General features: G+C 35.4%; 1 protein-coding gene across 1 annotated transcript; it reads left to right on the forward strand.

Annotated features, from left to right (window-relative positions):
• Positions 1-24,564: 24,564 nt before the first annotated feature.
• On the forward strand, positions 24,565-214,073 carry LOC136404134 (A disintegrin and metallopeptidase domain 3-like). The gene is made up of 27 exons (XM_066383596.1): positions 24,565-24,793; positions 25,716-25,795; positions 25,978-26,108; positions 40,116-40,290; positions 41,188-41,253; positions 59,849-59,985; positions 64,613-64,808; positions 77,996-78,191; positions 117,164-117,214; positions 124,175-124,360; positions 146,693-146,775; positions 153,378-153,433; positions 159,532-159,610; positions 166,144-166,220; positions 166,686-166,860; positions 173,025-173,090; positions 176,160-176,231; positions 176,813-176,979; positions 178,459-178,540; positions 182,742-182,878; positions 186,407-186,593; positions 191,787-191,885; positions 204,357-204,552; positions 205,307-205,397; positions 205,652-205,841; positions 211,903-211,983; positions 213,951-214,073. The coding sequence occupies exons 1-27, from the start codon at positions 24,565-24,567 to the stop codon at positions 214,071-214,073; spliced, it is 3,408 nt and encodes a 1,135-aa protein (XP_066239693.1).
• Positions 214,074-252,162: the final 38,089 nt, after the last annotated feature.

A 252,162-nucleotide genomic window follows, 5' to 3' on the forward strand; every position in this document is an offset into this window, starting at 1 on the left:
TAGATTTACCTAGTACATCTTTTTTTAGCTCTTATTCTCAATCTTTATTTTTAATTGGTGTCTTAAGAACAGCTTTCATATGGTATATAATAGTGGAGCTTGTTATGCTTAATATATGGTGATATACATTTAGACTGAAATTTACCATCTTATTTTTATTCTATTTACTTTATATGTAGTCTTTTCCTTAATAACCTAAGCATCTTAGCCATTTACACTAAGCTCTCTTCTTCAATCTATTTTTCATTTGATTTTTAACTTTCCCCCAAGTACTTAATGTTATTTTGTTATTATCATTATATTTAGTTAATACCTACTAGAATTTGTATTGTATTTCACAGCATCTTTAGTGAGTCATGATCTTTTTGCTGGTGGGTCTTGCTTCAGTGTTGATGGCTGCTGACTGATCAGGGTGGTGGTTGCCGAAGTGTTTTGGGTGGCTGTGGCAACTTCTAAAAAGGAAGAGCAATGAAGTTTGCTGCTTCACTTGACTTTGTTCTTCACAAATGACTTCTCTGTATCATTACAGAGATGCTGTTTCATAGTATTTGACCCACAGTAGAACTTTGAAAATTGAAGTCCATTCTTTCAAACCTGCCACTGCTTTATCAATTAAGTTTATGCTGTAATCTAAATCTTTGATGTGATTTCAACAGTCATCACAACACCTTTGCCAGAAGTCAATTCTATCTCAAGAAACCACTTCTTTGCTCTCTTGTAGGAAGCAACTCCTTGTCTGTTCAAGTTTTATTATTAGATTGCAGCAATTCAGTCACATCTTCTGACCCCACTTCTACTCCCGTCCCCTCAGGCTCCATTTCTTTTATTTTATTTTATTAATTTTAATGGGGTGACATTGATAAATCAGAGTACATATGTTCAGAGAAAACATCTCCAGGTAATTTTGACATTTGGTTATGTTGCATACCCATCACCCAAAGTCAAATTGTCCTCTGTTTTTAATTCTAATTCTCTTGCTAAATCCACCACATCTACAGTTGTTTCCTCCACTGAAGTCTTGAATCCCTCACGGCATCCATGAGGGTTGGAGTCAACTTATTCCAAACTCCTGTTGATATTGATATTTTGATTTACTTTTTACATAAATCATAAATGTTCTTAATGACATCTAGAATGGTGGATCTTTTCCAGAAGGTTTATAATTTACTTTGCAGAGGTCCATCAGAGGAGTCACTGTCAATGGCAGCTATATCCATACAAAATGTCTTTCTTAAATAATAAGATTTAAATAGACATTACTCCTTGCTCCATGGGTGATAGGATGGATGTTGTGTTTGCAGCATAAAATCAACATTAATTTTGTTGTACAACTTTGTCAGAGTTCTCTGGTAACCGGGTGCATTGTTTATGAGCAGTACTATTTTGAAAGACATCATTCTTTTTCCCCCTTAGCGGAAAGTCTCACAGTGGGCTTAAAATACTTAGTAAGCTGTGTTATAAACAGATGAGCTGTCATCCAAACTTTAATATTACATTTATACTCCAAAGGCTAAGTAGATTTAGCATAATTCTTAACAGCCTTAGGTTTTTTCCCCCAATGGTAAATGAGCATTAGCTTTAACTTAGTCACCCACTGCATTAGCACCTAACAAGAGAGTCAACCTGTTTTGTGAAGCTTTAAAACTAAGCAATACTTCTTTCTAGCTATTAAAGTGTTAGGTGGAATCATCTTCCAATATAAGGTTGTTTCATTTACACTGAAAATATACTGTTCAGTGTACCACCTTCATCAATTATTTTAGCTAGATCTGGATAACTTGGGGCAGCTTCTACATGAACTTATTACTTCCACATGCACTTCTTTATTATAGAGATGGCTTCATTTCTTAAATCTCACAAAACAATCTCTATTTGCTTCAAACTTTTCTTCTGCAGCTTCCTTATCTTTCTCAACATTTATAGAATCGAAGAGAATTAGGATCTTGCTTTGGATTAGGCTTTGGTTTAAGGAAATGTTGTAGTTGATTTGATCTTTGATCCAGGCCACTCAAACTTTCTATCATCAATAAGGCTGTTTTTGCTTTCTTACCATTTATGTGTTCACTGGAGAAGTAGTTTTAATTGCCTTGAAGAAATTTTTCTTTGCATTCACGACTCTTCCTTTCACTTGAACACATAGAGGTCATTGTAGGTTTAGTAATAGGCCTAATTTCAATATTGTTGTGTCTCAGGGGAGAGGGAGGACTGAAAAGAAGGAGGAAGACAGGGAACCTATACAAGGACACAGGTCCAGAGGACCTACCTTAACAAATACTCAGAGCCACTGCTGCTTTGGTAGTGCGGATCCAGCCTGCTCCTGTATCTGGAAGTATTTTCTAGTTGTAATGATGTAAAGCATAGAAAAGTTTTATTTCTTCTATCAACTCAATGTCAGAGAGACATTGTGTCACACCCTTTGTGACCGATAGGATCAGTGGAACCAAAATAAATGTCCAAATGAGCAAAACATATGTGTTTACTTGTTCCTTTCCCCAGTGGTGATTTGAAATTTATATTCCTTATGGACATGATATACATGTATATGTTCATTTTCTCAGGATTGTGCATTTTGCAATTGATATTCTTTATATAGAAAACATTAATAACTGCACCAAAAACTATTAGAAATGTTAAACTATACTGTACTATTAGTAAAGTTACAGGATACAGAAGAAATGTGCAAAAGTTCATTGCATTCTTGTATAATAACATGGGAATTCAGAAAAAGAAATGGAAAAAAAGATTCTTTTTGCAATTGCAATAAAAGAACAAAATATCTGGGAATAAACTTAAAGAATGTCAAGGACCTATACAGAAAAGTGCAAAGAATTATTAAAAGAGTTTGAAAAATATACAAAGAAATGAAAATATATTCCATGTTTATGGAGTAGAAGAATCACTATAGTTTAAGTGGCTATATTACCTAAAGCAATATACAGACTTCATGCAATCTCCATCAAAATCCCAATGACATTTTTTAAAGAAATGGAACAAAAACTAATCAGATTTACATTTATTTTTGGAATACTCTTTATCTGGTGGAAAGTCAGTGGGAAAGACCGTTCAAGTCAGAGAATGCAGACAGGTGGGATGAATCCCAGAGTGGGTTATATTAATACCACTGTAGTCTATAACTTTTAAATGTCTAAATTCAATTAATATTTTCATTCTTTTTCTAAACAACAGGAGGATATGAGATCATTTAACCACAAACTCCAGTCATTAATCTCTCACATATTGTCATTTGACTCTTAACTTCTGGGTTTTTTACCTACATGGCTCTCCCTGTATTAGTCACTATAATTACTATTATTATCATGTTTATATTAAATAATTACTTACTATGATTTAAAAACATATTTACCAATTGCTTTACTCACTGTTCTTTTTTTAAATTGAAAAAAATTGATTTTAATTGACTTTTAGATTGAGAGAAAGAGAGAGATAGAGAAATATTAATTTTTTGATTCTTGTGTATACCCTGATCAAGGATAGGACCTACAAACTTGGTATATGGGATGATGCCCTAAACACCTGAGAGCCTGGCCAGAGCCTTTAATCCATTATTTATTTTTATTTTAATTTCCTTTTTTCTGAAGTACAGCCCTTTTAGAGTCAGCTAGTGGTTATAAGCATTTTGTGTTAAATGGTTAGAATATGTCTTTTCTTCACACTCATCTTGAAAGATAGCTTACATGGTTACAGACTTTTAGTTGAGAGTCACTTCTACAGTCTTCTAAAGTATTTTGTTGTTGTAATGTGATATTTATTTCCTTTGATAAAACTTCACTTGTAAGTCTGATTAATGTATTTATTCCCTTCCAATTAATATGCATTTTCTTTAAATGCTTTTAAGGTGTCCTCTTTGTAAGTGAATATTTTGTTATTTTATTGTGATATGCCCTGATATAATTTGTTTTTATTTATCCAGTTGTGGATTCAATATAGTCTTGATATATCTATAGTAAGGTCATTAATTCTGGAAAAAACAGTTATTATCTCTTCAATTTACTCTGCTCCATTCTTTTTCTTTTCTTCATCTAAATGACTGTATATGGGAGAGTCTTCTCGTTTTAGTCTTTTTTTTTTTTTAAACTTGGCTGGTTGTATGTTATGCTTTTCCACCTCTCTGACATTGACATCCACATATGAGTTTCCAAAAACCCATTTTCTTAACAGCTATCCTTTTCTGGCCTTATTTCTAACTTGATCTCTGTGGAGATCCTATAAAACATCTCTATTAAACATTTTTATTCTGTTGATCTTAATGTGTGAGTTTTTCTGCTGTACTGTGGGTATTGACATTTAACAGGTAGAAGTTTGTAATTTAGACTTGTAAACTCATCCTCTGAGGCAGTGATTCTTCCCATGGAAGTTCTGCATGCCCTGAGTTGTAGAAGCATATATTAGGAAGAGGAGAATGTTCGAGGTTTTCTTGTTTTAGGGCATGAGTATTTCTTCCCATGGAAGTTCTGCATGCTCTGAGTTGTAGTAGAAGCATACATTAGGAAGAGGAGAATATTTGAGGTTTTCCTGTTTTAGGGCATGAATATTTCAGTATTTTCTATGATTTTACTTGTGAATATTTGAATTGTCAAATTGAAGTCCTGTTCCTATACATGGTGCTGGCCTGGGATTCTGCATCTCCTGGTGACCTTTTTCCATCCACATGGCTGAGACAATTTGTGTGTTGAATTTCTTGTAGCCATAGTTTTCATTAGCCCTATTCGACTACTAGGCTTGAACTTTGTTCTAAATAATTATCATCTAAATATCTGCTCCTTCAACTTCTTTCATGTTACTGTTATTAAAACCACATCCTTTAGCCCTGGCTGTATAGCTCGGCTGGTTGGAGCGTCATCCTGAAGCACAGAGGTGACCAGTTCAATTCCTGGTTGGGGCACATACTGGAACAGATTGATGTCCCTGTCTATCTCTCTCTCTTTCTCTCTCTCCTTTCCTTTCTCACTAAAATCAATCAGTAACAACAACAACAACAATAATAATAATAAATCCCACATCCTTTAAGGTACAGGTAATTCCTATTCCTTAGTAATCATTCATTTTTAGCCCCTCCTTTCCTCTGAATTTCTAATTTATTATATCTTACTGACAGAAGGAAAAAAACTTTCTAGCTTTTATTCTCAATGGGATATTACAGTTTGTGCCATTTCCCCCAGCTTTTCTGTGGAAGAGATAAGAGAAACTTTCCTTGTGGAATAGAAATGAGAAGTTTACTTGTCAGTTCAGTTTGCTAGATTGGCCAAAAGTAAATGTGACTTTTAATTTGCAAAATATGACAATATACATATCAACGAATAAAAAATAGCTTAGAGTCTTAAGATCAAATTTAGGCATTCAGAGTCAAACTTATATACTGCACTTAGAAGTGATACAGGAAAAATGATCTTGGGTATCTTTTCCCCCTTGGAGGATTTAAATTTTGGACTGGATATACATGAAGTTGGGTAAATAAGAATGCTCCTTATTTGCATGCCCCAGATGTTAAAAGGGTTAGTGTTGGCATAAAAGTCCTTGATAATCATTCTTAAAGTAGGTGAGTTTCTTAGTATTAACTTTTAGGTTAATTTCTACTTTTATTTTTATTTGTATCCAGGTCAGAAAGTAGTGGCCTAATTGCAATTTAGGAAATATTCTTATAAATGTGTTGAAAATATGATTGTTGAAAATCAGGATGAACAAATAATTGCTTAATATTTTTGAGCAGCCACAGTTGATAAAGTGCTGTTCTAAATAAACCAAAAACAAACAAACAAAACCTTAAATATTTCTCATTTCAGGAACAAGTATTTACTCAATCTTTTTTCTATAGTTGACTGAATTTGTGTTGATTGCTTACCTTTTTTTTTAAAAAAAAATTATTTGGTGAGAAGAGGAGAGGCAGAGACAGATTCCCATGTGCACCCTGACCAGGAACCACCTGGCAAACCCACTAGGGGGCGATGCTCTGACCATCTGGGGCCCTTGCTCCATTGCAACCAGAACCACGTTTTAGCACCTGAGCTGAGGCCATGGAGCCATCCTCAGCTCCCTGGACCAACTCACTCCAATTGAACCATGGCTGCAGGAGGGTAGGAAAAGAGAGACAGAAAGAGAGAGAAGTAAGAGGGGAGTGGTGGAGAATCAGATGGGTGCTTCTCCTGTGTGCCCTGACTGGGAATCGAACCTAGGACATCCACATGTCGGGCTGACGCACTACTGCTGAGCCAACCGGCCAGGTCTGATTGCTTGCCCTTTTCATACACAGGGGAAAAAAAACTACTTAAATCTAATAAGAGACAAAATATATATTATTACTTGGTAAAACTGACTCATAAGCAGGTCATTTATGCATACTTTATGATGGGATACACAAAAGGTAATTTTACTTTTTTGTTCAGGTTATATTCACACCCATAAAGTCAATATGAAAAACTGAGGGGCAGTTTAGTTAAGAGACAGTATCATAAACTAAAAATTCTACATTCCTCATAGCCTCTCAAGAGCCCACAATTGTGTTAACAAGGGTTTTCTGAAGTTTAATGTCCCACAGTCCACAATGTGGCCTTGTGACCCTTCTGAAGGCATCAAATATTTACTAGCCTGCTCACCTGTCTTTCTTCCTTGTGGAGTTTTAGTTTCCTTGTACTGTCTGGGAATTTTTCTTAAAGTATCTCTGTCATCTTTAAGTTACAGTCAATCCCCTGGTTTTCCAGAATATCCCATATATCCTCAGGTTAGGTTTTCAGGCTACCACAAACCGTTGTATAATTTCTATCTTCCCTGTTGCAGTTCCTCCATTAAGGAAGCTATTGTTTTGGGATATTTCCTAAGACAGTGTGTGTGTGTGTGTGTGTGTGTGTAACAGAGACAGAGAGAGACAGAGAGAGGGAAAGACAGACAGAAAGGGAGAGAGTTGAGAAGCACTATTCTTTGTTGTGGCACCTTAGTTTAGTTTTTCACTGATTGCTTTCTCATATGTGCCTTGACTGGGGGAGCTACAGCAGACTGAGTGACCCCTTGCTCAAGCCAGCGACCTTGGGCTCAAGCTGATGAGCTTTGCTCAAACCAGATGAGCCTGCACTCAGGCCAGTGATCTCGGGGTTTCGAACCGGTGTCCTCCGCGTCCCAGTCTGATGCTCTATCCACTGTGCCACCCCTGGTCAGGCCATAATCACTTCTTTATAGACCTTAGTTACCTTCTCCAAACTATGCATGAGAAAAAAAAGCTGATTTTCTTATTGTCTCTATTTCCTGTCACCATTACCAAAGGATTTATGATATAGGACTTAAATACTAATTCTTCCTACTGTTTGCTTACCTAGAAGCATTACTTTCCCTATGTATTCTGAAACGTCTTGAGGGTAATGGCCACATATACATATTTTGCTAACCAGTTTATAGTTAGCACCTAGCAGAGTAAATGCTCAACAAATACTGATGTAATGAATTAGTGAGTGCTCTTTAAATTCATATACACACATAATTAATGTTATGACTACTCCAATTTTCTTCTCACATTATCTCTCATTATAGAATGTGTCATTCACATCATCATCCACTTCTGTAAGTGGTATTCAACAAAATTGGGGGATACCTGAGGGCATCATCGGTAGAACAATATACATGGTATTTGAAGAGGGTATTTTGAAATGAATGTTAGCCTATTAGTTTATGTCTGGCATAGACACAGGAAGCATTCTTGGATTATTTTTCCATTCAAATTTAATAAGCTAGGCAGACATAGTTGCTGTACTTTACTATCATAGTACCCATTGTATTTTATTTTTCTTCCCTATTTAAAAATCTTTATTTTCAGTGTTTGTTTAAATTGGAAAGACCTTGGGAGATTTGGTGGAACAAACTCTTTGGGTAAACAATACCAAATCAGTAGTTTTTTAAAAAGCTGGAAACCTAATGGGTTGTACATATCAGTAGACTCACAAATCTAGATATATAAATCCTTTTTTGGTTTGGAAGAGAACCATATTCACTAGGTATATTTGGTGATCATAGTAATAGGAATAGGGAAAGGATTTGAAGGGTAAAGCTATACTGTCCCTGAACTCTCTCGTTAATCTAGCTATATTATCTTCTCTGTTAATTAATCTCACCTGTCTTCAATTTCTTTTTATTTTTATTCATTTTGGGGGATTAGACATCAAAAAATCTGTAGATATAAAAATAAAAGAAGCCCAATAGTGTGTTTTTGATATTTGATAACAATTAGTATAAAATAGAAATTTGGCATATATTTCTCTTTTACCAAAATTTATAAAGGAAACAAGAAGAAATTGTCATAAAACTTATCTTTGTCAGATCATATTGTATCAAGCTAAAAGTATTATTTCTTTATTTATTTAGATCCAAATCACAGGAAATCACCGAAATATAAAACACTGGGTAAGCACATTAAGAGCTGTCTCTTAAAATAAATGCGTGATATGAAAATGAATTTCATGATCCACAATTGATTTTTGTGATTTATTGAGTAGATGAGCTGGTAAAGTACTATACCAAAAGTAATTTATATATCTTTACTAGTTATTAATGGGTATTTTAATTAGTTTTTTTTCTTTTGTTTTGTAATGTTCTCTTAAGTTTGTTGAAAACTTTCGCTTGAAGATTAATGGAATTAAACCGTTTAATCTAATAAGATATATAAATTGCATAGTCTATAAAATGAATTTATAATCAGGGCCACTTTATACATTAGACATTGTTGTCACAATATCTAAGGCCAGTGAGTTTTCAAGTGCTAAAAACACTGTTTATAATACGAAAAACAAAAATGATTTCCAGCCTGACCTGTAGTGGCGCAATGGATAAGGTGTCGACCCAGAAGGCTGAGGCGACCAGTCGGAAGCCCTGGGCTTACCCAGTCAAGGCACATATGAGAGAGAATCAACTACAAGTTGGGGCTTCCAGCTCTTCCCCACTGCCTTTCTCTCCCTCTCTAAAAATCATAAATAAGTCGACGCCCATACCACCCTGAACGCGCCCGATCTCGTCTAACAATCATAAATAAAATCTTTCAAAAAAAATAATAGCTACAAGATATGAAAAAAGTAAAATTAGCATGTATTTAAATTTTTTAAAAATGCAAAGATTAGCTCAATTTTTATATACATGAACATTTTATTGTATGTGGAAAAAATATTAGTTTCTCATTTGCAAGTACTTCTAATTAATCACGATGGTCTTCAAAAATCACAAAATTTTAGAGTAAGTTATAGCCAAATAAATCACAAGCCAAATTGTAAAAATTATTTTCTAGAATTCTCTTTTCTGCCATATGAATTTTTGCTTGGCAGTATCCTAGCCTTTTGTATATTTTGCAGTGGAAGGGGATCTATTTGTAATCAGTACCTTAAGTGTGTGTTTGGTTGTTGTTTTTCACAGTAACTGGTCATTTCTTCAGAAGGCAATGGATAACACAGTTGGTCTCACTGAGAAATGAAAATCCCACCTTCCTCTACTGGGCACCACTGAAGGCAACAATAAACTGAATGTGGACCAGTCTGCATGCGTGTCTGTTTTTCTCTCTTCCTCCATCCCAGAGCCTGCCGTTCTGTCATTTCAGGACCCTTAACTGAAATATGGTCATTTCAACGAGAGGCATTTCCATGACTACCCAGCTCCCCTTGTTCTTCCTTTACTCACTTGGGTTTTTTGCCTGAGGCCCTAGATGCTGGGGATTGGCACCAACTGCCCTTATTCAAGAATGGCTCTGGGTCGTGGGCCATGGTTTTACTCTTAGTCTTCCTCACTGGACTTGGATGACTGATTGCTGGTCTCAGTAAGTCCAGATATTTTCCCACCGCACCCACAACCCCACACCAGTTTCTGAAAGAGGCTGTGTTTGCCTTGGAGGCTTTAACATCCAGCCACTTATTTTATCCACAATCTTTGTTTTGCCCTTCTGCTGAGTGACCCACAGGGTTAAATATGTTATTCCAACTAAAGGGGTCCATTTGCCTGTGTGCATCAAAGCCCAATAAAATACGAACAGGAGATTTTATCAAAAGTAGAGGTTTATTCAAGGAAACAGTGCCAAACTGAGAGTGAGGACTAAGACCCAGCTCCAATGGCCTCTGGAGAATAGATTATACAGGGAAAAAAACATTATTTATGGTGACTTGAGAGAGTTGGGGTCTTGAGCTCTACTGATTGGTTAGGACTAAGATGGGGATACTTTATCATTGAATCTGGCCCTAATGTTAGTTATGACATCATTTTGTCTGGTTTGAGGGTGTGGTTGGTTGGGTCATTCAGTTTTCAAGGGCCTGGAGCTGAAATAAAACTGAAGTCAACATATTATCTTTAGTTTGACTAAAAGTCTTCCCTTGATCAGCAGACGTAAGGCTTTATTCTTAAGGCATTCTGAGTTGACCAGAACCTTATTTCCTAAGGGCTTATGCAGTATGTGCAAAAGTGGAAGGATCTGGTTGAGAGGAGGTAAGTGAGACATGGTGCTATTAGATGAGACAGAGCTAGCTTGAATTAAAGGAAAAGTCACATTAGAAAAATGAATTTCCTGTGTGGTTACAATTTCCAGAAGACAGAAGGACCCAGAGAGCTTAGTCTTGGGTCTCAGGGGCAAAGGTTAACCCTTTATCAGTTTGGAGTCAGTATTGCTCAAATGAGTTAAGAAAAGTTTCTCTTCTTTTCCACGTTCTGAAAGAGTTTGTAAAAATTGGTTAGTTTGTTAAATTAAATATTTGGCAAAATTCAATTAAGTGGGAGTTTTATTTGTGGGAAGGTTTTAAATTATAGATTCAATTTTATTAACAGAGACCTATTCAATTTTTTTATTTATCTTTTGATAGTTTTTAAAAAAATATTGTAATCTTAAAAGAGTTTATCCATTTCATTTAATGGTCAATCTTTTGAAATAAAACTTTTTATAATATCCTCTGTAATGCCTATAGGATCTTTTATTCCTGATCACAGTCATAGCTATTTTCTCTCTGATAAGTCTTGATAAAAGTTTTTTCTTACAGTCACTAATTTCTTCAGACCCCCCCTCTTGGTTTTGTTGTTTGTTGAATCTCTGTTTTCTGTGTTATCAATTTTTGTCTTTAAAAAATTTGCTTTTTTTCTAGCTTCTTGAAGTGAAAGTTTAGATAATTGATTTTAAACCTTTTCTAATTCACTTTAAGGTATACATTTGCTCTACGTACTCCATTAGCTTTATTCTATAAATTTTCATATTTTGTATTTTCAATATTCTTCAGGTAAAAATATTTTCTAATTTTTATCTTGATCTCATAATTATGAGTTACTTATGAGTGTGTTGTTTAGTTTCCAAATATTTGGATATTTTCAGTGTAATCTTTTCTTGTTGATGTCTATATAAGGTAAATATATGCAGATCTGCTTTGCCCACTACTAAATTTCCCTCCTCTGTGGTGTTCACTTTTCACAATTGATGATGTATCCTTCTATGAACAAACATACACATATTAATTTCTCTACATACATGTTCTAGTATAGAAATTTAAACAACACTGGGGCCACTTTGAAAAAATGATTAATTGATTTTAGAAACAGGAAGGGAGAGAGATACATGGATTTGTTGTTCCACTTATTTATGAATGTATTAGTTGTTAATTGTAGTGCTTGGCTGGGAATCGAACCTGCAACCTTGGTGTATAGGGATAATATTCTAACCAACTGAACTACACAGCCAGGGCTGGGCCACTTTCTTATTTCACCCAGTGAAATATTATGAACAACTTTTCTCATCAGTGCATATATATCATTTTTTATTTATATATATTATTACATAGTATACATGTACTATAATTTAACCATTTTTTGTATTGATAAACCTTTAGTTATTTTTCATTATTAAAAAACAGTGTTAAACTGACATCCTGATACATATACCTGTGTGCACTTTTAAGTGCAAGTATTTCTGCAAAAATGATACTTGGGTGGGGAGTTGGTGGGTCAGCGGTTATGTGCATATAAAATTTTTTCACTGGCACTATTTTATTTCTCTTAAATTTTCAACAATGTGTGTTTACACTGCTGGGTATTGTGAGCCTGATTATACTCAGGTGATTCCAGTGTATAGAGTGGTCCCAGGTGATTCTTGTCATAACAAATAGCTGCTTCAAAGTGGCTAGAAACTTTTAAATATCTGTGTCTGTCAGTTATCCACACACCGTTTAATTTTTTATTGACTTGTACAGCATCCTAGTAAAAGTGTTGACTTTAATGATGATTATATCTCTTGACTTCTGTAGGTGTCATCTTTGTTTCAAATGTCCCAGCAGAACTGGAGACCTTTCACTGTTCTCTCCTCTTTCTCATCATTCTTTTTTCTCAACTATCCTGGAAAGGAACACAGATTATTTATTTTTAAATTCTCTGCCTGCAATTGAATATGCGCTTTTCTTTTTTAAAATTATATTTATATTGCATTTATTGGGGTACAGGTTTCAGGTGTGCAATCCAACAAAACATGATCTACACACCATATCATGTATCTTTTGCCCTAGCAAAGTCTCTTTCTTCCCCACTTTTCCCTACTTTTCCCACTTCCAGCTACCCTTACTGCCTTTCCCTCTGGCTAGTACCACAATGTTGTCATGTTCTTTGTGTCTATGTAATGTGTGTATGTGTGTGTGTGTGTATATATAAATTTTTTTTTTGCCTAATTCCTTCACCTTTTGTAATTCAGTCTCCCAATCTTCCTCCCCTCTGTTCCATGTTTAGTCTTTTTTTGTTTATGTCTGTTTTTGTTTAGTCTTTTTTTTTTAATTTTTATTTTTAGCTTCTATATGCCATAATAATCTGTCTTTCTCTTGCTTATTTGACTTAGCATCATACCCTCCAGGTCCATCCTTGCTGTCATTAAAGGTAAAATTTCCTGCTTTTTATAGCCAAGTAGTATTCCATTGTGTAAATATACCATGTCCTTTCTTATCTACTCATCTACTGATGGGCACTTGGGCTATTTCCAGATCTTGGCTATTGTAAATAATGCTGCAATGAACATAGGGATGCATATATTCTTTTGAATTAATGTTTTGGGATTCTTCAAATATATTCCCAGAGGTAGCATTGCTTGGTCAAAAGGCAGTTCTATTTTTAATTTTTTGAGGAGACTCCTTACTGTTTTCCATAGTGGTTGCACCAGTCTGCATTCCAACTAACAGTGTATGAGAGTTCCCATTTCTACATATCCTCTCCAGCACTTGTTCATTCATTTATTGATGAAAGCCATTCTGACAGGTGTGAGGTGATATCTCATTGTGGTTTTAATTTGCATCTCTCTGATGATTAGTGACAGAGCATTTTTTCATGTATATTGGCCACCTGAATTATTTTTTGAAGAAGATTCTATTTAGATTCTTTGCCCATTTTTTAAATTAACTTTTTTGTCTTCCTGTGTAAGTTCTTTACATGTTTTGGAAATTAACTATTATCAGATCTATCATTGGCAAATATATTCTTATATTCGGTGTTTTTTTTCTTCATTTTGTTGATGATTTTCTTTGCTGTGCAAAAGCTTTTTAGTTTGATGTAGTACCACTTGTTTATTTTTTGTTTTTTATTTTCCTTCCTGAGGAGATAGAGTAGCAAAAATATTGCTGCAAGAGATGGCTGTTTTCTTCTAAGATTGTTATGGTTTCATTTAAGTCTTTTATCCATTTTGAGTTTATTCTTTTGAATGGAGTAAGCTTGTTGTCTAGTTTCATTTTTTGCATGTATCTGTTCAGGTTTCCCAACACCATTTATTGAGTAAACTGTCTTTACCCCATTATATGTTCTTGCCTCCTTTGTCAAATATTAATTTAACATAAAGGCAAGGATTTATTTCTGGGGTTTCTGTTCTTTTCCATCGACTGTTTTTATGCCAGGTCTAAGCCATTTTTGTTACAATGATTTTGTAGCATAGTTGGAAAACAAGTATCATGATACCTCCAACTTTTTTATTTTTCTCAAGATTGTTGAGGCTATACAGGGTCTTTTTTGCTTCCTTATACATTTTTGGAATATTTATTCTAGATTTGTGAAATATGTCATTGATATTTTAATAAGCATTGTATTGAATCTGTAGATTGCTTTGGGTAGCATGAACATATTAATGGTGTTGATTCTTACAATCCAGGAATACAGTATATACTTCCATTTATTTATATCTTCCTCAGTATTTTTCTTCAATGCTCTATAATTTCTTGAGTAGAGTTCTTTTTCCTTCTTAGTTAAGTTTATCCCTATTACCTTATGGAATAATATATAAGATTGTTTTATTAATTTCTCTTTCTTATAGTTCGTTATTAGTGTATAAGAATGCCATTGATTTCTGAATATTAAATTTATTTCCTGCTACTTTGCCAAATTCATTTACTAAATCTAAAAGCTTTTTGGTGGAGTCTTTAGGATTTTTTATGTACAATATTTTGTCATCTGCAAATAATGACAGTTTTGCGTTCTCATTTCCATTTTTTATGTCTTTTATTTCTTTATCTTTTCTGATCACTGTGGCTAGATCTTCCTATACTGTGTTTAATAAGAGTGGTGAAAGCAGACATCTGTGTCTTATTCCTGATCTTAGGGGAAACACTTTTATTATCGCCCATTAACTATGATGTTGTTTGTCACATATGGCCTTTATTACATGAGAAGTGATTCTTCTATTTTCACTTTGCTGAAAATTTTTTTTTTATGATAAATGAATGCTGGATTATATCAAATGCTTTTTCTGTATCTATTGATATAGTCATGGAAATTAATCTTCCTTTTGTTTATCTAATCTATCACATTTATTGATTTGCAAGCATTGTACCAACCTTGTATTTCTGAAATGCTGTATGATCTTTTTAATGTATTACTGGATCTGGTTTGCTAGTATTTTGTTGAGGATTTTTGTGTCTGTGTTCATCAGAGATATTGGCATATAGTTTTCTTTCTTTGTAGTGTCTTTGTCTGGTTTTGGGATTAGGATCAGGCTGGTCTTGTAAAAATAATTTTGAGAATCTTTCTTTCCTCTGAATTTTTTAGAGTAATTTGAGGATAGGTATTAGATCTTGGAAAGTTCAGTAAAAGTCACCCATGAAGCCATTGGTTTAAAATTTCTAAAATTACTTCTTTAATTTTATTAGTTGTAATCAGTTTATATCCAGGGGTCTCCAAACTTTTTACACAGGGGGCCAGTTCACTGTCCCTCAGACCATTGGAGGGCTGCCAAATACAGTGGTCCTCTCACTGACCACCAATGAAAGAGATGCCCCTTCCAGAAGTGCAGTGGGGGCTGGATAAATGGCCTCAGGGGGCCGCATTGTGGCCCGCGGGCCGTAGTTTGGGGACGCCTGATTTAGACTTTTAGTCTCCTCTTGAATAAATTTAAGAAGAATGTATGAAATGGATTTATCCATTTCACCTAGGTTGTCCAATTTGTTAGCATATATTTGTATATAGTATTCTCTTGCAATCCTTCATATTTCTATTGTGTTAGTTGGTTCTTCCACTCCTTTTTTTCTGATTTTATTTATGAGTTCTCTCTTTCTTTCTTGATAGGTCTGGTTAAATGTTCATCTACGTTGTTTATCTTTCAAAGAACCAGCTCTTGGTTTCATTGATCTTTTGTATTGTTTTTAGTCTCTATGTCATTTGTTTCTATTCTGGTTGTTGTTATTTCCTTCTTTTTACTTACTCTGGACTTTATTTATTTTCTTTTTCTAGTTCTTTTATGTGTAGGGTTAGATTGTTAATCTGAGATCTTTCTTGCTTCTTGAGGTAGGCCTATAATACTATGAACTTTCTTTTTTTATTAATTTTAATGGGGTGACATTGATAAATCAGGGTACATATGTTCAGAGAAAACATCTCCAGGTTATTTTGACATTTGATTATGTTGCATATCCACCACCCAAAGTCAAATTGTCTTCTGTCACCTTCTATCTGGTTTTCTTTGTGCTTCTCCCTTCCCACCATCTCCTCCCTCTCCTCCTCCCTCCACGGTAACAACCACACTCTTGTCCATGTCCCTGAGTCTCATTTTTATGTCCAACCTATGTATGGAATCATATAGTTCTTAGTTTTTTTCTGATTTACTTATTTCACTCAGTATAATGTTATCAAGTTCCATCCATGTTGTTGTAAATGATCCAATGTCATCATTTTTTATGGCTGAGTAGTACCACATCTTCTTTATCCAGTCATCTATTGAAGGGCTTTTTGGTTGTTTCCATGTCTTGGCCACTGTGAACAATGCTGCAATGAAATTGAGGCTACATATGGCTATGAACTTTCTTCTCAGGACTGCTTTGCCTTGTCCCATAGATTTTTGGGTTGTTGTGTGTTCATTACATTTGTTTCTAGATAACTTTTGATTTCTTCTTTGATCTCATGGTTGACCCATTCATTGTTTAATAACACTATTTATCCTCTATGTATTTGGTTGTTTTTTATTTATTATTATTATTATTGACTTCATACTATTGTGGTCAGGGAAGATGCCTGGTATAATTTCAAATTTTTTGAGTTTGTTGAGACTTATTTTGTGGTCTATCTTTGAGAATGTTTCATGTGACCTTGAGAATAATGTATAAGGATATATTCTGGTACTTTGGGATGAAATATTCTATAAATATCAATTAAGTTCATCTGATCTAATGTTTAAGGTCATTATTGCCTTGTTGATTAATTTTTCTGGAAGATCTAACCATTAATGTAAATGAGGTGTTAAAGTCTACTACTATGACTGTATTGCTGTCAATCTCTTTCTTCATGACCACCAAAGTATTCATTATATATTCAGTTGCTTCTATGTTTGGTGCATATATGTTTACAAGGGTTACACCTTCTTGTTGGATTTATCCCTTTAGTATTATGTAGTGACTTTCATTGTCTCTTATTATGGCCTTTGTTTTGAAGTTTGTTTTCTCTGATATGCATTGCTACCCCATATTTCTTGTTTGTTTGCTTTCACTTTTTTTTTGAGAATTTTTTTTAAGACTTTATTTATTCATTTTAGAGAGGAGAGAAGGAGGAGAGAGAGAGAGAGAGAGAGAGAGAGAGAGAGAGAGAGAGAGAGAAGAGGGGAGGAGCAGGAAGCATCAACTCCCATATATGCCTTGACCAGGTAATCTCAGGGTTTTGAACCGGCAACCTCAGCATTCCAGGTCAACATTTTATCCACTGTTCCACCACAGGTCTGTTTGCTTTCACTTGCATGGAATATTTTTTTTCCCATCCCTTTACTATCTTTTGTTCTTAGGTGTGTCTCTTGTAGACAATATGAATTTGGCCTATGTTCCTTTATCCATTCAGCTACCTTATGTCTTTTGATTGGAGCATTTAATCCATTTACATTTAAGGATATTCTTTTTTTTTTTTTTCATTTTTCTGAAGCTGGAAACAGGGAGAGACAGTCAGACAGACTCCCGCATGCGCCCGACCGGGATCCACCCGGCACGCCCACCATGGGGCGACACTCTGCCCACCAGGGGGTGATGCTCTGCCCATCCTGGGCGTCGCCATGTTGCGACCAGAGCCACTCTAGAGCCTGAGGCAGAGGCCACAGAGCCATCCCAGCGCCCGGGCCATCTTTGCTCCAATGGAGCCTTGGCTGCGGGAGGGGAAGAGAGAGACAGAGAGGAAAGCGCGGCGGAGGGGTGGAGAAGCAAATGGGCGCTTCTCCTGTGTGCCCTGGCCAGGAATCGAACCCGGGTCCTCCGCATGCTAGGCCGACGCTCTACCGCTGAGCCAACCAGCCAGGGCAAGGATATTCTTGATAAGTACTTACTTATTACCACTTTATTCTTTATAACTAGGTTCTACTCTCTTTTCCTTAAAGTGGGCCCTTTAACATTTCTTGCAATACTTGTTTGGTGGTAATAAACTTTATTTTTTTTCCTGGGAAGCTGTCTATTTTGCCTTTAATGTTAAGTGACAGCCTTGCTATTTAGAGTAGTCTTGGTTGTACATTCTTGTTTTTCATCAATTTGAATATTTTATGCCAATCCCTTCTGGCCTGAAGTGTTTCTGTTGAGAAATTCACTCACCACCTTATGTGAGCTCCCTTGTAGGTAAATAGTTGACTCTCCCTTGCTGCTTTTACTTTTTTTACTTAATTATTTTTTTATTTTAATGAGAGAAGAAGAGGCAGAGAGACAGACTCCTGCATGTGCCCCAACTGGGATCCACTGGGCAAGCCCTCTAGAGGGTGATGCTCTACCCATCTGGGGCTGTTGTTCCATTGCTCAGCAATGGGGCCATTTTTTTAGTGCTTGAGGCAGAAGCCACGGAGCCATCCTTAGAGCTCGAGGCCAACTCTGCAGAGACCAGCTGTGCCAAGGACAGTTTGAGTGGGAGGCACTAAAAAAACTTAAAGAAAGCACAGACACAAGATGCAGAAAAGATGGGACCAGGGGTCTGCCAATCTCAAGGACTGAGAGCCTCGATATGCTAGTCCTCATTGTATTTATTTGTTTTCTTTATCTGCTTATCATAAAGCTTCAGTACATGAGGTAATCATCCTTTGGTACACGAGGGAAAGCTTGCTTATAAGCATGTACTTGGAGGAAATAGGAAATGTCAAACAGAGTACAGAAGCTTCTTGTGCAGATAATCAGGTCAGGGACCTGGTGTTCCTAAATCTACATGAATGATACCTGTTCAAGGCAATGTTCCATTCTCAGGCTATTTTTCCACACAATTCTCTTGAACCAATTGAGTCATGGCTGCAGGACGGGGAGACAGATGGGGTGGATAGGCAGATGGTCACTTCCCCTGTGCGCTCTGACTGGGAATCAAACCTGGAACATCTACACGTCCAGCCTATGTTCTGCCTCTGAGCCAACTGGCCAGGGCCTCTCTTGCTGCTTTTAAAATTTTCTTTTTGCCTTTAGCACTGCCATTTTAATTATGATGTATGTCTTGGTTTGGGCCTCTTTGGGTTGTCATAGAGGTCTCTTAGAGTTTCCTCAGTCTTTTCTTTTTGCTGCTCTGCTTATGTGCTTTCATTTATCTTCCTCTAAATCATTGATTTGATCCTCTGCTTAATCCAGCCCACTGTTGATTTCTTCTAGTGCAGTCTTCATTTCTGATTTTGTATTTGTCATTTCTGACTGGTTCCTTTTTATAATTTCAATGTCCTTTTTTATGCTTGCTATCTCTTTGTTTAAGTTCTCATTGTGACCATCCATTGTTGTTCTAAGATCCTTGAGCATCCTAATAACCATTATTTTAAACTCTGCATTGAGTAGTTTGGTGACTTCTATCTCATTTAGTTTTTTTTTTCTGGGGATTTCTCTTGTTGATTCATTTGGGTAATATTTTTTTGTCTGCCCATTTTGTCTGTGTATTAGGTAACCCTCTCTGACTTTAAAATTTGTTGTGTTTATGAGGAAGATGGGCTTGGTGCTACTGACCTTCAGGCTACCTGATTTCCTTGCTCTAAGAATGCTTCTTGAAGGTAGTATATACCATCCTGTTGTACAGTATATGAGTATTGAATGCAGTTGGTCCTTTCATAGGTGTGGTTATCCCTTCAGGCTGGCTGGCTCTAACGGTCAACTTTGACATGTGTATTAGATACTGTGCAATGTGTGTCCTGTAAGCTCTATTTATTCTCCACAGTGCCTGGTGCTTGCTGGACTCCTCTTTTGGGCTGGCTGCTTGTGTAGCTAGCTCAGTCTAGCATTAGTGCTGGATGCCACCCACTACTGGTTGTATTTGTTCTAGGTCATTTTGAGTTGGCATCAATCATTATTTGAAATCTGCCATGTGCTACCTGTATTGAGGTACTGCTATATTTACTGTTTGTGTCTATGTTGTCTCTGCCTGGGTAGTGTAGGAGGGGCCAACTTTGTTTAAGAATCAGCTTCATCTGCTTAGAGATCACAGTACCTTCATTAAAGCCCCAAGCCCAAAAGACTTGCCTCTCCTTTTCAGCTGCTCCACCTGCTCTTGCAGCTGCATGGTCATCCCACAGAATCTTTTGTGGAAAAACTGTAGTGTGGGCTCAGACTGGCTTCATCCAACAAACCCTTCTACAGGTTGCAAGCTTGGTGAGTTAGGGTAGCTGAAGTTGGGAATACAACATTAGTGGGACCCCTTACTTCTGGAGTCTCTTAGTTAGGAACTCAATAAGGGGAAAGTGGCCCTCACTACAGAGCCTAATTCCTCACACACTGTTGGATACTCAAATTTAATTTTTCCCAGCAAACTGAGAAGCAGGTTTAGATTGATTGGGGCCAATAGTCCCCTCTACAGAAGTTCTTCTAGCTGGTGAGACCCTAGTCTCAGGGAGTAAGACTGAATGAGTCCTCTCCTGGAGCAGATTGTGCCCCCCAGAAAGTGGCTAAGCCTCTCGACCAGACCCAACAATAGGCTCACAGGAACCCACACTTTAAATGTTGGTGTCTAAGCCTCACTCCCATTCCTCTGTGGAACCTAGCTCACCAGGGCAAGATATCCAACAACTGGGCTGGCTGACTGTAGAGCTCCACCCTTTCCAATGTACATGAGCCACTGTGCCAGTGCTGACAACAGAAAATGGAACTTGCCTCACCTGGGCCAAGTGTGAGAAACCCTTCCTTAGGACACCACCAGCAAGGGTTGTTAGGTCCTGAACTGATGCTTCCCACAGCTGGCCACTGGATATGTTAGCCTTGGGCATCCCTGGAGGGAACCTAGTACAGACCGGTGGGGGTCACTGCCTGCAACTAGCCTTCAGCAACGTTCTTGGAACTACAGACAATCCAGAATTTGTGGCTGCCTCTGCTGAGCCTAGGTGCGCATGGAAATACCAAGCTGCATACCTTGGCTGGCTTCTACCCACACTGGGCCTGGGGGAAGGGCAGCAAAAGGCCAAGGTTCCCTGAGCTCTGCCTCCTGCAGCCTCTGTCTGCTGGCTGCTTGTTGGGCTTGGCCACTGAAAAAACCTCTTCTAGAGTCTAGAGCCTGTGGTAATTCAAGAATTAGGAAGAGTGGTGGGTATGGGTGCACCCTTCAGCCCCAGGTGTCAGTCTGTCCAGACTTTTTTTACAGACGCAGTAGTGTGTAGCCTCAGAGTCCAATGGGTGTGGCCTCTGAGATCCAGAGGTGTGGTATGCCTGCACTCTGGACAGTTTCTCCTGAGTCTCCCATGAGAGGGAAGTACCAGTCATGGACTCCAGAGTGTGCAGGGAAAGTTCTGGCCTCAGCATAAGAAAACTGAGTCCTGCTTCCTGACTGACCTCTCAGAGCAGGTCAGGCTCCATAAGGTGGGACAGGAGGGATTTCCAAAGGCAGGTCTGTTGCTTTCCCTCAGGCTGCTGCCCTTCAGAAGGGACTGCTCCACCCAAGAAAGAGAGTGACTGCAGTACTGGAGAATGACTCAGCACAGGAATTTTGATGGCCTCCTCCAGTGTCTTTCCCTGGGTCACCAACTTCACACTTTTCTCACACAAATCTAGTCTTCTCAGATCTCCCCTGCCGGAGGCTCAGATAAGTAGCTGTGAACAAGATTTTTTGTGCTTGCCCTTTAAGAAAAAGTCTGCATCTCTGAGAGCTTCTGTCCCTTTCTTGCAGACAGAAACCTTGGCTCCTTTCACTGCCAAATGCTGTGTGAATGCCTCTTCTATGCTCTGGGGCTCTGGGTCAGGGCACCTGGCCTGGAGCTTAGAACCCTCCCCACCCAAGGTGCCCCTCCCCACAGTGAGAGTTCCTACAGACCCTCAGCTGCCACTCACTCCTGGGAGTGGGGCAACCTTTTCTGCATCTCCACCTTTTCTACCAGTCTTCTTGTGGCTTCTTCTGTGATCCTTGGTCATAGACTCCTCTTTGTTTGGTCCAAAGTTTGTTTTTCAAGATACTTGTTCTTAAATTAAGTTGTAATGCAATTTTGTCCTCCTCCGTTGCCATCTTAGAATCTCTAGAATAGAGTCTTAAATCTGGCCATTATCCAAGGCAAAATAAAGATGAGCCAGTCTTGGTTGGTGTACCAGCCCAGAACAGGTAAAATGGTGACCCTAGGCTGAAAGACAAAGGGGCTTATATACCAGCAGCTTAGAAATAATAATTTATCACATTGAAATTGGTTGCTGTTTAATATATCTTTTTCTTCCTAGTTTTATTTAACTTCTAACTCTATGACTTCTCCGTCTTTGTTACAGTATTCAGAATAAAATTTCATGGTTTAGTAGGAGCCAGAATATGCTAGAGTAGGTGTCACATTACCTCATCTTAGTAGGTCCAGGTCTAAGAACCATACTCCTACTTCTCACAAGTTTTGATTCTAAAATGATATATATATATATATTTTTCTGATGTTGTAAGACTAGAAGAGTCTATGACATCATTCCACTATTCCTAAAGTTTAAGCGTGAATGATAGGCAAGCTAAAGATTATTTCAGATTCAGAGTATGACTCAACTAATTTCTTTGGTTGTTTACTTTTATTGTCAAATTTATATATAATATATAGTACATACATAATGTACATATATGTTCAGTTTAATAATAATAGTAGATCAAACTAAAGGGCACCTGACAAGAAGTAGATCATTACCATTTCGATAGGTATTACATGCTTTTCTACTGAGACCCCACCTCGTTCCTATTCTCCCCACTCAAATTAATGAATTTTCTGAATCTCAAGTGAATTGCATTTCATTAATATATTGTTTAGTTTTTCCCGTTGTATATTAATCAATTTTCATTTTTCAGTTTTTTTCTTTCTGCTATACACATTTTCTGTAAACTTTTGTTTTGAACAACATAATTGAAGGAACTCAAGAGGAGAAGGAAGGTCTATGAATATTTACCTATACTCTTTCTTCTATGTTCATTCTTTCTTCTTAATGTTCCAAGTTTTCTTCTTTTATCATTTCTTTTCTCTAAGAACTTCTTTAGTCATTCTTTTGGGGTAGGTGTGCAGGCAACAAATTCTCATTGTACTTCCTATCTAAGAATGTCTTTATTTTCTTTTCTTTCCTGAAGTATAATTTCACCAGATATAGAGTTCAAGATAATAGGTCTTTTCTTTCAGTGCTTGAAAAATGTTCCCTCTGGGTCCATTGTTTCTGATGAGAAATCTACCTTTTCCATTGTGGGCAAGATTATTACCTCTCTTACTACTTTCAAGATGTTTTCTTTGTTTTAGCTTTCTGAAGTGTAATTATGACATATTTTGGTGTAAATTTCTTTGGTTTTTTCTTAATTTTTACACAGCATCTTGAAAATGCAGATTTATGTCTTTTGCCAAATTTTGGAAATATCTACCCATCATTTCTAAAATAATTAATCAGTCCCACCTTCCTTCTCCTCTTCTTCTGGGGTTTCAATGATATGATAGTTAGAACTTTCGGTCTAGTCCCAAAGTCTTCAAACCTCTGTTTTTTGTTGTTTGTTTTCTCTGTGCTGTTCAGAGTGGGGAATTTCTACTTCTCTAAGTTAACTAGGTTTTTCCTCTATACCCTCCATTTTACTGTTGAACTTACCCAGTGAGTTTTAATTTTGGTATTGTATTTTTCAGTTCTAAAATTTCCATTTGTATCTTCCATTTTTTTTTGAGATTTTTCTAGTTTTTCACTGATTTCAAGTGTATTCTTAATGTTCCATTGAAACTTTATAGGATAGCTTCATTAAAATTTTCATCAGATGATTCTAACATCTATGGTGTTTTGTGGTTGTTTATTTTTTCTCATTTAGTTTGAAATTTTCTTGTTCTTGGTTTGACGTTTTGCCTATCTTATGAGACTCTGGAGTCTTCAACAGCACCCTCAGTGGCATTGTGGGTAAGTATGAAAGTTCTAGCTTCCCACTTGGTCATCTCGGAGACCACCCTGATGTGGGAGGGACAGTAGTATCTTGTTATAGCCAGAAAGGTGGAAGTCTAGGTTCACTACTCTGCCTTTGCTGATGGGGTTGGGATAGGGCTGTGTTTTTTTCCCATGGTGTTTGGCCAGTGGGGAAGTTGCCAAAGTTTTCTGTCCTGCTAAATAGTCCCCCTTTTGGCCATTTGGCTAGGGACAAGAGGCTTTTCTAAAGGATTTTGTTTGTTTTGTTTTTTTGTCTGCTCCTGTTGATGTTTCCAAATTTTTGGATTTTCTAGCACCCAGTCTGGGATTAATGAGGCAAAAAAAACAAACAAAGTAAAACAAAAAACTTCTCCCCCAAACCTCAAGGAACTCACTGCCATTTTCTTGCATAATGAAGTCAAAACTAGGGCTGCATTATTACATGGTATAGCAATAATAATGGAATATTAAATAATTCTTTTTGAAGAGTCTATCTTCAAGCAGGGTTTTTCTGTATGCAGTAGCTGTCCAGAAATGGCACAGCCAACAAATTTTAAAAAGTCACAGTGTTTGCGACAGTTTTTGAAAATGTATGAATTTTGCCTGTTGGGCCTGTATGAAAATATTATAGGTGAAAATTTGTTTGCTATGATAACTTGAGCATTTTTATCTTTGTTCCTCTTCTTCATTGCAACTAGAAATTACCTCAAAAATCGTTGGCCTAAGTAAACAATACAAACAAAATCTCATTAAACACCACCCTAATCTGAGAACTGAAAATTACACAGCCTTTCCTTAAGAACAAACTGAATGTGTGTGAATGTTGACAGTCTTCTCTAAGACCTCACCTGCCCACCGGTTTTATGCCAACTCACCTCCAGCTGCAGCAAAGAGCCCTCACCGGGCTTTTTCCTTCTCTAGCGCGAGCTCTGAAGCTCTGGCAACCGCGTGCCACGCCCCACCTCCAGTTTGCGAGTCTCGGGGCTCATTGTCCCTGCGCGAGGCGCACCTTTACTGGCCTTTAAGCCTCAACTGCTGTTATTCGGCCAGTGAGGCTCCATGACACCAGAGCCATGTTTTTTCTTCTGGCCCTTCTCATGGGACTTGGCGGTCTGCAGGCAGGCCCTGGTAAGTCCAGATCTTGTTACTTCTACCAATCCAGGCCTTTGTGGGAATTTTGCTTAGGGGGCTGTGTTTTTTAGTCCAGGATGTAAGCGCAGATCCTACCCAGGCCCCTTGCTTGCCCCACCCACTTTCTCCTTGCCCTTTGCTGCAGGGTCTGTGGCCCAGAAGGCAAAGAGCCAGTCTCCTGGCAAGAAAATCTTTTTAATTCTCTGGAATGGTTTCTTGTCTGTAAAATGGACAAAAATGAAAGATGTAGTTTTTTCCACATTCAGAATTGTGTTATGGACAAAAATGAAAGATGTAGTTTTTTTCCACATTCAGAATTGTGCTTTTGTAGAAATAATTCCATCGCCATAAGGAAACTATCTATCTATGATTTTCCCTATTGATTCACTGCTGTACTCAACATACTTCACTGAAAATTGCAGATCACCCTTGTAGTCAATATAATGTCTTTCCTGGCAAATGGTTCCTCTTTCTCCATGTATCTGTGTTTTCCCATTTCCACACTTCTTTTACACAAGAGTAACACTATATTTGTTACTTGGTGTTGCTTAGTCAAACTGTAAAACTGCTTAACTAGTTTGTGTGTGTGTGTGTGTGTGTGTGTGTGTGTGTGTGTGTGTGTAGAGATAGATAAAGAGAAAAGAATATCTTGAGATCTTGGCAAGGATTAAAAAAATGTAGATAAGAATGACCAGAAAAACTGTGGAAAGGAAGAGCAGATGCATAGATTATACAAAAAACCTGCTTTTGGTTTGTAGAGAAGCATATGCAAAATTGGATTTAGAAATGAATAATGTAAGATTACAGGTACCAAAATAACTTTGCTTATTTTTATTTTAGATCCACATAAAACATTTCTGCAGACCACAGTTCCTGAAAAAATTTCATCTTATAACACAGAAGGAGATCCAGAACATAATGTAATGGGAAATATTTTTATATTTTAAATTGTGTTGTGTTTAATGTGAAGACCAACAGTGCTGAATGTGGGCAGGAACTCAGTTCTGGGAGGTCGAGCTGACAGCTCAGACCAGGTTCACAAGGGACATTTAAACATATGAATGAGTGTGACTCTGTACGTGTGTGTGTTTTTCTGTCGAAGATGAAAGATTTCAAGGATAGGAAGCAGCAGTACCAGGCCTGGGGAGGGGCAAGCAGAGTGCTGGACTCAGGCACAAAATTTAAGGGGGTGGCAAAAAGCTGGGATTCCCCCAGGACCAAGAGTGGGGTGAGGTGAGTCAGGGTTACATCTTGTCTTTCCTTAAAATTTTGATGTTTTGTATATCTTGGATTTTCTGCATTAATTTTGATTGTTTAAAATATTGCATTCAAATAGTATTTATTTTGATCACTGAGTTTTCTGGCTTATTAATCCTGGCCTGATGATTCTCCAAGCTGCAGTAGTGCCCCCGCCCCCCATTCACAGTATGGCTTTTTGTGGTTTTAGTTCTCCACGGTCAACCGTGGTTCAACAATATTAAATGGGAAATTCCAGAAATAAGCACCATAAGTTTTAAACTGCATACCATTCTGAATAGCATGGTGAAATCTTGCTCTATTAGCTCTGTCCCACCAGGGATGTGAATAATCCCTTAGTCCAGTGTATTCACCTCACTTCGTCTCTCATCGTGTAGGCATTATATCAGGTCACATCATAAGAAGAAGAAGGATGGGTGCAATTACGACAAGATATTGGAGAGCAAGAGAGACCCTGGACACATAACTTTTATTACAGGATATTGTTATAATTGTGTTGTTTGATTATTAGTTTACTGTTACTCTCTTACTGGGCCTAATTTATAAATTAAACTTTATCATAAATATGTTTGTATAGGAAAAAATACCATAGAGTTCGTTATTATCCATGCTTTCAGGCATCCACTAGGGGGTTTTCTCAGAACATATCCTCCATGGATAAGGGGAGGGGACTACTGTATTTGCTTCGCCTTTCAGAGTCAATGAGGAGTTTAAAGGTGATCTGGTAATTAGAGCATCGACTCCACAGTTGGAACTAGGGAGTAGTGCACGTTCCTTCCCTTTTTCCCCAGGAAAATCTACTTCTCATATGGTCCCTTTTAATATAGAATAATCTAATGCTAATCATAATTGTAGTCTCAAAATTTATTATTTGTCCTTTTAGTGGTTTAAAAAACTCCCCCAAATCTTTTTGCTTTGTTTCACATAAGAATACACAGTTTATACCAGGTTTCTGCCTCCCCCCATCATTCCCAGTTCTCTGAAGGTAACATCATGTCCCCAATACTCCTTCTTTACTTTTTCTTAGTTTACTAGCTGGACTTTATTACAACTCCTACCCCCCCAAATGAATTCTCAGTCATGCTGTGGTGTATAATGAGCACTATTCTAGCTTATTTTTCAGATTAGAAATATAGGTCTCTCTTTGATTTTTTACTTAATTTACTTTTTTCTGAAATTCACACCAATCCTTCCTTCTTGTTATTTATCTCTGAGCAATCTTTAAATTCCTCACTTGTTCAATCCCTAGCATTTGTAAAAAAAAAAAGGGCTTTAATAATATGGAAATTCAATTGTTTCTTTAATTGTAACAATTTAAAAAGCTCTCTATTAATATTATTATTTTTTTATTTTTTATTTTTATTTTTTGTATTTTTACAAAGTGAGAAGCTGGGAGGCAGTCAGACTCCCACATGTGCTGGACCCGGATCCACCCAGCATGCCCACCAGAGGGCGATGCTCTGCCCATCTGGGGTGTTGCTCCATTGTGGCTGGAGCCATTCTAGTGCCTGAGGCAGAGGCCATGGAGCCATCCTCAGCACCCAGGCCAGCTTTGCTCCAATGGAGCCTTGGCTGCAGGAGGGGGAAGATAGAGAAGAAGGAGAAGTGGAAGGGTTGAGAAGCAGATGGGCACTTCTTCTGTGTGCCCTGACCAGGAATCGAACTTGGGACTTCCAATGCCCGGCTGATGGTCTACTGCTGAGCCAACTGGCCAGGGTCTCTTTTAATATTTTTATAACAGAAAATTATTACTAATGTGGGTTATGATTGTATTTTAATATATTTGGTATATTCTGAAGATTGCTTAAGGACACAATTAGAGAATTCCCAGATTTTGTAAATAAAACATGGGACACCCATTAAATTTGAATTATTTCTAATTGCCTATGCATATGTACGTATATGATATGTACATAAGCTAAAAGAAATATTGCATGGGATATACTAATTTTAAATACTAAAAATTATTGTTTTTATCAGAAATAAATTACAAGTATCTAAATTACATATCTCTCTTGAATTGTATTTCCCTGATGATTTGACTTTCTTTAGTAGTTTCTTGTTTTGCAGAATTTGCTTATATAATTCCTTGCCATTATTCCATTTCTATTTTAAGATAGTTTCCGCAATGGTCACATCCAATTTAATTTATTCCTTTTCCTTTGAACATTTTTTAGAAAAAACTTTGGATATGAGCATTGTGAGATAGTATACAGAGAATGTGCGACATATGCTTTGCAACTCTGATCATTGGTCTTCTTAACTTGCTGTTCTGTTCTTCACTAATAATAGTAATATCTAGATAATGAACTGAATTTTTTAAAGTATTAAAACTATTTCAGGCCCTGGCTGGTTGGCTCAGCGGTAGAGCGTCGGCCTGGCGTGTGGGAAACCCGGGTTCGATTCCCGGCCAGGACACATAGGAGAAGCGCCCATTTGTCCCCCCCCCCTTTCTCTCTGTCTCTCTCTTCCCCTCCCGCAGTGAGGCTCCATTGGAGCAAAGATGGCCCGGGCGCTGGGGATGGCTCCTTGGCCTCTGCCCCAGGCACTAGAGTGGCTCTGGTCGCGGCAGAGCGACGCCCCAGAGGGGCAGAGCATCGCCCCTGGTGGGCGTGCCGGGTGGATCCCGGTCGGGTGCATGCGGGAGTCTGTCTGACTGTCTCTCCCCGTTTCCAGCTTCAGAAAAATGCAAAAAACAAAACAAAACAAAAAAAAAACCTATTTCAAACAATAGAGCAAATGCCATAATAATTATCAACTTCAAGTTAGAATTTCTTTTCCTGTTTATAAGGAACTGTGTTACAAGTTTAAACTCAAAATCATAAATGATTTAAATGATTGAGAGTATTGTGAACGTGTGAACAAACAGTAAATTGAACTTGATATATGATTAGAAAAATAGTAAACTTCCAGTTTTCCCATTGTAAATAGGGTCTTCCAGAGGCAATCTCATATACAGTTTGGGAGGCCTGGTTTTCAGAGATTAATGGGTTTTCTGAAGGGAGAGTCTTTAAGGGATTGAAAAGCTTTCAGTTAGGTAAGTGTGATCAGTAGAGTAAAATTACTGTTGACCTCTCAGTCAGAATTCTTGTCCGTGGAGTGTGGCAATTACTAACTCTTGTCTAGAAGCGGGGGCAGTCACTGATTGGCTAGCTCCTGAAACTAGAGGCTGTCATTGATTAGTTAACTTTCAGAAGCTAGTTATTTTGAGTGTGACTATTGTTTATTGGCTGATTTTCTGATCTTGCACACTGACTGAAAGTTACCTCTAATAGTGATTACTTGCTCATGATCAAAGACTTTGGTTAAAGAACAGTCTTTTCCTTTCTTGAATATGAAAAATAAGTATTTTTAAATTAAGTATTTTTAATTCTCAATTTGGACTTCCCTCAGACAAGCCTATAGAGAGAGATAAGGGATTGTATTGGTATTTATTTGTGGAGGAGTGATTTTCAGCTAGTGCTGCCAATTTAGTAATATAAGCACCAATTACTGTGGTGGAAACTAGCTCTGACTGCCAAATTTTTGTAATTTATTTTAAAAAGCCAAATACAGGATATTTAGGGTGTTCTGACAAAGTCAATACAGGACACAGGACAAAAATGATTAAATTCCTATGTACAAGGTGCCCTGTAATGCCACACACACTCCAAGGTCTATTTAGAGATGAGAAATATTATTACATGTTTATAAGTGTCCAAAATAACTTTTTGAATTAGATATAGGAATTTAAGACAGTCTAGGCCTGTTCTTCCAAACCATCAGATATAGTTTATTCAAATAGAACACTCTTATTACCATCCATTAAACAAATAAAAAGCCCAATTATTTAATTTAGCAGGAACAAAAAGAAGTAATACTAATTGCTTTTTCTTTTGTTCTTTTTTTTTTTTTGTATTTTTCTGAAGCTAGAAACGGGGAGAGACAGTCAGACAGACTCCCGCATGCGCCCGACCGGGATCCACCCGGCACGCCCACCAGGGGTCGACGCTCTGCCCACCAGGGGGCGATGCTCTGCCCCTCCGGCGCGTCGCTCTGCCTTGACCAGAGCCACTCTAGTGCCTGGGGCAGAGGCCAAGGAGCCATCTCCAGCGCCCGGGCCATCTTTGCTCCAATGGAGCCTCAGCTGCAGGAGGGGAAGAGAGAGACAGAGAGGAAGGAGAGGGGGAGGGGTGGAGAAGCAGATGGGCGCTTCTCCTGTGTGCCCTGGCCGAGAATCGAACCCGGGACCTCTGCACGCCAGGCCAACGCTGTACCACTGAGCCAACTGGCCAGGGCCTCTTTTGTTCTTTTTTTCTTGGTTCCTGGACAAAAAAGTATCATGTACAATCAACAAAAATAGTACAAATACTTTTTCTTAGACACACACATTAATAAAATATTTTGGTCTAATAATGATTCTTTCTGGAAAATGAATGGACTGCACCAAGGCTGTTCAAGGGAAATTTGGATGAGTAAAGTCAAGTCTTAAGTTATTATCTAACATACCAAATATATGATCATTGAAACTGCTCTTTATATCCCCTTGGCATTTGATTTTTATTAATATAGTTTGGTATTTGTGTCCCAATAATTTATAGGTGAAGTGTAGTGTTTTTATGTTGTTTAATTTTATTTAAATAATATTTGCATACTTTATTCTGTTATAACCACCAGGGGCCTAGTTCTATACTAAATTAATTTTGTGAATGATAGTGGTAAATGTGATTTTTTTCACAAGAACAACCAAAGTGAATAATATGAAAAATTGATATCATCCTCCCTGCAACTAAAAGTTTTGCTAATAGAGCAAATTAGAGAAGAATTGTCCCGATATAAAGTAATATGAGTAAGAATATCCTTGAGCTTCCTCATACTCCACCAATCACCCTGCCCTGACCCATATAAAACAGTGAGGGTAGGCAAGTCTTTAATTGCTACTCAGTTAGGAAGAATTAATAGTGTCTTCGAGTTCATTCCTGCAGTGATGCAATATGTTGTTTACAGGGATTTATTATAGGTTGATTTCTGTGATTAATTTGATTTAAATTTAGTGTTTTTGGAAATATTGCATGGAGGATTTTTTTGGACTTCAGGAGCACATATATATATTCAATCCCCATTTCATTACGCACTATAATGAATGGTTCTATCAAACCTCTTATTTTCTCCTTTTCCTGTTCTCCATTCCTATTTCCTTCCTCCATCCAATGACAACCATACCAATATACTTGATATATTTCCTTAGCTATGTGTATATGTTTGTATAATATTGTAAACAGAATTCTAAGATGGCCTGCAAGAAACTTACTCGCTGGCGTATGCACTCTGTATAACTCCTTCCCCTTGGATGTCAGCGGAACTTGTAAATATGATGGGTAGTCTCTCTGTTGTTTAGTTTATGTTATAGAAGACTCCATCACAGCTTTCTGGAGTGTTTCTTCAGGTGGCCACAAAGAAGATCCAAGCTGTCAATTTGTGAACTACTTATGGGGACCTTGTGACAAGACTGAAAGCAACCTGGGCTGACAGCTATTAAGAAAATGGTGACCTTGGCCAGTTGGCTCAGCGGTAGAGCGTTGGCCCCGCGTTTGGGTCTGACTGCCTTCCGGCTTTTAACTTTGGAAAAATACAAAAAAAAAAAAAAAAAAAAAAAAAAAAAAAAAAAGAAAGAAAGTAAATGGTGACTTCAGTCCTACAATTACAAGGAAATAAATTTTGCCATCAACCTTCATCAATAAATTCTGCTCAATCTCCAGATGAAATCACAGTGACAGCCAACACCTTCATTAGTGTAATTTAACACTGTGATTTCTGTTATTTGGATGGACTTATATGTTATTTTATTGCTGTTACAATTTGTATTTCTTAAATAATTATTGAGCTATTTTTATTCAGGGGTAATTTATATACAGTGAAAAGCAGAGATTTTTAAGTGTACAGTTCCTTAGTTGCTTTTTTTTGAGCTGTAGAATTAATGCTGTGTTCCTTTTAAAATTTTTATTTAGAAAATTAAATTTAACGGGGTGACTTTGATCAATAAGAGTACATAGATTTTAGGTAACCATTTCTGTGGCATTTGAACTGTTGATTGTGTTGTGTGCCCCTTAGTTTTTACAAATGTACATATTCTTATAACCAATACCCAAATCATGATAAAGATCATCCCAGAAAATTTCCATATGTCTACCACCTTAGAGAGATTGTCCTGCTTTCTATCATCATAAGTTACTTTTGCCTGTTATGAACATTTTTGTACTCATTGCAAACATCTATTTAACCAGCACACATTTCTGGATATAAAATTTCTACATGTGCCCTTCTGTAGTCTCCCAGTCAAAACCCACAAATATTACCACTATTTTTATTTCTATCAGCATAGCTTATGTCTATTCTCGATACATATATAATTCCATGTAAATGTATATACATACATTAAATAACTATACATATTTTTATTTATATATGAATATATGTATTTATGTGCAATCATATATTTTACAATCTTTTTGTGTAGCTTCTTTTGTTTAACCTTATGTCTTTTAGATTCATCCATTCCATTGCAGGTAGTACAGTTTATTTTCTTACATTGTTATATAGTATTCCATTGTATGAATATCATAATTTTGTATCCTTTTACTGTTGTGGAACATTTAGTTTGTTTCCAGAGAGGGACCATTATGAATAAGCTGCTCTGATTATTTTTGTATGTCTTTGGTACACATGTTTACTCATTTCAGTTGGGTATATACCCAGAAAAGAAACTTTAGTGTCACAGGATTTATCTAGCTATTATCTGTTATGAACATAGTCAAATATCCATATAGATGTATAGGTATACATACACATATGTATGTATCTATTTTAGCTTTAAAAACCACTGCCAATTATCTAAAGTATTTACCAGTTAACATTCCTAGAAGTAATGTAGGGTTTTTAAGGTGTCCACATTCTTGCCAAGATCAATACTGTCATTTTCATTTGTTTTAGTTATTCTGGTGGTTGTGTAGTGGTATCTCATATTGATTTTAATTTATATTTCTCTGATTAGTAATTATATTGAACACCTTTATAGGTGAATATTGACCACTATGATTTTCTCATTTATGAAGTGTCTTTTTGAGTTTATCCCTATGTTTTATTTTATTTTCATATTTATTTGTAGTAATATTTTGCATACTTGGAATGTGAGTTGTCAGATATGCATTCAGATATCTTCTCAATCCTGCTTTTTACTCCCTTCATGGCTTTTTTTAATGGTCAGAATTTAACTTTTTATTAAAAAAATAGACTTAATCTTTTGAGCAGTTTTAAGTTCATAGCTAAACTGAGTGAAAACACAGGGAATTCTATGTTTCCTGCCCCGACACATACATACACCCTCCTCCCTAACTATCTGTAACCCACATCACAATAGTACATTTGTTACAACTGATTAATCTACATTGACTTTACTATCACCCAAATTTCATAGTTTACTTTAGGGTTCACCCTTGGTGGTGTACATTCTAGTGAGTTTTGATAAATGTATTATGACATGTATCATTATAGTTATTATACGGAATAGTTTCAGTACTCTAAAAATTCTCTGTGCTCCTCTTATTCATCCATCTCTCCCCGTGGACCCCTGGCAACCAGTAATCTTTTTACTGTCTTCATAGTTTTGCCTTTTCCAGAATATCATATAGTTGGGATCGTATACTGCACAGCCTTTTCAGGTTGGCCTCTTTCACCTAGTAATATGATTTTAAGGTTCCTTTGTGTTTCTTCATGTCTTGGTAGCTTTTTTCCTTTTAATGTAGAATGATTCCATTGTCTAGATGATCCGCAGTTTATTTATCCATTCACCTACTGAAGGGCATCTAGTTTGCCTGAAAGTTTTAGTAATTATAAATAAGGCTGCTATAAACATCTGTGCTCAGGTTTTTGTGGGGACACAGCTTTTTAGCTCCTTTGGGTAAACACCAAGGAATGTGATTGATGAATCATATGGTAAGAGTATGTTTAGTTTTGTAAGAAACAGCTACATATGCCATTTTCCTTCCCACCAACATTGAGTGAAAGTTTCTGTTGCTCTATACCCTCACCAACATTTGATGTTGTTAGTTCTTCTTTGGTGAAGTATCTGTCCAAGTGTTTTGCTTATTTTTACTATTATTATTTTCTTTTTGTTGATTCGTAGAACTTTTTTTTTGTATATTTTAGATCACAGTCTTTTATCAGATGTGTCTTTTGTAAATGTTTTCTCCCAGCCTGTGGCTTATCTTCTCATTCTGTTAGAACTTAACTTTTAATTAATTTCAATTTATTTCTTGTTTATATCTATTTACATTTTATTGAAGCATTTTTTACTTCTTTCAGGGTTATAAAATATATTCTTGTCTCTTTGTTTAGAAGTCTTATTTCCCTTTTAACATTTAGTCTATGATCTATCAGGAACTGAGTTTTTAAAATCATATAATAGAGGACTCAAGGTTTACTTTTTTCCCACATGAATACTCAATTCACTGAGCAGCATATACAAAAGGTCATTTCTCCTGACTACATTTCAGTGTGACTTTATTGAAGATTAGATGGATGTGTATTTGTGGCTCTTTCTGAGATCTCTATTCTTTGCTGTTGATTATTTTTCATTACTTCGGTCCATAGTCCACTGGCCTAATTACGTTAGCTTTGAAAGGAGTCTTAACTATCATTTACTGTAGGTACTCCTACTCTTTTTTGATACTCTAAGATTGTCTTAATGGTTCTAAGCTCAATTAACTTGTTTATTCAACAAATTACCTGCTAAGATTTTATTGACTTTGCATTCAATCTATACATTCACTTAGTGGAAATTGAATAACATTGTGTCTTCCAATTTATGTATATGGTATATCTTTCTATATATTTTAAAATTTCTTTCAGTAAGACTTTAAGCATAGATGTCCTGAAAATCTTTTGTTAAATTTAGTCTCAGTTTTTTGACATATTTTAATGCTATATAATAAATGGTATTGTTTTCTTAAGTTTATTTTCTAATTGTTGCATTTCTATAAATACATTATTAATTTATAAAATTTGATGAGACTTGCTTTTGAGACATATGGTCTTTTTGGATAATGTTCCATGTGCACTTGAAAAGAATATTTATTTTTCAGCAGTTGAGTATAGTAGCAATTGGGTGTAGAAGTATATTAATTTCTAATAAAATTCTCCATCATTTTCTCATTTTAATCATGGTTATTATACCTATTACTTGTGGCTTTGAAATTTCTTTTTTTTTTTTTTTGGTTATTTAATCCTGTTCTTTAGCATTTCATTTAATTTTTATTAAAAATTCATATATTAGTTTTGTAGGGCTGCCATAATTTAGGAACACAAACAATGTGGCTTAAACAATGGAAATTTATTGCCTCATACTTCTGAAATCTGTAAGTCCAAGAAGATCAAGGATCAAGGTGTTGGCAGGGTTGGTTCTTTTTGAGGACTGCGAGGGAAGGATTTGATTCAGGCTTCTATCCTTGGCTTGTAGGTGGATGTGTTATCCTTATGAATTGTCACATGGCCTTCTGCCTTTGAGCAATTGTGTCCAAATTTACTCTTTTGATTAGAATCCTGCACATATTGGATTAGGGGCCACACTAATGAGCTCATTTTAACTTCGTTATCTCTGTAAAGACCCAGTCTGAGTAAGGTCACATTCTGAGATCCTGGAGTTGGAAATTCAGATATATATTTGGAGGGACACTTTCAACCCAAACAACTGAATGTTGTGCATGAAAAGTTGTAGAAGTTCTGGACATGTCTTTTGAAGTTTTCTTTTTCTACCTATCAGTTTTGTATATTTCTTATTAATTACATTCTAGTTTTTTTCTTTGTAAGTTATGTAGATTTAAAATTCTATTGGTGCCCTTTTATTGTTTATATCTGTTTAATAACAAGGTATTTTTAGAGGGCACAATTTTCAAGGTTCCTTCCAGACTCTACTTATACTTTGTCCAATGTGCCGCTCAGATGACTCTTTTTTTTTTTTTTTTAATTTTTTTTTAAAATTTATTCATTTTCAGAGAGGAGAGAGAGAGAGGGAGAGAGAGAAACAGAGAGAGAGAAGGGGGGAGGAGCTGGAAGCATCAACTCCCATATGTTCCTTGACTAGGCAAGCCCAGGGTTTCGAACCGGCGACCTCAGCATTTCCAGGTCGACGCTTTATCCACTGTGCCACCACAGGTCAGGCCTCAGATGACTCTTTTTTTTTTTTTTTTAAATAAATTTTTATTAATGGTAATGGGATGACATTAATAAATCAGGGTACATATATTCAAAGAAAACATGTCTAGGTTACTTTGTCATTAAATTATGTTGCATACCCCTCGCCCAAAGTCAGATTGTCCTTCGCCACCCTCTATCTAGTTCTCTGTGCCCCTCCCCCTCCCCCTAACTCTCCCCCTGTCCTCCCTCCCCCCACCCCTGGTAACCACCACACACTTGTCCATGTCTCTTAGTCTCATTTTTATGTTCCACCAATGTATGGAATCATGTAGTTCTTGTTTTTTTCTGATTTACTTATTTCACTCCTTATAATGTTATCAAGATCCCACCATTTTGCTGTAAATGATCTGATGTCATCATTTCTTATGGCTGAGTAGTATTCCATAGTGTATATGTGCCACATCAGATGATTCTTTTTAAGCCATTTATCTGTTACAAAGAATCTTGTTCTACTATAATACAAAGTTAAGGAACCGAAAAATTTTAAATGGCTATTTCTCTTCCTATAATAATTTTTAAATATTAATTAAGTAAATAATTTAATGGATTACTTTTTTATTATGTTCTAGAGGGTTCTTTAGACATGTCTCTGCTCTCTCTCTATTCTTTCTTACATTCTATTCCAGAAGAGTTTTGTTGCTTAATTAGATAAGCAAAATGCAGTGGCCACAAAATGGATGTGTTACGTTGCAAGGGGTGTACTGCATTCCTTATAGTTCTGTCTTTTAGGATTGTTTCTTCCAATGAGCAGGAAAATTTACTTTTCAGGATAGCTGGGAGTAAGCCTGAAACAGGTTCTTTCAAGTGAGGTGTGAGGTGGGCGTCTTTGCTTCAGCACAGTGTATAGGTGGTATGTGTCTAAGCCTAAAGATAACAACCATTTGGTAAGCTTCTCCCTCAGAAATATGAGTAATGGTGACTAGCTGGCATGTGGGTACTCTACCACCTCATTCTCAATTCAGAATTCTGAAGATTCAAATATCCACATGGGAAGGTGAGTACATTTAATGGTTATATATTATTATTAATTTTGACTATTTTAAAACCATAACTTAAGGAAAACATTTAACATATTATTTACAAGTAGTATTGAAAATATTTTGAATTCTTATGTTACAGGTTGCTTATATGATTACAATAAAAGGAAAACCATATATTGTCCATCTCAAACAGCAGTAAGTAATTATTTTATTCTTTCATATTTTAATTTAATGATACTAGAAATGCAGTACAATGATCATTTTAAAATTGTCTTTTGGATTTGATATTCTGGTAGTTTTGAAAGTATATAGACTACTCTTTTGATAAAAATCAGTTGTAAATTAAAAAATATATATGGAATAACTACAGTAGGACACAGGGTCAAGAGAGTTAGGATAGTGATGACTTGATGATGAACTTTTATTTATTTATTTATTTTTTATTTTTTTTTTTTAAATAAATTTTTATTGATGTTAATGGGATGACATTAATAATTTAGGGTACATATATTCAAAGAAAACATGTCTAGGTTATTTTGTCATTAAATTATGTTGCATACCCCTCACCCAGAGTCAGATTGTCCTCCGTCATCCTCTGTCTAGTTTTCTCTGTGCCCCTCCCCCTCCCCCTAACTCTCCCTCCCTCCCTCCTGCGTCCTCCCTCCCCCCACCCCTGGTAACCACCACTCTCTTGTCCATGTCTCTTAGTCTCGTTTTTATGTTCCACCAATGTATGGAATCATGTAGTTCTTGTTTTTTTCTGATTTACTTATTTCACTCCGTATAATGTTATCAAGATCCCACCATTTTGCTGTAAATGATCTGATGTCAGATGATGAACTTTTAAAATAGTATTATAATTAAAAACAGTAGACAGAAAAAGTTTGAAATTATAGGACACAAGTATGTATGTTCAACATATGGCACAAAATGGGATTTGTAAGACAAGTGTAAGGATTTGCTTTGAATCAAAGAAGTCATCTTTGGAAATAAAGTTAAGAGGAAAGGCTGGGTACAGGCTATCTGAAAGTGAAGTGATGTGAAGGTCAGGTGGGATGATTGAAGGAGTGGGGTCAAGTCTCTGAACAGTTACTGAGGAGAATGAAAGAAAATTGTGACCAAGCTTATTGAGAACTTGGTACCTACCTAAGCTTAGAAGATAGCAGTTTGTAACAATGCGAGGGAAATCTTTCTAAATTGTGTTCTAACCCTACATTTTAATTCTGAGATTCAGGTTTACAATCTGCAATAAAAACAAAGATTTGAAAGTTTTGTGCCAGAAATCAGGACCTATGTTGCTTTTTACTATTTGATATTTCTAGCAATTTGAGTTGTTCATTAACATAAACTGTGGTAGTATATGTCTCTTTAGATAAAATGCCTCCCTCAGTGTCTAATTTATTGTAAATGAGAGAGAAGTATTTGGAAACTAGACTATGCTAATTGGCAGTAGTAGTTTAAATTCTCCAGTAAAAAGAAAATTTACATTATGAAGTATACTTTTTTTTAATGTTTCCTGTTTCATAACTTGAGCATGTTTTGTGATTTCTGCCTAGATCCTTTTTATCTTCAGTTTCTGTTGTTTATTCTTATGGCAAAGATGACACCAAGAATTTTAACCCTTTATCAGATCAGGTAAAACTTAGTTGCTTTTTTTCTTACAGATTTCTTATTCTGAATTTTCTTTAAACATTGAATATTCTAATATTACTAGAACATTATTTTACACATTCACCAAAATGAATAACCTGGTCTTGTTCTTATTTCTATCTAGCACAGATTCATTAGGTAATCGCTATTCATATTAATGTACTAAGGTAGCTAATATAATACAAAGAAAGGACACATACAGGATGCCAATATTTAAAATAAGTTACCCATTTGTTTTTCTTTGTGTGTTGTTTATTTCAGATGGATTGCAATTATCATGGATATGTTGTAGGCTTTCCAAATTCTCTTGCATCACTCAACATTTGTTCAGGACTCAGGTTGTAAACAATGGACATATATTCTATTTGCCAGTATTATATCCTTCTAGTGTATAAGTTAATCCTCCGTATATCTTTTCTGGTTTTACAGTCATCTTTGTTATTTCAATTCCCTAAGCAGTGAGCAAGAATAGCTGATAAAATAGAGTTGGTTATCTGACAGCATCTGTTTGTGATTCTGATAGAATCTCTGCTAGAGGCTTTGAACAATCTTGAGTGTACCGGTTGTTGATTGGTCTCTCTATACTTGCTTAGCTTTCCCAAATTTTTTATGTCTTTGTAGTTTCCTAGAATGGTTGACAAGTGTAGAAAATCTCAGTCTGATATGATACATTGGCTTAGCTCCATTTTTAGACAGGTAGTGTCTTCAATGAAGCCCACACAAACGGATTATTTAGAACATTAAATTTCAGAGTAGAGTTGGTGTCTCAAAAAGAAAAATGGACTTAAGACTTAAGAGAGAGAGTGTCTGGAGGTCCTACAGACTGGATTAGAAAATCTATACCCTAGGAAGGGCACTTAACCTTTTTAAGCACATGGATCCATGCAACCAACACGGTTTCTTTAAGATATTTCTCTTAAAATATTTATAATATAAAGCAATACATAACCTGCACTGTTGTTGGTCCAGTTTTGAGTAACATGTCAAAAAATAAAGAGATAAAGTAGAAAAACTAAGGTGACATTTAAATGTAAAAAAATCGGGCCAATATTTCTCATTAGAATAGTAGATTATAGTTTTGGTAGAATCATTTTAGATTTGTTTTGATTATTTCAACATTCAGGGGAATACTGCAGTTAAAGAACATCTCATATGGAATTGAACCAATGGAGACTTTATCTGATTTCACGCACGTGATTTATGAAGGCAAAGATTATAACTCTAATATTCCTCTCGTAGGAGACAATGATGCTTACAGTCATAATATTTCTGAGTATCAAGATAGAAAAAGTTCAGGAGTAAGTGTTGACTCTTTATTTTTAGTGTATTCAGTATAATTTTTTGAAGTGAAAAATAATTTCAAAGCAAAATTTGGTGACCTGCAAATATTAAAATTATTTTACTTTTCATAAGGGACCTGCATGACTTTTAAAATATATAGAGAAAAAATTGAATTCTTTGTTACACTTATTAGATGAAAATTTAGCAAAAACATAGGTAATTAATCTTGGTAATAGACATGTGAATTTAGGATTAAAAAAATCCAAAAAGTTAATTTTGACATGTTGGAATTTGGATAATTAATGTAAATTATTCTGTTTCCTCAATTATTTCAATATGATATTTATGTGACATAAATATTGTGTGATCTGAAATTTTAAGTTAAGTCTGTGTTTCATGAAAGTTCAGAAATGAATAATATCAGTGGTACATGTAAATCAAAGTGATTAATTCTTTCTCCACAAACACCAGTAAACTGCCATAAATAATATTCCTAGCTCTAATGAATGCCATTGATCATACTTTAGTAATATTTTTTTACACTATATTGTTTGACAAAAGTAATTTCCTATGATTGGTAGCAAAAAATCTGCCCACATGGAAGATTACTACAAAAATTATCACAAAGTTCAGGAAAGAAAAGCTGAATGTTTTAAACTTATTATTTACAATTTCAGCTATTGCTAAAATCAAGATACCTAGCTTCTTGTATAAATTGGGATCTCATTAAAATTATTTTTAACCACAGGTACTTTTTGGACTGAAATTTTCTGAATAGCATCTAAATTTTGTATGTGAAAATAGCTTTGGCATATAATCAATAGCAACATGTCTCTCAGTTTATCTTTGAGTATAATTTCAATAGAAGGTAAATTTTTAGAAATATCTCAGGATTCATATTGTGTGTTTTTCAGAGACCTGAATTTTCCAAGTTATTCCCTCAGTACCTTGACATCTATATTGTTGTGGATAAAAATCTGGTAGGTCTCTTTTAATATAAATTATTATTTTAAAAATATTTAACATTTGTCTTTAACATAATTTCAATAATATAATAAAATTTTTAAACCATTTTTTTTTTTCATGAGAGGAAGGGAGGCAAAGAGACAGATTTCCTTCCCACATGCACCTGGAATGGGAGACACTCAGCTATCCCACTAGGGGGCGATGCTTTGTCCATCTGGGGTCATTGCACCTGAGGCAAAGGCCATGGAGCCACCCTCAGTGCCCGAGGCCAAGTCGCTTGAACAATTGAGCCATGGCTGTGGGAAGGGAAGAGAGAGAGAGAAGGGATAGGGATGGAAGAAGCAGATGGTTGCTTCTCCTGTTTACCCTGACTGGGAATTGAACCCAGACATCCATGTGCCAGGCTGACGCTCTACTCTGAGTCAACTGGCCAAGGCCTAAACCAATTTTTGATAAACATTTATTTTGCTTATAGTTCAATTCACAAATTCTTAAAATTGTGAATTAACCAAGTTTTAAAAATTTGTTTATTTTGTATATATGATCGCTAATTGCTTTTGTAAAGTGAAGCATCTTTGCATTTTCTAAACCTTGTCTGTTATTTTCCCTTTTTTTCAGAAAGATTGCATTCTCAATGAAAATATAGATTAGAATTTCCCCAAACCCTCAACCCCACATACAGTCATATTTAACTGACTCAGCCTAATTGGAAGGGTAGTCTACTCAACACACATGCCACCTTTGTCAAGCAAAGGAAGAAAACAAGCTGTTTTGTTCTCAGTTCTAAGTAGATGAAATGACAGAAAAATAATATAAACAAAATTTTCATACTCAGTATTCACAACTATACTTAGATCTTGTATGGGTTTAAGTTTTTAATTTCTACAACAATGGTGATTAGGGGATTCTAAACTATGAAGCTATTATACTTGTCTTAGCTTAGTAAGATCTGATGGTGTAGCAGGAATTAGCCATAAACAGAGAATAATGAATGCTCAGACAAGGAGGAAGAACGATTTATTGGTAGCCGGTGGAGCTCATGGGGATAGTGCACCAAAATCACAAGCCCACCAAAGTTAGATTTCCTACATCTTATCTACCTTTACAGCTTTAGCTGTAAGGTAAAGAAATCACTGATTTCTTTGCTTTCAGACCTATGTGACTTTTATGTCTCCGGGAGGGGAGGGAGTAAGAGAGGAGGCTGGAGGGTCTGTCCTTGACTATCACATAATTCATTCTTCTTGCTGGTGCTCGTAAGTTTATTTTAGGGAATTGATAACAAGAAGGAACACAGCTGTGGTTTGTTACTTTTCAAACTTTTCCCAGTCTGCCCTTCCTCCCTCAGTCCAAAGCTGAGATCACTTGCTTGAGCGTAAGATCACAGACATTGCTGGCCCCCCTCTTCTGCATTTTTCTGGTTTCTCCTCTCTCAGTGGAAGCAAATGGTATTTCTCCCTGGTGGAATACAACCTCAAAAAGATTCCTATCAGACATGTATAAACTCAAAATCCATAAGAAAATTAGAATGAACAAGGGTTAGTGAAACAAAACATTATAGGTTTAGGTCTACAATGCTTAGATATTAGTATTTTAAGACCTAAGTTATAAAACAATTGTTTTTTCCCAAAGGAAGTTAGTTGATTCCTGAAGAAGTAAATATGAGTCAGATGAGTGTGGACCTAACTGTTGGCAGAGGTAACAAAATTGAGGTTCATGGCTCACTAAAGAATTGGAGAGTGTTTATTATAGTGAAATTAACCATATACAAACACAGCACATACTCTAAAATCATATTTGTGAAAATTACAAAACAATTAAAAATTGGTAGAATTTTAATATAATAAACAAAAAGCAGTAAAGGGAGAGCAAAACTTTATACATTAAGCATTTGTTTCATAAATATGGAACAAATTGAAATCTGTGATTAAGATAAGATACTTCAACTCAAATATATGTGATTTTCTTAAATGTATAGCGAACAGGTACTGTAATTAAACCAAGTTGAAGATTAATAAAAGCAAGACAAATGACAGTATTTTTATCTTTTATTATGGCTGAGTAGTATTCATTTCATATACGCACCACATCTTAATCCAATCATCTATTGAAGGACATTTCAGTTGTTTCCATGTCTTGGCCACTGTGAATAGTGTTGCAGTGAACATAGGGTACATGTATCTTTATAAATAAATGTTTTTAAAATGTTCAAGTAGGTACCCAGAAGAAGAGTCATAGGGTAACTCTATTCTGTTTTTCATTTTATTAGATTTACTGAGTTGACACTGGTTCTTAAGTTTATATAGGCTTCACATATACCTTTCTATGATACATGATATTCATAATGCATGGTGTGCCCACAACCCATAATCATATCTTTTGTCTCTGTATATTTGACATATATCTTTTATCCTTTAATACCCTCCCACCCTCTTTCCTCTCTCTGGTAACCACCACACTGTTGTCTGTGTCTATGAGTTTTTATTTGCTTGTTTTTCTTGTCTGTTCATTTGTTGCTTTCAGTTTTATATCCCACATAGTCTTTTTAATTTTGGAGGAACCTCCATAGTGTTTACTACCGTAGTGGCTGTACCAGTTTACATTCACACCAGCAATGAGTGAGGAGGGTTCCTTTTCCTTCCGAGCCCTTCCAAAACTTATTATTACTTGTCTTATTGATGATAACCATTCTAACAAGTAAGAAGTGGTATCTCATTGTAGTTCTGATTGGCATTTCCTAATACTAGAAAAATTGAGCATCTTTTCATTTATCTGTTGGCTATTTTTATGTGTTCTTTGAAGAAATGTCTGTTCAAGTTCGCTGCCCATTTTTTAACTGATTATCTAGTTGGTGTTGAGTTGTATGAGTTCTTTATGTTGTTTATTAGCCCCTTGTTGGAGTTGTTGTTTGCAAATATCTTCTCTCATTTGGTTGATTGCCTTTTTGTTGGTGGTGGTTCTTTTGCTGTGCAGAGGATTTAAATTTGACATAGTCTCATTTGTTTATTTTTGCTTTTACTTCCCTTGGCTTTGGGGTCAAATTCATAAAATCCCTTTTTAGACCAAGGTCTATAATTTAGTACCTAGGTTTCTATGTAATTTTTATTTCACATTTATATTTAGGCCTTCGATCCATTTTGAATTAATTTTTGTACATGGGGGCAGACTAGAGTTTTATTCTTGTAAATGTGGATTTTCAATTTTCCCAAAACCTTTATTGAAGAGGTTTTGTTTTCTCCATTGTATGCTTTTGGCTTCTTTGTCAAAAATTATTTGCCCATATACATGTGGTTTTAATTCTGGGCTTTCAATTCTGTTCCCTTGTCCTGTGTGTCTATTTTTCTGCCAGTACTATGCTGTTTTGATTATTGTGGCTTAGTATAATTTGAATCATCATGTCATACACCTTCAATTTACACAATGTTATATGTCAATTATATTTAAAAAGAATAGAAAAAGAAATAATGTAAGTTGGTCAATGGCCAGTGTCAGTAATAGGTAGTTTAAAAGAGAGTTTCTAAAAATTTTTTAGAAAGACATAATTCATATGTTAATACATTTATAGGATATAGGAAAAACATTCAACTTAATTTTAGTAGCTTTTTGCTTTGCTTGATTTTGACAAAAATCTATGTGCACACACACAACAGACCCATGTTTGTTTGTTTTTTAAGATTTTATTCATTGATTTTAGAGAGAGGATAGAAAGAGGGAAAGGCAGATAGGAATGGGAAGCATCAATTTATAGTAGTTACTTCTTATATGTGCCTTGACTAGGCAAGCCCAGGGTTTAGAACCAGTAACCTCAGCATTCTAGGTTGACACTTTATGCACTGCGCCACCACAGGTCAGGCAAGCCCATGTTTCTTAAAGATACAAACTTCTAAACAAAATGTTACATTAATTTTGATATTATATTAATAGAATATTTGATTAAGAAATATAATAATGGTAAAATATCAAATAATATATTAACGAAATGTATTTCATCAATAGGTCAAAAAATGAAAATCATCATTTTGTCATGCTTCAAACAAGCTCACAGTGAATCAACACCATTTTTATAGAAGTATTAATAAATAGGAAGATTTATAAATAGTGTTACTAACATGATCTAGAATAGTCATCCTAAGTGGAACACCACTTAGTGATGAAATATTTAGTTTTCCAGTAAAAAACCAGGAACAAAGCTTACATACCTGATGTTACCATTGTGATTTAATATTGTCCTGGCATTTTTAAGTAAACATAGATAGAGCTTATTGAAATAAAAAGGAAATTAGAACATGAGTTACATAGTGATGTCAAAAGATGTGTCTGAGCACAGTATCTAGAATCACTTAAAAGTGAACCTCTCTCAATAAGGATTTTCACTCTTAAGGCATATATTTTTCATTTGCAACTATATGTACTACTTTAGAAACAAATTCACTTTGAAATACCAGATTTTTAATTTTTTATTAATTTTTGGGGGGATGATATTGGTTAATAAGATTCTGAGGGCTTCAGGCGTCCATTTCTATAATACAGTACATGATCTGTATGCATGTATTGCATTGTGTTCCCACCAGCCAAAGTCAAATCATCTTCCATCACTTTTTTTTGGTTCGGTTTACCCTTTAATAACCCCTCAACTCCCTTCCCTCTGGTAACCATCATAATGTCTGTGTCTATGTGTTTCAGTTTTATATCCCACATATGAGAAAAATCATATGGTTTTTAAATTTTTCTGACTTATTTCTCTTAGTATGACACAATATTTCATCTTATGGCTGAGTAGGATTCCATTGTATATATGCACATCTTCTTTACCCAATCATCTATCAAAAGATATTTTGGTTGTGTCTTTTGTCAACTGTGAATAATGGTGGTTAATGCTGCAGTGAACATGGAGGTGCATACATCTCTGTGAATAAATGTTTTCAAAATTTTCTGGTAGATAGCCAGAAGAGGTGTTGCTGGGTCGTATGGTCACTCTCTTCTTAATTTTTGGAGAAACTTCCATACTATTGTCCATTGTGGCTGTACCAGTTTACATTCCCACAGTGAAAGAGTGTTCCTTTTTCTTCACAACTGCTTCAACACTTGTTATTGTCTTGAGATAATAACCATTCTTAAAAGTGTGAAGTAGCCTGACCAGGTGGTGATGCAGTGGATAGAGTGTTGGACTGGGATTCAGAGGACCCAGGTTCAAGACCCCGAGGTCACCAGCTTGAGCGCGGGCTCATCTGGTTTGAGCAAAGCTCACCAGCTTGGACCCAAGGTTGCTGGCTTGAGCAAGGAGTTACTCAGTCTGCTGTAGCCCCACGGTCAAGGCACATACGAGAAAGCAATCAATGAGTAAAGTGCCACAACAAGAAACTGATGATTGATGCTTCTCATCTCTCTGCATTTCTGTCTGTCTGTCCCTATCTATCCATCTCTCTGACTCCCACTCTGTCTCTGTAAAAAAAAAAAAGTGTGAAGTAGTATCTTGTAGTTTTGATTCACATTTCTCTAATAATTAGCGAGGTTGAGCATTTTTTCCTATATCTGTTGGCCATCTTGGAAGAAGTGTCTGTTAGGTCCTCTGCCCATATTTTTTAACTGGATTGTCTTTTTGTTTGGTTGTGTGAGCTCTATATATTTTTTGTATATTAACCCTTCGTTGGAACTGTTGTTTGAAAATATCTTCTCCCATTTGGTTGGTTGCTTTTTTGTCTTGTTGACAGTTTCTTTTGCTGTACAAAATTTATTAGTTTGATATGGTCCCAGTCATTTATGAAATACTACATTTAAAAAGTTATAATTCAGTTTTTGTAAATAATTAATGAAATAAGTTAAGTGTATTGAACATTGCTTAAAATCATGTTCTTAAGAGTCTCATGCTCTACAAACTTAGCTAGACAGGTACTTTCTAGAATTGTATACTTGAATCCTGTATAATTTTATTAACCAATGTTATCCCAATAAATTTAATTGAAAATTTAAAGCTTTAAAACTATTATTAAAGATTTCAAAAAATATATGAGAAAAGAAGACTAAAAACCAAAATTATGTTATTATTTTTATTAATTATATAAATTATATTATAAAATAAATGATTTATTTTTGTAAACCCTATACATCATTATTTATTTCTTAGATTTCAATTGAAATGTAGCTTATTTAGAAAATAGTATACTATATATATGAAGAGTATATGATATACTAAGGGAATCCTGTAGTTTTTAAAAATAATTTATATTTTTCAGTTTGATTACATGGGCTCTGACATAAAGGCTGTAACACAGAAGGTTATTCAGATAATTGGACTCGTTAACATCGTGAGTTTTTAAAAACTCTCTTGTTTATATATTTTGTAAATGTATATGTAATATGTATTGATGTGTATAGTATTAGTTGTGCTGTTGAAGAATTTCTGTAGTCAAAATACTGAATAAAATGTCTTGAATATATTTTTATAAAATGTTCAAATTTACTTAAAATTTTTATTTATCTTCTCTTTTTAGATGCTTACTCAGCTGAAACTGACTGTTATAATATCTGCCATAGAAATCTGGTCAAATAAAAACAAAATTTCTACTTTAGGAAATCCTAATGAAATATTATATAGATTTTTAGAATGGAAATCCCAACATGTCTCCCGACCTTATCATACTGCATACTTACTTGCGTGAGTATAGTAATCTGTATTTGTATAGAATTAAAGGAATAATCCAAAATGCTTTCATATGTTAATTATGAACAATAGCATCTATTTAATATATACTGTATTCTATAAATTTGGTAGACATGATTGGAATGGGAAAAATTGTAAGTGAAAGTCTTTGTCCTCAATGAGCTAATGTGAAGTGAGACTTAAAATCATTTGTTAACCGACATAAAATAACCTGATTAAAATGAAGTTACATAAAAGCTTTGAAATAATTTAAGAACATTAATTATAAATGATACATTTTCTTTGATGTTGCCTGACATAAACATTTACTAGCTGTTATCTCTACCTATTTGTCTCCCATATGATTAATTTTTATGTTTTTTATTATCTAATAACATCAATATATTGAATTATTACACTATCTAGAATCTTATACACAGAAAAATCTATTTATTTTTAGTGAGTAAATGAATGAGGAAGTCACAGAAAATTGAATTTTCAGGGCTGTAAATGTAAAGGGGACCGGAATAAAAACTACAACCATTAGTACAACCATTAGCACTTGCCATAACTGTTAGGCTTTATCCTTATACTTCTGAGTGTTTATCAAATATAAAATTTACAATTTACAAATATATATTAAAATACTGACTGTTGTTGGTAGGAGAAAAATGTGTTTCAGTTCTCTTAATTCAGAATAGTGTGGTGCTTAGGATATACTAATAACTCACTAATGTTTGTTGCTATGGATATTTATCATTAACAATACCACTCTTTAAATGCTATTTTGAGCAAATATTTATTTTTTAGCTTCAAGAAACATTTGATTTTTAGAGGAGCCACATATCAAGGAAAAATATGTGATAAGTATTATGCCGCAGGAGTTGCTCTGGTATGTAATTATTATCCAGTTTGCTCTAATTATTTTCTTGTTTCAAAATTTTCTAAATATTTTAAAGCATGAATAAATATATTACATAGTTTAATAATCTTTAATTGTTTTTTATATTTCTAATTTTGAAGTATAAACATTAAACAGTATATAATTAACTAAAAAAACTAAAACATTTATATATATATTGAACTAATAATAATGTCTTATTTTTTAAAAAATAAAAAATAGTTTGGCTTTTTTTTTGCATTTTTTTCCGTAGTGAGAAGCAGGGTTGGCAGGGAGGCAGAGACATAGATTTCCGCATGCATTGCTTCGCTGCTATCAGAACCAGTTTAGCAACTGAGAACTGAGGTGGAGGCCATGGAACCATCCTCAGCGCCCGGGCCAACTTTGCTCTAGTGGAGTCTTGGCTGTGGGAGGGGAAGAGAGAGACAGAGAGAAAGAAGAGAGGAAAGGGTGGAAAAGCAGATGGGCGCTTCTTCTGTGTGCCCTGGCTGGGAATTGAACCACATGCCGGGCTGACCTCTACCACTGAACCAACCAGCCAGGGCCTATTATTTGGCTTTTGTAAGTCAAAGTTTAATTGTTTTGAACAGTGGTATGCTTGCATCAATTATTTTATAATTTAATGTTAATTAATACATGTATCAATTTTTCTCTCAAAATTAAGAGTTTGTATATATTCATTTGCTTTTTTATTAAGTGACGTTCATTATTGTTTCTATTTTAAGGTAATTTTTATTATCGCATTTAAGTCTTTTTGTTTGGGAGGAGCAGACTTGTAGAAAAAAAAGATATCAAATATTCATAATCTGTCTTCTGGGAGAAATGAGAATGAACTGTTACTACAGAGTTATATTCCATTTAAAACAAATTATATAAAAAGTAGGAAAGGGAATTAACTTGAGAGTGCTTCAGAAAAAGATGTGTGCACTATGATTTTAACATTGACCAGTTTGTACAGTTGGTTGATTTTCAGTAGCAACTACAATGAAGCAAAATGCCACTGACAGATGAGACAGATTTTAGATCAGTTCTGGTATGTAGTTGTTACACCATATGTAAGTTTAAGTCTACAGTGTAATGATTTAATATATGTATATATTGGGAAATGATTGCCACAGTAAGGTTAACACATTCGTCATCTCACATAGTTACTATTTGTATGTGGGAGTGTGGTGAAAACCTTTAAAATCTACTCTCTTAGCAGCTTTCAAATATATATACAATACAGTATTGCTTATTCCAGTTACTATACTGTACATTGCATCCTCAGACTATAAGTTTGTACCCTTTGACCACTTTTACTCATTCCCACCCCAGAGTCCCCACCTGTGGCAACCACCAATCTAGTCTTTGCTTCTATGACTTCGGTTGTTTAGATTCCATATATAAATGAGATAGTACAGCATTTTTCTTTTTCTGTGTGATTTATTTCACTTAGCATATTGCCCTCAAGATTCATTCATGTCATTAGTATATATCTATATCTATATCTCTATATCTCTCTATATATCTCTCTATACATATATGCACACATACAAACATATACATATGTATATATACACATATATGAGTATATATACATGTGTACATACACATATGTACATATATAAATACCACAATTTCTTTATTCATCTACTGATGGACACTTAGGTTGTTTCTATATTTTAGCTACTGTAAATAAATAATTTACAATGAACATGGAGTGTAGATCTCTTTGAGATAGTGGTTTTATTTCCTTCAGATATATACCAAGAAGTGGAATTTCTGACTCATATGGTAGTTCTATTTTTAATATTTTCAGGAACCACATACTGTTTTCTATAGTGGTTGTACCAATTTATATTTCCATCAACAGCTCACAAGAATTCCATTTTCTTTACATCCTTGCCAGCATTTGTTATCTCTAATAGTAGCTACTCTAATAGCTATGGCTTTGAGGTTGTGGCTTTAATTTATATTTCCCTGATGAATAGTGACATTGAGAAGCTTTTAATGTACCATTTAAAATCTTTGGAGAAATGTCTATTCAGGTTTTTGACTATTTCTTAATCAGATTATTTGGTTTGTTAATAAATTGTATATGGATTACTATATTTTACATATTAACTTATCAAATTTCCTATATTTTGGATTTAACTCATTATCAGATGTATAATTTTCACACATTTTCTCACATCCTGTAGGCTGCTTTTCCATTTTATTGATCAGTTCTTTTGCTGTGCATAACCTTTTTCACTGGCATCGTCCTACTTGCTTAATTTTGCTTTTGTCTGTGGTTTTGGTATCATATCTGTAAAATCATTGCCAAAACCAACATCAAGGAGATTTCTCACTATATTTTTCTTAAAAGCTTTATTTTTTTACTTTTTACATTTAAATTTTCAACTCATTTTGAGTTAATTTTTGTGAATTGTCATAGATAAAGTGTCCCATTTAATTATTTGCATACAATTGTCCAGTTTTTTGACACCATTTATTGAAGAGGCTATCTTTTCTCAATAGAGTATTATTGACTACCTTGTCAAATATTAGTTGATTGTATATACACAGGTTTATTTTTGGGTCCTCTATTCTGTTCCATTGATTTATGCATCTGTTTCTATGACTATACCATACTTTTTTATTACTGTTGTTCTGGAATGTAGTTTAAAAATGAGAAGTGTGATGCCTCTAGCTTTTTTTTTTTCTTTCTCAAGATTACTTTGGCTAGTTGGGGGTCTTTTGTGGTTCTTTACAAATTTTAGCATTATTTTTCAAATTCTATGAAAAATGGCATTAGAATTTTGGTAGGAATTGGATTGAATCTCTAGAGGGCATAAAGAACTAACAAAGCTCAGCAATGAACAAGCAAACAATTCAGTTAAAAAAATTGGGAAAGGACCTGAGCAGATGCTTCTCCCAAGAAGACATACAATGGCCAACAGATATATGAAAAGTTGACCATCTTTGCTAGCTATTAGAGAGATTCAAATAAAAATTACAATGAGATACCACCTCACATCTGTTCAATTGACTGTTATCAACAAAGACAGGTAATAACAAGTGTTGGAGAGGCTATGGAGAAAAAGGAACCTTTCTTCACTGCTGGTGGGAATGTAAACTGGTACAGCCATTATGGAAAAAAGTATGGTGGTTCCTCAAAAAATTAAGACTAGAATTACCATGTGACCCAGCAATTTCTATACTGGATACTACCCCCAAAACTAAAAAAACATTGGTATGTAAAGATACATGCACCCCATATTCATTGCAGCATTATACACAGTGGCCAAGACATAGAAACAAACAAAGTGTCTGTTGATGGAGTATTGGATAAAGAAGAAGTGGTACATACAAACAGTGGAATACAGATGTGAAGTGATAGCTCATTGTGGTTTTAATTTGTACTTCTGTGATGCATAGTGACTGATCATCTTTTTATATGTCTATTTGCCATGTCTATGTTCTCTTTAGAAAAGAGTCTATCAGGTCCTTTGCCCATTTTTAAATTGCATTGTTTATTTGGTGTTGAATTTCCTAAGTTCTGTATAAATTTTGAAGATTAATCCCTTATTAAATCTATTGGAGAATATGTTTTCCCATTTAGGGGGTTGTCTTTTAATTTTGTTGATGGTTTTCTTTGCTGTACAGAAAACATTTTAGTTTGACATAGTCCCATTTTTGTTTTTTCTTTTGTTTCCATGCCCAAGGGGATATAGCAGAAGAAATATTGCTACAAGAAATGTGTGAGATTTTACTGCCTATATTTTCTTCTAGAATTTTTATGTTTTCAAGTCTAATATATAATTCTTTAATTCAAGTTTATTCTTGTATATTTAATAAATAGGTGGTCTAGTTTTATATTTTGCATGTTATTTGTTGAATTTTAAAAAGACTGTCATATTTATTTATTTATTTATTTGTTATCTTTTTCTGAAATGAGAAGCAGGGAGGCAGTGAGACCACTGCATGTGCCCAACCAGGATCCATCGGGCATGCCCACCAGGGGGCGATGTTCTACTCATCTGGGATGTTGCTCCGTTGTAACTGGAGCCATTCTAATGCTTGAGGCAGAGGCCATGGAGCTATCCTCAGCAACCGGGCCAACTTTGCTCCAATGGAGCCTTGACTGCAGGAGGGGAAGAGAGAGACAGAGAGGAAGGAGAAGGGGAAGGTGGAGAAGCAGATTGGTGCTTCTCCTATGTGCCCTGGCCAAGAATTGAACCCATGACTTTCACATGCCAGGCCAACCAGCCAGGGCCTACACTGTCTTTTTAAAAATTTATTGATTTTAGTGAGACAAGAAGGGAAGGAGAGAGAGACTGGAACATCAATCTGTTGTTATATGTGCCCTGTCCAGGGATCAAACTGACAACCTTTGTGCTTCAGAAAAATACTCTAACCAGCTGAGCTACCCAACCAGTGCTTGAATAGTCTGTCTTCATGCCACTGTATGTTCTCGCATCCTTTGTCAAGTATTAATTGATCATATAGGCATAGGTTGATTTCTGGGATAACTATTCTGTTCTATTGATCTATATGTCTGCTTTTATGGCAGTACTGTGTTGTTTTGATTACGGTGGCCTTGTTTATAGTTTCATATCAGGTAGTGTGATTTGTCCAAATTTTTTCTTCTCTCTTAAGATTGCTGTGGCCATTTAGGATCTTTTGTGTTTTCATATAAGTTTTTGAATTATATGTTCTAGTCTATGAAATGTACCATTGGTATTTTGATAAGAATAATATTCAAGCTATAGATTGCTTTGGTAATATGGACATTTTAATAATGTTATTCTTCCTATACATGTACATGGAATGTTTTTCCACTTATTTGTATCTTCTTCAGTTTTTTTCTTCAGTGCCTTATAAATTTCTAAGTAAAGATATTTGACCTCGTTTAAATTTATTTCTAGGATTTTATTTTTTAAAGCAATTGTTAATGGAATTTTTTTCTTAGTTTTTCTTTCTGATATATCATTTTTGCAATGATATATCAGAAATAAGATATATTGATTACATTACTTGTTTTGATTACTGTGGCCTTGTATTATTGTTTGATATCAGGTAGTGTGATTTCATAGTAATCAATGCATCTGATTTCTAGATATTTTGTATCCTGCTACTTTCTGAATTTATTTATGAGTTCTAGTAGTCTTTTGGTGGAATCTTTAGGTAAGAATCAGGATCTGAATAGACTGATTACAGCTAATAAAATTGAAGCTATAATAAAATAAAATCTCCCACCTGGCTTCACCAGTGAATTTTACCAGACATTCAGAGAAGAATTGACTCCTATCCTTCTCAAACAACATTAATTCTTTTAAATCCCTAACATGGAATATTTTTCCATTTATTGTGTCATCTTTCATTTTTTTCATCAGTATCTTATAGTTTTCAGAGTTGAGGTAATTTACTTTCTTGTTTAAATTTATTCATAATATATCGTTGCTTTCATTAGTTATTATTGTAAATGGGATTGCTTTTTAAAATTTCTCTTTGATAGTTTGATAGTGTACAGAATGCAACAGACTTTCGTGTATTAATTTTGTATCCAGCTATTTTATTTAATCTGAATTTTACTCCTAACTTCTTTTTTGGTTTTAGGGTTTTTTTTAATATATATAATATTATGTCATATGCAAATAGTGACAACTTTACTTTTTCTTTTCCAATTTGGATGCTTTTTTCCCCCTTACTTAATTGGTCTTGCCAGGACTTTTAGTACTATCTTGTATAAAAGTGATGATAGTGAGCATCCTTGCCTTTTTCCTGATCTTGGAGGAAAAAGTTTTAGCTTTTCATGTTGAGTATTATGTCTGCTATAGGCTTGTCACATGAGGCCCTTTTTTCTGTTGTGGTGTGTTTCTTGTATACCCACTTTGCTGAGAGTTTTTTTTTATAAATGGATGTTGATTTTTTTCTATTTTCTATTATCATTGTTCATTGTTTTGTCTTTTTAATTTCCTCTCTCTTCTTTTGCCTTTTGTGGTTTTAATTGCACATTTTACATTATTGCATTTCCCTTTCTTTTGCATATTAGTTATATGTTTAAAAATTTTAGGCAGTTGCCCTACAGTTTACAGTATATATTTGCAATTAAATTAGTTGTAATCAAATTTGAATTAACTAGACTAAAGTAACTGAACTAAAGTAGAACAACCTAATCTAGGTTGAAAGTTCTTAAAGATTATCTGCGATTTGTTTATATTAATTAAGAAAGACATACAGACGTGAAAATCACTGTCATGCAGGAAGAAGTAAGTACTAGGGTTGGTCAGGAAGCAAAAGAAGATGGAGCAAAACATGAACAAGAACGTCTGTTTTGATTTCCTTGGGAAGGAATGGGCAAGGCAGATGAGCGAGTCTAGGATTGGCTAACTTGAAAAATTTTGGCAGGTTCTGATACATAGACGCTGTCTCTAGTTGTCTGATGCCTGATTGTGGTGTAATTTTGGCAGATGGCTAATGGTCTAGACTAGAGTATGTGAGCCTGATAAAGCAGGTGGTAGGATATGTGGGCTCTGAATTGAATATTTTTCATATGAAAGGTGGAACTTGCAGATGTGTATTTTTCTGTCTCAAGGAATTGGGTAAGCCTAGAGTGAACAGTTTTCCAGGATTAGAAAGGCCCCAGATATCAAAGCATCAGAATACAGAAAATAAAGGACGTCATTAACTCAATTAGCCCTGTTTTGCTTTTTTTTTTTTTTTTAACAGAGACAGAGAGAAAGAGAGTCAGAGAGAGGGATAGATAGGGACAAACAGACAGGAACGAAGAGAGATGAGAAGCATCAATCATCAGGTTTTCGTTGAGACACCTTAGTTGTTCATTGATTGCTTTCTCATATGTGCCTTGACCGCGGGCCTTCAGCAGACTGAGTAACCCCTTGCTTGAACCACCTTGGGTCCAAGCTGGTGAGCTTTGCTAAAACCAGATGAGCCCGTGCTCAAGCTGGAAACCCTGGGGTCTGGAACCTGGGTCCTCTGCATCCCAGTCGGACACTCTATCCACTGCACCACCACCTGTCAGGCAGCCCTCTTATGCTTTGATGTACTATTGAACCTTTGGAGTAATAAAAAAGGAGACTTTAAGAGAGTAGGTCATAAATTGCATTAAACAGCACAGAACACATTTTATTATGAGAGTAAAAAAGAGAAACTAAAAAAAACTAAAAAAAAAAATGCCTGACCTGGTGGTGGTGCAGTGGATAGAGCATCGGACTGGGATGCAGAGGACCCAGGTTTGAAACTCAAAGGTTGCTGGCTTGAGAAGGGGCTTACCAGTTTATGCATGGGGTAGGTGGCTTGAGCATAGGATCATAGACATGACCCCATGATCTTTGGCTTGAAGCCCTAGGTTGCTGGCTTGAGACCAAGGTCACTGGCTTGAGCAAGGGGTCACTTGTTCTGCTGTAGCCCCAATCAAGGCACATATGAGAAAGCAATCAATGAACAACTAAGGAGTTGCAATGAAGAATTGATGGTTCTCATCTCTCTCTCCCTTTCTGTCTGTCTGTCCCTATCTGTCCCTCTCTCTGTCTCTCTCTCTCTCTGTCTCTGTCACAAAAAAAAGAGAGAAACTCGATAAAAAATTAAGGAATTCTTTTAGATCAGACCATGGCATTAACTAAGGAAATAGATCTGAAATTTCTGGGGTTTCTAACAATATTGCTGTGGAGTTGTAAATTGTGTTAAAAGTTAATTTTTGTTGCTCTGGCTGGTTGGCTCAGTGGTGGAGCCTTGGTTTGGTGTGTGGATGTTCTGGGTTAGATTCTTGGTCAGGGCACACAAGAAAAGCGCCCATCTGCTTCACTACCTTTCCCCCTCTCCTTTCTCTCTGTGTCTCTCTTCCCCTCCTGCAGCCAAGGCTGCATTGGAGCAAAGTTGGCCCGGGTGCTGAGGATGGCTCCATGGCCTCTGCCTCAGGCACTAGAATGGTTCCAGTTGCAATAGAGCCATGCCTCAGAGGAGCAAAGCATCACCCCCTAATGGGCATGCCTGGTGGATCCTGGTTGGACGCATGTGGGAGTCTGTCTCTCTGCCTCCCCACTTCTTACTTCAGAAAAATTTACACATTCAAAAAAAGTTAACTTTTATTTATATATACATTTATATGTATATACTTTATATACATATACAAATATTTTATATACTTATAATTTATACACATTTAAGTTTAATTAAATTTAAATGCATATAAATTATATATGTGTTCTTGTTTTGACAATGCTATGCTTGTGCATTTTTTGTCTCAAAGTGGTAAATCAAGCATTTGCTGTTGTTGGAAAATATCAATTAATAGTTTGGTAGAGTATATAATAATGATTAGTGGTATTTGTATGTAAACAAAGGGAAGAGGTGGTTGTGATGATCATGGTCAGACATGCAGCATGGGAGGTTTTGGTAGAAAACTGGAGAGGATAGAAGGAGAAGGCACTGGTGAATGGTCTTCCCCAGGGGTCAAGAGGTTCACTTATCTGCGAAAGGTGACTATTAGAGAAAACAGTAATGTAATGTTCATTTGTTCCTTTTTTTTTTTTTTTTTCATTTTTCTGAAGCTGGAAACAGGGAGAGACAGTCAGACAGACTCCTGCATGCGCCCGACCGGGATCCACCTGGCACGCCCACCAGGGGTGAAGCTCTGCCCACCAGGGGGCGATGCTCTGCCCATCCTGGGCGTCGCCATGTTGCGACCAGAGCCACTCTAGTGCCTGAGGCAGAGGCCACAGAGCCATCCCCAGCGCCCGGGCCATCTTTGCTCCAATGGAGCCTTGGCTGCGGGAGGGGAAGAGAGAGACAGAGAGGAAGGAGAGGGGGAGGGGTGGAGAAGCAAATGGGCGCTTCTCCTATGTGCCCTGGCCAGGAATCGAACCCGGGTCCCCCGCACGCCAGGCCGATGCTCTACTGCTGAGCCAACCGGCCAGGGCTCATTTGTTTTAGAATGGCACAAATATTAGCAACCTTGACCAGATTTTCCTTTAGATAGAGTGTAGGAATACTAATTTCATGTGCTACACAGAGAGTGAGCTCAGGAAACGCAGTAGAGTCCTTAATATAAAAGTAAGGGAACCTGCAAATCTTATGTACAGTTGTGCCATAGGAGAGGCAGTCCATGAGCATGCTTATGGTGGATTTTTTCGTATCTGAGATGAAGTTGCCTCTGGTGGCGGGTATAAAGTTTTCTACAACGGGGAGATGTCAAGAGTGCTGTCACCTGAGGTGATGTCATCTCTAGCAGTGAGATCCTGAGTCAAGGCAAAGTTGTTTGAGATGTAGAGTTAGGGTATCCTTTTCAAGCTGATACCCTCTCGAGTTAATGTAGATTTTTTTTCCTGTGGCCCTGTGGTATTATAATGATGCTCATGCACTGTGTATAATGTGAATTATTGGGCCTGACCTTGGAACCCTGACTTATAAATGTCACTTAACTCAAAGGGCTTATAGGTACACAACTAACAAAAGCAGTATTGATATCTATGCCCGAGTGTGACTAGCACAGTTAAAGCCCAAATTAGGCATGGCTGGATCAGAAGTGTCCAACAGTTTAAGATTTTGCCTTATTAGGTGATCAGAAGCATTATGTTGTACATATATTTTAAATCATATGACCGAATTTCGTTTTAAGTTGTTAATAAGGTATCAGATTTTAAAATAGTTGTGCCTGAGGTTGGGGCTCCAGAGTTAGGATGTAGGTAGTTACGATAAGTCTTGGCCTCAGTTCGTTTGGTTGGTAACAAGCAAGCAGGTGAGGTCTTTGGGTTGTAGGATTTTTTCTTCTTTTTCTTTTCTTTTTTTATGCCAAAGCTGAACCTACATTGACCCATCAAAATCACTCAAAGTCTATAGTTTACCTTAGGGTTCAATCTTGGTGTCTATTCTATGGGTTTAGAATATATATTACCACCATTATAGTGTCATACAAGTAGCATAAAATATTTCTTTGCCAAAAATGTCCTCTGTGCTCTGCTTATTATTTTTTTCCCTCCTCACAAGCAACTACGGATCTTTTTATTGTCTCCATAATTTTGATTATTTCAGAATGTCATATATTTGGAATTATAAGGTATATAGCCTTTTCAGATTGGGTTCCTTCACTTAAAAATATGCATTTAAGGTTCCTCCATTTCCTCTCATTACTTGATAAGTAATTCTCTTAAGTGCTGAATAATATTCCTTCATCTGAAATGGGCCACAGTTTATGTATCGGTTTACCTGCTGAAGGATATTGTGGTTGCTAGCAATTTTGGCAATTATGACTAAAGCTACTATAAACATCTATGTGTAGAAACTGGAAATGATAGCAATGAGAACAAGACTTAATGAAGGTGTATTAGTTATCTGTATAACTGATTATACCAAATTTTAGCAGATGTAAACAACACAGTTCTGTTTTAAGTTGCTAGGAGCCAGCTTACTGGGTGAAATCAAGGTGTCAGAGAATTTACTTCCAAGCTCTGTCCCATGGCCATTGAGAGACCTCAGAAAATTATTTTCCAAGCTCAGCTGTGTGGATGTCTCCATAGGTCTACTGCATGACATAGTAGCTGGCTGGCTTTCCCCAGAGTAAGGAGAGTGAGACATAGAATCCACGAAGTCAGTCTTTTTCTAATTTATCTTAAGAATGATGATCCATCACTTCTGCTATAGTAAGGTAACTAGAAGTATGCCAAGAAGTCCAGCTTACATTCAAGGACTTCAATAGCAGAAGGCAGGGATCATTGAGACCCATTTTAGAGGCTGCCTTCTACAAAGAAAATGTAAGCTTGATTTTAAACAAAAAGCTTAAAGCATTTTGTTTAAAATAATTCAAAAAGCAATACAATGTGATATTTAAGACGCTAAGATAGTTGTTGTCATTAATATTATTTTGAAATTAAATTTTGTGTTTATTTATCCATGTTTAATAAGTCTGTTATAGAAATGCTAATATAACTACTAAAATTGCATCAACATAGCTATCTTGGATGTATTAATACATTTAAAAATGATTTCATATACTAATTTTTTTATTATACTAAGCATTGTTTTTTTTAAAAGATACCTAAGTAGGATTCTTATCTGAATCATTTTCTGTTATTTTTATTATATTTAGTATCCAGAGGGTTCATCTTTGGAGTCATATACTGTCAGTATCGTGCAGTTGCTTGGCCTTCATGTGGGATTGAGTTTCGACAACCCTGACATCTGCTATTGTTCAGTAGATGTTTGTACAATGTCACCAGAAGCAGTGTAAGATCATTTTCTTTATGAAATACGCATATTCCTTTTAAGAATATATTTGGTTAAAAACTTTTACATTTTTATTAATCAAACTCAAGTAATTGTTAAATATAGAGCTCTATATTCCACAACTGCCAAAACACATCCTTTTCAAGTGCAGATAGAGACAAATACTGAAATAGGTCCAAAACTCCCCAGCACTCCATACCTGGGTAAACTTCCTCCTTTCTACCTTCCAAAGTCTGGCTTACATATCATATATTTTTTCCTGGCTTGCTTGAAAGCTCCCTCTAGGGACAAACCAGATGAATTGTGTAATTTCAGTGATTCTGCATAAAGTTAAATGATTCGATATTTGCATTTAAACTGGCATTGTACAGTATAAGGATGAATACTACAATTCATGTTAAAGATTTTTATTTAGAAAAACATTAATTTGCAAATAAATAACATCATGATCCATTCAGAGACTGTTGGAGAAAGGAAACAACCTTTAATTTTACTATCACTAATAATACTTTGCCTTTGCTTTATAAACAAGGGGTCCTTATTTCCATTTTGAATAAGTTTCCACCAATTGTGTAGCCAGTCTTGGTTGTAAGACTTAGTATGTTCAGTATGTTTAATTTGAATTAGTTTAGTGTATGTAGTATTATCTCATATTGATTTTAATCTACATTTTCTTAGAAGCTAATGATGTTGAACATATTTTTATGCTTAGTAGCTTTGAATAACTTCTTTGGTGAAGAGCCTATTAAAACCTTTTTTTGTTTTCAATTTTTAAAAATAAAAAAATAAGATTTTCTTGTTCTTACTGAGTTGTAAGAATTGTTTATATATTCTGGCTATCAGATACATCATTTCCTTCTTATAATGTATTTTTTAAATGTTTTTAATATTGATGAAGTACATTTCATCATTTTTCTCTTCTGAATCGTGGTTTTATAGCTATTTTATTCAGTTTTATGATACATTTTGAATTATTATATGTGTTTAAATTTATTTTTATTTTTGCCATATGGATTTTCAATTATTTCAATACCACTTCTTAAAAAGACCATAATTTCCTTCACTTAAACACCTTGGCAACTTTTTCAAAAATCAATGGATTTTTAATTGGAATCTCTATTTTATGTCATTAATGTATATGTCTATACTTAAGGAAAAACATACTGCCTTTATTAGTACATCTTTATAGTAAATTTTGAAACCAGGTAGTGAAAGTACCCAAGTTTTTCATCTTTTCTAAAATTGTTGTGGCTATTCCAGGTCCTTTGTATTTTTATATATATTTTATTATCAGCTCTTTAATTTTTACAGAAACTTCTGAGATTTTGAAAAGTATTGCATTGTTTAATTGCATAGCTCAATTTAGGAAGAATTACCATCTCAATAATATTGAATATTTTGATCATTGATTATGGTATATATATATATCTTCACTTATGTAGATCTTCTTTAATTGTTCTAACTATAATTATATTTTACAATTTATAGGTCTTATACTTGGTTTGTTAAATTTATCTTTAAGTGTTCTTTTGTTTTTATCATAAATGAAATTGTTTACTTTATATTATTTTCAAATTGTTTATTGCTAGTACTTAGAAATATAATTGATTTTTGTAATAGATTTTGTGTGGGGCAAACTTGTTAAACACTTTAAAGTTCCAGGAGATTTTATTTTTTATTCTAATATTTTCTGTAAACAAGATCTTGTCATTCATGAATAAGTAGAGTTTTATTTTTTTCTTTCCTTGCCTTGTTTTCAATCTTTTTTTTTTTTTTTCATTATAAACTCTCTTAAATATTATGCAACCCTCAGAGTTAGGTACTGTCTTCTTCATTCCCATTTTACAGATGAGAGAACCGAGGCACAACAAGTTTAAGTAATTTGCCATAGTCACAGAGTTAATAAATAAACAAGCCTTGATTTACCCCTTGGGAATGTGAACATAATTAGTGATGCCTAGGCCCTTCATGGCTAAGTCATGTCATTCTTGAAAAAGGGATAGAAAGGTACATCTTGAGCATTATTTATTCTTGTTTCATGGATTAGCCCTCATCTGGCTATCTAATATTTTTTAACTTTATTTTTAATTTATTGGGATGACATGATTGGCTAAACCCATACAAGTTGCAATATAACATCATCTACACACACTTTTCCTCAAGCAAGGTCTCTTTCCATCCTCATTTTCCCCAGTCTCTTGTCTTTTTCTCCCTACTGACCCCTCTCTTACCCCCTGGCTATTGCCACCCTGTTTGTCTGTATGTAGGTATTATGTATATATGTTTTTTGGCTAATCCCTTCACCTTTTTCATCCAGTTCCTTTGTTTTCCATCATAAGGGAAAAGCATTCAGTTTTTAATCATAAGTATAGTGTTAGTTATACTTTTAAAAATATGCCCTCTTTTTAAAAATAGTGTCTTTTATTCCTCTGTACATTATTGTTTTATATTTATTCTTCATTCCAGTAACTTTCTGATGTATTTCATGTTTATTCCTCAATATTCATACCTTTTGCTCCTAGCAGGCAGTTGATCTACTTTTACTAACAGTTTCCTAGAAGAGTGCTCAGTAAATATGCTGCAAATAATGACTTAATCAACTGATGATATTTATCATTAAATTTATCCTTTGATTTTTGAATTTATGATGTCTTAAAATTTTATAAAAACAAAAAGTAGAAAAATAAATTGATTTCTTCTTCCTTGTGAGTTTCTCAGAAGAATATTTTCACCATATGTTTGAGTGTTTTATTTATAAACATGATAAACAATCAATTTTATTGATATGTAGTTTTTCTACAAGTTATGAATTTTGACAAGTATATATAAATATTTGAATCACAGTTTGTGAATCAGACTATGCAACCTTTCTCTCTTCACAGAAAGTTTCTTTGTGACCCTCACAGTCTTTCTACCTTCTAGCCTTCTGCTGGGCAACAAATAATCTGATTTCTATTATTGCTGTTAGTTTACATTGCTCTACAATTTTATATAAATTTTATTTATTTTTTGGACTTTTCTGAAGCTGGAAACGGGGAGAGACAGTCAGACAGACTCCCGCATGCGCCCGACCGGGATCCACCCGGCATGCCCACCAGGGGCGAGGCTCTGCCCACCCCCTCCGGGGCGTCGCTCTGCCGCGACCAGAGCCACTCTAGCGCCTGGGGCAGAGGCCAAGGAGCCATCCCCAGCGCCCGGGCCATCTTTGCTCCAATGGAGCCTCGGCTGCAGGAGGGGAAGAGAGAGACAGAGAGGAAGGAGGGGGGGTGGAGAAGCAAATGGGCGCTTCTCCTATGTGCCCTGGCCGGGAATCGAACCCATGTCCCCCGCACGCCAGGCCGACGCTCTACCGCTGAACCAACCGGCCAGGACCTACAATTTTATATAAATTTAAAATGCATACTATACTTCGAGTGTTCATTGTAAAAGACTGTAATTTCTCTGAATTAACTAAGCACTTTTCTTTAATTATTTGAATATATAATATCAGTTCCTTTTGAGTATTTTGATGTCAAATCTTGTACCTGGACCATTTCAGTGTTGATATAATTGATTTCTATTATAATGTATTGGATATTGTCGATAATACATAGAAAGCTTGGATTCTCTTACCTTCCTTGAAAAGCATTGATTCTTTTCTTATTAGGCGATTCAGCTATTGGCTAAGCATTTTGTATTTTATTTGCTTGCTTTTATGCTTTATTAGTATGGATATATAGAAAATCAAGGTATTTCCTATTTGGTTTCCTCTGGGGATCCTGTCAGAGCTTGAATTAGGCTCTGTTAGATTTAATATAAAGTAGATTTTAATATAGGGCAGAGGTCAGCCAACAATAATTTATGGGCCAAGTTTGGCTGGCTGCCTGTCTTGTAAATGAAATTTTAATTAAAATACAGCCAGGCTTATTGATTTACAGATTGTTTATGGCTGCTTTTGCACTAAAGTGGCGAATTGCTTAGTTCCAAGAGATTATACAGTATATTAGTGAACAATAATTACTATCTGGCCCTTTACAGAAAAAGTTGCTCAACCCTTGATTTAGGACATAGTCATAGTCTCTTAAATCATATTATTTCTAGTGTTTTAGTTGATGACTGAGGTGTTACCAAAGTGCAAACAGCTTTTATTCTCTCAGGACAGGTATTCCTACTGCTCTTCCATAGTATAGCTCAAACGACAGATTTTTATTTGAAAAATGTTTAATTATGGAGAGAAAAAAAGCCCTAAAATTTGCTATTAAAGTTGCTATTAATAAACAGTAATAATAAATACTATTAATAAATATACTATTAAATGTATTCATATTGTCATTTACAGAAAAGTATAAAAATAATGGTAAATAAATTAAAAGGACATTAAATACTGAAGCCAAAAATTTTAAATTCAGTTGTTTGATACTGACAAAGTAAGTAAGAAGTTCTGGTATTTTCATTACAAGAATTTTCCTAGTGAAACTTAAAAAATGTGTTAAACATATTAACAATGCAATAAATAGTTTTTAAAGTGTGCTTTTTTCCCCATGAAGAATAATGCTCTTTAAATCTCTCTTGAATATCCTGTTCATTAGAGGTAATATAGAGATATATAGCAATAATTTTTATCCTACCCATGTTTTTAATATTTTAGACATTCTTTGGGTGTAAAGGAATTTAGCGTCTGTAGCTTGGATGAGTTTAAATATATTGCTTCAAATTATGACCTCGAATGTCTTCATAATACCTTTTCTGTTACACCTGTTTACAAAGATAAACCTGTTACAAAGAAGGTGTGTGGCAATGGAGTGTTGGAACAAGGTGAACAGTGTGATTGTGGCACTGCAAAGGTAAGGAAAAATGTTTTCAAAACATTTTTAATTTGTATATATGTGTACTATAGGTAGAAATGAAGATAAGAACTTGCACATTTAGAAAAATAAATTAGAAAAGAACATTAGTTAAGAAAAATGGCAGCCTTTAAGTCTCCTAATTTTTGCTGGTTTTGGAAATGGAGAACAAAGGTTCTTTTTTTTTTTTTTTTTTTTTTTTTTTTTTTTTTGTATTTTTCTGAAGCTGGAAACGGGGAGAGACAGTCAGACAGACTCCCGCATGCACCCGACCGGGATCCACCCGGCACACCCACCAGGGGCCACGCTCTGCCCACCAGGGGGCAATGCTCTGCCCCTCCGGGGCGTCGCTCTGCCACGACCAGAGCCACTCTAGCACCTGGGGCAGAGGCCAAGGAGCCATCCCCAGCGCCCGGGCCATCTTTGCTCCAATGGAGCCTCGGCTGCGGGAGGGTAAGAGAGAGACAGAGAGGAAGGAGGAGGTGGGGATGGAGAAGCAAATGGGTGCTTCTCCTATGTGCCCTGGCGGGGAATCGAACCCGGGACTTCTGCACGCCAGGCCGACGCTCTACCGCTGAGTCAACCAGCCAGGGCCACAAAGGTTCTTAATGTAGTGTTTGTCTTCAGACACTATCTCTGACATTCTTCAGTGTATGCATCAGCTACCAATAGAATTAATGACCACAAAGAGAATTGAAGGAGTTGAAGAAATATATTTAACAATAAGCAGTAACAAAAATAGACAAGAATATTTGAAGACTCTAGAGACTATTATCAATAGGATAGCAAAATGTATAGTTTGATAATATAGTTAAATAAATATTTGTATTGACAGGTGATACCAACTAAAATATTTTAAGATGAAATCTATTACTTGTAAAAAATAAAATGGGGATGGAAGGAGACTTTGCTTGGGGTGTTGCAGTGTACAGATGATGTTGTACTGAGTTGTACACTTGAAACCTGTATGCCTTTGTGAACCAATGTCACTCCAATAAATTCAATAAAAAAGAATACGTAACAAAGATCAAACCAAAATGAAGATGGAAGACGACTAAGGAAGTATTGACAACAAATCAGCCATATGATGATTCTTAGAAATAGCAATTGTAAAATATGGAATATATTACATATATAAGTAAATGTTAAAAGTGTATCTATATATTAAAATATGCAATAAATAATATATAAACCATATATTATTATCTATAAATGTGCATATATATTACATGTATATTATATAATGGCACTGGAACACATTTTAAAAAAGAAAGAAGTCAGAGGAGAGTTTACTCTGGATAAAAATGCAGCTGGAATATCTAAGAATTGTAAATTTATATCTTTCTAGACTCAGGGTGCCCCTCCACCTCCACAGCTATGGCGGAATTAAATTGCTGTGGAAAACAACAGCTCTGTTGACTTAGTGTGGCAGAGAATAGAATTTAGGAATGAGAGCCACTAAAAATTTAAGGGTAAACTCTGAAAGTGAGAGTATTGTGAGAGTGTTAAGACTTAAAATATGATTATTAGCTTATAAATACTTGGTAGACAGCTTAAAATATACATAGCAGGAAATAGGCCCCGGGGCAAAAAAAGAAGGGCGAGGCACTTGAAAAACACAGTTCTGTGAGTTTGATGGGGTTTTTTTTAGTATATTTTCCAACTATGTGAAATCTAAGCAGCAGAAATCTGAAGACTTACTGGGTTAAGATATCAGAATATAGAGCCTGAGACTGGAACTACAACTGGGAATTAAGGAGGAGATTAAAGAGAAATCTTCAGAAGCAAGGAAACTGCAGATAGATTGTACTCTAAAACCTGCTTAAATTCTTGGCTGAATACCACATTACATCAGGGAATCGAGCTAAATTTATCAGTTGGAGGCTATATGAATTGAGCAGAGATAGCTGTTGCACATCGCAAGGGAAAGAAAGTTTATAGTTTATGCCCAGGTCACTTCCTACTAGGGAAAAAGAAACACCTTCAGAAAAACACAGCTGAATAAAGTCATTATATATATTTTTTTCAGTAAAAATTTGTATCTTATTAAAAATTACTAGACATTCAGAGGAACTGGGAAGTATGATATTCAGGAAAATAGGCAATTAAGAAAACTAATTCTGAAAAGTTTAAGATATTGTATTTAACAGATAAAGACTTCACAGTACTTGTTTTGAATAAAATAAAGGAAAAGAAATAATACTCAAATAATTCAAGGAAAAATAACCTTAATGAGTGAGCAGCTAAGGAATCTCAACAAATATAATTAATATTTATAGGTAATATACTTAACCACTAAATATTAACATTCTTTTCAAGTTTACTTGAAATATTTACCAAGGCAGAATATATTCTGAGCCATAAAATAAATCTAAACATATTTATTTCATGTTGAGAATTAAATTAGAAATCAAGAATAGTGAGATATCTTGAAAAGCCCCTGAATATTTGGAAATAACTATATCACTTCTAAATGGCTGGCTCAAGGAAGAAGTCACAAAGGCAATTAGATTATATTGTAACACTATTCAAATGAAAACATATCAAAATATATGTGATTCAGCTAAAATAGTGTTTTGGAGAATATCTATAGCTTTAAATGTTTATATTAGACAAAAAGGTCTAAAAATAAATTATTTAAAATGCTACTTTAGGAAACTAAAATAGAATTGTAAATTAAAGCCAAAATAAATAGATGGAACAGATGATAAAGATATAATTAGTAATCAATGAGGTAGAAACCAGAGATGAAAATAAATACTGATGATTTTCAAAAAAATTAATGTTTGATTTAATATACCTGTTACTGTGCTCATGACAGTAAAATGAGAGAAAAAACTAATTACCATTATAAGGGATAAAAGAGGGCATATTACCATACAACCTATATATATTAAAAACAAGGAATTTTAAAAACTAAATTAATTTCACAATTTAGATAAAATTAACAAGTTTTTAAGATATAAATGATCACAACTGATATAGGAAGATAAAATTTAAAAAGCTTTATATGTAGTGAAGAAATTAAATATATAAAAAAATGTTTTTCACAAAGAAACTCCAAATCCATATTACTTCACTAGTGAATTTTATTAAACATATAAGAAAGAAATAGTGCTAATTATGCATGAATCTTCTCAGGTAATAGATAAAGATGTTTTGCAAATGATTTCATGACATGAGTATTAGTCTGAAGTCAAAATCAGACAAGAAATTAAAAGAAAACAACACACACCAATATCCCACATGACCAGTATATAAATAAGTTAATAAATCTTGATCAAGTGGGGTTTTTCTCGAGAATGCAGGTTTGTTTTCTTTTTCAGATATGAAACTTCTCAAGGATTGTGAATAAACAGTTTACATTAAAAATTATGTCATTCAGAAAAATTATGTCATTCAACATTATAGAGTATGTGAAGAAAAAAATAAGATAATTTAGCACCAATGTATTATAATCTTAGCACTCTAGGAATAGAAAAGAACCTACTCACTCTAATAATGTACATCTCTGAAAAACCTACAACTACCATCATATTTACTGGTGAAAGACTCAATGTTTTCGCCTAAAACCTGGAGTGATTATCTTCACTTGCATTCAACATTGTAGTGTATGTTACCAACTATTGTAGTTAGGCAAGATAAGGAAAGACAAAATAATTAGAAAGGAAGATGTAGAACTATTTTTGATCAAATTCAACTTGGCCACATGACTAGAGAATTTTAACAATCTTATCCCAAAACCCTACTAAAACTAATCAGTAAATTCAAGTCACTAGATACAAGGTCAGTATTCAAAATTCAATTGAATTTCTATAAATAAGCAATAAACATGGAAAATGAAATAAAAAGCACAAATCCATAAACATTGTTCTAAAAATGTAAGATCTATAGAGAAATTTAGCAAAATATGTGCAAGACCTACACAATAAAAACTGACATTGCTTAGAAAAGTGAAAGAAGATTGAAATGAGTGAAGACATACCCCATTTTCATGGATTGGAAGACACAATATTGTTAAGATGTCAGATCTACATAAACTGATATATTTATTCAACACAGTCCCAACCCAAACCCACCTGTCTTTTTGTAGAAGTTGACAATCTAACACCACAGTTTATATGGGAATGCAAAGGACTAAAATAGACAAAGCATTTAAAGAAAGAAAAAGTGGGACACATATGCTAATATTCTTCAAATTTCAAAATTTTAAAATAAAATTACAGTAATTAAAATAATGTGGTACTGGCCAGAACATGAATAAATACTTTATTAGGACAGTATAGAGAATCCAGATATAAAAAAATATGTATATGGTCAGTTTGTTTTCTGCCAATCTGTTAAGGCAGTTCAATAGGTGAAGAAAATCTTTTCAACAAATGTATGAACTGGATATCCATGTAAATAAAATAAACTTTAACCTCTTATTGTACACAAAATTAACTAGAAATGAATCAAAGACCTAAATATAAAAGCTAAAATGATAAACTTTTTGAATAAAATGTAGGAGACTACCTTTTTGACCCTGTGGTAGGCAAAAATTTCTTAGATATGGAAAACAGAAATGAGGTTTTTAAAAATGGTAAATATACTTCATCAAATTTAGAAACTTGTTCTCTTAGACTCTGTTAAGAAAAATAAAAGGAAAAGCTCCAGAATGGGAGAAAATATTTATAATCTATTTATATGCAAATACATATAACTATATATAAAAATATTCAAAAGCCAATTAATTTAAAAATAAAAAAAACAAGTATTCTGGTTTCTGCTGTGACATGCGGGTAGTTTAGAAGTCACCACTACGTCTTTCTAACAAAAAATGAACAAATTTTAAAAGTAGTAGCACTTCTTAGATCCATCAGAGAAATGAGGTGGTAGAGCAAACCACTGCCTTCTCAAATTGGAAGGACTTACAGGCAAATAATAGAGAGTCACAACTTAATGAAGTAGCAAGCCACAGGCTGAAACCTTTTGGGAACTAGTGCCTAAGTAGAAAAGCTTGAACTTTAATTGATGACTTGTTGGAGGCTCAATGTGGACAAATCTGATAGTTAAAAACCCCAGGAGGACCCAGTCATTAGGGAAGCCCCTCACACTTTTGTGAGTTTTACTTCTAGGAGCTCAAACTGGTTGTCACAATGACTATTGGAGAAAAGTATTTCCATGCTTCTGAAAGAAGGGAGGGTAAAAGGAACCATTCTGAAACATCCAGAGTATTCCATTTTTCTTAAAAAGTTATGCCCTTATAAAGTGAATTTTAAAAAAATGAAAGACAAACCACACATTTGATTAAAAATATGAAAAAAAGCTAACAAAAGAATATTTAAAGTTTGAATACATAAGTCAATATATGAAATAAATAACATTTTAAAAGTATAGTGCTGATTGAAGGCACTGAATCTTATAAAATACAGGTAATTATGGGGACAGCATCCCAGTGAAATCAGAGGTCTGAATAGATGAGACTGTCTTCTGGAATGACAGTTTTTAGGGTGGGTTTGGTGATTTTTTTCAGGGAGAGAAAAATGTTGCCTTTGATAGCTTCACATCAGAGAAATTTTATGTGTGAAAGATTTAGTTTATATAATTTATTATTAAAGCACCAATATAAGAAAAATTTTTAAGAGAACGATTGTTAAAGAGGTATCTAATGAATACAGTATTTCCTCTAAGGTTTTGGCTCATTGTAGTACATTAATATTGTTAACATAGTTCGGATTATATGGAATGTAGTGAAACAACACATTTATTTTACAAACAAGTGATTTCTTTAAATTTTATGTAAAGGATAGGATTACTAAACCTGTGAATTAAAGAAAAGCATTATGCTTCGTAAAGAAATTCTGAGTTGCAGTTTTATTTGATGTACCTAATCATAGATGATTGAGTAACAGACTTTATTTACAGAATTGTACACATAAAGCCTGCTGTGATACTACAATGTGTAAACTAAAAAGAGATAAAATATGTGGTTCTGGGGAATGCTGCACACAATCATGCAAGGTAAGAGGCAATCTGTATTTTATAATAACTCACCATTAATTTCTTGTTTAAAGAAGAGGGAAAACATATTTTGCTCTTCTCATTGTATTATATCCCAGTAACATTGGACCCACTCACCCTCATCAGTCCATTCAGCAATCTGTCATTTGCAGGACTCTTATATACATAATTCCTGATACTTCTTCTCTCCTGACTTGACTTCCCATTTCTATACTTCATTACAAATCTTTCTTGTACCCATTGAGATTTCTCGATGACCATTTATTGTTGTTCTAAGATCCCTAAGCATCCTTACAATCATTATTTTGAACTCCGCATCTGGAAGTTTGATTATTTCCATATCACTCAGTTCATCTCCTGAAGGTTTCTCTTGTGGTTTCATTTGGATTGCACTTCTTTGTCTTCTCATTATCTGTGTTTGGGTGTTTTGTTTGTAGATTTGGTTGAGTCTAGGCTTGGTGTTGTCTGCCTCCAGTTTTCAATTGTGTTATTTCTAGGTCTTCTTGGGTTGGTATCAGCTATTATTTGTAATCCACTTTTGGATTTGGGCTGCTTTGAAGTCTTGATTTGTTTGTTTTCTTAACAGGTGATAGTTTGTTTACTGATCTCAGCAGGGGGCTTCCTTGAAACTGTATCCAGGAATGCAATGGGTGTAACCTGAGACTCTGAAGGCCTCTTCCACCAACTAATCTCTCTCGGGGCAGGGTGTTTCTCAGCTTCAGTAGGGGGAGGTGTATCTCAGATCTCCATGGAGACCTGAGTTACTGCCCCTCCTCCCCACTTCTTGTTTTCAGCTATGTCTTGTTGCGCTGATTGGAGCTGGAGCGATATCTGGAGATCTCTGATCTGGAAGCAATTCAGTACTGTATTGTGGAAGGATCAGTCCCTCCCCCAGCTATAGCTGCCTCCAGCATGGATGAGTCAGCTTTTTTTAGGTCGTCTCCTACATTTCTTTGCCCCTCACAGTCTGTCCCTCTCTCTCGCCTTTCCACTTGGTAGATAAGCTGGTCTTTTCAACATACCTCACAACCTGGTTGCCAAGCAAGTGGCTGTGAGCAGTATTTTCTACTCTTTTCCCTGGAGTGAGATCCCCTCTGGGCTCTCAGCCTCACCCCCCCATTCCTGTAAGCAGGGGAGATTCAGGTGCTCCCTACCAGGTTTGTTGTGGCTTCTTCTTTGTTCCTTGGTTTTTGAGAGCTGTTCTTGTAGTCCAGAGTTGGTTTTTTACGCTGATTTTTCCTAAATTGATTTGTATTCCAGTTTGGTGGTGAGAGCTGGGTGTCTGTGTGTCCGCCTACTCCGCTGCCATCTTCAGTGTCTCGGATTTTCCCTTTGTAATATTAATTGACCAAGTAGGCATGAATTGGTTTATGGGGTCTCTATTCTGTTCCATTGATCTATATGTCTGTTTTTGTACCAGTACCCTGCTGTTTTGGTTACTATGGCTTTCTAGTATAGTTTGATAGTGGATAGCATGATTCCTCCAATTTTGTTCTTTTTCAAGATTGTTGTGACTTTGGGGTCTTTTTGTGGTTTCATATAAATTTTTGGAATATGGGTTCTAGTTCTGTGAAATACACCATTGGCAGCTTGATAAGCATTACATTGAATGTGTAGATTGGTTTGGGTAATATGGACATTTTATTGATGTTATTCTTCCTATTTATAAGCACAGTATGTGTTTCCAATATTTGTATTTTAATTTTTTTTTATTCAGTGTCTTATAATTTTCTGAGTACAGGTATTTTATATACTTCTTTTGTGTGACAGAGACAGAGAGAAACACAAAGAGAGGAACAGATAGGGACAGACAGGCAGGAAGGGAGAGATTGGAGAAGCATCAATTCTTTACTGCAGCTCCTTAGTCACCTTAGTTGTTCATTGATTGCTTTCTCATATGTACCTTGATTTGACCAAGGGGTTCCAGCAGAGCAAGTGACTCCTTGCTCAAGCCAGAGACCTTGAGCTCAAGGCAGTAATCTTGAGCCTCAATCAGGACCTTGGGCTCAAGCCAGCAACCATGTGTCATGTCTATGAACCCACGGTCAAGCCAGCGACTCTGAGCTCAAGCTGGTGAGCCTGTGCTCAAGCCAAATGAACCCGTGACCTTGGGGTTTTGAACCTGGGTCTTCTGTGTTTTATTCTGACACTCTATCCACTGTATCACTGCCTGGTCAGGTGGTATTTTATATCCTTGTTTAAATTTATTTCTGGGTATTTTATTCTTTTTGAAGCAATAGTGAATTTTTTTTAGTTTCTCATTTTAATATATTATTATTGGTGTATAAAAATATAACTGGTATCTAGATATTTATTTTGTATTCTGCTTTACTGAATTTATCAGTTCTAGAATTTTTTTAATGAACTATTTAGGGTTTTCTATGTATAATATCATGTCATCTGCAAATAATAACAGTTTCACTTTTTCTTTTCCAATTTGGATGCCTTTTAATGTTTCTTGTTTGGTTGCTGTGGCTAGGATTTCCAGTACTATATTGAATAAGAGCAGTGATAACCAACATCCCTGTCTTGTTCCTGGTCTTAAGGGAAATGTTTGTAGTTTTTGACAATTGAGTATAATGTTGGCAGTGGGTTTTCATGTGTGGTCTTTATAATATTGAACTCTGTTCACTCTATTCTCACTTTGCTGAGTATTTTTAACATAAATTGGTGCTGAATTTCATCAAATGCTTTTTCTGCATCTATTCATATGAAATTGAGACTTGTTTTATGTCCTAACATGGGTCTATCCTAGAAAATGTTTCACGTGCACTTGAAAACAATGTATATTTAGCTACTTTGGGATGAAGTGCTCTGAAGATATCAATTATATCCAGCTGATCTAATTGTCATTTAAGGCTGCCATTTGCTTGTTGATTTTCAGTCTGGAAGATCTATCCATTGATGTCAATAGGATGTTAAAATCATTGACTATTTCTCTATTGCTGTAGATCTCTTTCTTTGTGACCATCAAGATTTGTTTACATATTTAGGTGCTCCTACACTGGGAGCATAAATATTTACAAGGGTTATATTCTCTTGTGGATTGCTCCTTTTATCATTATACAGTGTCATTTTTTGTCTCTTACTATAGCCTTTCTTTTAAAGTTTATTTTTCAGATAAAAGTATTGCTTCCCCAGCTTTTATTATTGCCAATTGTATGAAACTTTTTATCCCTTTACTTTTAGTTTGTGTGTATCTCTCTTTTTGAGGTGCGTCTCTTGTAGAGAGTATATATGGGTTTTGCTTTCTCATACATTCAGCTACCCTATGGTTTTACTTTATTTTATTTTAATTTGTTTGTTTTTTAGTGAGCAAGAGAGAGACAGACTGGAACAGACAGAAAGGGAGAAAGATGAGAAGCATTAACTCATAGTTGCAGCACCTTAGTTGTTCACTGATTGCTTTTGCATATGTGCCTTGCTTGGGGCTCCAGCTGAGCCAGTGACCTCTTGCTCAAGCCAGTGACCTTGGACTCAAGCCAGCGACCATGGAGTCATGTTTATGATACCATGCTCAAGCTGTCAACCTCGCGCTCAAACCAGTGACCTCAGGGTTTTGAACCTGGGTCCTCAATGTCCAAGGCTGACTATCAACTGCACCACCACCTTGTCAGGCAGCCTGTATGTCTTTTGATTGGAGCATTTAAGCCATTTACATTTCAAGTTATTATTGATAAGTACATATTTATTGCCATTTTATCCTTTCAACTATGTTCCTGTGTTTGTTTTATTTTCTTCTTCTTCTTAAAGCTGGCCCTTTAACATTTTTTATAATACTGTTGGGGGGAACAAACTCCTTTAGCTTTTTGTTATCTGTGCAGCTCTTTATAACTCCTTCAATTTTAAATGATATGCTTGCTGAGTAAAGTAGTCTTGGTTGTGAGATCTTGCTTTTCATCACTTTGAATATTTCATGACAATCCCATGTGGCCTCAGATGTTTCTTTTGAAAAGTCAGCTGACAGTCTACCAGGGGTCCCCAAACTTTTTACACAGGGGGCCAGTTTACTGTCCCTCAGACCATTGGAAGGCCGCCACATACAGTGCTTCTCTCACTGACCACCAATGAAAGAGGTGCCCCTTCTGGAAGTGCGGCAGGGGGCTGGATAAATGGCCTCAGGCGGCTGCACGTGGCCCACGGGCCGTAGTTTGGGGATGCCTGGATCGGAGCTTGCTTATAAGTAACTGCTTTCCTCTTCCTGCTTTTAATATTCTCTTTGTCTTTCACCCTTGCCATTTTAATTATGATGTGTTTTGATGTGGGCTTCTCTGGGTCCATCTTGTTTGGGACTCTCTGTTCTTTCTGGACTTGTATGTCTTTTTTCTTCACTGGGTTTGGAAAGATTTTGGTCATTGTTTCTTCAAATAAGTTCTCAGTCCCTTGCTCTCTCTTCTTCTGGCACCCCTATGATATAGATGTTTTTATGTTTCATGTTGTCCTATAGGTCCCTTAAACTATTATCATTTTTTTTTTCTTTTTGCTTCTCTGATTGGGTGTTATTTTTCTATTTTTTCTTCCAAATTGCCAATTCAATCCTCTGCTTCATCCAGCCTACTGTTTATTTCTTCTATTGTATTCTTTTTTTTTAAAGATTTTATTTATTGATTTTGGAGAGAGGATATATATAGAGAAAGGCAGAAGTTGGAGCAGGAAGCATCAACTAATAGTTGCTGCTTCTGGTATGTACCTAGACCAAGCAAGCCTAGGGTTTCGAACCAGCCACCTCAGCATTCCAGGTTGATGCTTTATGTTCTGTGCCACCACAGGTCTGGCTCTTTCAGTGTATTCTTGATGTTAAATATTGTATTTTCCATTTTTGACTGGTGCCTTTTTTATGGTTTCTACATCCTTTGCTATGATTGCTACTTTTTGGTGAAGTTCTTGCTTTGTTCCTTGAGTATACGTATAATCATTACTTTGAACTCTACATCTGATAAATTGCTTATCTCCATTTCAGTTAGCTCTTTTTTTCTGGAGAATTTTCTGTTCTGTTATTTGGGGCCTGTTGCCTTTTCTCTTCATTTTGGATGATTTTCTTTAAGTCTCCTGTTTCTTCACTTGATTAATTGTGCTTTTGAAGCACTTTATATGGAATTTTTCAATTCAGTAATTTTATTATTCAGATACAGAATTTCTATTTGGTTCTTTTTAAAAATCATTTCTCTCTTTGTTAAACTTCTCATTTTATTCATGTATTCTTTTCCTTATTTCTATTTACTAGTCTTTCTGATCTCTCTTATAGCTCTTAATCATCTCTTATAGATGGTTAAGAAGCCAGTCACCCATCAGCCCAGATAGTTTTAGGGGTCTCACAGATCTTTTCATGACTATGCTTGTTCCACTTCTCTGATTCCCTCAATGGGAAGAAATTTAGGATTGTGTGCCTTTTCTCAATTCTACAACGCTATTCCAGGTGCAGAGAGCCTCTCATTTTCTTCTCTAAGGCAGTACCCTGAAGTGTTTAAGGTCGTCTGTCTTCTCTAGTTTAATAGAGTCAAGCCATCTGCTGATATCCATGTGTTGTGTGTAAGATTGTGCACAGTTTTGGGGACCCATATGATCTATTGGCTACCCTCTCTAGGATATGTGCTTAGAGTGCTGGGGGTGTTTGTTGGCTACTTGTGGGAGTTCTTGGACGAGGGAATTCCACTGGTTCATGACTGCAGTTCTTGGCGGAGCCCTGAGCAAGTTAATAGGTTATATGGTTGGTTGTTGTAATCTACACACTGGTTGCTGGGAACCGTCATTCCATTTCTCTACTCCTAGGTTTCCCCAGAGTGTTCAACTGTGCCATTTCCTCAGTGTTCTGGGTAGGACATGACAAAAATGGGCCTTCTGGGTGGTGTCTCATCCACCTGAGAAAATCAGGCTCTTACGTCACTTTCATTTTTCTCATTGGAGAAATCATGAGCCAAGAGGTTCTCTGTTAAGACTGAGATGTGCCACCTTGGGGGAGGGGTGATGTAAGTTAAGTGAAATTATTCTTCTTACCCTCTTCAATGCATTAGTCTAGGTTCATCATTTGTAACTCTAGTTATAATATATCACTCTAGTGGGAAATGTTGATAATGGAGTGAGCTTTGCATGTGTGAGGCAACAGTTATCTGGGAAACCTCTGTACTTGTCCCTCATATTTTCTGTGATACTTAAACTGCTATAAAAAATTACATCTTAATAGTGAAAGAAATTAGAACAACATTGCCATTTATATATATTTGTAAAAGGAAGCATATTCTCAAGAAACAAGAGTTAGTACTTTCTCATTATATTTATATGTACTTTCCTTCACCAACAGTGGATCACTTCTTTTAATTTCAATGTGAACTCCATTAAGTATTTTTTTTTCATCCATCATTTGGAAAATTTGTACAGGTAGCAAATACTTGTTGAAAATTTGAGAAAAAGTATACAGAAAACTCATTCTTGAGGAGGAGATGTGTCTGAATGTTATTTAAACTGGGCCTCTAAGACCTTGGAAATCTAAAACAGATTTGATTTAGTTTGCTTAAGATTGTGTTGATAGCTATAAGAAATTAAGGCTTGAATTGAAGAAAGGATTTGCTGCCTCCTTATGATAGAAGGTATTGCTGTTGTCCTGGAACCCTGGTATTACCAAGGGAACTCTAGAAGCTGTCAGCTAAAGAGTAAGCACTGAAGAGATCAAAGATGTAATTGGAGAAGTTACTTTTTTTTTCACAGTTGTTTGCAATATATGTGAAATAAACTTCCTATGTGTCCTTAAATTTTCTTCTTTTAAAATCTACAAACTTTTTTTCTAAATATTTATGGTGTATTTTTTGTTTTGTTTTGTAAATGGTTGTTGATATCGGCTTTAAGCATGGTATATGAAGAAAACAAAGAATGCATATCTGAGCATAGACAAAATGGGTTGAAAGTAATTTTTATATTAATTCCTTATCTCTTCTTTCTTTCTTTTTTATAAGTATGGTAGTCTGATCATCTTTGAACTTACTACATATGTCTTTCAGAAGCACTACCCACTAATATATGCACAGTAAATTCAATCACTTAAATTTTTATGCAGTACTTAGGTAAATAAGAAAAATTTCTTAACTGATCTTAGCAAATTAGAAAAAAATGGATGAAAATTCAAGCCTGATGATTAAGAAAATGAGTATCATTGATATGTAATTTTTTTTTATGTTTCTGTTTCCTTCTAGTTAAAACCAGCTGGTGTACTTTGTAGGAAATCACATGATGAATGTGATTTTACTGAATTTTGCGATGGTCAACAACCACTTTGTGTGCCTGACACTTATAAATACGATGGAACGTCTTGTAATTCAGGTGACTCCTTCTGTTATGGAGGAAAATGTAAGAGTACTGATAAACAGTGTCAAAAATTAATTGGAGGAGGTAATGACCATATTTTCTTCTTAGTTCCTAAATTTTGCAAGCTCTGTTATTCAATACTATAGAACAAAAATGTAGATGTAATTAGTTAATGAGTGAAGTCTTGCCTAGTGTATATTATTGTTAAAGGAAATAAAATTTTCTTGAATTTGAATCTTTGAAACAAACAAATAATAACTTGTTAACTTACGTGAAATTCTTATTTGCACATGAAGAACCCTCAAGTAGAAATGCAGCTTTTCAAAACATTATATAGAATTTGAAATGGTGGGATTTGTTTAGACTTAAATGAAACAAAGGGTTTTTACTAAAACAAAGCAGGGTTAATAATTGATTGTGTAGATTTCAAGAATGGGTCTGTTCAAAGGGGCCTGCTGAAGAGTGAGGGCTAGTCCAGTTTGATAGTTTCCTATAAATGTGTGAATCATTAGCTTCATTGAAATACTATACATTATCCTGCGCTTACACAGTGCACATTCTTTGAAAGAAATTTTTATTCTCAATTCTCTTATTAGGCCTTCCTTCTCCAGTTCAGGTGAATTCCAGGAATTTAAGGAGGAGATGAGATAGAGGTTTTAGTAATTATTATAATTTTATTTTGTTTTTCTACAGAATCACAGGTGTGCCATCTTCAATTAGTGGCTACATGAGAGTAATATTTAAAAATAATTGAGATAAAAACAAATGTCCAGTAAAATTCAGAAAAAATGAAAAGTATATTTCAGATTCAATAGTTCCCCAAGTAAATCCTGAAAAATAAATCTCAGTACTGGCAAGATATTTTTAGAGTTAGATAATGAGATATCAGCTAAGTGTTATCTAGGTAATTTATCTTACTTACAATTTCTTTAGTATTAGCAATGATTTTAAAGCCCTCTGAGAGAAACTGTATATGAATATGTACAATAATCTTCTAAAATAGTACAACTTTCTTTTTGGAAGCAAATATAACATCTAAATCAATGTCTGTCCAATCCTAGTGATTACTTGTTTTAATACATCTAGGACGAACTAAGTCTGGGCCTGGCAATTAGTCAGTTTTTGTACTTATTTTTGGAAAAACAATCCTACTTTTTGAGCTTCCTAAAGAGTGTGGGGACCTTAAGATAATTAAGTTTGCCCTTAATCATCACAGTATTTCATTCAAAATAGCCATAACTTTTTGACCAGGTCATGTATGGTGGCCTGTCATGGACACTAGTTACTAGAATGGTCTTGAGTTGGGTTTCATGTTTTTGTGAAGTAAGCATTAGCTTTCCAACATAAAAACTATATATGATTTATAGGTAACAGCCTATAAAAATCTTTTACATACCTAATACAAATCATCATGTTCCACCAAATTATTGGTTTCTGGACAAAATATGCTTATGCCATAATATTGAAAGACATATCTTCTGCATTGAGCAATATCATTTAAAGTAGAGAAAGGAGCTTATATTTATTACTTATTTAATTATTTTAGTGAGAGATGGAGAGAGGAACAGAGAGAAGGACAGATAGGACAGACATACAGGAAGGGAGAGAGATGAGAAGCATCAGTTCTTTGTTGCGGTGCCTTAGTTGTTCATTGATTGCTTTCTCATATGTGCCTTGACTGGGGGGCTACAGCTGAGCCATTGACCCCTTGCTCAAGCCAGCAACCTTGGGCTTCAAGCGAGTGACCTTTGGACTCAAGTCAGTGACCATGGGGTTATGTCTGTGATCCCACATTCAAACCAGTGACCCCACGGACAAGCTGGTGAGCTTGTACTCAAGCCAGTGACCTTGGGGTTTCAAACTGAGGTCCTGTGTGTCACAGGCCAATGCTCTATCAACTGCACTACTGCCTGGTCAGGCCTAAATTTTTTAAATAAAAAAAAATTATATCAGTAGCCCTGGCTGGCTGGCTTAGTGGATAGAGTGTCGGCTCAGTGTACAAACATCCCAGCTTTGTTCCCCTGTCAGGGCACACATGAAAAGCAACCACCTGCTGCTCTCCCCTGACCTTTACCCCTTCTCCTTATCTTCCCCTTTCACAGCCAGTGGCTCAGTTGGTTTGAGCATTGACCCTGGGAGGTGAGGATAGGTTAGTTGGTCCAAGCATTGGCTCCAGATGGGGCTGGGTGGCTGGCTCCTGGTCGGGGTGCATGCGGGAGTCTGTTCCACTAACTCCCCTCCTCTCACTTAAAAAACTAGATCAGTAAAGATACTTCAAATGGAAACGTACTACCTTTTTCTAAGTTCCTTACCAAATTTTGTATTTGTAAAAGTCTAGCCACTACAGCATGCTCTTTAGTGTTATATCTGCACATAAAGTTTTTCTTTGTTCATTTCTGTTTTGTGGTGACCTCACTCAAAGCTCACCAAATGGAGACAATAATAAGAAAGTTGATATCATATACACTTAAATCTCTCAGGCCCTAGGAGAATTATGTGACAGAACTACAAAAGATATAATCCTGAGAGGAAAATACAATTCTGGTCAGAAGTAAGTTGGCCAGGACAGTGGGCTTTGGGTGCTAAGAAAATAGTACAGAACTACCTGCCATTTTGAGACTCAAAAGTTGAGCTGAAAAAGGCCACAGTAGAGGATGTTGAGTTGTTCAGAATGGTGGGTTACTGAAATGGCCCCAAAAGCCACTTGCGGGAACTGTGGGTAGACTGGAAGAGCTGTTCAAATGGCACAATAAAACAGGATTTTATACATATAACAAACATTGACCCATCCCTATCTAAACTAGTGTTTTTTGTTCATCATGGATTTTCCTTGCAATCAAGTTTGATTTTTTAAAAATACATTAAAATGTTATTTGATTATTGAGTTTTTGTTTCCTTACCCCCTTAGCTTTTCCACCATCCCAATTTTGACTCTGCATAGAATTTGGGAAAATTGGCAAGTTAAAATTAGATTTTATCAAAACAATATTTTTTTTTTTTTATTTTTTTTTATTTTTTATATAATTTTATTTTTTTAATGGGGTGACATCAATAAATCAGGATACATATATTCAAAGATAACAAGTCCAGGTTATCTTGTCGTTCAATTATGTTGCATACCCACCACCCAAAGTCAGATTGTCCTCTGTCACCTTCTATCTTGTTTTCTTTGTGCCCCTCCCCACCCCCTATCCCTCTCCCATTCCCCCCTCCCCCCCCGTAACCACCACACTCTTATAAATGTCTCTTAGTTTCACTATTATGTCCCACCTACGTATGGAATAATACAGTTCCTGTTTTTTTCTGATTTACTTATTTCGCTTCGTATCATGTTATCAAGATCCCACCATTTTGCTGTAAATGTTCCGATGTCATCATTTCTTATGGCTGAGTAGTATTCCATAGTGTATATGTGCCACATCTTCTTTATCCAGTCATCTATTGATGGGCTTTTTGGTTGTTTCCATGTCCTGGCCACTGTGAACAATGCTGCAATAAACATGGGGCTGCATGTGTCTTTACGTATCAATGTTTCTGAGTTTTTGGGATATATACCCAGTAGAGGGATTGCTGGGTCATAAGGTAGTTCTATTTTCAGTCAAAACAATATTTTAATTGGAGCAAAGCAAACAGAAGCTTATTACTTTCTGGGTGTGTTAAGAGTAGGCCTTTTCAAAAGAGAAAAAGCTGATTATGGAGTATTCTGCTCACAAATCTATTTTGGCTATTTGGTAGCACCCTGCATATGTATGGATTATGTCTTTCAGTAGAGAGAATAAAATTCATAGATAATGTTCTCCAACTACAAAAATGTGTGAAATTGCTAAAAAGAGTTCTCTTGTCAATTAATAGTGGTGACAACAAAAGGTCTATTCTTATTACCTGTGGTTAAGATGAACAACTCAACCTACCTCTAAATCACCATGTCTAAATGATGAAGCAGCTATTATATACTTATGAATTATTCATGGCTTTTAAATTAGACATAACTAAATATATGAAAGGACTAAAGTAAATAAATATTGATGTCCTTCCTAATTTTAACATTCAACAATTCTTAATTAGGAATTGTTAAGATACTTGGGAACAGAGATACACAATTCAGTATGGAATAAGAAGAGTTTTGTGAGTTAGAGTTTGGGTTTCTTATCAATATTTCATTATGGAGACTACTCTCCTGTTTTGTTTGGAACAAGAGCGAACTCTATTTTCACGCTGAGTAGGGAAGGAAATGAGAAAGTAAACAATTTAGCAGAATTAGAGAGGGCTGCTTACTCTTTTAACAATATAGAGCCATTTGAGTAATGTTGCTGTTTATCTTTATTTGGTACAGAAGAAAGTCCAGCAGGCTTAACAGGAAAGGATCTCTTTTTAATCATAGATATACCCCCAGACTACCATTTAATGCTAGGTAATTATAAACCTCTCTAGGAATCACATTATTATTTCTAGAATGAGTCTATTAATTCTTTATTTGAATTATGTATTATAATTTACTTATTTTTTTCATTTAGATTCTAAAGGTGCTCCATTTGCTTGTTTTGATGAAATAAATGCAAGTGGAGATAGATTTGGAAACTGTGGCAGTAAGCCTTGTCTTCTTGTGTATGTATTTATATAATTCTAATTTTGTTTGGAATTAGGTTATATGTTGCTAAGATCTTAGAATATGTATATTATTGTGTACATACTGAAATGGTATTTTATACCAGGGTTTCTTTGTTTCATGATCTGAGCAAAACATTATTACCCATTGCCTACCAATAACATGTGCTTATAATGTTACAACAACAATGACCATAAAAATCGCCTCTGCATATTATTGTGATGAGCTAGATGTTGTGTTAGGTAGTTTATATACATTATATATTATAAGTATATACTTATATATACATCAGTTATTTATAATAAGAGTTATCTCATTTTACTAATGAAAAATTGAAGACCAGCAACCATTTGCTTAAATATCAGAAGCTAATATGAGAGAGATCAGGGCCATCAGATTGCAAAAACCATTAATTTTTCCCTTGTTACATTGCCTCACAAAACAAGAAGAGCTACATCATACATAAGTTGGTGTACTCAGAAAAATTTACTGAGAGGAAATTCTTGAAACTTAGATTTAAGTTAGTAAATACTTTTTAAATTTTGCTATATTGCCACTTTATGTTAAGGATGCGACTTTTTTTTTTCTGCCTTATCTTTCTAGTAATGTTATGTGTGGAAAATTAGTTTGTACTTGGCCATATAAAACATTAGTATCCCGTGCAAATTTATCTGTGATTTACACACATATACGAGATGATATGTGTGTATCTACGTTTCCAAATACGGACAAGGCACCTACAGCGTCAGTCACGACATATCTGGGACCTGAAGACAGAGATGAAACATTTGTAGAAGATGGCACTGCATGTGGTCCTGAAATGGTAATTAGAACCACAGAATTACGAGTGTTTTAAACATGTTTTATGGTAATATTTATTTTGACAATATATCAACCAATACACTTTTAAACAGCCTGAATGAAGTATTATTTAGTATAATATTTACCTATGGTAAGTATACAATTCATTGCTTTTAATTAATTTATAGAGTTGCACAATCATCATCACATCCAATTTTAGAACATACTGTCACCATTTCCCTCTTTGTCCCCTTGTTCATCCTTACCCCTAAGCAACACATTCAGTTTCTTCTATTATTAATATCAAACACTAGTATGATACATTTGTCATAATCAATGAACCAATGTTGATACATGATTATTAATTAAATCTAATACTTCATTCAGATTTCCTTAGCTTTTATCTAAAATCTTTTTTAAAATTCCACCCAGAGTACCACCTTGCATTTATTGGTTTTGTATATACTTAGGCTCCTCTTGACAGTGGTGACAGTTTCTCATAATTTCCTTGTTTTTGATGGTCTTGATAGTTTTGAGGAAAACTGGTAAAATATTCTCTAGAATGTCCTTCAATTAGGATTTGTTCGATGTTTTACTTATGATTAGTCTAGGTTTATGTTTTGGGGAAGAAAACCACGAAGCTAATGTGCCCTTTTATCATATCATACCAAGTGCCCATACTTGTTGATGTTAATTAACTTTGATCACTTGGGGAGGTAATGTTTGCTAGATTTCTCACTGTAAATGATTTTTTTCCTTCCCATATTGTACTTCATTGAAAGAAGTTACTATGTATAGCCCACACTTAATGAGTAGTAAGTTATAGTTCACCTTTTTATGAGCTCAGTATAATTTAAATAATTTTGTATTCTTCCTAGAAGTTTTAACTATTCCCCATTTTTTATTCAATCATATTTTGTAATAGTATGAACTCATGGATATTATTGTTACAGTCTGGGTTATAATCCAATACTAAATGTCTTATATTTTGAGTAAATTTTTTAAATAAGCTGTGAAATTTAGGTCAAGATTTTATTTTTGTCTGTGGATGTTGTATTAGGGTTCTCCAGAATAGCAGAATAGTGTGTGTATATACTATGTGTGTGTGTGTGTCTAATGTATGTGTGTCTATTTATATGGATGTATTTGTGTGTGCATATATATATACAATTTATTTAAAGGGAGAAGGAGTGATTAAGGAATTAGTTCATATGACTCCAAGGGCTGGCAAGTCCCAGATCTGTAGGTCAGGCAGGTAAGCTGGACATTCAGGCTAGAGTTAATGTTTCAGTCTTTTCTGTATTTTAAATTTTATTTAGAAAATTAAATTTAATATTTCAGTCTTGAGTTTCAATTCTGGAGAGCAGCAGGATGGGAAAGTAGGTTGCAGTCTGGAGGAGAATTCCTGCTTCCTTGGGAAAACCTCAATCTTTGCTCTTAAAGCCTTGTACTTATTACATGAGGTCTACCCACATTATGGAGGGTAATTGCTTTACTCAAAGTATACAGATTTAAGTGTTAATCACATCTGAAAAATACTTTCACAGTAAAATCTAGACTAGTGTTTGACCAAACAGTTGTGCACCATAGACTAGGCAAGTTGACACATACAATTTACTCACAGATATGCAGTTGCCCTGGCATCACTGGTAAAAAAGGTTACCCTTCTTCCATTAAATTGCTTTTGCACTTTTGTTCAAAAGCAATTGATCTTATTTGTATGGGTCTATTTCTGGGGTTTTATATGCTGTTTTATTGGTTTTGCATTCCATCACCAACATCACACTATTGATTCCATTAGCCTAATAGGAAGTCTTAAATCAGGCAGGGAAATTCTTCCATTTTATTATCAAGATTGTTTAGCTAGTTTATAGATTGTGTCTTCCCATACAGATTTTAAAATAAACTTGTCTTTGCTTATAAGCATCCTTGCTGGGGTTTTGATAGGAATTACATTAAACCTGTATCAATTTGTAGAGAATTAGCATTTTTAAGTTGAAACTTCAATCTATGAGCATAGTTTAGTTCTCCATTTGTTAAGGTCTAATTGCATTACTTTGAACAACATTTTGTAAACTTTATAAAACCAATCCTGTACATGATTTGTTAAGGATGTATTCACCCCCCCAAGTCAAGTTTCTGTCCATCACCATTTTCCCCTCCTGCTCCTCCGCCCCCTGAAATCACCACACTGTTGTCCATGAGATTTTCCTCTTTTTCTTTGTCCTTTTATGTTCAATTTTTCCAATGCCTCCCCTCTTACTATAAAATGGGCTCTGTGTTTTAAAATTTTTATCTTGTCATGTTTATTGTTATTTTGTATATAGAAATGCAGTTACTTTTTGTGTGTGGAAAATGTAACAACATTGCTGAACTAACATTAATTCGAGGAGTTTTTTCAGACATGCCTTGGGAACTTTCTACATAAACAGTTGTAATTTGGAAATAGAAAAATTTCCTTCTTTTCAATCTGTGTACCTTTTATTTCTTTTTTCTTGGTTTATGACAGTGACTAGAACATACAGTACAATATTGAATATGAGTGGTAAAAGTTCACATCCTTGCCTTGTTCCTGATCTCAGGGGGAAAGCATTAGGTTTTTCATCGTTAAGCATAGTGTTAATTTTAGTTTTCTTGCTTTTGTTTTTGTTTTAGTACATGGATGAAGTGATGCTGTGGTAAATCTAGACTGAAAGTAATCTTATAGGGTGATCTGATCATAAATTCCTAACATGACAGGTCATAGTGGTTAGTCATGCCCCAGGAATATAACTTCTTTACAAAAGGTGTATCTTTTTTTAAGCAAGCCCTGTCCTTGGACACCTTTGAAATGCTTCTTTTCTCAGACACTTGGAAGTATAACCACCCTCAAGAGAACATATAATCTTAACTGTCCTGTATGCCAATCCCTGCCTTGCTTTCTCCTACCTTCCTGTAATCTTCCTCTACTTCCTTCCCTCCGTAACTCCAAATGCATCAAAGAGACTGCAAACCGGTCATGCTGTGAAACATTTGAAATCTTGCTTTTCCACAGTGCCATTAGTTTGGCTCAAATAGAGTCATATACAAATTCTCTACCAATTTGGATTTTTCTTACATTGACAGGTAGATAACCTTTCTCATGTTAAAGTAACTGTCTTCTACTGCTGACCTGTTGAGAGTTTTTATCATAATTGTGTTTTGGATTTTATCAAATTATTTTTCTATGTCAATTGATGAGGTCATATATTTCTTTAATTGTTACAAGGATTATCATCTTCTTTTTTTTTTTTTTTTTTTTTTTTCATTTTTCTGAAGCTGGAAACAGGGAGAGACAGTCAGACAGACTCCCGCATGCGCCCGACCGGGATCCACCCGGCACGCCCACCATGGGGGCGACGCTCTGCCCACCAGGGGGCGATGCTCTGCCCATCCTGGGTGTCGCCATGTTGCGACCAGAGCCACTCTAGCGCCTGAGGCAGAGGCCACAGAGCCATCCCCAGCGCCCGGGCCATCTTTGCTCCAATGGAGCCCTGGCTGCGGAAGGGGAAGAGAGAGACAGAGAGGAAAGCGCGGCGGAGGGGTGAAGAAGCAAATGGGCGCCTCTCCTGTGTGCCCTGGCCGGGAATCGAACCCGGGTCCTCCGCACGCCAGGCCGACGCTCTACCGCTGAGCCAACCGGCCAGGGCCCATCTTCTTCTTAGTAAATCTTAGTCATTCATGATCCATTTCTTCTAAGTTTTTGAATTTTATTTTTTTATTTTTTACAAAGACAGAGAGAGAGAGTCAGAGAGAGAGGGATAGATAGGGACAGACAGACAGAAACGGAGAGAGATGAGAAGCATCAATCATTAGTTTTTCATTGCAACACCTTAATGTTCATTGATTGCTTTCTCATATGTGCCTTGACTGTGGGCCTTCAGCAGACTGAGTAACCCCTTGCTCAAGCCAGCGACCTTCGGTCCAAGCTGGTGAGCTTTGCTCAAACCAGATGAGCCCGCGCTCAAGCTGGCAACCTCGGGGTCTTGAATCTGGGTCCTTCCGCATCCCAATCCGGTGCTCTATCCACTGTGCAACCACCTGGTCAGGCTAACTTTGTAACTTTTGGCTTCATGTATTTTGCTTCATGTATTGAGACTGTGTTGTTTAATGTGTACACATTATGGGTCATTATTATTTTTGTTTAAATGATTCTTCTATTATTACATAATTTCCCTTTTAGTCACTGGCAATTTCCTTTGCTCTGATGTTTATATTACCAGATATTAATATAGTCACTGCTGCTCTTTTGTATTAATGTTCCATGGTATATTTTTTCCTCTCTTTTTACTTTAAACATACCTATGCCATTGAACTTGAAGTCAGTTTTTGTAAGCATCAGATAGTTGGGTTGTGCTTTTTATACTGTGCCAACCTTTGTCTTTTGATTGGTGTATTTACCTTTAAGCTGTTATTGATATGTTATTATTTAGATCTACCAAGCCATCCTTAGTTTCTTCTGGTGCTCCTTCTTATGTTTTCTTCTTTCTTGCCTTGCAGTAGGTTACTTAAGTATTTTTTAGGATTCTATCTTGATTTATTGATAGTGTTTATGAATGTATCTCATATCTTTGTATGGTTTTCATAATAATTATTCTTCGTATTACAATATACATATATAACTTTAAGCAGTCATTGGTATCAACATTTTGCCACTTCAGATGAAATATGGAAACCTCAATTCCATTTAAATCCCTTTACTTTCTTTACTTTTAAATATCACTGATGGTGTTATAATTCTTGTTTCTATTATTAAATATGATTTTTAAAAAGCTAATGAAAAAGATGGTCTATTAAATGTACACATATTTAAATGTTTTTACAGTTTGTTCCTTATTGATGATGGCCTATCTGGAAGAGAGCTTCTTTACTAAGTGTGAGCTGGCCCTCTAAATCTAAAACAGATATCATAAAACAGATATCTTCTATGATATTTTTCTTTCATATATTGTAGCCTTTATTCCAGAAGTCCTACTCAATTTTTCAAAGTATATTCTAGTACTCTTCTCAGTATGACCTCCTTGAGCCTGTGTAGTATATTTGCACAGCTATTCTTCTCTGTTAATTCCATCAACTTTATCATTAGTAATTATGACTCTGTTGGTTGTTTTTTTCTACTATTTCTGGGCCACACTTCCCTTCTTCTTCATATTTTTAGTAATGTTTGTGGCATGCTGAATTTTATAAATTTAATGTTGCTGAATGCTTTTTTTGCTTTAAAGAGATTGAACTGTATTTTCACAGGAAGTTAAATTACTTGCAGATTAGTTTAATCCTTTTAATGCCTATTGTTCAACACTTTTTAGGGCACAAAGTAAATTTCTAGGGTATAAATTTTACTATAGGCTAAATTTGTCCAACTTATAAGTTGTAGCCTTTTTGTGGTGTCTACTGAATGTCCTCTGCATTCATTAAGATCTATTATTTGGGCTGTTAGAACCAATCCAGCCATGGCTGCAGGAGGGGAAGGGGAAGGGGAGATGTAAAAGGGGACGAGGTGGAGAAGCAGATGGTTGCTTTTCCTGCGTGTTCTGACCTGCTAGTGAACCTAGGAATACCACATGCTGGGCTGATACGCTACCACTGAGTAAACCAGCCAAGACTAATATCATACTATTTTGATTATCATAGTGCTATAGTATAATTTGAAGTTAGGTATTGGGATACCTGAAGATTTGTTCTTTTTTCCTCAGAATTGTTTTGCCTGATTGGGATCTTTTGTGGTTCCATACAAATCTGATGATATTTTTTATTCTATTTCTTTAAAAAATGACATTAGGCTTTTGATGGGGATTGCATTAAATTTGTATATTGCTTTGGGTAATACGGCCATTTTAACTGCGTTGCTCTTTTCAATCCATGAATGTGGAATATCTTTCCATTTCATTGTGTCTTTTCGATCTCTTTTAATAATACTTTGTAGTTTTCAGTATATAGGTTTTTTACATGCTTTGTTAAGTTTGTTTCTTGGTATTTTATTACTATTGTTGCAATTGTAAAATGTATTTTTTATTTCTTTTTCTGAAGTTTTATTGTTAGTATCTAGAAAAGTAGTATATATTTGTATATTAATTTGTATCCTGCACCTATACTGTATTTGTTTAGCGTTTCTAAGTCTTTGGGGTTTTCTATATACAGATCATGTCAACTGCAAAAAGTGACACTTTTACTTCCTTTCTCCTAATTTCTATGCCTTTTATTTCTTTCTCTTGTCTGATTGCCCCGAGTAGAATTTCTAGAACCTTTTGAATAGGAGCGGTTAAGAGCGGGCATCCTTTTCTTGTTCAGTTTTTCACCATTGAGCATAATATTAGCTGAAGTTTTGACATATATGGCCTTTATTATGTTGAGGTACTTCTATCCCTATTTTATTGAGAGTTTTAAGCATAAATGAATGTTATACTTATTGAATGCCTTTTCTGCATCTATTGATAGGCTCATAAGATTTTGTCCTTTTTTTGTTAATGTTGTGTATTACATTTATCTATTTGAATATTTTGAACCATCCTTGTATCCATGGAATAAACCCCATTGGTTGTGATGTATTATTTTATTTAATGTATTGTATTCAATTTGCTAGAATTTTGTTTAGAAATTTTGCTTCTGTATCCATCAGAGATACTTCTCTGTAGTTTTCTTTTTTGTGTTGTCCTTGCTAGGGTTTTGTATCAGTGTTCTGTTTGTCTCATAAAATGTTTTAAAAAGGGTTGCCTCTTCTTCAATTTTCACAAGAGATTGAGAAGGATGTGTACCAATTCTTCTTTGAGTGCTATGTAGAATTCACTAATGAAGCTAAAAGGTCCTGGACTTTTATTTTGGGGAGGTTTTTGATTGTTGTTATATTTTCCTCTCACTGTTTATCAGTATATTTGGGTTTTTCAATTCTTTATAATTCAATCTAAGAAGCTTATATAGTTCTAGGAAGTTTTCCATTTCTTTTAGGTTATTGAATTTAGTGGCATATAGTCTTTTATAGTATTCTAGTATGATCTTTTGTATTTCTATGATGTCTGCGGTAACTTCTCTTTCATTTTGGATTTTGTTTATATGAGTATTTCTGTTTTTTCCTTAGTGAATCTAGCCAGGAGTTTGTCGATTTTATTGATCTTTTCAAAGACCCAGTTTTTTGTTGTATTAATTTTTTCCATAATTTTTTTCTCTATTTCATTTAGTTCTGCTCTAATTTTTACTATTTCCTTTCTTTTCCTGACTTTGAGTTGCCTTTCTTCTTCTTTTTCTAGTTCTTTTAGCTGTAATATAAGTTTGTTCACTTGGGATTTCTCTTATTTCTTGAGGTACGGCCTACAATGATATAAACTTCATTCTTATTTTGATATGTCACAATTGTCATTTTCATTTGTCTCTCTCTATCTCTCTGTGTCTGACTCTCTCTCTCTCTATATATATATACACACACAACTTTCAATCTCTCCTTTTATTTCTTTAACTATGACATTTCTTAGTAGTATGTTATTTTGTTGCCACATATTTGTGGGTTTACTTTTTTAGGTTGATTTTTAATTTCAAAGCATTGTGGTCAGAAAATATGCTTGGTATAATTTTTATATTCTTGAATGTGTTGAGACTCGTTTTATGACCCAACATATTGTCTATTCCTGCTGAAGAATATATAATGTGATGTCTTGGGTTAGAACTCTGAAAGGTTCTGTAAATATCAATTATATTCATTTGACTTAATGTGTCATTTAAGACAGATTTTTAAATTGATTTCTCAGTTTGGAATTTTTATCTAGCACTTTCAATGCAGTATGAAGATCCCCATCTACGATTTTGTCTGTTTCTCCCTTCAGTTCTTTTTGTAGTTGGTTTATATATTTTGGTGATCCCTGATTCAGTGCATATATAGTAAAAAGTGCTGTGTCTTCTTGATGTAGCGTCTACTTTATCATTATAAAATGTTCATCTTTGTCTCTTGTTATCTTAAAATCTGCTTTGTCGGATATAAGTATGGCTACTCCTGCTTTTCTGTGGATGTTATATGCTTCATGAATCATTTTTTAACCTTGTGCTTTGAGTTTACCTTTGTCTTTGCAGCTTAGATGTTTCGCCTGAAGGTAGCAGATGATTGGATTTTGTTTATTGATCCTATCTGCTACTTGTGCCTCTTTATTGGTGAATTCAGTCCACTTACATTTAGGATGATTATTAATGCATGAGGATTTTCATATAGCTATTTTATCTTTTCTTATAATTCTGTTCCTCTTTTAAATCTTTTCCTTTCTGTTTCTTTCTATAGTTTTTGTTTGGTGGTATTTCTTACGTCTTTCCTCTGTTTCCCTTTTTTTTAAGTTATGTGTCTCAGTTTTGTTTTGCACATGTGTGTGTGGGGGTAGTTAACACTAGGTTATTGAAAGAAAGTTTCATATATACACAAGTCCTTTATCTTTTGAATGTCTATTCTCTGTCATACTTTGTTAATTCAGAACTTTGACCCCTTTCCTTTTATGTTTTATTACAAATTATCCCTGTTTATGCTGTACGTTTGTTGGTTATCTTACTTGTAGTTTTGTGACATTTTGTTCCTTGTTTCAGGTAGAATAGCTCATTTGAATATTTCCTGCAGTGGGGGTTTTATGATGATAAAGCCCCTTAGCTTCTTTATGTCTGTAAAAGTGTAAAAGTGTTCATTTATTCTTCTAATTTAAAGAATAGCTTTTCCGTATATATTATTTTGGGCTGTTAATTCCTTTCTTTCAGTAATTTCAATATTTTGTTCCACTCTTTTCTGGCTTATAGAATTTCTTCTGTGACATCACAGAAAAATCTAATGGGCTTTCCTTTATATGTTATTTTTTTCATTTCCCTGGATGCCTTGAGAATTCTTTCTTTGTCATTAATTTTTTTTTATAGTTTTAATACAATGTGCCTTGGAGAAGCCTTTTTGTATTGAGGTAACTAGGTATTCTGTGTGCTTCTTGGATTTGAGGATCTAGCTCTTTCCATAGGTTTGTGAAGTTCTCATCAATTATTCATATCAATTATATGAATAAAATCTCTGTTTTTTCTACCTCTCTTCTGGTGTGCCTATTATTCTTTTTTAAAAATTCATTTTAGAGGGGAGATATATATATATATGATATATATATAAATGAAATGAATATAAATGAAAAAAATAACATATAAAGGAAAGCCCATTAGATTTTTCTGTGATGTCACAGAAGAAATTCTATAAGCCAGAAAAGAGTGGAACAAAATATTGAAATTACTGAAAGAAAGGAATTAACAGCCCAAAATAATATATATATAAAAAAAAATATATATATATATATATATATATATATATATATATATATATATAGAGAGAGAGAGAGAGAGAGAGAGAGAGAGAGAGAGAGAGAGAAGGGGGGGAACAAGAAGCATCAGTTCCATATGTGCCTTGACCAGGCAGGCCTGGGGTTTTGAACCAGCAACCTTGGCGTTTCCAGGTCGATGCTTTATCCACTGCACCACCACAGGTCAGGCGTGCCTATTATTCTTATATAACCTTTTCTGATGGAGTCAGATAGTTCTCATTAGAGCTTTATGAATCTTTTTATGCTCAAGTGTCTCTATTCTTTTTTAAATTTTTCTTTATTTTTTATTAATTTTAATTTATTGTGTTAACATGGATTCAAGTGTCCCATGGAATATAAATCCTCACCCACCCACCCCCATGTCCCTATTTACACCCCTTTTGCCCCCCTCCTCCTAATTCCCTTTCCCCTTTCCTCTGGAATTTGCTGTCCTATTATTTGTATCTCTGTGTTATGTATATATAATTTTGCTAATCCCTTCACCTTCTCTGGTCCCATCCTCTCATCCCCCCACTCTGACAGCTGTCCCACTGATCCTTGTGACCCCACCTCTGCCTCTATTTCATTCCTCAGTTCACTTTGTTCATTAGATTACATATATAAGTGAAATTATATGATATTTCTCTTACTCTACCTGTCTTATTTCACTTAGCATAATAATCTCAGGTCCATCTATGCCATTGCAAAAGGTAAGATTCCTTCTTTTCATGGCTGCATAGTATTCCATTGTGTGTGTGTGTGTGTGTGTGTGTGTGTGTGTGTGTATATATATATATGTATATATATATATATATATATATATATATATATATATATATATATATATATACCATAGCTTTTTAATCCACTCATTCACTGATAGACATTTGGGCTCTTTCCAGATCTTGGCTATTGTAAACAATGCTACAGTAAACATGGAGGTGCAAATCTTTTTTTGAATCAAGTGATTTGGTATTCTTAGGATATATTCCAAATAATGAGATAGCTGGGTCAAAAGGCAGTTTCATTTTTAATTTCTTGAGGAAACACCATAGTGTTTTCCATAGTGGCTGAACAAGTCAGCATTCCCACCAGCAGTGCAGGAGGGTTCCCTTTTCTCCACACCCTTGCCAGCATTTATTGTGCGTTGATTTGTTAATGAACACCATTCTGACAGGTGTGAGGTGGTATCTCATTGTAGTTTTAATTTGCATTTCTCTGATGATTAGTGACATTGAACATTTTTTCATATGCCTATTGGCCATCTGTATGTCCTCTTTGCAGAAATGTCTATTCAGTTCTTTTGCCTATTTTTTAATTGGATTGTTTACCTTCCTGGTGTTGAGTTTATAAATTTTGGTTATTAACTCCTTATTAGATGTATTGGTAAATATGTTCTCACATTGTGTGAATTTTCTTTTTATTTTGTTAATGGTCTCTTTTGCTGTACAAAAGGTTTTTAATTTGATATAGTTTCATTTGTTTATTTTGTCCTTTATTTCACTTGCCTATGGAAATATGTGGGCAAAAATATTGCTACGAGAGATATCGGAGAGTTTACTGCCTATGTTTTCTTCCAAGATATTTATGGTTTCGAGACTTACATTTAAGTTTTTTATCCATTTTGAGTTTATTTTTGTGACTGGTGTAAGTTAGTGGTCTAGTTTCATTTTTCTGCAGGTAGCCGTCCAATTTTCCCAACACCATTTGTTAAAGTGGCTGTCTTTATTCCATTGTATGCTCTTACCTCTTTTGTCAAATATCAATTGTCCATAAAGGTGTGGGTTTATTTCTGGGTTCTCTGTTCTGTTCCATTGATCTATATGCCTGTTCTTATGCCAGTACCAAGCTGTTTTCAGTACAATGGCGTTGTAGGATAATTTGATATAAGGAAGTGTGATACCTCCCACTTTATTCTTCCTTTTCAAGATTGCTGAGGCTATTCGTGTTCTTTTTTGGTTCCATATAAATTTTTGAAATATTTGTTCTATATCTTTGAAGTATGCCATTGGCATTTTAAAAGAATTGCATTAAACTTATAGATTGCTTTGACTAATATAGACATTTTAATGATGTTTATTCTTCCTCTCCATGAACACGATATATGCTTCCACTTGTTTGTATCTTCTTTGATTTTTGTGATCAATGTTTTATAATTTTCCAAGTACAAGTCTTTTAACTCCTTGGTTAAATTTATTCCTAGGTACTTTATATTTTTTGTTGCAATAGTGAAGAGGATTGTTTTCTTATTTTTTCTTTTAGACAGCCTATTGTTGGTGTATAAATATGCCACCGATTTCTGAATATTAATTTTATATCCTGCCACCTTGCCGAATTCATTTTTCAGGTCTAGTAGTTTTTTGGCTGTAGGGTTTTCTATATACAGTATCATGTCATCAGCAAATAATGATATTTTTATTTTTTGTTTCTTTGTTTTTCAATTTGGATGCCTCTTATTTATTCTTCTTGTTTGATTGCTGTGGCTAGGACTTCCAGAACTATGTTGAATAAGAGTGGTGAAAAAGGGTACCTCTGCCCTGTTCCTGATCTTAAGAGGATTGCCTTTAATTTTTGCCCATTGAGTATGATGTTGGCTGTGGGTTTTTCATAGATGGCCTTTATCATGTTGAGGTATCTTTTCTGTATTCCCACTTTGCTGAGAGTTTTGATTATAAATGAGTGCTTTATTTTATCAAATCTTTTTCTGCATCTATTGATATAATCATGTGATTTTTATCTTTCCTTTTGTTTATGTGATGAATCACATTGATTGATTTGCAAATATTGTACCACCCTTGCTTCCCCAGAATAAATCCCACTTGATCATGATGTATAATTTTTTTTTTATGTATTGCTGGATCTGGTTTACTAATATTTTGTTGAGAATTTTAGCATCTAAGTTCATCATGGATATTGGTCTATAGTTTTCTTTCTTTGTAGAATCTTGACCTGGTTTTGGAATAAGGATGATGCTTGCCTCAGAAAAAGAGTTGGAAGTCTCCCTTCTTTTTGGATTTTTTGAAATAGCTTGAGGAGGATAGGTGTTAGCTTTGCATGTTTGGTAAAATTTGCTTGTTAAGATATTCGGTCCAGAAATTTTGTTTGCTGGGAAGTCTTTGATAACTGTTTCAATTTCATTTGTTGTAATCGGTCTGTTTAGGTTTTCTGACTCTTCCAGATTGAGTTTTGGAAGATTGTATGTTTCTAGGAATTTATGCTTGTCATCTAGGTTGTCCAATTTTTAGCCATATAGATCTTCATAGTATATTCTTACAATCCTTTGTATTTCTGCAGTGTCAATTGTTACTTCTACACTTTCACCTCTAATTTTATTTATTTGAGTTCTCTTTCTGTTTTTCCTGATGAGTCTTGTTAAAGGTTCATCAATCTTTTTTACCTATTCAAAAAACCAGCTCTTGGTTTCATTGATCTTTTGTATTTTTTTTTTTTTTTTAGCATCTATGTCATTTAGTTCCACTCTAATTTATTATTTCCTTTCTTCTACTTCCTCTGGGCTTTATTTGTTGTTCTTTTTTCTAGTTCTTTTAGATGTATGGTTAAGTTGTTTATTTGAGCTTTTTCTTGCTTCTTAAGGTATGCCTGTAATGCTATGAACTTCTCTCTCATGACTGCTTTTGCTGTGCCCCATAAATTTTGAGTTGTTGTATGTTCATTTTCAGTTGTTTCAAGGAAATTTTTTATTTCTTCTTTGATTTCTTTGTTAACTCATTAATTATTTAATAACATGCTATGTAGCCTGCAAGTGTTTGAATGTTTTTCAGTTTTTCTAGTGTAGTTGATTTCTAGTTTCATGCCATTGTAGTCAGAGAAGGTGCTTGATATGATTTAAATATTCTTAAATTTATTTGACCTTGTTTTGTGTCCTAAGATGTGGTCTATCCTCGAGTATGTACCATGAGCACTTGAAAAGAATGTATTATATATTCTTCTGCTTTAGGGTGGAAGGTTCTGAAGATGTCAATTAAATTCAGTTGATCTAGTGTGCCATTTAAGGTTGCTGTTTCTTTGTTAATTTTCTGTCTGGACAATATATCCATTGATGTTAGTGGATTTTGAAGCCCCCTACTATTATCTATTATAGTATTGTTTTGATCTTGCCCTTTATATTTGTCAAAATATGCTTTATATATATATATGTAGGTGCTCAAAATTATGTGCATAAATACTTACAATGGTTATATCCTCTGGTTAGATTGCTCTTTTTATCATTATGTAGGGACCATCTTTATCCCTTACTATAGCCTTTGTTTTAAAGGCTATTTTGTTAGATGTAAGTATTGCTACCCCAGCTTTTTTTATTTTATTTCCATTTTCTTAAAATAGTTTTTTCCATTGCTTCACTTTCAGTCTATGTGTATCTTTTTTTTGAAGTGGATCTCTTGTAAATAGCATATGTATGGATCCTGTTTTCTTATCCATGAAGCTGCCCTGTATCTTTTGATTGGAGCATTTAATTCACTTACATTTAAGCTTATTATTGATATGTACTTATTTATTGCTTTTTTTTGTGTGTATTTTTCTGAAGCTGGAAACGGGGAGAGACAGTCAGACAGACTCTCGCATGCGCCCGACCGGGATCCACCCGGCCACGCTCTTCCCACCAGGGAGCGATGCTCTGCCCCTCCGGGGCATCGCTCTGCCGCGACCAGAGCCACTCTAGCGCCTGGGGCAGAGGCCAAGGAGCCATCCCCAGCACCCGGGCCATCTTTGCTCCAATGGAGCCTTGGCTGCGGGAGGGGAAGAGAGAGACAGAGAGGAAGGAGGGGGGCGTGGAGAAGCAAATGGGCGCTTCTCCTATGTGCCCTGGCCGGGAATCGAAACCGGGTCCCCCTCATGCCAGGCCGACGCTCTACCGCTGAGCCAACCAGCCAGGGCTTATTGCCATATTATTTTTATTTTTTAATTTTTATTTTTTAATCTTATTTTTATTAATTTTAATGCAGTGACATTGATAAATCAGGGTACATAGGTTCCGAGAAAACATCTCCAGATTATTTTGACCTTTGATTATGCAGCATACCCCTCACTCAAAGTCAAATTGTCCTCTGGCACCTTCTATCTGGTTTTCTATGTGCCCCTCCCCTCCCCCCACTCCCTCCCTCCCTTCCTTGCCCCCTCCCCACCCCTCCAACCCACTCCCTGTTACCATCACATTCTTGTCCATGTCTCTGAGTCTCATTTTTATGTCCCATCTATGCATGGGTTCATATAGTTCTTAGTTTTTTTCTGATTTACTTATTTCACTCCGTATAATGTTATCAAGGTCCATCCATGTTATTGTAAATGATCCGATGTCATCATTTCTTATGGCTGAGTAGTATTCCATAGTATATATGTACCAAAGCTTTTTAATCCACTCATCCTCTGACGGACAATTGGGCTGTTTCCAGATCTTCGCTATTGTGAACAATGCTGCTATAAACATGGGGCTGCATTTCTCCTTCTGGAATGGTTCTATGGTGTCCTTGGGGTATATTCCTAAAAGTGGGATGGCTGGGTCAAAAGGCAGTTCGATTTTCAATTTTTTGAAGAATCTCCATACTGTTTTCCACAGAGGCTGCACCAGTCTGCATTCCCACCAGCAATGCAGGAGGGTTCCCTTTTCTCCACATCCTCGCCAGCACTTATTCTGTGTTGTCTTGTTGATGAGCGCCATTCTAACTGGTGTGAGGTGATATCTCATTGTGGTTTTAATTTGCATTTCTCTAATAATTAATGATGTTGAGCATTTTTTCATATGCCTATTGGCCATCTGTATATCCTCTTTGGAGAAGTGTCTATTCATTTCTTTTGCCGATTTTTTGATTGGATTGTTTGTCTTTTGGGTGTTGAGTTTTACAAGTTATTTATAAATTTTGATTATTAAACCCTTATCAGACATATTGTCAAATATATTCTCCCATTGTGTAGTTTGTCTTTTTATTCTGTTCTTATTGTCTTTTGCTGTGCAAAAGCTTTTTAGTTTGATATACTCCCATTTGTTTATCCTGTCTTTTATTTCCCTTGCCTGTGGAGATAAATCAGCAAATATATTGCTGCGAGAGATGTCAGAGAGCTTACTGCCTATGTTTTCTTCTAAGATGCTATGGTTTCACACCTTACATTTAAGTCTTTTATCCATTTTGAGTTTATTTTTGTGAATGGTGTAAGTTGGTGGTCTAGTTTCATTTTTTTACAGGTTGTTGTCCAATTATCCCAACACCATTTGTTGAAGAGGCTGTCTTTACTCCATTGTATTTCCTTACCTCCTTTGTCAAATATCAGTTGTCCATAGAGCTGTGGGTTTATTTCTCGGTTCTCTGTTCTGTTCCATTGATCTATTTGCCGGTTCTTATGCCAGTACCAGGCTGTTTTGAGTACAGTGGCCTTGTAGTATAGGTTGATATCAGGAAGTGTGATACCTCCTCCTTTATTCTTCTTTTTTAAGATTGCTGAGGCTATTCGTGTTCTCTTTTGGTTCCATATAAATTTTTGAAATGTGTGATCTATATCTTTAAAGTATGTCACTGGTATTTTAATTGGTATTGCATTGAATTTATAAATTACTTTGGGTAATCTAGACATTTTAATGATGTTTATTCTTCCTAACCATGAGCATGGTATATGCTTCCACTTGTTTGTATCTTCCTTGATTTCTTTTATCAATGTTTTATAATTTTCCGAGTACAAGTCTTTAGTCTCCTTGGTTAAATGTACTCCTAGGTACTTTATTTTTTTGTTTGTAATAGTGAAGGGGATTGTTTCCTTAATTTCTCTTTCTGACTGTTCATTGTTGGTGTATAAAAATGCCTCTGATTTCTGAGTATTAATTTTATATCCTGCCACCTTGCTGAATTCATTTACCAGGTCCAGTAGTTTTTTGACTGAGACTTTAGGATTTTCTATATACAATATCATATCATCTGTAAATAATGATAGCTTTACTTCTTCTTTTCCAACTTGAATGCCTTTTATTTCTTCTTCTTGTCTGATTGCTGTGGCTAGGACTTCCAGGACTATGTTGAATAAGAGTGGTGAAAGGGGGCACCCCTGCCTTGTTCCTGATCTTAAGGGGATTGTTTTTAATTTTTGCCCATTGAGTATGATGTTGGCTGTAGGATTGTCATAGATGGCTTTTATCATGTTGAGGTATGTTCCCTGTATTCCCACTTTGCTGAGAGTTTTGATCATGAATGGGTGATGGATTTTATCAAATGCTTTTTCTGCATCTATTGAAATTATCATGTGGTTTTTCTCCTTCCTTTCATTTATGTGATGAATAACATTGATAGATTTGTGAATATTGTACCAGCCTTGCCTCCCCAGAATAAATCCCACTTGATCATGGTGTATGATTTTTTCCATATATTGCTGGATCTGGCTTGCTAATATTTTGTTGAGGATTTTAGCATCTATATTCATCAGGGATATTGCCTGTAATTTTCTTTCTTTGTGTTGTCTTTGCCTGGTTTTAGAATCAGAATTATGCTCGCCTCATAAAAGGAGCTTTGAAGTCTTCCTTCCTCTTGAGTTTTTTGAAATAGCTTGAGAAGGATAGGAGTTAGTTCTTCTTTGAATAGTTGGTAGAATTCACTTGTGAAGCCATCTGGCCCAGGACTTTTCTTTGTTGGGAGTTTTTTGATAACTGTTTTGATCTCATTTGGTGTAATCGGTCTGTTTAGGTTTTCTGATTCTTCCAGACTGGTTTTTGGAAGATTGTATGTTTCAAGGAATTTGTCCATTTCATCTAGGTTGTCTATTTTTTTGGCATACAGTTCTTCATAGTATTTTCTTACAATATTTTGTATTTCTGTTGTGTCAGTTGTTATTTCTCCCCTCTCATTTCTAATTTTATTTATTTGAGTCCTCTCTCTCTTTTTCTTTGTGAGTTTAGTTAAAGGTTCATCAATCTTGTTTACCTTTTCAAAGAACCAGCTCCTAGTCTCATCGATCTTCTGTATTGTTTCTTTAGTCTCTATGTCATTTATTTCTGCTCTGATCTTTATTATTTCCTTCCTTCTACTACATTTAGGCTTTACTTGCTGTTCTTTTTCTAGTTCTTTTAGATGCAGGGTTAAGTTGTTTATTTGAGCTTTTTCTAGCTTCTTAAAGTGTGCCTGTAGTGCTATGAACTTCCCTCTCAGTACTGCTTTTGCTGTGTCCCATAAATTTTGAGTTGTTGTATGCTTGTTATCATTCGTTTCTAGGAATTTTTTTATTTCTTCTTTGATCTCATTCTTAATCCATTCATTATTTAACAACCTGCTATTTAGTTTCCATGTGCTTGAGAATTTTTGAGCTTTTCTATTGTGGTTGATTTCTAGTTTCATGCCATTGTGATCAGAGAAAGTGTTTGATATGATTTCAATCTTCTTAAGTTTGTTGAGACTATTTTTGTGCCCTAACATGTGGTCTATCCTAGAGAATGTACCATGAGCACTTGAAAAGAATGTATATTCTGCTGCTTTAGGGTGAAAGGTTCTGTAGATATCTATTAAATCGAGTTGATCTAGTGTGTCCTTTAAGTCTGCTGTTTTTTTGTTAGTTTTCTTGCTTGAGGATCTATCTAGTGATGTTAGTGGGGTATTAAAATCCCCTACTATTATAATGTTGCTGTTGATCTCACTCTTTATATCCATCAAAGTCTGCTTTATATATTTAGGTGCTCCTATATTAGGTGCGTAGATATTTATAATAGTTATATTTTCCTGTTGGATTGCTCCCTTTATCATTATGTAGTGGCCTTCTTTATCTATTACTATAGTCTTTGTTTTAAAGTCCATTTTGTCTGCTATAAGTATTGCTACCCCAGCTTTTTTTTCATTTCTATTTGCATGAAACGTTTTTTTCCATCCTTTTACCTTCAACCTATGTGCATCTTTTGTTTTAAGGTGTGTCTCTTGTAGACAGCATATGTCTGGGTCCTGTTTTCTTATCCATGCAGCTACCCTATGTCTTTTGATTGGATCATTTAATCTATTTACATTTAGGGTTATTATTGACATGTAGTTGTTTATTGCCATTTTATTCTTTAAAGCTGTATTCCTCTTTTGCTATATTATTTTCCCACTTTGATCTGTTTACACCATGCCCCTTAACATTTCCTGCAGCATTGGTTTGGTTTTAATGAATTCCTTGAGTTTTTTTTTGTCTGGGAAACTTTTTATTTCTCCTTCAATTTTAAATGATAGCCTTGCTGGATAAAGTAATCTTGGTTGTAGGTTCTTGTTCTGCATTACTTTGAATATTTCTTGCCATTCCCTTCTGGCTTCAAGTGTTTCTGTTGAGAAGTCTGATGTCATCCTTATGGGGGCTCCTTTGTAGGTGATAGCCTTTTTTTCTCTCACAGCTTTTAATATTTTCTCTTTATCAGTTAGCTTTAGTATTTTAATTATGATGTCTTGTTGTAGGTTTCTTTGGGTTTCTTTTTAGTGAAGTTCTCTGTGCTTCTTGAATTTGTGAGAGTTACTCCTTCATTAATTTAGGGGAGTTTTCAGCTATAATATGATTGAACAAAGCCTCTATCCCTTGTTCTTTCTCTTCTTCTTCAGGAACCCCTATGATGCGGATGGTATTTCTCTTTATGTTGTCACAGAGCTCTCTAAGAGTTTCCTCAGACTTTTTGAGTCTCTTTTCTTTTTTCTTCTCTGCTTTCATGCCTTCATTCCAGTTGTCCTCCAACTCACTGATTCGATCCTCAGCTCTATCTATCCTGTTTTTAATTCCTTCCATTGTGGTCTTCATTTCTGATATTGTATTTGTCATCTCCGACTGATTCTTTTTTAATATTTCAATATCCTTTTTTATACTTGCTATTTCTTTATTTAGGTGTTCGTGATGACCATCCATTGTTGTTCTAAGACCCCTAAGCATCCTTAAAATCATTATTTTAAACTCCGCATCCGGAAGTTTGATTATTTCCATATCACTCAGTTCATCTCCTGAAGGTCTCTCTTGTGGTTTCAGTTGGATTGCACTTCTTTGTCTTCTCATTGTGCCTGGGTGTCTGGGTCTTTTCTTTGTAGAGCTGGTTGAGTCTAGGCTTGGTGTTGTCTGCTTCTAGTTTTTACTTGTTCTGTTTCTAAGTCTTCTTGGGTTGGCATCAGCTATTATTTGTAATCCACTTTAGGATTTGGGCGCTTTGAAGTCTTGATTTGTTTGTTTTCTTAACAGATGATTGCCTTGTTTGCTGATCTCAGCAGGGGTCTTCCTTGAAACTGTATCCAGGAATGCAAAGGGTGTGACCTGAGGCTCTGAAGTCCTCTTCTGCCAGTTAATCTCTCTGGGGATGGGTTGCTTTCTCAGCTTCAGTAGTGGGAGGTGTATCTCAGAACTCCATGGAGACCTGAGTTACTGCCCCTCCTCCTCACTTCTTGTTTTCAGCTGTGTGTTGTTGTGCTGATTGGAGTGGGAGAGATGTCTGTATCTCTGTGACTTGGAAGTACTTTTGTATTTTGCTTTGTGGAAGGATCAGCCCCTCCCCCAGTTATGGCTGCCTCCAGCACTGAATGAGTCAGCTTTTTATGTCATCACCTATATTCCTCTCCCCCTCACCATCCGTCTCTCTCTTTCTTCTTTCTTTTTGGAAGCCAAGTGGGCCCTTTCAACACACCTCATTCCCTGGTTGCCAGACAAGTGGCTGTCAGCAGTATTTACTGCTCTTTTCCTTGGAATTGAGAGCCCAGCCTCACCCCACCCCACCCCTGTTCCTGTAAGCAGGGGAGATTCAGGCGCTCACTACCAGGTTTGTTGTGGCTTCTTCTTTGCTCCTTGATTTTTGAAAGCTGTTCTTGTAGTCCAGATTTGGTTTTTCTCACTGATTGTTCATAAATTAGTTTATAATCCAGTTCGGTGGTGTGAGCTGGGAGTCTGTGCATCTGCCTACTCCGCTGCAATCTTCAGGTCTCCCCATTTTATTTTTAAATCTACAATCCTTTTACTCCTTATTTCTTTTTTCCTTTGCTCTTTTTACATCAAACCCCTTAACATTTCTTGCAATACTGGTTTGGTTATAATGAATTCCTTGAGGTTTTTTTTTTTTTTTCTTTGTCTGGAAAGTTTTTGTTTCTCCTTCAATTTTAAACAATAGCCTTGCTGGATAAAGAAGTGTTGGTTGTAGGTTCTTGTTTTGCATCACTTTGAATATTTCTTGTTAATCCCTTAAGGCCCAAGGTGTTTTTGTTGAGAAATCAAATGTCATCCTTATGAGGCTCCTTTTTAAATAATTAACTGCTTCTCTCTTGCAGCTTTTAGTATTCTTTTTTTGTCTATTATCTTTGGCATTTTAATTATGATGTATCTTGTTGTAGGCCTTTTTGGGTTCATCTTTAATGGGGCTCTCTGTGCTTCTTGAACATGTATGACTTTTTCCTTCAGTAATTTAGGGAAATTTTCAGCTATGATTTCTTCAAACAAGTTCTCTATTCCATTTTTTGTTTTCTTCTCCTTCAGGAACTCTTATGATGTGGATGTTGTTTCTTGTCATGTTGCACAGAGCTCTCTTGAAGTTTGCTCAGACTTTTTGAGCCTCTTAATTTTACTGCTCTACTTCTGTGCTTATGTTTATCTTGTCTTCTATATCATTGATGATTCTATCCTCTGCTTCACCTAGCCTGCTGTTAATTCCTTCTAGTGCAGTCTTTATTTTTGATATTGTATTTGTCATTTCTGACTGGTTCTTTTTTATTATTTCAATGTCCATTTTGATGCTTACTATCTCTTTATTTGGGTCCTCATTATGTCCATTCATTGTTGCTCTAAGATCCTTGAGCATCCTAAAAATTATTATTTTAAATTCTGCATCTGTTAGTTTGATTACTTCCGTTTCATTTAGATCTTTTTCTGGGGATTTCACTTGTTGATTCATTTGGTTCACATTTCTTTGTTTACCCATTTTGTCTTTGTATAGATTCCTCCTTTGGGTGTGCTGCTTTTGTAGCTAGCTAAGTTTAGGGTTGGTGCTGTCTGCCACCAGCTACCAGTTGTGTTGGTTCTAGATCTTCTTGGGTTGGTGTCAGCTATTGTTTGTAACCTGCTGTGGACTACTTGTCTGCAGCTATTGCTTTTTTTGCTGTTTTTGTCTGCATTTTCTGTGCCTGAGTAGTGTGGGAGGGGCCAACCTGTGTATAAGGATCAGCTTAGAGCTGAAAGCAGCTCCATAAAAACCCCAAGCTCCGCAATATTTGCCTCCACTGTTCAGCTGCTCCACCTCCTCTTGCAGCTGCCTGGTCTTCCCAGAGTCTTGTGTAGAAAGACTGTAGTGCAGGCCCAAACATGCCTCACCCAGCCAACCCTTCTACAGGTTGCAATCTTGTTGAGTTGGGGCACCTGAGATTGAGAATACAATATTAGTGGGACTCCCTACTTCAGCTGTCTTTTGGGCAGTGGCTCAATACAGGGATTGTGGCCCTTACTCTAGAGCCTAATCCCTCAGCCACTACTGGATACTCAAATATTACCTCTCTCCAACAAGGTGAACAGCAGGTTCAGATCCAGTGGGGCCAACAGTCCCTTCTGAAGAAGTTCTTATAGCTGATGAGACCCTGTCTCAGGGAGGAAGACTGAGAAAGTCCTCTCCTGGGACTGACTGTGCCCCCCCCACCAATGTGGCTAAGCCCCTTGACCAGATCTAACAATAGGCTCATAGGGACTCACACTTTGAATGTCCATGCTCCAAGTCTCTTCTCTTTCCTCCTTTGGAGTCTAACCCTGCAGGGTAGTATATCCAGCACCTAGGCCAGCTGACTTTGAAGCTCTACACTATCCAATGCACATGAACTGCTGTGCCAGTGCTGATCACAGAGAGCAGAATTCACCTCAGCTAGGCAGTGTGTGAAGAGCCCTTCCTCAGGATACCACTCTAGCAAGGGTTGTTAGGTCCTGAACCAATGCTCTCCCTAACTGGCTACTGGATGTGCCTTCTCTGGACCTCCCTGGCAGGAATCCAGTGCAGGCCAATGGGAGATACTGCCTGTGTCTGGCCCTCAGCAACCTTTTTGGAGCTACAAGCAATCCAGAGTTTGTGGCTCTCTGCTGGGCCCAGGTGCACATAGAATTGCCAGCAGAACAGCTAGGCTGGTGCTTACCCACTCTGGGCCTGGAGAAAAAGTTCACTTAAAAAGCCAAGGCTCCCTGAGTCCCTCCTTCTGCAGCCTCTGTCTGCTCCCTGCTTGTTGGACTTGGCTGCTGAAAAACCTGTGCTAGAGACTAGAACCTGCAGCAGTTCAGGGATTAGGAAAGGTGGTGGGTGTGACTCTGCCCCTTGACCCCAAGTGTCAGTCTGTCCAGACTTTTTTCATAGACTTCAGCAAAGTGTAGCCCCAGGAGTCCAGTGGGTGCAGTCTCTCAGACCCAGAGGTGTGGTCTACCTGCCCTCCAGACAGTTTCAACTCAATCTGCCGTGAGGTGGAAGCACCAGTCTTTGACTCAGGAGTGTGTGAGAGGGGTATCTCCAGTTTCAACACCAGAAAACTGAGTCACTGACACACCCTCTGCTTCCTAACCTCTCATAATGACCCTTTGCCCTGACTGGAGCAGGAGAGACTTCCACGGGTGGAGCAGTTGCTTTTCCCCAGGCTGATGCCACTCAGAAGGGATTGTTCCTCCCAAGAAAGATGGTGACTGCAGTATTGGAGAGTGAGTCATCACAGGGGTCTGGTGGCCATTCTCCACAGTGTCTCTCCCTGAGCCTCTGTAAAGCCAGAAGCCAGGGCTGCCACTATCACAGCAGCCCGGCCCATGCAGGTTCGCATTGGATTCAGACAGTCGATAAAGAAACAATGGAGCCAAAAACTGGTGGGCCATCTTCTTTAATTCTAGCTTGCACCCGGCGGGCAAGTAAAAAACACACTGGTCTCCAAAACCCATTCACATTCAGTGCTCTCTAAGCTACTGATTTGTCCGAGTTTCCTAGAATCAAAGGTTCCTAGCTCACCAGACTTATTCACCTCTGTTCCCCATCTCCTTCCTTCTCCCTGCACAAACTCTGCGCAAACTGACTTCTCACTCAACACTCCGCCATCTTGGCTGCTCCTCCTGGCCTCCTCCACGTGGCCTTTCTCTGCTCTGCTCTCTAACGCTAATCCCAGGAACCAAGAGAGCAAGCTCCTGTTCTGCCCCCATTTTATAGTGTAGAAACCCAAACCTTTAATCCAATATACAAAATAGGGAAGTCTCTAATACAAAGTCACTTATCTGGGGCATGATGGGATTGTACCACCCCACATCAAAAAGGGTGGGGAAGGCTTAATCCCAAAACCAAGCCCCAGGCAACAAGGATTCTGCCTGCCCACAGCCCACAGAGACACACATTAATATCACCTGGGCAACGGCCTCCACGTGGGCAGCGCCATCTTTAACAAAGTGAGCATAATATCTTTTATCTGCCCAACAGCCTCCAACTTTACACTTTCCTCATGCAACTCTAGTCCTCTCAGCTCTCCCTCATACAGAACCCCAGGTAAGTGGCTGTGCATGAGATTTTCTGCGTGGACCCTTTATGATGGTGTCTGCTTCTCAAAAAGCTCAGTCTCTTTCTCGCAGACAGAAACCTGGCTCTTTTCACCACCAAGTGCTGTGTGGCCACCTCTTTTGGGCTCTGAGGCTCTAGGCTGGGGCTCTGGGTCTCTCAGGGTGAACCCTACTTGCAGTGAGAGTCTCTCCGGACTCTCAGCCAGCGCTCGCTCCTGGGAGCTGGGCAGCCCTTTCCACATCTCTTCCCTTCCTACCAGTCTTGGTATGGCTTCTTCTGTGATCCTTGGTTATAAACTCCTCATCATTTAGTCCAAAGTTGGTTGTTCAAGATGATTATTCTTAAATTAAATTGTAGTCCAGTTTGGTCCTTGGAGGTTGCAGTTGGAAAGCCCGCCTACTCTGTCACCATCTTGGAATCCCTCACGTGTCTCTATTCTTTCCTCTGCATCATTTCTAGAGTTTTATATTTGATAATACAAATTCTCTTTTTTATACAGTCAGTTCTATTTTATATGCTTGCTAGTTCATTCTTGATCTCTTACATTGAATTCATTTTTAGAATTTGTTTGTTTTTAAGTTTTAATCTGTTTTGTAAAGTACTGTTTTGTTCATTAATTTGTTTTCTGAATACATTAAATTGCCTGTCTGTGTTTTCTTGCATTTTCTTGAATATTTACAGAACTGTAATCTTGAAGTCTCTGTTATTTATATCTCAAATTTTGGTCTTTGTTTTCTTGAGATTTTTTATTTCTTTCTCAACTGCATTGCTCCTTTGGTTATTTATGATATTTGATGGATTCCTTCTCTCTCTAGGCATCTGTATGAGTGGCTCTTTTCTAGTAGATTACAACCAAGGGTCTTTCTATTATTTTCCAGTAGGTGGTGCTAATTTACAAGTTTTAGTTCAGTGAAATACCCATGCTGACCCCCACCACTATGCTGGTAGCTGCAGTCAATGTAGCCCTGTTGTTGGGGAGTGGGGTAACTTGAGGAATCCAGCTGCCTTTATTTCCCTCCAGCCTCCTTTGTACCTCAACAGGGGACCAGACACAGAACACCCACTTTGCTTAGAGTGTCACTTGTTCTGTACTGTCAGTTGACAGTTATTGGTTATGAGTCTGATGTATTCTGTACCCTGAAAACAAGGGCTAAGGGAGGCAAGTACTTGAAGTCTGAAGGACTGTGGGGCTTAGCATCTCTGCAGGGAGTGGCTACCATGGGCCCAAATGCAGAACAACTGCGACATTGTCCTGGCTCTGTATTCCCTGCATAGGTCCCTGCACTGAATTACTGCTCCCATTGTTCACTCCTACTGGAGTTCCCACAAAATCTCTCCACTCTTCCAAGGAGAAGAAAACCTAGACACAGTGAGTTTCTCCCCTCTCTGGGCCCTGTGAACCCTCAGCTGCAGGGCTGCATCCTTGGATCCCTTTCCCCCTCTACATCTGCTTCCCCATACCCATCTCTACTGGCTTCAGTGCATGGATCTCTCAGGCATGCGTGTATGTCAAGCTGGGGTTCCTTCAGTGAGTTATAGCTGTTCAAATGGTTTTATTTATTTATTTATTTATTTATTTATTTATTTAAAGTGAGAAGAGGGGAGATAGTGATATAGACTGCTGCATGCGCCCTGACTGGATTTACCTGGCAACCATTGTCTGAGGCTGATGCTTTAGTACCGAGTTATTTTAAGCACCTGAGACCAATGCTGAGACCAACCAAGCTATCCTCAGTGCCCAGGCCAATGCTCTAATCAATTGAGCCACTGGATGCAGGAGAGGAAGAGGGAGAGAAGGGTGAGAGGAAGGGAGAGAGAAGCAGATGGTTGCTTTTCTTATGTGCCCTGACCAGAATTGAACCCGGGATGTCCATATGCTGGACTGACACTCTATCCACCGAGACACCAGCCAGTGTCTCAATTTATTGAAGTTTCAAAGAGAGAGATCAAGATCTTTCATACCACCATTCCTCTGATGTCTTGAGATATTTTATTTTTTCAAATAAGTTTACAACTTCTTGCCTCTAGTTTCTCTTTCTGCCAATCCCATGATGTAATTGGATTATTTTTATGCTGTCAAAGTTCTTATTTAGTCCCTTGATGTTCTCACTAAGTTTATTGAGTATCTTTATAACCACTGTGTTGAACTCTGTATATGGTAGTTCACTTGTCTCCATTTCATTCACTTCTTTGTCTAGAGATTTTTTCTGTTCTTTCATTTAGGACCTGTTTCTTTGTCACTGTATTTTGACTCCTTTTCTATTTTTGTTTCTATGTATAAGTAGAGCTGTTACCCCTCTTGGACTTGGTAGAGTAACCTTGTATAGTAGGTGTCCTGTAGGGTTCAGGCATGCAGTTTGCTTAGTCAGCTGAGCTGGACATTACAGATGCACCACTGTGTGGGCTGTGTGTGTTGTCCTGTTGTACTTGACCCTTGACTGCTGTTGGTGTCATTTGGAGGGATTGACCCCCCCCCCCAGGCTGATTGGCAGTGAGAACCGGTTAAGAGTACAGTGGAAGAGATGCTGTGCAGGACCTGATCCTATGGAGTAGGACTTTCTTCAGCAAGGCTTCGGTGCTCACCAAGTCTGCTCCTCAAGTATATCTCTAGTGAAAGTGGTAGGGTTATAATACAGTTTGGTCTGAACCTGTTCACTAGGTGCACTGGCTCTGGAGGCCTCCCAGGAGGTGCAAAGTCAGCCACTATCTGTGCCTGAGGCCACCAGGCATGAGCACAGAGCACTCTACTGGTAGCTGCTACTTGTGCTGGTCTTGGAGGTGTCAAGAGGAGGCCAAGCTGTGAAGCAAGGCTGGCTGCCACTAGTGCCGACCTGGGGCCACTTAGCAAGAGGTGTAGGGTACTCAGGGGCCAGGTGCTGCTTGTTTGAGAGACTTTAGGAAAGTCTGAAACATGAGGCAAGAGAGGCTATTTGTATTGAAAAGCCACTGGAAATAGCTTGTGTAGGCCCAGAGTTGTGTGGGATGAAGTCTCAGGGAATGACTGGGGCCAGGTGACCAGTGTGAGCCAGATTGATGGAGTCTCAGATTTGGCATCCACCTGTGGGCTCTGTGTGTCTATACAGAGGTCTTAGAAAAGGAGAAATTCCTCTGCCAGCTCTTTAATATGGTAGTAAGCTGACCCCTTCCCCCTCAGCTCTTGCCCTGGTGCCAGAAATTAAGTTCTGAATCATATGACCCTGGTTCCTTTTAAGCTGTTTTCCCAGTGCTGGAGCTCAGAGAGAGTGAGTACGTCTGTACAGGCCTTTTAAGGGGAACTGCCTGGGACCCCAGGAGCCCTCTGTCTCACTTAGACGCATTTTCTCCTGGTTTTTACAGCCAGACGCTATGGAGACTTCTCTTCCTGGCACTGGAACCCTGAGATAGGAGGCTGGGTTTGGGGCTGGGACCCTTCACTTCTTTGAGAGAACTTCCACGGGTGAGATATTCCTCCCATTTTTATCCATCATACATGGGTATGGGACCAGCCTATTCTGTATCTCTACCCCTCCTACCAGTCTCAGTGTGGTTTCTTTTATAAATTCCTAATTGTTGGACTTCTATTCAGCTAGATTTCAGGCATTTCTGAATAATGGTTGTTTCGTAGTTCAGTTGTAATTCTGATGTGGTTGCGGTGGTATCCTCATACATTAGATTTCAGGATCTCAACCTTCCACCAAATAGTACTGAAATCTGACTGTTTATTGTATGTGCCTGGGCTCTGCCCTAGTGATTTCGATATAATGGTCTCAGATGGACCCCAGACAAAGGATTTTTTAAATACTCCTTGGTAAACTCAATGAACTAATCATTTTATTTTTTCCAGAAATTTATCTTTCTAATAGGACTTCTGGTGCTAGACAGTAAGAAAATAAAACTTTCACCTTCTTACATATCATTGCATTTTTATAATCTGAAGACACATGACTTATTTCTCATTTATCTCAATCTATTCACAATTATTTAATTTTTTATGCCAATCCTTGGTAATATAAACTAAATTTTTTTCAATTTTTCTTATGTATTATCAATGCATACACAATGTGATTGTTTGACTGATGCTTATTTTTTCACTTCTTCTTGCTTTGTTTTAGCTTTGTGTCGAATTTCTCTGTAAGGAGATTAAATACATGACAAGTCACATGACATGCAACCCATTTGTTACTTGCACAGGCAATGGAGTAAGTAATGAAACTTTTTATTTTAAGCAACATGCTTTGAAATTTCAATAAATTGTTGAGAGATTTACAAAATAATTTGCATGATTCTTTTTAAATAATTATTATATTATTTTTTGTCATTTAACATTCTATACTTGATAGCTTGAAAATAACTTTTCTTAAAAAATCTTGCCAAACGTTTTATTAGAGAAGATAAAGTAGATTTAAGATAATTCTGGATGAATAAAATGTTTGGCAAATATGTGGCATGAGTGTACTAAAAGCACATTTTTCACCATATAAACAAAATCATCTTATTTTTGTAGAGAGCAGGCAGAATCTGATAACTAAAGGTAATTAGAATTTTATTGCTTGTCTTGCTTGTTTATTTAGAATCTGGGTTGTTCTGTGAAGCTAGCACAAGCAAATGATGATTAATGGCATGTTACTGGCAATTGCCAATATGTGGGTTTGGCTGTGGGGAGAGTTGAAAGAATTAAAAAAAAATAAATTTGGCACAGAAGCTAGATGTATTTTTCAAGATATCAATAATTTCAAGAAAAAATTTGTAAAAATTTGTTTAATTTTTCTACTTAAGATAAATTCTCTGGAATAGATGACCTATCTGAAATAAATTATCTGTTGAATAAGTATAGAATATTCATTGGACTCTATTGAATGCCATCTTTGTACATAAAAAATTGTTTTATTTTCTGATTATTTCAGTTTTGCAACAATTTTGACCATTGTCATTGTCATAAAGGGTATGCCCCTCCTCATTGCGTGGAAACAAAAGGAGAATTTGGAAGTATCGATGATGGGCACATAGTAAAAAAAAGTTAGTGTATTTAAAATTTTATTAATGAAACATATTATGAAAGAGAATAAAATAGGTTACAAGCTAGATTAACAACCGAAGACAAAATACAGTTTTATTTTATTTGTAAAATTAAAAAATATCTTAGCATATATTTGTACTCATCTTCCTATATAAACATTGACATTGTTTACTAAAATAAAGTGTACCCAATATTAGACACTTTTAAAAGTAGAAATTCCAGTGTCTGTAATTTGACTAGTTAATTTAGATTGACTGCTCATTTTGGTTTGTCTCAGATATTCCTAGTTTAAAATGGTGTTAGTACTCATTGTTGTATTAATGCCACTAGAATCTTTCAGGCAGTCTTTTATTCTTTTCTTCTGGATTATAGGAGTTCCAATTCTATCTTTTGACATTTCCTCTTTAGAACTCCCCTTCCCCCACTCCAAGTTTCCTGAGCATTATTTTGAGATCAAACAGGTCTGGATGAGACTAGGAACAACTGGGTGATACTCCCTGTTCCAGAATATATGGAAGCCCACCTAAAATAACCTGGGAGCAGTAGAGGGCTGTCCACCCTTACTCCCTTTCCTTTTGGGCCAAATAAATAATGAAACTCCTGGGCAGATCTATCTTTAGCTTAGATGCTAGGGATTAGTCATAACTAAGGTGACCAACATTTTAAAGAACTAACACAAAGCTATATTTCTTGTGTATCAGACCAAAATAAAAGCATGATAATTTAAAATGTAACATTAGATTATATGCATATATTATTTTGTCATAAATATGGGAAAAATAGATACTTATTTGAAATTACTTACTTTTGTAATTTTACCTTCACAGTAATTTAGGATTTTCTAAAATGGGCCTCAGAATTCCTCCAGACTCTACTCTTACCCAGTTCCGAAGCCATTTTTACATTTTTAAGTAATTGTTATAGCAAGCACCTTTATTTTCAGTATTAGGATTCTTCAAAGAAACTGGACCAACAGTATGTTTGTGTGTCTGTGCCTGTGTGCCAATGTGTGTGTGTGTGTGTGTGTGTGTGTGTGTGTGTGTGTGTGAGAGAGAGAGAGAGAGAGAGAGAGAGAGAGAGAGAGAGAAAGAGAAAGAGAGAGATATTATAAGGAATTCGCTCTTGCGATTATGGAGGCTGACAAGGCCCAAGATCTGAAGGGCAAGTTGGCATGCTTGGAGCTTTAGGATTAATGATGGTATACTTTCAGTCCAAAGGCTGGCAGGCTTGAGACCCAGGAAAAGCCAATGTCTTAGTTTAGACAGAACTGTACTCTTATTCTCAAGAAGAAAGAACCTGCTCTTGTTCTCAAGAAATCAGCATTGTTGTTTTATTAAGACCTGTAGCTGACTGGATGAGGCCTACTCATATTAGAGAAGGCAGTCTGCTTTACTCAGTCTATCAGTGTAAGTGTAATGTCTTTCCATAACATTCTGACAGAAGCTATCTGGGCACACACATGGTCCAGTCAAGATGATACATAAAATTAAACACTACACACATTAATAGTATTTGTTGGAAGAAAGATACCAGGAGTCCTCTCTAAAGTGTTATTGGCAGGATGTACTTATCTGTATACACAGATCATTCTGAAAGACCTGAAATTTATTGATTTATAGTGTAATAGACCTGGAATTTATTGATTGACAGTACAATAGACTTGGAATTTATTGATTTATAGTGGAATAGTTCAAGAAACTAGGTAATTATGTAAGCTCTGTTTTTTACGGTATAAAACTAAGATAGCTTCTTTTATGAGCAATATTGTCTCCACTTTACTCAAAACTCATCTCTTTTCATCTTAAGTAATTTGACTGTTGAGGGAAAAAAAATCAAGGGAAACATTTGGTAGATAATTCAGACTTCTCTGACAAAAAAATCCTTTTTCTCTGTACCTGGTGTTTCACTATAATGTTCAGTGTGGGTATGATCTATGTTTTGGGGAGTCTGATTTGACAATTAAACCCTTGAGTCATAAATGCTAAAAGACTTTGGGGTAATAAAAGGGAGGAAGTGAAAAGCTATGAATAGTTAAATGCCTGGATGATTCCCCAAAACATCTTTGGAATGAAATAGAATTCTTGAGGCAGATTATTGGGGACTAGTTTTAACCAATGGAATATGGATACCCAGGGTAATTAATTAAATGAAGAACACCAAACTGAAAGGAAAGTTAGTAGAAAATATTCTTTCCTGGTTGTTTATTAGTAGTAGTTCTTGTTAAAACTAGACAGTATAAGGGAAAGAAGACCAATTTTTCTAGCTCCTAGAAATCTTGCTCATGCTTCTGAGGCCACCTGGGAATATATTATATTCTTTTCAAATAACCCATGTAGTATCATTGATCACCCAAAAGTTATACAAGTAGCTGAGAATCAATCTTCAGTCTATATTGCCAGAGAGGCTAATCTCTTCATCTGATGCAGTGTCTTTCTGATGACAAGTATAATGTAATCCTTATCTTGATAATACTGGGAGCTCCAATCACACGCACAAAGCTGACAGACATAATGTGTTGAACTCCCTACGTTGAACTCAGCTGAAAAATCTTATGGGGAAGGAAAGGAGAAGCTCCGGGGCAGTTATAATAGGAGGATATGGAGACTCAATGATCGTTGATAAGTGTCGCTGGAGAGTAGCTTCTCTGCCTGTCCGCTCCTTCATTGTTCCAGCTGGCAAAGCAGGGATAGAACGCTACTCCAAAGCCAGTGGGAGGAGGCAAGCCAGCACTCAGTGGAGAAAGCAATATTGACACAGTAAAATCCAGAAAGGTGGCTGGTCTGCACAAAGAGGTGGAGCCTGAGGAGCCACATTCTCGGTTGATAATGAGCAAGAGCTGATGAGAAAAATGTAGATATCAGCACTAGGTAGTCAAACATGAGTTAATGCCAGGGTTAGCCATGCATTCTATAAAATAATCCTAGAGCCATTTTAATTTCCTGTTGTTACATATTTGATCAAACATCTTAGTTAAATAGCTAAGTTATTGAGTGACTACTAATTTTTAATTTTTAGAAAAAAATTGTAGTGATAGAAATTAAATGCCACATTTTTCAGGTTTAATTCTCACATGTAGATGTAATCCGAATAATCTCTGCGATATACATGTTTAAACTTTAGAAAAACTGTATCAGAAAAGAATTAGAGAAATGTTTGCAAGTATTAAACATGTGCTTCATGAAAGGACATTTGCCTTTAATAAAAGAAATCATATGGTGGAAGGTAGAATATATTTATATTAAATCATCACTAATAACAGCTTATTTTGTACATTTGGGTTTATTTTATTTTATTATATGCATAATGTAGATGAATGAAATATTTATTGTTTGGGAAAAGTGTTGGTGCTGATAGCTTCTCTACCTTTTCATTTGGTTAATAAAATCTCTGACATAATTTGAAGTGGATATTTTCTATTCTAGGTAGAGCTTCAGTGGACCAAAAACCTGCTTTTCCAAAACACAAATTTCAACTCATTTTCTACATTTCTTTACCTGTGCTAATCATCATGATTATTGCTGCTATTGTAATAAAGCAGGATAAAATAAAATATCTATGCTACAGAGGTGAAACTGAAAGTGAGAGGTATATATATATACAACTTTTAATAACTAAGTCAAGAAAAAAGGTATTCAGGTTTCATCATCAATAATCTAAGACTATAGATAAGGTGATATGAGGAGAAGCCTAGGAATAAATTTCAAATTGGTTTGATGTCTTCCATGTTTTTCTAGTTTTACTCAATTTGACACCAGAAGCACTTTACCAGGACATATGAATGCCTTGAATACTGCGGTTTATTCAGTCTTTTTGTCCATTGATCCTATCTCACTAGTTATATTGTTCACAAACTTTATGAGTATAGTTGGCATTGCATTTTGGGAGAACTTTCAAAAAATAGGTGTTTTAGATACACAGTCTCAGACCAGTGGTAAACAACTTTATTAGAGCACCTCTTCAAATAGAGATAATAACTATGAACCTGCCTTCATAATATTTATCTCCCTGAATATTGATATTACTAATTTGTAAAGTTATTTCTTAACTAGAAATTACATATGTAGTTCATATTATCAGGTTATGGGGACAGAATTACATGTATCCTCAGAAAACCCAATTTCAACTTCTAAAATATTGCATGTAAAAATTATATCTTGAACAAGTGATTTAATCTTTGTAATCTTAAATTTATTCTCCATGACTCTATACAGTGGGAGATAATAATAGCTATCCAATCCATTGTAAACATTTAGGTACACCAAATTAATATGTGAAATCACCATGTTATATTTAATCAGTTACACAAATATATATTTATGGGCCCAGCATGCTTCTGCTGTGCATCTTTGCTACCTGTGTGAGTTACACAATTATTTAAACATCATTATTGAGGCCCTTATTAACAATTTACTATATTTCCCACAGAAGTATTTGCCACTAGTTTTACCTTCCAAAAATTGATAAGTGGAACATACATACGTGTTCTGGGAGAAAGGAGAGAAATATGTACAAATACTAGAAAATTTAACTGAAAGTTTTGACTACTACTTAATGGTTTTGGCTGAATTTGACCTGAGGAGTTAGAAATAACATAGAATATAGGGGCCTGTCTGTAAGAATGTGGCCTTATAACAGAAACCCTGGAGTAAATGGAAAATGAGAATGAGAGAAGTTAGTCAACAAAGCAAGGTGGTGATGGCATTTGTTCTAATATTGAGTCTGCATCTGTTTTGTTTGTATTATGTTATTTTGTTGAAGGAAAATATTGCATTTAATGAATCACTGTGTTTCTTTGAAAATATCCTTTATTCAAATAGGCATTTAATTAAGATTTAAAATTTTTTCCACTTTAAAATAATTTTAATTTTATAGATCTGTGTCAGAAGAAAACAGCAGTTACAGCAAGTTATCCCCAAGTGAAAGGTGAGTGTAGAACAATATGATTAATCATTTTGTATTGTATGTTTTGATTATTGTTTGGGAGCACTTGAGAATTGTTAATTTGAAACCAAAACATGTGTTCACAATATTCTTTATGGTTCTCAATGTAAGTTACTTTATAATTCTTAACAATAAAACTTTGCTTCATGATATCTCACCCTCTCTTCCCTGACCTACACTAAAGGAGTGGCTTTTGTTCACCTTTGCTAAAATCTATGAGAACATATATTATGGGATTTTGTGTGTGTGTGTATTGAATGTAAGAAGCACTTATATCCTAATGACATGTTACTGCCATGTAAAAGGAGAACTGATATAAGGGACACCGTATGTGTTTATCGTTATAGTATTATCTCAGAAAAAATTATTGTTAATAAGATAGAGACTTGGAGATTTTATTGGTTTTACTGTATTAATTCATGTAGGAAAGTAAATTGAGAGATTAGACTTGAATAATCAAACACATCACTTTATAAAATTAGGTATTTCCTTTTTATTATCAGTATAATAAAATTTTCCTTAGCAAATGGTGGAAGAATATAAAAAAAATATTTTTCCCTGGCCAATTTGCTCAGTGCATAGAACGTCGGCCTGGTGTGCAGATGTTCTAGGTTCAATCCCCAGGCAGGACACATATAGAAAGTGAAAATCTGGCCCTGGCCGGTTTGCTCAGCAGTAGAGCGTCAGCCTGGCGTTCAGGGGACCCGGGTTCGATTCCCGGCCAGGGCACATAGGAGAAGCGCCCATTTGCTTCTCCACCCCTCCGCCACACTTTCCTCTCTGTCTCTCTCTTCCCCTCCTGCAGCCAAGGCTCCATTGGAGCAAAGATGGTCCGGGCGCTGGGGATGGCTCCTTGGCCTCTGCCCCAGGCGCTAGAGTGGCTCTGGTTGTGGCAGAGCGACGCCCCGGAGGGGCAGAGCATCGCCCCCTGGTGGGCAGAGCGTGGCCCCTGGTGGGAGTGCCGGGTGGATCCCGGTCAGGCGCATGCGGGAGTCTGTCTGACTGTCTCTCCCCGTTTCCGGCTTCAGAAAAATACAAAAAAAAAAAAAAAAAAAAAAAAAAAAAAAAAAAAAAAAGAAAGAAAGAAAGTGAACATCTTCTTCTCTCTCCCTTCCTCTTGCCCTTCTTTCCCTCTTCCTCTTCCACAGTCAATGGCTCAGTCAGTCTGAACATCAGCCTCAGGTGCTGAGGATAGCTCATTTGATTCGAGCATTAGCTCCAGATAGGCATTATTAGGTAGATCCTATTTGGGGCCCATGCAAGAGTTTGTCTCTGTATCTCCCTTCTTCTCACTTATAAAAGAGAGAGAGAGAGAAGTATTTTAATAGCATCCAAGATCATTTTTCAAGTTCTGTCTTCATCCTTGCATTACAAAGTTGCACACTGATATTTATGTAACAAATGTTTTCATACACGCTTGAACTGAGGAATTTTAAAATTTTAATAGCACTATTAAGTGTGGAAAATACCATCCTAATCTTGTGGTCAAGGCAGAGTGTTTTAGGTTCTACAAAAACTTAGGCATATCTCTGTTTTCTAGGAAAGTGTATACTTGAATCTTTTTAATCACAATGAAATGCATATTACAGAACAGATCAAATGTACTTTTTCCATTATACTTTCTGTCAAAGAGATAAAAATAGAACTCAATGCTCTCAAAGACTGTGGATGGAAAGAAATAATTAAGGAAAGAGCAGAAATAAATTAAAAGGAAAATAAACAGAAAAATAACAAAAAATAATCAGAACCCCAAACTTACTATTTGAAAAGAATAAGTGATAAAAAATTACCTACTAGTTCAAAACAAAAAGAGAAAAGCTATAAATGGTCAATATCAGGTAGTAAAATTGCACAATTTTTATCTTTTAGACATTAGCAGAAAAGAGGGTACTAGCAACAACTTAAAATCAATAAATTCAAGTTTATAGATGAAATACATCAATACAACATGATACTAGTATAAAAACAATAAAAATCAACGAGACAGAATAGAGAGCACAGAAATCATTCCACACATATATGATCAATGGGCCTTTGAAAATGGAGCAAAGAGCTTTGGCTGGGTAGCTCAGTTGGTTGGAGCACCACCCTGACATTCCACGGATGTGGATTTGATACCTGGTTGGGGCACATAATAAGAACCAATTGGTGATGCATGAACAGGTAGACCAACAGATCAATGTTTCTCTCTCTTTCTCTCTTTGTCTCTCTCCCTTCCTCTTGCTCTAAAAACCAATAAATTAAAAGAGGAAGGATGGAAGAAAAGAAGGAAGAAAGAGAAGGTAAGGAAAAAGGAAGGAAGGGAAATGAAGGAAGGGAAGGGAAGGAAAGGAAAGGAGAAGGAAGAGAAAGGAAAGGAAGGGAAGAGAAGGGAAGGAAAGGGAAGAGAAAAGAAAGGAAGGAAAAGGAAGGGAAGAGAAAGGAAGGGAAGAAAAGAGAAGGGAAGGGGAAGGAAGGGAAGGGAAAGAAAGAGAAGAAAAGGGAAGGGTGCCAAGAACACACAATGAGGAAAGGATAGCCTCTTTAACAAATGGTGTTGGGAAAACTGAATATCCACATACAGAAGAATGAAGTTAGACCTTTACCTTAAACCATACACAAAACACGGATTAAAGGCTTATATGTGCTCCTAACACTGTAGAAGTCATAGAAGAAAATATAGGGAAAAACTTTATGACATTAGTCTTGAGAATAAATTTTTGGATTGACACAAAAATACAGGTAACAAAAGCACAAAAATAGACACCTGGGACTGTATCAAACTAAAAAGCTTCTTCTGCACAGCAAGAGAAACATCCAACAGATGAAAGACAACCTATAGAATCGAAGAAAATATTTATAAAACATATATCAAGTAAAAGGTTAACTGCCAATATATATATAAAACTCCCACTGTCAATACTCAAAACAAAAACAAACAAACAAAAACATTGATAACCTGATTTACAAATGGGTTAAAGACTTGACTAGGCTCTTATCCAAAAAGCCATACGGATGGCCAGCAGATATAGGAAAATATGATCAGTATAATTAATCATCAGGGAAATGCAAATCATAACCATAATGACTACTTTTAGAATGGCTATCATTGAAAAAACAAATCAACAAGTGCTGGCAAGGATGTGGAGAAATTGGAAGCATTGTACAGAGTTGGTGGAGATGCAATTTAATGTATTCCACTATGCAAAACTCTTGAAGATTCTACAAAAAATTAAAAATAGAACTACTATATGATCCAGTAATTCCACTTTTGGATATTTTTTCTAAAATAATTGAAACCAGGATCTCAAAGCAATATTAGGAGCTCCATGTTTATTGTAGCACTGTTTACAATAACCAAGATAGGGATACAGACTAAGTGTCCATTAATGGATGAATGGATAAAGAAAATGGGGTGTATACATACAATGTGATGTTGTTCAACCATACAAAAAGAAAATCTTGCATATGTGACAACATAGATGAACTTAGAGGACATTATATTAAGTGAAATAAAACAGTTATAGAAGGACAAGTAACTGCATTATATTCCACTTATATGAGGAATCTAAAATAGTAAAACTCATGGAAACAGATAGTAGAATGATGTTGCCTCAGAATGGAAAAAGGGGAAGAAGTAGTGTTGAATCAATGAGGATAAAGTCTCAATTAATGCAAGATGTGTAAGTTCTAGAGATCTGCTGTACAACATTGTCCCTATTGTTAACAATAATGTTTTGTACACTTAAAAAATTTGTTAAGAAAGGAGATCAAATTTAAGTATATTTAACCACAAAACAATCAAAATTTTAAAAGTGGAAGAATTTTCACTTCCCAAAAGACTTCCTTATAAAAGGAAAAAGGGAAGTAACAGTGTGAAGAAAGATTTTTGTAATACGTATTTCCAATGAAAGGACTCATGTTCAGAATATATGCATTTAGAATCCCTATAAATCAATTAAAAAAATGTGGGCGAACCTAGTAGTCAAAATATTTGAAGAAATACTTCACAAAAGATGATACTGAAGGGGCTCAAAACATGAAAATTTGCTCAAAATCATTATGCATCAGAAAAAGAGAAATAAAAATAAAAATAGAGGTCTCTACACTTTTATAGGGGTGGATCAAATGAAAAGAACTGACATCAAGTGTTGGTAAGAGTAAAAGCAAGTAGGACTCTTGAACATGTTGCATGTGGGAGTATATATTATTCCAGTGTATTTTTTATTACACTTCAGCAGTTTAGCATCCTCTGACACTACTAGGTTTTAAAACTGCCATACCTATCATATTTAAATTTATATTTACTTTATAATTAATTATTTTCTAGACTTATGACAAAGGTAATTTCCCATGAATTTTTAACCTAATTATTGAAAATATTTTTCTTCCCTTTTCCATTCAACTTGAAGCTGACTGTCTTCTCTCCCTTTTTTACCTTCTAACTTCCTATGGATATTATACTAAGTAAAGTTAATCCTCTTCTTTTCCAACACGAAAAATCTATATAATATGTAGGTTTCCATTAATTTTAAATAAAGTCAAAATGTTTTGGCTTCAGGAGTACAGGGAATTGAGGAAAAATTTGTGATATGAAAGAAAAATAGAAATATTCAGGTAAACTTTGCTATTAGAACTAAACTAACAATAATTTAAAATATAGATAATTTAATTTTCAAACTATTTTTCTGAGTTTTAAATGTTTTATCAAATATTTATTAAGCTATTTATGTTACCTAAGTTGATATATGAATTAAGGATATTTTTTCATAATTAATACACAAAGATGATTTTTATTAACAATATACATATCTTCTTAAATGTTTTTCTAAGTAAAATATAAAATACGTTTTTTCTTTTAACTTATAGACTATATAGGCAACTTTTCATATCTTAAATTTAGGCTCATATTTTTTTGTGACATGATATTTATTTTGAAAATGAAAAATAATTTATTTTTAAAATCTATTATTATGAATATTTAGACTACTTCCAATTTTTTAATGTTGCAAACTTCCTGTAAATAACATCTTTAAATGGACTGACCAGGTGGTGGTACAGTGGAAAGAGTGTGGGCCTGGGATACAGAAGACCCAAGTTTGAAACCCCAAGGTTGCCTGCTTGAGTGCAGGCTCATCCAGCTCGAGTGCTGGCTCACCAGCTTGAACGAGGGATCACTGGCTTGAGCGTGGGTTAATAGACATGATCCCATGGTCACTGACTTGAAGCAGAAGGTTGCTGGCTTGAGCAAGCGGTCACTGGCTTGGCTGTAGCACCCTAGTAAAGGAACATAGGAGAAAGCAATCAATGAACAACTGAGGAGCCATAATGAAGAATTGATGCTTTCATCTCTCTTCCTGTCTGTCTGTCTGTCTCTCTCTCTCTCTGTCTCTCTTGCTGAAAAAAAATCTTTAAATGGATACACGCTTTGGAACAATTGTCCAATTATATAGCCTGTGATAAATGCCTAGAAGAGAGATTGATCAAAGCATAAATATAGTATGTACAACTTTATTGTTTTTTGCCAGTTATTACCAAATTATCTATTTGTAATAATTACCACCAATCTGTTTGTATCAAATTCTGTCTTTATAAGTTATTTATTTTTAGTCAATTAGACATGTGAGTGGTGTATTATCTGAGAGATAGCATATCTTTTTATTTTTAAAGTAAGAGGAGAGGAGATAGAGAGTCAGGGTCCTGCATGGACCCTGACTGGGATCCACCTGGCAACCCCCATCTGGGGCCAATGCTCGAATCAACTGAACTATCCTTACTGCTTGAGGCTGATGCTCAAACCAATCGAGCCACTGGCTACAGGAAGGAAAGAGAGAAAGAAGAGGGAGAGGGAGGGAGAGAAGCAGATGGTCACTTCTCATGTGTGTCCTGTCCGGAGATTGAATCCAGAATACCTGCATGCTGGGCCGGTGCTCTAGCACTGAGGTACCCAGCCAGGGACAAGATAGCATATCTTAAATTTTATTATTTTTTTACTATTTTATTGAGTTTTCTTTGTTATTTTCTATCATGTTATTTAATAATAAGCTATTTTTAGAAAGATTTTGACATAGATATAGAAAGTATACAATATATTCATGGAATTAGAAGCATTTTTGAGACTCCTTTTAGTACTGGGAATGCTTAGTATATGTTCACCTTCTTCTACCTCTCACCCTAATTTTTCTATTATGTAATTTTGGATTTTAAATCTAGCATACTCTTAATAAATTGTTTTTTGGAATTATTTATCTTCATTCCAAAAAGTATTTTGTCATTTTGCTTTGTATTTAACTTTACAACAAGCATTCTGACTTCATTTGATGCTTAACTGGTTTCATTTTCTGTAATTCTGAAGGGTGATTTTATATTTTAAATACATTAAAATCTTTTCCATCCAGAGTTCTTGGAATGTCCAAATATTGCCTTGACTCTCCTCTCTTTATTCACTCAATTAATTATATGTGTGTATGAATCATTCTGCTGTTAGTACATAAGTAACAACTAATAAATGTTCATTTAAATAATATAGGTATTTAAAATAATTAATCATTGTCATTAATTTTAGCACTTAGGATGGTCATTGTTAATATATCTCAATGTACAGATGTACACACATATGTGTATATGTATGTTGGTGTGTACATCTCAGTAAAATGCAATTGTACTTAGAGTTATCACAAAGTTTTTTTCTAAATTAAAATCATTTCATATACCATGTTTCCCCATGTATAAGATGTACACTTTTCCTAAAAATTTTGGGTCTAAAAACTGGGTGCGTCTTATACAGTGGTTGTAGTTTTTCTTAACTGGCAATTCCCACTTTTTCACGCTTGTTTTTGTGTTCATTGTAGTTTTTTTAACTTGCATTTTTCACTTTTTTGCTCTTGTTGTCTTTGTGCTCATTTTTTCACACTTGTTACTAGTATATTATGATAGGTTAACATTTTGCCATGTTCTGCCCAGAAATGATTCAGAAAAGATTTTCATATAGTGCTGAATTCAAGTTCAAAGTGATCCAGTTTGCAAAAGTGAATGGAAATCATGTTGCTGAATATAAGTTTGGTCCTCCTCCAACTGAGAAATCAATCCGAGACTGGCTACAAGAAAAAGAAATCCTACTGAAAGTGCCATGGCAGAAGGCCAGGAGAGGTAAGTTGGCAAAATGACCTGATTTAGAGAGGGAATTAAGGGTATGGATTGAAGAGAAAAGGGCAATTGAAATTCCTATGTCCACAAAGATGGTTCAGCATGAGGCAAGAAGAATTGCTGATGAAAAAGAAGTTACTGATTTCAAAGGAGGACACAATTGGTGCTTTAGGTTCATGAAGCAGAATGAACTAAGCATGCGTATACTCACCAAATTTGCCCAAAAGATGCCTGAAAGCTATGAGCAGAAGGTCCTTGAATTTCATCATTTTGTCATTCAATGTCAGAAGACATCATTTTGAGTTGAGACAGATTACAAATATGGACGAAGTCCCCCTTCAATTTGATGTCCCAAGTAACAGAACTATTGATAAGAAGGGGGTGAAAACTATAACTGAAGACAAGTGGACATGAAAAGAGCCATTATATAGTTGTTCTAGCTTGTTGTGCTGATGGAACCAAGCTGCCTCCTATGCTGATTTTCAAACACAAGACAATGCCAAAAGAAGACATTCCTTGAAGAATGATTGTCCACGTTCATGACAAGGGTTGGATGGATCAGGATGGATGAAGATCTGGTTTGAGAAAGTTCGGAGAAGGAGACCAGGTGGGCTCTTATGCAAACCTACCTTATTGGTGCTTGATCAGTTCAGGGCACCCATAACAAAAAACACAAAGAAGATTGCTGCAGAAGCAAAAAACAAAACTTGCCGTCATACCTGGAGGCTTGACATCCCTGCTCCAACCACTTGATATTAGCATTAACAAACCCTTCAAAGCTGCTATGAAAGACGAATGGAACCAATGGATAAAGTCTTCTGGGACAATTTGATACCAGCAGGAAGAGTGAAGAAACCAACTCTAGGAGAAGTTTGTACCCAGGTGAAAAGATCCTGGGATAAAATCAAGATTAAGATCATTGTCAAATCATTTAAGAAATGTGGCATTTCAAATGCTATAGATGGAACTGAGAATGAGGCAATATATGAAGATAGTGATTTGTCACCGGACACAAATGAGGACAAGCTAATGGATGGGAGTTTTGACAGTGATGAGGAAATGTATGAATTTTATGATGAATAAAACTTGGGTTCAAGCCCTGGCCGGTTGGCTCAGCGGTAGAGCGTCGGCCTAGCGTGCGGAGGACCCGGGTTCGATTCCCGGCCAGGGCACATAGGAGAAGCGCCCATTTGCTTCTCCACCCCTCCGCCACACTTTCCTCTCTGTCTCTCTCTTCCCCTCCCGCAGCCAAGGCTCCACTGGAGCAAAGATGGCCCGGGCGCTGGGCATGGCTCTGTGGCCTCTGCCTCAGGCGCTAGAGTGGCTCTGGTCGCAATATGGCGACGCCCAGGATGGGCAGAGCATCGCCCCCTGGGGGGCAGAGCGCCGCCCCTGGTGGGCGTGCCGGGTGGATCCCGGTCGGGCGCATGCGGGAGTCTGTCTGACTGTCTCTCCCTGTTTCCAGCTTCAGAAAAATGAAAAAAAAAAAAAAAGAAAAAAAAAAAACAAAAAAAAAACACTTGGGTTCAGTAACTTTATGTAATACTTTTTTCCCCCCAAATTTCAGGCCCCCAAATTAAGGTGCTTCTTATACATGGGGAAACATGAGTACTTAGAATGGAAATGCCAGGACACTTTAATTGTTGACTGAAACAGTTACTAAACAGGAACAAACAGAGTATTTTAGAAAGTCACTATAAAACTAAGAGTATTTGCAGTTGAGGTAACAGATAATTGTTTTTTTTTTTAAATTTAGTTTCCATTTCCTTTCAATTACCCATGCCTTTTAAAATTACTTGTGTTAGAAGTATGTTAGTTCAGAAAAAAAGAAGCAACTCTGGCATTTTTGTTTATTTTTGTTGTATTTTGTTTTGTGTTCTCTTACAGCAAGGCTCTATCAACCTCAGCTGGAAGGGAGGATAACACCAAATAAATCATCAGAAACTGGTCCAAACCAAGAAGGAAAAAAACCTAATTTATTCCTCACCTCTGTTGTCACTACTGAAGTTTTAAATGTTTCAACTGTAAAATAATAAATCATCTGCATCTGTGTCACCTGAATTATGTCTGGTATCGCATTTTCAGTCACAACTTTCACCCTTATCTACCTCAGCTTGAATCCAAAAGAAACTCTGAATCAGGAAAAGCATCCTAGGATCCTCATCTCATGAAGCTAAGAGGGTCTGCTGGTGCTGCCTCGTAACCCAAGGATAGAGTGTCCCTTTTCCCTCCTGCTCTTTAGGTTGACCTGAATCTCCCTACCTGTCTGACCTTTCTCCTTCCCTTACAACTCCTAGCCTTCAACTGGCCTGTGACTTCTCCCAGTGGCATTTACTCTGACAGGATCTGAATACAATTCTTTTCTTATTACTGCTTCTCCTCTTTGAAAGTCATACGCCCTCTATATTGTGTTGAGATAGCTGTTATCAAGAGTAGACATATGAAGCTAAGGAAGCAAAAGCATCGAGGCCACTTGCTTGCATAGTTTCTTTTCAGTCATGGACCTCATGTTGTGTTTTTTCCTTAGAGAGTTCATCAAGTTTTATATAGTTTAGGAGCCATCGAATCTAGATCTGTTTACCAGCTCCCTTGGAGTGGTGTACTAGAGGCAGTTTATGTCAGTTCACAAGAGCTGATCATTAAACTATTCAAAATTTTGCTTTTATATTTAGAAAAAAAAGACAAGTGTTGGTGAGAATGCAAAGAATTTGGAACCATTGCATACCGTTGACAGGATTACAAAATGGTAATTCATCCATGTTGTTGCACATTGCTGATTTCCTTCTCTTTTTTAGGCTGAACAGTATTCCTTTCAGGCTCAAAATATGCTTCTATCACATTTCATTCATCCACTCATTTGTTTTTTCCTTAGAGATGAACTAATCTCTAAGGAAAAAACACAACATGAGGTCCATGACTGAAAAGAAACTATGCAACTGTCACAGAAAACAAAATGGCAGTTCCTCAAAAAATTAAAAATATCATATGCTCCAATAATCACACTTATGAGTATCTTTCAAAGATATTGAAATCAGAACCACAAAGAGATATTGGCACTCCTGTGTTGATTGTAGCAATATTCACAGTAGCCAAAATGGGGGGACAACTTAAATGTCCATCAACAAATGAGTGGATGAATGAAATGTGATAGAAGCATATTTTGAGCCTGAAAGGAATACTGTTCAGCCTAAAAAAGAGAAGGAAATCAGCAATGTGCAACAACATGGATGAGTCTTGACGATGAATTATACTAAGTAAAATAAGCCAGTCACAGAAAGATCAATATTACATGATTCCTCTTATATGAGAGATAAAACAGTCAAATTTATAGAGTAGAATGGTGGTTTTCAGGGACTGAGGCAAGAGGGATAAGTGGGAAGTTACTAATCAATGGGCATAAAGTTTCACTTTAGCAGGATGATTAGGCTGTAGAGATCTGCTGTACAACATTGTACCTATAGACAACACTGATGTATTGTACACTTAAAATTTATTAAGTGGGTAGATCTAATGTGTGTTCTTATCACTATAAAACATTTAAGAATTCTGAAGTTTTGTAAGTCATTAGAAACCACTAAATTATATGAATGTTTTTCATTTTAATTGAATTTATTGGAGTTACACTGGTTAACATAATGTACAGGTTTCATGTGCTCAATTCTGCAACATCTGTGTACAGCTTTATCGTGTGCTCATCTCTCCAAGTCGTCTTTGTCTATCACCATTTATCCCTTCTATTTCATGCTCCACCGCCCAGCCCCCCACCCTCGGAACACCACATTGTTGTCCATGTCCATTAGTTTTTTTCTTTCTCTCTCTTTTTTGTTCTTTTTTGCTCAGTCCTCCCATTCCCCATCCCCCAGCCCCAACCCATGACAGCCGTCAGCCTGCTTTTTATGTACGAGTCTGTCTCTGTTGAGTCTGTTAGTTCATTTTGTTCATTACATTCCACATGTGAGTGAAGTCATATGATATTTGTCTTTCTCTGACTGGCTTATTTCACTTAGCATAATGCTCTGCAGGTCCATCCATGCTGTCACAAAAGGTAAGATTTCTTCCTTTTTTATAGCCATATAGTATTCTATTGTGTAAATATAACACTGTTTTTTATCCACTCATCTACTGGTTGTCACTTAGGCAGCTTCCAAATCTTGGCTTTTGTAAATAATGCTGCAATGAACATATGGGTGTATGCATTGTTTTGATTAGTATCTGGATTTCTTTGGATAAATTCCCAGAAGTAGAAAAGCTGAATCATAAGGCAACTTCACTTTTAATTTTTTGAGATACTCCCTACTGCTCTCCGCAGTGCAGTACCAATCTGCATTCCTTCCAACAGGGCACGAGAGTTCCCTTTTCTGCACACTCATGCCAACACTTGTTGCTTGTTGATTTACTGATGATAGCCATTGTGACGACTATGAGGTTATATCTCATTGTGGTTTTAATTTGCATTTCTCTGACGATTAGTGACTTTAAGCATCTTTTCTTATGTCTTTTGGCCATATGTATGTTTTCTTCAGAAAAATGTCTATTCAAGTCTTTTTTTTTTTTTTTTTGTATTTTTCTGAAGTTAGAGTAGAGAGGCAGTCAGACTCCTGCATGCGCCCAACCAGGATCCACTGGGCATGCCCAATAGGGGGCAATGCTCTGTCCATCTGAGGCCTTACTCTATTGCAGCCGGGGCCATTCTAGCACCTGAAGCAGAGGCCATGGAGCCGTACTCAGTGCCTAGGCCAACTTTGCTCCAATGGAGCCTCGGCTGCGGGAAGGGAAGAGAGAGACAGAGAGGAAGGAGAGGGGGAGGGGTGGAGAAGCAGATGGGCGCTTCTCCTGTGTGCCCTGACGTGGAATCGAACCCGGGACTTCCACATGCTGGATGCTCTACCACTGAGCCATCCAGCCAGGGCCATCTATTCAGGCCTTTTGCCTATTTTTAATTGGATTGTTGGTTTTTTTTTTTTGTGTGTGGGGTTTTTTTTTTTTTGGTGTTGAGTTTATGAGTTCTTTATAAATTTTGTATATTAATTCCTTATCAGATGTACTGGTGAATACGTTTTCCCATGCAGTGGGTTGTCTTTTCATTTTGTTGATGTTTTTCTTTGCTGTGCAAAAGTGTTTCAGTTTGATATAGTCTTACGTATTTTTTTCCATTTGTTTTTCTTGCCCAAAGAGATATATCAAATATCACTAGAAGAAATTGTTCAATATATTACTGCCTACGTTTCATTCCAGGATTTTTATGGTTTTGAGTCTAATATTGAAGTATTTAATTCATTTTGAGTATATTCTTGTCTATGGTATAAAACAGTGGTCTTTCTTCTTTTTGCACAAATCTGTTCCATTTTCCCAACACTGTTTATTAAATAGACTATTTTTACCCCATTTTATGTTTTTAAATTCTTTGTCAAATATTAATTGACCATATAAGTGTAGTGTGATTTCTGGGATCACTGTTTTGTTCTATTGATGTATGTATCTGCTTTTATGTCAGTACTCTGTTTTTTTTTTCTATGGCCTTGCAGCACAGTTTGATATCAGGTAGTGTGATTCCTCCAATTTTTGTTCTTTGTCAATATTGCTGTGACTGTTTGGGTTTTTTTGTCATTCCATATACGTATGTTCATTCTAATTCTGTGAAATTCACCATTGGTATCTTGCTAGGTATTGCACTGACTCTATAGATTGCTTTGTATAATACGGACATTTTAAGGATGCTAATTTTTCCTATTCATGAACACAGTATATGCATCCACTTATTTGTATCTTCTTCAGTTTTCTTCTTCAGTGTCTTATAAATTTCTGAGTAGAGGTCTTTTACCCCCTTATTTGAATTTAGTTCTAGGTATTTATTCTTTTTGAAGCAATTGTGAATGGTATTGTCTTTTTAGTTTTTCTTTCTATATATCATTACTGGTATATAAAATTGCAACTGATTTCTGGATATTTATTTTGTATTATGCTACTTTACTAAATTCATTGATCAGTTCTGATGGTTTTTGATAGAATCTTTAAGGTTTTCTATATACAGTATCATGTTATTTGCAAATAGTGACAGTTTTACTTTTTCTTTTCCAGTTTAGATGCCTTTTTCTACTTCTTGTTTGACTGCTGTGGCTAGGACTTCCAGTACTACATTGAATAAGAGTGATGATAAATCCCATTTGATCATGATGTATGAAATTTTTAATGTATTGCTGGGTTTGATTTGCTAATATGTTTTTGAAGATTTTAGCATTTATGTTTATCAGGAATATTGACCTATAATTTTTCTTTTTTTGTAGTGTCTTTATCTGGTTTTGGAATTAGGATAATGTTGACCTCATAAAACGAGCTTGGGAGTCTTTCCTCCTCTTGAATTTTTTGGAATAGTTTGAGAAAAATAAGTGTTCTTTTTCGAATGTTTGGTAAATTCCCTGATAAAGCCTCCAGTTCAGGACTTTTGTCTGTTGGGAGTTTTTTCATTACTGCTTCAGTTTCACTAACTGTAATCTATCTATTCAGATTCTCTGATTCTTCCTGATCTTTTTGAAGATTTTTTTTTTTTCATTTTTCCGAAGCTGGAAACGGGGAGGCAGTCAGACAGACTCCAACATGCGCCCGACCGGGATCCACCCGGCATGCCCACCAGGGGGCGATGCTCTGCCCCTCTGGGGCATTGCTCTGTTGCATCCAGAGCCATTCTAGCACCTGAGGCAGAGGCCACAGAGCCGTCCTCAGTGCCCGGGCCATCTTTGCTCCAATGGAGCCTTGGCTGCCCCGGGCCATCTTTGCTCCAATGGAGCCTTGGCTGCGGGAGGGGAAGAGAGAGACAGAGAGGAAGGAGGGGGGGGTGGAGAAGCAGATGGGCGCTTCTCCTGTGTGCCCTGGCCAGGAATCGAACCTGGGACTCCTGTACGGCAGGCCAACGCTCTACGGCTGAGCCAACTGGCCAGGGCCTCTTTTTGAAGATTTTATGTTCCCAGGAATATATGCATTTTGTCTAGATTGTCTAATTTGTTGGCATATAGTTCATAATATTTTCTTGCAATACTTTGTACTCCTTTGATGTTTGTTGTTACTTCTTGTCTTTCATCTCTGATTTTATTTAGGTCCTCTCTATTTTCATGATGAGTCTGATTAAATGTTTGTCAATCTTGTTTATCTTTTCAAAGAACCACTACTTGGTTTCATTGATCTTTTTTGTTGCTTTTTAGACTCTATTCCATTTATTTCTGCTCTGATCTTTATTATTTCTTTTCCTCTTCTCACTGGGCTTTGTTTGTTGTTCTTTTCTAAGTTCTTTTAAGTGTAAACTTAGATTGCTCATTTGAGATTTTTTAGTAACATGTTATTTAGCCTCCATGTCTTTGTGTGATTTTCTTTTTTTCTTTCTTGTGATTGATTTCTATTTTTATATCATTAATCCTCTTAAATTTATTGAGAACCTAAACTTATAGTCTATTCTAGAAAATGTTCCATGTGCACTTGAAAATAATGTACATTCTGCTGCTTTAGGGTGAAGTGCTCTGAAGATATCAATTAAATTCAGCTGATCTAGTGTGTCATTTAAGGTTGCCATTTCCTTGTTGATCTATTGATGTCAGTGGGGTGTTAAAATCACTCAGTATGACTGCATTGCTATAGATCTCTCCGTTTATAGCCATTGATATTTGCTTTATCCTATATTTGGTGCATAAATATTTACAAGAGTTATATCCCATTCTGGATTATTCCTTTTATCATTATGTTGTCCTTTGTCTCTTACTATAGCTTTTGTTTTAAAGTCTGTTTTATGAGACACAAGTATTGCTAACCCAGTTTTTATTTTGCATTTCTGTTAGAATTAAATTTCTTTTTCCATTCTTTTACTTTTAGTCTGTGTGTGTCTCTCTTTGTGAGGTGGGTCTCTTGTAGGCAGCATATATGTCGGTCTTGCTTTCTTCTCCAATTATCTACCCTATGTGTTGAGATTGGAGCATTTAAGCCATTTATATTTAAAGTTGTTATTACTAGGTTTGTATTTATTGCTATTTTATTCTTTTAGCCATGTTCTTCTGCTGTTATCTTCTTCTCTTTCTCCTCCTTCTTCTTTTTCTTCTTCTTGCAGTCCCTTTAACATTTCTTGCAATACTGGTTTTGTGGTGACAAACTCCTTTAGCTTTTTATTTTCTTGGAAGCTCTTTATTCTTCCATTTTAAATAATATCCTTGCTAGATAGAGTAGTCTTGGTTGTAGCTCCTTGCTTTTCATCACTTTGACGATTTCATGCTAGTTCCTTCTGGCCCGAAATGCTTCTTTTGAGAAATCAGCTGACAGCTTTTTTGGGAACTTCCTAGTAGGTAACTAACTGCTTTTCACTTGTTGCTTTTAACATTCTCTCTTTGTCATTCAGCCCTGTCATTTTAATTATGATGTGTCTTGGTGTGGGCCTCTTTGGGCCCAAACACATCTTATTAGGGCTGTTTGTGCTTTCTGGACTTTTACATCTATTTACCTCAGCAGGTTAAGGGAGTTTTTGGTCATTATTTCTTTAAATATGTTCTCGATCTCTTCTTCTCTTTCTTTTCCTTCTGGGGTCTCTTGATGTGGATGTTGTCCCAAAGTTTCTTAAATTATCTTCATTTAAAAATATATATTATTATTAGCCCTGGTCGGTTGGCTCAGTGGTAGAATATTGGCCTGGCATGTGAAAGTCCTGGGTTTGATACTTGGGCAGGGTACACAGGAGAAGTGGCCATCTGCTCTGTTTCTCCCCCCTTCACCCTCCTCTTCCTCTCTCTTTTTCTCTCTTCCTCTCCCACAGCCATGGCTCAAATGGTTTGAGGAAGTTAGCCCCAAGCACTGAGGATGGCTCCATGGCCTCACCTCAGGTGCTAAAATGGATCCATTGATGAGCAATGGAATGGCAGATGGGCAGAACATCACCCTGGTAGGCTTGGCAGGTGGATCCTGGTTAGGACACATTCAGGAATCTATCTCTGTGCCTCCCTGCCTCTCACTTAATATAAAAAAATGTTATTATTATTGCTGTTCTGATTTATCCAACCTACTTTTTGTTCATTTTAGTGTATTCTTTTTTTTATATAATTTTATTTTTTTAATGGGGAGACATCAATAAATCAGGATACATATATTCAAAGATAACATGTCCAGGTTCTCTTGTCGTTCAATTATGTTGCATACCCATCACCCAAAGTCAGATTGTCCTCTGTCACCTTCTATCTAGTTTTCTTTGTGCTTCTCCCTCTCCCCCTTTCCCTCTCCCTCTTTCCCCTCCCCCCGTAACCACCACACTCTTATCAATGTCTCTTAGTCTCACTTTTATGTCCCATATACACTATGGAATACTACTCAGCCATAAGAAATGATGACATCGGATCATTTACAGCAAAATGGTGGGATCTTGATAACATTATACGAAGTGAAATAAGTAAATCAGAAAAAACCAGGAACTGCATTATTCCATTTTAGTGTATTCTTGATGTCAAATATTGTATTCTTCACTTCTGACTTGTTCCTTTTTTATGGTTTCTGTGTTCTTTTTTATTTTTGCTATCTTTTTAGTTTTCACTTTGTTCCTTGAGCATCCATGTGACCATGACTTTGACCTCTATATCTGATAAACTGCTTATCTCCATTTCAGTTAGATCTTTTTCTTGATATTTCTCTTGTTCTATCATTCTGATGCCTGTTTCTTTTTTTCCCAAATTGTGTTTGTTTCTATATATTAGATAGATTTGCCATGAATCCCAGTCATTGTGGGGTGGCCTTATGTAGTAGATGTTCTGGTAAGTCCAGTGGTGCAATCTTCTTGATCACCTGAGCTGAGCACTCCCAGAATGTCACTGTGGGGGTTATTTGGGCCCTTCTGTTATAGTTGAGTCTTGATTTCTATGGGCCCATTGTACATGGCCTCGACCCTCATTCTGGCTACATGTAAAGCTCCACCTTATTCAAAGCTCATGAGCTGCTGTGCAAGTGCTTACCACAGGAAGTAGAATTCACCTCAGGTGTGTTTGGTGCCTGTTGAGATCTCCCTTTGTAAATGCTGTTTGTGACGCTAATTGGATCTTGCTCTGATGTTGTCTGAAGCTGGCTACTGGATGTGCTGGTTCTGGGCTTCTTGGGAGGGAACTTGTTGCAGGCCAATGTAAAACACTGCCTGCAACAGGCCCTAAGCAACCTGTTTGGAGAAACAAGTGATAGAGAATTTGTAGCTGCCTCTGCTGGGCTTAAGTGCATGCAGGTAAGACCAAGCGGCATGCTGAGGCCAGCTTTTTACCAGCATCAGGCCTGGGCTCGGGTCAGCAAAAGTCCTGAGGCACCTGAGATTTACCTCCAGCTACCTTTGCCTCCTGGCTGCCTCTGAGGCTCAGTCACTGAAAGAGACTCAGGTGGAGTCATGAGAATGGAGCTAGTGGACCTTCCCTGAGAGGGAGGTTCTAGTCCAAAACTTCAGGGAAAGTGGTTAGTAAGGCCTCCACCTTAAAGCCATAGGTCTTATTTAGTTCTGGATTTTGTCCTGTCTTCAGCAAGGTGGAGCCACTAAAAGTTGTGTGTGGAGCCTCTGGATCCCAGAAGCTGTGCCTGCCTGCAGCTAGGAGGATAGTTTTATTGAGTCTCCCATGAGGGGAAAGCTCCAGTCAGATTCATGGGAAATTGGGGGGAATGGCCCCCACCTAAATGCCAGACAACTCAGTCACTGTCATCCCTTGAGTCTGTCCAAGCCTCTACTCCTTGACCACAGTCACGGACTCCTCAGCAGGGTCCAATATCCGCAGGGTGGGATGAGAGGGAGTTTTGAGGGTGGGGCAATTGCTTTCCCCCAGACTGACACTGTATGGAGGGAATGCTCCACCCAAAATGATGGCAATTGCAGTATTGGAGAATGACACAGCACACGGATCCTGGTGAGTGTCCCCTCAGTGTTTATTTACGGAGACAAAAAACCCCAGCCCTCTATTTTAAACTCTAGTGCATACAGCCTTCCTTTTGCTCGAGCCCAGGGTAAGTGGCTAAGAGCAAGATTTTGTGTGTTGCCCTTTAAGAGGGTGCCCACATCCTTGTGGACACCCATCTCTTTCTGTCAGACAGAAACCTCACTGCTTTTCACAGCCAAATGCTATGTGGGTTCCTATTCCCAGCTTTGGTGCTTTGGGTTGGATAGCCTCGCTTGGGGTTTAGGCCTCACACATCTCAAGGGAAACACCCCCTCCCTATGCTTAGTATATCTCTAAAAACCTCAGTCACCTCTCAGGGTGGCAGGGCCAGTCCTTTTTGCATTTCTGCCTTTCTTACCAGTCTTGATGTAGCTTCAGTGAAACTTTGGTGATAAGACTCTTCTTTATTTTGTCTTGAGTTGGTTATTCAAGAATATTGTTCTTAAATTTAGTTGGAACTCCAGTTCGGTCCTATGAGAAGTTGAATGTAAGACACACCTGCTCTGCTGCCATTTTTGATCCTCCAAATTATATAAATTTAAATAGTTTAAAAACTAATATTCAAAACATATTTTCTTAATTATTATATTTTATTCTTGTTGTTCTTGAGCTTATGACTATTGTATCTTTATGATAAAATTACAATATTATTGTTTGCTGCTCTTGTCTCTTCCCAACTCTATCTCTAAAAATATTATGATAAACATATAAGTGATAGTTTTATAAAATTTATTAATATGAAACTGCCTTTGGGGGTATCAAAAATTTTTTTCTTTCAATATTGTTTTAAAATTTTTTATTTATTGATTTTAGAGAGGAGATAGAGAAAGCTAGGGAAAGAAATGGGAAGCATTTGCTTCTCATATGTGCCTTGACTGGGCAAGCCTGGGTTTTCAAACTGGCAACCTCAGCATTCCAGGCCCATGCTTTATCCACTGCACTACCGCAGATCAGGCCTTTCAATACCTTAATTGTAGTGCATTTTTATAATAGATCTTAACCTATCTCCAACTCCTCCTGGAAAAGAAGACCCAATTGGATGGTCTCTGACATGTTTGACATGAGTTGGCACAACCTATTAGCTACACCTGTAAGAAAGAAAGAAAGTGTGTTTCAGATCTGTTTTCTTTTATGGAGAGTGGAGAAGCTGCTAAGAAGTACTATGGTTGCACCACCAAAAATGGCAAAAATGCTGAGTCTTTTATCTAGGGATAACCTGACCCTGACATTAGGGATTTACAAATACTGATGAGCTGGGACATCTGAGGAGAGGGCCAGCATGTGAGGCAAATGTTTACCAGTCATTGTAATTACCAAAATTATGAAAGCCTAAGTTAAGTAGCATATTCAAGTGGCAGTGGGCCAGGGTTAGTTTGGTACTTCTCATATAGCAGCATTTCTACTTTCACTGACGCTTGCAAAACGGTAGAAAGAAGTGAGGAGCAAAGAACAATTCAACCATGTAGTAAAAATGCTTTGCCCCCAAATTTTGCTTTTAAATTTGAAAAGAGAATGGGTTGCTGAAAAATGAGGGGTCTTCCAAAATAATTTCTCATTCTGTAAGAAAACTTCTCTGCTACTCATAATTCCATACAAACTAGGTAAAAGTCCAGTGAAAATTTGGAAAAAATATAGTTGTGTAATACTCTGAGGACATTTTTTCCTAATTAAAAAACACAAGGCTTAGTAATTCTGTATCAGTCAAAATCTGTGCTGTTATGTAGATATAGTCTGGTATGCAATTTTTATTTAATAATAGATGTAAGTTCACAGAAATCAAAATGTAAAGCCATTTCTTCATTGTTTAACTGCAGATGGGCTTTAATCCCTGTCAGTTTTCTGAAATTACTCTGGCAAAAGCATCACCTATTACTACAGTGTTAAATTTCATGATATCCTTTCAGTCTTTTTTTTCTTTCATTCTTAGTTAATATCTTAGTTAATATTTGATTATTCCTCATTTGAAACTTTCTCCTTCTTTCATTTCTAAAATATTTCCATCTCTTCTGATTCCTAGTTCTGAGAATTTTTCCCCAGTTTGCTTTTTTACCATCCGTTTATTTGTCTTTAAATGATAGTGTTACTCACCCTTGACTTCCATCTGTTTTTGTTACACACTAGTACTTCATAGCTAATTGGGTGCATCATTATTACCTGGGGAGCTTTTCCAAAGTACTCATTTTGAAGCACTAACCCTAAAGGTTCAGATTCAGTAGTATGTTTCTCTGATACCACTGGTTGTTCTCTTGATACAAAATACTACTTAGTGCTGTAACCTTACATACATAGAGATTAATGTTTTATCGGAGTTTTATTCCTATTAGGCTCATGATCACTAAAATAATTCTTGTTGGTGGCTGTATCTATTCCTGAGTGTGTTATGCAAGGTATTTTTTTTTTTAATTTTAGGGAAAAGGAAGAGCGCTACTTAAATAGATAGAGCTCAGGCCATGCAATTTACTCACATGTGGACCACTAAAGGAAAACATATAGAGCTTGCTTGCATCTTCAGAATTACAATGATAAATCAGGACAAGTTCCCAAGAATGATTATCTTACCTGTGATACTTGGGATGACCCATACTCACACTTTCTCCTTTGTCTCATAGCTGTAGCTGAACACAATTTAGTTGAATTGTGATGGATAACTTATGCCATCTTTGCAGGTATGGCAACTTTCCTGGGGAGCAGAGTTTGTCCACCATTTGATGACTAATTATCCAGGCTTCTTCAGTCCTTTGGCTGTGTATTTTAAGCACATGACTCCACAATTGACAACAAAACTGAAGAAAATGTTGAAAACCCAATAACTATCTCTAAGTGGCAGTATTAAAAGTAATTTACCTCATGGTCTATTGGCCCAATCTAGTTGTAGCGTCCTAGCCTATTTCAAAGCGGCTAGAAAACATCAGGAGAACTCATGGAAAATTTGTTGAGCACTACATACATTTCCTAACACACTGTCAACTAGCAAAAACTAAAGTGTGTTAGCTAGGTATGGTCCTGCCATAGTTCCCATAATGGAAGAACTTTTCAAGCACTCTTTGACAGGGCTGTGATCATTGAGTTGGCTAAGATTCCCCTCTGTCCCCTCCCTAACAAGTCCCTGTAGAATCAATTTGCTAGTTTCTGAGTTGAATGCCAAACTAATCTCTGAGGTATACTGATATTGGAATAGTGCCCTTTCTGCACTGGCAAGGCCTACAGTCATTTCTAAAAATTGGACAACCTGGGAGCAGATAAATGTGCAGAATGATATGTGGCAGTCAGAAATGTACCCTGGAAATATCCTAGAACAAGGAGCATGAATGAGGAAGGGTCTGAGCTGCTGTTCTCTGAAATGCATCAGTTCCATTTTGTCAAGGCCATACTTTCCATGGTCTGCTCCCAACCGGTGATGGAACTTGACTGAGATAAGGCAAGCACTCCAGGGAGACACAGGATTCCTGGATGACTCTAGCTTGAGGATGCCTCAACAGTTTTGCTGAAACTTCTTTACATTGTGTGGTCCTGCCTTAAACTGTGTGACTCCAGAATGCTTCTATCCTTTTATCTCTCCTTCTTGCCTTCAGTTGGGGTCAGACTTCCTTCATTGTCTGACAGGTTTCTTGGCCTTTTCATCTTTCTCTCCATTTTTCACACAGTACTGTTCCTTCTAATAAAATGCTTACATATTTAGTCTTGTCTTGCCATCTCCTTCTGTGGAGATCCATATTAAAACAAATAGTAATGGGAGTACTATGTGTAAACTGCTAGGTAGTAAGAGATAGATTTGTTTTGGTTCATCTAATCCTGCAACAACGAGGACATGATCCCTGTTGGAAGGAGTGGTATAGATAGTTTTTACCACAAGGCGCAGTACAATTCTAAAAAGTATATGGCAATGAGGGAAACTGTCTCAATAGAGAAGAATATTGAGTCAGATGCAATAAAGAAGGTACTATATTTAAAGTCAGTGGAGTTAGCTGGTTACTGCTAAATTTTACTGATGCCCTACAGAGGGATAATAAGAGATTGATGACTCATAACAAGCAGTTACTGGCTAGGTCGAGAGCCAGAGAGTCCTGAGTTGAATTAGAGAACAGATATCATACAGCAATTAAATAAGAGAAGTTGAATAATAAGCTACAATGAGAAGGTAATTGTAATGAATAAAGAGAACTCTACAGGTACTCTAAGTCTGAGGATAGTTCTCAAAGAAGAATACTTTTGGAAGGGTGATCACGCTCCAAGGCTGGAGTTCAGACCTCATTGGACAAGGTATGATTTATGTCTACTTGACTACTATGCCAGAGCTGAACCTCAGACATTGGGAAAGCAGGAATCACACCTCTAGCTAGTGTTGAGAGAATCAGTGCCACTTTATGTAAAAGTGCTAGAGTACAGAGTGTCTGAGTCAGGGTGGGCAGAGGTAAGTCACAGCTGGGCTGGGGTTTCACAGAGGGTGGTGGTGCAGTGCTGCAGGAGCAAGGCCTGAAATACATGCTGTGTCAGTAGGATCACGAGAATATGGTTACTGGGTCCAGGACAGCCCTGCGAGGTGAATGAAGATCAACATATTTTGGGAGTATAAGCACATGGAGTACAGCATCACAAGTTGTATTCACACACCGGTGCTGCTAATTTCCAATGCAACAAGAGTAAACAAAAGTAAGGCACAGTACACACTTGAGGAGTCTCGTTCCTCCATGTCCCTCTGGTGCCATGTACCAGAAAATTTTAACATTGCACTCACTGTAATAGACAAAATGTCTAGTGTTCAATCTGTTACTGCAGAGCAGATAGGAAGTGATTTTGAACGTGAGAAGCAACAAAGTCATCACTTGCTTATGACCAGATAGAAGCAAAGGAAAAAGCCCAAGTTGGTTAATAGATGGGTTTGGTCTGGTCTTTTAGTTATGGAAACAACTAAGCAGACAAAAGGAGTTGGCCAGTTGACTTCAGTCAATCATTATCATTGTCTTCCACAGGAGTGTCAAGATGAGCATATAAATGGCATGACCAGAGAAGCCTATCTATAGGCCTAATAGCATGAACTTTCACTTATTGAAGCAGATGTATTGAATAGTTACTTCTGCCTTTGAATGTGAAGTGTCTAACTTGTCAGAGGCAGAGACTATTACTGAGCTCCAGTATAGCATTACACACACACACTTTTTTTTAAAGGAAAACAACTGTTGCTTGCTAGCAAGTCGATCATATCAAAACTTCTTCCCTCCTAAAAAGGGCCAGAATATTGTTTTGTTAGGAAGAGATACATATTCAGTTATTGTTTTGCCTTACTTACCTGTAGAACCACAGGCAGCACTATTATATGTGGGAGTACTAATATAATCAGTAATATATTGGCATTTATAAGCATAGAATCCCACATTGTACAGCATTTGACTAGGGAACCCAGTTCACTGTGAAGGAGGCATGGGAGTGAGCCCAGGATTTTAAATCCGCTGATTATTGCTCATAATGCACCACTGCACCTCTTGAATAGCTTTCTAATAGAAAAAATGAAAACCAGTTTGAAGGAGGTATTTTAAAACAATGAAATATCTGTGATGGTTCATTTTATGTGTCAATTGACTGAGCTCTATGCCTAGATAGATGATAAAACACTATTTCTAGATATGTCTGTGAGTGTGTTTCTAGAAGAGATTAGCGTTTGAATTAGTGAACTGAGTAAAGCAGGTGACCCTCCCAAAGTAGGTGGGTACCATCCTGTCCAATGAGGACCTGAATAAAACGAAAAGGCAGAGAAAGGGCAATATGCTCTCTGCTTAGCTGAGACATCTATCTTGTCTTTGGAAATTGGTGCTTTTTTGATTCTTGGGCTTTCAGACTCTGATCGAGATCTTATATTATCAGTACCAGATTTTCAGGCCTTTAGACTCAGGCTGACTATACCACCATCTTTTCTGGTGCTCTCACTTGCAGATGGCTTATCATGGGACTTCTTGACCTCCATTCCTAAAGTAAATCTTTTACCTATCTATTTTTCTCACCTTCCATCCATCTGTCCATCCATCCATCCATCCATCCATCCATCCATCATCTATTTCCTTTTGGCTCTGCTTCTATGGAGAACCTGACAAATACAACATCCTTAACATGCAATGCAGAGTAGGGGCAAAAGTAGGTTTATAGTATATTCATATGGAAATATGAATATACATATGGAAAATAATACAATTAAAAATAATAATACAAGGCTAACCAGTTTCACATACTCACAACCTTAAATCTACTTCTGCCCCACCCTGTATATTTATTAATCCAGACACTCCTAAGGTGTCAGTCACAAATAGGATTCATGGATCTGCGAATATAGGAATGGAAGTAGAAGTGGCCCCATTAACTTTTGCACCACCAATTGCAGGGCCTGTCTTTATGTAGCATTTCTTCAGCAATATTCTATTTTCCCACTACATATAACACCAAATATATGCAAAACCATGGTAAAAATATACCTTTATGCCTATAAATCTGAAACTGTCTTTGCACTGGCCTGCCTTTCCTCAAATATTTATATGTGCTTTGTGTCTATAACAATGCTTTCATTTATCATTCTCAGAAAGTTGTTGGGAAATTACTATAGCATATGTCTTGGCAGTATTCTTACTGTGCTCTTACTGTTTATCTCAAATTATGATTTTCCCCTTGCATGTCACACAATTTAATAAGTGTATGGCTGATTCATTAGATAGTTCAACAAATATTTACTCAGTCAGCCTGTTATAGAGTACTAATTATTTGCTAGACATCAGTCTAAACAGAATAAAAAATAGAAATTAAAGGAAAATAAAGATATCTCTGCTCTATGTGGCTTACATTCACGTTTGGAACAGATTACTATCTTGATTATATCCTGTGTCCCATGGTAAACAATACCTCTTAAAATTCAGACTACTACTTCTATCACTTTCTAAATCTTAAATCTATTTATTTATTTATTTTATTTTCCTGAAGTGAGAAGGAGGAAGGCAGAGAGACGGACTCCTGCATGCACCTGACCGGGATCCACCCAGCATGCCCAGTAGGGGGCGATGCTTTGCCCATCTGGGGCATTACTCCATTGCACCTGGAGCCATTCTAGCACCTGAGGCAGAGGCCATGGAGCCATCCTCAGCACCCCAGCCAACTTTGCTCCAATGGAGCCTTGGCTGTAGGAGGGGAAGAGAGAGAGAGAAAATGAAGGGGAAGGGTAGAGAAGCAGATGACGCTTCTCCTGTGGGTGCTGGCTGGGAATCGAACCTGGGACTTCCATACTCCCGGCCGATGCTCTACCACTGAGCCAACCAGCCAGGGCTAACTCTTAAATCTTTTAGCAGAATATTTCTTCCTTCTTTTCAAAAATGTAATAGATTATTAATTTGTTTTAATCCTGTCTCTTTCAAAGTGTGATGTAATTTCTTTTCAATTTTGTATTTTATTATCTAATCACTTCTTTCCATTCACTTTCACCCTTGCTTTTTGTTCCATAACTGAATCTTTTATTGGCACTGCTAAAAAAATGGGCTACTTATTCTAATATCTGTATCATCTCACCTCACTTTTCTTCCTAATTGCTACATGATGGCTTCTATCCCTGCTGTTCTGGAAGCTTCTAGCAAGGTCTGTTTGGTGAACAGGAATAAGCATGAGTCAGCTCCCTCTTCTACAAAAGATTTGGTACCCAAGAAGAAGAGTAGTTAAATAACAGCCTCAAATTCTTAGTTGTTTTATGGTCTGCCTCAGCCAAAAACATGAGCAGTGGGAAGGTGCATCAGCTTAATTACTGAGCAAGCCAGTGGTGCAAAGTCCTAAACTTTTGCCTTCTTAATAAATAATTTTTGCTCTGATGCTCTCTTGTCTGGAGACACCTGTTCAGGTTGGCAGAAACTTTGTTAGATCTCTCTTACTGTCCCAGGCTCTATTTACCTAATTTTGCTTCCCTTTTTTTTTTCATAGATGTTACTTTCTTAAGAAAAAATTGTTCTCTAACTTTTCTTCAGCATCTGATTCCTGAAGAACACAATGGAGACGTTCATTGTTGACTCATTACCTCCAACACAATAATCACTTTCTCATTTCTCAGATCTCTTGATCTCTGAGATGCATCTGGAATTCTTAACTAATATTTCATTCTGTAATTCTATTTTACTTTTATTTTTAATCATTGTATTGTCATCTTAATATTTGATCATTTTGTCTTCTATATGGATTCTTTTCTCTTAATCCCCAAAGCATCCATATTCCATAATTTTACTTTGGGCTTCCTTTTTCTTTTCATCTGTTTTCTCTTAGATGTTCTTATTCATTCTTTTTTCCTTCATAGTCCTCTTTAATGTGTTCACAAATCTATATTTTTTAACTCAAATCTGGTGTGTCAGACTCATATATCCAACTAATCCTCCAATATTCTATACTTGCTATTCTACAAGCACCTCCAATGCAGCATATCTTTAACTGAACTCATTATCTCTCGCTCTTTTTGAATCTGCTTCTTGTAACATTGGTGCCTACCTCTCATCCCAGTTGCTTAGTCATCTTAACAATTTCGTCAATTTATCAAATAATTCAACAATCCTGTTTTTGTTTCTAAATATCTCTCAGATATCTTTACTATTCTAATTTTTTTCTCCCACTCTCCATTCCTGAAGATGTACACAGTACTGCCCTAAACTATGAAAAATCCCCCTTAATGAAGTTACAGTTCCTGGTCCTCATCACTTTAATCCCACTACCTCCAGACTATTATGTTATCATTCAAGCACAAAAGGCTATTATTCATTTGCACTTAATTTTTTGTATGATTTAAAAATATTTAAGAAAAAAGTTCTAAAATGCACTAGTATCCATTCACTCATCCAATTATAGCTTGGATAAAATGTCACATCTACTTTTTAGCTCATCTGTATAGAAAATGAAATTATCTTAGCTGTGTTCCCTGAGAACATCATCTAACAAGGATTTTCATTTCTAGCTGTGGTGTCTTTGGTACATATCTTTTTTCTTTTTCTGTTAGTCTCTAAAGTACTTGGAAATAAGATTAATGTTACATGTATTTTTATATCAGTTTAATTCCAGGCTTTTAGTAAGCATGTAAAAAATAATTGTTAAAAAACAATAATGATTTGAATGCCTATAATCATGAAAATAAAGTAATATACTTAAATAATAAATTTATATTTCACCCTTTGCTTACTTGATTGAACAAAAGAAGTTTTTAGGAGAACCTTGAACTTATAACTTCACCAACATGTGAATTCAAAAATTTGATCAGGTTTTAGGCAATCAGAAAGGCATTATATTTTAGGAACAGCATAATTAATTCTGACATAGTAAATCTATCAATATGCATATAATTTGGCAAAATATATATAAATATGAATTTTGTAGTATGCAAAAGTATTAAAATAAATGAGTATTGTATACAATGTGCACCACAACAAAAATAAATAATTAGTCTGTAAATATGTTAGTGAAATACTATGTAGAGAATTGACTATTTAGAAATATAATTTTCTTGTGTTATTGGATACTTATACAAATTTTCTTTTTTTTTTTGATAAATCAAACTAAAATGATTTAGGGAAAACATAAAAAATATTTTTAAAAATAGCCTTATCTATTTTTCTATTTTGTTTCATTTTACAAATTGGGGAAATACAATTATTTGATTTTGTCTATAAATACTGCATGTAAGGAATGCAAGCACAAAGATTCCATCAAAGAACAACTTAAGATCTATCTGGCAAAAAGTTCTTGCAAAATTAAAAGTATGCAAGTCACTAATCTGCATATTAAACTATCAAATAAAAACTTTTTCCAAGTTTATTCATTGCTTTTCCACATGTGAACTCCACAGTGATAGTGAGGGGGAGTTTATATTTAACTTTTTTTGTGTGCTTAGACACAGAAATCAAATTATACACTGTAGAGAAAACAGCTGTTAGGTTTGCTCGCTTGTACTTTGCATTATTAGTGCATGAGCACGTGGCATAGCATAGTTACCTGTTTTAGGTATATCTACGTGTGTATAGCCTATGTAAGGCTACAGGTGCTTACCCTCAAGGTGTATTGTGGCTTGCTTGTCCGCCACTATGAGGGGTTCCTCTGCTGTTCCTTTGCCTTCTGCATGAGAAGCGGTTTTCCTCTACCTGTTTGCTTACCCTCTGTTGTGAGAATCTATCAAACAGGAATGGCCCAATGCTTCCCGGCTCCACAGTTTTTCTACTGTCTTCCCAAATCCAATGTGAACCCGCCTGACTTTGACCACCAGCATTACATACACAAAGAATAAATAATGAAAATATAAAGTTGTTTTTACAGGATCACTTTACACTTGTGATTTTTTTCTGCCTGATACCTAAATTATATCTCCACACTGACAAAGATTTTTCTAAGAAACTATATATATATGTATATATATCAGCATCTCTTTCTGTTTGTGGGTGTATGTGTTTTTGTTTAGACCTGAGACTTAAGTAGAAATTTGGCAGTAGATATACCTAAAACAGGTAACTGTCGGCTACTAAATATACCATAAATTTCTATTGTCTTTTTCCTTCACTACAGTAATTCAACCGTTGTACCAGAAAGCTATGATGTGGACTCAATATTGCCAAGAACTTCACCACCAACAGCTTTCTCCCAGGGGAGAAAGTGACCCCTGAAGGCCTTTGAAGTGTCAGCTTTGGAGAAAAAAGCCTGTGGCAGGAGGCAGGCTCCTTCCTGCTGCAGTGCGCACGGGGAGGGGTGGGCGGGGTCAGGCAGCTGCGCCCTCACTCTCCGCCGGGCCCAGAGCGTGGTCCCTGGCTCCGGGGTCCCGCGTGCGACAGGCCACCGTTAACCGCCTTCACTGCAGGGACAGTCGCCGGCCCCGCAATGCTCGGTGTCTTGCTAATCTTCTTAGGCCTGGGCCGGCTGACCTCCACAGGCCATTGTAAGTAGGGAAAACCTGTGCCATAAGAGGATGCTCAATACGATGTACCTGGGAGAGGTTTTGTCGCCCTCTGAGCTGTCCACACAGGACCAGGCTGGGGGTCTCCCAGTGTGCTGTCCGAGTCCGCTTAGTTTCAGGGCCCTGCTGCACCTGGTAGTCAGAGGGCCTAGAGCAGGCCTGAGGCAGTTTTCCCTCACTACCTGACCCTGCACTGGTTGAGAGGGTGCCCTGCTTCTGGGTGGCGGGGGCCGAGAGAGCCTGGGAACGGAGAGCACTTCTTCACTTAGGTAGGTTCGAGGTCAGAGCCCCAGGTGTCACTGGACAGTGGTAAAGTAATACTCTCAAGTCGAGAGGAGCCTCTTCCTGGAATAGCAAAGTATGAGTGTGTGTGTTGGTGCTTGGAACTTCAAAGAGTGACATGATAGAAGAGGACAAGTATGTAAAGAAGGATGCTCTACACCTTGGGAATGCTCATATGTGTGTTCTTTCCTGCAGACTCTGAAACATCACATCTGCAAATTACAGTGCCACAGAAGCTTGGGACCAACACCAATGATGGCAGTGTTACCGAAAAGCATGTAATTAAGAAATCACGCTATTTTCTTTAAATGAATGTTTTACCATATTTTACTGGACTACATGACCCAAATTAATTCATGAATATCTCTTTGTGAAATTTTGTGTTCTAATTACTGTATTTGAAAGCCATTTTGTCTGTATGAGAATAAATGTTTTATTTTCATTTTTCATGTGATGCACGAATTTATAGATACTCGGTGATCTGATAGGAATCCAAGGATTGGAATTTAAGTAGCAGGCCAGAGAGGAACATGGAATTGCCAAGCAAAAATCTATTAGACACTGAAGCAGGTTTTTTTTTTTTTTTTTTTTTTTAACAGTGATTTTTTTATTTTTTAATTTATTTATTCATTTTAGAGAGGAGAGGGAGAGACAGAGAGAGAGAGGAGAGAGAGAGAAGGGGGGGAGGAGCTGGAAGCATCAACTCCCATATGTGCCTTGACCAGGCAAGCCCAGGGTTCTGAACCGGCGACCTCAGCACCTCCATGTTGATGCCCCATCCACTGCGCCACCACAGGTCAGGCTGAAGCAGGTTTTATAGTCTGAATAGTCTGACTGTCTCATTCATGGCACAAAGAACAAACAAACGAACAAACAAAAAAACCAGTGGTTATGTGTTAATAAAAACCATTACACTAAAAACATAAATATCTAGGGAGGTTAAAATGTTTATGAGATTATTACATATACTAGAAAAATGCAAACAAACAAAAAAAAAAAACATGAGTATAATAGCAGAAAAAAAAGGAAAACATTTAGTACACTCAACCACAATACACACATTCAAAACACACAACATTATGAGGGATAGTATTACTTAAAATATTCAGTTCACGCCCTGGCCGGTTGGCTCAGCGGTAGAGCGTCGGCCTAGCGTGCGGAGGACCCGGGTTCGATTCCCGGCCAGGGCACACAGGAGAAGCGCCCATTTGCTTCTCCACCCCTCCGCCGCGCTTTCCTCTCTGTCTCTCTCTTCCCCTCCCGCAGCCAAGGCTCCATTGGAGCAAAGATGGCCCGGGCGCTGGGGATGGCTCTGTGACCTCTGCCTCAGGCGCTAGAGTGGCTCTGGTCGCAACATGGCGATGCCCAGGATGGGCAGAGCATCCCCCCTGGTGGGCAGAGCGTCAACCCTGGTGGGCGTGCCGGGTGGATCCCCGTCGGGCGCATGCGGGAGTCTGTCTGACTGTCTATCCCCGTTTCCAGCTTCAGAAAAATGAAAAAAAAAAAATAAAAAAAAAATATTCAGTTCACTAGGAACATATAACAATTCTAAATTTGTATGAATTTAATAAAATACCCTCAACACATATAAAATAAAAATAGAACATTTTCAAAATCATTTTCATAGTGAGTCCATAAAATGTTTTCCTGTTAGCATTCTAGAGCTTTCCATGTTGTGGCAAATGGTAAGAATTCATTCTTTTTTATGGCCAAGTAATATTCCATTATATATACAGGGATGGGCAAAAGTAGACTTACAGATGTTCGTATGGAGAAAAACATGCAGGTTTTGATTATAATAGCTTTATTAACTCAAAAGGCTGTCACAATGGCACAGTGCACTTAGGTACAATCTTGTAAGTGCTCAAATTGCCAGCCTTCATTATTTACACATTCTTGTAGTCTACTTGCTGCTGTACTCAAACATGCTTTGGCTGCTATACTCAAATATGCTTTGCCACAAGTTCTTTATAAAAGTACTTTTGCCCACCCTTGTAAGTGCCATTATCTTCTTCATCCATTCATTTATTGAAGGAAATTTAAGTTGCTTCCATTTCTCGGCTATTGTAAATTATGCTGCAAAGGCAAATATTACATGATTTCACTTATATGTGGAATCTACATAACAAAATAAATGAAGAAACTAAACACGAACAGACTCACAGATGCAGAAAGCAAACTGACGGTTGCCAGATTTGAGGGAGGCTGGGTGAAAATGGTGACAGGATTAAGAAGTTCAGACTGGTAGTTACAACATAGTCATGTGATGTAAAATACATTATTAGGAATAGAGTCAGTAATACTGTATAACAACTATGTATGGTGCCAAGTAGGTGCTAGACTTATCCAAAGAATCACTTCCTAAATTACATAAATGTGTAATCACTATGTGGTACACCTGAAACTAACATAATATTGTTGTCTATAATTGAAAAAATATATAATTGAAAAAATATATATTAAAAAATATAATTGAAAAAAATTAAATGTAAACTATGCTTGAAAAATAATAATTAAAAAAAAAAACAATACAAATAAACTAATAAAACCCTGAGAGCCCTGGCTGGATAGTTTGGTTGACTAGAGCATTGTACTGGATATGCCAAGATTGTGAGTTTGATCCCCAGTCAGGGCACTTATGGGAACAGATTGAAGTTTTTGTCTCTCTCCTCTGTCTCCAAAATCAAAATTTTAAAAACAATTTGGAAAAAAAACTGAGATAAAAATTTTTTTCAATGTTGGTGGACAAATCATAAAGATATAAAAACAATTTGAACAACAAAAATAAGCATTTTATTCAATGGATATATATTTGTAGAAGCGACCCCATGGAATAAATGCAGCTTTCCTCTTTCTGCTATTTGCTCACTGGACCCCAAAGTATGTCACAGTGAAGCTTTTTAATGGCAAAGCATTGGGTACAGCAATAGAAAGAGAATTCAGGCAAATATCAGGATCCAAGAAACATCCTTATAAACCCAGTCTCTGCTCCTGAAACATGTTGAATCTGGTTTGAAGTAACAGGAATTATGGGAGAAATTTAGTCCTTGAAGGAATGCCTTGCAAAGCTTTCAATGACTCGAAGAAGCCAAACCAGCCTTGTCAATCTAGGTAGTGAAACACTAAGGAAGCTAAATTTGGCCAGAGGAGTTTTGAATCCTAATCAGTGCAGTGTAAATCTCTTAGTCTTCTATAACTAAGAGTCAGAGGCATTCAGGCTTGTAGGCATCTGCAGAGAAAGAGCTTTTCTAATCCTGCTATAATCAGCTCTGTCTTCACAGTAAATAATATACATGCTTCTCAAGAATATATGGGTCATTCAACAAAATTGATAAGAACAAGTTAAAAGAATTAAAAAATCAAATACAGTACAGAACCCATTATCTAGTAACAATTAAAAAATTCATAAATTGATTTTTAGTGAAAATGGAAGGGAGAGAGAGAGACAGAAACATCTATCTGTTCCTGTATGTGCTCTGACCAGGGATGAAGCCTGCAACCTCTGCCTATTGAGATGATACTTTAACCAACCAAGCTATCTGGCCACTTTACATAAAGTATAATTTTAAATTACAGTTTTAAGTAGTTCATGGGTTGAAAAAGAAATCATAAATTATAATGGATATTAACTAATAATAGTCAAGAATGAAAAAATGACAAAGCAAAATTTGATTCATGTTCTTAAAATTGTATAGGTGAATAATTTATAATTATAAATAAATCAAAAGTCTGGAAATTAGAGGTTAAAACATGATTATAACCTTAAAAAATGTAAAGATGTGACTAAAACTAAGTAGAATTAATGAAAGACAAAATTAAACTGAAATAATCTGTATTCACAATGTCAAAAGTTGAATTCTAAAAAACAATGAACTATTTTGGTGAGGTAGACTAAGGAAAGTGAAAAGGAGAGGATTAATACATAATATTAGAAATGAGAAAATATAAAGGAGTAAATACAATATCAAGAATATATGATTATATATTGTCATTTAAACAAAATAGTTAAGTTTACAAAAACATAACAAAGCTGAACTATGATGAAACAATAGCACTGAATTTCTCCTATTAAAAAACTAAAGCATTAAAAAAATTATATGACACTACTTCCCCTCTTCCCACAATTACAGACTAAACTGATTTCCATTGTAAGATAAAAAAAGATGTGGTACATACACAATGGAATACTACTGAACCATAAGAAAAGATGAAATACTACCATTTGAGACAACATGGATGGATCTTGATAATATCATGTTAAGAGGAATGTCAGACAGAAAAAGTTCAGAACCACATGATTTCACTGATATGTGAGAGATATAAAACTGAAAGCAACAAATGAACAAACCAACCCCCCCAGAAACTCATAGACACATACCACAGTATCATGGTTACCGGAGGGAAGGGGCTGAGGAGGTAGTAAAAGGTAAGTGGGGCCCGAAATGTGGTGAGAGAAGATGATTGGACTCTGGATGCTGGGCACACATTGCAATATGAAGATCATGTATCATAGAAGTGTACACTGGAAACCTATATAATCTTATAATCAATGTTGCCCCAGTAAGTTTAATAAATAGAAAGATAAAAATGTATTTAATTATATCAAAATACACAATTATGAAAAAGTATTCGTACTTTTAAACTCTTGTGTATCCTCACCCAGATCATAAAGTTCCCTTGTGCCTTTTTCAGACCACCAACTTCGCTATTTTGTTTTCTTGAAATTCACATAAAAAAGCGTCATCTAGTAATAAAGTTTTTGTGCCTGGGTTCTTTTATTCAACATTCTATTTTTTCAGATTCATCCATGTAGCTTCGTATATGTAACAGTTCATAATTTTTATAGCTAAAAGTTCAAATATTAACCTGTTTATAAACATTATTTCCAGTTTGTAACCATCATGAATACATCTGCTCCAAAGAAACAAGTGTTTTGCTGATATATACTAACATGTTCATATGTTTAGTGGTGAAATGATGATTTATAGAGTAAGTGCAAATTTAAATTTACAGAAATCTAGTTGTTTACTTAACTTGTTATGGTATTTTTTGTATTCACAAGCTGTGTATGAGAGTTTTAGTTGTTCCATATTGTCACTAACACTTATCATCCTCAAGCTTTATTGTATGCAATTTTGTTAATTTTATTTTCTTCTCTCTATTCTTTTTAGTTTATTTGATATCCCATGAATAGTGGTGATAACTGATTTATAGAATGTTGATAGGCTACTTGGATATAAATTACAAATATTCTTTAGTCTGAGGGTTGCCCTTTAACATTCTTAATCATGTCTTTAGATGAACAACAGTTTTAAATTTTGATGGTGTCCAATTAATCAACTATTTATTTTATGGCTATTTATTTAATAATAATTGGCCAACACAAGCTCATGGAAATATTCTCCTATGTTTTCTTCTAGAAAATTCATAATATTAGTTTTGATACTTATATCTGTAATGATTTCTAAATATTTTTAAATGATATGTTAGGAAGTCAAGGGTTATTTATTTATTTATTTATTTATTTATTTTTTAGTGAAAGACAGAGATAGAGAAAGAAAGAGAGAGCTGGAGAGACAGACAGGGACAGACAGCCAGGAAGGGAGAGAGATGAGAAGCATCAATTCATAGTTGCATCACCTTAGTTGTTCATTGATTGCTTTCTTATATGTGCCTTGACCAAGAGGCTACAGCAAAGTGAGTGATCCCTTGCTCAAGCCAGCAACCATGGGGTCATGTCTATGATCCTATGCTCAAACCAGCGACCCCACGCTCAAGCTGGTGAGCCTGTGCTCAAGCTGGATGAGTCCACGCTCAAGCTGGTGACCTTGAGGTTTTGGACCTGAGGTCTCTGTGTCCCAGTCTGATGCTCTATCCACTGTGCTACTGCCTTGTCAGGCTTGTTAGCCTATTTTGTTCATTAGACTCCACATATTGAAGTGAAATCATATGGTACTTGTCCTTCTCTGACTGGTTTATTTCACTTCGCATAATACTCTCTAGGTCTATTCATGATATCTCAGGACATAAGATTTCCTTTTTTTAAAATAACTGAATAGTATTCCATTGTGTGAATATGCCATAGCTTTTTTATCTAGTCTTCTACTGATGGGCACTTGAGCTGCTTCCAAATCTTGACTATTGTAAATAATGCTACAATGAACATAGTTCCTTATAAATTTTGGATATTAAGCCCTTATTAGTTGTATTGGTGGATATATTCTCTTATTCAGTGGGTCAGATATTTGAAAACTTAAAAGAAATTACAAAAGACCCTGAATAGCAATAGTGATCTTGATAAAGAAGAACAACATTGGAGGAATCAAATACCTGATGTCAAACTATGCTACAAGGCCATAGTAATAAAAACAATGTGGTATCAGCCTAAAAACAGACATATAGGTCAATATAACAGAATAGAGAGCCATGAATTAAACCTATGTCTTTATAGTCAATATTTGACAAAGGAGGCAAGAATACACAATGAAGTAAAGATAGTCTATTCAATAAATTTATTGGGAAAAATGAGACAGATACTTGCAAAAATATGAGAGTAGACCACCTTCTTACACAATGCACAAGAGTAAACTCAAAATAGATGAAAGACTTAAATGTTAGACTCAAAATCATAAAAATCCTAGAAGACAACATAGGCAGTAAAATCTCAGTCATTTCTCATAGCAATATTTTTTTCTGATATGTTACCTCAGGTAAGGGAAACAAAAGAAAAACAAACAAATGGGACTACATCAAATTAAAATTTATTTGCACAGCAAAGTAAACCATCAACAAATGAAAAGACAACCCACTGAATGGGCTTTTGAATTTTAAGAATTTTAAATTTCTAATAATGATTTTCTCTCTGAATACTTTGCTGTAGGTCATTTATACCATCAAAATTGACAGGAAAACATACACCCTCTACCTTGACAAACAGTAAGTGGGCACTTTTCTTCATATAGTGATTTTAGTTTCTTAAATTTGTATAGTCATTACCCTACATTTATTTAACATATCTTCTTTGTGATTAATATCAGACTAGAATTTTAATCTTCCTCTTGAAATTTGAAATCGAATTTTCAAGTGAAATGATAATTTAATGATATAATTATTAAGGTATGTTAGATAGATTAAAATTACTCTTTGCAACTCCTTAAAATGTAACTATTGAATATATTTGCAACAATAAAGGGAATAATTTTATTTGACTATATTTAGCTTTGTTTTGATGTTTTTCACATATTTATATTATTTTAAGCATTTTACTTGATGTTTTTTTATTTTGCTATAGTATGTATTTTTAATGTCTTAAATATTCTGTTTTCTATAGTCACTCTAGGAAATGAATATTAATAACTTTTCTGTATTTTTTCTCACTTTTCTGTTTAAATTTTATCTTTCCCCTAAATAAAACCTATCAAAATTTTTGTTTATAAAAAAATGGAAAGAAAATATTGCAACTGGCAGGTCCTCTTAACTAATAGTGCTTATTTTCTTGCTCTATGTATATATTGCAACTCATTCGTAAATAGATAACATTCCATAGTATGTAATATTGATAGGTAATGAGGTTATTTTCAGGGATTGTCACTTTAGGCTCTGCAATAAACATTCTTGTATGTATTTTCTTATATAATAAAGATTTTGTTCTGTAGCCTTGATATCAAGAAATAAGTTTCTGAATTAAGAAGTATGAAAATAATTATAACAACAAAAACAACAATCATAACTGATAATATTGAACATGTACCATTTGCTGGGTACATTTCTAAGCAATATGCATTAGGAGTAACTAATTTAATTTTCACAAAAACCTCTATGGTAGGCAATCTTTATTACTCACATTTTATAGTATATTAATTTGAAAACACATTGCCAGTGTCTTTCTGAAAACATGGTAGAAGTTTGGGTTTCCAAAAGCCTGCATAGTGTACTAAAATATTCTATCTTATCTTGATACCAGTTTGTGGTTCCCTAAATAATTACTCTAAACATTTGCATTTACCTATATGTGGCTTGCCTATTCATACAGTTTTCTTGTTATTTCTCATTATTTTAATAGTCTTTAGTTTGTAGAGCAGTTTTAGGCTTACAGAGAAATTGACTGGAATATACAGGGATTTCCCTGCTTTTTAACCCACTTATGTATAGTCTTCCCCATTATCAATATCCGCCATCAAAATGATATATTGTTATAATTGATTATACTAAATTGACACATCATTATCACCCAAAGTTCATTGTTATAAATCCAATGTTTTTTATACTGGCTTTTTTTCTTTTGAATGATAAAAAATAAAATAGATAACTCAGAGAATAATTTAAACAATTAGTGACACATGTAAATGCTGTGCCTACATTATTTAAAAACAAGTATATGTGGTTCGTCTGACTAGTGGTGGCACAGTGGATGGAGTTCAAATCTCTGAGGTCACCAACTCGAGTGAGGGCTTTCCAACTTGAGCTCTGGGTTTGGGCTTGAACCCAAAGGTCGCTGGCTTGAAAACAAGGTCACTGGATAAGTAAGATTGTGTGTCTATTATCAAGAGGTAAGCTCCCCACCCAAACTATCCCTCAGCTCCCCACCCAAACTATCCTGCCCTTGGGTCTGAACTTACCTAGGCAAGGCCAATTTCATGGCTGTGTGGTGCCATAAGGCATTATGACTAGAAGGGTCCTGTACTTGGATTAATGCTCTGCTGTTGAGATCCTGAGATTCTTAATAGTTTTGGACAAAAGTTTTCACATCTTCATTTTGCTTTGGGCCCTACAAATTATGTAACCCATTTTGTGGCTATGTGACTTCTTTGGCCAAAAATGTGTATTACCTGACTTGATTCAAACAGAACGCTGAAAAAACTCTCATGGTTGTCAGCCTTCTATCGTGTTTGTCTGCAGTTCTCATAAGAATATTCTTGGGCCAGCTTGCTGGAAGATAGATACACATGGAACACAGCCAAGGTGCCCTAAGCATTCCTAAATCAGGCAACATTTAGCTGAATCCCAGACCATGGAGCAAGCCTGGTCAATGTGCAGTAGTAATACCATGGCTACCCATATGTGTCCCAGAAGTGTGAGCAATAGATACTTATTTTGTTGTATGTGGTTGTGGTTGTTTTTCATGCAACATTTTGCATAGTTATTTTGTTTGAGATTCATATTGCTGTGTGCAAAATGAGTTTATTTTTAATACATATGCAGCCATCAAATGAATATTTCTCATTTATTAATTATCCACCCATATTTATAGCAAAGAAAACTGTATTATAGACATCCTTGGCCACAACTTCCTGGGTACCAGTAAAATTGATGGGTAATAAATAAGAAAATTTTTGTGTGCTATATATTGCCAATTTTTTACTTCAAAGGGTTATACCAGTTTTCACTTACACCAATAATTCAAAAGCTTTTATGCACTCTACATTTCCAACAAAATGAGTATCTATACTGATTATTTTATTCATTTATGGATAAGAAATGTTATTTTATCGTTTTAATATGCAAGTCACTGATGAACTGTTTCAATATGCAAGTCACTGATGATTAATAATATGTATCTTTTCAAATGTTAATTCAATTGCCTTTCCCAATTTTTTGTTTTTTTCTTTTGGATTTTTATTTTTAGTCATTTGTCTTGAGTTTTTGTTTTCAATCTATGGCTTATCATTTTGCTTTTTTTAATGATGAATTTGTGGGAACTTTTGTTTACTCTAGATAGTAACCCTTTATCTGTTCCGTATGTTGCAAATATGCCACCCAGCCTATTGATTGTCTTCTTTCTTTATTTGTGAGATTTATTGCTATAAAAATGAAAATTTCAATTAACATTATGTTCATATTTTTTCTAGGTTCTCAGACACCTCTCTGTGTCTCTCACATTTAAATTTATATTATAATATTCCTGTAGCATATTTAAATTCTATTTACATTTAAGATGTCAATCCAATGCTTTCAGTTAACTTTACTATCTTGCATTTTTCAAGTGTTATCACTGCTTCCTTTTAATTTTTTTCTTTTACTGCAATTTTATACTGGTATTGTTTAGTTAGAATACTTTCAGATTATACTCGTCAGGTAAACTATGCAGGTGGCATGCTTTCTGATTCTATGCATATTTGCAAGTGTCCCTTTTGTTTTCATAATGAGTATCATCTTGGCCAGTTTGAGAGCCATATTCTTTTGCTATGAATTTTGTAATTTGATATAGTGCATCATAAGTGAATTTTCCAGTATGTTCTATGTGTTTTTGTGAGTACATGTGTGCATGTGTGTGGTATTACTTTAATCCTCTTGATATATCATAAATCCCTTCATTTTTTATTTCAATTTTAAATCCCAACATATTATTTGTCCCATGGGAAATCTGTGGTTTCTTACTGAGTGTTTTGTTCTGCCCTCTATATCATAGTTTTTCTACAACTATTTCATAATCCTTTTCTTCCTGTGTATTTTACCAGTATCTGTTCTCTTTATTGGCTAGGCCTCTAATCTGGTCTCATTAACCAAATTGTCTCTGGTATATTTATTGAATTATTCAATTTTAACTTTCATGCATTTCAGATACAGTGTTCTTTTTTCTTGAACTGATATCTTTTGAAAGCTTGTTAACATTTCTTTTTCTAAGGATTTTATTTATTGATTTGAGAGAGAGAAAGAGAGAGAAGAAGAGGGGATGGGGAGCAGGTAGCATCAACTCATAGTATACTTCTCATATGTGCTTTGACAGGGCAAACCTGAGGTTTCGAATTGGCAACCTCAGCATTCCAGGTCAACGCTTTATCCACTGCACCACCACAGGTCAGGCAACTTTTCTTAAAATTATGATTATTTTCTTCAGTTCATGCTAAATGATTAGGAACTTTCTTTCTTTCCTTCTTTCTCTTTCTCTCTTCCTCCCTTCCTTATTTCCTCCCTCCCTTCCTTCCTTCTTCCCTCCCTCCCTCTCCTCCTCCTCTTCCTCCTCCTCCTCCCTCCTCCTCCTCCTTCTCCTCCTCCTCTTCTTCTTCTTCTTCTTCTTCTTCTTCTTCTTCTTCTTCTTCTTCTTCTTCTTCTTCTTCTTCTTCTTCTTCTTCTTTTTCTCCTTCTTCTTCTCCTCTTTCTTCTTCTTCCTCTTCTTCTTCTTCTTCTTCTTCTTCTTCTTCTTCTTCTTCTTCTTCTTCTTCCTCCTCCTCTTCTTCTTTTCCTTCCTTCCTTCCTTCCTTCCTTCCTTCCTTCCTTCCTTCCTTCCTTCCTTCCTTCCTTCCTTCCTTCCTTCCTTCCTTCCTTCCTTCCTTCCTTCCTCCCTCCCTCCCTCCCCCTCCTTTCTTTCTTTCTTTCTTTCTTTCTTTCTTTCTTTCTTTCTTTCTTTCTTTCTTTCTTTCTTTCTTTCTTTCTTTCTTTCTTTCTTCTTTCTTCTTTCTTTCTCTCTCTCTCTCTCTTTCTTTCTTTCTTTCTTTCTTTCTTCTTTCTTTTCTTTCTTGTTTCTTCCTTTTCATATTCATTTTTACATCTTGTTTTTCTTTGAATGGTCATTTTGATTTTTATTACTTCACTGAATAAACCAAACTGTTTGTTGTTTCATGTAGAAACAAAAGTATATTTTGAAGAACCCGGGTGAATAAACTTGCAAACTAAAGTTTTATCCTTTTAATCGTATTTGTGACTGTTAAGTTTTCTTCTTCCTTTTTATTTTTTATCTCTGATTTTTTTTTTCTGGGGACTGCTTCTGGATTTCCATTTCCACCACCTCCATTACATGCCTACAGTTATTAACATGTAGCTCTGGCCTTGGGCCAGAATTCATGCTCCCGGTACTTGCTCCCAAACCAACCAATGCCATTCAGAATTTTTCCTTGAAGATATATACAATGCAAACTGATAAATATCTGTTTTTTTCTTAGGGAAGCTCTGTAGTTTTGTTAGTTGAATGGAGGAAGGAAAAGTTATCAGGAATGAGAGAAAAAGAAACATATGGAAAAAGAAGTACTGCCTGACCTGTGGTGGCACAATGGATAAAGCATCGACCTAGAATGCTGAGGTAGCTGGTTTGAGACCCTGGACTTGCCCAGTCAAGGCACATACAGGAAGCTACTACTATGAGAAATGATACCTGTTTCTCCTCCCTCTGTCTGTCTGTTTGTCTCTCTTTCTCTCCCTCTCTTCTCTGTAAAAATCAATAAATGAAAGAAAAAAAAGAAGTACAGGTGACAGAAAGTACTATATGAATAGTCTAATCCCTCGCAATTCTGGCCTTAAAATGCCTTTTGGTTTTGGAATCCTTGAGTAATTCCAGTCTCCCTACAATACATAACATAATAATATTATATTATTCCATGATAATTACTATCTTTCTGGTAAGAAGATTAAATTTCTGTAGCATGGTTATATCAGGTTTGTCTGCAGAGATCCTTTAGGTTAGCTTATGAAATTTGAGCAGAACTAGTATCTTGTTTCTAAATGAAGGCTTTAAAAACTATCCTGTACTTCTACAATTTCTTTCTCCTTTTGCTATAAGAAAGCATGTTCCAAGGCAGGCCATGCCTTTCCCTGGGTTCTAGTACAAAGGCAGTGTGGAGCTGAACCTGCAGTAACCTTGTGGAAATCATGCATTCTTGTAAGGCAATGAGAGTACTGTTTTGTTTGTTTGTTCTTTTACCATACAGCATAACTTCATAAAAACTAACAATAAAACATACATGTTTTTACTTTATCAATAGATGGCTACTTGCTAGCAAATATTATGCTATTAGATTTATTAATGGTTAAATCTAAAAGAAAAAATTGTTATGTGAATCTGAAAGCTTTGGTTTTCACTATAAATAGACTGTGTCATTACAACATCCATACTGCTATCTGGTTATACTGGTTATTATTTTATCTTATATAGACAATATGCTATCAAAAAGCAAGCTACAGTATGGAGAGATGAGTTCCTTTAATTTTGGATAGATGAGCTTAAGTAATTGAAAATAAGTTTTGTTTGATTTCATGATTCTGGAAGTTACTTTTATTAATACAATTTTTATAATAAAATGCCATTTTCTTGGTTGAATTAGGTCATTTTTAGACCCCGATTTCCTGGTGTATTCATACAATAAATCAGGAACATTGTATCCACATTCTTCACTTAGAAGGGTAAGTTTGGCTTTATACTATGTAGATTATATTTTTATGTGGTTAAGGTGCCATTGGTGGGGAGAAAAGGAATGTTTTATACTCCACAGAATTATTGGGAAAACAGATTACAAATCTAAATATAATGTGTTAATTACAATACAATTATATTGAACAGAACAACTACTTTTTAAATTTAAAATTCAGAATTACTTATCCAAGAAGGTCATTTAAACCAGTATTTGTGGGAGTTTGAGAGGAAATAAACAACAAATGGATGAAGAAGTAATAAAACCCCTAAACACACTGAGTAGTTTAAATTGATATATCATAGGATGTGAGTGGTGGAGGTAATGGTGGAAATTATGGAATGACCACTGGGAAAATGAGGACACAAAAGCATATTGGGTACAGAAACTAAATATGTTCACATGTGAAACATGGGAATTTGAACTGTATTGAAAAATGCAGGCAGTAGTCAAGAAAATTTTTAGAAAGTTAACTTTAGTTTATAAGGTCTTTATTTTGCCAGAACATATAATTTGGAAGAAACAAATGTTTGAATAGTGATTAGTCAGTTTCTATTTCTTTATTGCAACTGAGAGATCAAACATATGGTAACTAGTACAGCATCTGTCATACCCATTATCTATAAGTAGAAAGCAGAACAAAATATTGTAGATGAGGTACCTGTTTTTAGACATGAAAGGACATGTAGAGGGTGAGCCTCACATTCAACTTGGCCCTCTGGGAATAATTTCTTAAGCATAGCATAGGGTGCTGGAATAAAGCAGACCTCTAAGAGGTTGGAGTTCAAGGATGCTGATGCAGCTGGACCTTGAACAAGACAGGACCAGAGATGAAAAAGGTCAATTGGGTGTATGTGCTTTTGGAGAGGGGAGATATCTTATGTACTTGAGTGAGGTTTAGGCTACATATATGCTGGGTAAGGCTCTAGTGAAGGATAGAGAATAAAATGAGGATGATACTAAAAGTCAGTGATTTTCAACATTTTTCATCTGATGAAACATAAACTAATTACTAAAATTCTACAGCATACCAAAAAAATTTTTTTTGCCCATCTGACAAAAAAATAGTTATAATTTGATTCACTCACAACAGACCATTATTGTTGTGTTGGCTGTTGTCATTTTATAAATTGTCTGTCTAAAGAAAAGAGGTCAATGCCCCTGACTAAATATATAGTTAAGTACTGCATGTTTTAAAAAGTCTTGTGGCACACCAGTTGAAAATCACCACTATAGGTCAATGAGTGTTGGGAGACAATGGACTTTTCAGCCCAGGCAGAGTAGTGTGAACGGGCATTTAGCTAAGACCAGAAAGACTAATCCTTAGGAGAAAGGGACTAGAATGAGAGATTTTTATTACCTCCATTCTTCAAACCAAAACCTAAGGCCCAGCAATGACAGGAGTAAGAAGGGTTACCATTAAATTAATCACCTTCCAGTATGAAAGGCAATATTCTATAAAGGGCTACAACATTGTTGAGGAAAGCAATAATGCACATAAGGGCAGAAATCAATGAGAAAGGAAAAGGAAAAAGAATAGAAAATACTAAAGCCCGGGAATTGTTTCCTTAAAAGGACTAAAAATTAATAACTCTAAATTAAGACTTCTCTAGAATAAACACTAATTCCATCAATATTAAGGATGAAAGGAGATATTATTAGTCATAGGAGAAAAATAAATATTTGGGAGTATTATAAAAGTTTTACACCAATAAAATTGATAATTTAGATGAAATGTACATTTTATTCCTCTGGAATACATGCTCAGGTATATATTATAAGTATGTTTATATTTTAAAAGAAATTACCAATATACCAATAGAATAACTATTTTACTATTTCCACTGGCAATGTATGACAGAGTGTCTGTATTCTTGCCACTATTTGATCATTATTCAAGATTTTAAAAAAAATTTAGCCAATCTGATGGATATGTAGTGATGTCTCATGTAATTTTGATTTGCCTTTCCCTAATGACTAGTGATGTTAAATGTATTTTCATGTGCTATTTGTCCCCCTTTTGTGAAATAGCTATTAAATGTCTTTTACTGTTTTCTAGTTTGATTCGTTATTTTTTATTGTTAAGTTTTGAGCAATTTATATATGCTAAATACAGATATGTGTTATGCAAATACTTTCTCCCATGTTGCAATTTGTCTTTTCATCTTTTTCATAAGGTCTTTCATTGATCAGAAATTTTTTACTTTCTTCTGTTCTCTTGGTCTCACTGAGTATGTTTATGAGAGTTATTTTTAATTCTCTGTCAGGTGAATCATTTAACTTCATTTCATTAGGGTCAGTTTTGAAGATTTATTTTATTCCTTTGTTTGAGACATCTTTTCTTGATATTTTGGTTTTATTAATTTCCAGGGTTTGGTGTCTGCTTTATAAAAGGCTCTCCCAGTCTTCACTTTGTGGGAGGGGGTACAGAAAAGGACTCTCACAAGGCATCCTGGAAAGAGATTTTGAGGACTTCTCCTAACAACTTCCCATCCTCAGGGCTAAGCAGGCGCCTATTTTTTCCTCCTTTCTCTGTCTGTATTGGTCAAGAGGGAAGATCATCAGATTTATCATCCCAAGCTGCTCCTATGTTCTTTCTCTGGCAACTAGATTGTGCCAGAACCATCAGTGCTTCAGGATTGGTGAAACAGATGCTTATTCTTTGGGTAATTTTGGTGAAGTGGAGGCACTGCATGCATGGATCAACCCTTTAAAACCCCAAGAGGAAGCAGAGAGTTGGGATTTTTTTCATCTGCTTGCTCTGTGCAGAGTGAAGTTGGAGATAAATCAGTGGTGTCTAGTAGCCATCATCTCCATTGTTGCCTGGGTGGCTAGACTTTGCTGAGCTCATCAGAGCTCCAGAACTAGAGTTACAGATACTAGTTCTTTGGGTAGCCCTTCAGAAACAGTAGATCCGGCACTAGACTTGTGAACAAACTGCTTTCCTCCCCTGAGTCAAGCTGTGATCTAGAGGATTTCTTTCTAATCATATGGCAGTGCTTTGGGGCAGAGTCTCTGGTGAAAGCATATCCCTAGTCTCCCTACTGGCTTTGATAAATCTGATTTTGCATCCTTCCAGGGTGTACAGGAAGCTTTCAATTAATTCCTGATTTTCTCATAAAGGGAATTTGTTTGTGAATTGTTGCTAAATTACTGTGTTTGTTGGAGGATCGAAGAGCTGGGGCTTCCCAATCCACCATTGTTTTTGACCCGAATTTTATTTTATTATTTATTGAAATAATTTTTTATAGCTGATTTAAAAATCTTTGTCTTGACAGTTTCAACATGTGGCTCATCTCAATATTGGCATCAATTTGTTATCTTTCATCACTTTTGCTATGATTTTCTTGGTTTTGGTATAGTATGTGATTTTCAGTTGTATGCTTGACATTTAAATCATTTAAATTTGAAAGCGGTCATCCAGTTTAAGTGTAGATTTAGTGTGTTCTGTTGTCTCAGTGACAATTTAGCTATCTTCTAAATTGTCTTTTGATATTATTATTTTGTGTTCTGCTGTAGTTCCTGCTGGATCTTTGCTGTTGCAGCCTATAGTGTTATAAGGTACTTTGCTGGGCCAACTTGTATTGCTAGGTGGGGTTGGGTGATGAAAAATCTATGAGATGGAGAGTTTTTTTCTCTGACTGTTCTTCAGCCTCTGAAGTCAATACACTTTTCATTTTATCTCTGCTAGTGTCTCAGTTAAAAAAAGAATCTAATTGGGTTACTTGTCACTGCTTAGAGTTGGAGATGTTGGGAAATCCCATCTCATGAGGATCATTTTCTCTGACTGGGTGCAAGGTCTGGAACTGAGTCTGTGTAGAGTTCAGGAAACCTCCTTTGGGAAGAGCTTGTAGCTACAACAGCTGCTGGCACCAGTGCAGGTGGAGGTAGCAGCAGCTGTTGCTAGGCAAGGAGCATGGTGTGTTCAGCTGCTGTCAGTGGGAAGGGATAGTGGTTAAGCTTAGTTTTGAGAAAAAGCAAATAGTTACGGATGGAAGTGTATCTCTGGAAGCTTAAGAGGCATTAGCAAATTCACAGGATAGAATGTTATAATACTAAATTTTTAATAGCACATATTAACAAAGGAACAGGATTGATTCTAAAGATCACTAGACTTTTAAGGGAAAAGAAGAGAATAATTTCTAAAAGAATATTGGGGGAGAACCTGGGAAGACTAATGCTATGAAAGTTCATGGAGATGAGAGTTTGAACTAAGGATGATCAATGTGGTAAAATATTAAAGAGAAAAATATCTTAGAAAATGTAGGGTAACAGAAGAAACAAGTGGGGTGATCACAATTAAAGTCAAATTAAATTTTTTAATTAGTTCAAATTAGCCATTATAGACTATACAGTCAAGAAATGCAACTGAAAAAATAAAACTGTCAAAAATTTATTTCTTTACTTATTTATTTGTTTGTTTGTTCACTCATTCATTTATTTTGACTAGTGTTATAAATATTTGTGTACAAATTTTTATTAAAAAAACCTTTCAATTTTTTTCCAGTATATGCTTAGAAATAGATTTGCTGGGTCATATAATAATTCTATTTTACTTTATGAGGAACCTCCAAACTGTTTTTCCAATTGATAGCACCGTTTAACATTTCCAGTAACAATGTTCAAGAGTTCCATTTACTCCACATCTCCCTAACACTTATTATTTTTCATTTTTAATTAGTCATTCTAGTGCATATAAAGTAGTTACTAACTTTGGTTTTTATTTGCATTTCTCTAATGAGTGATGTTGAGCATCTTTTCAAGTGTTTTTTGGACATTTGTGTATGTACTTTAGAAAAATGTCTACTTAAGCCTTTTGGAATTTTTAAGTTGTTATTTTTCTTTTTGATGTTGAATTGGGCACTAGACTTTTATCAGTTGTATGATTATATTTTCTCCTATATGAGTTATCTCTTCTAGATAATGTCCTTTGATGTGTAAGAGTTTTTGTAATTTTAATAAACTCGTTTATTTATTTATTTTTGTTGTTTATGCTTTAGGTATCAGGTCTAAGAAACTATTGCCCATTGCCATATATAACTTTATGAATATTTACCCCTATAATTTTTTGCAAGGGTTTTATAGTTTCACCTCGTATACTTGGATGTTTGATCCTTTTTGGCTTAATTTTTGTATATAGTGTGAAATAATGTTCTAATATTATCTTTTGCATATGGATATTATTTTCCTAGCACAATTTGATGAAGAGATGATTCTTTTCCCATTGGATAATCTTGGAAGTCTTGTAAAAGTCTATTAATTATAGATGGATGAGTTTATTTCTGAGCTCTTAATTCTATTGCATTGGTCTGTATATCTTTCTTATTATAGTACCACATTGTTTTGATTATTGTAGCTTTATAATTAATTTATATTATCAAAAATTCTTAATCGCTTCTAATTTAGTTATATATATTTTTATTACTGAGTTGTAATAGCTTTATTTATATCTTCAATACAAGTTCTTTCTAAAATATATGTACTGTACATAAATACAGAACAGACTGATGATTGCCGAAAGGGAAGGAGGTTAGGGACTGAGTAATAAAAGTAAAAGAATTAAGAAGTAAAAATTGGTAGTTACAAAATAATCACAGGAATGTAGAGTACAGCATAGAAAATATAGTCAATATAATGGTAGTTACTATGTATGGTGCTAGGTGGGTACTAAAAATATCAAGAGAAACACATTGTAAAGTATGACTACTATGATGTACACCTAATATTAGTACAAAATAATATTAATGTGAACTGGAATTGAAAAATAAAACTTATATTAAGAATAAGTAAAAATGTATGTACTGTGAATCATTTCATCTAGACCATGCTTTCCTTTTTATTTCCTCAGTAATGTTTTTTTAAAAATTGATATACCTTATTATTTTTAACAAATTTAGCTTTAAGAAAGATGAAGTAGAAAGTACAGAAAATTCTCCTATACCCTCCCAACCCCTTAGTTACCCTATTACTAACATCTTGTGTTAGTGTAGGATTTGGGTTATAATTTATGAGCCAATATTTATACCTTACCATCAGTTAAATCTTATACCTTACAATAGGATTTATTCTTTTTTCTGTTTCTGTTCTACTTATTTGTTTATTTTGTTTTTTTTTTTTAGATTCAATTGTTGATTATGTTTTATTGCCATTTTATTGCTTACATTTTTAATCTTTTTTTTCTTCTCTTTCTTCTTAAGGAAAACCCTTTAGCATTTCATGTAATATTAGTTAGGTGGTGAAAAACACCCTTAGCTTTTTCTTGGCTAGGAAGATCTTTATCTGTCCTTCAATTCTAAAAGCTTCTGTCAAAATTGCAGAATTTAGAATTATAGCAAGCATTATTAAGAGGGATTCATAAGCAGAAGAAGTTTTAGATGAAGAGATTGTAAATAGATTAAAAATTGGGATATCTGCTGAATAATATTGTTTAGTGGCTAAATCTGCATGTTTCATCGTGTCTAGTAACTTAGAATAAAACTAAAATTTACTTCGTTCCTGAATGTATTTTAATTTACCTCTGTTTAGGAGCATTGCTTTTATCAAGGGTATGCCAAAGAAATTCCAAATTCGGCTGTGACAATTAACACTTGTTCTGGACTCAGGTAATGGCATGTTTCAGGGATGTGTATGATTGATAATACTTTAATTTTTAGAAATCCTTTAATTGTAACCCTTTAATTTTTAGAAATTTAAGAAAATATAGGCTTTGATTGAGTTTCTTTTCATATTCTATCTTTTTCTCATCTTCCTCTTATCATTTTCTATGTTTTCTTGTCTCTTTCTTAGGCTAACAGTCCTAAAATTTATTCAGACAACCCAACAGTATAAGAATATTCACATTTAGTAACCACGCTAGAACCACACTGACTGGTAAATGCCATAATAGACAGAAGGTATAAAATTGGATTGAAAGTAAATTTGAGTAAGATGGGACAATTCTTAGATTATATTAGACCATAAAAATCACTATCAGATTTCTATAAAATGTTCTTAGTGTTGATTTATATTTCTCAGTGAGATATCTATATTAATTTCCATTATGTCTTTCCATCTGCTTAAATATTCAGGGGATTATTACAGTTGGAGAATGTCAGTTATGGTATTGAACCATTGGAATTGGCGGCTACGTATGAACATATGCTTTATCAAATAACAAACAATAAAGATTTTCTCTCCTTACAAGAAAATTATCCTATGACCCAAATGGTAGATCAGTCCTACAGGATTCTTGTGAAATCAGAAGTAAGCTACTATTTTTTTAAATCTTCACTTTGCTACTTTTGATAAACTTATTTACATTGAAATGTGTTACATTTAGGAAACAAATATAAAAATTGATTATATTAAAACTTTCTCTTATAAGCTATTTATTTTAAGTATTATATGAATATATTATATAAATGAAAATATTTATATAAAACTTAGGAAATGTAATAGATATAAACACACATTCTTACATTTTCTTATGCAAGTTATATTTATGAGTATATACACAGTTGCATCGTTACTGAATTTGCATCCTACTAATAGAATGATACCCAAATGTGCTGCTTATTATTTTGTCAGTGTTTTCCTTTCTAATACATATATTTTCATTGTAAAAGTAGTATTATTTTGATAGAAAATTTAAAGTTGAAAAAAATTGAGAGGTTGTTCCAATATTATTGTCTAGAATTGTTCTTCGAATTTTGGAATATGGACTGAGTCTTTTAATATACCTACTTATAACTGTGGATTTAAAAATGCATAGATTGTAATGATATAACCATGCATGTTTCTTTGAAATTTCATTTTTACTATTAAGATAATGCATATATCTACTTAATTAAATTATTTTACATTAATTATTTTTAATTAAATAATATTTTAAACATTGATTAAAATATTAGGTATATTCATAATTACTAAAATTAAGAATGGACCATAATGCCATTGTTTAGAGGTAAATGCTGTTGTGCCATCAACTTCAATTATTATTATTTTTTTTTGTATTTTTCTGAAGCTGGAAATGGGGAGAGACAGTCAGACAGACTCCCGCATGTGCCCGACCGGGATCCACCTGGCACGCCCACCAGGGGGCGACGCTCTGCCCACCGGGGGGCGATGCTCTGCCCCTCCAGGATGTCGCTCTGTTGCGACCAAAGCCACTCTAGCGCCTGGGGCAGAGGCCAGGGAGCCATCCCCAGCGCCCAGGCCATCTTTGCTCCAATGGAGCCTCGCTGCAGGAGGGGAAGAGAGAGACAGAGAGGAAGGAGAGGGGGAGGGGTAGAGAAGCAGATGGGCGCTTCTCCTGTGTGCCCTGGCGGGGAATCGAACCTGGGACTTCTGCACGCCAGGCCGACGCTCTACCACTGAGCCAACCGGCCAGGGCCAACTTCAATTATTTTTATTTAAGTTTTTAGAGAGACAGAGAGACAAGAAGGGAGAGAGAAATGAGAAATATCAGCTTGTAGTTGCATCATTTTAGTTGGTCATTGATTGCTTCTCATACGTACATTGACCCCAGGGGCTCAAGCCAAGCCTGTGACCCCTTTCTCAAGCCAGCAATCTTGGGCTTCAAGCCAGCAACATTTGGGCTCAAGACAGTGACCATGGGGTCATATTATTTATCCTATGCTCAAGCCAGAGACCCCCACACTCAAGCTGGATGAACTTGCACTCAAGTTGGCGACCTTGAGATTTTGAACCTGGGACCTCAGTGTCCACGTTGATGCTCTATCCACTGCAACAGCACTGATCAGGCTGCAATTATTTTAATGTATACTCTATTATACTTATATATATATATATGCATAAACTTAAAATTTATTGTTTTATAGAATTATGTCATATTTTGCATAGCTATAATTTTGCTTCAATCAAGAAATAAACTTCATAAATGTACCAAATTTTTGAACAATCATGCTTTGCTTATAAATACTTGCAATCTAAGGGTAAGTATATTTTCCAAGTTTTTTTACTTAATTTTCTTACCTCCCTCTTTAAGAATATTTATACAATTTTACATTTTACCATTAGTGGTTAAATAAATCCCTGTCCACATGTTCTCATTAAATTGGAAATCATGTTAAAGAGAAGCCAAACAAATAGCAATAAATGAAACTGGAATTTAATTTATGATAATCTCCACTTCACTCTTGCTCTAATTTGATTTTATTTATTTTGGCAAAGATATTGGTTCCAATACAAATTAATACAACTTCCCTTTCAGAAAACCATAAAAATGACAAAACATCATTTATATAGAGACAAAAAATTTATTTTTAAAGCAACTAAGATATGAGCACAACGTTTATGCCATTTCTGGAAGCCACCAACATGTTGTAGTACAACTTTGGACACAATTGAGGACAAAAGTTTTATTACATAGAGTAGATTGAAAACCTTTAAAAGATCCCGTGAACAGTCTTCTGTGGCAGGGGAAAACCTGAGGGGGAACATGCTTTGGGAAAGACAAATAACACTGCACTTGCAGCCGTTTCCCTCCAAAGAATCAGCAATAAGAAAGGCGTTGGAAGAGAGAAAACATACAGTCCTGGCTGCCTCGGTTTAAAATCCAAGTCTGTAGGTCTGTAACCACAGAACTTGGGTGAGTAACAAAACCACCCTGTGTTTAAACTTTATCATCTGTGAAAAGCCAATAATAAAAATTATGCCTAATTCTTACAATTATTTCACAGGACAGATAGATAAGTTTATAAATGGAAATAACATGGGGAGAAATATAAATAATCAATAAATATCGCTCCTACTAATATTAATATTGCTCACCATATTTTCTAATGTAGCGGAGCAAGGTAATTGGAAGTAATTAGAAAAGTTCAGGTATAAAAGCAAGTGCAATAATAAAGTAAAATAGAGACAAAAATTTTAGAAGCTGAAAGAAACCAGGGTTATCCATACAAGAATGGAGATAAGTGGGTGTTAGTTTGTGTTTTTGAATGTTGTTCTTTCACAGAGGAACTCAGTAGCTTTTCATTCTGAAGTTGATAGGCTTAAATACGTGGGTTTAGTTAAGCATTCTTTCACATGTGCTAACGCCTTAACTAGCACAAGCAGAATGAGCATTTTCCATATAACAGATTAAAAAAAAAAAACAGAAAAAAATAATGTAAAAGCTACATTTTAGGCACAGTTTACATTATTAAAAGTGAATGCAAACTTACATAAATAGGGTGAACACCTTCATTATAACTAAACATTTCCCTAATTATAACCAGAATTTTAAAATAGAATAAAAATAAAATAAAATGCAAGTAAGAGTTATCTGTTAAAAAAGTCATATTGGTCACATGCATTTACCCCTACCCTTTCCTAAAAACCCACTAAAGTAAAAAAGCATTTAAAAAAGGAATAAACATATAAACACAAACAGAACAGGAGTAATAACATTGGGAATTGAATAGCAGAGGTGACTAACTGAGTTAAACCCTAATAACCTAAACCCTAAACTGGCAATTGGGATAAGGTATGGGAAACTTGATATACACTGCAGCACAACTCAAACACTTCTGGAATTGCTTGTCCAAATACCTTACCATGTGATTTTAAAGTTGGATCGACTAAGAGAATTGGTTGAAAATAAGAGTATTTTGAAATTCTGATTTCCTTCCCTAATTGTCTCTGTTGTAGACTGATAGATAATTAAAGGCTATTTCTTTTTGGGATCTGTAAAAGGGGAAACCAGGCACTAATGTTCTATCATGTATCACAGTAGATGAGAAATACCATATTGAAACTAGTGCAACTGGTTAACACGGGATATTGGGAATCAGACTTACACATTTTAAGAACTGTAGCAAGGATGCTTTTCCAGGAGAAAATCAGATCAGCGAAAAGAATCAAAGCTGACCACATTGACAACAGTTGTTTTTTTTTTCCAACAAACAACCCAGAAAAATTACCCTCTATGAAGACAATAGCTCCTAAACTGCATATATGGTCACAGATGTTGGAATAAGCTCAGTTACTAATATGAAGGGGCAGCAGACATATGATGAAATAATTTTATATGAAATATAGAGACATAAAAAAGATTAAAATTTTAAGGGTTGAGACACCAAAAAATATAGAAGATGAAGAAAATAAAATGACAATGGCCTTAGAGAAGTAAAGTAAAATATTTCATCTACAAAATAAGGAGAGTGCTATTTTAAAAATAATAATCAACAATGAAAAATCCTTGGAAATTAAAAACATAATAATAATAAAAATGTAAAAACTCAATATAAAGTTTACAAAATAAAATTCCAGAAAGTAAAGTACAAAGACAAATGATGGGGAAATTTGATGGATAAGAACTTATATTAAAATATAAATATGGGTGCTACAATGGGAGTACTAGTCATACCGGAGAACATTCAGTTGAATAAATCAGAAAACAATCCAAGAAAAATTCTCAGAATTACTGGAGTTTCTCAACTGTTATAAAAAAATAGTCTTACATGAAAAAATACCTTACATAAATAAGTTACAGAATGACATGAAATTTCCCAGCAACCATACTGGAAGCTTAACGGCAGCACCCACCCAACTCATTAAAATGAGGCAAAGTAATTTCCAGTCTATGATTCTGTATCCAGCTAGAACTACATAAATGAGATTATTCTGATTGAAACCGTTCTTTCCTCCTTGTGAAATGTTTTTCCTGATGTATGAAACAAAGAAAACCAGAGTTAAATAGAAAAATAGAGACTCTAATCTCATCATGAAGGAGAAGGGTAGCCAGCCAAAATCACAGATTCACAAAATATAGTTATGAAATACAGTGAACTTTCAACCAGATGAGAAGATAGAGGAACTGTGTAAGCATCTGTCCTCAAACTATTGTTCATGAAAATCACTATTAGGTCAAATACCATTAAATTGTGAAGCAATGCGCAGCTCTCAATAGTGTAACATAAAGCCTATGTCTTGCTCATCTAGATACCAAGGAGGATGAAATTTGGGTTGAGTCCTTTCCTGACTTTCACTCAAGTTCTCTAAGAATCGCCCTTTAGACTGCATGAATCTGGTTAGGAGTAAAGGGAAAAGAGTATGTCTCCCCATTTATACAGATGAGTTTGGCCACCTGCCTCTCATTGATATCTCTGCTGTTGGAGAGGGAGAATTTATCATTCTCTGATAATTGGCCATTTCTTTTACTGTAACTCAAAGTGTAATGTAAATCACTAATCTTTCTTTTTGCTCCAGAAAGGTTTGACTTGAAAGAACTGCATGTACTCTAAAATAAAACAATAATTGAAAGAAATAATAAAAAATGAATGAATATAATTACAAACAATAGAGGAAAATACAGAATCCTAAGTGAATGAAAAACAATGTTGATATTATTTTATATTTACATACTGTCTTGTGGGTGCCACATATTATTTTAAGAGCTTTACATATAATCTGTCTTTCCAATTCTTTCAATAATTCTCGAGTTAGAACCACTATCGAATTTGGGTAAGAATGTGGAACAATTGGCACTTATTCTTGGTAAAAAAACAGAATCATTAAATGACTTAGAAAGCAATCTATGCTATTGTACCACTTCACACACACAATTACTATAGACTCAGGTATTTAATTTCTAAGTATGAAGAAAAATGAAAGGAAAAATTACACAAAGACCTGTACATTATATTGATAACATCTTTATCTGTAATAGCTAAAATGTCTAAATAAACCAAATTATCAACAAGTAAATGTACAAACAAGATGCAATGTATATCTTTAATGGCCCAGTACTTAAAAAAAAGACTAATGAATTACTAAAAATCACAACATGGATGAATGATGAATGATAGAAATTAGTGCATGCCATATGATTCCAGTTATAAAAAATTCTATAATAGATCATTGTAACGTAAGTTAAAACAAAGCAGATCATTGGTTGCCTTGAGCCATGTGGGCTATTGACTTGGAAGAAGGTGATGGGAATATTCTTAGTCTTACTTATGAGAATGGTTAAATGGCTATATTCATTAATACCAGTGCATACAACTGTATACTTAAAATGGATACATTGTATTGAGTGTAAGCCACAAAAAGTTAATATAAATTAAAGTATAAAAATAATGAAAGAATAGAGGTAGTTTGTTAGAAGGTTGGAGGAGGATCATAGAGGAAGGTTGTGAGAGGAAGGAAATGTGGGTTCTCCCTCATTGCAGTAACTTTTTATTTCGATGATTCTAATTATTAAGAATAAAAAGTAAAAGTTTCTGATATGCTTCTAAAATATTTGGAATCTTACCTGCTTATTTACTCAGTCATAATTCATCCTTTTTTTCTGTTATCTGTATATCTTTATATTTCTATATTAATTTATATCTCAATATATGCCTTTCTGTATATATATCTATAATAATTACAAACAATATAAGAATTAAAAAATGTCTTAATTCAAGTTCTCTGTTTCACAGAAAAAAACAGATGTTGAACTATTGAAAAGAACTCTGAAAATACAGATTATTATGGATAAAGCCTTGGTATGCATTATTGATACATTTCATCATATCTTTGTTTTATGATTAAATACAAATAAGAAAAAGAATATTCTTTCTTTGCAATGCTGATATATTTGACTGTGTTCAAAATATGTATCTTTGTACAGCAGGATATAAAGAAATGTCAATTGCCTCTACATTGAAATAGGGGGACCAGTATTTATGATATTGATATGTAAATCAGTGTAAATTCTAGTAACAATGTATAACTTTATATATATGGAAGGCTTCAGTACACTATAACTTATTGGAGTATAGCTAGCTAAAGATATTTCTGAATCCAACCCAAATTGTGGTGAAATTTACATTTTAAAACAAGTTATTTCATTATTACTCAATTGGTGGTCTTTGTTATTGAGTATTTTCTTTTGTAAGATTATTTTGTGCGTGTAAACACTTCAGTTCCCTGGTAGAAGTTCCTTATTTTAATAATGAGAAGAATGATTCATTTAATTATGGAAATTTTTAACAAAACCATATGGACAAGAAGTTTAAAAAATTTGATTTTTCCATTACTTCTGATATTTTTCCATGAGGTCTCTCAATAAATTGCTATAATGTTTTAGATTTTGTTCATAAAAGGAAATATTTGGATTTTAAATAATTTTTAATTAAAACAATAATGAAAAGAATGGATGGAAAAAAAAAGAAAAATACACATAATTTTATTTTTCAGGAGATAAATATGTGTATGCACATATTTATATATGTATATAATGTATATGCACACATTTTCTGTATTTAATAAATTTTCACACATATGTGTATATTTATGTATCTTTGTATATCTGCTATTTTATAAACTGTTTTTTGCTGTCTCACATAATGTTATTTCAAGTTTATTCTTATGTTTACATATTGTCCAATTAATATATTTAATGTAATCTATTTTATTAACTAATGCCCTTTGGGGACATTTAGATTTTTATTGTTGTTGTGTCTCATGGGAATAATGCTATTTGGCCCCAAACCAAGATTACAAACATTGGAGTTATGCTATGCCGCATCCACCCCTGTGAGGTTGCTACAATTAAGTCTAGATAACTTTTTCTCTCTAGTTAGCTGTATACCTTCTTACTATTCTAATAACAGAAGGCATTTTCAATGTAAATGTCATTATGCAAAAAAAAACTAAAAAGTTTTTAATAATATCCTATGATTATTATTTTCATTCCTTTTGTGTTCAATTGACCTATCTTAAAATTATGACTCTGTAAACAGTATATCGATAAGTAGTTTTTCCTCTACCCCGTCAGATAATTCCTGCCTTTTCTTTAGAAGATTTACTTGATTTATGTTTATCAAAAGTGCTGATTCCTGTGGCTCTGGTTGAAGTATACTCTGCTATTAGTGTTCTATTTTTTTCTGTCAATTATTTGCTACTTTGTTCCTCCTTTGCTACACTTGGATGAGTGGGTTATTTTAGCATTTATTTTTATCTTGTCTTTTTTTTCTGCTATACTTTTTTATTCCCCTTCCTTATTCCAGTGGTTTCACTAGAGGTTCCAATGAACATTCCTTACCTATCATGATCTACAATTAATGTTAGTATTCCTTCATATATAATGTAAGAGCCTTACAACAATACAATTCCATTTAACACCTTTGTGATGTTATTATATTTTACTCCTCCATGTGTTATATACCACAAAATAAATTGTTTTGAATTAAATTTTCAATTGTTGTATAAAGAATCTAAGGAAAGGTATTTCATTTTTTTCCACATACCATTTCCAAAGCTCTATTTTTTTTATTAGGTCTCTGTTTCTGATATTTCTGTTTAGTCTATTGAATTTTCTTCAGGTTTTGTTCATCTAAGTTACCTTTATTTCAACTTTAGTTTTAAATATTTTATTCAAATATAGTTTCAAATTTCCAAAAATATTGCAAGAATAAGAATAATACAAAGTACACCTATATTTTCTTTACTCGGATTTATAAATATCATATCCCATTATCACTTGTGCTCTATGCACTTGAAAGTAAGTTGTTAATTGCATAATGGAGTTTTTTTAACCCAGTATAAATTTATATATTATAGGATCATTATCTTTTATAACCACAATAGAGTGAGCCATCTAAGTAAAAATAACATTGTCGAAATAATTTTTATTAAGTCTAATGTAACTTAACTACATTGCAGTGGACAATGCAATATTAAGTCAGTGGTTTTCAACCTCCAGTCTGCTGTTAACCTTGGTTAACTCCTTTGCAGACAAGCATAAAATTTCTGGTGGACTGGCACCATTCCGCAGACCAACAGTTGAAAAACACTTATCTAAGTGATACTATGTGTGGTTTTTTTTCCTTTTCATTGGGGTGACACTGCTGCTGCTTATTTGGAATTTCTGAACCTTTGAAAGATTTTAAGAAAGTGTTCAGAAGGCCACTTGTGTGAAAAAGCCACGGTGGGAGGTTCAGGCAGGGTGTGTGAGTCTGATGTAGGGTCTCAGGGAATTACCAGAATGGGGCAAAGGGTGGTAGCCAATTTAATGGAGAAGTCAGATTTGGCACCTGGGCATGCCTGTGGGCTTGATGGAGAAAGAGCTCAACAAAGGAACGATGGTGTCTGCCCTCACTTCCTCCTTAGAGAGAGTACTCCTGACCCTTGCCCACCAAGCCTCACCCTGAAGCTAGTTGATTTAGCTCCTCCCTGTATGTCCTTGGCTTTTTTTCAAGTTGCTGCCTCCTGCTGGAGTTCAGAGAGAATGAATTTAGGAGTGAGTGAGTCTGTGCCTAGTCACTTTAAAATCTACTACCTCAAGATCTCCAGCTACCATCCATCTCACTCAGCGGCAGTCCCTACTGGGGATTTGACCTTTAATTTCTATATATGTAAACAGGATGATAATCAAAACCCTATCATTTTAAAATTATCGATTAATATGTAAAGATTCAAGATTTATGCCCCCAAATTATAAAGCAGTTAACAAGTCTTAATTTTGCTTTTGTCCTTTCACTTAGGCACTTATTGTAACATTTTATATCTATAAAAAATGTGGTAATTTAGTAATATTCACTGGTACCTAAGAAACAGAATTTGTCTTTCAGTATGATTATATGGGCTCTGATGTGTCAGCTGCAGCTGAGAAAGTTATCCATATCTTTGGTCTTATCAACATTGTAAGTATTTGTATTTCATATTTTAAATGAGAAACATATCTATTAATGCAATAATATTATTTGTATAAATAGCATTTTCAGCCTGACCAGGTGGTGGCGCAGTGGATAGAGTGTCGTCGGACTGGGATGCAGAAGGACCCAGGTTCGAGACCCCGGGGTTGCCAGCTTGAGCACGGGCTCATCTGGCTTGAGCAAAAAAGCTCACTAGCATGGACCCAAGGTCACTGGCTCGAGCGGGGGGTTACTCAGTCTGCTGAAGGCCCACAGTCATGGCACATATGAGAAAGCAATCAATGAACAACTACGGTGTCGCAACGAAAAACTGATGATTAATGCTTCTCATCTCTCTCCATTCCTGTCTGTCTGTCCCTATCTATCCCTCTATCTGACTCTCTCTCTGTCCCTGTAAAAAAAAATAGCATTTACATTTTTATAAAAAGTATAATCTTACCAACCAGTATCATCTACCAATAGAATTCATCTCTAAATATAGTAAATTGAATGTATTAACATTATGTATAGTGATGTAATGTTATAGATGTGATTACCTAAACTGTATATCATGTGTCTTCTGTCTTCAGATGTTTTCCCAGCTTAAAGTGACTGTCATGTTAACATATTTGGAGCTCTGGTCAGATCAAAATAAGATTTTATCTGATGGGCATGCTGATGAAGTACTGGAAAGATTTGTGTCATGGAAAGATAAATTTTTGTTTCAAAGACCCCATGATATGGCATTCTTATTAATGTAAGTTCCTTATTTGTACTGATGTAGGGATTATTATATAAAAAATCTATTATGAAAATTATATACAAAATCTATTATGTATAATGACAAAAAGTGTATGAATACAGTTGCAAAATTTAAAAAATCGGATAACAAGGTAACATGATAAATCACAGAAAGCCATTATTCTCAGAGTGGACTATTTACTTATGGAAATGTAATGAACTAGAAAATATAGACAATCTTGGGATAAACATGGACCTATGTGGGTTTAAAGATTTTCTTAGATGCAAATAATTGAAACTATTATTTTAACATTAAATAAAATATAAATAAATAGACAGACTGCAGTAATTGTGTATAGAGTTGTTACAATACAAAATGTTAAAATGGAAATGTGGTTACTTTCTGGTATTTCTATATTGACTTAAGTGTTAGCTATTTAATTACTTGCACTGAATCTTTCAAAAGACTTTATATAGAGTTTTGTTTTAAAAATTTGATTATTTTAGATGGAATAAAACAAAAACACAATTCTGAAGTCTTAAGCAAGTCTATTGAATACATTCAGAAATCTATTGGTGTCTCCTATGGGTTCTAAGGTTAGGTTTGGGAATTCAAGAGCAACATTAACTGAGAACTAAAATGAGTGAGGAGGGTCTGTATATCATATCTCACTTTTTCTTAGTGAGTTTCCTGTATATTCTGTCTCTTTCTCTATTTGTCCTCCAATCCAACATTTTTATATACTTTAAGGTTTTGCTGTGTGCAAATCATGGCAACGAGCTATTCTGACTTTTACAGTTTAGAATGATATCTATCCAGGAGTGACAACAGCGTTGATTAATTTTTTGAAAGTATTGTGCATTGCTGGATTCTGGGATGTGTATCAAATAATATTAAAGTATGTTTTAGAAGCTAACTTTGGAAGAACTATGGGAGATTCCTCATACACAAAATGATTAAACACATTAGACATGAGATATAATATTTATGTTTTTGTTTGTTTGTTTGTTTGTTTTTCTGAAGTGAGAAGCAGGGAGGCCAAAAGACAGACTCCAGCATGTGCCCGACCAGGATCCACCTGGCATGCACACCAGAGGGGAATGCTCTGCCCATCTGGGGCATTGCTCTGTTACAATTGGAGCCATTCTAATGCTTGAGGCAGAGACCATGGAGCCATCCTCAGTGCTCCGGCAAACGGCAAACTTTGCTTTAATGGAGCCTTGGCTGCAGGAGGGAAAGAAAGAGACAGAGAGGAAGGAGAGGGGGAGGGGTGGAGAAGCAGATGGGCGCTTCTCCTGTATGCCCTGGCCGGGAATCAAATCTGGGACTTCCACACGCCAGGCCGATGCTCTACCACTGAGCCAACTGTCCAGGGCCTATAATATTTATGTTTTAAAGAAAACATAACTCTATTAAAGAATCCAATTCTTAAAGAGATCATTAAGTTATTAATAATTTAAAATACATTTATCTACAAAAAATTGTGTTATTCAGTTACAGGAATTATACCAATTATGTGGGAGCAACGTATCATGGAATGGCATGCAATCCAAAACTTGCTGCAGGAATTGCGCTGGTATGCATTTTATTCCCATCTCTTTGGTAGATAATATGCTATTTTGAAAGTTAATATACACTCCAAGAAAAGAAAGTACATATAGTATACCTACCATACTATATTGACAGATTTTTAGAAAATGCTTTTTTATAGATTTTTAAACTGAAGTGGTATGATTTTAAAGGATTTTTATTATGATAAAATACATTTAACATAAAATATAATATCTTAACTATTTTTAAGTATACAGTTCAGTAGTGTTGTTTATTTACATTTGGTGAAACAGATCTGCAGTGCTTTTTCATCTTGCATAACTGAAACTTTGTATCCTTTGAACAACATGTCCCTATTTTCCAAACTCTCTAGCCTTTGACAACAACCATTCTACTCTGTGCTTCTGTGAATATGACATTTTTAGATTCCACATACAAGAGAGATAATGCAGTATTTGTCTTTATCTGGCTTATTTCACTTAGCATTTTACCAGCCAGCTACATCTATGTTGTTGCAAAAGGCAAGATTTCATTATTTTTGTGACTGAATACATTCCTTGTATGTATATATGTATGCATGCATGCATGTATATACAACATTTTCTTTATCCATTCATCTGTCAATGAACACTTTATGTTGTTTCCATATCTTGGCTATTGTGAATAATGTTGCAATGAAATAGGAGTCCAGATATCTCTTTGATTTCAATTATTTTGTTTATCTTCACAGAAGTGGGTTTGATATATCATATGGTAATTTTATTTTTAATGTTTTGAGGAACCATTACACTTCTTACATCATTTTCTAATTCCAATATTTCATATTGTATGAAAACATCACCAACACTTATTCTCTGTGTTTTTTAATAGCACTCATCCTAATTGGTATGAGGTACTCTTTGTGGTTTTGATTTGCATTCTTATGATTATTAGTGATATCGAACATCTTTTCATATGCAATTTGGCTTTTTAATATAATCTCTGGAGAGTTGTCTGTTTAAATACTTAGTCCATATTTTCATTGAGCTATTTGATTTTTTTGTTATTAAGTAGTAGGCATTCTTTCTATTATGGATGTTAAACCCTTATCAGGTATATTACTTGCAAATATTTTCTTTCATTCTATAAGTTGCCTTCACACTCTGTTTTTGTGTACTTTGAAACACAAAAAGTTTAAGTTTGATATGGTACCATTTGTCTATTTTTGCTTTTGTTGCCTGCACTTACAGCATTATATCCAAGAAATTATTGTTAAAATTAATGTCATGAAACTTTCCCTCTATGTTTTCTTATAGGTGTTTTATAGTTATGGGTCTTACTTTTATATACTTAATCTATTTTTACTTACTTTTTGCATAGGGTGTAATATAAGGGCCTAACTTTATTCTTTTCCATGTGGGTTTCTGGTTTTCCAGAAACTGGTTTTCCCATCACCATTTATTCAAAAGACTTATCTTTTCTCTATTCAGTATTCTTATTGAACAGATTATCTCTTCATCATTTTGTAGTCCCTTTTCATAAATAATTTGTATATGTGTATATATGAGGATTAATTCTTAGGCTCTCTGTTTTATTTCAATGATTTATAGGTTTTTCTTTAAGGCAGTTCCACACTGTTTTAGTTTGTACTCTGTCTTAAAATTAGTAAATGTGGGTCCTACTTTATTCTTTTTAATAATTGGTATGGTTATTCAAGGTCCCTTGAGATTACATAAGAATTTTGAGATTAGGTTTGTTTTTTTTATATATCTATTTCTGCCAACAAATGCTGTTGGGATTGTGTAGAGATTGCATTGAATATTAAGATTGTTTTGGCTATTAATGACATCTTAAAACTATTATGTCTTCTAATTCATGGACATTGACATTCCATTTATTTATGTCTTCTGTAATCTCTTTCAGCACTATTTTTTAGCTTTCAATGCACAAGTCTTTCACCTCTGTGTTTGGTCCTAAGTTTTTCACTCTTTTTGATACTATTGTAACTTGAAATATTTTACTGTGTTTATAGAGTGTATAGTAATGTTTTAGTCCTTTACATTCAGTCACTACTAACATTCAGTCACTACTAACTCACTGACTTACTCAGAGCAACTTCAATCCTGCAAGCTATATTAATGGTAAGTGCTCTAGCTTTTACCTTTTATACTGTATTTTTACTGTGCCTTTTTATTTTTAGATATGGCATTTGTATATCTAAACATTGCCTATATTATTCAGTACCGTAACATGCTGTACAGGTTTGTAGCCTATGAGCAATAGGCTATACCATCAAGCCTAGGTGTGTAGTAAGCCATAGCATCTAAGTTTCTGTAAGTGGACTCTATGATGTTTACACTACAATGAAATTGGCTAATGATACATTTCTCAGAATGTATCCCAGTCATTAAGTGATGCATGACCCTCTGTGACAAGTTACTTTTCTCCAGCTGCTTTTAAGATTCTCTCTCTGTCTTTGCCTTTACTAGTTTGATGTGTTATGTTAATAGTTAGAATGCATGTTTGAGTGATTCCTTTTGGATTTATCCTACTTGGAGTTATTGAACTTTTTGAATCTGTACATTTATTTTCTGCCTCAGGTTTCTGGTTTTTTTTTGGCCATTATTTATTCACTTAAGTTCTCTGCCCCTTTCTAACACTTTTCTTTATAAGACTCTCATAATCCATATATATAGTAGTCTTATTATCAGTGTCCACAGGCTCTTTTTATTTTCTTCATTATCTTATTTCTTTGTCCTCTGACTCAGTGATTCTAAATGACCTATCTTTAAGACTCATTCTTTTGTTGCCTGATCAAGTCTGCTTTTGAATCCTACAGGGAATTTATAAGTACATTTATTGTATTTTTCAGTGACAGAACTTAAAAAAGTAGTTTACATCTTTACTTGGAATTTATTTCTGATCTGTAAGGTTGGTTCATAATTTGAAAATCATTTCATGTATCTATCCCATCAATAGACTAAAGAAGAAAAATCATATGATCAAATCAATGGATTTAGAAAAAGCATTTGACAAAGTCTGTCACCAATTATGATTAAAAAACATGGCAAACTCAGATGGAAACCTCCTCAACTTGAGAAAGAACATTTGCATAAAACCTTTAACTAATTTCACTACTTTGTGGTGAAAAACTAAATGCTTTGCCACTAAGATCTGAAACAAGGCAAGAATGTAGTCCACCACTCCTACTCAGCATTGTACTGGAAGTGTAAAACACAACACCAAGTGCTATAAGATGCAAAATAGCACAGTTGCTATGAAAAACAGCTTGGCAATTTCTCAAAAAATTTGACATACTCTTACCATATGGTATTTACCCAAATGACTTGAAAAATTAAATCTACATAATGACCTGCACTTGAATGTTTAGAGTAGCTTTATTTATAATTGTCCTTTAGCAGGTGAATAGAAAAACAAACAAGGGTATATTTATATTAAGGAATATTAGTGATTAAAAATGATCCATTGAATCACTAAAAGATATGGAAGAAACTTAAGTCATTAGCAAAAGAAGCCAATCTGAAATGACTAAATACCATATGATTTCAATTCTCTGACATTATGGAAAAAGAAAAACTATGCAGATAGTTAAAAGATCATTGGTTGTCAGGGTTTTATGACTTTCTGACATTACTACTTCTCAAGTTTTTTTTAAACAAAATAAATGTCACTTTCAAGGTGTTATAATATTCTGCCTTCAAAAAATATTAATTTGACTTTCTCTCCTAAACTATTTCTGAAATAAAAAACAATTGCTAATTCAACCCTAAGGAATTTGTTTAATTTTTTCAAGTGTTTACTGAAAAAATCATAGTTACTGAAACAATGCTTATTCTCCTCAAAAAAAATTGGAGTTATTTTAATATAATCAGTAATGTATAATAAAAAATAAAATATATTGATCACAAAAATTAGTGAATATTTTATTATTTCATGTTCTTTTTGAAATATCCCCTAATTTTTGTGAGCAGTATAGCATTAATTTTATTTGTTACATGACACTGCCATTTGGATTAAAAATATATTTTCAAAATAAACTCCATCAAAATTTACCATTTTTCTGTTTTCCATATTTCTAAACAATATTGAGCTTTGGAATACTATTTTTTTAAATTTGTATTTGCATTTAGGTAGTATGCCACATATTATTTATTGAAATGATAAAAGGGGTAAAGAAATAACATAGGCAGCATTTTCTGTTTTTTCTTTCTTTTTTCTGTATTTAGTATCCAAAGAAGATAACTTTAGAGGCATTTTCAGTTCTTATGGCACAGTTGCTTGGAATTAATCTGGGATTAACATATGATGACATCTCTAACTGTCAGTGTCTAGACACTAAATGCATTATGAATCCTCAAACAATGTAAGATATTATTATTTATCAAATTTATATCTTTTCTTAGGAATTGTTTGTAGCAGTCCTTGATGTATAATCACTTGCAATATAACTTGAGTAAGGAGATTTTTATTAAATATATATGTGTTTATTTAAAGGTTATTAAGTAACTATTTAATATTGTAGAAAATGTGCTTAATATATCTATATTCAGTGTTATAGTCTAGAGAGAAATTGTTGATAATGACTTCCTGGGATTTACTAGAGTCTTGACATAATAATTTATTTATTCCTTTAAAAAATATATAATGAACATTGACTGGGTAGCAAGATTGTATGTGTTTGTCTTACCAATAGTTAACAAGATAGATAAGTTCTAAATTTCTTATATTAGTCTATTAGGGACAGAAATTGAAAAGTGGCTGTATAATAAACAAACAAAAAACATGTTATGATAGTTGCCAAGAAGCAAATAAATAGGGAATACATGAGGAGAGGAAACTTTCTAATAAAGAAGTTTAGGAAATAATTATGTTGGGACCTGGAGGAGGAGGAATGAATTTGGTCATGTGAAGAACTTGTTTTATACTTTTCAGGGTAAGCAAGTGAATGATACTTGATTAGCAAGAAGCTTGAGAAACTTAATAGACTAGAATAAAGAGATTGCGGGGGAAGGGGATAAAAGTGAAAAACAAAAGAAGTATCTGGGACTATAAAAAAATATATATATAAGGAATGAGGAAAAGAAGGTAGAATACAATGAAGCTAAAGAACAATGAGTCAGAGGAAGTCCAGGAGGTAACCAGTAACTGATCACTTAGAAAGAAGTTGAAAAAACGTGACTTAAGATGAAGTTTTGCATACTTGTCATAGAAAGGAAGAAAACATTAATATAAGAACCAAAACAGGATGAAGCTTTACCTAAGGAGGACTGTGTTTTAAGAATAAGGGAGAGGGCCCTAGCCAGCTAGCTCAGTTGGTTAGAGCATCGCCCTGATACACCAAAGTTGTGGGTTCGATCCTGATCAGAGCATATGCAAGAATCAACCAATGAATGCATAAATTTGGAACAAATTGATCTCTTTTTCTCTCTCCATAAAATCAGTAAATAAAATTTGTTTAAAAAAAGAATTAGAGATATAAAGCAATTTAGGAAATAATTATGTTGGGATCTGAAAGAGGAGGAGTGAATTTGGTCATGTGAAGAACTTGTTTTATACTTTTCAGGGTAAGCAAGTGAATAATACTTGATTAGGATGGAAGTTAAATGGTAATAGTGTCAGCATAGTATTTTTAGTCTCCCCCAATTTTCTCATAAAATATAGAGTAAAACTAGAAAAACAAACAAAAAAAGCAAAATCATTATTCTGTTTCCAAAACTGGAATGTACCAAAGATACCAGCAGGTGAGGCCAATACACTAAGAAAAAAAGACCTGCATGAAGTAACACTGTAAGAGGAAATAAAATCAACACAGTAGGGCTTCTAAAAACCTTACAGACCTGAGAGCCCAAAAAATCATTGACTAATATCACTAATCTCATGCCATTATAGGAACATAAATTGATGGGGATATTGCAAATTTCAGGTGAGAGTAAAGGGACTGAATATTTCTTAAGATGTTGGTATGACATTTCTCTCTGTGCTTAAAAAATCTAAAAACAATGAGGATGTTTAGCACCCACATAATATTTTAAAAATACTATTCTCCACTAGCAAGACCTGGGGCACCTTTGAGAAATGATTGATTCTGGGGTCAAGGGACAGAAAATACAAATGAGCCTAAACATCTTGTGTCAAAATATAAGGTGGTCCCTGGCTGGTTGGCTCAGTGGTAGAGCGTCGGCCTGGCATGCAGAAGTCCCGGGTTCGATTGCCGGCCAGGGCACACAGGAGAAGTGCCCATCTGCTTTTTCACCCCTCTACCTCTCCTTCCTCTCTGTCTCTCTCTTCCCTTACTGCAGCCAAGGCTCCATTGGAGCAAAGTTGGCCCCGGGCGCTGAGGATGGCTCTATGGCCTCTGCCTCAGGCACTAGAATGGCTCTGGTTGCAACAGAGGATGCCCCAGATGGGCAGAGCATCGCCCCCTGGTGAGCATGCTGGGTGGATCCCGGTCAGGCGCATGTGGGAGTCTGTCTGACTGCCTCCCCGTTTCCAACTTCAGAAAAAAAAAAAATAAGGTAATATTCAAAGAATTAATGGAGATTTTTCAGAGACACAGAAGCCAGTTTGAAGGGACTCCTTATAGCCAAATATGTATGTGACCATTTGAATGTCATAAATACTAATGATAGTAATGTATTATAATCCTTTAGTTTAATAGAAAAACATGATCCTACAACTATATAAATATGTGAATGAATAAACTGAAAAGTTAGAAAAGGGATATTTATGTAAAACCAAAGCACTTTTCTCCAAATAATTATTATCTGATAAGAAAAAAAGTAATTTTAGAGTGAAAACTGGCAGACACTCCTTTAAGCAACTAATCAAAGTAGTTTTCATCAGTAATATAACAAATTGAAATTATGTGCCGTTTGTTAGCAAAACTCTTTTGCTAATAAATGTTGCAGAACCTCAGTCTAATTATGAGGGAACATTTCCTAAATTGAAATTGAATGATATTTTTTACCAAATAATCATCCTGTAATATTAAAACTTTTAGTGTTATAATATCTAGCAACAACAGCAACAAAAAACAAAATAAGTGACTAGAGTAAGTAAGCATGAGAGCTAAATGCAATGGTTATTTTCAAACTTTATTCTTTTGCTATAAAAGTTACAATATTGTGCTGAAGAAAAACTCTAAATGAAAATTTAGAATTAGTTAATAACATATTATTATATCTTAGTTTTAAAGTTTCTCTTTTTGGAGAATTCATTTCTATTTAAGAGTTATACATTAAAATATTTAGGGTTATAAAACATTCCAATGGCAACTTACCATTAACTGTTTCAGGAAAAATATTTTTCTTTGAGCTATATTTGTATCATTTCTCTAAGTTTGTGATTGTTACAAAATTAAACAAAAACTCATTCAATAGTACACTTAGAATTATAAAAATTTAAAAATAAAAAAGACTCTAAGGCTTACACATTTTATATACTTAATGTTAAGATATTTTAATTGATTTTTACCAAGGAACATGTATTGATTTTTCACTAACAACTATCTTTTATTTCTTCAGTTTTCCATATAAATTTTCAACTCTTTTCATATTCTCAATAATTAGTGCTCCTTATTATAATTATAATTATGATGTTGACAATAATAAAAATAATTAATAATGAGCTATACTTAAATAGATCTTCTGTGCACCAAACACTGTCGTGTTTTAAATTCTAACTCATGTTACTTTGACTTGCTAGATTTCTATTATAATAAATTACAATAGAAATTAACTTACTATTTTATGACTTGTATTAAAAAGAAAAGCACTCCTCTCATTTTTAGATTTTTCTGTAACTGAGGTTGTATAAAATGAAGTGTTATTTTTAAGAGTATTATTTTGATACTGTTTATTCCATATATTTAAAGAATATAATTTAATTTTAGACACTCCCATGGTGTAAAGTTTTTTAGCCAGTGCAGTGTGGATGAATTTAAACGTATAGCTTCACAGCCTGAATTTGAATGTCTTCAGAATCAAGCTGTTTCAAAATTGGTTGTCCAAGGAAGACAATCAATTTGTGGCAATGAACTTGTGGAAGTTGGAGAGCAATGTGATTGTGGCACTAAAGAGGTTAGTGACAGACATTAATATCTAAAGATTTGGTTTGGTTTCTCACATAGTACTATGAATATAGATATGATACAAAAGGGAGGGTGTTTTTTACAAATGCTGCATCATTTCAACAAATATGTAAGATATAGAGCTATGGTGAGCAAAATAAGTAAATCAGAAAAACTAAGAACTATATGATTCCATACATAGGTGGGACATAAAAATGAGACTCAGAGACATGGACAAGAGTGTGGGGGTTACGGGGTGGGAGGAGGAGAGGGAGGGGGTTGGGGGAGGGGAAGGGCACAAAGAAAACCAGTTAGAAGGTGACGGAAGACAATTGGACTTTGGGTGATGGGAATGCAGCATAATCAAATGTTAAAATAACCTAGAGATGTTTTCTCTGAACATATGTTCCCTGATTTATCAGTGTCACTCCATTAAAATTAATTTTAAAAAAAAGATATGGAGCTATGGGATATGTGAGAACTGACTCATCCTGAGTTTGAAGCATTTGAAAATTTAAGTTTGGAGAAAGTGTAGAATGAATTCTATCAGATTTTCTTCATTATATAACCATTAATAGCAATGCTTACCTTTTTGTACTGTAAATATCAATACTATCAATGATGTAATCATCACCTAAATCATCTCCTGAAGTCTTCCCAAGTGACTACATTGCTTCCTTAAGTTATAAAATGTGTGGAGTTGTTTACCTCCCCATTTCTTAATTTTAGTCCTTGAATCTGGAGAACTTCATTTATTTTAACTTGGTTGTACAGATTGAATTAATCATAATCTGTGGTTTATTATTGTTATATTTAGTTGTTTGTTATTGTTATATTTAGTTTTTTTTGCTATTATCTTTTCTTTCAGTTGTGCTTGGTAAGGTAACTAAATCACTGAATTTTGTTGTGCCAGCCTTTATATGCATGATGATTTTGTAAATGGCATATCTATTTCCAGAAAATATGAAAGCTCTCTATTTGTTAGAGACAAAATTCTGTATAACTTGATTGTATTTTCATTGCAAGTGAATAACTTAAATCTTTTGTATTTTATTAATTTTGATTGCCTGGCCTCTCAGCACCTGAGAAATAATATTGATACCTCCAACAATACTGTTGGATTTGCCTAAATCTCACTATAATTTACTCAATTTATTCTTTATATCAATATTTTGAAACTGTTTTATATGGCGCCTTCTTAGAAATTTGAATTTTACCTTCAAACTAAATCTTTAATGTTGCTTTCTGCTTTACAGTTTATTTAGTCTGATTTATCTACTTCTATATCTATCTATCTATATCTATCTATCTATCTATCTATCTATCTATCTATCATCTTTATCTCTGCACACACTAGCTTCCTTTAATTTATTGTTTTCTCCATATTTCTCTATTCTTATTTAGTTTTTCTGTACTATTTACTAATCTACATTGTTTTAATTTATTATTTAATCTGTGTTTGATTTATAGGATTATCACCTTAGACATTATTGTAATGAATATTTTTGCATATTTTTAAATTAAGTGAAGTTCATAGTTTATTCAGATTTTATTTGTTTTCACCAAATGACTTCTTTATGTCCCAGCATCTCTTCCAGGATACCTTATTATATAAATATTTAGTTGTTATGACTCCTTTAAACTCCTCTAGAATGAATTTTCTGTAAATTAAGTTGTCTTAAAATTTTTTATTTTCTATGTTCATTTTGTCACATTAGTTCTTAAATTGAATATTAACATCTCTTTTGACTTATGTTTTGTTCTCTTTTTCTCCTCTATTTTATGACTTAGTGGATGTGTAGTTTTTCCTCTTTTTTTTTTTTTTTTTTTTTTTTTTTTACAGAGACAGAGTCAGAGAGAGGGATAGACAGACAGGAACGAAGAGATGAGAAGCACCAATCATTAGTTTTTTGTTGCGCGTTGTGACTTCTTAGTTGTTATTGATTGCTTTCTCATATGTGCCTTGACTGCGGGCCTTCAGCAGACTGAGTAACCCCTTGCTGGAGCCAGCGATCCTGGATCCAAGCTGGTGAGCTTTTTGCTCAAGCCAGATGAGCCCGCACTCAAGCTGGCGACCTCGGGGTCTTGAACCTGAGTCCTTCCACATCCAGTCCAACACTCTATCCACTGCGCCACTATCTGGTCAGGCTTATTTTTTTTTTATTTATCATTTTTGCCATGCCTATTTAAAGTTCAACTATATCTGGCCTACCTTCTCCCAAAATAATAAGGTTTACAACTCAATTGTCTTACATACAATATTGTTAATATTTCATTTCTTTCATCTTTACATTTGCAGTAAAAAGTACTATGAATACTTTATTCAGAAAATAGTTGCTTCACCTACCATTCTTTTTGTTTTCTTAAGTTTCTTTCTGCATGTCAAAGATTTCTTCTGGAATCATTTTAGTGCTTTGCTATTCATCATAATTTTACATCATGTTTTTTGCATCCCTACACAATATGGTTTGGTTGACTGTTTTCTACCTTTATGTTATATATTTCATTTTGAAAGTTGGTCTTTCACCCAATATTTTACTTATAAAGTTTATCAGTTTTTGAATGTAGTTATATAGTCCCATAGTTTATTTTTATTATTGAGAGGCATGGAGGCAGAGACAGACTCCTGCATGCACCTCAACAAAGATCCACCCAGTAAACCCCTACTAGGTGATCCTCTGACTGGCCAGACCACAGCTCTGTTGCTCAGCAACTGAGCTATTGTAGCACCTGAGACTGAGGCCATGGAGCCATCTTCAGTGCCTGATGCCAACTCTGCTTGACCATTTGAGCCATGGCTGAGAGAAATAGAAGAGGGTAGGGGGCAGAAGTAGAAGGTTGCTTCTCCTCTGTACCCTGACCAGGAGTGGAACTTGAGACTTCCACATGCCGGGCCGATGCTCCACCACTGAGCCAGTGGCGAGGGCCTTGATAGGTTTCATTGTACTTAGAATTAATTATATGAATATTATAGTTCATTCATTCTATGTCAATGAAAATTTAAATTTAATTCAAATTTTGACTATTAAGACTTATGCAGTTACAAATACTCTTGCACATGTCTGTTGCTGCACATAAGCTTGCATTTCTCAGGGGTGTATACCAATAAGTGAATGTGGTATGTCAAGAGCTATATATGTATATATAACTTTAAATAGAGGATATTTTAATGATTTGAATTTTCTTATGCTTAAATGATCTTTTCCTATCTTTGACACATTTTCATCAGTATTCACTGTTGTGAAGTATCAGCAGTTTATCATCAATGTGTAGAAGACTTAGATGTATACTATCTCCAGTAAATTAAGTTTTCTTGGCATGAGACAAGTCTTGTAGGGAAGACCCCTAGTGATCTTGTAGGTTAGATAAAGTAGTAAGTGGACTACTTACAGATGTGTTTTTATCTGTAAGGTGTTCTCTTACAGATGAACAGTTTCCTGTTTGTGGTGTTTACGAGTGTCAGAGGCCATTCTGTTTCAATGGAACTTTTGGGGGGTTTTCCTAACCCCTTGATTTGCATTGGTTTATAAAGGTCTGTTAACAAAATGGGAATATTGGAATCATAACTGTTCTTCACTTAATTATGGGATAAAGTTATCTGATTCCAAACTTCAGGCACCAATGACTATCAAAGAAATTCAGGGCCAGTGGATGAAATGAATGGTGTAAGTGGTCAGATATGACTACACGTGATTGAGGTCTTAATCAGATATGGTGTCCAATGACAGGGCTTTCATTACCTACCCCCCACCTCCTTATCCTGGACCACTTTTAATGATTCTTGATGCTGAGCTCCACCTACCTTTGTTGAAACTTAGCTGGTGTTTTTATAACTGGGTATAGTATAATAACATATGAAAAATACAGGAGTGGGTGAAAGTAGGTTTACAGTTGTGAGTACACAAAATAGAGTTTATTATTGTATCATTAATTAATTTTTATTATTTATTTGTATTATAACTGTAAATCTACTTTTGCCCACTCCTGTAATTTTTGAATGGTAGAATCTGTCTCTGACTTTAGTTGTATATACTTAAAAGGCATACAGCAAAACAATCAATTTTCTCAGTGCAGGCCATTATAAAAATGATATGATTGTGACAGAATATCTTATATATCATTAATATAAGAGTGCTTACAAACAAGGGAAATAAACAGAAGAATACATCAACCAAAATATATGCGGAGAAATGTAAAATAAGGCAGAATGTGCATATATGTTAAATTCTCAACACATTATTAATAAAAATAATAAAATTGAAACAGACATAATGCTTAGTTATTTTTAGTTATACACTTTGTTAATTTTTAAATATTACTATTAGTCTGAGAAAACATCACTCTTGTTCTAAGTAGACAACTGAATAGAAAGAAGGAAATCAGAGTATGCTATTTTAAAGAGCACTTACTATTTTTGTACTCCAAGACTTCAATAAATGTTTGAATTAGTATTTAATATAACATTTTGGAGCTAAAAAATAATAATGACAGCAATTCCCTTTTGAAATATTTTTTACATTACTAAAATATTATAATTTAGAAACCTCTCCTTTGTCACAGTCATAACTTAAATATTCCTCAAATCATTACAATTTTTAAAATTTTTCTTAAATAAAAAGTGGGGAGGCAGAAAGACAAACTCCTGCATGTGCCCTAACTGGAATCTACCCAGCAAGCTCCCTACCTGAAGTTGTTCTGCCCATCTGAGGTCATTGCTCTGTTGCTTGGCAACCAAGCTATTTTAGCATCTGAGGTGAGGCCATGGAGCCATCCTCAGTGCCCAGGGCCAACTTAGTCCAACCTTTCCATGGCTGTGGGAAAGGAGGAGGGAGATAAAGACAGAGAAGGAGAAGGGGAAGAGTCCAAAATTATTTCTTGAGAAGACTTGGTAATATGAAAAAATACTTATGATGTATTCAATGAAAAAAATGTATTCTGCATATAATTTTAAAATCGAAGAGGATTGAAAACAATTACATTAAATTATTAACAATTCAATTTTTTGAGCAGGAAATCATGAATAATTTATTGCATTGTTTTCTACAGCAAAATCATGTTTAAATAAAGCAGTGTTATAAAGAAATAAAGAAATATAAATTATACTGTAATTGACTTAGAGACAAACCTTAGTTTATTTGAACAAATAAAATAATTTATTTAATTGAAAATTTCTACTATTTAACTTAATTGCATTTGCTTTTAGAAATGTGATTTTAAGAAGTGCTGTCACTTGGAAAATTGCACACTGATTGGATTTTCAGAATGTGGCAGTGGAGCATGCTGTAATAAAAAAACTTGCATGGTAATCTTTCAAAATATTACATTTTTTTTCATGAATTCTTTGTGTTACTGTGTGTTCATTTTGTTTTAGTTTTTAAAAAATTTGTTTTTATACACCTTTTTAAATGTTACTTTATGCACCCAATTCATACATAGTTGATTTTAGAATTTAGATGATGTCCTTAAGTCTTTCTCTGCCTACTTTTATCTCTATTACTCACTATATTGTTTCAAATTTTCTTCAAGACCCATCCAGTTATTGTATTTATACCAAGTTTGGATTATTTGGGTGCTATGAATTCCTTTTGGTCATGCCTGGATGAAACTCTTCATTCATGAAACAGTTTAGAGCAAAATTATAAATAAACCACCCAACACACACTTGACATGCAATACTCAAATAAAAGACAGTAATTTTAAAACTCCTCATTTTGAAAATAACTGAAAAGGAATCCATACAGGAAAGTCAGCAATATGTATCATATAAAATAGTGAAGTTAAGTTTTAGCAAGACCTCTTAGCCTAGCAGTGTATTGAATTCTTAACTTCCGTTGGGAAGTTTTTCATTTAGTTTTTTTCTATAGCCACATCTGAGAAATTAGTAGGATATGTTTTCTGTGGATTGCATCAATGTAGCATCTCACTTTGCATCACTTTCACAAGTCTATAACAAATATAAAAGCTGACTGAGAGATATTTTGGCCAGATTTATTTTTTCTATGTCAGTGAAATTTTTTGCAACATTATTTTACTTTTTTCTATGTGTGTTCTTTTTTACTCTACCAGCTAGTAATTAGAGAATGGTCGTTTGTTTTCAAGGCACATGATTAGGTTTCTACTTAGCAATAAATCTTTTTGCTTTTCTCTTCATCAGAGCTCTCATCTTGACCTTTGTCTCTAAATCAGTGATACTAAGTAATAAATCTTCCCTTAACAGTCCATTGCCCTTTGTCTACATCCCAGAGGCTTGTTCCTTAAAATGGAGATAATCACTGTATGTGGATGAGTGAAAATTCACAGTACAAGTTGCAAAGGAGGGCCTCAAAGTAGCAGCTAAATGTACTGTTAGTTAACATGGACTTTATTTTGTTTTATAGAATTTGGCTTAGCTGTCATTTAAGTCTGGCAAGTGTCTTATACTCTGCTGTCTTTCATTATTGTCCGTAAGTGAAAAAGGCTTTCTATTTTTTTTCCCTCTCTACTTTCTTTTTATTTTTTTTAGACTTTTTCCCTTGATTTTATCAGGGCATATATATGCATTTTATTTATTTATATGATATTAATATCTTATATCTTACTATTTTAAATTTTTTTCAATTTTACTTTATTGTGTTAACATGGATTCAAGTGTTCCACTCAATATAACTCCCTCACCCCCACCCCCACCTCCTTGTCCCCTATTACACCCTTTTGCCCCCTTCCCCCTAACTTCCTCCCCCCTTCCTTCTGGGATTTGCTGTCCTGTTATCTGTATCTATGTGTTATGTATATATAGTTTCACTAATCCCTTCACCTTCTCTGACCTCATCCCCTCATTCCCCTCCCCTCTACTGCTGTCCCTCTGCTCCCTATGACCTTGCCTCTACCTCTATTTTGTTCCTCAGTTCACTTTGTTCATTAGATTCCACATATAAGTGAGATCATATGATATTTGTCTTTCTCTGCCTGGCTTATTTCACTTAGCATAATAATCACTAGGTCCATCCATGCCATTGCAAAAGGTAAGATTTCCTTCTTTTTCAGAGCTGTGTAGTATTCCTTTGTGTATATGTACCACAGCTTTTTAATCCACTCGTTCACTGACGGACACTTAGGCTGTTTCCAGACCTCGATTATTGTAAACTATGCTGAAATAAACATGGTGGTGCATATCTTCTTTTGAATCAGTGATTTTGTATTTTTAGGATATATTTCTAAAAGTGGGATAGCTGGGTCAAGAGGCAGTTTCATTTTTAGTTTTTTGAGGAAATGCCATACTGTTTTCCACAGCGACTGCACCAGTCTACATTCCCACCAGCAGTACAGGAGGGTTCCCTTTTCTCCACATCTTCTCCAGCACTTATTGTGTATTGATTTGTTAATGAGCACCATTCTGACAGATGTGAGGTAGTATCTCATTGTGGTTTTAATTTGTTTTTCTCTGATGATGAATGATGTTGAACATTTTTTCAAATTTCTATTAGCCATCTGTATGTCCTCTTTGGAGAAGTATCCATTCAGTTCTTTTGCCCATGTTTTAATTGGATTGTCTACCTTCCTGGTGTTGAGTTTTAGAAGTTTTTTTATTTATTTATAAATTTTGGTTATTAACCCCTTATTAGATGTATTGGCGAATATGTTCTCCCATTGTGTGGGTTGTCTTTTTACTTTGTTCATGGTGTTCTTTGCAATGCAAAAACTTTTTAGTTTGACATAGTCCCGTTTGTTTATTTTGTCCTTTATTTCATATGCCCATGGAGATAAATCAGCAAAAATATTGCTATAAGAGATATCAAAGAGTTTACTGCCTATGTTTTCTTACAAGATGTTTATGGTTTTAAGATTTACATTTAAATCGTTTTCTTACAAAATGTTTATGGTTTTGAGACTTACATTTAAGTCCTTTATCCATTTTGAGTTTATTTTTGTGAATGGTATAAGTTGGTGGTCTAGTTTCTTTTTTTTGCATGTGTCTGTCCAATTTTCCCAATGCTATTTATTAAAGAGACTGTCTTTATCCCCCTGTATGCTCTTTTCTTAATCAAATATCAATTGACCATAAAGGAGTGGGTTTATTTCTGAGTTCTTTGTTCTGTTCCATTGATCTGTATGCCTGTTCTTCTGCCAGTACCAAGATGTTTTGATTATTATGGCCTTGTAATATAACTTGATATCAGGAAATGTGATACCTCCCACTTTATTTTTCATTTTGAAGATTGCTAAGGCTATTTGTGTTCTTTTTTGGTTCCATATAAATTTTTGGAAAATTGGTTCTATATTTTTGATGTATGCCATTGGTATTTTAATATGAATTGCATTGAATTTATAGATTGCTTTGGGTAGTATAGACATTTTAATGTTTATTCTTCCTATCCATGAAAATGGCATATGCTTCCACTTGTTTATATCTTTCTTGATTTCTTTTTTCAATATCTTATACTTTTCTGAGTACATGTCTTTTACCTCCTTGATTAAATTTACTCTGAAGTACTTTATTTTTTTGTTGTTGTTGCAATAATGAAGGGAATTGTTTCTTTGATTTCTCTTTCAGATAATTTATTGTTGGTGTATAAAAATGCCATTGATTTCTGAATATTAATTTTATATTCTGACACCTTGCCAAATACATTTACCAGGTCTAGTTGTTTTTTGACTGAGACTTTAGGGTTTTCTATGTACAGTATCATGTCATCAGCAAATAATGATAGTTTTACTTCTTCTTTTCCAATTTGGATGCCTTTTATTTCTTCTTCTTGTCTGATTACTGTGACTAGGACTTCTAAAACTATGTTGAATAAGAGTGGTGAAAGGGGGAACCCCTGCCCTGTACCTGACCTTAAGGGGATTGCCTTTAATTTTTTCCCATTGAGTATGATGTTGGCTATAGGTTTGTTATAGATGGCCTTTAGTATGTTGTGATATGTACCCTGTATTCCCACTTTGCTGAGTGTTTTTAATATAAATGGGTGCTGTATTTTATCAAATGCTTTTTTTACATCTATTGATATAATCATGTAATATTTATCCTTTCTTTTGTTTATATTATGAATCACATTGATTGATTTTTACAAATATTGTACCAACCTTACCTCCCCGGAATAAATCCCACTTGATCATGATGTATGACTTTTTTTAATGTATTGCTGTATTCGGTTTGCTAATATTTTGTTGAGAATTTTAGCATCTATGTTTATCAGGGTTATTGGTCTATAGTTTTCTTTCTTTGTAGTGTCTTTATCTGGTTTTGAAATGAGGATGATGCTTGCCTCATAAAAGGAGCTTGGAAGTCTTCCTTTTTCTTGAATTTTTTGAAATAACTTGAGAAGGATAGGTGTTAGTTCTTCTTTAAATATTTGGTAAAATTTGCCTGTGAAACCATTTGGTTCAGGACTTTTGTTTTTGGGAGTTTTTTGGTAACTGTTTCAATTTCATTTTTTGTAATTGGTCTGTTTAGGTTTTCTGATTCTTCCAGATTGAGTTTTGGAAGATTGTATGTTTTTAGGAATTTATTCATTTCACCCAAGTTGTCCAATTTATAGGCATATATATCTTCATAGTACTTTCTTATAATCCTTTGTATTTCTGCAGTGTCAGTATTACTTCTCCATTTTCATTTCTAATTTTATTTATTTGAGTCCTCTCTCTTTTTTTCTTGATCTTGGTTAAAGGTTTGTAAATTTTGTTTATCTTTTCAAAGAACCAACTCTTGGTTTCATTGATCATTTGAATTGTTTTTTTTGTTTTGTTTTTTTTTAGCTTCCACATCATTTATTTCTGCTCTAATCTTTATTATTTCCTTCCTTCTACTTCCTCTGGGCTTTATTTGTTGTTCCTTTTCTAGTTCTTTTAGATTCAGGGTTAAGTTTTTTATTTGAGCTTTTTCTTGCTCCATAAGGTGTACCTGTAGTGCAATAAACTTCCCTCTTAGGACTGCTTTTGCTGTGTTCTGTAAATTTTGAGTTGCTATAAGTTCATTTTCAATGTTTCATGGAAATTTTTTATTTCTTCCTTGATCTTGTTGTTAACCCATTCATTATTTAATTACATGCTATTTAGGCTCCAAGGTTTGAATGTTTTTCAGTTTTTCTAATGTAGTTGATCTCTAGTTTCATGCCATTGTGATCAGAGAAGATGCTTGATATGATGTCAATCTTTTTAAATTTACTGAGACTCGTTTTGTGTCCTAACATGTGGTCTATCCTAGAGAATGTAACATGAGCACTTGAAAAGAATATATATTCTTCTGCTTTGGGGTAAAATGTTCTGAAGATGTCAATTAAATTCAGTTGATCTAGTATGCCATTTAAAGCTGCTGTTTCATTTTTAACTTTCTGTCTGGAGGATATATCTATTGATGTTAATGAGGTATTAAAATTTCCTACTATTATAATAGTGCTGTTGATCTCACCTTTTATGTCCATCAAAATCTGCTTTATATATTTAGGTGCTCCTATATTAGGCACATAAATATTCACAATTGTTATGCCCTCTTTTTGTATTGCTCTTTTTATTATTATGTAGGGACCTTCCTTATCCCTTACTATAGCTTTTGTTTTAAAGTCTATTTTGTCAGATATAAGTATTGCTACCCCAGCTTTTTTTTTTTATTTCCATTTGCATGAAATAATTTTTCCATCCCTTCACTTTCAGTCTATGTGTATCTTATGTTCTGAAGTGGGTGTCTTGTAGACAGCAAATGTACAAGTCCTGTTTTCTTATCCATGCAGCCACCCTGTGTCTTTTTTTTTTTTTTGTATTTTTCTGAGGTTGGAAATGGGTAGGCAGTCAGACAGACTCCCACATGCGCCTGACCGGGATCCACCTGGCATGCCCACCAGGGGGCAATGCTCTGCCCATCTGGGGTGTTGCTCTGCTGCAACCAGAACCATTCTAGCACCTGAGGCAGAGGCCACAGAGCCATCCTCAGCGCCCAGGCCAACTTTGCTTCAATGGTGCCTTGGCTGCAGGAGGGGAAGAGAGAGACAGAGAGGAAGGAGAGGGGGAAGGGTGGAGAAGCAGATGGGCACTTCTCTTGTGTGCCCTGGCTGGGAATCGAACTCAGGACTCCCGCACGCCAGGTTGACGCTCTACCACTGAGCCAACCGGCCAGGGCCCACCCTGTGTTTTTGATTACATGCTATTTAGGCTCCCAGGTTTGAATGTTTTTCAGTTTTTCTAGTGTAGTTGATCTCTAGTTTCATGCCATTGTGCTTGATATGATGTCAATCTTTTTAAATTTACTGAGACTCGTTTTGTGTCCTAACATGTGGTCTATCCTAGAGAATGTAACATGAGCACTTGAAAAGAATGTATATTCTTCTGCTTTGGGGTAAAATGTTCTGAAGATGTCAATTAAATTCAGTTGATCTAGTATGGTTATTATTGATATGTAGTCATTTATTGCCATTTTATTTTTTAAATATACAATCCTCTTTTTCTAGAATTTTTATGTCTTTGCTCTTTTTACAGAAGGCCCCTTAACATTTCTTGCAGTACAGGTTTAGTTGTAATGAATTCCTTGAGAATTTTTTGTTTGTTGGTTTGTTTATTGTCTGGGAAGCTTTTTATTTCTCCTTTAATTTTAAATAATAGCCTTGCTGAGATATAGCAGTCTTAGTTGTAGGTTCTTATTTTGCATCACTTTGAATATTTCTTGCCAATTACTTCTGGACTCAAGTGTTTCTGTTTAAAAGTCAGATGTCATTCTTATGGGGCCTCCACTGTAGGTAAGTACTGCTTTTCTTTTACAGCTTTTAGTATTCTTTCTTTGTCTCTTAACTTTGGCATTTTAATGATGATGTATCTTGGTGTAGGCCTTCTTGGGTTCTTCTCTAATGGGACTGTCTGTGCTTCTTGAACTTGTGTGACTTTTTCCTTCATTGATTTAGGGAAATCTTTAGCTATGATTTCTTCAAACAGGTTTTCTATCCCTTGTTTGTTCTCTTCTCCTTCAGGAACCACTATGATGTGTATATTATTTCTCTTTATGTTGTCACAGAGGCCTCTTAGATTTTCCTCAGTCTTTTTGCTGCTCTGCTTATGTGCTTTCATTTTACTTGTCCTCTAAATTGCTGATTTTATCTTCTGCTTCATGCAGCCTGCTGTTGATTCCTTCTAGTGCAGTCTTCATTTCTGATATTGTATTTGTCATTTTGACTGGTTCTTTTTTTATCATTCTAATGTCTTTTTGATTCTTGCTATCTCTTTATTTAGGTGCTCATTATGTCCTTCCATGATTGCTCTAAGATTCTTGAGCATCCTAAAAATCATTATTTTAAATTGTGCATTTGGTTGCTTAGTTACTTACATTTCATTTAGTTCTTTTTCTGGGTATTTCTCTTTTTGATTCATTTGGGTTGAATTTTTCTGTCTGCCTATTTTGTCTATGTACTAGGTAGTGCTGTCTGACTTTAAAATTTTTGTGGTGTCATTATGAGGAAGATGGACTTGGTGGTATTGACCTCCAGACCACCGGTTTTTCTTGCTCTAGGAATGCTACTTGAGGATACTATTTTTCCTCTTGTATGTGACTCTTGAATGCAGTTTATCCTTTTGTGGATAAACAGTTATCCCTTCTGGCTTGCTGGCTCTAAAGGTCAACCTTGATCATGTGTATGACACACTGTGCAATGTCTGTCCTTTTGGGTGTATTTATTCTCCATAGTGTTTATTGCCTGCTAGACTTCTTTGGGCTGGCTGCTTGTGTAGCTAGCTGAGTCTAGGTTTGGTGCTGTTTGCAACCCACTACCAGTTGTATTGGCTCTAGATCATCTTAGGTTGGTATCAACTGTTGTTTGTAACCAACTGTGGGCTGCCTGTCTGCAGGTACTGCAGTTTTTGTTGTTTGTTTCTGCGTTCTCTGTGCCTGGGTACTGTGAGAGGGGCCAACCTTTGTATAAGGATTTGTTTACTGTTACTTAGAGAAGACAGCAGCTCCATAAAATCCCCAAGCTCTGTAAGATTTGTCTCTACTTTTCAGCTGCTCCTCTTCCTCTTGAAGCTGCTTGGTCTTCCCACATGTCTTATGTACAAAGACTGTAGTGTGGGCTCAGCCTGACCTCACACAACCAACCCCTCTACAGGTTGCATGCTTGGTGGGTTTGGGCAGCTGAGGTTGTGAATAAAGTGTTTGTGGGGCCCCTTACATCAGGTATCTCTTGATAAGGAGCTCAGTACAGGGATTGTGGCCCTTATTCCAGAACCTAATTTCTCAGTTACTGCTGGATACTCAAATTTCATCTCTCTCCAACAAGATGAGCAGCAGGTTCAGATCTGGTATGGCTTACATTCCCCTCTGCAGAAGTTCTTCCAGCTGGTGAGACCCTAGTATCAGGGAGGAAGACTTAGAGAGTCCTATTCTGGGGTTGACTGTGCCCCCCCAAAGGTGGCTAAGCCTTTTGAGAAGATCCAACAATATGCTCACAAAAACCCACAAGTTAGCTGTCCATGCTCCAAGCCTCTCTCCATTTCTCCTGTGGAATCTAGCCCAGCAAGGCAGGATATCCAGCACCCAGACCTGCTGACTGTGACACTCTTTTCTATCCAATGCACATGAGCTGCTGTGCCAGTGCTGATCACAGACAGTGGGACTCGCCTCAGCTTGGCAAGGTGTGAGGGGCCCTTCCTTAAGATACCACTCTAGCAAGGGTTGTTAGGTCCGGAACCAAAACTTTCTGCAGCTAGTTACTTGATGTGCCAGCCCTGGGCATCCCTGGCAGGAACCTGGCACAAATCAGTGGAAGACACTGCCCATGACTGGCCCTCAGCAGTCTTCATGGAGCTACAAACAATCCAAAATTTGTAGCTGCCTCTGCTGGGCCCAAGTACACATAGGAATGCCAGCTGCACACCTAGGCTGGCTTTTACTCACTCTGGACCTGGGGGAAGGTCTTCTTAAAAGGCCAAGGTTCCTCCTGCAGCTTCTGTCTGCTGGCTGCTTATTGGGCTTGGCCACTGAAAAAAACCTCTGGTAGAGTCTAGAGCATGCAGCTATTCAGGGATTAGGAAGGATATGTGTGTGGCTCAGTCTCTCAGCCCAGTGTCAGTCTTCCAGATTTTTTTCACAGACTTCAGTAGGGTGTGACCTGAGGAGTCTGGTGGGTATGGCCTCTAAGACCCAGAGCTGTGGTCTGCCTGCAGTCTGGACAGTTTCTACTGAGTCTCCTATGAGACAGAAGCATCAGCCTTTTTTGGTGTGTGTGTGACAGAAGCAGAGAGAGAGGGACAGAAAGGACAGAGACAGGAAAGGAGAGAGATGAGAAGCATCAGGTCTTCCTTGAAGCACCTTAGTTGTTCAATGATTTTTTTCTCATATGTGCCTTGACCAGAGGGCTATAGCAGATCAAATGACCCCTTGTTCAAGTCAGCAACCTCGGGCTCAAGCTGGTGAGCCCTCCTCAAACCAGATGAGCCCACACTCAAGGCGGTGATCTTGGAGTTTTGAACCTGGGTCCTCTGCATCCCAGTCTAATGATCTATCCACTGCACCATTCCCTGGTCAGGCTGAAAGCACCAGTCTTAGACTCAACAGTATGTGGGGAAATCTGTAGCCTTAACACCAGAAAACTGATTCACTGACGTGCACCTAGCTTCTTGGCCTCTCAGAATGACCTGTTGCCATGACTGGGTAAGAGAGACCCCCAAGGGTGAAGCAGTTGCTTTTCCCTGGGCTGATGCTGCTCAGAGGGGACTACTTCACCCAAGAAAGATGACAACTGTAGTTTTGGAGAATGACTCAGCACAGGGGTTCCAGTGGCCGTCCCTCACATGTCTCTCCCTGGTACTCCAACTTTACACTCTCCTCATGCAACTGTTGTTCTCTCAGCTCTCCCTCTACCAGAGCCCTAGGTAAGTGGCTGAGAATGAGATTTTCTGCATGGGCACTTTAAGATGGAACCTGTTCTCCAAGAGTCCCATCTCTTTCTCAAAGACAGAAACCTGGCTCTTTTCACCTCCAAATGCTGTGTAGGTGCCTCTTCTATGCTCTGGGGCTCTAGGCTGGGGCTCTGGGCCAGCGGATGAGGACCCATATCTCTTAGGGTGACTCTCCTCACAGTGAGAGTCCCTTCAGACCCTTAGCTGCTGCTCGCTCCTGGGAGCAAGGCAGCCCTTTCTGCAGCTCCCCCTTTCCTACCAGTCTTGATGTGGCTTCTTCTGTGATCCTTGGTTATAGATTCCTCTTTGTTTAGTCCAAAGTTGGTTTTTCAAGATGATTATTCTTAAATTAAGTTGTAATCCAATTTGGTCCTGGGTGGTGGCAGTTGGAACGTCTACCTACTCCAACACCATCTTGGAATCCCTTCTCTCTGCTTACTTTCAACAAGGCTAATTTACACCAATGCTTTTCCAAAAATTAAGAATTTGGTCCAATGGTTTAAAAATAACATTTCTATTTAGATAGACATTCCAAGGACACAGTTATGAAAGACAAAGTCTAACCAGCTGTTTTCCTGAAACATAACAGTGAATAACTTGTTTTAAGCAGTAATCAGACATTTCTATATGTGATTTTAAAAAGTTGTTAGTACTGTATCAAACTGATTATGTATTGATCAGTTGTATCTTTTCTCTTGAATGTGTACAAAATGATGTTGATTATGAGTCCTTTATATATATATTACAAATATAATACTGTACTTATATATATAAACACTTATGTGTAGAAACATTTGAAGATATGACAATTCTAACTATATGTAGGTTTTAAAATCAGGCCTACTAAAAATTTAAAGTCAAGCTTGATCTCAATATTATTTTTATTTTACACTTTAGATAGACTATAATTTTAATAGGGTAGTGCAATAACAAATGTTAAAACTTTTTGATATATAGCTTTTGTTATCAAAATACCAAGTGACTAAATTATCATTTGACATTACATGACTTCAATTTTTAGAAGAATAAGTAGAAGAGTTCTTTTTATCCTAAAAAATAGTTAAGACATTAAAATATTATGTAATTTGTTTTATAAAGAAAATAAACCAAAACCCCCATTCACCATCTCAGTCTTTTATTTTATTAATATTACTTTTTTTCAGCCACAGTTTTTATCCACTACCATTCTGCACCAGTTTCAGATGTATAGCAAAGTGGCCAGACAACCATGTGCTCTACAGAATGGTGCCCTGTTGCCCCAAGACCCACCTGGCCCCATACCCAGTGTTTTTAACATTATTGACTATATTCCCCATGCTGCAAAGAGAATCTTTGTGGCTATTTTGCAACTAGCTGTTTGTACTGCTTAATCCCTTCACTTTTTTCACCTAGCCCATTAAACTCTCCCCTCTGAGCGCTGTCAGTCTTTTCTCTGTATTTATGAGTTTGTTTATATTGTTTGTTGATTTTGTTCATTAAATTTCATGTATAAGTGAAATCATTCGTTATTTTTTTTTTCTGGGTGTCTTATTCACTTAGCATAATGGTCTCTAGATCCATCCACACTATCTCAAAATGTGGTACCTTGATAATGGCCAAGCAAAGGAAAACAAACACTTATAAAACTTAAATAAAAAATGAGTCTAATTTCATGCTCAAGTGAATCTTCATTTAAAATGAGAATAGTAGAATTCTTATTTTATACATCTATTGAATATCTTTGCACTTTTGTTGACAGTCCTCAAACAAGATTTCTCCATATGTAATACAGCTAGCTCATTGTACCTCCTGGCTTTTCTAGTCCATAGTACAATATTTCAGAAGAGTACAAGGATCTTTCCCTTCCCCAAATCTATTTTAATCCTTGGTTGTGGAAGAAACCATGACTGATCCTGCTAGGTTAAATTCCCCAGTACTGTACCAATTACTGTGTCTAGGGAGAAGTGCTTTGATTATCATCTTGAGTCAGAAGCAAATTTATGACTCATAATCCCCTCATGATAAAGGTAGAGTAGGGCCTGAAAGAAAAATTACTTGAAATAAAAAATACATACATTAAGCAAATTTTAGAAATATGGTTAAGACCAGTACCTGAGTTAGTACAGCATTTCTGGAGTACAATTAGTTTCCAAAAAGTTAAATGTTGAAAAACAAATATGCGTAGCTTGATGTAAAAATTTTTTTATTTATCTTGAGGTAAATATTTAGTATGACCACAATGTTATAATTATGAAAGCTTTCACTAGACCCCCCCCCCTTTTTTTTAAATTGAGGCAAAACATAACATAAAATTAATCATTTTTAAGTAAACAATTCAGTGACATAAAATACATTCACAATGTTGGGCAACTAGCACGTCTATCTAGTTCCAAAACATGCTCATCACCCAAACAGAAAACTCCTGACCCATTAAGCACTTGTCCTCTCTCTCTTCCCAGCAGTCTCTGGCAACCACCAATCTGCATTCTGTCTTTATGGATTTATTTATTCTGGATATTTATATAAGTAGAACCATACAACATGGGACCTTCGGTGTTAGGCCTCCTTCATTTAATATAGTGTTTTCAAAGTTTATTCACCTTTAGCATATATCAATCTTCCATTTCCATATACAGCTGACAATATTCCATTGTATGTATATTCCACAATTTATTCATTCATTGATGGACATTTGGTTTTTTCCCCAATCTATTTCTCTAGAACCTTTATTATTATTTTTTCAGCCAGTTTACATTCACTACCATTCTGCACCCATACCCTTTGTGGAAAGAGAGCTCGTGGAAAGATAATTTATAATTATCTTTAAGTACTTAATACGTAATAGCATCCAAATGATGGTTAGAAATGCAATGATCCTATTTAATCTTTTCACATTTTTGGTTAACTACTTAAAACATATTTGTTTCTCTTTGTCTCACAGTTTTACAAAAGGGGACACTTATGTCGGAAGAGCACAGATCCATGTGATTTTTCAGAATATTGCTCTGGAACATCTGAGCTTTGTGCGCCAGACATGAGAGCTGTTGATTTCGAACCATGCAATAATAACACGGCCTACTGCTATCAAGGACTATGCCGAGATCCGGATAGACAGTGTTCAGACTTATTTGGAAAATGTAATAAGTTGTGTGTTCTTTCTGGGGTTCATTTTTTAAACTGTAGTTTTCTCAAGTTGGTGATCCACCCAATAAGCCACAATAAAAGGCATTTCTTTATTTAAATACAAATTTGAAAGTAAAATTTCAAATCAAATACTTTTGAATTATATCGAGAGGAAAAATGGGTTTAATAAGTATAGGACAAAGAGAATATAACACACTAGTCAAATTTCATGTGATTGGTGCAAAAGGGATAGATTATTAGAATTGTATATAAGAGAGCAAATAATTGCTTTCTTAATGATTTTTGCATGATGATACCAATTTTTCTCTGATCACAAATTAACAATCTGTAGTAGATCAGTGGTCCCCAACCTTTTTTGGGCCACGAACCGGTTTAATGTCAGAAAATATTTTTACGAACCAGCCTTTAGGGTGGGACGGATAAATGTATCATGTAACCGAGACAGTGTCAAGAGTGAGGCTTAGACGGATGTAACAGAGGGAATCTGGTCATTTAAAAAAAATAAAACATCGTTCAGACTTAAATATAAGTAAAACAAAAATAATATAAGTTATTTATTCTTTCTCTGTAGACCGGTACCAAATGGCCCACGGACCAGTACCGGTCTGCGGCCTGGGAATTGGGGACCACTGTAGTAGATGACACAGACTAAGCTTTGCCACTGTCTAGATGTCTCTATATTAATTTACCACACTTTCAGTTTTTATTTTTTAAGATGAGTAATTTGAACTTTTTTTATTTTTTCAGTTGCTAAAGGTTCTAGTTACCTGTGTTCAGAAGAAGTGAATTTTCTACTAGATGATTTTGGAAACTGTCATGGAGCCTTTTGTAATTTCCCGTGTGTATTTAGAAAATCTTTAATTTTCCAAATGTGTGTGTGTGTTTTCTGCAATGAGTCACTTAATTCAAATGAGAGTTGACTATACTACATACAGATAAATTTATATGTTATACTTCATAAGATGGTGTATGTTATGAATAGCTTCGGTGTTATAGTCTGAATAACATTTTGATTTAGATTCACATTTTGAATTATTATTTATCTAATACAATTTGTCCCTAAGTGAAAATTTCTCTGCTTTATATTGCCAGAAATACCCTTTGTGGAAAGATAGTTTGTCATTGGACACATGCACGTGTATTACCAAACACAACTTTCGATATTCAATATACTTTTCTTGGAGGCAATATATGTATGTCAGGATCTGTAAGAAATCGATCAGTGCCTAAACTTCTTAATAATCTCTATGTACATGATGGCACTATATGTGATAAAAATAAGGTAAATATAAATTGTACTTGATTCTATGTACAGGGTGTGTGTGTATGTGTGTGTTGGAGTGTGTGTTTGTGTATTTGTATGTGTGCAGAGAGAGAGAAATATTAAAATTTTTTTATTTACAATTTTACAAATTTTGGTTCCTGTATCTTAAGATTCAAAGGTTAGAATGTCTGTTGGTAAAAGGAACATTTGATTTCCTCAAATTTTTTATTATATATTTTGCTATATATATATATATATATATATATTTTTTTTTTTTTTACAGAGACAGAGAGTCAGAGAGAGGGATAGACAGGAACGAAGAGAGATGAGAAGCATCAATCATTAGTTTTTTGTTGCGACACCTTAGTTGTCCATTGATTGCTTTCTCATATGCCTTGACTGTGGGGCTACAGCAGACAGAGTAACCCCTTGCTCAAGCCAGCGACCTTGGGTTCAAGCTGGTGAGCTTTTTGCTCAAACCAGATGAGCCCTCGCTCAAGCTGGTGACCTCGGGGTCTCAAACTTGAGTCTTCCGCATCCCAGTCCAACACTCTATCCACTGTGCCCACCACCCGGTCAGGCTTGCAATATATATTTAAACTTATTTTTTCACATTTGAAACTTTAAATTTCTTCATTAAGCTAGGATTGGATCAATAATAACTTGTATAACAGAAAACAAACAAAAAAAAGACTCAAATAGTACACTGAAAAAGAAAAATGGATCAATCTGAATAAGAAGAACAATAATACAAACAAACAAACTCAAGTATTTAGTCTTGCAGTAATTTATGAGAATTAATTTGGTTGTAGTAAAAGTAAAACATTTATTTGCTTTTTAGTCTACTCCCCTAATTGTTTCTCCAAAAAATAATGTACTTGTTAAAAATTTGGCATTTTCACAAGGCATAATAATAAAACAGAGCCAAAGCTATTTTTAATTCCATTTTCTAAAAAAAATTAGAGAAACATTATAGAAAATGATTTTTAAACTATTACTATGAAAAAATAGTTGAGTGAAGAAAAAAGTACATAATTATCTTACATATTAATTAAAATAATTTCCACTGAGGAGCAGTAGTTTAAGAAATAAAAAATAATAATAATAAAAGAAAGTAAATAAACTTATTTCAGAATGGGAAAGTACATTTTCATATAAAATAATAAAGTAATCACAAAGGATCATGCTGGTACTGACAACATTGTCAACAAAAGAATATCCTAAGGAAAAATCTAAGAGTTTATTTGGGCCAAGCTGACAACAATTTCTGAGAAGCAAAATCTCAACAGACTGAAAAAATGCCCTGGAGAATAGTTCAAAAGTTTTAATTTCAGACCATCTTCTGTGCTTATTTTTTATCTCTGAGGTTGTAAGATCTGCTATGTGAGCATTCCCTGAGCTTGTTAAGTTTGGTATGTATCCCTTTTTTGATCCACAATATTATAAAGTAATACATCTTTTCTTCAAAGATCATTTAAAACCAAGTGAAAAATGTTTACTATAAATATGACAAAGCAAATACATAAATTTGTTAACTAATTTAATAGTTTATTAATTAGAAAAAGGCAGTAAAACACATAAACAAATATATGGTAAAATAGAATATATTATTTTGGAGGAATTAAGATCAAAATGTTTTAATAAAGTCCTCAGAGAAAAATTAGGTGTGGTTCTTGGTACAATAAAAAATTTCTTAAATGATATAAATGAGTACTATATAAAGAAAAATATAAGTGTATATTACATTATGATTAAAAACTACTAAGTAGAGATTTGAGGGTACAGAAAGACAGATTAGATTTACTTTTTTCTATTCCTTCTACTGTGTATAGCTTAAAAACCTGGATATTACATATACGTAAAGCAATCTAAGAATACTTTGAGCCTGACCAGGCGGTGGCGCAGTGGATAGAGCGTCGGACTGGGATGCAGAGGACCCAGGTTCGAGACCCTGAGGTTGCTAGCTGGAGTGCGGGCTCATTTGGCTTGAGCAAAAATCCCACCAGCTTGAACCCAAGGTCGCTCGCTCCAGTAGGGGGTTACTCAGTCTGCTGAAGGCCCATGGTCAAGGCACATATGAGAAAGCAATCAATGAACAACTAAGGTGTTGCAACGCACAGTGAAAAACTAATGATTGATGCTTCTCATCTCTCTCCGTTCCTATCTGTCTGTCACTGTCTATTCCTCTGACTCACTCTCTGTCTCTGTAAAAAAATAAATTAATTAATTAATTTAAAAAATTAAAAAAAAAAAAAAGAATACTTTGAAAGGTGAAGAGAGAAAGGCAAACTAGCTGGGACTTCAGAGTCCAAGGAACAATATAGCAATGAGTTCCCTTTTCTTTTTGCTTCATATATCCCAAACTGGGTGTTAGAGAAGCCAGTCAGCAACTCAGATGCCAAATAATACAGACAAAACGAAATCACCAAGGTAACTTGATTTCTTTAGCTGAATAGCCTAGCAGGGCAAGTACACTTTTAAGCAATAACTGCTATATTTCTGCCTAACAGCATAGAAAAAAAATGTGGCCACACCTCGACTCTCACCAGGATGGTGTGAGCATACTAGTAGAAAGCCTGTTTTCTCCTGACCCCTTAGAACAGTGGTCTCCAACCTTTTTTTTTGGGCCACAGACCGGTTTAATGTCAGAAAATATTTTCACGGACCGGCCTTTAGGGTGGGATGGATAAATGTATCACGTGACCGAGACAAGCATCAAGAGTGAATCTTAGAGGATGTAACAGGGGGAATCTGGTCATTTTTAAAAAATAAAACATCATTCAGACTTAAATATAGATAAAACAGAAATAATGTAAGTTATTTATTCTTTCTCTGTGGACTGGTACCAAATGGCCCACGGACCGGTACCAGTCCGCGGCCCGGGGGTTGAGGACCACTGCTCTAGAGCACTGTGAGACTGATCAGCTGGGCTCTCTCCTTTACCATTTTATTGGATGTGGTTGCTTTCTCTATGTCATGCATCAATGGCCTTCATTTTATTTCAAAATCCCAGGAAGTTCTTAAATCTTTTATCTTCTAATTGCCTCTTTCTGAGTCTCCTTTATATTCATTTATGGGGAAAAAGGAGGCTATTGTGTGTGCCAAATCTGTCAATCTAAACTGGAATCATTCTGAGGGTATTTAAATAATTATTTCCATTTGTTATCTTGTATTATTCAGTTGATTCCAGAGAGGTTGGAAAGTTAAAGTTGCTTTACCTCACTCTCATTTAATATGGGTCCTTTGTTAAAATTATCAATCTATTGATTTATTAACTGATGTATCTGTGTATATTAATTGATTAATACAAAAATAAATTATTTATTAACATGAAGAAAAGTTTATTTCTCTTATTACATAATAATTCTAAATAAAACTCATAAATTCAATACTGTGATACTAAGCAAACAATGTACTACATGGAGTTAGGCATTATTTCAGCAATGCAAGTTTGCTTAATATTGGTTATGATAGAAAGTATTTTTGACTTTCTTATTTATAAGACTTAGAACAGACTAGTTTATAAAATTGATACGTCCATATGGGTATTCTAAAGGAGATAAGCACAGCTCGACATATATATTTCAAATTTGAAAAGGAATATGTTTGAGGTAGGAAAATATCTAAAAATAGGTATGCTAATCAATTAATAAAATTTACTATTTTTTTCTCCTCCATTCAAATACACAGGACTATAAGAAAATATGCTATGTAATTCAGGTCTTTCTTCTTAGGAAGTATGATTTTAGTTTTATATTAGGGACTTTTTTTTTCAACTGTGCTGTGACTATTTCTGGGACACTGTTTGTGTCTCTTCTTCAAAGAAGGAAATTTAACTACTAGTTTATATTCAAAACATAATCCCAGCTATTGACCAGAACTAAGTGCTTTTATGGTGTCTCTTGCTTTACTTGCCATTGGAAAAGAGCCAGGTACAAAATAATCTGTTTTCTTAAAGGGAATTATATCAGAAGCAGGGGTCTGGTTCATTTTCCCCCTAAAAGCAGTGGAATGTGAGTAGTTTCTTGTTATTTGAATGGCAATTTTAAAATTATTATTATTTATTTAGAGATTAATTCAGTGGGGTGACATTGGTTCATAAGAACGCATAGGTTTCAAGTATACATCTCCATAACATGTTTTAAGGAGCACTAGAATGAAAATAGTGTCTGAGCCGGTGATGTTGGTTTGTCCAGCATTTTGTTATTCTTCCTGGCTTCATCAGAGCACTTTAAGTTAATGAACAAGCTGATACATTTTTTCTTTATTTACCAATGGTAACAGGAAATAATTAATGTTTAAACTTCATAAATTAAATTGGATATTCTATCAGATAACAATAAAAGCCAACAGATAATCTCAGAAGATGCCCCCAAATATATTCAAATTAAATTACATTTGGATAAAGAAATATTAATATAAAATCTAATGAAAATCAGGTTAGGCCCTGGCCGGTTGGCTCAGCGGTAGAGCGTCCACCAGGCGTGCGGGGGACCTGAGTTTTATTCCGGCCAGTGCACACAGGAGAACCGCCCATTTGCTTCTCCACCCTCCCCCTCCTTCCTCTCTGTCTCTCTCTTCCCCTCCCGCAGCCAAGGCTCCATTGGAGCAAAGATGGCCCAGGTCTGAGGATGGCTCCTTGGCCTCTGCCCCAGGTGCTAGGGATGGCTCCTTGGCCTCTGCCCCAGGCGCTAGAGTGGCTCTGGTCATGGCAGAGTGACCCCCCGGAGGGGCAGAGCATCGCCCTCTGGTGGGCAGAGCGTTGCCCCTGGTGGGCGTGCCGGGTGGATCCCGGTCGGGCGCATGCGGGAGTCTGTCTGTCTCTCCCCATTTCCAGCTTCAGAAAAAAAAAAAAATCAGGTTAAATCAATAAATAATTAAAGTAAACCTTGTATTTACTGAGTAAGACACTGTTTTTGTTTATGAGTAACAAATTATGTCATTGTCATAAACTATATATTCTTATTCATTTGGGCATAATTACTATTTCAAATTACAAGATGGATAAACAGAAGTATGGAGGATAAAGAACGTGCTCAAAGTCACATTGCTAATAGGAAAGATAAGAGATATTGCTACTAAAGTTGGGAAAAATGTAAAAATTACAGGAACACTGGGCTCTGTTAGTAAAATAATGCACTGAATATTGGCAACATCTTTTTCACAGAGTCAATATGAATACATATTGTAAAAAAGCATAGAAAGTTCTAAGCCAGATCCTAGCTCATTACAAGTGGTCAGTACAAGTTGGCTATTTTTGTTCTTATGATAATTAATATCAATAAGCTCACAGCTCTGCTTCTTCAAGGGAAAAATAGTACCTGATTCTCAGTATTTCATATTTGATAAAATAATTTATTTTATTGGATGAATAGATGTCAAAAAATCCAGATTCATCTGTTTTGTACCAAGCATAATTGTTCAACATTTTACTTTTTATGTTTTTTCATTAATTTGTTTATTTCTATTTATTTATTTAAATTTCAATTAAATTTTTTTGGGTGACACTGATTAGTAAAATTATACAGGCTTTGCGTGCACAACTCTACAATACCTCATGTGTGTATTGCACTGTGTGTTTACCACCCCAAGTCAAGTCACCCATCACCATCTATCACCCCTCTACCCTCCACCACCCCATCCCCCATTTCCCTCCTGCAATCCTCATTCTGGTGCCTGTGTCTATAACTTTTTTCTTTGTTAATTCCTTCACTTTTTTCACCAAGTCCTTTAACCCCCATTCCCTTTGACAACTGTCAGTCTGTTCTCTGGATCTGTGAGTCTGTTTCTATTTTGTTAATTTATTTTGTTCATTAGGTTCTGCATATAAGTAAAATTATATGATACTTGTTTTCTCTGACTGGCTTATTTCACTTAGCACAATACTCTCCAGTTCCATTCAAGCATAAGGCAACTTCATTGCAGTGTTATTTACAATTAGCAAGATTTGTAAGCAGCCCAAGTGCCCATCAGTAGATGAGTGGATAAAAAAGCTGAGGTACATTTACAGAATAAAATATAACTCAGCCATAAAAAAGAAAGAAATCTTACCTGTTGCTGCTTGTTTTTTAAATTGCAGGTTTGTATTTCTGGAAGGTGCCAAGAAATTGTTAAAAAGAAAGACAGCTGTGATTCAACACGTCTGTGCAATGGACATGGGGTATGTAATGGTTACTCTATTTTTATGTATAGTTATTTTTTAATAGAAAATTCATGTCATTGACATTCCCAGTTTATAATAATAGGTTCAGAATTATTTGATGTGGAAATTTCTAATAGAAAAGTCCAGTCAAATATGAAAAACAGTTTGCTTTTATTTATATAGTATATATGTAAAAAAGTTATGTGTTTAATCTGATTGTTATTGGCCTCATGAACTAATAAGCTTTGAACTTTGTACAAAGAGTAGTGTAAAATATAATCTATTATAACATTAGATCAAAGATTGTGAAATGTTGAAAATAGATTTATTAAATATTATATATGTACATTTATACATACATAAAATTATTTATAATTGAGTGTATGTGTACCGATATATATTTAAACATGCACAGTACATTTATACTGTATTATGTATACTACTTAGAGTCTAATATTTTTGTGAAAGCAGAGTTTTTTGTCTATTCTGACTTTTTTTTGCCCTCAGTGTCTCTGATTTGTTGCCTTTATATCTGTGCCACACTATATTTGAAGTCATTCACAAATGGACTTTAGTATAAATTACAATTTAATTTATATTAAACTACTGTAAATTGGGGTACAAAAGACATTGTTGTATATTTATCTTTGTATATTAATATGATTTCTTAATTTACTGGCAATAAAATCTGATGTGTCAAATGTATACACTATTAAAATTTTAAATAATATTATATTATTTTCAAGAAACAGTATACTAGTTTTTGCTCCCACTTATGTATGAAAAGTTCCATTCCCTGGAACTAATCTTGGCCAGATTAGTTTCTTGTTTCTCAGTTTTCTAATCCTTCCAAATGATAAACTTATTGTTAATTTGCATTTATTTAATAATTAATGATACAATTCTTAAGTATGTATTATGTTCATATTTGCCACTTGCAATTCTATTTGTCTGTCTGTTGGGACATTATTGACTGGATTATAAAAACTTTGTAAACTTTGGAAGGTTTTCCAAGCATGCTTTTGGTTTTAAATTTGTGGCTAGTGTCTTTTGTCATATCGATGCTTTATGTTTTATATAGTAATCCAAAAGAAATGTGATATGTCTGTGTGTCTTGATTCAAAATTTTCTCCCAAATGACTTACACGGCCTATTATTTACAGTTTATTTTCTGTTTATTTCTCTCTTTATTTAATTTTTTTCTTTTTTAAAATTTTTATTAATTTTAATTTTCTGTGTTAACATGGATTCAAGTGTCCCACTCAGTATAACACCCCCACCCTCCACCCCTGTGTCCTCCATTACACCCCTTTTGCCCCTTCCCCAACTCCTTTCCACCTCCCTTCTGGTATTTGCTGTTCTGTTATCTGTATCTATGTGTTATGTATATATATCAATAATTTCACGAATCCCTTCAATTTTAATTGAATTTTAGCATAAACTTATTTCTAAATTCTCTGTTCTGTTTCTGATCCTTCTTTCAATTCATCCACCAGTTCCTATTAATAGATATTTTATAGTCTTCCTATTTTCTAAGAAATAAATTTTGCTATTTGTGCCTGTTTAAAGAACTTTTTCTTTTAATTTTTCTCCTCATTGTTCTTAAAGTTTGGCTTTTCTCATAATTATTTCTTTTTATCTAGCACAATGCATAATAAATTTAAACTTCCATAATTTTATAATTTCTAGCTTTGTAATTTCTATGCTTTTCTAGAATAAGTTATTTCAGTTGCATCAAGAATGTTATCTACTTTTATTTAAAAATAAAAGAGAAATAGAAAATCTCTGTGACATTTGAAAAGATGGACATTTATTTTATTAAATTTTATTTTGAGAATTATTCTCCACATTAAATTAAACACTACTTAAAATATACTAAATTATAATACTTCAATAATATGCATTGACTAGTAATGACAAATAATGCTTTTAATTTTTATATTGTATGTATGATGTTTTTGTTTTTCATTTGGTTTTGGTTTTAGATTTGCAATACTAACTGGAATTGTCAGTGTGATGTTGGATATACTCCTCCAACTTGTGAACCAACACCATCATCACCAGGAGGAAGTATTGATGATGGGTTTTGGGTTTGGAGTGGAGGTTAGTATCTAGATCAGTGTCCTCCAATAGAACTTTCTGTACTTACAGAAATTACATATCCACTGTCGATGTGGCTGTTGAGCACCTGACATATGGATAGTACAACTAAAAGATTGAAAATTTCATTTTATTTTACTTTATTTAATTTAAATTTAAATAGCCAGCGTGGCTAGTGATTGCAAGACATATATTAAGTGCCTGACCAGGAGGTGGCACAGTGTATAGAGCATGGGACTGGGATACGGAGGACCCAGGTTTGAGACCCCGAGGTCTCCAGCTTTAGCGCGGGCTCATCTGGTTAGAGCAAAAGCTCACCAGCTTGGACCCAAGGTCGCTGGCTCGAGCAAGGGGTTACTCAGTCTGCTGTAGCCCCACAGTCAAGGCACATACGAGAAAGCAATCAATGAACAACTAAGGTGTCGCAATGCGCAACGAAAAACTAATGATTGATGCTTCTCATCTCTCCATTCCTGACTGTCTGTCTCTGTCTATCCCTCTCTCTGACTCTCTCTCTGTCTCTGTAAAAGAAAAAAAAAGAAAACAAACAAACAAAAACCCCTACATATATTAGTGCACTCTAAATCACACTGTCAATCAAAATTTTATATACATTTTAATTCAAATTGAGAAACAAACATTTTAATAGGTTTCCCCTTAATTTTAATGACAGTTCCCCAAACATTTCTATTTATACAGCAGAGTTTTCTAAATTGATGTTATTAAACTTTACAATAGGTGATAATTTTATTATATAGCTTATATTTTAAGGATGTTAACTATTGTGATATGCTAATTCATAACCAAGTTGCATCTTTAATATTAACCATAACATAGATAAGTAAAATAATCAAATCTTTTAAAAGGCAAAAGATTTATGCAATCTGAAGAGAAACCAGAGTATAATCAAATCTTTTATACCATAGCATATGGAGAGTAGATGGTACAAAACATTTTTCAATTTGGTGAACATTCATAAACAAATGCAGAGTATTTGATTTTTCTAAGCTTCATAGTCTATAAATCCTGTAACAGTTTTATTTCATTGTCTTCCCGTGATTGGCACTTTTGTTGTTATAGAAATGATTTATATATTATGTTGTAGACATATATTATTTGTCTTACACAGCTAATTGAATGTTAAAGATTTTTAAATATAAATATTTATATCTGCCCACCTATTTACTGTTTTCCAGGGCTTTTCAGCTCTTCCAGCACATTCTAACTTTCATGTGGGTCATTTTCTTTCACCCTGAAAAGTTTCCTTTTGTAATTCTTTTCTGTGTGTATTTTTTGGTGACCATATGTCTCAGCTTTTGCTTGTCTTTAAAATGTTTCCATAATGTCTTAATTGTTGAAGGGTATTTTCACTGGAAGTAGATTTCCACATTGAGAATTGTTTCTCTCAGAATTTCAAAGATGTAACCACATTTTATCCTGACCCATTTTCTGTTGAGAATATGGCTGTCATTCTTATATTTCTTCTTAATAATATAATGATTTTTTCTTCTTTATATGAGTTTCAGACTTATATCTATGATTTTCCAATTTCCCTATGATTTACCAAGTTGTGTTTTTGCTTGAATTTATCCTGCTTGGGTTGGCTGAGATTGTTGAATCAATAGGTTAATATATTCTTGGAACTTTGAAAAAAATCTTAACCATTTTTTTAATATTTATTTTTTATTAAACATATTTGGCTTTTAAAAATGTATATGCATTAACATATTTATTCTGTGGTATATACTCCCATGGGTGCAAAAGAATAAAGAGACTTTTGTTCCAATCAACTATCATCATGATACCCAATAAATCTATCACCCTAAATCCTCCCACTGCTTCCCTTGACATTCATTCCTGGAAAACAATTACACATTCTTTTTCCCTAGAGATTTCCCTTTTCCAAAATGTCATATGGATTTGAGATTCATTCTTGTTGTTATCTGTTTTAATAGTCCATTAATTGTTATTTTAATGTAGCCTTTTATTGAAAAGATACACTCTTTTGTTTATTGACTTAGCCATTGACACTTATTTGGATTGTTTCAAGATTTTTGGCAATGGAGAATATAAACATGCATATAGGATTTTATGTACATAAACTAGTAGTATATTTAATATACATATATTATCCCTTTTTAGTAGGTAAACACCTAAGAGTAAAACTGCTGGGTTTTTTAGTAATTGTATTTTTTTACTGATTGTACTTTTAATTTTACAAGATATAGCCAAACTATTTTCAAAAGTGGCTATACTCTTTTTCTTTCCTGCCATCCTTTGATGAGAGATCCAGATTCTCTGCACATATAGCCCACAATAAATGAGCATTTGATACTGTTTTGTTTTGTCGGTTTCAGATGTATGATGATACCCTACTGGATTTTTATTTAACTTTTTTGTGAATTATAGATTCACAAAGAATAGCCAAGAAATGTAGAGGGAAGTTCTGTACCCTTTAGTCAGTCTTGATCACCAGAAACTTGTCTCAGTACTATAGTACAATATCAAAACTAAGAAATAGACATTGGTTAAATACATAGACCTTATTCATATTTTGTCAATGTACATGCACTCATTTGTGTATATGTGTGTGTTTTTATGAGTGCACATGTGTGTGTATTTAGTTCTGTGCAACTTTGCTACCCGTTTAAATTGATGTAGTTATTGCCACAAATTAAGATACAAAACTGTATCATCACTATATGTATTATCTCTAAACTAATATTATTCTTTTATACAGCAACACTAACCCATTCTTCCCCCCATTCCTAACTCATGGCATTATTTCATGAATGTTATAAAAATGCATTCATACATTGTGTTCCTTTAAGATTGGCTTTTTTTTTTACCTTGTATTAATTTCTGTGAACTGAATCCAAGTTGTAGTCTATATGAATACTTAATTTTTATTGACTGGTATTTCTTTGTATGGATGTATTAAAATTTATTTAATTATTCACCCACTGAAAGACATTTGGATGGTTGCCAATTTTTAGCTATTATGACCAGATCTGCAATGAAAATTCATGTAGAAGATTCTGCATAAAAGTAGATTTTAATTCTCTGGGAAACAGTCTCAACAGTGAAATTGTTGGGTCGATAATAAGCCTTTAATAGTTTTAAAAGTGGCTTCCAAACTATTCCAGAGTCCTGAGCATTTGACATTTACATCAATAACATACAAATGACCTAGGTTTATTGGCATCCTCACTCACCATTTTTTTAAGCCATTCCATTAGGTATGTGATAATATCTTATTGTGTTTTTAACTTGCACTTCCCTAATAGATAATGAAATTGGATAGCTCTAATATGTTTATTTGGCATCTGTATATTCTTTTCAGTGAAAAGTGTGCCCTGCTCTCTTTTTTTCTGCATTTGTCTGAGTACAAATTGTAACATGTCTTCCTCCATCAATATTCTTTATCACTGTGCACAATAAAATTGCTGAGTTCACAGTTGTGTTCAATAAAAGCTAAGAATAAAAAAAAAAATAAGTTGACCACAGGTCTCTTTTTTTTATCCTCTTGGAAGCTGATATATTACTTTGGACAACAAAATAAATAACAGAAAATATTCAATGGAATAAAATTGAATGAATGGAATACAAATTCTCACACGTGTGTTCTAATGATTTTTCATATGGATGCCATGACCAGTCAATGGGGGAAAGGATTGTCTTTCATCAGATGGGATTGGTATAATGGATCTCAACAAGCAAAAGAACAAGCTTGGACCTTTACTTAAACCATATGCAAAAATGAACTACTAATGGATTAGAAATTTAAATGTGAAAGCTGAAATTATAAAATTTTTAGAAGTAAACGTAGAAGGAAATAGTCAAAACATTGCTTTTTGCAATAAGTTTTTAGATATGGCACTAAAAATAAAAGAAACAGAAGTAGATAAATTTGAATTCATCATAATTAAAAACTGTTTTCCAGGACCTAGCAGGGTGGCTCAGTGGACTAGACATTGTTCTGGTGCACTGAGGTCATGGATTCAATCCCAAGTCAGAGCACACACCAGAGTAATCAATGAGTACACAACTAGATGGAACACTCAGTGGACCAGCAAGTTGATGCCCTTCTCTCTCTCTCCTTTCCATTCTCTGTCTCTGTTTCTCCCTCTCTCCCTCTGCAACTCTCTCAAATCAATGGGAGAAAGAACCATGTCTTCCAGCAAGGAGCACTATTAACAAAGTGAAAAGTAGCCCATGGAATGAGAGAAAATGTTTGTAAATTATATATCTGATTAAGAATTAATATCCATAATATGTAAAGAACTCCTAAAACTCAACAACAAGGAAACATATAACCCAATTAACAAATGGGTAAAAGAAGAATAAATATTTCTCCAAACAAGATACCCACATAGCCAATAGGCATATGAAAAGATGCTCAACGTCACTAATTGTTAGGAAATTGCAGGTCTTCCCAACAGAAAGATGCCTATTACCAAAAAACAAACAAACAAACAAACAAAAAACCCTCAGAAAATATTAAATGTTAATGAGGATATGAAGAAATTGGAGTTTCTGTACACTGTTGTTAGAATATAAAGTTATATGGCATCTGTGGAAAAGTATAGTGGATCCTCAAAAGATTGAACATAAAATTACCATATTATCTTGCTATTCCACAGTTTAGTTATATACCACAAAGTATTAACAGCATGGATTCAAACAGATATTTGTGCACCCATGTTCATAACAGTATTATGCACAATAAACAAAATGTGGAAACACCTAAATGCCCATTGACAAATAAATGGAGAAACAAAATGTGGTATATGCTACAATAGAATATTATTTAGCTTTGAAAAAGAATAAAACTCTTATTTTATGAGGCCAACATAACCCTCATACCAAAACCTGGCAAGGATGGCACAAAGAAAGAAAACTACAGACCAATATCTCTAATGAATACAGATGCTAAAATTCTAAACAAAATACTGGCAAACCGAATACAACAACATATTAAAAAAATAATACATCATGATCAAGTGGGATTCATCCCAGAATCTCAAGGATGGTTCAACATACGCAAAACGGTTAACGTAATACACCATATCAACAAAACAAAGAACAAAAACCACATGATCTTATCAATAGATGCAGAAAAGGCTTTTGATAAAATACAACACAATTTTATGTTTAAGACTCTCAACAAAATGGGTATAGAAGGAAAATATCTCAACATGATAAAGGCCATATATGATAAACCATCAGCCAACATCATTTTAAACGGCAAAAAACTGAGGACTTTCTACCTTAAATCAGGAACAAGACAGGGTTGTCCACTCTCTCCACTCTTATTTAACGTGGTGCTAGAAGTTCTGGCCAGAGCAATCAGACAAGACAAAGAAATAAAAGGCATCCATATTGGAAAAGAAGAAGTAAAGGTATCACTTTTTGCTGATGATATGATCCTATACATCGAAAACCCGAAGGACTCCACAAAAATATTATTAGAAACAATAAACCAATACAGTAAGGTCGCAGGATACAAAATTAACATACAGAAGTCCATAGCCTTTCTCTATGCCAACAATGAAATATTAGAAAACGAACTCAAAAAAATAATCCCCTTCACGATTGCAACAACAACAACAAAAATACCTAGGAATAAACATAACAAAGAATGTAAAGGACCTATATAATGAAAATTACAAAGCATTGTTAAGGGAAATCGAAAAAGATACAATGAGATGGAAAAATATTCCTTGTTCTTGGATAGGAAGAATAAATATAATCAAAATGGCCATATTACCCAAAGCAATATACAAATTTAATGCAATTCCCATCAAAATCCCTATGAGATTTTTTAAAGAAATGGAACAAAAAATCATCAGATTTATATGGAACTATAAAAAACCCCGAATAGCCAAAACAATCCTAAGGAAAAAGAATGAAGCTGGGGGCATTACAATACCTGACTTTAAACTATATTATAGGGCCACAATAATCAAAACAGCATGGTATTGGCAGAAAAATAGACACTCAGACCAATGGAACAGAATAGAAAGCCCAGAAATAAAACCACATATATATGGTCAAATAATCTTTGATAAAGGGGCCAACAACACACAATGGAGAAAAGAAAGCCTCTTCAACAAATGGTGTTGGGAAAACTGGAAAGCCACATGCAAAAGAATGAAACTCGACTACAGCCTGTCCCCGTGTACTAAAATTAATTCAAAATGGATCAAAGACCTAAATATAAGACCTGAAACAATAAAGTACATAGAAGAAGACATAGGTACTAAACTCATGGACCTGGGTTTTAAAGAACATTTTATGAACTTGACTCCAATGGCAAGAGAAGTGAAGTCAAAGATAAATGAATGGGACTACATCAGAATAAAAAGTTTTTGCTCAGCAAGAGAAATTGATATCAAAATAAACAGACAGCCAACTAAATGGGAAATGATATTTTCAAACAACAGCTCAGATAAGGGCCTAATTTCCAAAATTTACAAAGAACTCATAAAACTCAACAACAAACAAACAAACAATCCAATAAAAAAATGGGAAGAAGACATGAATAGACACTTCTCCCAGGAAGAGATACAAATGGCCAACAGATATATGAAAAAATGCTCAGCTTCATTAGTTATTAGGGAAATGCAAATCAAAACTACAATGAGATACCACCTCACCCCTGTTAGATTAGCTATGATCAACAAGACGGGTAATAGCAAATGTTGGAGAGGCTGTGGAGAAAAAGGAACCCTCATTCACTGTTGGTGGGACTGTAAAGTAGTACAACCATTATGGAGGAAAGTATGGTGGTTCCTCAAAAAACTGCAAATAGAACTACCTTATGACCCAGCAATCCCTCTACTGGGTATATACCCCAAAACCTCAGAAACATTGATACGTGAAGACACATGTAGCCCCATGTTCATTGCAGCACTGTTCACAGTGGCCAAGACATGGAAACAACCAAAAAGCCCTTCAATAGAAGACTGGATAAAGAAGATGTGGCACATATACACTATGGAATACTACTCAGCCATAAGAAACGATGACATCAGATCATTTACAGCAAAATGGTGGGATCTTGATAACATTATAAGGAGTGAAATAAGTAAATCAGAAAAAAACAAGAACTACATGATTCCATACATTGGTGGAACATAAAAATGAGACTAAGAGACATGGACAAGAGTGTGGTGGTTACCAGGGGTGGGGGGAGGGAGGACAGGGGGAGAGTTAGGGGGAGGGGGAGGGGCACAGAGAACTAGATAGAGGGTGGCGAAGGACAATCTGACTTTGGGCGAGGGGTATGCTACATAATTTAATGACAAAATAACCTAGACTTGTTTTCTTTGAATATATGTACCCTGATTTATTAATGTCATCCCATTACCATTAATAAAAATTTATTTAAAAAAAAAAAAAAAAAAAAAGAAAACCTTATGCTAACTAGTAAGTCACATTCTGGATATGTTACTAAGTAATTCTTCATTTATGAGGTACTTAAAGTGACTAAATTCATAGAAAATGAAGTGATAGTTGTCAGTGGATGCATGGAGGAGAAAATAGCAAGTTAATGTTTAAAGGGTAAAGAGTTTCAATTTGAGAGAAGGAAGACTAGAGTTTATGGTGGTAATAGATTTACAACAATGTTAATATGCTTAATGCCACTGATTGTACACTTACAAATGTTTAAAATTATATACAATAATATAATATTCAGAAATAATATTATTATAAGAAGTATAAGATACACACTGAAAGCAAAATATATTCTTAAAAGATATTGATAAATGTAAAGACATTTAATGTTCATGTATTGGAAGTCTCACTATTGCCAATACAGAATTGCTTCTCAAATTAACCTAAACATTCAACATAATCCTTAACAAACCCAAGTTGTCTTTTCATTTTGCAGAAATTGATAAGGTAATCTTAAAAGTCATGCAGAAATTCAAAGCTAGATTTTCAAGAAAACTGAAAACATATTTCTCAACTTCCAAATATATTACAAAACTAAAATTTTTGTCAGTGACGTCACGGAAATGGCGCCGTGAGCAGCGCGTCCGACAGATCTCCCCAAAATCACAACAAATTTATCAACTAGAAACAGGAAAATTTATCCTCGGAGCATTCCGGAGTTCCACACAAACTGAAAGCGAAAGGACTGTTATCATTTGAATCTGAGAGACGAGGGTGTGGAGGAAGCTACCGCAGGGACGTTCATTCAAGCCGCGAGGAAGTGCGCCTGTGGTGAGCCAGCCCACACTCGGGAGCCGCGAGCAGCCGCCACGAGCAGCCACGAGCAGCAGCCGCGAGCAGCCGCGAACAGCCGCAGGCGCGCGCCCGGTTCGGTTGCAGAGCAAGCACCGCCCACACTCTGGAGCGGCGAGCAGCCGCTGGCGCGCCCGGTCCGGTTGCAGAGCGAGCACCGCTAACGTTCCCAGCGGCCCGTGCACTGCGAGTGAGAGTCGCCAGCCACCGGTGCCCGGAGCACCCCATTCGCACGTGTACCCTGGGCATTCCACGCGCCCAGAGCGCCCTACTGGCCCGCACACCCAGGGTGCCCCATCATCCTGCGCCCGGTGCGCCCCAGCCGCCAGCAGCGGGGGGAGCGGGAGAGGCCCCAGGGCGGTATTCCCTACTTGGGAGATTCTCTCCGTGGGCGGGGCACCTCACCCAGCCATTCAAGCTAACAATCAAGCGTTGGGGGAGGGGCACGCGCAGGCAGCCTGAAATACCTTCGGGAGCACAGCTACGACCCAATCACTGAAATTAGCTTAACCCGTGAAATCTGCGCACCCTCGGTTCTAATTGATAAGATCTCTCTCAGTTCAGCGACCCAAGACAAGAGGCGCGATATTTTTTAGTGCACTCGCTAAAGGGGCGGGGGCAACTTCTGATTGATAGAGCCTCCATATTCAGGGATAAATGCTAACAAGAAGGACTTGGCAGATAATAAGATCTATACTACACTAGTCACAAGCAGAGACTAGTGCCTCTTCTTCCCAGCCGAAACAGGCTACAAAGTGTGGAAAGCCTGGGTTGAGAGGTCCAACTGAATGCTAGGCGCTGAACAGTCACCTTGACAACAATTGACTCCCACCCCCGCCTGATTACACTGGAGGCCCTGACTGCCAGAGCCTTTCCCAAAGCCTTGCACTGAGTGGGGATAGAGTGGGGATTTCCCAGCTCTTTGAGCCTCTTACTCCCCAGGCAGAAGCAGTTGCAGCCTTATAGCTGGATCACCAGGCTGCTAATTCAGGAAGGGGGGACTAGGAGAGAGAATCCAGGAAAGCAAACTCTCTCATCGTTGGACCCTGCAAACGCCAACAAGCCTTGACTACCAGCAAGACTAAAGCCAGTTATATGACATTGCCATAGAATCCCATCAACTGCAAATCCCTACCTAAGTGTGACACAGGGGCAGAGCCTGGGGTAGAGTCACTGACCAGGAAGAGGGAGAGAAAAGAAAAAGGAAGAAGTTAACATCTCAAAATCAAGAAAAATCCACAGACTTTACAACTTGTTCCACTAATTTTTTTTGTTGTTGTTGTTGTTTGTTTCTTCTATCTTATTGCCTTTATTTCCTCCACCTCGGTCCTTCTATTCTCTGCCCATCTTATGCTTCCCTTTTCTTGAACTACACTACCCATAAGTGTTACATTTTATTTCTCTTCTTCATCCTCACCCTCCTTTAAGGTTATACTCCAAAACACTTAACTCTCACTCTCTCCTCTTTTGTTTTATTTTGTTTTGCTTTATCTTGTTTTTTTCTCTTCCTTTTTTATTTCTTCCTTCGTTTTTCTCTTTTTCTTATTTTTTCCTTTCTATTCGTTTTTTCTTTTTTCGTTTTACTTTCCTCCCATTTAATCCTCAATCACGAACAAATTAGTTAATTTGGGACTCAAGGCTTTTTTTGGCTTTATTTTTCTTTTTCGCTTTTGTTTTTGTTTTTTTCTTGTTTGTTTATTTTTGTGGCATTTTGGGTCCTCCCAAGCCAAGGTCTCCATTGTATTTAGTCTTCGCTCCACTTAATACAACAGATTTTTACTTATCATTTTTATTTTTTTCTTCTTTATTATTCTTTTTTTTGGTCCTTTTTTCTGGTTCCCTCTTATCCCTCACATTATATCTCTTAGTTGACCATCACTCACAAGCAAATCATCTTATGCTTGTCTAAGATTTTCTTCCTTTTTTTTTTTTTTTTTTTTTTGCATTTAGTAGGTCCCTACTCCCCTTTTTTGCCTCTTGAACTCTTCACCCAAAATCAGGCCCTACATTATAGGCACGATATTTCCCTGAGGAGGGGAGAGGAGAGAAAGAGAAGAAAAAAAAAAAGGAGGAAATAATAAATTATTACTGTTTTTTTTTTGTGGGGTGTTTTACCTTTTTTTTTTTTTTTACTTTTTACTCTTTATTAATTCTAATTAGTGCTATCAACAAGACCACCCTCAGATGCCAATAAGAAAGAGGAAATCGAATATTATGGATACAAAAGAAAGAGAGGTAACACAAATAGATGTGGAAAAATCTATGGAGAAAAGACTTAACATATTGGAAGCCTTGGAGCTAAATGACAGAGAATTTAAAATAGAAATCTTAAAAATACTCAGAGATATACAAGAAAACACAGAAAGGCAATATAGGGAGATCAGAAAACAACTCAATGAACACAAAGAATATATTACCAAGGAAATTGAAACTATAAAAACAAATCAAACAGAAATGAAAAACTCAATTCACGAGCTGAAAAACGAGGTAACAAGCTTAGCTAGCAGAACAGCCCAGATTGAAGATAGGATTAGTGAAATAGAAGACAAACAACTTGAGGCACAACAGAGAGAAGAAGAAAGAGACTAAAAAATAATAAAAAACGAGAAAGCCCTACAGGAATTGTCTGACTCCATCAGAAAGAATAACATAAGAATAATAGGTATATCAGAGGGAGAAGAGAAAGAAAATGGAATGGAGAATATACTCAAACAAATAATAGACGAGAACTTCCCAAGCCTGTGGAAAGAACTAAAGCTTCAAATTCAAGAAGCAAACAGAACACTGAGTTTTCTTAACCCCAACAAACCCACTCCAAGGCACATCATAATAAAGATGACACAAACCAATGACAAAGAAAAAATTCTCAAGGCAGCCAGGGAAAAGAAGAGTACAACATATAAAGGAAGGCCTATTAGATTATCATCAGATTTCTCAGCAGAAACTCTACAAGCTAGAAGAGAGTGGACCCCAATATTTAAAGCCCTGAAAGAGAGAAACTTTCAGCCACGAATACTATACCCATCAAAGCTATCCTTCAAGTATGAAGGAGATATAAAAACATTCACAAATTCAGAAAAGATGAGAGAATTTATCAACAGAAAGCCCCCACTCCAGGAAATACTAAAGGGGGTTTTCCAACCAGATTCAAAGAACAAAAGAAAACAACACCACAAGTAACAGCTCCACCAAGAACACAATAAAACCAAACTTAAACTGTGACAACAAAGGAAAAAAAGGGGGGAGAGAATGGAGATTAACAGTAGCAAAGGACGATGAAGTGCAGAAATACTTATAAGATAGGGTACTACAATGAATATGGTAGGTACCCTTTTCATTACTTAATGGTATCCACCCTAGAAAAAACCACCACAAAAACACTTGACTTAAAAAAGGTAGCAACAGAGGAAAGAAGTATGGAACACAAACAAACAAAAACAAATGATAGAAAAACAAAAGAGAAGAATCAAACTAGATACAAAACTAACAGAAAGAAATTTATAAAATGGCAGTAGGGAACCCACAAGTGTCAATAATTACACTAAATGTAAATGGATTAAACTTACCAATAAAAAGACACAGAGTAGCAGAATGGATTAAAAAAGAAAATCCAACTATATGCTGCCTACAAGAAACACATCTAAGCAACAAGGATAAAAACAAATTCAAAGTGAAAGGCTGGAAAACAATACTCCAAGCAAACAACACCCAAAAAAAAGCAGGTGTAGCAATACTCATATCTGATAATGCTGACTACAAGACAGAAAAAGTACTCAGAGACAAAAATGGTCACTTCATAATGATTAAGGGGACACTGAATCAAGAAGACATAACAATCCTTAATATATATGCACCAAACCAAGGAGCACCAAAATATATAAGACAGCTACTTATTGACCTTAAAACAAAAACTAACAAAAATACAATCATACTTGGAGACCTCAATACTCCGCTGACGGCTCTAGATCGGTCATCCAAACAGAGAATCAATAAAGATATAGTGGCCTTAAACGAAATACTAGAACACCTGGATATGATAGACATCTACAGGACACTTCATCCCAAAGCGACAGAGTATACATTTTTCTCTAGTGTACATGGAACATTCTCAAGAATTGACCATATGTTGGGCCAAAAAGACAATATCAGCAAATTTAGAAAAATTGAAATTGTACCAAGCATATTTTCTGATCATAAAGCCTTGAAACTAGAATTCAACTGCAAAAAAGAGGGGGAAAAACCCACAAAAATGTGGAAACTAAACAACATACTTCTAAAAAATGAATGGGTCAAAGAAGAAATAAGCGCAGAGATCAAAAGATATATACAGACAAATGAAAATGAAAATACGACATATCAGAATCTCTGGGATGCAGCAAAAGCAGTAATAAGAGGAAAGTTCATATCACTTCAGGCCTATATGAACAAACAAGAGAGAGCCGAAGTAAACCACTTAACTTCACACCTTAAGGAACTAGAAAAAGAAGAACAAAGACAACCCAAAACCAGCCGAAGAAAGGAGATAATAAAAATCAGAGCAGAAATAAATGAAATAGACAACAGAAAAACTATAGAAAAAATCAATAAAACAAGGAGCTGGTTCTTTGAAAAGATCAACAAAATTGACAAACCCTTGGCAAGACTCACCAAGGAAAAAAGGCACAGGACTCAAATAAATAAAATCCAAAATGAAAGAGGAGAGATCACCACAGACATCATAGATATACAAAGAATTATTGTAGAATACTATGAAAAATTATATGCCACCAAATACAACAATCTAGAAGAAATGGATAAATTCCTAGAACAATACAACCTTCCTAGACTGAGTCATTAAGAAGCAGAAAGCCTAAACAGACCAATCAGCAGGGAGGAAATAGAAAAAACTATTAAAAACCTCCCCCAAAATAAAAGTCCAGGCCCAGACGGTTATACTAGTGAATTCTATCAAACATTCAAAGAAGACTTGGTTCCTATTCTACTCAAAGTCTTCCAAAAAATTGAAGAAGAAGCAATACTTCCAAACACATTTTATGAGGCCAACATAACCCTCATACCAAAACCTGGCAAGGATGGCACAAAGAAAGAAAACTACAGACCAATATCTCTAATGAATACAGATGCTAAAATTCTAAACAAAATACTGGCAAACCGAATACAACAACATATTAAAAAAATAATACATCATGATCAAGTGGGATTCATCCCAGAATCTCAAGGATGGTTCAACATACGCAAAACGGTTAACGTAATACACCATATCAACAAAACAAAGAACAAAAACCACATGATCTTATCAATAGATGCAGAAAAGGCTTTTGATAAAATACAACACAATTTTATGTTTAAGACTCTCAACAAAATGGGTATAGAAGGAAAATATCTCAACATGATAAAGGCCATATATGATAAACCATCAGCCAACATCATTTTAAACGGCATAAAACTGAGGACTTTCTACCTTAAATCAGGAACAAGACAGGGTTGTCTACTCTCTCCACTCTTATTTAACGTGGTGCTAGAAGTTCTGGCCAGAGCAATCAGACAAGACAAAGAAATAAAAGGCATCCATATCGGAAAAGAAGAAGTAAAGGTATCACTTTTTGCTGATGATATGATCCTATACATCGAAAACCCGAAGGACTCCACAAAAAGATTATTAGAAACAATAAACCAATACAGTAAGGTCGCAGGATACAAAATTAACATACAGAAGTCCATAGCCTTTCTCTATGCCAACAATGAAATATTAGAAAACGAACTCAAAAAAATAATCCCCTTCACGATTGCAACAACAACAACAAAAATACCTAGGAATAAACATAACAAAGAATGTAAAGGACCTATATAATGAAAATTACAAAGCATTGTTAAGGGAAATCGAAAAAGATACAATGAGATGGAAAAATATTCCTTGTTCTTGGATAGGAAGAATAAATATAATCAAAATGGCCATATTACCCAAAGCAATATACAAATTTAATGCAATTCCCATCAAAATCCCTATGAGATTTTTTAAAGAAATGGAACAAAAAATCATCAGATTTATATGGAACTATAAAAAACCCCGAATAGCCAAAACAATCCTAAGGAAAAAGAATGAACCTGGGGGCATTACAATACCTGACTTTAAACTATATTATAGGGCCACGATAATCAAAACAGCATGGTATTGGCAGAAAAATAGACACTCAGACCAATGGAACAGAATAGAAAGCCCAGAAATAAAACCACATATATATGGTCAAATAATCTTTGATAAAGGGGCCAACAACACACAATGGAGAAAAGAAAGCCTCTTCAACAAATGGTGTTAGGAAAACTGGAAAGCCACATGCAAAAGAATGAAACTCGACTACAGCCTGTCCCCGTGTACTAAAATTAATTCAAAATGGATCAAAGACCTAAATATAAGACCTGAAACAATAAAGTACATAGAAGAAGACATAGGTACTAAACTCATGGACCTGGGTTTTAAAGAACATTTTATGAACTTGACTCCAATGGCAAGAGAAGTGAAGGCAAAGATAAATGAATGGGACTACATCAGAATAAAAAGTTTTTGCTCAGCAAGAGAAACTGATATAAAAATAAACAGACAGCCAACTAAATGGGAAATGATATTTTCAAACAACAGCTCAGATAAGGGCCTAATATCCAAAATTTACAAAGAACTCATAAAACTCAACAACAAACAAACAAACAATCCAATAAAAAAATGGGAAGAGGACATGAATAGACACTTCTCCCAGGAAGAGATACAAATGGCCAACAGATATATGAAAAGATGCTCAGCTTCATTAGTTATTAGGGAAATGCAAATCAAAACTACAATGAGATACCACCTCACCCCTGTTAGATTAGCTATGATCAACAAGACGGGTAATAGCAAATGTTGGAGAGGCTGTGGAGAAAAAGGAACCCTCATTCACTGTTGGTGGGACTGTAAAGTAGTACAACCATTATGGAAGAAAGTATGGTGGTTCCTCAAAAAACTGCAAATAGAACTACCTTATGACCCAGCAATCCCTCTACTGGGTATATACCCCAAAACCTCAGAAACATTGATACGTGAAGACACATGTAGCCCCATGTTCATTGCAGCACTGTTCACAGTGGCCAAGACATGGAAACAACCAAAAAGCCCTTCAATAGAAGACTGGATAAAGAAGATGTGGCACATATACACTATGGAATACTACTCAGCCATAAGAAACGATGACATCAGATCATTTACAGCAAAATGGTGGGATCTTGATAACATTATAAGGAGTGAAATAAGTAAATCAGAAAAAAACAAGAACTACATGATTCCATACATTGGTGGAACATAAAAATGAGACTAAGAGACATGGACAAGAGTGTGGTGGTTACCAGGGGTGGGGGGAGGGAGGACAGGGGGAGAGTTAGGGGGAGGGGGAGGGGCACAGAGAACTAGATAGAGGATGGCGAAGGACAATCTGACTTTGGGCGAGGGGTATGCAACATAATCTAATGACAAAATAACCTAGACATGTTTTCTTTGAATATATGTACCCTGATTTATTAATGTCATCCCATTACCGTTAATAAAAATTCATTTAAAAAAAAATTTTTTGTCAGTGTAGTACTGTACTGAGAATAAGAATGATTTATAGTTCAATGGAATAGAATACACAGTCCAGAAATAAAGCCTCAATAATTACCGTCATTAATTTCTGACAAAGATGTGAAGATACTTTTAGATAGGAGGAAGAATGGTCATTTCAACAAATGTTATTGGGGAAAGTAGATATCTGCATGCCAAACAAAGAAATTAGATTGCTACATCGCAACCTTACAAAAAAATGAACTGAAAATAGACCATAGATCTAAATAAAAAAGCTAAATTTATAAAACACTTAGAACATATAAAAGTACATTTTTTGGACTTAGCATACATTATCTTATAGAAAACACCAAAGCACAAGCAAAGAAAGAAACAAGACTTTGGTTGATCATCATCAAAATTAAGAACCTTTGTGCTGCAAATGATAAAACCAAGGAAGTGAAAGGCAAACTACGGAATTGGAGAAAATTTTGCAAATCTTGTATCATAGGCAACTTGTGTATCCAGAATAGATAACGAACTCTTCCAAGCCCATAATGAAAATCCAATCCAATTAAAAATGAGAAGGGGTTTAAATAAACATACCTTCATAGAAGATATTAAAACATCTCATAAGCCCGTGAAAATTTGCTCAACATTTTAAGAATATGTAAATCAAAACCACATGAGACACTAGTTCACACTCCTTATGTTGATTATAATAAAAAGTACAGGCAACATGATATTAGTTCAGATGTGGAGAAATTGGGATCTTTTTGGTACTCTTCCAGCACTGCTCCCACTTAAGTATCCCCTTTTCAATCTCAAGCCAGTAGGAGCTGCTATTTAATTAGCTTCAGGCTATCCTTCTACCCAGGACCCCTAGGAGGCTATCACAACACTTCCCCGGTCCTAATCTTTGGAGCAACCGTCTCTCCAGGGCGGTACCCTGCAGATCCTGCCGTGTCTGCTGCTGTGAATTCTCTCCCTTGCCTCCATAACTAGTGAAATGCAGCATTTTGCCTGGGACTCCAGTTCTCTGTTGAGATCAGCACATTGTCTATAGGTAGAATTGAATTTTCATAAAATCAATCCTATTTTCCTTCCTTCAGATATTACAGTTTTGCATTTCCTGTTGATTTCCAGAAATCATTGTCCTTATGTATATTGTCTTGTGTAATGGGTTTTTATTATAAGAGGGCTAGTTTGGCATCGTTTAATGGAAAAATTTCTTCATGGTTAAAGTGGAAGCCCTACCTTTCTTCTGTAGGGTAAGGTATATATCTCTCAATCCAATAATAAAGAGGTACAATTTTTTTTTAAATCAGCCTTTAGTACATGAGAAGGAAGCTCCACTTCCAATATGATATTTTGAGTAAAGATGGACTGAAGGAGAATTGCCCTTTTCTGATGGATGAAGCAGGGAAAGGGGAGCTTTAAAACTGTTGAGTTCTACTGTCGTGTAAGACTGCCGCGTATTTGTTTAATTTCAATATTTTTATATATTTAACAAGTTATTTCCTATAATTCTGTAAAAATTCTAAATCACTTTATTTTAGGTAAATCACTTCTTATCAACATGTAAATAGATCATGTGTATTGTAAAGTTATTGAACATTTGTCCTTTGGGGGGCATTAATTTCATTTACACTTAATATTGCCACGGTTATATTGGTGGTAATTCTGATTGGTTACTTTAGTTTTCTATATTTTACTTGTCTGGATTATTTCTTTTGTAAAATTGGACTAAGTTTTTATAGATTTAAATTTTTTTCCGTGTTGTCTTTATAACACTTAAAGGATATCTGTTTTTCTAATTAATATAATCAAAATTAGGGTAATATAACCTTATACAGATAATATGGAAATTTAACCTAGTTTGATATCATTAATTGTACTTTACAATTAACCTTTGGTTATGGCAATAATTTTTCACTAAATCATGTTGTAAAACAGTTTTTTGTTTGCTCTTTATTTTAGATGGGAGAACTTAATAGATAGTAATATTAGCTTAATGTATTCTATGCAGTAGTTTACAGATGGGAATATGATAAAATACATTAGAATATGGCACATAAATAAAGATTATACATATAATTATTTAGAATAAGTACAATGAAATATACTGAGTGATATAAATATATAATGCACTGTGTGGCATAGTCACAGAATATTGGAAAACACAAATTTAATTTTATTCATTCCATGACTGTATTATTTGAATCTTAAATTTTAATAAATCAAAATTCTAATATGTTTTAAATATCATTTTTGAAAATATTAAAAGTTCTCTCATGTTTTCAGGAAAAATTTTAAACTTGCCTATAAAAAAGAGACATGCTTTTCTTCGAAATGGCCTCTTGATCAGTTTCTGTGTTTTTCCACCTTTCCTTATTTTAATTGCCATCATTACTCTTAAATGGAAAAAAATAAAATATTGGAAGAGTGAAGAAATAGTAAGTGAAGGGTAAGTAATCATTTCTTATATTTACATTAAATTGTGTTATAGGAAGAATTTAAATATATTTCAAAATATTACAAGTACTTATTCTTGGATAGGTTGAGTTAATGTTTAGAAACATTGAGTCTTAGTATATAGTTTTATTTCAGATGTCCAGCAGGTAGGTATCCTTCATGTGCATATAGGCTCAGGAACAACGGAAGCTACTCAGTAAGCCTTTCATAAAGGAAGCCATTTAGCTATAATTGCTTTAAGAGGTTCTGTCTATTTCCCAAGCAACTCACATTCAGGTTTGTCAAAAAGATTACTAGGCCCTGGTTGGTTGGCTCAGTGTTAGAGTGTTGGCCCAGTGTGTGAAAGTCCCAGGTTCAATTCCTGGACAGGGTGCACAGGAGAAGTGCCCAATTGCTTCTCTACCCTTCCCCCTCTTCTTTCTCTCTATTTCTCTCTTCCCCTCCCACAACCAAGGCTCCATTGGGGCAAAGTTGGCCCAGGGCGCTGAGAATGGATCCATGGTCTCCGCCACAGGTGTTACAATGGCTCTGGCTGTAATGCCCCAGATGGGCAAAGCATCACCCCCTGGTGGGCATGCTGGGTAGATCCCGGTCGGGTGCATGCAGGAGACTGACTGCCTCTCTGCTTCTAACTTCAGAAAAATACCTCCACAAAAAAATTACTAGAAATAGAGAAGCAAATTTTGTAAACAGAATATATATAATAGCAAAAAATGAGAGCGAGAACTATAAGATTCTGCCCATTTTACACATAATTAATATCACTCATGTGTTTCTAAAATTAGAATTAAGGTACTTGCATAGTTCTTTTTTTAAACTTTATTTAGAAAATTAAATTTAATTGGGTGACATTGATCAATAAGAGTACATAAATTTCAGGTAAACATTTTTATAGCATTAAAACTGTTGATTTTGTTGTGTGCCCATCATCCATAGTCAAATTATTTTCTGTCACCATGTATGTGCTTTAACCATTACACCAATACAAGCCACAATTTGCTTAGTGAATATTCAAGAAAAATGAGAATGTAAATTAAAAATAAATAGTGGGGGTCTTGGCTGGTTGGGTCAGTGATAGAGCATTCACCTTGTGCAGGAATGTCTAGGTTTGATTCCCGGTCTGTGCACACAGGAGAAGTGACCATCTGCTTCACCACCATTCACTGTCCCCTTCTCTCTTTTCTCTCTCTTCCTCTCCCACAGACATTGCTCAGTTGGTTTGAGTGAGTTGGCCCCAGGCACTGAGGATAGCTTTATGGCCTCCACATCAGGTGCTAAAAATAGTTCATTTACCAAGCAATGGCCCAATATGGGCTGAGCATTTTCTGGTTAGGAATTTCCTGGATAGATCCTGGTCAGGCACATGTGAGAGTCTGTCTCTCTGCCTCCCCCTCTCTCACTTAAAAATAAATAAATAAATAAATAATAGGTCTTATTATTCCATTCTAAAGGAATATGGTTCTCTTTCTTACTTATGGAAAGAGAAATAAAATTATGATAGAAAATTTTCATCAAAACCTCTATTTCTCCAGTTAGTTAATTTTATTTATAAACATGTTAGCAGGAGCTAAATTTAGTGTTGTATTCTGCCTGATTTATATAGACATTTACATAATCATCAAATTATTATAAATTGACTTGAATGAATATCTCACATAAGTCTTCTTGGAAAAATTTGAATAGTTACTAGAAGTAAACCTGACTTTTGAAAGGATGATATAATAGGGAATAATTGATCATAAGTAATTAAAACTGCTCATGGGAACCTAATTTTTAGAGCAACACTGAGGGGCTTTAGGGTTATAAGGGTAAGAAATGATATAGAGCTGAAGCACCAGTGGGTGGTAATGAATTGCACAGTCAAGGACTACATCATTTTCTCCATTACTCAAAGGCTTTATGATTGACATTATCACTTCTTATCAATGCCAATTTTCTGCAAAATGACTGCTCTGTTTGCATTCTCTCTTCCAGACAGAATACATATCTAAACCTTATCTAGATTCATTTTCAAATAAAAGACCAATAATCTGTCTCTAACCAATGCCTCTTAGTTCTTATTCTCAAGAGACAGAAGGAAATTGATGTGGAAGTATACTTAAATTCAGCCGGTGTTCTGTCTGGGTTTATAACACTGAGTTATATTCAAACTTGATCTTATGTATTCAAACTTGATCTTATTTCTGTGTCCAAGAAATTGTAGCCATGTAGCAGGAGCCTGAACACAATGACACTCCTCTTAATAGGAATTGTACTGGTGTTAAGAGTTTTCCAAAGAAAACAATTGGAAATTATAAATACCACCAAATGTAACTAAATGTATCTGAAAGACATAAAGACCCCACTAAGGACCTCATTGATGAAATGAAAAAGTTATTTACATAGTTTTTGATAGAAATATCAATTTGACAATTTGCTTGTGAATTACTGTTTTACCTTTGCAGGAGCATTATTGTACATATATTAATATACCTCTTGTCTTTCTTGTAGAGAAGATAGAGAAAAATAGATTTGTTTCAGTGTAAAATTTACATATGCTTAACATATTACATATAGGATCAATGAGTGGAATATGAGAAGCAAAGTAAACCTTGGTGTATGTTATTTGAGTAATTAGTACAAATGTAGCTTCATTACTTTTCTTGATATTGCTTCATATTACAATGTTTCCTAAACCTAAAATTAATGTTATTTCTTTTATACAGATCTACATCAGAAGCCAGCTTTAATAGCAAGTCATACACAGAGTTTGGAGGTGAATTGAAGGAATACAACTATTGACAATGTCATTTCTGAAATAGTTTTTAAAAAATATCTTTATCAATACCTCAGTATTAGAAACCTATTATTTCCATGTTTCATTACTATTTGTAAATATTATATGCTAAACAAAAACATTTAATTTTGTGTTTTACTCTTTAAAAATAATGTTAACCAGTATTAGTCAGAGATTTATCTGTCAACTTTTTTGAAAAAAAGAGTGACTTTGAAAATATTTAAATTTATTTATTTATTTATTTAGTGAGAGGAAGGGAGGCAGAGAATCAGACTCCTGCATATGCCCCAATCCACCTGTCAAGTCCATTAGGGGGAAATGTTTTGCCCATATGGGGCCCTTGCTCCATTTCAAACAGAGGCATATTTTAGTGCCTGAAGCGGAATCCATGAAGATGTCCTCTGTGCCGGGTGAGGGGGGGGGGCAACTTGCTCCAATTGAGCCATGGCTGCAGAAGGAAGAGAGAGAGAGAGAGAGAGAGAGAGAGAGAGAGAGAAAATCAAGAGCAGGAGGGGTGGAGAAAAAGATGGTCACTTCTCCTGTGTGCCCTCACTGGGAATCGAGCCCAGGACTTCCATACACTAGGAAAACACTCTACATCAGAGCCAACTGGTCAGGGCCTAAATATATTGTTGAAGTAGTTATAGTTATTATGCATTCTGTTCACTCATTTAAGGTTCTAAGACTTATATAGATTGTTTCCAAGAATTTACATTTCTTCTTCATTAAAATTCCATGGTTATTGTTATTTTTTATTTTATAAATGAGAAAAGAGACATAGAATTTAAATACTTCTCCATGTGTAGAGAATTTTAGTAGGTTTCAGAGTTGGAGTTTAAGATAATCAGACTCCAGAGTTTAAACTCCTAGTAACTCCACAGTTTTGACACATATAGCCTGATACATAACTAGAGATGGAGAGTGGAATTTACATTTATTGAGGACATATTAGATGTCAAAGGAAATGCTTAATGTACTCTCCAAGGGAGAAAAACAATAATTTACTATAACATAGAATAAAGTAAGCATCTGTATATATTTTTTTAATTTTTAAACTCATATGTGTAAAGCTATCATGATATTTGACATATTAGTCCTATCACTTAGAGTAAATGGAAACATTGAAAAACTCAACCAAGAGTGAAGTCAGAATTCATCCAATAACTTATCTGCCATTTCTCCATATCTCACTTTGATTGAGAATTAGTCAATGCATCTGTTTCCTTATCTGCCACCAGGAAATACATTTATAACCCCTACCATGAATGTAAATTAGTTTTATTTCTGACTAGAACAGTTTCTACTTCTTTGATTACTCTACCAAAATCTATATCTTAGGTGAGGATTTTGGCACTAGGCTCCCTCGTCTTCCTTTCGTGTCCTTTATAGTCTCATCCTCATGCTGGGTCATTTTCTCCTAGAGCAACATGTTGATCTTGCCATTTTTCTGATTTCTAACAACTCTTGAGTCATAAATTCAATATCTTGCTTTGTTTTGCATTATTTTTTTATGCACAGCCTTATCATGCCGCCAGTACTTGATTGTTACATTAAGGGTCTTGGCTCAATAATTTAAAATAGTGGGTTAAAAATCAGTCCAGGCCCTGGCTGGTTGGCTCAGCAGTAAAGCGTCGGCCTGGCATGCGGGGGACCCGGGTTCGATTCCTGGCCAGGGCACATAGGAGAAGCACCCACTTGCTTCTCCACCCCCCCTCCTTCCTCTCTGTCTCTCTCTTCTCCTCCCGCAGCCAAGGCTCCATTGGAGCAAAGATGGCCCGGGTGCTGGGGATGGCTCCTTGGCCTCTGCCCCAGGCGCTAGAGTGGCTCTGGTCGCGGCAGAGCATCGCCCCCTGGTGGGCAGAGCATTGCCCCTGGTGGGCGTGCCGGGTGGATCCCGGTCGGGCGCATGCGGGAGTCTGTCTGACTGTCTCTCCCCGTTTCCAGCTTCAGAAAAATACAAAAAATACAAAAAAAAAAATCAGTCCAATAGCAATAAACATATTTCATAAGTTAATCATATAATGTTGGAAGTGATTATTCATGTGGAAAAGATTAGGGCACTGAGGATAACTGAAGAGTTTATATTGATGAAGGAATTTGTTAGCAGTTTTGAATAATATGGTTGACTCAGTATGTCCTGTTGTGCAAATGATATGTAAGCAAGAAAATTGGAGGAGGTGCAAATATTTACCCAGTTTAGATAATTGAAAGAAATCACCTGAATTCCCAGGGTCATCTCACATAAGGTTTTTGTTTAAATGCAAAGGATTCTGCACAGCAAGAGAGAGTGCAGGCAAGCAATGGAGGCCAGAGACACTTCACGCACAGAGTTACAAGGTTCTTTAAAAAAATTTTTTTTTAAAATAACTCATCATAAATCTCACTGCACTTATCTTGGCAAAAAGTGAAACCAGACATCCCACCTTTTGCAGAGGTAAAGATGGAGCTTTTCTATCTAGGTGTAAATCATCTTTATCTTACACAGGGACACAGCTGGCAGAGCTATTCATGCATGTATCAGAGCAAGAGCTTTCCAAACACAAGAACAATCTAAAAAAAAAAAAAAGGCAGGAATGTTTGATAAACAGTGATGTCAGTTCATCTGGAGCAGAGTGAGCAAGAGGGCACAAGATTTACGCTTTTGAAGACTGTTTTGTTGAAAGACAGTAATAATGATAGAGAGTAAAAGTGGAGAAACCAGTGGACCACTGCTGCAATAATCCAGGAGAAAACAAGATGGTGCCTTAGATGAGCAACAGTAAAAATGATCTTAGGAACAAATTGTTAAGGTGACCCAACAGAATAAGTAGACGGTTTGGATGCAGACTATAAGCAAAAGTGCTTAAATAATGGGGTTTTTTTGTGATATAAAGCAGGAAAATAGCAAGGCTAAAATTCAAACCAAGACTTGTTTCTACATCTTAAGTTTTATTTAAAAGTTTTAAGCACGAAGAGAGAAAGTCTGCATAGGTACTATGAGCCAAGACAAGTGATTAGTGTGCCCTGATAAGGAGTTTAAATGTTCTCATATATGAAAGCGAACATAGTTAAAGTACTTTTGAAGCAGTAAGGGAGGGATTTAGCATGATATGGTTTGTGGAATGAAGTAGAGGGAAATTCAGTCATGTTGAGCTAGAACTGGAGGCAAGTGAAACAGCCAAGAGTATCAAATACACAGGATAGATGAAGGCAATATTGTAAAAAAGGAAAAATTCAAAAAATTTTATAAGATGTATTGGAGATGGAGTCAATTAAGTAGTAACTGATGGATATTTTGGGGCTAGAATAACAAATACAAAGAAAACACGTTTGACACAATAGATAGTGACATCTTTTATTGATGGCACATTGTACATTAAGAACCAGTTTGGTGTTGGAAGGATGATGTGCAGGTGAGTGAAGAATGAATTTGGCTTTAAACACATGTATATGGAACATCTGTTGGATATGCACAGAAAACTCTTAGAAGTACTCCTCCTCTGCAGACCAATTAATAGTGATTATTATCTATTATCATCTATTTCTTCACATATTTTTATTGTTATTTTTTTGTTGGTGATTTTCTTTTACCCATGTGAAACATAGAGATTGTGGAAATGAGACATTTATAAATACCAATTTATAATATTTTCTTTTAATGTGGCTATCACAAAAGATTCAGGAAAAAGAAATGGGTTTATAAGTTTTGTGGAGAACAGACATAGATTATAAGAGTATAATCAGTGTTTTATTAGACTAATTAAATGGCAGTTGTATAGTAAAATTAGGCAGTTTTATTAAGTTAAAATTTAACATTTCTATTTTTCCATATTTTTTTCACAACAGTGATTAAACAGTAAGGTCAGAAAACCATCGGTTGAAAAAGGATATTACCAAGAAACTCACCGGTCTGATCCAAGAATGAAAAAAAAAATCCGCTTTTCTCTCCTTTTGTTATGGCTTGAAGCCCTCAAACCAAAATAAACACTGTGAGCAAAAGTATGTAGGCTTGTGTCTGTAGATTCTTCTACTAATGTGTCTGTTAGTAAGAAATACGCAGTTTTGCCTCTTTTGAACCTAGAAAGCTGTTATATTCCAAGGTGAAAGCATTCCATGTCCACTACTGCTGCTTAATGAAACTGGAGAACATCGGAGTTCATGCTGCCTGTCTCCAATTCAGGCAAAAAAGTAGAGACAGGGATTGAATCTTTATGGGCACTTTGTTCTGATGGCCGGCAATCTGGGGAGATGGAGAGATTACATTACCAAATCATCTCAACCCCCTATCCGCAGCCAACCTTTTTACAAGGGAAAGAAAAGGGTAAGTAAGGGTTTTGAGGTTTTAAGGGAGAGTTAATCAGATTATAGTCAGTGGGCATTCAGTTTTTGGAGTACAAAGGTTTTGCTTGCCGTCCTCTGGGGCACAAAGGTGGGCTGCTGGCATAGCTCCTGGAACACAAAAGCAGGTAAGTCCCCTGCAAGTAATACATAGATCACTTGCAGATCTTCTTAAATCATGTAGGTCTGTTCAGGTATTTCAGTTCCTGGAACAAAGCTTTCACATACATTCACCATTATGCCCACTGACCATAACCAAAGTGACTATTACTCAAGCTAAATTTTAAACTCTTGAGCTCCTCCTGGCAGTACCACATTCTGCTCCAACCTTGTTTTAGCAGAAAGAATACAGCTTCTCTATTTCCTACTTCCAATTTCATAGTCTATATAGTCTATACACTGAGCCGTGTCTTTGTAGATATAAGTGTAGATATAGATATGTTTTTTGTCAATTAAATTTTTTTTTGTATTTTTCCAAAGTGAGAAGTAGCGGCGGGGTGTGGGGGGCAGACAGACTCCCACATGGCACCCAACCGGGATCCACCTGGCATGCCCACCAGGGGGCGATGCTTGGCCCCTCTGGGGCATTGCTTCACTGCAACCAGAGTCATTCTAGTGCCTGAGGCGGAGGCCATGGAGCCATCCTCAGCGCCTGGGCCAAATTTGTTCCAGTGGAGCCTGGGCTGCAGGAGGGGAAGAGAGAGATAGAGAGGAAGGAGAGGGGGAAGGGTGGAGAAGCAGATGGGTGCTTCTCCTGTGTACCCAGACAGGGAATTGAACCCAGGACTTCCACATGCTGGGCAGACGCTCTACTGCTGAGCCAACCGGCCAGGGCCTCCATTCATCTTTTGATGGATGCTTATTTTGTTTCCATGTCTTGTTTCTTGTGACTAATACTTCAATGAACATGGGAGGGTAATATTTTTTCCAGTTACTATTTTCATTTCCTTCAGATAAACACCCAGAAGTGGCATTGCAGGGTCATATGGTAGTTCTATTTTAATTTTCTAAGGAACATCCTTACAATTGTCCATAGTGGCTGCACCAAATTACATTCCTACCACGAGTTCAAAAAGGTTCTCTTTTCTACACATTCTTGCTAACATGTAGTATCTTTTGTTTGCTTGATTTTAATTATTCTAACAGATGTGAAGTGATGACTCATTGTGGTTTTGATATGTAATACTCTGATGATTAGTGATGTTAAGCCCCAAACTTTTCATACATATAATATATTGGCTATTTGAGTCTTCTGAGAAATGTCTATTCCTTTGACTGTTTTTAATTAGATTATTTCTTTTTTTGCTATTTAGTTCCTTACATATTTTGGATATTAGCCCTTTATCAGTTGTATAATTTATAAATATTTTCTCCCATAACAAAGGTAGTCTCTTCAGTCTATTAATAGTTTTCTTTGTTGAGCAGAAGCTTTTTATCTTGATTCAATCCCATTGTCTATTTTTGCTTTTGCTGCCTATGTTTTGGGATCATATTCAAAATACTGCCACCAGATCATAATCAAAAAGCTTTTCCCTGTGTTTTCTCTTAAGAGTTTTAGAATTTCAGGTTTTATGTGTAAGTTTTTAATTCATTTTGAGTTTATTTTGGGTTTAAATGCATGTGAATATTCAGTTTTCCCAGAACCATTAACTGAGAATACTTTCCTTTTCTCACTGTGTCTTGGCATTCTTGAGTTCCTCCCATTTTTCAGCTATCGTGAATAATGCTACTGTAAATATTAGTGTACAAATATCTCATTGAGACTATGCTTTCAATTCTTTTGTGTGTATAATTAGAAGTCAGGTGGTGCTTGTCTATATGATTTTTATTTTTTTTTTATTTTAATTTTTTAAGTAAGATTTTTACAGTTGCTGCACACCTGACTTTCCCATCAATAGTGCACAAATGTTTCAATTTTTTTTCCTTTTTTAAAATTAAATTTAATGTGATGACATTGATCAAGTGTACATAAGGGGCTGGGCGTGCCCTTGGTAGTAATCCCAGTGGAGGCAGGCACCGCGCAAGTCCACCAGTAATGGCGGAGGTCCCGCCGGCTACTGCAGGAACCCCAGCAGCAGGCAAAGCTGCTCAAGGTGCGGACACGCCCTCAGCAGTAATGTCACCACCTGTGACCTCCACAGAGATCCGAGAGGGCGTGCATGACCCCTGAGGCAGCCGATGAGATATGAGCTGACTGAGGCAGTCCCGGAAGCAGTCCAAAGGAGTGCACAAGCACCTGCGAGCCCAACCAGGGCAGCGGAGGTCACGAAGGTGGGCTGGAGCCAGCAGCGCCTGAGCCCAAAAGCTCTAGGTGGCCTGATAGAGAAGCCACAAAATGGGAGCTAAAGTGTCTAGATAGAAAAACACCTAAAGCGAAGAAGTAGGCCACATCTAATACAGTACCTAATCACTGAATTACAGTACTGAGCCCAATAAGTAGCTAGCAATTAAAGACAACAGAAAGCGGATTTTAGGGGAGCTTGAACTTTTAAAGTAACTTCTCCCAGGCCAAGAGAAGATGAAAGGAAGCCTAGGAGTGCAGCTGACATTTACAATGGCACCTAGACCCAGCAGAAGCAGCCACAAGATCTAGATAACCTATAGCTCCCAAAAAGTAGATAAGAAACAGTCACAGGCAGTGACTCCCACTGACCTGCCCCAGGCCCCAACCAGGGAAGTCCAGGGCAACACAGATAAAATGGGAAGACAGAGAAGTGCAATCCAAACAACTCAACAAGAGAAACCCTCAGAAAAAGAGCTGAGTGAGATGGATATAATCAAACTACCAGAGGCAAAGTTTAAAATAATGGTTATTAGAATGCTGAAAAATCTTAGGAGAACAATGGATGGTCAGAGTGAGCATATAAATAAATAAAAACAAGTATTAAAAAGGACGTTGAAATAAAAAGAAGAACCAGTCAGAAATGACAAATACAGGCTGGATGAAGCAGAGGATCAAATCAGTGATCTAGAAGACAAGATAAATAAAAACACAGAAGCAGGGCAGCAAAAAGAAAAGAGAATGAAAAAATCTGAGGAAACTCTAAGAGAGCTCTGTGACAATCTAAAAAGAAACAACATCTGCATCATAGGCATTCCTGAAGAAGAAGAGAAAGAAAAAGGGATAGAAATCTTGTTTAATAAAATCATAGCTGAAAACTTGCCTAAATTGATGAAGGACAAAGTCACACAAGTTCAAGAAGCACAAACAACTCCATTAAAGAGGAACACAAAGAAATCCACACCAAGTCACATAGTTAAAATAGCAAAGTTAAGAGATAAAGAGAAAATATTAAAAGCTGCTAGAGAATAAAAGGCTATCACCTACAAAGGAGCCCCCGTAAGGATGACATCCGACTTCTCAACAGAAACACTTGAGGATAGGAGGGAATGGCAAGAAATATTCAAAGTAATGCAGAACAAGAACCTACAACCAAGACTACTTTATCCAGCAAGGCTATCATTTAAAATCGAATGAGAAATAAAAAGCTTCCCAGACCAAAAAACAAACAAAGAAACAAAAAACCCTCAAGGAATTCATTACAACCAAACCAAGGCTGCAAGAAATGTTAAGGGGCCTATTGTAAACTGAACAAAGGGGGAAAAGAATACAGAAAAAGAGGAATATAGCTTTAAAGAACAAAATGGCAATAAACAACTACATATCAATAATAACCTTAAATGTAAATGGATTAAATGATCCAATCAAAAGACATAGAGTAGCTGCATGGATAAGAAAACAGGACCCATACATATGCTGTCTACAAGAGACACACCTCAAAACAAAAGATACACATAGACTATAGGTAAAAGGATGGAAAAAATATTTCATGCAAATGGAAATGAAAAAAAGCTGGGGTAACAATACTTATATCAGACAAAATGAACTTTAAAACAAAGGGTATAGTAAGAGATAAAGAAGATCACTACATAATGATAAAGGGAGCAATCCAATAGGAAGATATAACCATTATAAATATCTACGCACCTAATATGGGAGCACCTAAATATATAAAGCAGACTTTGATGGCTATAAAGGGCGAGATCAACAGCAATACTATAATAGTAGGTGATTTCAATACCCCACTAACATCACTAGATAGATCCTTAAGAAAGAAAATTAACAAAGATACAGCAGACTTAAAGGACACACAACTCGATTTAATAGATATCTTCAGAACATTTCACCCTAAAGCAGCAGAATATACATTCTTTTCAAGTGCTCATGGTACATTCTCTAGGATAAACCACATGTTAAGACACAAAAGCAGTCAAACAAATTTAAGAAGGTTGAAATCATATCGAGCACTTTCTCTGATCACAATGGCATGAAATTAGAAATCAATCACAACAGAAAAACTGAAAAATACTCAAACACATGGAAACTAAGTAGCATGTTATTAAATAACAAACGAGTAACAATAAAATCAAAGAAGAAATAAAAAAAATTATAGAAACGAATGATAATGAACATATAACAACTCAAAATTTATGGAACACAGCAAAAGCAGTCCTGAGAGGGAAGTTCATAGCACTACAGACATTCCTTAAGAAGTTTGAAAAAGCTCAAATAAACAACTTAACCCAGCCCTGACCAGTTGGCTCAGTGGTAGAGCGTCGGCCTGGCGTGCAGAAGTCCTGGGTTTGATTCCCGGCCAGGGCACACAGGAGAGGCGCCCATCTGCTTCTCCACCCCTCCCCCTCTCCTTCCTCTCTGTCTCTCTCTTCTCCTCCCGCAGCCGAGGCTCCATTGGAGCAAAAGATGGCCCGGGTGCTGGGGATGGCTCCTTAGCCTCTGCCCCAGGTGCTAGAGTGGCTCTGGTCGTGACAGAGTGATGCCCCGGATGGGCAGAGCATTGCCCCCTTGTGGGCATGCCAGGTGGATCCCAGTCGGGTGCATGCAGGAATCTGTCTGACTGCCTCCCCGTTTCCAGCTTCAGAAAAATACAAAAACAAACAAACAAACAAACAAAACCTAACCATTCATCTAAAAGAACTAGAAAAAGAACAGCAAGAAAAGCCCAGAGATAGTAGAAGGAAGGAAATAATAAAGATCAAAGCAGAAATAAATGACATAGAGGCTAAAGAAACAATAGAGAGGATCAATGAAACAAGGAGCTGATTCTTTGAAAAGGTAAACAAGATCGATGAACCTTTAACCAGACTCACCAAGAGAAAAAGAGAGAGAACTCAAATAGATAAAATTAGAAATGAGAGTGGAGAAATAACAACTGACACAACAGAAATACAAAATATTGTAAGAAAATACCATGAAGAACTGTATGCCAAAAAATTAAACAACCTAGGTGAAATGGACAAATTCCTTGAAATATATAATTTTCCAAAAATCAATCTGGAAAAATCAGAAAACCTAAATAGACCAATTACAACAAATAAAATCAAAACAGTTATTAAAAAGCTCCCAAAAAATAATAGCCCTGGGCCTGATCGCTTCACTGGTGAATTCTATCAAATATTCAAAGAAGAACTAACTCCTCTCCTCAAGCTATTTCAAAAAATTCAAGAGGAAGGAACACTTCCAAGTTCCTTTTATGAGACGAGCATAATTCTGATTCTGAAACCAGGCAAAGACAACACAAAAAAGAAAATTATAGGCCAAATCCCTGATGAATTTAGACGCTAAAATCCTCAACAAAATATTAGCAAACCAGATCCAGCAATACATTAAAAAAAAATCGTACATCATAATCAAGTGGAATTTATTCTGGGGAGGCAAGCATGGTACAACATTTGTAAATCAATCAATGTGATTCACCACATAAACAAAAGGAAGAAGAAAATCCACATGATAATTTCAATAGATGCAGAAAAAGCATTTGATAAAATCCAGCACCCATTTATGATCAAAACTCTTAGCAAAGTGGAAATGCAGTGAACATACCTCAATATGATAAAGGGCATCTTTGATAAACCCACAGACAACATCATAATTAATGGACAAGAACTAAAAGCAATTCCCCTAAAATCAGGAACAAGGCAGGGGTGCCCCCTTTCACCACTTTTATTCAACATAGTACTGAAAGTCCTAGCTACAGCAATCAGACAAGAAGAAATAAAAGGCATCCAAATTGGAAAAGAAGAAGTAAAACTATCACTTTTTGCAGATGATATGATAGTATATATAGAAAACCCTAAAGTCTCAGTCAAAAAACTACTGGATCTGATAAATGAATTCAGCAAGGTGGCAGGATATAAAATTAATAATCAGAAATCAGAGGCATTTTTATACATAAACAATGAAATGTCAGAAAGAGAAATTAAGGAAACAATCCCCTTTACTATTGCAACAAAAGAAATAAAGTACCTAAGAGTAAATTTAACCAAGGAGGTTAAAGACTTGTACTCAGAGAATTATGAAACATTGATAAAAGAAATCAAGAAAAACACAAACAAGTGGAAGCATATACCATGTTCATGGTTAAGAAGAATAAACATTATTAAAATGTCTATATTACCCAAAGCAATTTATAAGTTGAATGCAATACCAATTAAAATACCAATGACATACTTCAAAGATATAGAACACGTATTCCAAAAATTTATATGAAACGAAAAAAGAACACAAATAGCCTCAGCAATCTTAAAAAAGAAGAATAAAGTGGGAGGTATCACACTCCCCGATATCAAGTTATATTACAAGGCCATTGTTCTCAAAACAGCTTGGTACTGGCATAAGAACAGGCATACAGATCAGTGGAACAGAACAGAGAACCCTGAAATAAACCCACACCTTTATGGACAACTAATATTTGACAAAGACAGTAAGAGCCTACAATGGAGTAAAAACAATCTCTTTAACAAATGGCGTTGGGAAAACTGAACAGCTACCTGTAAAAAAAAAATGAAACTAGACCACCAACTTACACCATGCACAAAAATAAATTCAAAATGGATAAAAGACTTAAATGTAAGCCGTGAAACCATAAGCATCTTAGAAGAAAACATAGGCAGTAAGCTCACCGACATCTATCACAGCAATATATTTGCTGATTTATCTCCAGAGGCAAGTGATATAAAAGACAGGATAAACAAATGGGACTATAATCAAACTAAAAAGGTTTTACACAGCTAAAGACAATAACAGAATAAAAAGACAAACCACACCATGGGAGATCATATTTGATAATACATCTGATAAGGGGTTAATAACCAAAATTTATAAAGAACTCATAAAACTCAACACCAGGAAGACAAATAATTCAATCAAAAAATGGGCACAAGAAATGAATACATACTTCTTCAAAGAAGACATACAGATGGCCAATAGACAAATGAATAAAATGTTCAACATCAGTAATCACTAGAGCAGCGGTTTTCAACCTGTAGGTCGTGACCCCGGCGGGGGTCAAATGACCAAAACACAGGGGTCACCTAAAGCCATCGGAAATACATGTTTTATTTAAAAATGTATTATATTATAAATATGTATTTTCCTTGGATTCCTCTCCTCCCCCTAGTAACCACTTCACTTTTATCTGTGTTCGAGTCTCAGTTTTATATCCCATCTATGTGTGAAATATTCCAATTCTTATACATCTATACTAACACTATTTTATTGGTTTTTGATAATACCCTTCCAGGTAGGTAGGTGGTGGTATAGCATTGTGGGTTTTGATTTGCATTTCCCCAATGATTAGTGATGTTGAGTATCTTTTCATGTATTCAGTGGCCATTTGCACATCTTTTTGGAGAAAGGTTTATTCAAAGGCTTTGGCCAGTTTTGAATCAGATTTTTTTTGTTGGTTCTTGTTGAGTTTTAGGAGTTTCTATATTTTCTGGATTTTAATCCTTATTAGATTTGCAAACAGATATATGATCTGCAAATATATTGGTGCACAAAAGTTTTTAATTTTTATGATGTGCATTTTGTCAATGTTTTTCTTTTATTACCTGTGCCCTTGGTGTCATATCCAAAAAATCATTTGCAAAACCAACTAACATTGTGGAGCTTTTACTTTGTTTTCTTAGAAGCCTTTATAGTTTTAGTTTTTATATTTAAATATTCTTTTGATTGTGGGTTACTTTTTGTATATGGTGCTAGAAAGGAGTCAAATTTATATTCAATATTCAGTTTTTCTAGCATCATTTGTTGAAAAGATTGTCCTTCACCCATGGGATGGTCTTGGCACCCTTATAGAAGATTATTTGACCCATATGCATAAAAGTTACTTTTTGGACTCTCTAATCTCATCCATTGGTCCATATGTCAGTCCTTATGTCCATGTAATTTTGTTTTGATTTCTGTAGATATGTAATTAGTTTTGAAATTAGGAAGTGTGAGTTCATCAACTTTGCCCTTTTCAAGATTATTTTGGCTATTTTGAGGTCTTTTAAATTTCGCAATTTTTTTTTTTTTTTTTTTTTTTTTTTTTTTTTTGTATTTTTCTGAAGCTGGAAACAGGGAGAGACAGTCAGACAGACTCCCGCATGCGCCTGACCGGGATCCACCCCGCACGCCCACCAGGGGCGATGCTCTGCCCACCAGGGGGTGATGCTCTGCCCCTCTGGGGCGTCGCTCTGCCGCGACCAGAGACACTCTAGCGCCTGGGGCAGAGGCCAAGGAGCCATCCCCAGCGCCCGGGCCATCTTTGCTCCAATGGAGCCTTGGCTGCGGGAGGGTAAGAGAGAGACAGAGAGGAAGGAGGGGGGGGGTGGAGAAGCAAATGGGCGCTTCTCCTGTGTGCCCCAGCCGGGAATCGAACCCGGGTCCCACGCACGCCAGGCCGACGCTCTACCGCTGAGCCAACTGGCCAGGGCTCGCAAAATTTTAAGATGAACTTTTTTTTAATTTAGAAATTTAATGGTGTGACATTGACCAATAAGAGTACTTAGGATTCACATGAATATTTCAATAGCATTTGAACGTTGATTGTGTTGTATGACTATCACCCAAAGTCTAAACTGTATATCTGTCCCCTCTTTACTCTCCGACCACCACTCCTAACCCTGGTAACCACTTTATTTTTATCTATGTCCATGAGTTTCATCCCACCTATGAGTGAAATTATATAGTTCTTAGCTTTTACTGATTTACTTATTTCACTCAGTATAATGTTCACAAGGTCCATTCATGTTGCGGTAAATGGAAATATGGTATCATTTTTTATGGCTGAGTAGTATTCCTTTGTATATATGTACCACATCTTCTTTATCCAACTCTCTTTGGAGGGACACTTTGGTTATTTCTATGTCTTGGCAAATGTAAAAAATGCTGCAATGAACATGGGGAAGCATGTGTCTTTACATACCAATGTTTTCAAGTTTTGGGGGTAAATACCCAGTAGTGGGATTGCTGGGTCATATGGTAGTTCTGTTCTTATTTTTTTGAAGAATCACCATACTTTCTTCCATAACAGTTGTACTACTTTACATTCCCACCAGCAGTGAATGAGGGTTCCTTTTTCTCCATAGCCTCTCCCACACTTGTTATTACCTGTCTTGTTGATAACAATCAATTAAACAGGTGCGAGGTGATATCTCATTGTAGTTTTGATTTTCATTTCTCTAATAGCTAGCATAAAGGATCATCTTTTCATATATCTGTTGGCTTTTTGTAAGTCTTCTTAGGAGAATTGTCTGTTCAGGTCATTCCTTATTTTTTAATTAGATTGTTTGCTTGTTTGTTGCTGAGTTTTGTGAGTTCTTTACATATTTTGAATATTAATTATTATCAGAGTTGTTGTTTGCAATATCACCTCCTGTTTGGTTGATTGCCTTTTTATTTTGTTGTCAGTTTCTTTTGCTGACAGAAGTTTTTTAGTTAAATATAGTCCCATTCATTTGTTTTTGCCTTTACCTCCTTTGGGATCAAATTAATAAAATTTTCTCTATGGTCAAGGTCCATTAGTTTAGTACCTATGTTTTTTTTTTATGTAATTTACTGTTTCAGATTTTATATTTAGGTCTTTGATCTATTTTGAATTAGTTTTTATGCAGGGGGACAAACTGTAGTCAAGTTTCACTCCTTTGAATGTGGTTTTCCAATTTTCCCAGCACCATTTATTGAAGAAGCTTTTTTATGTCCATTGTGTGCTTTTGACTCCTTTGTCAAAGAGTATTTTTCCATATATGTGTGGTTTTATTTCTCGGCTCTCTATTCTGTTCCTTTGGTCTGTATGCTTGGTTTTTTTTTGCCAATACCATGCAATATTATCATGGTTTTATAATATAATTTGAAGTCAGGTAGTATGATATCACTAGTTTTATTATTTTTTTAGGATTGCTTTAGCTATTTAAGATCTTTTATGATTCCATACAAATCTGGCAATGTTATGTTCTATTTCTTTAAAAAATGATACTGGAATTTTAATGAGAAGTTTTATTAAATTTGAATATTGCTTTGGGTAATATGGTCATTTTTACTATGTTGATCCTTACAATCCATGATCATGTAATTTTTTTTTTCCATTTCATTTTGCTTTTTTCAGTCTCTGTCAATAATGCTTTGTAGTTTTCAGTATATAGGTCCTTCACATCCTTTGTTAAGTTTGTTCCTAGGTGTTTTATTTTTTTGTTGTTGCAATTTTAAAAGAAATTGTTTTTTTCAATTCATTTTCTGAAGTCATTGTTAGCATAGAGGAAAGCAGTAGACTTTTGTATATTGATTTTGTACCTTGTGATTACTGTGTTTATTATTATTATTATTTCTAAAAGGTTTTTTGTCAAGTCTTTGAGGTTTTCTATAGACAGGATCATGTCATCTGCTAAAAGTGATACCCTTACTTTTTCTTTCCCAACTTTTAGAGGATGACTTTTATTTCTTTCTCTTGCCTGATTACTCTGGCTAAGATTTCCAGTAATACTGTGTTGAATAAGAGTGGAGATTGGGCATCCTTTTCTTGTTACTGATTTTAGAAGAAAAGCTTTCAGTTTTTCACCATTTAGTATGATATTGGCTTGATAGTTTGTATTGAGCTACTTTTCTTCTCTGCCCATTTTACTGAGTGTTTTAAACAAAAAATGGATTTAATATTTAACAAATGCCCTTTCTGCATCTATTGATAGGATCATATGATTTTTGTCCTTTTTTTTGTTAATGTGGTATGTTACAATGATTGATTTGTGTATGTTGAACCATTCTTGTGTTCCTGGAATGAATTCCACTTGATTGTGATGTATTATTTTACAATGTATTGTATTTGATTTGCAAGTATTTTGTTTAGGAAACTTACATCTATATTCTTTAAAGATATTGGTTTGTAGTTTTCTTTTTTTGTGTTGTCATTGCCAGGTTTTGATATCAGTGTTATGTTGGCCTCGTAAAATGTGTTAAGTATTATTGCTCCTTCTATTTTTTGGAAGACTTTGAGAAGGATAGGTAACAAAACTTATTTGAATATTTGGTAGACTTTACTAGCATAGCTATCTGGTCCTCGACTTTAATTTGGGGAAAGTTTTAATAGTTGTTTCTATTTCCTCCCTGTTTATCGGTCTTGTTAGGTTTTCTACTTCTTTGTGACTCAGTCTAGGAAGATAACATGGTTTTAGGAACTTACTCATTTCTTCTAGATTATTAAATTTGGTGGTATATAATCTTTCATTGTATTCTAGTATAATCCTTTGTATATCTATGATGTCTGCAGTAATTTTTATTCTTTCATTTCAGATTTTGTTTCTATGAGTCATTTCTCTTTTTTTCTCAATGAGTCTAGCCAGGATTTTGTCAATTTTATTGATCTTTTCAAAAAACCAGCTCTTTGTTGCATTAATTTTTTAATAGTTTTTTTTCTCTATTTCATTTAGTTATGCTGTAATTTTTTTTGCTATTTCCTTTCTTCTGCTAACTTTGGGTTGCCTTTATTATTATTTTTCTAGTTCTTTCAAATGTGATGTTATGTTGTTTGCTTGAAATCTCTCTTATTTCTTGATATTAGCCTGTAATGATATAAACTTTCCTCTTATTACTGTTTTTGCTATATTCAAGAAGTCTTGATATGTCATGCTGTCATTATTATTTGTCTCTATATCTCTTTTGATCCTTGATTTTATTTCTTCTTTACTTTCTTTCTGCAGTTAAATTCTAATTTCAGAGCCTTATTGTTAGAGTATTGATTAGAAATTCACAAGTCTATGGAATTAGATCCTTCAATCCAAAAAGCAAACAACATACTGTCTCAACCCAAATAAAACATCTCTAAAGCACATTGTAATAAACTTATCAAAAATCAATGACAAAGAAAGAATCCTCAAGGCAGATAGTAAAGAAGAATATCACATATAAAGGAAAGCCTATTATGTCATAACCAGACTTCTCAGCAGAAACTCTTGGTATGTGCTTGGTATAATTTCAGTCTTCTTGAATTTGTTGAGGTTCAATTTGTGGCCTAACATATTATCTATCCTTGAGAATATTTCATGCACACTGAAAAAAAAATCTAACTGATATTCTGAAATAAAATGTTCTGTAAATGTCAATTATGTCCTTTTTAAACTAGTGTGTCATCTAAGGCCAATATTTCTTTATTGATTTTCTGTTTAGATGACATATCTAAAGCTGTCAATGTTGTGTTGAGATCTCCAAATATGATTGTGTGCTTATCTCTCCTTCTTGTTTTGTTAGTAGATATTTTATGTATTTTAGTGCTTCTTTATTTGGTGCCTATATATTAAGAAGTATGATATCTTCTTGATATAGTGTCCTTTTTACAATTATAAAATATCCATCTTTGTCTCTTGTTGCTTTCGTTGT

Source organism: Saccopteryx leptura, chromosome 4 (assembly GCF_036850995.1).
Source record: "Saccopteryx leptura isolate mSacLep1 chromosome 4, mSacLep1_pri_phased_curated, whole genome shotgun sequence".
NCBI lineage: Eukaryota > Metazoa > Chordata > Mammalia > Chiroptera > Emballonuridae > Saccopteryx > Saccopteryx leptura.

Excerpts from the sequence above, each read along its gene's own strand:
- LOC136404134 (XM_066383596.1), top strand. The coding sequence starts at position 24,565 with ATGTTGACAGTCTTCTCTAAGACCTCACCTGCCCACCGGTTTTATGCC. Across the intron at positions 159,611-166,143 it reads CACATTCTTCACTTAGAAGG|GAGCATTGCTTTTATCAAGG; the intron begins GTAAGTTTGGCT and ends ACCTCTGTTTAG. Across the intron at positions 173,091-176,159 it reads TTATTATGGATAAAGCCTTG|TATGATTATATGGGCTCTGA; the intron begins GTATGCATTATT and ends TTTGTCTTTCAG.